Source organism: Lissotriton vulgaris, chromosome 8 (genome assembly GCF_964263255.1).
Source record: "Lissotriton vulgaris chromosome 8, aLisVul1.2, whole genome shotgun sequence".
NCBI lineage: Eukaryota > Metazoa > Chordata > Amphibia > Caudata > Salamandridae > Lissotriton > Lissotriton vulgaris.
The window spans coordinates 367,286,956-367,575,313 of NC_141696.1; positions in this window are offsets into that span (position 1 = coordinate 367,286,956).

Here is a 288,358-nt window from a genome sequence, read left to right on the forward strand (position 1 = left end):
ATCCCGCTGGTGAGTGAGTGGTGTGCGACCCCACCCCCTTTTTGAAATGTTTAAGCGGGCTGACGAGCCTGGGACCCCGCACCCGCGCGCCCGTGTGGTACTAGACCTGGCAATATTTGGCAGCCACCAGCAACCCCAGAAGATAAGAAGATGGCCTATTCCCTGCTGATGAGGGGTAAATACCCCGAAACACGTGTCCAGGGATGGCGAAGATGGATACATTGCGGAATACTTAACTACACTGACCATAGTCCTTAGGGGCGATCCCGCTGGTGAGTGAGTGGTGTGCGACCCCACCCCCTTTTTGAAATGTTTAAGCGGGCTGACGAGCCTGGGACCCCGCACCCGCGCGCCCGTGTGGTACTAGACCTGGCAATATTTGGCAGCCACCAGCAACCCCAGAAGATAAGAAGATGGCCTATTCCCTGCTGATGAGGGGTAAATACCCCGAAACACGTGTCCAGGGATGGCGAAGATGGATACATCGCGGAATACTTAACTACACTGACCATAGTCCTTAGGGGCGATCCCGCTGGTGAGTGAGTGGTGTGCGACCCCACCCCCTTTTTGAAATGTTTAAGCGGGCTGACGAGCCTGGGACCCCGCACCCGCGCGCCCGTGGGGTACTAGACCTGGCAATATTTGGCAGCCACCAGCAACCCCAGAAGATAAGAAGATGGCCTATTCCCTGCTGATGAGGGGTAAATACCCCGAAACACGTGTCCAGGGATGGCGAAGATGGATACATCGCGGAATACTTAACTACACTGACCATAGTCCTTAGGGGCGATCCCGCTGGTGAGTGAGTGGTGTGCGACCCCACCCCCTTTTTGAAATGTTTAAGCGGGCTGACGAGCCTGGGACCCCGCACCCGCGAACCCGTGTGGTACTAGACCTGGCAATATTTGGCAGCCACCAGCAACCCCAGAAGATAAGAAGATGGCCTATTCCCTGCTGATGAGGGGTAAATACCCCGAAACACGTGTCCAGGGATGGCGAAGATGGATACATCGCGGAATACTTAACTACACTGACCATAGTCCTTAGGGGCGATCCCGCTGGTGAGTGAGTGGTGTGCGACCCCACCCCCTTTTTGAAATGTTTAAGCGGGCTGACGAGCCTGGGACCCCGCACCCGCGCGCCCGTGTGGTACTAGACCTGGCAATATTTGGCAGCCACCAGCAACCCCAGAAGATATGAAGATGGCCTATTCCCTGCTGATGAGGGGTAAATACCCCGAAACACGTGTCCAGGGATGGCGAAGATGGATACATCGCGGGATTCTTAACTACACTGACCATAGTTCTTAGGGGCGATCCCGCTGGTGAGTGAGTGGTGTGCGACCCCACCCCCTTTTTGAAATGTTTAAGCGGGCTGACGAGCCTGGGACCCCACACCCGCGCGCCCGTGTGGTACTAGACCTGGCAATATTTGGCAGCCACCAGCAACCCCAGAAGATAAGAAGATGGCCTATTCCCTGCTGATGAGGGGTAAATACCCCGAAACACGTGTCCAGGGATGGCGAAGATGGATACATCGCGGAATACTTAACTACACTGACCATAGTCCTTAGGGGCGATCCCGCTGGTGAGTGAGTGGTGTGCGACCCCACCCCCTTTTTGGGCCATTACATTACATTACATTACATATACTTTAAATGCTTCCCACACTATCTGGAAATCTTCTACCGACCCCACATTCTTCTCAAAGAATATCTCGTTAGCTTCAGCAAGTTCTTCCATGAAGACTGCGTCCAATAGCTAGTAGGGGGGAAATCTCCAAGTAAAAGGGGGTATGCGTGCTTTAGGTGTGAGGTTTCTCTTCCTCTGAGGCTTTATCCAGACTAATCCCTATCTTTCTTTTTAATTATTTATGGCATCTGCACTTCTCTGCTCTGTGATTGGTATTTAGTATGGTGCATGTCCTTGAGACCAGTTGCTATGTGATTGTGGGTTTTTGCATGAAGCCCTCGAACCCAGAGAGGTTCCTCTTCACTTAGACGTTCAGTTTTAGGGTCTCTGTCTACCTCGACTTCCTCAAATGATGTAATACTGTCCCTTTGGAATAAAACTGCTTAGGGGTTTTTTAAAAGGCTTCGATATCAAGGGCGCACTGCCTCAATTTCTACGTTACTGTGTGTAGTTCAAAAAGGTTGCTGTGTAGTGCGTAAAGAGCAGGCGGAAAAACACCCTTAACCGTCTAAAAAGTCAGAGACTAAACAACAAATATACAGCTGTGCTCTCGCAACTACATTAAGGTGTCACAAAATTCAGTACAATAACAGGTATGATCAAATGAACAGAAGCAGATTCTTTAGTGTGTTTCTTGTCCCAGCAAGGAGATGATTTATTGCATCCAGACTTGAGAAATGTCACAATATGCCGACACGTGTTTCGTCGTGTGCCGTTGAGTCAACACGACTCTTCAGGGCTTTGGACTCAACACCAGGATATGGGTTGAGGATAGTCTGGAACTAATGGTAATGTTCTATGTAGGTAGATTAGAGATATACTGGAAACGGGTGTGTTTCAGGCATTGGAGTCAGATTCTGTTTAATCCGCTGTGTTCCGCCCTATTAGGGTGACGGAATATCCAAAATTCTAGCGCTGGAAACGTGTATGTTTCAGGCAGTGACCGGGAGGGGATCCATCAATCAAAAAGCATCCAAAAACGTGTTTGTTTTCTTGGTAAGCGGCGTGTCGTAGTCTGGTATCCCTCCTCCTTTGGTTCCCGGTGGCCGTCTATCGTGAACAGACTATCCTCAACCCATATCCTGGTGTTGAGTCCAAAGCCCTGAAGAGTCGTGTTGACTCAACGGCACACGACGAAACACGTGTCGGCATATTGTGACATTTCTCAAGTCTGGATGCAATAAATCATCTCCTTGCTGGGACAAAAAACACACTAAAGAATCTGCTTCTGTTCATTTCATCATACCTGTTATTGTACTGAATTTTGTGACACCTTAATGTAGTTGCGAGAGCACAGCTGTATATTTGTCCCTTTGGAATAAGCCTTTCAGCCTGAATTACTCCCCTTTCTTTCTTAGCTCAACCAGCAAACTTTAAATAATGAAAAGGGGAGGGTTTTTTTATAAATCTGTTTTATTAGGTTTTCACATTTTCATGAGTTTTACAGACATTCAAGCTCTTTGCATTTTCCGGGTTGCATGTTACAGAGGGCATGTGACGAATGCGTCTTTGGTAATGAAAAGGGGATTTTATTATATCTAAATACCTTATTGACCTTTGAAGTGTGTGCTTACAAATGTCTTGTTTACTATGTGCATTTCTGTTATATGCAATTGACAGGTGGTTGACTAATTTGAAATTAAGATAGCATATACTGTCTAAAATGTATACGGTCAGGCCTTTATTTTGCACATATTCAAAATATAAAGGGATTCATCCTTCTCTTTCCCAACACTTTTTTAACCTGATTAACGAGTATTTCCTTACATTTCCGTTGAACATATTTCTTTAAAAAGAAATATACAATTAGGTTGGTTGCACTCAAAAATAGATGCAATCTCCTTTACCTGTTCTAGTTCTTTTAGTCTTTTTTTAAACAAATGCCATGGCATTGGTACCCCAATTTAAATTCACAACTGAGCCTAATTCTCTGTATACAGTGGTGTTCCACATATGCTTTGTAATCAAAACTGCAACAAAAATGGACAGGATACATTACATGTGTATTCTGTTGTTCTAATAGAATATTACACCATTCTAAACTTTGAAACCATATACAAGAAAAATCTTGAGTTCAGGGTATTGACATTTGGGCCGTAATCAACACCACAATTGTTAATAAAGGTATTGGCCCGTATTTGAACCCTTGTACGCCTAATTATAATTAGATAATTGGATATGTCATGTTCTCTTTCTGCAGAAAACAAAGGAGGGTCTGCAATTGGTATGCCAGTGTCTACAAGGACATGATGCCTCAACAACTTCAAGAAATTTCAGCTGATGCCATCACAAAATTGAGCTAAAATCAGGTCAGATTAGGCTCACTTTTTCTACCACCAAGAGGACCCAGAAATGTGGATCCATCTGTCATATTTGAGAGTACATCAACAAGCACCAGCATGTGTGGTCAGTAATCAAAGACCTGACTGGCCCCGGTTCTATGTGCCTTCCATTATCCCTAATATACCATCTCTATGTCCATCGGTCACTTATTTGCCCTGAGAGGGCCTTCCAGAAGTCCTGTTCAAGGCCTGGGAAGCAAGACATTTCTTAGAATTGATATCCAGGATCTAGACAATAGCCAAGCAGAGATAGTGAGCATAGGTTTACAGTTGTGCCAGGAACTGTCACTCTGGCCAATATTTTTGAGGCCAATTTTATGTGTTTTTTGACACTATCAGTTTATTACCTCCACACCCAAATAAATCCACAACTGCTGAGTTTGTGCCTACAGTTACCAGAATTATGAGCTTTCGGGCTGATGCTTTGACCCTGCCATGTACCTGGAACCTCCTGTATAACTTGCTGCCTTCTCTATCAATTTTCATATTGCTGTCCACAATTCAGGAGGAACAAATGATGTGTGATTTTTCTTGTGAATTCCATGTGGTGCCACTGGTTAAGGTTCCCACTTTTGAGGGCTGTGGTGATTAAACCGCGATTGAAGAATGCTCTTTTCTGGCCTCCACTGCATCTGCCTATCCCAGTTGTCAAAGGCCTAGGGAGTTGTCCTTGTTGCTCTGGAAATTGAGAAGGTGTCTCATCCACAGAAGAGTTTGTCCAGATAAATAGGGCAGTTTAAAACAGGCAGTGCTGTGGGACAGATTAGTCTCCTCTCAGATGGCATTTCCATTCAGTGCTACAGTTTCTGTTGGATGGGTTATTGATGAAGCTTGCCATCTCCACTGAAGAACTAATTGGATATCAGTTACAGCACTTAGAATATACTAGGGTTGTCTGGTTGATGGCATCTTTCACAGGTACTCATTGAACTGCAGAAGCATACATATCAGCCTCTCGATTAACTATATCCAACATACTTAACAATTACAGATCCCTTCCTGGTAACTGAACCACATTGGCCTATTCCCCTACATCCTGCGTTCCTTCCAAAAAGCATCTCTGTGTTTTCTAAAGTAAAGAAGGTCATCCTCACATTAGTTTTCCTCCAATCCATTAGAGCAAGAGTAGGCATGGCACACAGCCGGAAATTGTCAAAACTTTTAGCCATTGGATATGCTCCACCACAGTCATGGCCTACTGTTTTCCAGAATTACCAATATCCTTTGGAATCCAAGGAAGAGACACCTCTGCCCCCAAAGGATTACAGCATCTTGGGGAGAGGTATGAGACACTGTGTTGGCATACAGGTGCGCTGCTTTGGTCTCAGATCATACTTTTTTGCAAATGCTACTGGATTCTGGGGTTGGACAAGGAAGGACCGAATTCTGGTATTTGGGTTGGTTTAATGGCTTTGGTATATTTTTTTAGAACACCAAATGCAGACCGTTGTTATACTTTGGTCTACTTCAGAGTTAATGTCATGGTTCAGAAAGAGCGACGTTGAGGGATGTCCGGATTGCACACTAGTTCTAAAGGACAGACTGAGTAGCCTGGATTTTGCTCAGGCTGAATGTCCCTTGAGTAGCTGTGGCAGAATGTCCCTAAAGATGCCTGGACCAGAAATCCCTTCAAGGGCCCTACATGCTTTAAACAGAAGGCTTAGCAAAATGCTTGGAAGGGCCTTCATTTCTTAACAAGCTAACTGGTTGGTGGCACAGCACTACAAAATCAATCAATCAATTATATGTTTGTTAAGTGCTACTACTCACCAGTGAGGGTCTCAAGGCTCTGGGGGAGGGGGTTTCACAGGTTCGAGTCCATCAAGGAGGGGGTCTGTTGAAAAGCCTGGTTTTGAGGTTTCTTGTGAAGATGGGGAGAGATGTTGTCTGTCTGAGGTGGAGAGGGAGGGCGTTCCAGGCTCTGGCTGCGAGGAAGGAGAAGGTGCGGCTGCCTGATCTGGTCTTTCTGGTGCGGCAGACCACAGCCCAGTAGTTATGACATACACTCACCACCCCTTTGCTGTCAGCCTTTGATGCAGGCTTGGATCATTCGAATGGACTCTGGAAACGCCAGCCCACTTTAAGGGACCCATTTGCAGCATTTTCTACTGGAGTATCCTGTATCGAAAGAGACGGGCAATTGGTATAAGTGAATTTATTTTTGCATTAGAGCTAATCTCTGTTCACTTGTTTAAATTCATCGAATCTCCTCCTACCTCCTTTACGACATAGATTGACAGAAGACGTAGAATATTCCCCGTGCAGTAGGATGTGCTACGTCAATTGTTGTTCACCATTCGCAGCATGCAGATCCATAATCCTTCTCTTCACCTTCAGTCTGGCACATTGGTACAATAACTTTTGGAAATGACAGGACTGAATTTTGAGCCTTATTTAGAGATGGGCATACAAGATACTCCATCAATTTGTGACAGATATCCAGACTGCTGAATTGCAAGTTACATAGTATATATAATGTGTTTGCAATATGGCGGATGGGCAATCTGCAAGTTTGTGATAGAGATTTCCCTCTGCCAAACTCTAAATAAGGCACTTGGTGTTGAGGACCACTCAGGGCAAATAATTTCCTAGGCCACAATCAAGAAAGATTCACTTAGGAGGTGGGTTATCTGATTATGTTGTGATTTCTTAGAAGGTTGAGAAGCTGCCTGTTATGGGCGTGACATGCTTTATCCTGTTATAGAAAGGAATGTCCTGTGATGTGTGAAGTTTCTATGGGCACACAGAAGGCTGCAGACTGAGGAACCGTTTAGACCTGATTTCCATGATTACCATTTTAAGTATATAGAAGATTTCAAACGATCCATGATGCGTCACACACAACAATTTGGCGACAAGCTAAGGTTCATCAGTCTACGCTTTTCATGAATTGAGTTCTGCAATCCCACTACCTCTGGTATGGTAGTTTCCATTTGAGATTGGAATATAATAAGCAGTCTACATGGGATTTCAAACCAGTGCTACATTACATCATACTAAGGTGAGAACCACAGTACAATTGTGAGTGGATATTAAATTTGGGCTATGTGGTCCCTCTTACCCTTGGGGTTCCGTGAGGGCTTCGTTTTTCTCATTCTGGCACACAGTACCAGCAGTGCATTCAAAGTTACTTCGCAATTGCAGGGTGACGCGTTTTGACACGAATGGGTCATTATGTGTGCATGTCGGACACCTACTTCACACTAGAAGTCTATATTAGCCTTACCAAATACACATTCTTCCCACACAAGTAGGAGAAAGATGAACCCGCAGATGATCATGTAGCAGAATTTTAAAAGTTGGCAATCGATTGCAAGTTTGGAGCGTTGCAGGAGTATTTGGTCAGGGTTCAGTTGATCATGCATGCAAACAACCCTGCCATTCCAAAACTTGTGTGGGTTAATGGGGACGCCCTACTTGATGTCGTCTCAGCTATTGTACATATAGTAGAAATATCTGGCAGGTGGGCAAATGTATTGAAGTAGATAAAGAGAAGGATTGTCTTTACAAAGTGACAAATTGCATGCAAGACAAAGGGTACAATTGTCATTCCAAAGCGAAAACTACAGGGAAGGAAATGAACAAGTGTTATGATACTAAGGAACACTTAGCATATAGCAAATAGTGTCCTGCACTTAAACAAAAAATACAGTAACTGTGGGATTATCAAAAGAAGAACCGAATGAAGCGTGTATACGAGGAAACAAAAGGATTTGAAGAGAATGACTCACAAAATGAACTGGAAAAACTAACAACGTTGAACCAACTTTGTTTTGAAAAGAAATCATAACTTGCCGAAAAACAAACTTGAGTGCAACATGATTATTGGTCGAGTTCCAATAAAGATTTATGCAGACTCTAGTTCACCCTACACATTTGTAAACGAGGATATTTGGAAGGAAAAATATATTTATTTTTATTTATTTTGAGAGTTTTATAGAGCGCGAACAAGACCCTTGCGGACATCAGAGCGCTTTACCACACAGTGAGGTTACTTATATAAAAAGTAGATAGTTATACAATACATAAAACAATTCAATCAGATGTACAAAACAGCTCGAGCAACGAGAGCAAAGAAGATAAGAAGATGCTAGCGAGTAAGGTTCTCTTGAGTTAAGGCCAAGGGAACTATAATGACTAGGTAGTCGAGGGGACCCTGGTCATAGGAGGAATACTGGTGCGGTACGAAAGATCATCAGAGTTGTATAGTGGGAAGATGTATTGTGTTTCGTTCTTGACATGCTGTAGCCCATTCGAGAATGGTATATACAGTGACCCGTGGAGTGTTCTGTGGGAGCACAGAAGACTATAGGAGCAATTTGGGCCTGCCTTATGTGATCACAGTACTAAAAGAAGATGATAGTAAATGGTGCAGCGTGCTTTATACACAAACCGCCTTATCACAGTGCATTGCCATTCAGCCAGGACAGCAGCATGCATGAACGGATCCATCCACCTGTCTGCTGCATACAACGGAAACGAAGGCTTAGGCCTTTCCGGGGCTCAGCTGTCCTGCTTCCCAGCTCTGCGCCTGTCAAGCTAGGCAACTGGCTGCTCGGATGAAGTTCTATTTAAAGCTCAGCCCCAGCTCGGCGGCTTCTTGCACCAGGAGGTTCTCAGCAGTGCTTTCAGTGCGCCGTGCATCACCCTGAGCAATTCCTCCATGGCAACCAGGCGGACCAGTCGCTCCGCATCCGGGCCCTTCCATTCAAACATCGCCTCAACGGCCTTGCTTCTAACGGGCGCGTCACGCGGCCTTGTAGCCGCAGTACAAAAGGCTTTGCATTGCAAGGCCTCGCAGACTGGATTTCATATTTAATTTAGTTCAAGTGCAACGTTTGGACCTGCTGGCTGCGGTCTGCCGCCTATCACACTTGCTCACGCCGTCAGGTGAGCATTTGTATTTTCTGAAGTTCAAACTGACCCCACACTATCGTTTCTGTTTAACCAGCGCAAAACATTGTGCCGTACACAAACAAAGAATAAGTTAATAGATGACTCGGACTGTGTGTCAGCTTTCGTAATGCCAGGATCAGCAAATCAGTGCCAAATATTGTAGGGGATGGTGTTTGCTCTGGAGATAAGTATAAGTTTTCAGGCTACTTTGGGGCATATTTACAACAGAATGGAGAAGCGTGGCGTTAAGCAGAAATTGCTGAATTGCTTCTCCATCCTGAAAACGCAGGGATGCGCTGTATTCACAAGATTCCGGCGCTCCTTGCATTTCCCCTAGCGCTGGTGCTGAGTTCAGCTGCCTAGCGACAATGCAGGCGTGCAAGGGTGTCTGCGTTGGGGGAAATGATTGTTTATGTGCAGAAAGGTGTCCCTTCCTGCACATAAACAATCATTCATGGAGTTTTGAAACTTCTATGTGTGCTGCCTAATGCAGCACACGTTGAAGTTGCAAAACGTTTTTTTTTATTGCTTATGTGCAGGAAGGCATATGCAAAAGAAACAATTGATGGACGGAATGCTGGACAATGCAAACATTCACTCCAGTCACAAGGATCTGGGTTAAAGCCATCATTATTTTGCTCACCACACCACCCCAGTTTGTACCCAGCCATATGCAAATCAGTCTTGACTTGACCTTGTTCCTTATGGGAACAGTCCAGCCCAAACTGCCAGGTCCTCCCTGGACAGGAAACAAGCATCCTGGGACCGGTTTCTGGGCATCACCCTTTATCAGCCAAGCTAGCTTGAATCCAGTGGTGTAGTGAGCACGGGACCCACATCTGGGCATACCCTTCCCACTTAGGGCGACATATGCAAAAGAAAAAATAATGGATGGAATGCTGGACAATGCAAACATTCATCCCCAGTCACAAGGCTCTGGGTTAAATCCATCATTATTTTGCTCACCACACCACCCCAGTTTGGACCCAGCCATATGCAACTCAGTCTTGACCATGTTCCTTGTGGGAACAGTCCTCCCCAACTGCAAAACCAGGTCTCCCTGGACCGGAAACAAGCATCCAAGGACCGGTTCCTGGGCATCACCCATCATCAGCCTGGCTATCTTGAATCTAGTGGTGTAGTGAGCACGGGACCCACGTCTGTCATATACATGGGCATACCCTCCCCACTTAGGGCGACATATGCTAAAGAAACAATTGATGGACGGAATGCTGGACAATGCAAACATTCACCCCAAGTCACAAGGATCTGGGTTAAATCCATCATTCTTTTGCTCACCACACCACCCCAGTTTGGACCAAGCCATATGCAAATCAGTCTTGACCCTGTTTCTTGTGGGAACAGTCCAGCCTGAGCTGCCAAACAAGGTCCTCCCTGGACCGGAAACAAGCATCCTGGGTTCGGTTTCTGGGTATCACCCTTCATCAACCAGGCTAGCTTGAATCCAGTGGTGTAGTGAGCACAGGACCCACGTCTGGGCATACCCTTCCCACTTAGTGCGATATATACAAAAGAAACAATTGATGGACGGAATGCTGGACAATGCAAACATTCACCTCCAATCACAAGGATCTGGGTTAAATCCATCATTCGTTTGCTCACCACACCACCCCAGTTTGGACCCAGCCATATGCACATCAGTCTTGACCCTGTTCCTTGTGGGAACAGTACAGCTGGAACTGACAAACCAGGTCCTCCCTGGACCAGAAACAAGCATCCTGGGACTGGTTTCTGGGCATCACCCTTCATCAGTCAGGCTAGCTTGAATCCAGTGGTGCAGTGAGCACGGGTCGCCTTCCTGCACATAAACAATCATAGGCAATTTGCTGTTTCTTTGTGTGCTGTACAAGGCAGCACACATGGAAACAGCAAAAACGAGGCGAAATAAAGCATTTCTCCTCGTTTCAACTGTTTAAGACCAGGTTTTCCCTGGTCTTAATTTTGGCGCTGCCTCCTATTTACGCCATCCTTGTAAATAGGGGGCAGCGTCAAAATAAATGGGTGTTGAGGCGGAACTCCCACTGTAACGCCCATTGCCCTCTCTTTTCACGCTAAATACAATGTGAAAGGGTGCCTTATTTACAAGGCAGTGTTAAGCCACGTTAAGTGGCTAAACACTGCCTTGTTAAAAAGGTAAAGCCCCTATCGCCACCACCACGTGCTGAAAAAAGTGATATTGTGGTGGCGATAGGGGCTTGCAAATATGCCTCTAAGTGTCAGTCATTAATTTTATAAATTTGCATAAAAAGAAACACCCCAGAAAGCTAGTCAATGAGTAAGATTATACATAATAAAACATTTGATATCACCTCCAGGTTCTTTCCTGCATCACCCACTGTATAATCACTCTTTCTTCATTAGTGTCTAACCCTCCTGTTACACTCAATTGCTAACTGCTGCTCCCCACTAATTACTGCCCTCTCGTACTAATACCATTTTTATCCAAGACACTGAACAACTCGTATTTAACCAACTTACACATTACCTTTTTCAGCATAACCTCTCCAAAATCCCGGAGTCTTGCTTCCAACACCTTTCACTCCTGTGACAAAGTTCACTTGTGTGACCTGTTTTGGTACGGTTGCTCATCTCAACCACTTATTTCCCATCCTCATGCTGCTCAGCCTACCAGTGACATTTAATGCAATTTACCATCCAACACGGCTCACATCGCATCACAGATACTAGAGCTGGGCTGTCCGCAGCGGGCACTGGCCATTTTCGCGGTGAACCAGAAGGGTTGGGATCACCTTTGGAGTGGTGGGGGCAGTTTTTTTGTTAATGGAGGCCAGTTTGGCAGCAACTAAAGCAGCAATGGTGTTTTCCACTGAGAAAACTGCCCCAATCATCCTGGTCTACAGGTGTTCTTCCTTATGCCCTTAGAATTCCCCGCATGATCAGAGCGCACCAAGGTTCATTTTTAGAACCTAGGTGACATCAATTCCCTTTTCAGGTTTTCAGCCTTTCCGCTAGGCAAGTGACATACAGATGGTCTGGTCTTGCTTGTCCTTCACAATTCTTCTCCAATCCTGAGTGACCAAATCAAAAGAAGAATGGTGATAACTACTATTGCGAATGTTATTAGATTGCAGGTTACGAACACACATAAAACCCACCCCAACATTCTTTCGACATAGCGAAGAGTCAAATCTTTGCTCTAGTTATGGCCAACAATAAGTTCCATGAAGATCGAATAATGGGCAGAACTAAGTGTAGCCCTGGTGAGGATAATTATTCCAGTGTTTCCAAGTGAGTAACTGTCACAGGAAGAGTCGATTCTCAGCAGTGGCACAAAAAAACTTGACGGGGGCCCCTGCAAGGTACATGGAGGCCCTCCTCAACTCACCACCTACCACTTTCGTCCCAGACCAAGTGTATGGGGCTGAGGCACCTTCCTGGAGCTCAGCCCCCCTCCCCCCCACACCAAGGGGACACATGTCACACCACTGATTGTCTGTGTTATTTAGTCTGAACAGACATCATTGAACCATTTAGTTGTTCACCAAGTAGGATCTGCATGTCACAGGATTCATTATTTCTTTGTGTATGTGCTGCATGGCACACATTTGTGCTGGGACTGTTGTGCAGAGTATCCTGGCATGAGCCAGTGGTGGTGCATCTCTGATGTCATCAGTGGAATGATGGTGCAGAGATAAACATGCAAGGCAATTGGGAGTAGAAGAAGAAATAGACAGGTGTCAGGAGGTCACAATTGGCCGAAGCCATTAGCCACAGTTTTACAGGCAACCCTGATATAAGCCTTCCTTCACCTGTGGAAACATACATTTGGAGTTATATGATGTCAGAACCCCTTTAGGAGGGCAACAGGGCATGCAGGGGCAGCTGGACCGAACCGTGGTGGTTGAGGCCTTTTAGTCCTGATGCCCCGGGCCCAACCTACTATGGATCCTGAGCAGCTGGACCAAACACTCCTTCTGCACATGACTCTCAGAGGTAGCTGGGAAGAGCAGTCAAAGGCTTCCTGGGGGGAGTATAGATACAGGTAAGTGAACATGACTCCTAACTCAAAGTACACCGAGCACAAACAATAAATCAATGTTCAGTCCAATACTTACGTTTGTAAACAAAACAAGTATTTTATTTCTAACTCTACACATGCAAAGGAATAACAACGTTCATGAGTAATAGCACAATCCCCTGAGGTTACAGCACTAGTCATTGTCAGGCAAATCCCTGTCCCATCATCCTTCTTATAATGTGGACTGGGTTATTTCTCCCATTCACTGGTGGCTGCATCTAGGGAATGCATACTGGCAGGCTGTACTCAAGAGTGTCACAACGTCTTCTTACTTGGGCATGTCCGACTTCAGACTATGAATAGGGGAGGCAGCATGGGCCCTGGTGCCCATACAACTGCCATGAATGTGTATTTTTACTCAGTGGAGAGAGTATGAGCTCAATGGAAAGGTGTCTGGACCAAACAGTAAACTAAAATAAACAAGAGACACAGGATACTGGTCTCCCTGAAAAGGAAAAAGGGCAGAATTAGAATTACTTCCTGCTCTAAATATTCTCTTTCCCCAAGCTTGACCCTGTTTCTTCTTTGCTGTGGTTCTGCACCCTCTACCTGTTAAGGAGTGGATGATAACAAGTCCAAGGCTCTTGAGAACAGATCCTGCTCAATTCTTATCCCTCTGTTGTCTCTGTGTATGTCCCCTGCCTCAGATGGAAAGAACAATTATGGTGAGCATGCCTTACTCTCATGCTATGCCTATTAACTCCCCCCGGTTGTCTTCAAGAGCTTGTTGACTTACTCAAGGTGAGCATAAACAGGATTAGGTGACTCAGGATACCTCCAGTCCGGTTGCATTTCCTTAATAATTTCGCCAATTTAGATCGGAGCACCGAAATGAGTCATGTTAGCAGTTAGTCACCAGGGGCCCCAAAGGCCCAGTTCCTGTCTTACTGGCTCTGGGGTATGGAAGTGTTCAGTAGTGCTACGAGTGCCCTCTCCACAATAGTCCTGGCCCATTGACATACATCAGTAAAAAAAATGTTGTCCAGAGACTTTCATTTTTGATTTGTGTTTTTGTTTCATTAGAGAAGTAATTTCTCTTGGGTAGACATTGCTAATCCGGGCAAATACTTCTGGACAACATTTTTTAAAATGGCAGGTGTGTTGCCGTGATGATGTAATATTTCAGGAACCATGAGACCTATATACTTCATTTTGGTGTCAAAACATAGCTTTTGGGGGTCAAGTGGTCTTATACAGACCGCAAATAACTCCTGAGAGCAACCCTTCAGCTATTTTCTAAAATGGAAGCTCCATAATGATGTGTTTCAGCCATCATATTGGTAATTTATTTTAATAGTGTTTTTGTTTCAGGTTTTCCATTGATTCAAATTCATAAACATGAGCAAAGCAGGTGGTAGCAGAGGATCTTTACCTCCTGACAAAGTGTTGCTAACTACAAAATTTAAGGACTCCTTCAACAAAGAAAAATGTGTCATGTGCCAAACTAATCTGCAAGAAAAGCTGACAGCAACTGCGGCTGAACAGAAGAGAGCTTGTGATGCTGCTGAAATACAGCATGAAAAAGTTCATAAAAGATTGAAACTGATGGGTCAAGAGGATCCAATATCTTATCATTGTAACAACAAGTACTACAAGTCATATGCAATGGAAAAAAGCCTGGAAGAAATTTGTCAAAAAGTGGTAGAAACTAGTGAACAACAAGAATCCGAGTCTTCTGAGAAAGCGACAACAACCAAAGCCGATGCCCAACTACTTATAAGATGGATGCTACCCCTCATCCACCTACAACTGATCAGAAAGCAGAGGATCTTCAATGTGTTATCTGTGGTTTAACCAGATCAAGGGCCAAAAGGAATTGATGAAAGAACAAAGCACAGAGTATGGGAGTTTCAAAAGGAAAACTTGTTTTTATCTGCAGCTAGTTTCTTCCAAAATGACGTTTTCAGCTGAGTAGCTCATCTAAACAGCGAGGTGAATGTATTTGCAACATATTTGTATACCCACCCGAACTGCATGAGTGCATACATTCGTAAATATGAATGTACAATAAGTTCCCAGTAGCAACGTAACCACCAGCCTTCAGTTAAGTTTGCATTCTTTGAAAAAGCAAAATACGTTTTAAAGCCATTCTTGTGTGCTGGCTATGGGTTCACAGTCAGTGAGAACAGAGATATAATGGTCAACATTGATGAAACTGTATTGATCCATTATAATGAAATTAAGATTTTTTCTGGTGAGAGTGTACAATGACAGAATTCTTTTTAATACAACAAAGAAACAGCAAAATGGCAGTAAGGAATAACTAGTTGCACTACCCAAGCTATACACCAAAAATTACGACAAATTGCTTTTGCATATATTGCCCACCTCTTAGGTCCACTGCCAACGAACCATAAATGTACAAACAATCAGAGAATAGAGAGGCAACAAAAAGAAGAAAATGTGTACAGGGTTTTTATAAAACAAGTGATGGTCCTTCAATGATATACACAAATTGTTTTATTGATTCCTTGAAAATGTTCTTGATAAAAGATGATCAAAAACAGCCAAGCAGCCCAAGCAGCCAACGCGTTTCGCCCAGGTTGGGCTTCCTCACGGCAGATGCTCAGAAATCGCTAGTCTAGTCGTGTTGAATCCGTAAATTGATAGCAATAAAATGAACTATTCAAAAGAGGGGAGGTATATCCAACATTTCAGAAAATATTGCGTATGTAGACAGAAGTCAGAACAAAGGATATTAAATTTTCCCAGCGGCCGGCACTAAATATCTTATACAAATTCAAAGTCATCTAAGTATCTTGATCCAATTTGAAAAATAGTGTACACTTTGATAAGTGACACTTGCGAAGTGAAGTTAAGTCTCTGACCTTGTCCTACATCAGACACAAAGTCACTCTTCCCGTCAACGGCAAAGTTTGAAAACCGCATGGTTAGAAGACTGAATTTTTATGAGATATTTAGGAGTCAACAAGAATCCCTGATGCCTTAACAGTTTTTACATCATTGTTTAATATCAGCAAAGCAAAACTGTTACAAACTAAAGTTATTGAGTTCAGAGCAGAAGCTAACAACACTGATGATGGTTTTGAAGATATAAGCGAAGAAATGGAAGACAATCCCATGAACCGACAGGCTCACGCTGTGCAAATAAATGTACTATCTTTTCTAAATCATATTTTATGAATTAGATCACTGCAAAAAGAAAACTCCACTACACATGATGACTGCCCATGCAATTTATGACAAGTGCAAAAGTAGAGAGCTAATCACTTCAATTAATTGGATTGGTGTATCATCAAGTTATAATGGAATAGTACGGAGCAGGAAATTGTTAGAAGCTCATGCTGTTAAATCTTATTAATCCAATAGCACAACATTTCCAAGTCTCTTTACCAGAAAGGATTTAAAATTGCTACTCGTGATCACTTTATTTTTGAATATAGCTCTTCTTTGGCTGGAGCATCCAGCCCACATGATACTGCCATGGTGCTTTTTCAACACTGTACCAATTTAAGTAGCTGATGGAAAACAAGCTGTGATAGCTGTTGGCATAAACAAACAAAGCTGCAAATTTATAATCCAACTGCCTTGCTAACTTGTCAAATTCACTACAAGCCATCAACACGTCTCAGTCTACCAGAAAGTTTCAAAGTGGTTGAGGACATGGATCTTCTACCTCATGCTGCGGTCTGCAAAGCTGATTTAGCTGAATTTATCATATCGCTTATTTGGTGCGGCCTGAAGGATGAAGAAAAGCCAGTTCTCCCGTGAGCCGGAATTCATGATCTAATCTCTCAGAATACCGTCCCACTGAAAAAGGTTCAGTTTTTACCAGTGATACCATCTCCAGTCACAAACTATAACAGTATCCACAACTCTAAATAATTTCCCAAATGTGCATGCTCAGATTGAAGACCAGCCTATCCTGCCAATTTTCTGCGATGAAGGTGTTTTCCGTATTGTACCTGACATTTTTATGAGCAATCCAGAATTTGATGATATTTATCCAGTGATGGGTGTTTTTCACATGACATAAGTTGTGTTGTGTAGGAAGTTATCTCAGTGGCTCTGACATAGACAATACACTTATTGATGCTGTTCGTTCGTTACAAGGTATGCTAACTGTAGGAAGGAGGAGGCTCTAGTTGGCGCAGTGCAACACTAGCGACAAGCAGGGACTCTCTCTTCCTCGTCAGGGCTGAGGGTTACCTTCCAGACAACCTCTGCTTACCCTCTAGGTAGTGTGGCTTAAGCAGTCGTAGGCTAATCTTTGGGGCACATAGGGTTAAACACTTGCAACAGTACACCTTCACAACCAACCCACCACACAACGAGACCAGACTGTATTCTGTAAAAATATATATCTTTATATAGTTTTTAAGCAGGCTTGCGAATACAGTCAATATACTTAACGAAAACGGTTGCAGGTTACTCAATTCGGGTTACCACAGTTCTTATGCAATTCTCTTGAGGCCCGTAGGCCGGTGTTACTCAAAGTTCTTGTGGAGCCGGCGGCTTCCAGGGGATCTGTCCCACGTCGCGTTGCCTTCCCGGGGTCGCTGATCGTTGCGGCTCTTCCGCCGAGCAGGTCACTGGTCGTCCGGGGCAGCGGTGTTCTGTGGCGGCAGGGTCCTCTCCTCGTCGTCCGCTCCAACCCTGGAGGCGGCGGCTGTGCGGTGGTGGCAAGTGGCAGTACGGTCCCCAAGTGCAGGACGTACCCAGCCAAGTGCCGGTGCAGCTGCGGCTCACAGCTGGGCTGTCGGGCAGGCTACCGACCTTGCGGATTCTCGTAGGGCAACTGTCCGTCTTTGCAGGTGAGTGGCTGCTCGTTTATGCAGTCACCTCGAGAGCTCGGACCGGACGGGTCCTCCTTTGCTTTGCTCTCGGGTTCCCGGTGCAGTTGCGGTCACGGTGTTCGGGCCAGCGGCGGCCGGTCCTCACTTTGCTTCCGCTGTTGCGTTGGACCCCAGTCACGGTGGTCGGGAGGATGTTGATGCCTTAGAGGAGATTCCTCCGTCAGTGCTGCGGCGATGGTCAGCACCCGCAGTCGCTTTCTTCCAAGGGGGTAGCGTCCACTGGTCCTGGGACGCTGGTCAGGGGGCAAGTTCCGTTGCAAGCCCTTGGAAATCTCTTTAGCAGAGTTTGGCACAAGTAGAGCAAAAGTCTTTTTGTAGTCTTTTTGTCTTCCTCTCCTTCAGCAGCAAGGCATCAGACACAGGCAAGAGTCAGCACCCTTCCTTGTCTCTCACGGTCCTTCTCGTAGGGCAGAGTCCTTCTGTGGCCCAAACCGGATCTAATTTTCAAGGAGCAGGGCTCCTTCTTTTATAGGCCAATTCCTTTGTTCTCGCAGGCCAGGGGGGCCTTTGCTTAGCCACTCTCAGTTCTGGAGTACCCCCGCAGGTGTACTCCGGCTTCTGCTTTCAGGGTGAGGGGCAGGCGCATCAGACGCCCCACAGGAGGTGGAGCCAGCATTGTCCGGACAGGGGTGGCCAGAGTACCTTGTTGATGGGGGCTTCGCCCTTCCTGGGCCAGGTGCCGGCAGAGTCATCCGCCGCTCCCCAGGAGGGTGGAGCCAGCATTGTGGTGGTCGAGCACAGTGACAGTTCGAGTCAAGAGGCACTCCTACCTCCCACTGAGGTGTAATCTGCGCATTCACCCCCTGTCCACCCTCAAGCCCTGTCACTCACACATCCCAGACAGTCAGATACACATACCAGCAGAGGCGGCTGAAATGGTTAAGCAAGCAAAGGCTAACTTTCTAAAAGTAGCATTTGCAAACCCAGGATACTAAAATAAACTTGACTACAAGAAATGTCTCATCATCCTGAGTTCAGGCATACTAAACATGACTCGCTACCCTGCTCCTTGAGCCTGCGGGGATTATAGGGTGTAATAATCCTCGCAGCTCAGTCTGGCCTAATGGAGCAGGTAGCCTTCAATAGTGAAATACGGTCTTGGTTGTAAGTCACTACTAGGACATGCCACGCACATCAGGGCTTGTCCTACCTTACACCTACAACGCACCCTGCCCGCAGGCCTACCATAGGGGTGACTAATATGTAGTCAAGGGAAGGGTCGGTGCTGGCAAGTGGGGACACTTGCCCAGCTAGCGTGACAGTACGAGACCGCACGCGGGTTCTGCGGTCGCAGTTCCCAGACACATCTTTACGGCTGCTTCGGTGGGTGGCGCAATCAGCGCTGCAGGCCCACCAGCAGTATTGGCATCTACAAGCCCCGGCACTCTCTTGTGCGCTTTCCTAGGGACTAACAGTAAATCCAATGCACCAATCAGGGATACCAATCGTATGTACAATTTACAGTAGGGAGCACTTGCACTGCGGCACGGATCAGCCGTGGCGCAGCGCCCTGAGTATCGGAAAACCAGCAAAACATCGGAGGCACATCAGCAAAAAGTGGAAGGGAGACTCACGCCAAGGTGCCAGGTCTAACACTAACCATATCTGAAGTTATAGAACAATTGTGTTAGAATGCTTCCTGGAACAAGAAGATGAATTAGGTTTTGCATATTTTATCTCAGAAGTGAACAAGGAACAGGGTGCACATCATTCAAACGACATAATGCAAAGCCATGCAATGTTCAATACACTCAGTTCAAGATCAGAAAACCAAGTTTTTAGAGTTTGTTAAAAAATATGAAGAAAAATCATAACGTTGCAAGGACTGGGGTAGTGTTTTACACTCGATCGCACTAGTGAAAACACTTCGCACATGCTGATCAGGAAGGTGCTTGGGAGCTGCACATGGAGACTGTGGAGTCACTGTTTACTGTGTTTCGCTAATTCGATTGCATAAACTACCTGAGATATGGGTCCTGGTATTTGGAAAGAGTGAAGAAGCTGGAGGTGAAAAAACCATACCTCTACAGAAAAGTAAGCCAAAGACATTTTGTGGTGAAAGACAGAGATGGGAGGTTCAATGCTGTGGCTCTAGATATGAAACTGAAACAGGCGTTCCATAGATCACAGAAAAGCTCTAGGGGAATTGTTGGTCAGACAGGTAAAAGTGAATATGTTGCTCAATGGCAGCTAGTTTATCATGAAGTCCTTTCAATTCACAATGTTTTCAGAGAGATGACAAATTCCAAATTAATGGACCTGGACATCATGAAACTGTTCCTCACCATGAACTTGTGGGAAAGAGAGGGGAACGTTTTAATAAACATGTTGACAGCCTTCTTCATTTCATGCAGAGGCAAGGAAACCCCTTTTGAAATGAGTGAGCCTGTGCGACTGCACAACTTCGTGACCAAAGAATATGTGGATAGCGATATAAAGATGCGTCTACTAGATGTCCTGGAACATTGACTGAAACTATATGCATAACTGAAGCACAGGGCCGGACTGGCCATAGCGGGCACCGGCCAATCCCTCGGTGCGCCGCAAGGGTGGGGGCCTGCTTCCGGCCCCTGGGGGCCGGTTCTGTTACAGGGCCGGGTTTTGCAGCAAAGAGCTCGGGGGCACCTCCAAACCCCTCCCCCCCCCCCCCCCCCCCCCAGTGGGGAGGGGGAGCTGGCCGAGCACTTTGCCAAGCCGGTTGTGATTCCCAGTCCGGCCTTGCTGAAGCAGGAGAGTTTTGCATTGACATAGAAAAGACTGTTTGGCATGATCACTAAAGCTGAATTTCCATGCTTTAATTGCCATAGTAAGAGTGTCATCCAACCTGCCACAATGAAACAGGTTACAAAAACAAACTTTCGCAAGCACATAGAGAGATGGATATAGCAAAAGAAACGGGTGAATTTATCATGGACATCCTGTCACATCAACGTCTTCCAACAAAATTGTGAATGGTCAAGATTTCATCCTTGCAAAACTTCGGAGAGGTCGTTCAGACTGTTCTACAAATATCAAAGTCAGTGTGCGCCATGCAAGAATGGCACATTGTCTTTGACAGTTATCTTGAACTATCTGTTAAAGAATGTGAGAGACTCAGATGAACTTTTACAAGTGGAACAATTGACCTTGCTTGCATCAAAAAATTGACACCTATACCTGTGCAACTTGATAAATTCTGGTCATCAACATCGAGCAAGATGAACTTGGAGATGTTAACTCACCAAAACATTGCTAATACTTCAGTGAACACTGAATTATGAATTATTGCAAGTGGAATGCTTGTCAATGAATAGTTGGTGCCTGCAGAGATATATTTAGAAGGTGCAGGCCATACTGTTCAAGAACTTACCAGCACATTGGAGGACGCTGACCTTGGTGTCGTGGCACATGTTCAGTGGACTGTTCAAAATTATTTCAATCGAGTCATACTGTCAAATGACACAGATGTTATTATTGTACTACTTAGATTTGTTGCAATGTTCATAAGCCAAGGATTGTCAGAGTTATGGATATGTTATGGAACAGGCAGGGAAAGACACTTAACCCTGCTACATATTTTGTACAAGAAACTTAACCTGGAAATGCCCAGTGATTTTATTAAGGGACTTATTCTTATGGGTGATGACAGTATGAGCAAAATTGGAACAGAGCTTGGAGCTTTACCTGCTGAACTTGTAAAGTTTCTAAAATGATTTCCTGAGAAAGAAGAAGAATGTGACTTTAAAGACGTAGAAAAACACCTTGTGCATGTGTGGAAAACAAGTTCTAACTGTCACACATTTGGCGGCTTCCGGTACAGTGAGTTCAAGAGATCAGTCCTGCTTAGTGACCTTCTACCAACATCATATTCTGTACCTGGACACATTAAAAGAACATTCTACTGGTTCAGAAGATGTGTAAATGTTTTGGATTATGCATATGTAGAGAAAGATGCGTGTGAATTTGGTTGGTAAGATATTGATGGAGGCTAAAATCTACGAAGTTTCGAAAGCCCCTATCCACAGAACTTACAGATGCATGTACTTACAAACCCTGTGCTACAAAAGATGTCCCTGCAGATATGTTCTTTTCAAATGTTCAACATTCTGCAAATGTACCATGAGCGATTGCTTAAACAAATAAATAAAGTTAGCTATGAAAATGTGTATAAAACAGGAGTGATAAACATTATTTTGTTTTCATATTCAGATCATAGACATTGTTTGGTGTATACATAAAAGGACTAAAATCCATTATTATTGGTTTCATTTCTATATATGTCTCTTCTTCCTCTATTATAGCTGCAATTTAGGAAAATGGCAAGTGCTCCCAAGTCCTGATCTTGTTCGGTGAAGTTGGGTTGCTTGAGATACATGCAGTAGCACCTGGCAGGTGCAGACAGCTTCCTTTAAGCAGTGCTGGCAGTTTGTTTCAGTGATCAGAGCTGCTCCCACTCAGCAACACAGGGTAAGTCTCTTTTACCTTTCCAGGGGTGGGGTGTGGTTAGAATGGAATCGATCTTGCGGCTCCCGATTGAAACCCCAGCGAGGTTGTGAAATCTCTGGCAGCGCTGTTGAGGTCCTCGGGGAATCAGTCAGGTGCAGGTTACAATGGGCGGTCTTGACCCACTGGTTACAGCTGTAATCCTTCAGTCCAGGCAATGACCCGAACTCTTAGCCACAGCAGTAACAGCAGCACCTCATGGTATACGGGGTTGCAGCGGTACTCACAGTCTCACACAGATTCTTCTGGTTCAATCGCTCTCACCACAGCGGTCCCTCCTGTCATAAAGGCAAAGACAAGTCACAAAGCTCCTGGTCCATTAACTTCAACGGTGGCCCCTTTGCTGTATGGGATCACCACAATGAGGCCATGTAGGCCTAGCAGATCCCACAAGGCGCTTCTCTCACGGCTCATATCACAGAGGCCCTCTCCTGGCTCATGGGGGTCGCCGGACCGTACATGCACAAGAGCCGATTGGAGCACAGCCGTTCTCCTCACACCTCACTCAGAGAATCCTCTTGGTAGGTCTTCCCTCTGGACCTTGCTCCCTCTTCTCCTCTTCCTCACAGGGCCCACTGGTGATGGCAAGCAGTCAGGTGCTGTTGCTCCAGAGGAGGTGGCATTGGTTTTTCTTGGTAATGTTACCTCACCCAGCAGGGAGACTAGAAGGCCTTGGCCCCTAGCCATGTACACAGGCAGAAGTCTTGTAGAACTTCCCGTTCTCACACAGGCTTCGCAGACGACCAAGCTTGGAGTCTCAACCTCCATCTCTTCTAGTTAATTTCCAGACACCAAAATGTGATTTAGGGTCTGGGTCTTTGATGTTTAATGTTCGGATTCTGATTCATTTGAAGTGTACACTTCTCTTTTTATTCTTTGCCCTTGAAATGATGTCTGTCACAGCAGGCAAGACTCTGAAGCTGATTGACCTATGACACAATTCATGGGAGTGACCAGAGTTCACCCCTGGATGTCAGTCACAGTGACATGTGCATGAAAAGGTTAATCTGTTGGCCTCTGGTACCTTCCAACCAACAATCACCAGAGTCAGAGGAGTCTCACAGCCAGCCCTATCCAAGTTCCTCAAACCTGTCCTGGATGCCACCCTCAGCTTGGTAACCAGGTACCTATACTTCCCTTACACTGCGCAGGAACAGCTGGAGATCAAGTAAGGCCTCTATGCCATAGCTGGTTTCTAGCACGTGTTTGGGGAAAATGACTGAACACATGTCCTTCTTGTGCACCCTGCAGACACTGCACACAATTACTGCAACAGAAAGTACACGCATTCCATCAATGTGCAGGCAATAGTGGACCACCGGGGACTCTTCACCAATGTCATTGCCAACTTCCCCGGCAGTTTGCATGATTCCTACATCTTCCGACCGTCCATCATCAACCAGGATGGCACCTATGGAAATGCATGCTCGTTGGTAAGTACCAATGGAACACACCATACACCTCCAATCCACAATCATGCAACTCACAACTCTGGCAATACACACGTTACAAACCAACATACAACATGTCAAACAACATGCCCACCAACCAGACACAACATGACAACTTACTGTGGCAACCTGGACTAGCTATGTACATGAGCCACCAACGGCATGGCACATCAGCCACACACCTGCGGAATGTGGAGGTAGGTGGCAACCAGGCATGTGCGAAGGAGGCAAGTGACCCATGAATGAGAATGCACACATTGCCAAGTGTGGCGTCGATGTGCTGGACAGACTGCAGTATGCAGACCACAGACATATCCATGTCGACATATAATGCTGGTGTTGGTTGTGTTGTTGACAGTGGACGCAACCATGTCACCCTAGCAAGTGGGGAAGATCACGGATATGTAGCTTGTTACATCCCCCCTGTAAGCGTGTGCAGAGTGGGCTTACCCGGCGTATGCCAGGCTCGCGTCGGGTGTGAATGAAAAGCACATAGCCCTGGGCGCGGTCTTCTTCTGGAATGGCCAACGTGTCTGCCAGGGCGGTGCCTCTCACCACGCCACGAGGCCGACGCCGAGTGCGGCGGGGCCTGCGATCCTGTGCGCCTGCCGCAGGCCGGGCCGCTGCTCCCCAAACCAGTCTCGTCCGCCCCTGCACACCCAGGCCTCACTGCTCACCTGCCAACACCGGCATGTCTCCAAGAGTGCCCACCACGTGCCTGTGCTAGCTCCAAGCCTGAGGCCCGTGACCATGGCAGCCTCCTCAGACCATTGCGGCCTCCGCGAGCAAGGGCTGCAGTACTCCTTTCCTGTTGACTCACTCCACTGGCATACACAGTGGACAAGCAGGTTACACATTTGGAACTGAGTCTTGATAACACGATGGCAGAGTACATGTTCATGGCATCGTTTGAATGCCTATACTCCGATTGATGTGATGCCACTAACTCTGTGCATGGCATTCCGATCACACGTATCTGTGGGCCCAGGCCGACTTCTGCCTTAGGCCTACACACTGGTCCAGCATGCCTCATACAAATCCAATCCGTCCCAGGCCGGACACAGCATCATCGCAGGGTGCACTCCCGCTCTGCTTTGGTGCCTCCACCTCCGTCAACCAGGAATCTTCTTAACATGCCATTCCAATGCCGTGTGTTAGAGATCCAAGGGGAGCTGGCTGCACAGCGTTTGACCCACGCTGACCGCTGCCTCCAGCACACACTGCGGTCAAGTAGGACACACAATTGGAACTGAGTCTTGATTTGTTCATTGCAGAGTTTATATCATTGTAAAGGCCTCATCGCAGACTGCATCCCCTTCCAGCTCTGGTGCCACAGGAGTCATGGGGACTCTCCCGTTGAACATTGTTGGCATCTGAGTCTATGGCCTGGGAGTTGTCTTCATCATGTAGTTGATACTGACATGGTTGGAAAAGGAGACTATAGCATTCTTTAGCTCCATAATGCCTGTTTCTGCTTGCTACTGCTTTCTGCATCATGCACTGGATGGACACCTTCCATTGTCCCCCGTAACACTCACCTTGGACATCAATGAGGACCCGCTCAGCTCTCGTAGCTGTATCTCAGTGCACCACAAGTCACCGTCCCTTGCGGTTGTGCCTGTGCTGGCCGCCGGGCATCCGGGGCCACTAACTCTGGGCTACTCAAGTAATGGACCCTTGCTGTTTGTACCTTGAACTTCTGATTGTCTGATCACTGTTGAAGTTGTTGCCAGCACCAACCAACCCCTATGGGATTGCTTACACTACCCAACACCTATCCAGCACAAGCATCACTGGACCTGTGACCCTGGCAATAAAAGGTGCCGGGGGCACATGCCCGTAGCCAGTTCCACAAATTATCTCATTGTGTCTGTGTGGTCATTAAGTATGCATGAGGGCACCGGTCCATACCAGACACATTGTGCTGTGTAGCGTGTGCACAACCTTGTCGTCTCAGGCAGTGGAGTAGACCTGGGACATGTAGCTGTGCCGGACCCCCCTGTGAGTGCAAGTGAGTGGACCGGCGTACCGCAGTACGGCGTAGGGGTGTGGTCATACAACACATGGCTCGGTGTGGTTGAGTTTAGGCCTTTTCAAAGAGGTAACTGATGCATGTGTCTCTGCTGTGGTGTTTGCGCCACCGGCCATGCATTGTGCATTGTTACTATGTAGCATGCTCACGGAGTGCAGCACCGGCCGAGGGGTACATGAGGGTGAGCAAGCCCGCCTGGGGTCCGGGATCATATATGCCAACTGTTGTGTGTGTCGCTATTTCTGCAGCACAAGCCAAAGGTCTACCCTCAACCGCAGGGCGAGTTCAGCCAGACATGTACTCTACATCTGTGTCCGCCCTGTCCTTACCATAGGCCTACACACACGTGGCCGCCCACCTTCAATGCACAATTTCACAGTGTCATTGTCAGGCTTTTGGACATGCGCAGACGGGCATGACAATGGCGTTCCGTAGGGGTGCGAGTGATGCAACCGAGCTGAAAACACTAGTGAATAGGCTCGATGGGAGGAAGAAGCAACAGTGAGGCTACATAATACACATTGATGCCGCTCATTTGCTACAAGCAGTGCATGTCATACAGGAATCACACAGTCACACATATCACACACCAATGAACCAGTGAGCCTGCCAACATATCATGCAGAAACAACTGTTGACTTCTGTCTCTCTGCACTGTCTCAGGTGACCAAGATTATGCACTCTGCGCTTGGATGATGACACCCCTCCGAGCCCCGAACACACAGGAGGCCCAGATGCAGTACGATGCGGACCACAAAAGCACTAGGGGCATCGCGGATCACACATTTGGGGGTTGAAGTCATGTTCCAGGTGCCTGGACGTCACAGGTGGAAGGCTCCTGTACAGCCCAGACATTATGTGCAAGATGATCATTGCATGTTGTGTGTTGCACAACATATGTGTACGCAGCAAGGCACCATGGATACCAGTTCCAGAGGCACCAGACAATGATGATGTAGATGAGGCAGGTGGACCACACCCCGCTGCAGCCGCAGCAGGAATAGCCCGCAGTGACTCCATCATTGCAAATTTCTTCAGATGAGCATGTCACTTTGTGACTGTCCTGAAAATCATGGGACAGTACAGAATAACCAAAGGTACAGCATGTGCAAATAAATGTATTCCAAAATTACATTCACTAAGTGCATGTCACTCATCTTTACAGGCACATCACTCAGACATGCGTGAGTGCGACATGTGTTGATGACGATTTTATGATGTGTTCATGGATGGTGGGTGTCACCTCTGTGCAGAGAGGCTGTTTGGGGTGTCACGTATTCGAGCTGCCAGTCCTGTGTGTCACAGTTAGTAGGGTATTCCACTCTTCCGCGTTTTGCATGTGTCCAAGGTCATTCCATTTTGGCTGCCATTTGTGACCTACAGGTGACAACAGGGCTCCTTTTGGGGTCAGTTATGTACCACCATGATGCAGGGATTCCCATTGTGACTCAAGTCCCACAACATGGGCAACATGTACGTCAGCAGGAGTCATTGCCCCTACATTTTTCCGCGCTGTCATAATTGATTGATCATGGCAATGACACGTCTGTGTGCAGGAGGGGTTGCTTGTCCCTCTGCAATGTGAAGAGGAGTTGCGGTTTCACGGTGTGTTTCATGCATGTGTCTGCATTGGCACAAATGAAATGCAGACTGCATGTTAATGTACATTGTGACTCTGAGGAGATGCCTCTGTGACGCAGGACTATGGTAATTTGTTCTACGTCACCAATGTGGGGTTGTGCTCGTACATTGTCATCTCACCATTATCGTACTCTGCTTTTATGGTGCATTTTTCTGCATGACGCGTGGGAATTGCAGGCCTGTCGCTGGTTTTTATATCGCTATTGGCCTCATCGCAGCTTTTTTTGCATTGGTGTTTCGCATTTTGGCGGTGTCACGTTGACTTTATCACAGACATTTGACGCGTTATTGGGAGCCGATTGCATGGTACCCCCGACTTGAGAATACCACATTAACACAGAGTTATTTTCCCACGATAGGCTGCGATGTGAAGAGTTGCGTTAAGCTAATTTTGCAATGCATATCACACGTTCTTGAGAATATCCCCCTAAATTTCATAAGCACTGTGCAGGCGAAACCTAAAAAAGGACAGGGTCACTACTACTGATCACTACACGGTATGCTGCCACCACGGCGTTTGTGCTGCTTAACCCTAGGTGAAGGTGGTAGCCTTCCGCAACTCTGAGGGTAGCACTTTGGGAGAACCTTCTGGTACAACAAGACCGCAATCTGTGAGACGGCTATATGTTCCCTGTTTACCTATGGAAAAAAATCAGCATTAGGGATCCAGACAACAGTACAGTTGGGAACACAGGCAGGGGTACACATATTTAATGATACAGACACCATTTCCATCTCAACACATGGGCTTGTCTTAGGCTTATCCAGAGAGAGGCTCAAGGTTCCTGAAACTTATCAGAGCTGCCCATGAGAGGGAGACACTGAGAAATCTAGGAGCTTATTTACAAGCCCCTTGCGCTGCCGGTGCATCACTTTTTGTGATGCACCAGCGGCACATTTTGCTGCCCCATATTTACAAGGATACGAAAAACCACACTGCGTCACAACCATTTGTAATAGTCCCTGCCCTTGTTCACTCTTCCGTTCCTCTCTTTCAGTACTCAGTTTCTCTCTAGTTAGGTTAGCCCTCTACAAATAACTAAACATGCAAAGGTAAAAAACCACAACTGAACGTAATTGCTAACTGACTGAAGAGGTAGATGTTTGAATGTTGTCAATTTGTACATACATTAATATATTTATTCTTTACATTAAAACTTTCGGTGATCTCCCCCTACTTATCCCCCAAGTCTTGCAGTTTACACATGAATAACAATAAGGCCACATGGAACTTTTTGTATTACACCTTGAAAGACCCATTCAGAAACTCCAAAATACTCGAAATCGCTATCTTCCCCGTCCAAATTTTGTCCAAATTTTGGATATACTATCTAGCTAAATTAATATTTATAGTTGCTGCCAATACACAGACTTTCAATCCACCCTACTTTTTTCTATTATTGCTTGAGCAATACACTCTGGAATTTCAATTTTTTAATTCGCTGATTGCTGTTGTCTGTGTGTGTGACCAAAGCATTTCAGACTTGAATCCCTGTTGGTGCATCGGGAAATAGTGATATATGCATATACTTGTTAAGCGCGGCTACTCACCTGTGAAGGTCTAAAGGCACTGCATAAAACGAGTGCTTTCAAAATATATATTTTGATAATACACAATCAGACTGTACCAAGTGCAAACATTTTTATGAAAGTGTCTAATAAAAGTATGCACTCCAGAACTTCTGCAATCAAACTCTATACTAGTTCCCACGCAGCTTTTCCTTTTGGTGATTAACCAGTTCCACACATAATATTTCTTTCAGCCAGCAGGCCCCATGGTGAGAAGGCGTGTTTCTTGGTTACTTCTCTTTCTCCCCCCTTCCATTCGCGTTCAGATGGTGGAACCTCAAGGTTGGAATTAACCATTCAAGGACGGTTGTTTTTTAAAAGCCACCTGGGAACTGTTTTAGAAATTGTAAAAAAAAACATAAGCACATCATACCCCATAGATCTCGCCTACTTCCACCTTAAGTGTTCCATTGTCTGTTCGCAAGCCCTCCAAATGCACCTGCCGCCAAGGTAACCAATATTGACAAATGTGAAAGATGTTTTTTCATTTTTTGCACAAATGGTAGCATTACACAACTTTTGCTTTCTTTGTTTCACAGAGTCTGATACGATGCCACACTGCATGTACATGAGTTTCAAAGAATTTTGAGGGCTATTTTTATAGAAAATGTTTAACTTCTACAAATATCAGATAGCCATTTCTTCCAAATCGAGCAGTGTTTTAAAAAAAATGTGTGCACGGTTGCCATGTTTTTCATACGAATAGCATTGCACTTTGCACAGTAGAGGACTATCGTGTTTATTTTATTTTACATATTTAAATTGTCCTGCTTTACTTGAAGTAAATAAAACGGAATAGCTTTTCAAAATAACAAGATGTACTTCATGCTATGCAAAATACTACAGAAAAAGACACGCAACTGAGTTCTTTATTTTATTAAGGTGAGGAGGGCATTTCTATTGTATATGTAAAAAACATTGACATTTACAATGCCAATAGCTCCAACTCCAACAAACGTTAGACCTATTGCATTTCTAGTGCTTGTTTAAGTTTACACTGACGTTACACCTTCTTTTAATGGTCAACTGTGATCATAGATTACTGCATGTCAATTTGCCAAAATCATGCACGACCTATAACAAAATATCAGCATTTCTGGTATGCAATTTGCTTAGCCCATTGTCTTTCAATGTCGACATAGGTGTCTGATAGTAAAAACATACTTTTTTATAATGCTTCATACAGCACTTCTGCCATTCTTAGTGTAAAATAATAAGTGTTACTGTTTCCGAATGTAGGAGTTCTGAATGTACTGGCAATTGAATTATGAAGCAGCTGCTACCTCTGGCTTGCACCTTGAGGCCCCTGGCACTGACCTTGCAAACTCTGCCTTAAGAATTGGCAAAGGCAGTTCCAAAAAACAGAAGGTAGCAAAAACAAGGAGATGATGGATGGTGCGCAGAAACATTTCAGACACTCACCCCTAGGCACAGATCTGGGTTGAAGCCATCATCGTTCTTTAGCTCAATTTGCCACCCCAGTTCAGACCCAGCCATGTGCAAATCAGTCTTGACCCTGTTCCTAATGATAACAGTCCAGCCCGAACTGCCAAGACAGGTCTTCCCTGGTCTGGAAACAAGCATCCTATGACTGATTTCGGGGTAACACCCCTCTTCAGCCAGGCTAGCTTGAATCCAGTAGCAAAGTGAGCAACGGACCCACATCTGGGCATACCCTGCCAAGTTAGGGCGAACAAAACAAACACAGGTAAGGTAAGGTAAGTTAAGGTAAGCAGCACTCTCAGGAGCAATGTTTACTACACTGGGGAAAAACCTTCAGTTCAGAAAAATTAATAGCTTCAGCAGTGCAGCACTCTATAGAATACATCATAAAATGAAACACATAAAATATTTTACAGTGTTTTGTTATTGTGCATGAATTAAAATGATTTGTTTGAACTAAACAGTCACCTCTGTGCTTTGCAGGTGTGATAGTACCTTCCAAGCTGGCATAAATCTCAACATTTAAACAATGATAAGGAGTCAATCAAACCAGTAACATAGTTCATAGCCAATATATACACATATCTTATCAGCCCAGCTTGGGCAAGGGCACCTTACCACTTGATGATGTCAAAATAGCACTCAGAAGTGTCCACCTATACCACCACTGGACAGTGTTTCATTTAGCAGCATGGCAAGAACTAATCTTGTGAACAGCTATGATGCTCCTTCCACTTTTTTCCATCTTAGGTCTAACTAAGGATTGGGCTATGCCAGAGATCCCAAAACTGAGAATCACATAGCAAGCAACAATCGCTATGGGCTATTATCTCTGGGAAGGAACCCACTCAAACATCTAAGTTCCTCCAAAGGTCAAGTAACTCCTCTGTTGGGTTGGTTCTAGTGCTTAATGGTGTCCTACTGTATGTCAACCACTTACAACCAACCAAGAATATGTTGGTCTATCTCTTCTCCGCCTCTTTCAGATCTGCTCCTCCATGCACCTTGCAATTCCTACCTGCAGGTTTAAGTAGCCTTGGGTATCGACTGACTAAGCCTAGTCTCTGGTGGCCCAGACCTTGGATCCCATTGGGACCAGCATGAGCGCTTTTTCCATGCAAATTTATCTCTATAAAATGTTGGGTCACGTTGAGCATAAGTGGTAAGTGATCAATCATGTCAGTATACAGTACTGTATGTGAAAATATTATATTATAATAAACGGATACAAAGATACGCCCTTGATGCAAGGGCGTATCTTTGTATCCGTTCGTGATGGGGCATTTGCCACCGATTCAAACATGCATTTTACCAGAGTACTCCCTTCCATTTTTCTTAAATATATCAGGTAGGAATTCATCATATCATGAGATCTTACTTCATGCCTTCTTCCTGAAGTAGATACAAAGTTACCTTCCTCCCAGAACTCGAAACATGATGCTTGCCTTGTGTTCAGCTCTCTGTGCACTAATGGCAGTAGGGAAAATCCTGTGTTCATATTCACCCTTGCCGTTAAGGGGGGTAAATCTAAATCTCTTCAGTGTAAATAAGCTCTAGTCACTTACAGTTGATCATAAATTTCAGCAACAGACTCCACCATATGAGGATCCAGGGAGATGCCCTCAAATGGATCGCCTAATAACTCACCGTCAGAAAGCAGAGAATCTGTCTTCCGCCGTTCACCTTAAAACCCAAGAAGATTATCTGTGGCGTCCCCCAAGGGTCGTCCCTCAGCCCCACCCTCCTCAACACATACATGATCCCCTGGCCGACACTGTCAGATCGCATAGACTCAACATCATCTCCTACGCCAATTACACCCAGTTCATCCTCTATCTGTCAGAAGACCGCTCCACCAACAGAGCTAACTTCCACAGATGTATGATCAACATAGCCATCTGGATTAAGGACAAGTGCCTCAAGCTGACCTCGGACAAGACAGTAGTCCTCATCTTTGGGAACAACAATTTACAATGGAACACTGCTGAACTCAGCCCACCTCCCGCCCAACCACGCCCGCAATCCCAGAATCATCTTGGACAACAAGCCATTGATAAAAAAAAACAGGCAAACGCAGTCTCATCCACCAGCTTCCAGACCCTAAGCATGATATGCAAATTTTCTGGCGGCTCCCAGTCAACACCAGAATGTCTGTCAAGCAGGTCTTCGTTTCCAGCAAGCTGGACTACGGGAACACACTCTATGTAGAAATCACTACAGACTACAGACAATACAAAAATCAGCACAAAAATCATCCTTGACCTCCCTAGATGAAACCACATCACACCTCAAGATGCTACGCTGGTTCCTGATCCAGAAGAACTTTTAGGTCAAGTTTCTGACCCACGCATACAAAGCCCTGCACAATGAAGGGCCAGCATACATCAACAAACACATGACCTTTCATCAACTGACCAGACATCTATGATCTGCCTCCCTCTTCCTCGCAGACACCCCTAGATCCACCGAGGCAACAGTGGCAGACGCTCCCTCTCAGACCTAGTAGGCAAAGCGTGGAACAACCTTCCACTGCACCTCAGCATCGCCTCATTGCTCCAAGGATTCCGAAAGGGTCTCAACACATGGCTGTTTGAATGAATGGACTACCATGAAGCAGAGAGCAACTCCAGTGCCTTGAGATCCTCACGGGTCATTTGCAGTGCTCTATGAATCAAGATTTATTGATTGATAGATTATTCACCTGGAATGAAATAATCATTATTACGTCACTTAATATACATTATTCATTATAAATGCAATCAAAACTATAACATAAATTGTTTTTATTTGCTACTAATCAAATTCCTGCTGTGATTTTTCTACTAGACACTGAGCAGGTCTTCAAACTTGAGGTCTGGGAAACTCTCACAATATGTATTAAAATGGTGAGGCATAAATGATTTTAAAACTCTTCTGAAATTGGGATGTTTAAGGTTCAGTGAGGAACAAGGTAAGGGTGTCCTCTTTCTCCTGTGCTTCTTGCCTTTTTATATTGAAACATTAGCCTTAGCCATTTGTAACCACAAAGTAATCCAGGCCCCATCCTCCAAATAGCAAGGATTAAGTTTATACGCCAACTGTGGATATGTGGTTGTGCCAGACAGGGACAAAGTTACAGGTTCAAGCTGACTGAGTGGAGCACGAGATGGTTACAGGGACCCAGTTAGGACCACAGAACAGAGTACCTTAAATTCTGGTTTGCGGAGCGTTGCGAGGATCCACGTTAAAAATGCAAAGCCAGCTGAAGTGATGCGTTTTTTCCGAAATGTGGTGAGGCTGTGTTGCGAGGGCCTGCGTTGTCATTGAGGATCTCATCGATGGCAAAGCATTAGTTCCGAGGAGCTGTGAGGCTAAGATGTGGAGTTCGGTGTCCTCATCGAGGCTGATGTCAATGAGGGAGGCGAGGGCCTGTGGCGAGGATACATCACGCAGTGGTGGTTCCGATAAGGCTGCAAAGGCAATGTAGGTGTTTGCGACAGGTCCAATCCAGGCGGCAGGGGCAATGCATTGGTTCTACTCTTGTTTGCGCTGCGCAACAGTGGAGATACGTCAGTTCCGCTGGATCAGGCTGGCAGAGCACCTTAGGCCACTTGCAAGGGTTCAAGACTGTTATGTCCTTGAGGGCTCAGATCAAGACAGGAGGCCATCAAACTTGCCATTGGAGTCCCTCTGGGTTCTGGGTTCAAGAGATGCATTATCTTTCAGAGCAGCAGAGTGGTAGTCCTTGTAGCAGCACAGCAGTCCTTCTTCTTCTTATTTACAAATGTATAGGCGCATAGCTGCCCCAGCAACGGGGCGTCCCAGCGCTACCCAAACAACAAGTGACTAGAGACCACTCAAATAGAAATGGAAATGACACCAGAAAGAGCCTTTTGAAAAGCCAGATGATTCTGAAGCCCTCTAATGGACGTCAGGAGTGAGTTTCATAGGTGGGCCGCCAGCACTTTAAAAGAGTGACCACCAGCTCTAGCTCTTTGAATTCAAGGGTGCAAACCAACCCAGAGTTGGCAGAGCGCAGAAGGCGATTCGGAACATACTGGACTAACAAATCAGCTAAAATCGGAGGGCCTTGTTGAGTCAGAATTTTGTGGGCCACACACAAATACTTAAACTGGATTCTTTTAACTACTGGCAGGCAGTGAAGCCTAGGCAAAAACCTAGACACCGAACATAACTTGGGAAGTGCCAACAGAGCACGTGCTGCAGAATTTTTCCTGGTAGACTATCCATAGGTCCAGTAGTGAAGTGAAGAGCTAGTATCTTAGGTCCAGTATGTATACGCAGTTGAGCCTTTGAAGTGGGGAGAAGCTTCTAGAGGCATGCTTTTGAAGTGCACAGGTGCCCTGCCTAACTACAGGAGGTATCCCTTTGTTTGGATACAGGACACAGTCTATTCAAGAGTAAGTGGGGTTGTGTCCAGTTCCTCCCTCATCCTACTAAGCTTCCCATTGTGTGTGGCTGTCTAGGAGGAATACACAAACCCCAACTGCCAACTACATCCAGTCATATGACTCAGAAACAGGTTGCAGGCACCAAATGGCTAAGGCAAGAAAATGCCAATTTTCTAAAAGTCGATAAACAAAAGGGACCTCCATACAATGAAGTTATTTAAGAATTACTCAGGCTGTATTATCATTCCACACCTGCTCTTACACACACATGTCTAATATTGAAAAGGTTATTTAGATGTCCTCACCCATCTGTACCTGCACTAAAATACATACTAATACATTTAGGTGAAGACATGATAGATAAGACATGATCAAAACACAAAAAGCAGGGTAGACAAGAGGTGTTCTTCTTGTGAACATATAGCCTGTCCACAGACAGCTTGTTTGCTGTTCTAGTACTTTTGGTGTATTCACATTAAGGTACCAAACAAAGAAGAAGAGTATTGACTCTACTGTTAAACAGATGACATAACAATCAAACATATACATTACATATTCACATGATTCACCTATCTAAATGTTATCAGCAGAGGGGATACATCAATATCTTCCTTATGTGTTGTCTCTAAAACAACACGGGGTCTTGTGTGGTTGGGGCACAATGTTTCACCTGAGAGGCTTCAATCCTCATGTTTACTATACTTTGGCATGTATTGGCCTTTGTGGGGGTGTCTGCCCTCAAAATGCATTTTGTTACGCAGACGCGTTTTGACCTTCTCTATGGGCCTGATACTAAGTTGGCGAAGGTCTTCCTTACTGTTTACAAAATCTCATGGTAAACACCACACATAAAGCAAAAGACAATAGCTGTGTGTCACACCTTGAGGAGGAAACCACTTTGACATAGACAACTTATTTTTCAGACAGATAGCCCTAGACATTTACATATCCTATGCTTTAATGTCATCTCCCCTGCGGAGATGGTTGCAATCTGTTATCTGTGGCAGGTGGGTGGTTTCTAGATAAAGAGCAAAAGGAAAGATCCGGGCACATGATTAGTTATAGGCATATATTTAAAAAGAATACGGAAGACTTCAAATGAACGAAATTGCAGAAGGACATTACAAATTTTGCCCTAGGAAAAGTCTACCCTCACCTTGACAAGGACTTTTATAGACAACCGTATAACATACAAGCATTACCCCAATTCCAAAAACGAAGCAAGAGAAAGTTTATCACGTTCTCGGATACCGCATCCCAGTCTGGCAGGTCAAGCAAATTGAACCATCGACAAGTGCCACCTCAAACCAAAAGGGATTGTTTTTAGTCAGAGGCTGAGGAAGGGCATGCAGAAGAAACTGAGGCAGAAGATTGTTCAACCAGAACCACAACGCAGGGGAGATCACTACCAGATGACAATCATACAGATGGGGCTGCCAGAACTAACTTCAATATACAAATTATCTAAAAGGCAATTGGACTTGGAGGAAATGCGGCCACTCAGTAAAGGCCTGTCTTTGATCCAACCACCAGACCGGACTTCATACAAATAAGACTAGAAGCACTACAATTATTCTGTAAAATGAACTTGAAAGTCTTCTCCTCAGACCCTTTGACACCACAAGAATGAAGTTTCTCCGAACTAAAGGGACCATCCAGCTTTTATCCTCCGATGTTAAACACGCCCATAGAACTACAAATGTTCGAAAGAATAGTACTTAGGTACATAGATGCAATTCAGAAGAAGCGGAAATATTCCAGATATAATCTGTCAAGAAAAGAACACTATGCCCTCCTGAGATTGAAATTATGCCAAGAGATAATCATTAAGCCGACAATCAAAGGCGGAGCTATCGTCATCATGCACAGAGAGACATATGAACAGGAAATAATAAGGCAATTGCAGAACGAGGAACTGCACTACAAAAAGATGCAAGATACCCCTCCCCAATGATCACAAGAAAGATCACTGAGCTCATCAACCTTGGAAGGAGCGTAGGATGGTTATCAAGGAAAGAGGAAGGCTGCTTATGCAACAAAATTCTTTGCTCACCACTCATTTATATCCTCTCAAAAATACTGAGTCCACCAGGGCGACAGATCATCTCAGGGGTTAACTCCATACTTGAACCCCCAGCAAAATATGTTGCTGTATTCCTTAAACCATTAATCATCGACATTCCAAGCCATTTAAAGGATACCATGGATGTCATAAATACACTGGAGGGTATGTAATTTTATGAAAGTTGTGACACTTTTGTCAGCTTGGTCATCGTGAGCCTGTACACGAATATACCCCAAGACTGTGCCATAGAGGCAATGAAACATTTCCTCAACAAAAGGCAGTGACCATATGAGGCCCCTACTGAATACATTCTCGAAATCGCTAACGTTTGCCATAAATACAACTTTTTCTGGTTCAATAAACCGTCCTATTCTATTCTATTCTATTCTATAGTTTTGGTAGAGCGCAACAGCTGCCCCAGCAATGAGGCGTCCCGGCGCTAAGAACCCAGATCCTACCCTGAGAGGGGAGAAACCAGGATGAAGGGAGGATTACAGGAAAGGGAATAGAAACGTTTTCACTGCTTTCCGGAATGCCGGTAGGCTATCTATGGAGCTAATGTGTTGTGGCAGGTCATTCCACAGCTTGGCTCCAAGGAACCTGAAGGAGCGGCCGCCCATGCGGCAGAGTTTTATGCGTGGGACGCATAGAAGGTTTTGGTTGGAGGATCTTAGGTTCCGTGACGGCGCGTAGGGAGTGAGAAGGGGTCGAAGCAGAGGGGGGGGTGTTGAGTTTGAGGATTTTGAAGGACATAATGAGGGTCTTGAATTTGATTCTAGAATCAACGGGTAGCCAGTGTAGTTTTTTGATGGTCGCTCTGGCTGAGCATCTGCGGGGGAGGCCGACCAGAGTTCTAGCCGCAGAGTTCTGCACGCGTTGGAGTCGTGCTATCTCACATTTGTTGGCACCAAGAAGGAGCACATTGGCGTAGTCTAGACGCGAAAGGATGGTGGCTTGGATAATGAGTTGGCGAGTTTTGGCGTCGAAAAAGCCTAATATGTGGCTGAGGCTCCTCAGCAGGCCAATACAGGTGCCGGCAACTTTTTTGGTGTGGGCCCGAAAGTTGAGTGAGGCATCCATCCAAACGCCCAGATTTTTCACTAGGGTTTTGGGGGGAGGGATGGTGCCCAGGGAAGACGGCCACCAGTGCTCATTCCAGAGGCTGGTGTTTTTGCCAAGGAGTAGCACCTCTGTCTTTCCGCCATTAAGTTGTAAACAGTTCATTGTCATCCATTGGGCGACCGCAGAGAGTCCGTTTTAGAAGTTAGAGGATGAGTTGGAAGGACCTTCTGAGAGAGCGATGGCCAACTGTGTATCGTCGGCGTACGATACTAATGTCAAGCCCCACTCTTTGGCCACTGCCGCCAAAGGCTGGACGTAGAGATTAAAAAGGGATGGGCTCAACGCAGAGCCCTGTGGAACTCCCTGTGCAATGGGGTGGGGTTTGGATAAGAAGGGGGGGGGGCAGAAACTCGAAAGGACCTGTTTTCGAGGAATGATCTGAACCAATCCAAGGCATGGCCAGCTACTCCAAAGGTCTCCAAACGATTGAGAAGGATGTCATGGGATACCGTGTCAAAGGCCGCGCTGAGATCCAGAAGAATCAGCGCAGCACTTTGACCGGCATCTAAGATCGTTCGGAGGTGCTCCGTGGTGGCTAAGAGAGCAGACTCAGTACTATGGCCTGGTCTAAACCCGTTTTGTGATGGGTCAAGAATGTTGTTTTTGACCATGTGCTGGGATAGAGTACTGTTGACATGCGCTTCAGCGAGTTTGGACAGCCATGGGAGCAGGGAGATTGGACCAAAATTCTCCGGTTTTGATGGATCTAGGGTGGGTTTCTTGATGATAGGCGAAACCCACGCTTGCTTCCAGGCAGATGGTACACACGCTGAAGTGAAGGAGAGGTTCAGGATAGCGGTAAGTGCCGGTAGGAAGAAGTTGAGTGACTCTAAGAATTGAACCGGGCTCATAGGGTCCGCGGGGGAACCAGATTTGACTTTTTTGCATAGTCTGATGAGGATATCATCAGAGATTTCCGGGATGCAAGTCAAGGTCGAGTAGCTGGGGGGAGAGGAGGGACTGCTGGTAGTGCTAGGGGAGTGCTGAGGGAAGGAGGTGTAGATTTTCTGTACCTCGTCGACGAAGAACCTGGCAAGGTCTTCGCATTGTTGCTCGGAGGAGATACTAGGGAGGGAAGCTTTACTGCTCTGAAGTTCTTGTACGAGCTTGAAGATTTCTTTAGCAGGGGTGGGACTAGATTCGATCTTGTCGGCGTAGAAAGCGGTTCGCGCAGCACGGATGGCTTTGTGGTACGTTTTCTGTAGAAGTAGGTATTTTGATTTATCTTCTTTGTTATATTCCCTACGCCAGAGGCGCTCCGCCTTTTTGCACTCTTTGCGTAAGTTTTTGAGGGTATCGTTGTACCAGGGGTTGGATGGGGAGTTACGACCTTTTGCCCATTTTGCTGGAATGAGACTGTCTAGTCCGCCCGTGATCCACTCATGAAACGCACTGTAGTTGGCGTTGATGTCAGAGTTGGTGTCAAGGTGGAAGTCCCCTAGGGTCGTGTGGAGGTCGTTGCGAGATAATTTATGCCATGGTCTTTTTAGACGGCGGGTCGGTGCCGTATTGTGCCTGCTTTTATTGACCGGAATGGCCAATTTAATAAGGGAGTGATCCGTCCATCCCATTGGTAAGGGTGACTCTGAAGTAAGTTTCTCTAGGTTTGAGAAAACTGGGTCTAGGATGTGACCGGCTAGATGAGTTGGAGTGGAAATGAAGGAGTTGAGTTGCAGTGCGGAGAGATCTGCAAGGAGAGTTTTGATCGTAGAGTCGTTTAGCAGATCAAAGTAAAGATTAAGATCTCCCAGAATCGTAAAGTTTGAACTTTTAGTTATTAAGGAAGTTGTTGTCTCAAGGAGAGCCTCAATGAATTTTGAAGCGGGGCCTGGTGGGCGATAGATGTAGAGACCCGACACAGTGAAATTAGGATTTATGATGATTTTAAAGTGGGCGCTTTCACAGTCTGGCAATTCTTCCTTAACAAATGAGCAAGAAAACATTTTTTTATAGATTATAGCGATACCGCCTCCTCTTCCATCTCTGTTAATGGTCGACATAAGATAGTCCTACCTACAAACTACCACAATGGGCAGTCCCTTCCTGCCAAAAATGGCTATTATGTTCATGGCCCTCTACGAAGACAAATGGGTCCTCAACAACAACCATTTTAAAGAGCACATCTCCATATGGAAACAATACATCGATGATGTGCTGATGATATGGAAGTGCCCCGAGGAGAAGGGCAGAGACTTTGTCAACTGGCTTAAGACAAGAAGCCCTGATATACAATTCTCCACGCATACACAAAACAAGCATTTGCAATGCAATAGGTCTCGCATTACCAAAAGTTAATGCTATTGGCATTGCTAATAGTAATGCAACGCCAATAGCGAAATGCAGTAATGAGAGACCTAGTGCATTGCAAATGTTTGTTTAGTATAACTAATGCTTCTGAAGTGTTATACATTTCTTAAACCACACACATCAATAATACCTGAAGTTGTTCAGTCGCATGTTTTTATGGACTAGATTTATGTGATTATTTTTGGTAAGAACATTCTAAAATGTTTGATAAATAAACAGTGTAAAAAAAGTAACAACAAAGGATGGTATAGAGGGGGACAGGCTGTTGAATTTCTAGGAAGAAGCAAGGCAGAGCAAAGCCAGGTGTCTGGCTTTCTTTGCAGATTGATATAGCACAAACTCAATCTGAAGGTACTGGAGCACTTTACACGAGCACCAGTTACGTTACACAAGGACACAGTCATTTGTTTGGTAGGCATGGGGAGATTAAGTGACTTGCCCAGAATCACAGGATGCTGAGCTGACACGGAGTCTCGAACCTGGTTCCCTACCCAGGCCCGGACTGGCCGTTGTGGGCACCAGGCAATCCCCCGGTGCGCCGCAAGGGTGGGGGCCAGTTTTGGGCCGCTGGGGGACGTTTTTGTTACAGGGTCGCAAAATCGGCCCTGTAACAAAATCGGCCGAAAACCGGCCCTGGCAAAGAGCTCGTCGGCACCTCCAACGCCCCTGAGTGGGGAGGGGGGGCCGGCCGAGCACTTTGCCAGGGCCGGTTTTGGTTCCCAGTCCGGCCCTGTCCCTACCTCTAAAGTCCGCAGCTTTGGTCGTAGGGCAAAGTGCGAGCCGAATCATGAAACATTCGGGATATAAATTATGCATCACACGTCTTGTAAAAACACGATAAGGCGCCGTCCTCGGGATAGTGCTTTTGCCCTTTAAAAGGTGCAGTATGGAAGGTAAAGTGCACTGGTTGAATGGGGTGCTCACGTGTAATGCCTACATCTTCAAACCAATAGAAATTCTAATCTAGTGCCCATATTTCTATAATTGCAGAGGCAAATGGAAAACAAAATACCTTTTTAAAAAAATCTGTACACTGAATGAAAATGAATTTACATTGAAAATATAAAAAAGATGCACTCTGAACGATATTTTTAAAACAATCAACAATTCTTGTATATCCATTTGCAATATAACAAAACTAACAATACATGCAGATACAGCGTACTAAGTTTCATTCACCACGCTCCTTCAGTCATACACAACAGGTTCATGATTCAGAATGTGCATAACAATTACACTGCACAGAATAAATCGGGGAGGTGCACACAGGAAAGAAACGGTGACTTTGACGTTAAATATTTCATGCTGTGAAGAAACTGGGATATTTTTGGGCGTAATTCTGTGTCTGGTAGAACTTTCATTGTCTCTGTAGGTAGACATGAGGAAAGGCTTCAGACCCATTCATTCCTTTTTCATTCAAAAATGTGCTCCGGTCTTCAACCCTGTACTGCGGGCTGCCTGAAAATCTATGGAAACATGGCGCAATTTAGTTTGCTGCATTCATAAGGCGCCTCAACTCCCAAGAGGCTCTGTTAGTAAAGAAGAACTATGTAAGGCAGGGCTTTTAGTGGGATGAAAAAACTGGGGGCCTCTCATAGGGGCGTGACCTGGCCCACTTAAAGCCCTGATGTAAGGAGAACATTGTTTATATCACATACTTGGCACCTTTGTTTCGTTAGGTGAGCACCAGACATTGCCTGACCTTAGTTGTTTGTCCGGAATACTCACTGATAGCCCCGGCTGTGTGTGCATAGGCAAAGCATAGCAGGCAGGATTTCAGAAAAAAAGAACCTTGGCAAAGCCAAAAGAGCTAAAACATTAACATAAAGCGCGGTGTACCTGTAGCGAGCGCTGCTCTTATCTTTGAAGTTAAAAAAAAAGCATTTGCAATGCAATAGGTCTCGCATTTGCGAGGGTTTCAACTATGGGCATTGTAAATAACAATGCCTTATATTTATGTGTTGGTTTTGTAAAACAGATTAAGGCAATTAAAGGCATAGTCATTTACAATGCCAATAGCTTAGACTCTTGCAAATGCGAGACCTATTGCATTGCAAATGCTTGTTTGCTGATGCAGTAACCCAGAGACAGCCATCCTTCCTCTAGGCTCAGGGAATGGTCTTTCCTGTTATTGAATACAATTCAGTGGGTAGACTTAAAAAGAAAGAAAACAGTAATATGGTTTTCAGGTTTGAAAGAGAAGGGAAAGGAATGAGAGTGAAGTTGAATGAAGAAAGGCAGAAAAGAAAGGAAGAAGGAAGAAGGAAAGAAAGGAAGGAAGGGAAGGAGGTAGGGAGGAAGGAAGGAAGGTAGGCAGTCAGTCAGTCAGACTGGTGAGAAATAAATAAATGGGTGAAAGCCCATCCGAGAGCTGGTGTGAGTGTCACAGGCTGATAACCACGGGAAATAAATACATCACCTCCGATTGGAAGGACCTCTGACAAACTGGAGATAAGACCCTATGAATCAATGCTGGAGAGGGACAGTGTGGGTCATGTGTGTGCTGGAGCCGTGCCCGGAAAGAAGGCGCTGGGTAGGCTGGTGCGTGAGCCGCAGCCGTGACTGGGAGGTACAGGGAGGGCAGGAGCAGTGCCTGCGCAGGGAGTGCAGCACCTGGGGCGGGCAAGGAGTTTGCGGCGCCGATAATGACTGTAAGGCAGCGCTGATGTCAGGGGCTGGGCCAGGCACAGCCACCTGTGGGAGGAGGCAGCAGGCACCGCGCACAGCACAGCTGCGGAGAGGAGGGCAGGCGCCACGAACAGCACAGCTGCTACCAAAGCCTAAACGCAACCCCCCAAACTCACATAGAGCTGATGGCAAGAAATGTGTTTGGTTGTTGGCTTTAGGCGACTTAGCCACCACTCCTCGCTTTGCTCCGTAACTTTTAAAAACACTTTTCGTACTTGGATCTTTTTGCTCTGCTGACTTCAACTGTGGTTTGAGGGCAGACCCTGCAGGTGCTTAACACACGAGAGACATTCGCTGGTAAACGATTCTGGTGCCAAAATCACACGATGCTCCTTAGAGGCAGACTCCAACAACAACGCGCATAGCACTCTCTTCTCTGTCTGTCCCACATTCACCCCCAAAATTACATCTTAGTATGTAATGTATGGTGTGCACCTTTTATATAATTATATGGGATTTTTGGAGCGTCACAACTCACGGTTCTGCCGCCTCATACACCAGAAGAAAGGCGGCGGAAAGAAAGTAGCCAGGGGTATTGTAAAGTCTGTAGTCCCAGCCTTTTAGGAAGTCCTACCGTGTCAACAGTAACATCCATGGCCCAAATTGTATTGTCTTGCACCTTTACGACTTTAAAAAACAACAACAGAAAAAGTGGCAAGGAAGAGACTTAGCGAACATGTGCAGTAGTGGGAAAAGGTACCAGACATCGCTGAGGGCTGTGAATCTCAGGGCCATGAGCTTAAACCACTACGATTCAGGAGCAATGCAATGGCAATTCATCTAGTTCACCCATAATAACAAGCCCGCGAGTGGTGCGCACTCGCGCGCCACAGCGGGACATGTGGTTTCAATTATCACGCCTGTGTCTGGGCACGATAATTGAAACCACATTGCGGCGGTGCGCGTAACAGACACCAATAGGCCATAGGCGGAGCAATGCGCCTGCCTTTGGCCAATTGGGTGCTGTCTTTGATAAAAAAGATGCACGCAAAGGCCTATAGCTTGGCCCAAAAGGAAAAGCACACGCACGAGCGGGTGCGATTGCTAGGTCTGTTTTCAAACCCCCTACATGAGGTCTATTACTGCGCGACAATGTTGCGCACTGCAACGCTAGGCGTGAGACCTAAAAAGGAGATCCATTTCTTGGACCTCACATTTCACCATCAAAACAATAGAGTGTATACCTCACTGTACATAAAAAATATGGACAGGAACACATTAATATTCTACTCCAGCTTCCACCAGAGGAATCCGAGAGTCAATTTAACCTACGTATAAGGACCACTGCATGAAGAAAGGGGATTACTTCATGAATGCCGGGAACCTACTCTCCAAACTACAACAACAAGACTATCAAAGGAAACTACTCAAGCGAGCAAAGAAACACACTTGGTACACTCCAAAAGAGAACTTGATACAGCCAGCAAACAAAAAGCTGAACAACCTGATGGTATGCGTAACAACCTTTACTGGAGTAACCAACTCACTGAAGAATTCAATCTCCAAAAATTGGAAAATCATTACAGGCATGCCATAGTTCACAGATCTGCCCATGTTTGCGTTGAAACGCAACAAAAACATTCAAGACAGTCTTGCTAGATTCAGCACCACTGTGAGAGTCCAGACCCCTACATTAAATACTTTGCTGAACCGGTTCCCGGTGAGAGGCCACCATAAATGTGGAAACTGTTCTACATACAGTAGCACCATAGAAAGCAAGGAATTCACCTACAGGGACACAAAGGTTAAACATACGGGGCTTCATTTATGAGGCTGTGCGTCACTTTTACGCCGCCAGTGCGTCACTTCTTGTGACGCACCAGTAGTGTAAACAATGCGCCTTGTTGCGCCATATTTACAAAGTGACGCATCTAGGTAGATGTGTCACTTTGTAAATCCCTGCGTCACATTATACCTGCGCCAGGTATAATGTATGCAAGGGGGGCGTATTGACGCAAGGAAGGGTCCTAGAAGTGACGCAGTGAAATCTATGAGATTTCACTGCACCACTTCTAGGACGCAAATGCGTCAATATCTTACGCCTGCATCACAGCAGGCGTAAAACTGACGCAGGAGGGCCCACTGAGAAGTGACGCATCGCTGCTTTCATGCACCAATGCGTCACTTCTCATAAATGAGGCCCACAGGGTTTATGAACTGGAACTCAAAGAACATCATATAATGCGTGGTATTCCTATGTGAGAATGCTTACAAAGGGAAAACAACCAAGAAACAAGGAAGCGCATTGCCAAACACAAATCGGATTTTTGATGCAAAACAAAGCATACACCCATTGTCCAATACTACGTGGAGAAAAAACATGCACTGACAGACCTCAGGTGGACAGTGCTAAGACATGTAAAAATCACCAATTCGGAACCTGTTCTACTATGCCTAGAGGAGCAAATCATACTACGCATGCGCACAGCCGAAAATGGCCTAAACAAACTTTCAGAAATCAGTAATTACTTTGACCTTTGAGTCTCAGCCTGTCTTTCTGTACTCAATCCTTCCAGATGGGGTCATCACATTAGAGAACACCGCTAGTAACCACATATACACAAGAACATCAAAGTGTGAAATCTTAATAGTAAATACTGCCTGATCCCAGAGGGATCCCACACCACATATACACATGCACGAAATGAAAATATATTACACTATAAGCATTTGTAAGCTTAGAGTACCAGAGACGATAAACCCAGAGTGTCCTAAAAATGGAAAACATTGATGTGCAAATGTAAAATGTTGTGCACCATTTTATTGTGTAATATCTTTGGTGCTATGATGACAAGCAAATATGTATATTTGTATTGTTTTTTAGCTGAGTCACATGCAGATTATTTCTGTGTAAGCCCCAGTGAACCAGGATTGTTTACTTGTACCTGAATGTTTTAATCACCAGGCATATCTGCGAGTCACACCGCCAAAGGCCCCACAAGCACTACTTCACCCAGTAAGCAGCATTATGAGGCATCTGCTGTAAAGCTATATCTTGGAGATGTTAACAAACAGGGGAAAACTGTGATGAGGCTATTTTTGGAAGCCTGACTCATCAATATAAGTTCCAAAACATTTCTCTGTGAAAAGTGCCTTGTCCTCCCTACACTGGCTTCCAGTGGAGGAATTTAAGGCACTTTGCCTGGCTCACTGTAGTTTGAACCACAGAGGACCTCCCCTGATCAGTGCTCTTCTATAAGCTTATGTCCCCAACAGGAGTTTAAGATCACCTAATGTAGGTCTCCTGAAGGTTTCATGCGTTTCCAGATCTAGATGGGGCGGTAGATCATTCTCCCATTTGTTCCCCAAATTATGGAATTCCATGCCAAGGGAATTAAGACCAGAACCTAATGAAACTAAGTTTAGGAAAATGGCTCAATCCTCATTAGTTCAGTCAGACTTTAGCTCTTCAGGATTAAGGATAGACACTTGACTCGCTCAATGCTTGGAAGCCTCAGGGTAGCTATGCGCTTGACAAGTCAGCATAAGATAAGATGTTCCCCCAACATGAGATCTGAACTGCATGGGGTCTTCAAACTTGCACAGGGGCTCCCGACACCCCAGAGGGCATGGAGAACTACATCTCCCATGCACCTGTGCAACCGCTGCATCATTTCTGGCAAATAGGACAGGAAATTGACACCCTCCTTGCAAGCGAGCCAGTCAAGCACCTGACACATCGCTACGAATAAGGAATTAATATTCAAGGTATTTAACCCGACACTCCATACATTAACGCACTCATGCGCACCCGCTAAAGAGAGGGTTAACCTCCTTTGGTAATCTCTTCTCTTTCCCTCCTTTCCCCAATGTGTAGAGGCCGAATAGAAGTCCTGCATTGCGTACCATGAGCCTGCATGTCAGACAGCACATGCCACGCTAGGTGTACAAGTTAGGACATCAAGAAACCAGTCCTCAAACATTTTGCCATATAAATATTTTTGCCCTACTTGATGCAACCATGACAAAATATACAGTGGCTTATGTATTTGTAGGGACTGCACCACACTGCATGAACCCGCAATCAGTCAATCAATCAGCATTTGTATAGCATAGCACTGTCACCCCTAGGGATATTAGGGCACTGTGGGTGCGGCGACTCGATCGAAGAGCCAGATCAGAAATTAGCAGAAACTGGAAAAATAGAGGTTAGAAATGAGCAGAAAGAGGAAACATAAAAATCATAAATGAAAAGAAAGGAAAAAGGCAAAATAAAGTACAGAAATGAGCAGAAAGAGGCAAAATAATGGACAAAAAGAACAGAGGGAGTCAAAAACAGAGGACGGAAAAAGGCAGAAAGACAAGGAGAAGGTGAGCAGAAAAGAAGGCCGAAAACAAGCAGAGGAGCCACAAACCTAAGGCAGCAGGGGGTTATGGACTGCGGCAAGGTGGAAAGGAGAACTGTCGCAGAGGAAAAATGAACATCAGAAATGAGCAATAAGAGGATAAATAAAGGTAAGAAATGCGCAGAGAGAGAAAATGTAAAGGTCAGAAACGAGTGGAAAGAGTAAAAATAAAGGTCAGAAATGAAAGGAAAGAGGAAAATAAAGATCAGAAATGAGCAGAAAATGGAAAAATAAAAGTCATAAAAGTAGCAGAAAAAGGAAAAATAAAGGTCATGAACGAGCAGAAAGAGCCACCAATAACGGTCATAAACGAGCAGTAAGAGGCAAAGTAAAGGTCAGGAACAATCAGAAGGAGAAAAAATAGTGGGCAGAAATGAGGAGAAAGAGGCAAAATAAAGGCCAGAAATGAGCAGAAAGAGTCAGTATAATGGGCAGAACGAGCAGAAGAGGCACAAATCAAAGGCAGCAAAGAGTAGTGGACTGTGGGCATGCTGGACAGGAGAACTGTCAAGGGGGAACAAGCATGAGGGCCTGCTAAATCGTGTTGAGCTGCGGCCTCCATTAAGTAAGTTCTGGGGGGACAGTATGACGCTGGGTGGCGGGATGTGGGAAAGGGCGGAAGGAGGGAATGGTGGGAAGAGTGAAGAAACAAACCAAAAAAAGGAAAAATAAAGGTCATGAATGATCAGAAAGAGGAAAAATGAAGTTCAGAAACAAGCAGTTAGAGGAAAATTAGAGGTCAGAAATGAGAAGGAAGAGGCAAAATGCAGGTCAGAAACTAGCAGAAAGAGGAAAAATAAGAGTCAGAAACAAGCAGAAAGAAGCAAAAGGAAGGTGAGAAACAAGCAGAAAGAGGAAAAATAACAGACCGAAATTAGCAGAAAGAGGAAAAATAAAGGTCAGAAACATATCGAAAAAGGCTAAAATATTGAGCAGAAAAGAACTGAAAGGAAAAATGAAGTTCAGAAACAAACAGAAAGAGAAAAATAATGGCAAGAAATGAGCAGAAAGAGGAACAATAAAGGCCAGGAACGAGCAGAAAAAGGCAAAATACTGGGCAGTACAAGCAGAGAGAGGCACAAATAGAGGGCAGAAAAAGGCAGACAAAATAGAAGATATGAGAAGAAAAGAAGGCAGAGAAGGAGCAGAGGAGGCACAAACCTAAGGCAGCAGAGGGTAGCAGACTGCAGGCAAGCTGGACAGGATAATTGTCGCAGGGGGAGCTGTCCATCTCAAAGCCAGGACCCTTCAACTCCCCAAGCTAACAGAGTGAGTAAACCGCAGAGGACAGACTATATGTTCACAGGTAACAAATATCTCTTGTCTACAATGCTTTCTGTGTTTTGATCATGTCTTATCTATTATGTGTTGACCTAAATGTATTCGTATGTATTTTAGTACAGGTACAGATGTGTGAGGACATCTAAATAACCTTTTGAATAATAGGCATCATGTGTGTGCTTAAGACCAGGCACAGATGGTATCACAACCTGATCAACTCTTGAATAAATTAATGGTATAGGGGGTCCCTTTTGTATATCAACTGTTTACGGACCCTGCCCCTTAATCCCCTAACAGGATCACTCTCCCTCACATTTAACTTTCTAAAAGTGGCATTTTCATAATTGTTCTCTGAAATTCGACTTCACCATAAGTTTGGATTTTTTATTGCAATTCCAGAGACACCAAACATGAACTGGCTACATTTCCCATTGGAAAATTTCACTTATAAAATGCAATAATTTAACTCTAATATTATCCTATGGGACAGGTAGGCCTTTCAGTAGTAAAAACAAATGTAAGATTTGTTCACTACCAGGACATGTAAAAATAAAAAGTAGATTCCCACATTTTAAATACATGGCACTCTGACATCTGGGTTGTCTAGGGCCTACTCAAGGGGTTACATGTGTATTTGCAGTGCTATAGGCACTCCAATGGTTTCACACCAAATGATGGCCTTTGACTATCATAATTTTAATTGACTTTTAGTGTTTTACTTTACCCTATCCTGAACGTACGTCCTGCATATGGCTTTTTCCTTTTGCATATTCTTGCAGTCTTGAAGTGGGAGCTGTCACAGAGTAGAACAGCTTGCCAAGAACAGAACGTGTGGGATGTGCATTTGAAAGCATGAGAAGTGTTGAATGTACTTTTTGGTCTTGAAGTGCCATGTTATGAGAAGTGGTGCACAAATGTGCATTGTGTTGTGCATTGGGAAGTATTATGAAGTTCTTACTATTGGCTTTGACATGGCCTCATGTCATCCGGAATTCTGACACTGCCTTGCTAGAGCTCTCTGCGCACACAGGCCTACTGAGTGCTGAAGTTGTTTGGGTTAATCACGTTCAAGGTTGCCTTGTTTTATTTTTGGAGAAGAGCCTGTTGAATGTACCCTCAAAGGCTTTTGTGAGCTTCATTAAGATGAAGGCTGGAACATGTGAGAATGTAGAGGGAACATGGTAACTCCGTTTTCCCTGAAATGCTTGCATGGAAAATGGACAATTCCAGTAAGTTTCCTTAGCGCAGAGGGAAGGTCTCTCGAACCTTCTAGTGTGTTTTGAGACTATAAAGGCAGAGGGTCTTGGCAGGCAGCTTAGGGGCTCATTTGTGGGGTAGATGTGTCATCACAAAACCTGAGTCCATGTCGCAAGTCCATGCCTAGCTGTCGACAAAAGCTCCTCCAGCTTGAGTTGGCAAGGATGTCGAGGGACCGACCAATAAGGTGATTTGTTTCTGACTAGTGCCATTGTGATGCGTGGTGCATTCTTTGTGATGTGTGAGAAAGTCAGAGTGCACATCCAAAGTGATCATTTCACGTATTTAGTATATATGTCTTTCTGATTTCTTGCAGGACGTCCAGAATTATTTGCTGCTTGTTTATTATTATTATTATTATTCATGCATTCAACAGTTACATTTGCCAAGTGTGGTATTATTGCTTGCATATAGATATGTATCTCTATATACATTTGTATGCTGTTAATTTAACATCTGGGAAAGCCTTTCTCTTAGAGAGCACTGCATAAATAAAACCCAAGCCTTATTCTAAAAAGAGTGTCTTTGATATGTTTCATTGTATAAAGTGAAACCCCTTTCTAGGTGTTGTTGTATTATATGTATCCTGCTTCGTCGTGTTTGGGCCATCGTGTGTGAGTGGTATTTTGGAGGGCAAAGCAAGACAGTATTCAAAAGGAAGGTTTGGGTCTGGCAAAAGGTTTACTTTGCTAGGTCAATATGGCAGCTTAAACCTGCACACACACACACACAGGCTGCAATGGAAAGGCCTGAGACATGTTTAAAGTGCTACTTAAGTGGGTGGCATAATCAGTGCTGCAGGCCCACTAGTTGCTTTTAATGTATAGGCCATGGGCACAGGTAGTCCCACTTTAATAAAGACTTATAAGTAAATTAAATATGCCAGTGGGGATAAGCCAACACATTTTAGGGAGAAAACACTAGAACTTCAGCACTGATTAGCAGTGGTAAAGTGTGCAGAGTCCCAAGGCCAAAAAATAAAGTCAGAAAAAAACAGGAGATCTGAAGGCAAAAAGTTAGGGGGAAAACCACGGCGAGGATACCAGGTCTAACAGATGTTATGCTGATTCTGAGCCCATAGAAGTAAGTGCAGGAGAGAGTATTCCAATTTTTCTCTGGGTTACAAGCTTTAGGTGGGTATAAAAGTAACAAAGCCAAGACGGAGATCATTTTAAGCGATTGGTTTATAGAGAGCTTGCTCCCGGAATTACCTATCTGTGTGCATACTTGCCCTAAATATTATTCAGGCATTTACTACAATGAAGATACAGGGGGCCTTTATGGTTTTAATTATAAGTCCCTTCTGATTAAAGTTAAAAGGTTACTGATAAACTGAACACCACTTCCCCTTACACTTTTAGGAAGGGAATCCTTAAGAAAAATGTCAGTCCTCTCTTTGTATAATTTTCTGTTTTCGGCCGTACCATATATATTATATTGAACATTTTGTAAGCGTTTTTGAATCCATGATTTTGCCCTTTTGTGGCGTGATTCTAACCCGAGACTAGCACTCAGAATTTTATACAGAGGCCCGGAAGTTTGAGGTTTAGCTCTCCCAAGCTTGAAATTGTATTATTTTGCACAATTTGCAGAGTTCGCATTTAGGTTTAGGAATACTTGTATATCGCGCTGCTATCTAGAAAGGGAGTTGATGGACATGATGTTAAGTGAAAGTCAAATTAGAGATATTTTAAGATTAACCAAATTCCCCAAAATGTGCGGTATAAAAAGCTACAAATATTTTTGTTAAAGGAAAGCACAATTTATTTTCTAAATCCTAATCTATCCCCTATATGAATTCAGAAACTGTTTTGATCAGGTAGAATGGTAATATGAAGGTTCGATGGCAATAGCAGCTAGGTGGAAGGCCAATGGCTTCATGAAGCTGGCTGATATCTTGATAAATGATAAATGGAAGATCTGGACCGAAATTGCAGCCGTGATTAACACAGGTAAGTTTTTGTCTTAGTGGTCCTATTAGTCTCTTCATGCTGTGCTTAAATGCATGGGTCCTAAAATTCCATCAGATAGAAAGGAATTGGTGGGAAATGTAATTAATGCCCCAGATATGAAGAAACTATAGTTTTGGAATAAATACTTGTTATCAGCAGGCGCATCTGATATCTATCACTGGATCTCTAATAAATAGGAGAAGGAGGGAAATGTTGTATGACCTGAGATATGACGAAAAGTTTAATTTTACGACTTTGAGAGGGGCCAACTTTCCTAAAATACAATTTTATACCAATTGGTTAATATATCAGACCCCACAGCCTTTGAATAAGATAAATGTGGGGTGCCGCACTGCCTGTATCAATGTTTTAGGTGTACTGACTTGGATAATGGAGATTGGTCTAATATCTAGAGGTGGAGGAGTCACTGAAAGCTTGAGCCAGGCTCGTCCCTGATGCCTGGCTCTGGCTCAGCTCGAGATCCTGTTGGAACCTTGAGCTCATAACGAGCAGAGTTTTATGTGGCTTCTGACTGTCACCTGTTCTCCATCAAAGATGTGGCCAGAGCTGCTAACTTAAAATTGGGATCCAGGTTTTAGTCTCAGTCTCGGCTCCCCTTCGTGTGATTCTGGGCAAATCACTGAATCTACATGATTTTAACCTTGTGTAATGTAACTGGTGTTCATGTAAAGCATACCATTACCTACAGGTTGAGTTCACGCTATATAAAAACTGCAGAAAAAAGCACAAGGCGGTTAAAACAAAGCGTTAACATAAAAAAGAAAAGAAATATATATACCCATTTAGTAGCAGATTGGTACCAACTGACAGCGGAAAACCTGGATAAATCAAGGGTTTCTCGCTTGAATTCTGTGATTTAAGCAAATATTCTATTTCACCAAAACTCCTTATTCTTCATTATCACAAAAGAAAGCACTCTCAAATATGTGAGTTCAATATTCCAGTTGCACAAAACCTACTGTGTTTGATTTAATAAGCTATATGTTGTTCTATAACAATCTAGGCCACCTACGGGGTTTACATGACAACTGTCGCCTTTTAACTAAAGGTTCGTGAATAAAAAGATTTATTAAGTACTTCTTAATTCAGTGTTATGTGATGTATTAATGTCAAAGCTTCCACATGTTACACTTTTTTGAATTTTCAAGAGACTTTATCATATTTTACGTGGTTGTTTGTATGATTTCCACAGCAAATTTGTTCAGGGTTCGGCCATTGCACAGGCTCTAAGAGCGACTCTGGCTCAGTTCTCCTTGTTAATTTTTTGGCTTGTCCACTTTCTATTCATATCATTTAGAATTTTGGTAAATTGGAAAGGTTCAGGAAACCTATCTTCAGATATTTAGAAGATATTTAGATGACCAATTACAAATCCGAATCCCTCAAAGTCCTATTCGGATCTTGTTGGCTATTGTCCTATGCTGGGAAAACCACTGAGATACCAAAACGGATAATTGTTTCAATGTTGGTGGCTCGATCACTTGCTTTGCAGAGGTGGAGGTCAAAGTTCATTCCTTGTTTTTCGGATTGGTTTAAGAAAATGAAGAGGATTAAAGACAGAGAGAACCTATTTCTGTACAGGCAAAACAAGTTGGGCTTTTATATATAAATTATGGGCCTCTTTTATGGTGGATAGGTCTGAACCGACATTTCTAAATGTGATATGGGGAATATTGGCCATTTTATGGTTGAATAGTTGATGGGGTTTGGTCTTATGAACTGAATGAAGCATTTGAGAAGAGAAATGGTCCTTGTCCTGAGCCCTTCTTGGCTCAAATAAGCTCAACCATAGGATGTCCCTGTCAGCGCCTGCCCTTTGTTGAATACACCCAAGTGTTGGGACTTTCATGGCTGAGTGTAAATAGGTTCAGCTGTGATTGGTTGCTTCATCTGAAGTGGCATGGTGTTTTCGGAGGTACTCTCACACGCTGCAGATGGCCGGTGACCGGACCAATCTGAAGGCTGATGAGACAGCAACAAGGTCTGTGTCAGCCGCGATTGGTTGTCCCAGCAGGAATGGCACAGCGTCCTGTGGGATGCTTGCTTAGGCTGCAAATGGCTTTGAGTATGGTCATTGGCCCAATAATAAGCCAAGTGTGGTATTGTATATGACAGCAATTGAAGTTGGATTGGTGTAATTATATTAATGTTTTGGGTATAGCTTCCTTTAGAGTTTGACATTCGATGTTACTTAAGAGTTTCATGCGATTGCTCTCATTTTACACTTATTTTAAGATTCATTTATGGAGCTCAATAATGCCCCTTCCTTTGACAGTCAAAGTATTGTGCTGTCTCTAAGTGAGGTCACCAGGGGCAAATGTAATGTAATGCCACTTCCTTTGATGTCACTGGAGGATCAAATGGCATTTGGAGTCACTTTCCATTACTATCAAGTTCTGCAATTTATGTCATCCTCATCATCTGTCAGATCTTCTGTTTCATCATGTCTGTATTTGTGACAGTCTGTGGAATGTGTTTTTGAAGGCTCGCTTAGGCTTGTCCTATTGCTAATGGAGTCAAGCAAGGCATCTGCAACATATTCATGTCTTTCCCAATAGTAGTCACATAAGTTTTCTGCCGCATTATTCTAACCAGTACTCCTGTGACAAAGTAGCTCAGGCAGGGTCCTACTCAGAGCGCACCAAATCATCACTGATTATATTTATTCAGTTCATATTATACATACACTTAGGGCCTAATCTCTATTGGCCGGTTGAAAGGTATGTTAATTCCGCAAACCAGGAGTTAATTATGCGAAGGTCCTGTTAACTACTGAATTGTGAAATTAACAGGGTTTCCCCTCAGGCCCCCTGAGAAATTATGAGGTTTTGGCACAGGGCATCGCCGCTAGGAATCTTGTTGCGCTGACCTGAAAAGGGCAGGAATGCACCTTATCTATGAGGTACAATGCATTCCTGTCCTTTCCCCCTGCGGTGGCTCACATTGGGCTGCTATGAGTCAATGCAGGCACCATTGCGCCATGGTGCAAGGGTTTTTGTGTTGTAGGGGTGATTGTTTTTATGCAGAAAGGGACAGCTTCAATCACAAACGTTGTTTTCCTCTTCATATGTGTTGCATAATGCAGCACACATAGAAAAAGGTAAACAAGGAGAAATAAGGATAGTTCTCCTAGTTGCGCCTGCCTTATTTTTATTTTATTTTATTTTAAAGGTTTTATATGGCGCTGGCTAGACCCTGAGGTATCAGAGCGCTTTACATGAGCATCAGATCATAGTTACAGGTTACATCATTACAAAGGTTACACAGTTATTAGAGCATGGCAACATAGTTACTTGTAAGGTCAGGATAAACAATAAGCACAAATACGTAAGGGGAAAAGCAGGCAAGGGGAAAGATTTAGGGGAGGGGGGAAGGAGCTGGGGAAGAAGACAGGTAATGAATGCGGGAAAGAGGAGGGGAGGGTGAAGGACACCGCAAGGAAAGAGGAGGGGAAGGGTGACTGGGGCACAAACCAGTAGACGAGTCAAAGCAACGTCCAAAGTCCAGTAAGCTGTGATCCCAGGGGAAGTGGTATCACTTCCCTATCTCTGTTGTGGGAGGTTCCCTTTAGCAGTGGACTCTCTCAGAGGGTCTCTGAGACTCCAAGGCCTACATACTGGATCCTTCCCCAAAAAGGGGAGAGGGAGTGCTTTGGCAAGGGGTGTCATACCATACCTCAGCTGTGAGTGGCTCCCTTGGCGCAGTGGACTTTCTCAGCGGGTACGCTGAGGCTCCAGAGTATAAATATTGGATCTTTCCCCAACAAGGGGAGTAGGAGTGCTTATTCAAAGGGCACAAAGGACATGGGGCTAGGCAGACTAGCAGGCAAGGTGAGAGATTCAGGGGAGAGTGGATAGGAACTAGAAGCTAGGGAGGAGGACAAAGACAGAAAGAGTACTAAATGGGAAGCAAATTAATTAATGAGTTATTATATAGCGCTGGCTAGACCAGATGGAATCAGAGCGCTTTACATGAGGGACAATAATGTTACTTCTAGCTTGTAAATAATGGCATGATTTTACCATATCTGTTGGGCCTCACACATCTTAAACATCCACATACCTCAGCAGGGTATACCATCCACATCTGTAAACCTAGCTTATAAAAAAACTATCACTCTGGAAAACAAATAATGACGGCTGGCCTTCCTGGATCTCAGGCTACTTGCAGATGGGTGTTCGTTAGTGAGAAGTGAAACAAACAGGGTTTCTTTTCTTGATCTTTGTGGTTGGGAATTAATTTGAAATTAGCAGGTAAGATTTTAAGATGTTCAACATCTGACCTTCTTGACAAGAAGCCTGTATCATCCAGAGATTCAGGTAATAGAACATGTCAATTTTTTTCTTCCCTGAAGCGCATTCACCTAAAAGTAAACCTCCTTGCCTTAAAGTCCTGTTTATCAAGTGGATCTATGAGACAATCGTGCAGGAGGGAAGATTACCTCTTCTCTTCCTATGAGGAGTTGGAACGGTTATCAGTATTATATAAATGAACAGCCTTTTAAGCACTTGTGGTTCTACACTGATGTATTGTGCCTTAACTACAACTGTCCATTTTAGCCGTATCATCAAAGGAGCAATATGGGTACAGATATGCAACATTTATCATAAGGAAAGTCCTTTCCTTGTTGAGATTTTGTGGGACTGAAAACGCTTACCACCTTTAGTTAATCAGGAAAGTTCTTCTAAGAATTATGAGCAGCACAGTGTTGTGTGTGATGCTTTTGGAGCAGACACAAGGACATCCACGCTTTGAATGATAGCGCTGCGACTTATTACTACCAAGTGACTTTCACACACAACCAACATATGTACATCCTAACCTAATCCCACTTTTATTACTGTGCTGGCTGTTTTTGCAGACCAAGAAAAGAACTTCACCTGAACAGGTCAGAAAATACCCACTATACCAAAGTGAAGCTATAAGCACAGTAACCAAGATAGTGGTAATAAGATACTATACCAAGGACTGACTGCTTCAAGAAGCAGCGTGAGGTACAGCCACAAATTCACCTCGCATACACACCAGCTTTACACCTAGATTACAAAAATATCTTTTAAAGTGCTGAGTACTGCCTTCCACTGCCCATGGAACTCAAATGCAAAATTCTAAAGTAAGCATTTCTCAGGTAGTACTTTCATCTACATCCACTCGTGTTTGACAAGACACCCAAGCCAGACAGACCAAGGAAATGAGTATAGACTTATTTTTTTTAAAAAGAAAAAAATATTGCATGAGGATTGGAGCAAAACAAAAATTAAAAGGTAGCAGGCCATGTAAGAAAATGAAAACCCCAAACACTGCAGATTAAAATGGAAAGATGGAAACTCTTGGAGCAAGATACACTTCACTCAGAAGACATAACCTTTCAAAAAGTAGCAGAGTACAACCAGTGATGGTGACTAGGAGGTGGCGTGAGAATCTGTGGCGTGAGAATCTGACGCATTGATAGGTTTACGATTCCTCCTAAATATAGGAATGCTTCAGATTCCATGAGTGTTGCATGGAACACCTACAGAAACACCCATTGAATGTTACAGCAGACTTGCGTGAAATCATTCACATGCTGTGTTCTGCGTGAAAGGGGCACATATTTACAAGACCTTGAAAAGCCACGTCAAGTAGCTTTGAGAAGCCTTGTAAATTTGCTGTGGGTCATTTCGCTAGCAGAGCGTCAAAAAAGTGTAATGAGGGGCTGTGAGGGGAACCGGTAATCTGGGTCTGATTTCCCCAGTAGTTCTTCATTGTCCACAGCAGTTTTCTACAGAGCACATAACAGGTCCGTAAAGTGCCTAATTTGTTAAAAAATAAGTGACAGGATCCAAAGTTCTTTAGAAAACCCATTTCCTATGTTACAGAATATCAGGGCTGCTAAATACCAAAGGCTTCATAGCCTTGATTCCACCCCATGCATCCTTTATCCACCAGCAGGCACTCGCTGCCATTTTAGCTTATTCTTGCAGGTTCTTTTCATCCCTTCTTTCTATCTTTGACACTTATTTTCCATTTTTCTCTTCCTCCTTTTCCCCCCCTTTCACATTGGTCTCTCTCTCTTGCTCCTGGATCAAAGTGTGATTTCCTCAAAAATGATAGCCATGGGTCCCACCTGAAACCACCAACCCAAATTAAGCATTGGGTCTGAGGATACAAAATTACCTATAGGGATGAAAATTCCAGGCACTTGCAAGGAGGAACTTGTTCCCTGCTACGTTTTCAAACCAATCATTTGCATCAGCAATAGGTAGAAAAAGCATGTCCATGAAGCATTTAAGCCATGGCTATTTCCTCCATTACTTTAAAAACCTACTGCCTGCTATGGAATTGGTGGGCCTTAAGTCTGTCTTAAGTCTGTCTTAAGTTTGTCTTAAGACAAACTTAAGACAAAATCCTAACTTCTGTGAATACCAAAAGTAGTAAGTTCATTCTGTGAATACCAAAATAGTAGTACGTTTAGGATTGAGTCTTAAGTTCATTCTGTGAATCGGGCCCGGTGTTTTTAAAAACCAATACCACAGCAGCTAAAAGATTTAAATTAAACTTCAGTGATTTGCTCCCCACTCACCTATCTTTAGAGCAACTTTTATTTCCCATGATGCAACAACAAGCACAGGCCAATCTTTTATCACGTACATGCAGGAAAGCATGAAGGACTTCTGGGGTGAGGATTTGCAGATGCCTTTGTCCTGATATGGCCAGCTGTAACATTTTCCAGCTGCTGCTGGCTGCCAGCCAGCTCATATCAGAGTCTGGTTTTATTGCCAGGCAGATACAAACGATCCAGATGAAAGACAAAATAAAAGAAAAAGTGCTCAACTCCACAATCTGACTAGTCTGAAATTCCTGCCTGTTTTTTTCACTTTAAATGACCCGAACCTGCTGGGTATGGATTTTTAAGGGCGATTTTCCTTTAACGGGTGTCTTAGAAATACACACCTCTAAAAGATAACATTAAGGGGCATATTTACAAGGTGCTATCACCCCTTCAGCATCATTATTTTGATGCTGCAGCAGCAATTTCTTTTGGCGCCATATTTACAAAGTGGGGCTAGTGGCCTTTAGGGACACTTTTCCACTCCCAGCTCCAACTTTTTTTAATGCCAGGGGCTGTGTTACATTAGAGCCCTGAGGGTGCAACGGGCATTTGCGCCCACTTTGGGTGCTCCTATGAACACTTTGGTATTAAAAAAGAAGCCCCAGACGCTTGTGTGGCCCCGTCTGTAATACTGATAGTGCTGGCTCACATAAAGCACCAGTGCTATCTTCAGGGGCGTACCCTCATTTGTATGGGGCGTGCCCATTGCAAATTAGGGAATCCCTTCGCCTCTGCGCCCCTGCCGTATTACAAACGGAGGTGCAGAGACAAAGAAGCTCTCAGGAGGTACACTGGCAGTGCACCATCTAAAAGGTAGCTCACTATCAGTGCACCCCCTAATGGCAGCCCTCTGGAGGGAGAAAGGGAGTCGCATGGAAGCCCGACATCCCCTTGCAGGTGGGTGCAGTCAGTGATCAGTAATCCCCTTTCAAAGTACAGACGGGTTGCACCCTGCACTGTGAAAACACTGAGCGGCTTCAAAGCAGCCGCTCTGTTTTTCACTGGAATGCGCTGCCCTTGGGCAGTGCACGTTTGCAGCTGTCCTTGGGGGCTGCGCATTCCATGTAATAGGGTGCACTTTCCCTGTTTGCACCCGGCACACCTGTTTTAAGGTGCGCTGGGTGCAAATGGGGGGGCCCCGGATGCTAATGATATGCAAGGTAGGATTTCCCCTCCAAAAAAGCATCACAAAACTGATGCAGTGGTATGTACAACGATTGTGGTGAACAGCACTACTAACAGGCGCAGAGTCCCAATAGCGTCAGTTTTTTACCGCTATGGAAAAGCAGGTGTTAAAATGACACATGGACAGTGGTATAAAAGCAGAGCATACCAAAATCACTCTGGCAAGCTCAACTACGCCACAGACCTATTACCATTGCAGCTAGGATAATCACAAGACCACCACAACAGAGGCAGCACAGGAGGAGGGAGTGGAAATACCGCCAGAGGATTACCCTCATTGACCTCAGGGAGGAGGAGGAGGTCATTGTCCATTACAGGCTCAGGAGGGAGTCAATTGTCAGTCTCCTGCACCAGATAGAACAAGGCTGCAGCCAACATTGTAGCATTGCACCAACATACCTCAAGCTACTGGCTGTCCTACTTATGCTGGCGTCTGGAACTTTCCAACCCACCACAGCAAGAGTAGCAGTAGTATCTCAGGCTTCCTTCTCAAGGTTCCTGCCCTCCGCCCTGGATGCTATCATAAGCCTCACACCCCAGTACCTCTACTTCCCCAACACAGCACAGCAACAACAGGAGAACAAGCAAGCTTTTTATGCCATTGCTGGATTTTCAAATGTGTTGGGGGCAATGGACTGCACCTATGTGCAACTTGTGCCTCCAGCGGCACCATCACATCTCTACTACAACAACAACAAGCACACATATTCTATGAACATGCAGGCAATCTTGGACCACCTGGGCCTCTTAATAAATGTTCTAGCAAAGTACCCTGGCAGTGCTCATGACTCCTTTATCTTCCGGCATTCCACCATCAATGAGCGCTTCCATAATGGGACCTATAGAAATGGTTTGCTAGTTGGTAAGTACTTCTTAAGCACATGACAGACCACATGACAGTCAATGAAATGAAATGAAAAAAATATTTCTAGAGCGCACTGCGGCCAAGCGGCTTCCTGGCGCTAGGGGCAAATCAGTATAAACAGAAGATCCCAGAGAAATTAGCCAGGGAAGGCCTGAAGAAAAAGAAAAGTTTTGAGGGCTTTACGAAAGTGGGAAAAAATAGGGATAGAACGTATAAAAAGAGGGAGATTGTTCCAGATCTGGGGGGCCCGCACGGAGAATCGGGTGCCCCCGGTGCGGGATTTACGAAAACGTGGGACGTGAAGAAGGGAAAGGGAAGAAGAGCGAAGAGAGCGGCTAGGAGCATGGGAAGAGATTAAAGAATTTATGAAAAGCGGGGCAGTGCGAGAGTGCGCCCGAAAGGCCAAGCAGGCAAGTTTGAACTGGGACCTAAGGTGAACCGGAAGCCAATGGAGGGTCTTAAGGGCCGGGGAGATGTGGGCAGATTTAGGAAGATGAAGGATGAGGCGGGCCGCCTGGTTTTGGATCGCTTGGAGACGGCGAGTCTCGTAGGCAGGGATGCCTACGTACAAGCCGTTTCCATAATCCAGGCGGGATGTGATCAAGGCCGTGATGATGGTTTTGAGGGCGTCAACAGAAAAGAACCGGGAGATCTTACGGATAAGGCGAAGGGAAGAAAAACAAGAGGACACAACGGAACTAATTTGGGCATGCATGGATAGGTCATTGCTGATCTTGATGCCCAAAGTCCGGACAGAGGGGACAGGGGAGGGAGGGGGGCCAAAAGAAAGAGGCCAGTGAACGGAGGACCAAGGATTAGACGAGCCACCAGTAAGGACGAGCTCTGTCTTATCGGGATTGAGCTTCAAATGATTGAAGCTCATCCACTGAGAAATGAAAACAAGAGTAGAGCAGAATTTGGGAAGAGAGTCAGCAGGGGATGAGAGATCAAAGACTAGCTGGAGGTCATCTGCGTAGTTATACACCGAGACCCCCAGCTCAAGAAGGGAGGAAACAAGAGGGCGGATATAGAGGTTGAAAAGAAGGGGGGAAAGAGAGGAACCCTGTGGGACCCCAGAAGTGACCGGAAGGGGAGGAGCAGAAAAGTCAGAGAGGTGGACTGCCTGTGATCTGCCCTGGAGGAAGGACGCGATCCAGGAGAGGGCCGTGCCCTGGATGCCCGCTGCGCTGACACGGTCGAGAAGGATGGCATGATCGACCGTGTCAAACGCAGCGGACAAGTCCAAAAGGACCAGGGCCTGGGGGAGGTTGCTGTCGGCCTTCCCCTTGAGTTCATCCAGGACCGCGAGGACCACACTCTCAGTGGAGTGGCCGGGTCGAAAACCCGCCTGGTGGGAAGCCAGGAGATGGTTGTCCTCAATGTAGGCGGAGAGGCAAGAAGTAACATAGCTCTCGAGGATCTTCCCTAGGTAGGGGAGAAGAGAGATAGGCCAAAAATTAGATGGAAGGGAGGGGTCCAGGCCAGCCTTCTTCAAGATAGGAAGAACAATGGCAGATTTGAATGAAGAAGGGACACAACCCAGAGCCAAGGAAGAATTGAGAAAGGTAAGGGGGGGAACGGGACAGCTGGTGTAGAGGGTTCTGAGGATCCGTGCAGGAGCACAGTCCGCAGGGGAGCCAGACTTAACCTTGACAAGCAGGTCAAGGAAGAGCTCAGATGAGATTGGGTCAAAGTGATCCAGGGCAGAGGAGGGCGGGTGAAAATGATCAGATGAGTCAGGCCGAGGCACAATAGGAATGTTGGCCTTGATGGTGATGATTTTATTGATAAAGTAGTCGTTTAAAGAGTGGCAAAGAGATTGAGAGGGGGCAGGTGAGAGAGAGGCGCGGTCTGAGGTGGCAAGACTGTGCACTAAAGAAAAGATCTCGCGAGATTTGTTGGCCGAAAGGGCCACTCGCTCAGTGAAGTATTTAGATTTGGCCGCTAAAATAGCTTTTTTGTAGTTATTGAGGAGGGCTTTGTATTTGAGGCGAAGGGTAGGGCAGTAGTTGCGTCGCCAGTGACGCTCCGAGCGCCTGAGGTCAAGTTTCAGGGATTTGAGGTCGTTGGAGAACCACATGTGAGCGTCATGGCGGCGAGCATATTTAATCTTTTTAAGAGGAGCGGCCTGGTCGCAAGCGGAAGAGAGCCAAGCGGTGACGGCATCCGCCTGACTATCCAGAGGCAGGTCAGTCAGGGTAGGAGCAGATGACGACAATAAGGAAGAGAGATCGTTAAGATCGGTCTTATTCCAGCTCCGAGCCAAGATGTTTTTAGGCAAGGGGGCTTTCTCGGCTTGGGCCAAGTGAATGGGGAAGGAGATCATGAAGTGATCTGACCAGACACAGGGAAGAATTGAGGTGGCCGAGAGATTACATCGTAAGGACCAGATTTGGTCCAGGATATGACCGTGGGTGTGAGTAGGGGCCAAGACGTGAGGTGAGAAATTAAAGGACCGCAGTGTGGCAGAGAAATCTTTGGAAGAGGAGTCCTCCCTCGAATCACCCGGCCAGAAGTTAAAGTCTCCGAGCAGAAGCAGCGAGGAATTGTTTACAGCCAAAGTGGCCAGAAGGTCCTGCAGGGTAGATACAAATGATGGCATGCTTTGAGGGGGGCGGTACATGAGTACCACCGTAAGAGGAACCGGGAGATTAAGAGAGCGAGCCACCAAAAAATCAACACTGGGTATGCGGGGGTGCGGGAGAAGCTGGAACTTCATAGAAGAGCGAACTATCATCGCCACACCACCGCCAGTTTTACTATCAGGGCGGTCAGCGCGAAGGGCATAGTAGGAGCTAGGGAGGATAGCGAGAAGGTCCGGGAGTGAGTCGGAAGAGAACCAGGTTTCGGTGAGGAAAAGGAAATCCGGAGAGTCAGTGTCCAAGAGGTTGAAGAGGGCTAATTGATTTTTAACAGCAGAGCGAGTGTTTAGGAGGATCGCAGAAACAGCAGGAGAACCGGAAGTGGAGTCGGTAGCAGGAGAAGTAGGAGAAATAGAGGAGGAAGGAGTGGGAGAGACGGGGCATGAACAAGAAGGGTTGGGAACATAGATGCTGTGCGAAGATAAGTGTTGAACCACAGAGGGAGAGAGAGGGACAGGGGCAGAGCAGGAAAGCAGTTGGGCAGAGGAGTACACCAAGGGAAGGACAGAATCAGTGGCCCCTGGTCCCGGCCCGTCGCGGACGGGCGCAGACGGGCTTAACTTAGGCGCAACTTCGGCGCGCCTTCGTCGCGCCCGCTGCGCCCGTCCGCTGCGCTGCCGGGACTGGCCAACCATAATATAGGGACACATGAGGGGGAGTGGCTAGGGGGGAGTGGCCCAAACGCTGCACCGCTGACCCAGAGCCGCCCAAGATGGAGATCTCGCCCGTCTCAGGAGGAGACGATCAGCGGGAGGCGCTCTGGGTGGCGTGCAGAAGGGAGAAGATGGAGGCAGGTAAAAAGTGCTGCCGTGCGCAGGAAGTCCAAAGCGCAGCTGAGGGGCACAGCGAGCATATCAGTCGGGTTGAAGGAAACAGTGCATACGTAGTTGGTGTGGGCCTACATACTTGTGCCATACTACATGGCATATCCTCAATCTTAGATGCAAAGTATAGTTTATTTGCGGCAGTTATTGCTTCTTTATACTGTTGGAGGGCTAGGTTATAAATTGCTTTCTTATCCATGACTTTGGGCTCAAAATAGCCATGCCCCCATGCAAAAGAGGGAAATGCTGTGGTAATAGCGCTGGCACTTGTACACCAGTGCTATCTGTGATACTAAGTGGGTCACACAACTGTTAGTGCCCCTGTAGATGATGCCAATGAGTCCCAGGGAAGCATTGAGATGATGCACATGCCGAAAGCCCATTCAGACAACTCATATGATGAAAGACAAGGTAGCGCAGATCAGCTCCAGAGGTGCTTCTTTCACAATAAGCATTTGTCAGGTACAGCTTTGGTGGGCCATTGCAGAATATACATTACACATAAAGGGGCTTATTTACAAGCCCCTTGCACTGCTGGGATGTCACTTCTTACAGTATTAAAAGTGATGCACCATCTGACAACAGCCTTGTAAATAAGTCCAATAGTGATGTGCGGATGAACCGTCTTGGCATACCTCCCGGGGGTAGTAAGCATTAATGAGGCCTGTCACGGCTTACAATAACCTGGCTACCTGTGAATGTGGCAAACACATATCACTGGTCTTGAGCAGCATTTTCTTTGTAAAAGGCTCCTTGATGTCCACTATGGCCACGCTGTGCTTTGCACTGGCTTGCCTGACCCCGTATCTCTGAATGCATAGCAAAACCTGCATGCTGCCTTTGCATGTTTTTCAGGCCAGAGCCACTGGAATTGTCCTTACATATGAGACTCCCATTGGGCATGCCTCTTGTATGAGAGGCCCAAAGTATGTCAGAGGGGAGCCCTATCACATGGTACTATATCCAAGGGTATGCCAGCCTGAATATAACACATCTCAACCTATCCCATACGTGCTATTGTTCACTTTTGCTATTAAAAAGTTAGAGATGCATGGAACCTGTCGAAACAACATCTGATACTCTGTGGAACTTACAGGCACAGAACTAACCTAACTCAAGGAACAAGTACACATGATGTGTAATGCACGTAGCATACTCATTTCCTGATGTCCAAATTTAAGACGGCCTTGGTATTGCAATGGCTTTCTGAGTGTGTTATGTGAGTTTTGTAGGCGAAAAGAATCATCAAAGTCAGCTACAATATTGAAATATAGTAGTGATGAGGTTTATTAGCTGGTTCCGCAAATGCATGTTTTGGCACATCCTCTGTATATAAACTTCAGCCTGTCCTACCGATGTGTATCATCTAGGCATGTTAACTGTGCCTGAACGGTTTGATGGAGCGAGGTGAAGAAACAAAATTTTGTATACCCCTCGTGAAGTCATTTCCTCATAGCTGTAACCTTTATTAATTGTGTGGTTTGGTATACTAATCAACGTAGTATAGAATGCACACATAAATACACTTGGGAATATTAATCTTCTTCCATGGAAAAATATAACTGACTAATTTAGTAATGTTGTCATGGTGTTTACTAATGCAAAAGCTTTAAATTAATCGAAAGCGGCATAAATGTGCTTTCTGTTTATGTATTTTGTGGCAAAAACATGAAGACAGGTAAGCATACCATGCGTATGTGTTGCTTATTTGCTAGGTAACAACTAACAGGGAAAACCTTAGTATGGGGGAGGTAAACAGAAGGGTTATATTTCAATATTTAACATGTTTTTGTGTTTGTTTCTATGATAGTTCGCGTTCTTGCCTGTGAGGCCGAAATTAAAATTGAAGTTTTCTGTAAACTCTGAAAGAAAGATGTATTGTGTATGTGCAGCCGGAACCAAGAGTGAATGTGAGCTGCCGGTGCCTGAACAGAGCGGTTCAAGGACAACATGCCCCGAAAGTTCAGATGACTGCCAACAAATATGGACGTCTCTATTGTAAATCGTGGGAAAGGAACTCAATATTGCTAGTTGAGGACGTGACTAGGCCGGACATTCTTAAAACAAAGAACTCTTTAATTTCAGCTGATGCTACAGAAAATGAATATTAGAATGATGAGGTGCTGCTCATCCACCCTCACATTGTCCAATCAGGACTTGAGTTTGTACTGACAGTTACTTTTGTAGATAAAGTTAGTGAAATAGGGTATAAAAAGATGTGACTTTTCTTAAGAAAAAACTCTGTTTCGATTTCCTCCTGAGATGCTGTCGGAATGCTGATTTTCCTGAGATGTAAGACTTGGAATACATTTTCTATTTTTCTTTGAATGAGAACTGAGTTTTAGTTGAGGTTATTAGTTAGGGAAGTTAGGAGAAATGAACTTTGGGAACTATCTGTCCTTTTCTAATACTCGTGTCTTATAACCTAAAAAATGATAATGTCTATTTCTGAATCTTTGAAATAAATGAATATAACTGTTTGGGATAAAACTTTTACTCTTGGAAGGTTACTTTCGAGTAATGAAATAAATAAAGCGAATTAACTGTTAGACATGCTAAACTCTGCTTTGAATAAAAATTGGATAAATGGAGAGTTAAGCTGGTCTTGTATTTTTCCTAGCCTAATTTTTACTAGCAGATCCATTGACCTTAATGGTGGTGTGTCAGAATAAATATCTCATTGATAAACCATGGTAAAATTCATTAAACTGCAGGTGTAAATAGTATAAATATTTAGTTTTGATTAAGACACTCCGCTATGATCCAGCAGTTCTCCTTTGAGTCTCATCAATCTATGAAGTAGAATGAAAGTGTGTATGAGTGACTCGCAGTGTCATGGGCCCCACTGATGAGTAATGTATGATTTGGTACATCAGGGAAAGGTGATATAGTTTTAGAAAACATTTCTGGAGTAGCGCTGCATCAGTAATTAACTTAGTAGCAGAGCATTGGTTGCTATAGAATTAGCTAGGATTATGTATAAAGTGATATATAAGGGTTTTGATGTACAGAATTATGACTAACATCTGTTATATGTAGTCCTGAAAAGGTTTCCGGATAGTGTGGGAAGCTAGTCACTCTGTCTGCAAGCAGAGGAAGTGTGGCAAGTGAAGTCTCACATCGCATGGTCTGTTTCAAAGGTAGTATCATCGTATATCATAAGTTTAGGGACCTTTACGTGCGAAAGGATAAATGCATAGCAAGGACAGTCTATAAAATCCTAGCCTTCAAGTACAGGGATCATTGTGTATCCTGATTTAAAACTTGCTGCTGGGAGAGTAATAGAGCTTAACCCGAACTTGAGAGAAGGGTAAGGTAGAGGAAGTGGTTTTCGTTTCGTTTCATAAACTTTTATTCGATTGCCATTTGTTTTTGCAACCATAAAAAGTACAAAAGCAGTTAAAAACCTTTTATACATTTTAAAAAGACGTTTGCAGAGTAAATCAGTCATGATTTAAGGAAGGTATAAAAAAAAAGAACAAGTATTAACATTGACTAGAAAATGATAATTACTCATGATTGCGTCGATATATAATACAGGTTTTTAAATAGTTAGCTATGAACTTTGCAATAAAGCTTGACTCCAGGGATTGCAAGGACAGGTATGCAGGTTTACATGATCTGAGACCTAGTTTTTAAGAACAGGCAAAATCCAGGCCTTTCTGGGAAAAGAATAAAATTTGCAAAAAAATAAAATATGCATTGTCGATTGGGATGAAGAGTCATCACAGGGACAGGGAATAAGTGTATGAGACCAGTCTTGAGTGTTGGGGAAAGTAACTCATCTGAAAAAGAAATTAAAACGAAACCTAGTAAGGAGATACGTTTCATAATTGTTTAAATAAAAAGTCAAATATGGTTGTATACCCAAATGGGTCTGGACAGCGATAATTTGAGAGTTTGTAGGTTTTGCCAGTTCTATTGCACTTCGGAGGACTCTGAGGTGACTCAAGCACAGTTTTTTTAGCTCTTTTCTTGAAGTGTCACCCATTGAGGGAGGGTCCAAAAAGAAATTGCTACGGTCCATATCCCGGCTAAAATTCCTTATGTGTACTAGCCAGGATATTTTTTCCCAGTTGTCAAGGGCAGTGCAATCCAGAATTAGAGATCGTGTTAGGTGGCACTCCTCTTTGGTCCATATGCGGTGCCACAAAAGCATAGGATGGCAGCGAATAGTGTCCGTGATGTAGTCCATACCTAGTTCGGCTAGTGAAGCATAGGTTGGGGCGCTAGAAGGTAAGGACAACAGGTATTTGGCAAACCCGTTTTCTACTGTTTGTAGTGGGTTGATTGGACCATAACCCCAAACACCTGCACCGTACGTGGCCACACTGTGGCATTTAGCATAATATATTTTAAGTAGTTCTGGAGGAGCTGGTTTTCCCAGTTTCCTAGAAAAAGAAACTAGGGCTGATGTAGTTCTCTGGAAGAGCAGTTTTTTGCTTGCCCCCGTCTGCCGCCAACTCAAAGATTCGTCCACCAGAATTCCGAGATAGGGATAAGCACCAGTTCGTTCCAGCTTAGTTTTATTAACAAAGATGGGTTTAGGGTTTTTAGTCTTGGGCCAAAATGCATTACAAAAGTCTTTTTAATGTTAACTTTGAGGCCCAAAGAGTCCATATACGAACAGTATTTGTTAAGTTGTACCTGCAACTGGGTCAGGGTCCTGGCAAAAATAACAGAATCATCAGCATATAGAAGTGTTGGTATGGGACGGTGATTGATTTGTGGGAGATCCTGGCTCCCTTCTAGCAACGCTGCCTCCAAGCCGTTGGTGTACAGGTTAAACAAGAAGGGAGCCAGTACACAGCTCTGTCTAACCCCCTGTCTGATTTGAAAGTGGGAGGTAAGTTCTCCGTTGATCCCATACCTTACTCTCGCCGTTGCATTCGAGTACAATTCGCGCAGGAATACAATAAGGGCGGGATCGACTCCCATTTCCTCAAGCAGGGCCCAGAGTTTAGAATGCTGTACACAGTCAAACGCTGCACTTAAGTCAACGTAGACTACAAATAGGTGGCCCTTTTTAGCGTTCACATACTTTCCGGTCAGGAGAACAAGATTTAAAGTCTGTTCCAAGGTCCCGAGACCCGCCTGGAACCCAAATTGGAGGTCAGTCATAATTTTCTTAGATGTTGCCCACTCTTGAAGACGCACCAGTAGTATTCGACCTACTACCTTTCCAATGGAGTCCAGGAGGGAGATAGGTCTGTAGCAGACCGGATCATTCCGGTCGCCCTTTTTGAAGATAGGGAGGAGAATAGATGATGACCATGAATCAATAAGGCCTACTGTTGTTACTGCTGTCAGGACTTGGGTGAGAAGTGGAGACCAGAGCTCGATGTTGTGAGTAAAAATGTCTACCGGCACCCGTCCGGCCCAGAGGCCTTACCTGATTTGGAGGCCTTTAGAGCTCTGACTACTTCACCGTGTTCAAAGCAGATATTTAATGGATACGTCTTTGAAACCGATGTTGTGGTTGAAGAAGGATCCCCCTCTGTTGGATTAGGTTGGGAGCCGCCAAAGATTCCCGAAAAGTGGGCAACCCATTCTTCAGCTGTCACTGCGACGTCGAGATGTTGGACAGACGGCGAGTCTGACAAAAAGGGGGATTTTATGACTCGCCAGAAGTGACCGCTATCCCTTGCTCGGCAACTGTCATGGAGTTGTTGCCACAAATTCGCCTTAATTTCTTTGATGCGTTTTGCCCTTTCGTCCTTATAGAGTTTTCTCAACCTGGCAATCTCGGGGAGGTTCCTTGAAGTTATCCGCAGAGCCGTCTTAAGATTTGAAAGTGCTTTACGGCATCCAGGATTAAACCAATCCTCAGCCGATGGTTTACATAGGTTTGTGCGCGTTAGTTCCTCTTTTATTGTTCTCAACATCCTGTCAAAGCTGTTCAGAACTGATTGGGGCGAAGAGCTTGGATTTAGGCAATCAATTACGGAAAGGTCAGCTTTTTTGAGAACCTGTTCTGTCACTGCGTCAGGATCTATTTTTGCCCACTTTACTGAAAACCCTTTCACTTTGTCCATTTTTAGAGTTTCTTGTGTTAAAAGGCTTCTGGTATTTGTATGTAATGAAACGGTTTTTGGCTGGATTAAAATTTTGTTTGGGAAATGGTCGCTACTGATGTCTGTGCCAGTAGAAAAAATTTTCAGTTGGCCCCTTAGATTCTGTGAACAGAGAATAAAGTCAATTGTGCTTGATAGACCCCTGCCATGAAATGTTGGGGCAAAATCAAGTTGAGGATGTACTAACTGATTTGCATAGTCCAACTCTAGGGAAAAAAAGCTCTTGTTGAAGAGGATCCCATTTGTAGAATGTGCAAAATGAGCCAGGGGGCTATCAGTCTCGTCGGACAATCCACAGTTCCCATTTCTATAATTTGGACATATTGGAATATTGAAGTCACCTCCCCAAATGATATACACAGTGTGAGATGTTGGTTTGTTCAGGTGTGACTTTAAAAGAGTGGTAATTTCATGAACCATCCGTGAGCAGTCTGATGGCAAAAGATTATTGTACAAATTAACCAGAAGGTAAACAAAACTGTTGTTAAAATGGATTCGTAGGATTTGATAGGAAGCTTCCTCTTTTAGAGTTGTGATTGTTGTAGAGAGAATGGTATTTGTTACATAGATCGCTAGCCCTCCCTTAGGTCTCCCGAACATGCCCTGCGTGGCTAAGATGGTAAAAGTTTTATAGCCCGCCAAGTGGACAGGGACGGTTGACCAGGTCTCCTGGAAACAAACTATGTGGTTCTCGGTTATTGTGTCCACCCATGTCTGCAAATTAATTTTGGATCAAAGTCCTGCAATGTTCCAAAATAGAAATGATAGTTGTAAATTTTTGGGGGTGGTGCGGTTACATGTTTGATGGTGTGGTGCAACTACATTAGTATTGCCCGTATCATTTGTTTGCAGGGTACTGGGTAGCAGATCAAAAGGGGGTATAGGTTCCTCTAATTCTATTTCTGTTGGAGTATGAGGGGAAAGATGGGGGGAAGGATTTGGCCGCTAGTGCATAGTGTAGGTATGAGATTAGGATTTGCTGGGGAAATCTCCGAGGGTCTCTTTAAAGTAATCTTTAATGCCTTGTATGATGATGGGGTCCTCTGGGCCTGGTTGTTATTATGTGGACTGGCTAGCGGTCAGTCGACCATTTCCAAACAGTCGTATCGGTTTCTAGTAGGTATACCTCGCCATCCTGCCATGGGGACCTGTTCTCTGGTTGGAGGCCAAGGCCGCGGTTCCCACTCCCTATGGATATTTCTGTGAGTACGCCATGGTTCCTCGTAATTCCAGGTCCTCTCAAGAGGTTGTTCCCAGTTTTGGGCCATCGAATACTGATTGTTGTATGTTGGGGGATAAAATAAGGAAAGACGGTAGGCATCTATCCCCTCACTCTTCGCTAGGGCTGGCCATGAACAGATATAGTCTACTGTGGCTGGATGTTCACAGTTGACTATAATACAGTCTCCCTGGATTGTTTTAAGTTCTGGCCCTACCCACGGGACTCTGCGTACAGTGCAAATTCTGCTGGTGTATGCAGATTGAGTTGGTCTATTGATTTTAAGCCACTGTAAAACCTTATTTTGGAGGGACCAGGATGGTTCTTCTGCAGTTTCCGGTAGCTCAGGGACACCCGTAAGAATAACGGTGTAGGGGGATGCTTCACGCGGAAGATGGAATGGGCGTCTTGGCCTACGCTCCTTTTTCCCGTCACCAAGTGTATTTGGCAGGGGATGCTGAGGTACTAAGGATGGGGTTGGTGTCTGAATTGGGGGAAGAGGACCCTTTACAGGGGGTGGCTGGGTTGGACAGGATTGAGGAGGTGCAGGCTGAGTGAGAGTAGTAGTACACCCGGTCTTATCCTTATGCTCAGTCCCGCCTCTAGGGGTTGAGGGAACAGGGGTTTGTAATTTCTAAAGATTGGGTTGAGTGAATTGAGGTTTTGTTGGTTTTAGCGCATTGGTTCCACAAGTTTTATGAGCCCCTTGGATACCAGCAGTTAAAGAGGTGTCCTTTGTAGTCCCTGTAGTTGGTTGACCCCCACTAGGGAAACTAGATGGTTTTTAGGTTAGTTTTGCTAACTTCTTTTCGATGGTCATTATGCTACGTTCACGGGGTTGAAGATGGTACTTAAGGATTTCCCTAAAACTTGCCAGAAGCTGAGTATTTTCGCTACATTAACTGCAAGCCTTCCCGGTAGTGAACGGGATAGGTAGATTTGCAGATGAGTCTGTTAGGTTGATGGATTGAATATTAGAATCATTCGGAGGTTCACATGATTTCTGATGATGTGATCTGTCTTTGCAAGTTGTGACAGCTTTAGATAATTTTCGGTTTACTATGTTCTTGTCTTTTCCTTGCTTAGGGACAGCACCCTCTTTTTCCCCTATTTGCTGTATTTGGGTGGCTGGATCCTGGGAATGCAATAACTGTAGGTCTGGAGTGTTTTTCCAGATCACATGTGGATTCAGCATCAGAGGTAAGGTTTGAAACGGAGAGGTCAATTGATTTCGGTATTGAATGGATATCTGCCTGGACATTTAACTGAGGTTGTAGTGATGGTGTAATCATTGGAGTGTCTGAGAGTGGTTTTAACAGGGTTTGGGCAGAGGCTAGAGGGCCCATGGATGACCTTCTCACTGCTGCGAGTTCTTGTGATACCCTTCGCTCAAGTAAAGATATACTCAGGTTGATGGTTTCATTTGTTCTAGAGATGAATTGGTCGATTGGACCAGTAACCAGAGCATTTGCCATGGCCGGTTTGCTTCTGCTCCCCCGGGTCATGGTACGTAGGTTTAGGGGCAGTTTTTATAAGATTGTGGGTCTTCTGGCTCAGACGTCAGTAAACAGACTTGTAAAGTTCGCTATTGGACGAAGATCACCTTACCAGATAACGGAGCCAAGGGGGGTGGCCCAGCCCAGCTTTGAACAGTCTAGAACGGGCTAAAACGGGCCCGCCCTTGGCCCAGGCTTCGCCTGGCGTCCCGCGAGATGGGTCCGATGCTGATTTAAAGCGCCACCTGGCGCTCCCTGATGACGCTGGACCCCGCAAGGGCTTCTGGGTGTTGTAGTTTAGCCCCTCGCCGGTCTCCTCTTGGCGGCCCCGCTCTTGGTGAAATTACGAGCAGCCGGGCAGCTGGAGACTGGCGGGCGGGTCCAGACGGTAGCGGTGGTTCAGGCAGCAGGGTTTTGGCCAGAGAATTTCGGTGCAGCAGCTTGGGCAGAAAGCGGTTCTGAAAAGGATCGCCCACTCGATGGGTCCGATGCTGATTTAAAGCGCCACCTGGCGCTCCCTGATGACGCTGGACCCCGCAAGGGCTTCTGGGTGTTGTAGTTTAGCCCCTCGCCGGTCTCCTCTTGGCGGCCCCGCTCTTGGTGAAATTACGAGCAGCCGGGCAGCTGGAGACTGGCGGGCGGGTCCAGACGGTAGCGGTGGTTCAGGCAGCAGGGTTTTGGCCAGAGGATTTCGGTGCAGCAGCTTGGGCAGAAAGCGGTTCTGAAAAGGATCGCCCACTCGATGGCGCCGATGCTGATTTAAAGTGCCACCTGGCGCTCCCTGATGACGCTGGACCCCGCAAGGGCTTCTGGGTGTTGTAGTTTAGCCCCTCGCCGGTCTCCTCTTGGCGGCCCTGCTCTTGGTGAAATTACGAGCAGCCGGGCAGCTGGAGACTGGCGGGCGGGTCCAGACGGTAGCGGTGGTTCAGGCAGCAGGGTTTTGGCCAGAGAATTTCAGTGCAGCAGCTTGGGCAGAAAGCTGTTCTGAAGAGGAAGTGGTGCTACTTTATCGGCGAATCTAAAATTCTGTGGTGGAGAAGAGGTAAGCGCTGTCTACTGGAAATACAGAATACTTGTACGATTGAAAATTCTATCACTTTGTTTAGTGAAACAGACAAATGGAGTTGTGTAAGTTACTAACCAATTCAGTTGTATATCTTGTAAATACAGCTTCTCGATAAACCTTGTAAAGGAGGGGTCAGTCGAAGCTGCAGAAGCAGGAGCAGGAGCTGACGTCAAAAGTGTCACGCAGGGATTGGTCCTTGTGACCAAGACAGAGTAAAGGCTTATTGATGCATCAGTAAAACAGCAAAACAATTGGTTAAGCACTAAGGAGACGTATCTTGTTCTAATTGGTACGCTAGTGTGAACCACGCTGTGATAGGTTGGTGTTACGGAACAGCAACAGAGGAGTACGCGATCTTGAGAAAGACAGGGAATTATCAGGAAAATAGATTATTATTACAGAGAAGAAAAGAAGAAACCTTCATGGTTTAAGAAATTGAAAAATGTGTTTAAAAAGGACAAGGCGATAGTAACAAGAGAGGGAAAATTACTTCCTCCACCGAAAACGCCTGCTTCCTATATGTTGTCAAAATATGGTTACCATACATGTGTTTGGCTAGAGAATTGGGCTAGGTATACCAGTAATGATGGTGCATTACCATTTCCAGAAGAAGGATCTTTTAATTCTGCAGTTTTGCAAAATTTGAGAGATAGGATGATGAAGCTTGAACCAAGACCTAGACCGACTCAATTTGAAGCCCTTGTTGAATGGGAGGATGAGATGCATGAAATGGAGCGAGAGAGATCAGAAAGTCATCTCAGACCAAGAAGTAGATTGCGCGGATTATGGGGAGAGACACTTGAGAGTAGAATGCGCAGATGGAGAAATGCTGATATGTGTGATGGAATGTATCCAGTTAGATTAGTGGATAAATACGAAGGGTGGAAATGTACAGAGAAGAGGAATAATGTGGAAACATGGAAGGAAAGTTATGGTGATGGTGAACCAGAGGATACCGTGCTGGAAGAAATATTAAATAGGAGACCGCAACCATATCAACCGGGTTCTTTATGGACCACACCTAATGCTCCACCGGTAGAAGATAGAATTAATGAAACCCCAAGACAATTTTCAAATTTTAGAGATATACAAGAAAGACTAGAAATTAGATATAATCCAAATGCCCCAATGACAGAAACAAGACTTACCGGTACTCCTAAGCAAAATAACGAAAGAAGAAGTGTAAATAGAGTAGAAAAACGAGTTGAAGAACAACCAAATACTTCTGAATATATACGATCTACAAATGAATTGACAGAAAAGATACAAGAGCTTACCAAAATCATAGAAGCAGTAGCAGTCCCAGTAACAATAGGGCTCAATATTGCCAGTTGAGGACGTGACTAGGCCGGACATTCTGAAAACAAAGAACTCTTTAATTTCAGGTGATGCTACAGAAAATGAATATTAGAATGATTAGGTGATGCTCATCCACCCTCAAATTGTCCAATCAGGACTTGAGTTTGTACTGACAGTTACTTTTGTAGATAGATAAAGTTAGTGAAATAGGGTATAAAAGACGTGACTTTTCTGTTTGAAAACCAAAGAATAAAAGAGCCAAGTTTGACAATCCCTTTACAACAAAGTTTGCAAAAGGTAAAAGAAAATATTTATCCAGATTTGTCAGAAATTAGGAGAGCAAGTAATGTAAATCCGCCTGACTTAACTTTTAATCAGAGCTTACCCTATAAGTATGCAACTGGAGCAGAATCTGATTCTGCTACACCTGAAAAGAGTATAGAGAAAATAGATTTAACACAGACTCCTGTAGGACCATCAGAACAAGAATTAAGTGATTGGCTGAAAACTTTGAAATTAAAGGAACATGAACCTAAAGTGTTAGATGTGGTAAGATTAAAAGTCGATATGGAAGAATTAATTATTGGTAAAATTGGAACAGACAGATTAAAAACGTATCAAGATGATGAACTTATGTTCATGTGTAAAAGTATAACATGGTAAACAAAGTCTATACATGATCAATTAGAAGGATTAGCGAGTGAATTCGAAGTAGAGTTCGCAAAGAAAAAAACATCGCAGAAATCCCACAGAGTAGACTTTTCAGAAAAGAACATTGAAAATATGAATACTGCAGGAAGGTTGACTCAAATAAAAGAATTAATTGTACTTCTAAGGAGATGGGGAGATGTGAATAAGTGGAGAATAAAATGGGCAAAGAAGAAAGAAGAGGCCAGTGATAAATCTACATTAGCGTTCCCTGTGAGAGAAAAAGAGACAGTAGCAAATTAATTCCCTATCAGATAAATACCTGGAGGAGGTTATGTATATGTTCCCTGGTTTAGACAGGATATATTATTATTTACAAATGAATTCCCCAGATTGCGAGAAAAACCAGTAGAATGGTATCGACAGGTAGATCAATTTGTGAAAGTTTCAAAAGTACTATGGGTTGATCTGGATGGATTGTTTGACATAGTTGTACCAGCAGATCTGTGGACTGAGTGCAAGATAACTGTAAGTTGGCCGAAGGAGGAAATCCTCGAGACAAAGTAACAGGGGCTCCGTCACCTGAAGTGATGCGTAAATATGAACAAGTAATAGTGTTTTTGAAGAATATCATTCCACCAAAAGAAACAGATTGGGTTAAAATAGACAGAACTATACAGGAATCAAAAGAATCTGTGAATGCATTTTATGAAATACTGTTGTTGGTGTTTAAACAATACAGTGAATATGAAGAACTGAGCGAAAAAGACATGAGTCATTTTGTGTATCGATTTGTGTATAGTTTAAGACCAGAAATTGGAGACATAATTAGGCATAGTTTAATAGGATGGCAATCGAGTACAGTAGATGAAGTGTTGAGACAGGCAAAATACTGTAGTGATGAAATTGAAGCTAAACAAAAGAAACTAAAGGAAAAAGCCATGTGGGCACAAGTGAAAGTAGCAGAACACCAAGTAGCACAATTGGAGAATAAAAATAACGATGCAAGTCAAGGAAAATTGAAAGGAAATTTTAACAAAACAAAATTGGTAGGAAATATAGAAGAGCTCAAGAAAAAGTTCCCTTGTCATAATTGCGGCAGAATAGGGCATTGGAGAAAAGAGTGTAAGTATCCACCAAGAGTTAATCCGGAAAATACATCATTGAATCCACAGGTGCAGCATGAGGTAATTCAACAGCCACCGCAACAGCAGCAAATACATACTCAGCAAAGTCAGGTGCCACAACCGCCACTTCCACACGGTGCAAACCTGCAGAGATACAGTGCAGAGACAGGATTCAGCGGAGGCAAACAGGTAAACCGATCGCCCAGAGTGAATGTGAGTCCCCAGTATTGGTTTCAAGAGGAAGGCTGGAGTGAGTCGGATGAAAGCTTCTGACGGTGCCTGAGAGAGGGAGAAGAGTGTGTGCTTGGAGCCACTCTTGAGGTGGATCAATCTGGTCCATTTGTGAATGGAAAGGTGATTGATAGCCAGCCAATATTTGTGTTGCGGTTCGGAGATCGTATATGTGAAGCACCAGCTTTAGGGATGCCTGACTATGAAAAAGAGTTTGAACTGTATTGCAGTGAACGAGAAGGATGAATTAGGGAATCCCTTCGCCTCTGCGGCCCTGCCGTATTACAAACAGAGGTGCAGAGACAAAGAAGCTCTCAGGAGGTACACTGGCAGTGCACCATCTAAAAGGTGGCTCACTATCAGTGCACTCCCTGATGGCAGCCCTCTGGAGGGAGAAAGGGAGTCGCATGGAACCCCCAGACATCCCCTTGCAGGTGGGGGCAGTCAGTGGTCTGTAATCCCCTTCCAAAGTGCAGACGGGTTGCACCCTGCACTGTGAAAACACTGATCGGCTTCAAAGCAGCTACTCTGTTTTTCGCTGGAATGCGCTGACCTTGGGCAGTGCACGTTTGCAGCTGTCCTGGGGGCTGCCCATTCCATGTAATAGGGTGCACTTTCCCTGTTTGCACCCGGCACACCTGTTTTAAGGTGCGCTGGCTTCAAACGGGGAAAGTGCGCCTTTTATATAATAGGGCCCCAGATGCTAACGATGTGCAAGGTAGGATTTCCCCTTCAAAAAAGCATCACAAAACTGATGCAGAGGTATGTACAACAATTGTGGTGAACAGCACTACTAAAAGGCGCAGAGTCCCAATAGCTGCAGTTTTTTACCGCTATGGAAAAGCATGTGTTAAAATGACACATGGACAGTGGTACACCAGTGCTATCTGTGATACTGAGTGGGTCACACAACTGTTAGTGCCCCTGTAGATGATGCCAATGAGTCCCAGGGAAGCATTGAGATGATGCACATGCCGAAAGCCCATTCAGACAACTCATATGATGAAAGACAAGGTAGCGCAGATCAACTCCAGAGTTGCTTCTTTCACAATAAGCATTTGTCAGGTACAGCTTTGGTGGGCCATTGCAGAATATACATTACACATAAAGGGGCTTATTTACATGCCCCTTGCACTGCTGGGATATCACTTCTTACACTACTAAAAGTGATGCACCATCTGTACAACTGCCTTGTAAATAAGTCCAATAGAGATGTGCGGATAAACCGTCTTGGCATACCTCCGGGGGTAGTAAGCATTAATGAGGCCTGCCACGGCTTACAATAACCTGGCTACCTGTGAATGTGGCAAACACATATCACTGGTCTTGAGCAGCATTTTCTTTGTAAAAGGCTCCCTGATGTCCACTATGGCCACGCTGTGCTTTGCACTGGCTTGCCTGACCCCGTATCTCTGAATGCATAGCAAATCCTGCATGCTGCCTTTGCATGTTTTTGAGGCCAGAGCCACTGGAGTTGTCCTTACATATGAGACTCCCATTGGGCATGCCTCTTGTATGAGAGGCCCAAAGTATGTCAGAGAGGAGACCTATCACATGGTACTGTATCCAAGGGTATGCCAGCCTGAATATAACACATCTCAACTTATCCCATACGTGCTATTGTTCACTTTTGCTATTAAAAAGTTAGAGATGCATGGAACCTGTTGGAACAACATCTGATACTCTGCAGACTTTACAGGCACAGAACTCACCTAATTCAAGGAACAAGTACGCATGATGTGTAATGCACGTAGCATACTCATTTCCTGATGTCTAAATTTAAGATGGCCTTGGTATTGCAATGGCTTTCTGAGTGTGTTATGTGAGTTTTGTAGGTGAAAAGAATCATCAAAGTCAGCTATAATATCGAAATATAGTAGTGATGAGGTTAATTTGCTGGTTCTGCAAGTGCATGTTTTGGCACATCATATGTATGTACACTTCAGTCTGTCCTACCGATGTGTATCATCTAGGCATGTCAACTGTGCCTGAACAGTTTGATGGAGCGAGGTGAAGAAACAAAATTTTGTATACCCCTCGTGAAGTCATTTCCTCATATCTGTAACCTTTATTAATTGTGTGGTTTGGTATACTAATCAACGTAGTATAGAATGCACACATAAATACACTTGGGGATATTAATCTGCTTGCATGGAAAAATACCTGACTAATTTAGTAATGTTGTCATGGTTTGTGTGCTTTCTGTTTATGTATTTCGTGGCAAAAACATGAAGCCGGGTAAACATACTAAGCATATGTGTTGCTTATTTGCTAGGTAACAACTAACAGGGAAAACCTTAGTATTGGGGGAGGTAAACAGAAGAGTTATATTTCAATATTTAACATTTATTTGGTTTGTTTCTATGATAGTTCCTGTTCTGGCCTGAGAGGCCTAAATTAAAATGGTAGTTTTCAGTAAACTCTGAAAGAAAGATGTATTGCGCATGTGCATCCGGAACCAAGAGTGAATGTGAGCTGCCTGTGCCTGAACAGAGAGGTTCAAGGACAACATGCCCCGAAAGTTCAGATGACTGCCAACAAATATTGACGTCTCTATTGTAAATCGTGGGAAAGGAACTCAATATTGCTAGTTGAGGACGTGACTAGGCCGGACATTCTTAAAACAAAGAACTCTTTCATTTCAGCTGATGCTACAGAAAATGAATATTAGAATGATGAGGTGATGCTCATCCACCCTCAAATTGTCCAATCAGGACTTAAGTTTGTACTGACAGTTACTTTTGTAGATAGATAAAGTTAGTGAAATAGGGTATAAAAGACATGACTTTTCTGTTTGAAAACCAAAGAATAAAAGAGCCAAGTTTGACAATCCCTTTACAACAAAGTTTGCAAAAGGTAAAAGAAAAATATTTATCCAGATTTGTCAGAAATTAGGCGAGCAAGTAATGTATATCTGCCAAACTTAACTTTTAATCAGAGTTTACCCTATAAGTATGCAACTGGAGCAGAATCTGGTTTTGCTACACCTGAAAAGAGTATAGAGAAAATAGATTTAAATAGATTTAACACAGACTCCTGTAGGACCATCGGAACAAGAATTAAGTGATTGGCTTAAAACTTTGAAATTAAAGGAACATGAACCTAAAGTGTTAGATGTGGTAAGATTAAAAGTCGATATGGAAGAATTAATTATTGGTACAATCGGAACAGACAGATTAAAAACGTATCAAGATGATGAACTTATGTTCATGTGTAAAAGTATAACATGGAAAGTGAAGTCTATACATGATCAATTAGAAGGATTAGCGAGTGAATTCGAAGTAGAGTTTGCAAAGAATAAAACATTGCAGAAATCCTACAGAGTAGACTTTTCAGAAAAGGACATTGAAAATATGAATACTGCAGGAAGGTTGACTCAAATAAAAGAATTAATTGTACTTCTAAGGAGATGGGGAGATATGAATAAGTGGAGAATAAAATGGGCAAAGAAGAAAGAAGAGGCCAGTGATAAATCTACATTAGCGTTCCCTGTGAGAGAAAAAGAGACAGTAGCAAATGAATTCCTTATCAGAGAAATACCTGGAGGAGGTTATGTACATGTTCCCTGGACTAGACTTACAAATGAGTTTCCCAGATTGAGAGAAAAACCAGTAGAATGGTATCAACAGGTAGATCGATTTGTGAAAGTTTCAAAAGTACTATGGGTTTATCTGGATGGATTGTTTGACATAGTTGTACCAGCAGATCTGTGGACTGAGTGCAAGATAACTGTAAATTAGCTGAAGGAGGAATATCCTTAAGACAAAGTAACAGGTGCTCCGTCACCTGAAGTGATACGTAAATATGAACAAGTAATAGTGTTTTTGAAGAATAACATTCCACCAAAAGAAACAGATTGGGTTAAAATAGACAGAACCATACAGGAATCGAAAGAGTCTGTGCATGCATGCATGCATTTTATTAAAGACTGTTGTTGGTGTTTAAACAATACAGTGGGTATGAAGAACTGAGCGAAAAAGACATGAGTCATTTTGTGTATCGATTTGTATATGGTTTAAGACCAGAAATTGGAGACATGATTAGACATAGTTTAATAGGATGGCAATCGAGTACAGTAGATGAAGTGTTGAGACAGGCAAAATACTGTAGTGATGAAATTGAAGATAAACAAAATAAACTAAAGGAAAAAGCCATGTGGGCACAAGTGAAATTAGCAGAACACCAAGTAGCACAATTGGAGAATAAAAATACTGATGCAAGTCAAGGAAAATTGAAAGGAAATTTTAACAAAACAACATTGGTAGGAAATATAGAAGAGCTCAAGAAAATGTTCCCCTGTCATAATTGCGGCAGAATAGGGCATTGGTGAAAAGAGTGTAAGTATCCACCAAGAGTTAATCCAGAAAATACATCATTGAATCCACAGGTGCAGCATGAGGTAATTCAAGAGCCACCGCAACAGCAGCAGATAGTTACTCAGCAAAGTCAGGTGCCACAACCGCCACTTCCACATGGTATAAAACTGCATAGATACAGTGCAGAGACAGGATTCAGCGGAGGTGAGCAGGTAAATCGATCGCCCAGAGTGAATGTGAGTCCCCAGTATTGGTTACAAGAGGAAGGCGGGAGTGAGCCGGATGAAAGCTTCTGACGGTGCCTGAGAGAGGGAGAAGAGTGTGTGCTTGGAGCCACTCTTGAGGTAGATCAATCTGGTCCATTTGTGAATGGAAAGGTGAATGATAGTCAGCCAATATTTACGTTCTGGTTCGGAGATCGTATATGTGAAGCACTAGCTTTAGGGATGCCTGACTATGAAAAAGAGTTTGAACTGTATTGCAGTGAACGAGAAGACTGTGCATTGTCACTGTTAATTCAAAGACATGGAAAACTGAGAAAGACAATTGCATATTTCTCAGCTGTTTTGGACCCAAGTGCAAAGGCGTTGCCAGGTTGTCTGAAAGCAGTAGCATCTACAAGCATAAGTCTAGAACAAAGCAAAGGAATAGTGATGGGATTTCCTGTGAGGGTGCATGTACCTCATTCTGTAGAGATTCTCCTCACTAGGATAAAGACCCAGTATCTCACTAACAATAGAATGACCAAATATGAGAAGGTAATTCTGGGAGCAGAGAATGTGACAATCTCTAGATGTGTTAACATAAATCCTTCTACGTTGTTGCCTGATATCATGGAAACTGAAGTAAGGAATGGGGTTGATCATAAATGCATAGATGTCCTTGAATATTGTACCAAACCAAGACCAGACATCAGAGATGAGCCATTGCCTGAATGTTTGTTGATGGTTCATGTCTGAGAACAAATTAAGGTGTTCTGAGTGCTGCATATGCAGTTTGCACAGTGGTAGATGTACTGGAAGCATCTTGTCTGAAAGGAATTTGTTCTGCTCAAATAGCAAAATTGATTGCTTTGATTCGAGCATGTGAACTGGGAAAAGAAATCAAGGTTACCATAGTGACTGACAGTCAGTATGGATTTGGGGTTGTCCATGACTACGGACAACTGTGGTCCCAAAGAGGTTCTTTAACTTCTGCAGGATCCCCCATCTGTAATGCCGAATTTGTGAAAATGTTGATTGATGCCATACAATTGCCTGATAAAATTGCAGTTGTTAAATGAACTGCCCACAAGGAGGGGGATGATTATATCACCCGAGGTAACAGTTTTGTAGATTCAATTGCAAAATATTGTGCCAGAAATCTTGCATCCATAAATCGGGACAAAAAAGAAGAATATGTTTCAAGTCCTTTAAGGCTAACCACAGTAGTTGAGACATGGCAGGAAGTAAGACAAATGCAGGAAGAAGCTAGTGAGGAAGAGAAGAACATTTGGCTAAAAGCAGGATGAAGGCAGAGGGAAGAAGATGACATCTGGGTTTACAAAGATAAAAGACCAGTAATGCCTGATAGCATGATCTCAAATATGGCCCGAATGTACCATGGTCAAGCTCATATTGGAAGGGATGCCATGCTTTGTCTGTTTAGACAGACGTGGTACAATCCTAAGCTCAGGATGATTGCTGCAAGTCTGTCTCAAAGATGCCTTGTGTGTCAGCAGTTTAATCCAAACAGAAAGACAATTGTGAGTCTGGGAACCATAGGACGGGAGGGAGGTCCATTTACAAGAATGCAGTTGGATTTCATATAGCTTCTACCTTGTAACAGACTCATATGTTTTGGTGATCATTTGTCTGTTCTCTTGGTGGGTAGAGGTTTTTCCCACTAGGAGAAACAATGGATTGACTGTTTTGCGTGAGATCAACCCAAGGTACGGATTTCCAGTAACGATCGAAACAGATCGAGGTACTCATTTTCAGAATGATTTGTGAAGGTCTGGACATTCGTCAGAAACTACATTGTGCTTACAGACCTGAAGCTTCAGGGGTGTTGAACAAGTGAATAGGACAATAAAAAACAGAATTGCAAAAATGTGTTTGGCAACAACACTAAAGTGGCCGCATGCATTACCACTTGTTCTGATGACCTTAAGGAGTATACCCGACAGAAAACCTGGATTAAGTCCACTTGATATTTTGATGGGCAGAGTGAAGAGACAAGCATTTGTGCCAGTTGATAAACTGTTAACCATTAATGATGACATCATACTGGATTACTGCAAAAATCTGTCTGACGTGGTAACTTCTGTGTTCCATCAGGTGGGAACTGAGTCAAACATGAAAGAAAAACATCCAGCTCATGATCTAGTCCCTGGAGATTGGGTTCGGATAAAGGTGCATCGCAGAAGAAACTGTTTAGTACCTCGCAGACAAAGACCGAAACAGGTTATATTGGTCAGCACTACTGCAGTTAAATGTGCCAGAGTAAAGAGATGGGTGCATGCAAGTCACACCATCCGTGTGCCTGAACCTGAAAATCTGCATGAAGAAGGTGAAAGCACAACTGATTCTGATTCTGAAGGAGAACCAGAGAAAAGTCCAGATACTGAAGCTTGACAAGAACGTCGACATCTGGAAGTATCAGATGCTAGCTCTACATCTGAAGGTGAAGGAGAAATTGTTGAAATACCAAATTCTGAAGATCAATCTGAAAATCGAGATTTGGTAGAGACTGACACCAGTAAGGACACTAATCAATGTGGAGATAAAACTGGTGATCAAGGAAATACTGAAGGACTGTCTGAATGCTCTGAAAGCAGGAACCGAAATCCTGAATTTGGAAAAGAGGAAAAAACTCACGACAAGGATGAGATTCCAAGTACCAGCTATGGAGATGTTCCTAACAGAGTGAAAGAACTGTCAAAGGAGACAGACATTTTAAAATTTGGGATAAATAAAACTGTCGAAGAGACTGAAAGTGAAACTGACGACAGTGCAGATGAAACTCCATTGAGAAAGAGTTCAAGAAAAAGGGCTTGGAGAGTGGAACATAACACCACGGAGCCTAAAACAAAAAAAGTTTGTAAAGGAGATAATTGGCCTATAGAAAGTGATGGGCTGAAATTCAAACTGGTTAACAAAGCAAAAAAAACTGAAGATCAAGTAAATGAAATAACCAGTCAAAAGGAGTTGTTTGGAAAAGGAATAAAAGTTGCTCAAAGGCCAAAAAGAGTGAGAAGACCAAACCAAAAATATAAGAAACCTGAATGGACCTACATGATTTTACCTCCTATTGAGGAAGTAAACAGTAGTCAAGAGAATCTGAATTGTCCGAGTCAATTGAAAGAAAGTGAGTAAAGCTGAAACTCAAAAGAAAGGAAAAGTATTTGATTGTAAAGTACCAGGTAAAAGCAGGGCCCAAAACCTGGGTATAGGAAAAGACACTGAAAGTGAAAGAATGAGTCTATTAAAGGCCAAATTTCAGATAAATTGTACTGTGAAAGTCGCTGTGAAAAAAAATGGCTGCTAATGAGCATAAAACGAAATGTTCTATTTTGAGAAAATGGTGTAAAATGTGTTTAATATGTACTGGATTACTAATGCTAATATGGGTAATGTTAGCTATTATCATTCCTTTCCATGACAATCTAGTAAAGTTTAAACCATATGTAAGTTTGAATGGACAGAATGTTTAATCAAAATCTCATAAACCACCTGTATATAAACCTGAAATTCACCAAGATAGATCCATAAGTGATTACACCAGAAACACTTTTTCAAGACTGTTATCTGAGTATGTTAGGACAATGGATGCTAGTGATTGTTATGTTTGTGTGAAATTGCCAGCATCAGTTTCAGAAGGAGTGACATATCATCACCTTCCACTTACATATGGTGTTACATGTAGTGTAATTGCAAGTTTGTTTTATCAAACAGGGAAATTAGAGTATTACTATTCAAATTCTGATGATGTATTTGCAAAATTAAAGTCATTAATGCAATGAATAATCCAGAGAACCATTGGAGACTTGTCTTATCGCCCCTTATTAAAAACAATTGTAGCAAAATTATTGCCCACTCTAACCTATGGCAGTGAGGTGCTCAACGGGAAAGATGCAGAGATCATTAACACCTCAGTCGCTAAAACATATAGAATTATATTTTATCTCCCAAAGAATGGCTCTCAAGACCAAGTGAGATTGAAATTTGGGCTAAACAACCAATGTTATGCAAGGAAAGGGCACACAATGAAAGTGTGGAATAGAATAAAAAAAGACCAGGACAACGAAATATATTGTCTACTGTGGCTCGAAATAAAAAATAACAGGAAGCTAACTGCCAGCTCCTACTTAAATCTAGCAATTGAGGAGTTTGGTATAACACCTATCTCGAAACCACTGTTGTGCAGGAGAGTTTAAAAAAAACAGTAAACAAACTTTCTGATTATCTCTCCTTGATGAAGGATAAAGATATTTTTGTTAAACGAAAGCATGCATGGCCAATTGTGAATGGTTTCAAGAAAAAGAAGATTCAAACCTACCTGGAAACTTCATGGTCGAATTTTTTTTTTTTTTTTTAATGAAAGCTAGGTTTGGCCATTTTCCAGGCTTATGCCACTTGGCACCATGGAAAAAATCAGATGATAACTGCCTATGTAGACTATGTAAATCAGGACAAGAAGCCATCTTACACCTATTGTGTCTTTGTCCAGATTTGATAGTGGAAAGAAAAAGTACACTTAAGAAATTGTTTAATGAACGTGGTGTAAGGACTTGTAGGCAGGCATTAGTGGCAAGCTTAAATCCAGAAGACCTCCAATTAATTCAGCTTTCGTTAAATTCCTATTATGGTTCAAAAAAAGTTGGAATCCTGTGCTTGATTAAATTACGAGTTGTGGGAATACAAACCTACTGAATCAACCAAAAACACTAATTTTAAACGATTGACTTTTATATCAGACTGATGAAAATTATTTGAACATATGGATACTTTTAGTATTTTATATTTGTAAATGTTTTTAGCTGCTTTTTGTAAGATTTTAATTAATCAAACAAATAAATAGATTTGACATTTGAAGTCGCTGTGAAAAGAACAAAAAAATGGCTGCTAATGAGCATAAAACGAAACGTTCTATTTTTAGAAAATGGTGTAGTATGTGTTTAATATGTACTGGATTACTAATGTTAATATGGGTAATTGTAGCTATTATCATTCCTTTCCATGACAATCTAGTAAAGTTTAAACCAAATGTAAGTTTGACTGGACACAATGTTGAATCAAAATTAGATAAACCACCTGTATATAAACCTGAAATTCACCAAGATAAATCCATAAGTGATTACACCAGAAACACATTTTCAAGACTGTTATCTGAGTATGTTAGGACAATGGATGTTAGTGATTATTATGTTTGTGTGAAATTGCCAGCATCAGTTTCAGAAGGGGTGACGTATCATCACCTTCCACTTACATATTGTGTTACATGTATTGTAATTGCAAGTTTGTTTTATCAAACAAGGAAATTAGAGTATTACTATTCAAATTCTGAAGATGTATTTGCAAAATTAAAAGTCATTAATGCAATGAACAAAGTAAAGCCTGCTAAAGTAATGGGAGAATTTTTCTTAGAAATTGATTAATTGAGTCATGAACATGCATTCAAAAATAATTTGACTTGTAAAATGAGAAATGAAGAAAAAGCATTTTTAGATATGGTTGAAGAGAGAAGAAATGATTATAAAAGCAGTGAAAAAATTAACCATGCTAAATCCAAATATTGGACATTTGAAGATGAAATTCTTGATGATAGAAATGTGAATGTGGCCATAAGTATAGACACTCCATTATTAGGGACATTTTGTATAAGAAGAGACAATACTGTGTATGACAATTATTTTGTGAGAGCAAGTCAATGTAAAGATACTTATCGAATAATAGAGGGTTGGGGATTTAAAGGAGGTAAAGATCCAGTTTTCCACGGCATATACTTTATATGTGGGAACAAAGCTTATTATAAATTATCGGACCATTGGGACATGTTATCTAGGTCTGGTTTTTTCCTAAAATCTTTCATGTAGATAGAGGTACTAATGGAATACATGAGATAGGTAAACCTTTAAGTCGTAGAAAAAGAGAGAGTGTAATTGAAATAATAGGTGATATTTTTCGAGCACTGATACCAGCAGTGGGAATATCTTTCAATGCAAACCGAATTCGAAAATTATCTATGATAGTAGATCGTTTGGAAACAGATACTGCAGGTGGATTTTTAATGGTAAATGCTGAAATGGTTGCTATGAGAGCTATGGTGATGCAGATTCGTCTTGCTCTTGATATAATATTGGCAAAAGAAGGAGGAGTTTGTGGAATTTTAAATGTACAACACTGTTGCACCTACATTCCAGACAAAAGTCAAAATATTGAAAAGTACATTACAAACAATACAGAATTGCATAAGGAAATTGAACCACTGGAGGTTGATGGTGTTCTTGGACGACTTGGTAAAAGTCTTTCAGCAGTTAAACATTGGTTTCTTGAAATAGGTAGTTCAATCATAGGTAAGATACTAATCCCAGTAACAGTAATAGTATTACTGATTTTGATGCTAAGATTGTGTTGCATATACAGAAAAAGAAGGAATGTTAAAAAATCAACAAAGAAAGCAATTCAAGAGAGACTAGAAAGAGAAAGAGAAAACTGTGATATAGAAATGGAAGAATTTCGAGAAAAGATCTTTAAAGAAACCAGAGAATAAGATACTAGAGTATAAACCATACTAATCAGAAGAACTTGAAACATGAGATATTTGGTGATAAGATCACCAAAGGAGGGAGTTGATGGAGCGAGTTGAAGAAACAAAATTTTGTATACCCCTCGTGAAGTCATTTCCTCATAACTGTAACCTTTATTAATTGTGTGGTTTGGTATAATAATCAACGTAGTATAGAACGCACACATAAATACACGTGGGAATATTAATCTGCTTGCATGGAAAAATATAACTGACTAATTTAGTAATGTTGTCATGGTGTTTACTAATGCAACAGCTTTAAATTAATCAAAAGCGGCATAAGTGTGCTTTCTGTTTATGTATTTCGTGGCAAAAACATGAAGCCAGGTAAGCATACCATGCATATGTGTTTGCTTATTTGTTAGGTAACAACTAACAGGGAAAACCTTAGTATGGGGAGAGGTAAACAGAAGGGTTATATTTCAATATTTAACATTTATTTGTGTTTGTTTCTATGATAGTTGCCGTTCTGGCAGGTGAGGCCTAAATTAAAATGGAAGTTTTCTGCGCAAACTCCGAAAGAAAGATGTATTGCGCATGTGCAGGCGGAACCAAGAGTGAATGTGAGCTGCCTGTGCCTGAACAGAGAGGTTCAAGGACAACATGCCCCGAAATTTCAGATGACCCCCAACAAATATGGACGTCTCATTTGTAAAACATGGGAAAGGAACTCAATATTGCCAGTTGAGGACATGACTAGGCCCGACATTCTTAAAACAAAAAACTTTTTCATTTCAGCAGATGCTACAGAAAATGAATATTAGAAAGATGAGGTGATGCTCATCCACCCTCAAATTGTCCAATCAGGACTCGAGTTTGTACTGACAGTTACTTTTATAGATCGATAAAGTTAGTGAAATAGGGTATAAAAAGATGTGAGTTTTCTTAAGAAAAAACTCTCTTCCGGTTTCCTCCTGAGATGCTGTCGGAATGCTGATTTTCCTGAGATGTAAGACTTGGAATACATTTTCTATTTTTCTTTAAATGAGAACTGAGTTTTAGTTCAGGTTATTAGTTAGGGAAGTTAGGAGAAATGAACTTTGGGAACTATCTGTCCTTTTCTAATACTCGTGTCTTATAACCTAAAAAAATTATAATGTGTATTTCTGAATCTTTGAAATAAATGAATATCACTATTTGGGATAAAACTTTTACTCTTGGAAGGTTGCTTTCGAATAAAGAAATAAATAAAGCGAATTAACTGTTAGACATGCTAAACTCTGCTTTGAATAAAAATTGGATATATGGAGAATTAAGCTGGTCTTGTATTTTCCTTAGCCTAATTGTTACTATCAGATCCATTGGCCATAATGGTGGTGTGTCAGAAAAAATATGTCATTGATAAACCATGGTAAAATTCATTAAACTGCAGGTGTAAATAGTATAATTATTTAGTTTTGATTTAGACACTCTGCTATGATCCAGCAGCTCTCCTTTGAGTCTCACCAATCCACGAAGTAGAATGAAAGTGTGTATGAGTGACTCGCAGTTTCATGGGCCCCACTGATGAGTAATGCATGATTTGGTACTTCAGGCAAAAGTGATATGGTTTAAGAAAACATTTCCGGAGTAGCGCTGCATCAGGTTACATAGCCATTAATTATGCATATGTACTGTGCTTCCGTTGCATATCAAATATGTGTTCAAAGTTTACTGATCTGTTTTACATGTTGTGTATTGTAGCTGGACCCCCAGCATACATATGTGGTGAGGTGGATAACTTCAAGAAACCCAACTTCACTGGTGAGTGCCTTCATCAATGCTAAATGTGTAGTGCAAAATTGAGTGTGAAGTCTGATGCTGTGTTTACTTGCCAGAGTTAAGGTGTATTCCTATCACACATACACTTTTTAATGATAATTAATTGGTCAGGAAAAGTGGATGTGTATGAACCTCTAACTACTGTCAAGGAGAATACATTGTTAATCTGGGCTGGACCTCATGATAGAGGCCTGACAGGGTAGCCATGATCACAGTGGCAGACTATGTGAAAAACATTGGATACACATCTGAACATGGCCGTTGTTGAAAGAATTTGGAATGCATGTCAGTTGCACATGCTAGAATTTGGGAGCATGTAATGAGTGGTGGCATGGTCCACCATGGACTTACAACAGTTCAGATAGAAGGTTTCATATACCTCTGTGTGATGTGAGATACTTATCCAACATCCTTGTTTTACATGTCATACATGCCAAGTGTTCAATTAAAGTTGGCAATGTGTCCTGACATGGGTCCTTGCCATTTCAGTTACACTGCATTGTGAGACAATACATGTACTTTTCAGACATTGCAAAATGCCTATGGCATAAAGTCCATTGCAGGATGCAGAAGGCACACAAATGTTCAATAAAGATGACAAGTGTCCCATTTCATGGGTACCAAACAGCATTGTTCCCAAGCATACTAAGCACTTACATGGTAATACCTAGATGTGCCAATGTGTTACAATTACATTGTGCAACAATTGCCCCGCCTTCCAAATTTGCCCTTAGTAAATCTGATGTGGTAGATAATAGGCATGTGTAAGTTCACTCTAACCTGCAAGATGAATTTAGACAGTAGAGGCTGCTACCTTAGATTTTGTGAAATGAATATTGTTTCATGATCTTTGTACCTGTTCCTAGTCCCACTTTGACTGACAATTATCCTTATTGCTTAAACAGACAACATGACCCCAGAGCAGCTGAGAAAGCATACCCTACGAAAGGAGCGCTACTTTCACCACTGGAGAGTCACTAAGGCTCATAAGCCCATGAGAAAGCGTTATGAGGAAGAGAAGGCTCAGTGCAAGTGGAAGAGCTTTCCGCCCAGCCCACCAACACTTGACAAGTGAAGCTCTGTCAGAAATGGACATTCCAGCAAAGGTACGTCAAAGGCACCAGTACCCAGCACCTCCACCAGTGGACCATCCCAACCACTTGGCCCCACACCTCAGGCCACAGGAGGGCCTAGCTTTTTTGTAATGGACATCAAGAAGGAGCTTTCCGATTTGAGGTTGTGGGTGGCTGTTTTAGAGAGTAAAATGGACTAGGCTGTGACACTCCTCCATGAACTCAACCAGGCAGTGGGAAGACACAAGTGACAATAGCCCCATGGGGCCTTTCTGACCTCCCCCCTGGATATAGTTTTAATGTTGTACATGATGTTTTTATAGCTTAGTTTAGGTTAGTTAGTAAAGTGATAGTGTAGGAATAGTGGGTTTAGGGTTTGTAGGGGTGGGTTAGAATTTTAAGGGGTAGGGGTACTTTGTGTATTTGTTGGGGTGGTTGTTGATGTTTTTTATACGTGTATTTAAAATACAAAAAAATACAAAAATATATATGATTGCTTAGGATTCTATGTGTCGTTAGTTGATGTTTAGGTGCAGTTTCTGTTGTGCTTGTGTGAAGGCATGTCTTAAGGAGGGGTGGGAGGCTGATGTTTATCATGTTGTGCTAAATGTGTAGCGTAAGATAGGTTAAGTTCAGGTCATTTTAGATAGAATGTAGGCTAAGATAGTGTAGGTTAGGTCAGATTAGTTAGTTAGTGTAGGGTAGGGAGTTTTATAGTTTTTAAGATTTCTCTTGACATCTAATGCCATTGTTTGCTACAAACAGGTCTACATCATGGTTTACTGTGTGGGAGCTACCATGTGTGCTCAAGTAATGTTATATACATGCATTTGTCTTTGCTAGCAGTGTTTGCCAACATGTGTGTGGAGTTGTCTTATCTATGGACAGGGATCTGTCAGGTTGGCCATGGTTTCACATTGTCTATCTACAAACATTGTTGAGCAGTGCATGTGGTAATCGTGATGGAATGGTACACAGTGCAACACTTGTTGACATACAATTTCTCTGTGTGGAAATGTCATGAAACAAGCTTTGGAGGGATGTTGAGACCAAATTGTAGATTTTTGGACTCACGCACTCATGGCTGCCCCATAAACACTAACACTTGCAGCGTTTACCTGTCATTCCAATGTTGTTTGCTTGCTAATATCCATGGGTAGGGAGGGCACTTGTGGTGTGACTTTACTCATCATTAAAATTGACTGCATGACACCAGATGAAGAGCTGGTGTTGGTGTTCCACCGCCTCCGTGATCAGTATCTCATTGGCCAAACAGGACATTTGCTGCATTAACATGTTATTTTCTCATGACACGGCTCACACAACAGCCTCTTCCTAAAACCAATGAGCACCGTAGTGTAAATACAACGCTAACATGGAGGTAATTGTTAGGGCGCACCGCTGCGGAAAAACAACAGTGTGCCATTTCTTGTAAATACACCCAAAAGTATTTCCACTGCATCACTGATGGACACTTTTGCTCTTTCCTGAGTTATCACTGAAGGCAACATGCATGCACACAATGTTGGGAGCAGTTTGCAAAGTGTGCAAAGTTTACTGTGAGGGAAAAGGAGTTTTTGAAATATCATTTGCTTTCAACTTTTTTTTCAAACTGCAAGAGAATGCGAACACTAATGCCTATATTCTGAGTGGCCCTTTAATCTTCCGAGTAACTCTGCCTACTTTCCCCCCAAAGTTACTGATCCCAGGGGTAGCGGTAACTCCATGTGGCCAAAGTTACCGGGAATATTCAAGTGGAACCCCGAGGGTCCCCTAAACAAATGAGGAATTACTAGGGGAATTAGTAATTGCTGGTCCGATTCCGTAGGTGATTCCTTCTTTCACCACAGTTTCACCCAAAGATTTCTGCTGCTTTCAGAAATCTTGTGTGAAAAGAAAAATATCCTGCCTGTTCCCATAGATCTCAAAATTCCGACTGATGGCTGGCATTATGGAAATGAAGACACTGGGGTAGATTTACAAACATTTTGCATGAAGCACTGCTTTGCGTTACTTAGCGCTGAGGGGGCATTACATGGATGGAACATGGGCGTTTCCATGCAACCACCCATGCCTTTTGACGCAAAACCATATTTACAGAGATTTGTAGAATTGGTTTTGCACCAAGAGTTAACGCCCCTTCACAGAGTCTCTAACAGGAGAAATGCTTTCATTTCTCCGTGCTTTTCTGACTATGCATGCATGCTGCACTGTGCACTGTGCAGCACGCATACAAAGTGCAAAAAGCTTTCCATCATGTCTAGGCATAGTATTTTGTACAAGAAGGGTATCCAAAACCTCATGCACACACCCTATCGCTATGGCACTAAGGTGTGTGCATGGCACACAGTCGCTGAACTCAGCGCCGGCGCAAGGGAAAGTGGAGGAGAGAGCCATATTTCGGAAAATATGGCGCTCTCCTGTTCCCTCCCTATTGTGCAACACAGCACAGGCTTGCGGAGGGCTTTGCTGCGTTGCGTGACTTTTTTGTAAATCTCCCCCATGATGCACAGTAAGGGTCGAAAAGTTTTTCTTTCTGTCATACAGTAAATGTAAGTCTAGTAAGGGGGCCGGACTGGACATAGTGTGCATCAGGCTTTTTCCAGTGAGACTGGAAGTGTAGGGCCCAGTTATGCAGCAGTGGGGGCTGTTTTTTTGTTCCTGGGGTCCAGTTTTGTAGCAGTGCTGCAATATCAAGTTCCAGTAACAAAAGCAACAGTGCTTCACACTTGCACCCGCTGCCACCCAACACCCCCCCACCCCTACAAAATTGCCAGGGCTCCTTTGGGTTCCCAGTCTGGCCCTGCTCGCGAATGGTTTATCATGCTATGTTTTTATATGTGCAAACTGTGTAAATTCACAAAGATAGTGCAGTTTTTCAGAAAATAACTAACAAAGTTACGGATGAAAAACTCAGCCTATTCTTACTCCTAGTTTTACCTGGAATTGCAGGCTAGTTAAAGAATAACATCTGCAGGAAGGAATTCGATCTGGAGGGTTGCTGCGATTTGGCACCCTGTGCAGAGCCACTGCATTGGAGAGAACATCTACTGAAAGTTAGAGAGCATGCCTTCGTTTTATATGTAAAACATCCAATTAACTAGCACCCTGTTAACGTTTAATCGTTTACTCATTAACAGGTTGGCACATTTTTTTTTTTAATAATATTATAACCGGAGGTTAAAGCCACAATGACCTGCAAGTGCTCTCTGGTCAGCAGTCAGGTTAACTAAGGTCACTGGAAGCCAGAAAAACGTTCGAGCCATTGATGTGAATTCATACCAGACATTTTAACGGTTTATGGAAATATATGAAGGTAGAGCTAAGACTTCAAAGTTTAACGTGATTATTTACTTTTATTAAAACTCCACGCATTGTTGTGATCTTTCTGGTTCTTGGCATGCTTGTACAACTTGGTAGCAAAAGAAAAGAAAAACATAGCAGTTAGCAGAAAAGCAGTAGAAAAAAAGCAAGTCGCTGTAGAGAGCAAATGGAAGGCGCGATTCAAGCGGAAGAGTTGTAGATTTCCTGATAAATGTAGACAATGGAATGTATGACGATACAACGCAAACATTTACACCACATGCCTTTAGAACACAGGTTTTACATCGCAACATCCTTTATAGTGCATGTTTTTATATCGCATGCCATCACAACGCATTTTTAGAAACTACATTTATAACGCATTACATTACAAAGCATACCATTACAACGCATATTACTTTTAGGGCAACAGTAGGGTAAGTGTTGGCTAGTGTAGGGGTAAAAATTGCTATTCCCACTCCAGTGAGTGCAACAATAGGGTAAGTGTTGGATAGGGGAGGGCCTAAAATTACTGTTCCCCATTACTTACCTTATATTGTAGTGACATGCGTTGTAAAGACATGCATTGTAGTGACATGCAATGTAATGGCTGTGTTGTAAGGGCATGCGATGTAAAGGCTGTTGCGTTGTAATGACTGCGTTATAAAGGTAGTGCGATGTAATGACTGCGCTGTAAAGATTGTTTTTCAGAGACAATGGCGTAACAAAACTACTCATCATGTAACAATGATTGCAGGAAGCATACACCATTATACAAGCTGATGCTTTTCACATTGCACACATTTTGTCATGTGGGTATGTCACAGATGATAAAGGACCTCTCATGGAGGTAGAGTTGTTATCCTCTGGAAATATGGTATATCAAATCAAGGCGTCTAGTCATGCAGGGTACATTCATATGTGCAATTTTCACCTTAGTGAAGTATTACTTAAGCTAGCCCATTATTCTAACAAATAGCCAAATTAAAAAAATAAAAGTTCTTAATTCAAAAACATGGCATAAAAAAGTGGGCTGGCTTGATATGTAAATGTTGGAGCAGATATTGATAAGAATAGTGGAGAGCCAGGCATAACTATGGTCAGCCTCAATGAGAAGTCAGCCACCAAATAGATTATTAATTAGTAATTCCTTGGTATAGTTTTTGTTAGAAGATAATGTGATTCTGTGGCTCTCAGAGTTTTTTTGTTACTTACGTCCTGATTATACGGAAGGGTTACATTTTGATCCCTGACCAAAAAGGAATTCTTGTTGAGGTGAACCACAAAAGTCACCAAATTAACCTGTGCTTAACTTTCTGGTAGTTTAGCACAAAAGCAGTTAGGCTTAACTTAGAAGCAATGAGTAAAGTATGTATGCAGCATACAAACGGTAATAAAGTGAAAAGACAATACAAAAAAAATCTCAAACCAAATTATTAAAGTAGAGTCAATTTTAATAAATAAAACGAGACCAAAGCAACAAAAAGCCAATCTGTACAAGTGGAAATAAGCAATTTCAAAGTTTTAAATAGACTTAGGGGCAGATTTATGAGGCCCTTGCGCCACGTTTACGCCGCTGTTGCGCCACGCAAGGCGGCGTAAACGTGGCGCATCCCTACGAACAATTTACAACGTGACGCATCTAGGCAGATGCGTCACGTTGTAAAGCCCTGCGCCGGTTGTGGGCGTTCCGGCGCAGGGTGGGCGTTCCGGGGCAGGTGCGCCTCGCAAAAGTGGCTGAGTGAAATCTATGAGATTTCACTCAGTCACTTTTAAGCCAATGCTGCGTCAAAAGCCTGCGCCTGCTTGAAGCAGGCGTAGGTCTTGACGCAGCATTGTTAAAATGGGGCATTCCCGAGCCTTGCTGGAGCTGCGTCGCGCTTGCGACGCAACTCCAGCAATGCGCCACATTTCCGGCACAGATGCGTCACGCATCTGTGCCGTTTTTGCACCATGGTGCGCCGCATTATAAATGCGGCGCACCATGGGTGGCGGAGCTGTGGCACACTGTGGCACATGTTAACTGGCGCATCCCTGGGGATGCGCCAGTTAACATAAATCTGTCCCTTAATACCTAAAACTACAAAGTGACATATGTGGTCATCTGGGCATAGTTAGGAGTGGGTGGAACTTGCGGAATTGTACTCCGCGGAGATACATAAAAACTCCACGCAATTCCACAGAGTTCCGCCCACTTCTAATTAACACACAGTACCGAATGGGCATTAGAAAAGTGGCACGTGCGAGCTATTACATGACTCACTTTATTATTGCAAATTGTATTGTTGTCTCATGGAACATGGAAACATGTCCACTGTGAACTGGACTGGCACCAGCCTCATTGACCCAGAGTGAATAAAGCTTCCGTTGCTGTAATGTCTAACACTGAATATAAGAGACGCGTTTTAACTTGTCGATTTGATTTACGTGCAAACTCTCAGGTACCCTTGTTAGCAAACCATATAAAGTTGAAAGTTGTCTTGGCAAGACCGAATAGCAGTGTTCAAGAGCGCAGCACCTGAATGAACTGCTAGCAATGGTAGCGAGGGAGGGAGCAGTGCACTGTCCCTTGAGGGTGTTGGGAAATTACCCTCACCTGACTCTGTTCTGATGACATGACCATCCCCAACAAAGTTCCTGAGCGCAGACAGGGCATCGCCTCCACTTTTCTACACTTGCTGCCTCGTCCATTTATGCCCTGACAAGTGCTGTACCACAAGCTCCCACTTTTTTGGGAAAGCAAAAGGTCCAGGTGAAACCTCAGCCTGCTCCTGCGCAGTGACAGCAGTGGTGGCTCCTGGGAATTGTAGTCAGCCTACGCTGTTAGCAGCAGTACTGAATGACACACACAACACACTTCTCTGATCCAAACTCGGGTTTGAATCCCAATAGGTGCCATAAGATTTACTTATAAATGTTGACTATTTCAGGAACATGAGGTGAAGTGTAGGGGTGGACGCCAATACACAAGGCGGAGTATTTGTCGAGTTCTGTGCAAAGACTCAGTGAGCTCTGCCCCAGAGCGAAGTTTAACGCCCAGCCCTAGTCATGCTAGACCCGGGGAAAGTCACAAATTCAGGCTGACCCCATAGAAGGGTGGGTTGGATAGAGGGACCAGGTTATTGAGCAGGTCCATGCTTCTTTCTCAGAGAGCAGCAGGGAAGTCCTCTTGTAGCAGCAGGGCAATCCTCTGGTGGACAAGGCAATCCATCTTCTGTAACGTCCACAGATCCAGGAGTGCACTAAAGAGTTGCTATTGAGGTCCAGTATTTATACCTGGTGTGAGCCTTTGAAGTGAATGGATTCCCTATACTACCCTGACATCTGGCTCTGGAAAGTTCCTCCCTGCCCCTGTCAAGGCTCCAAGAATTCTGGATCGAAAAAAGACTAATGTCAGGTTCCTTTGTGTATGCTAGAGGCGAGATCTTTGAAGTATAAGTAGGGCAAGACACAGTTCCACCCCCAGTCACCAGAGAGGATGCCCATCCTGTCCACACCTAGTTCCCTGTGTGTCACTTGTTTGGGGAAGGATGACAGGCCTAACAGTGGGCATATGCTTGCAATACACATTTAGAAGTAACATTTTGATCATCTTGGAGCGAAATAACTAGTATACACTATTGAACATACATTGCAAGATAGCAGCTCAATAAACATCGCACCGGTTGGCCATATTCGAATGTTAAACTCTATGGTGTATCATTGTTGTATTAATCCAGGATGGTGATCATAATCCTTCTATCCAGGGTAGTTATCCTAGAACAGTAAGACATAGATACACTATGGACTGTACTATTTCAAGTTGACCACTCAGTTCAGAAATAGTGGCCACAACGTGAGTTTGGGCGGACTAAGATGGGCTGATCTCGTTACAGAGAGCTCCTCCTCCTTACTTCCCTTGCACTCTCGCCTGATGCTGACCGCATCACTCTGCAATGCTCACTCCAGTTTAACTGAATTCCTTGATTTTGTTCTGGTGGCAACTAATTTGAGCTGGTGGCTCTTCCAGCAGTGATACAAGTGGCAAAACATTTTAAGTGGGGAAGACACGGTCTGACGGGGTTCCTATTTTTTAGAAGATCCGTGGTATGCGATATTGATGGAGCCCAGACCTTTAGGAATGGCGCCACCATGAATAAATACCTACCATGGTGATTGGCTGGTCCATAACCTGGCCATAGCCGGAGCCGAGATAAACAATGGAGGCTCAAATGGAGCACCCCAGCGGCATTTGAGCCTCTTGTGAAGGCTGCAGAAAATGTGAGTAATGAAGGGGCTAACTGTCCATCTGTTTTTTGTGGTTGTAGCGAATAGTGGGACGAGCCGAAACATGGGGGTGAGTGAAGGGCAGGCAAGTAGTCACGTAACTGGTATCATGCCTCAGCTATCCCTAGCACAAACGGAAAGAGTCTACCAGCCTTCTGCCTCTGTCCCTGCTACAGCAACAGTAGCCAAAGTATCCACAGCTCTTGTATAGCACATGTATGAAATTAAACTACTTGCACCAATAGTCCAGGTGTAGGCAACAATGTACATACAACTCTGAGTACAAAAGTAGAGACTGTGGCTAAGATTGATGCAGCTGCCTCTATGAAACACTGTGAGCTGCCATCTAAAACACTAGAGATGGCATGAAGAAGCTTCAGGAAGCATCTAAAAGTGGGAAGGGTGGTAAATCAACCTTCTTACAACAAAGGAGCCAGATAGCGCATAAGACGGTCCAAGGTAGACCACTACGGGACTGGGTTATGTGAAAGGGAGATATAAAGGCATTAATATGACATTCATCCACTGCTTCGTTGGATTCTCAAACTCTTGCCAAGCTGGGCAAGCAAGGTTCAGCAGAACCATATTCTTTAATCTCTAGCAGCAAATAAAATTCCGCCCCATTAGAGTCTAGCCTTTCCTCGCTAGACGATGTCCCTCCTGGCTGGTCTCCAGCAGCAGCTATATCTGATCTGTTTTTACTGGACAATGAGCAAAGCCAACGCTTCTTACTATATTGCAGATGCTGCAAGCTCTGCGGGCAGAAGCTCAGCAGCATTATTTTCAAGTCCGAGTGGATAATGCAACTATTCAGCGCTCGGTGGCTAAAGTTACCAGTAAAGTGTCAGCGCTTTCTACAGATGTGGTAGACCTTCAGCAACAGGTCTCAGACATAGAAGGTACGGGATCAGCTGCTAAAAAGTCGATAGAGGGTAATGATTGCTATTTGGATTTAATGCTACTATAAATTGAGGACTTGGAAAATTGGCAGAGGCAGAATAACTTACGTGTATTTGGCAAACCCATACCGGAAGGGAAAGAAGGGGATGACCCTCGCCAATTCAACGGGCAGCTGTTTGGGAAAGTATTTCAGAACTGTCTGACTGGGACAAGGATTCACAAATCCAGAGAACACACAGGCTTCCCATAAGTCTCTCCAATATGCCAAACACTTCTAATAACAGCAATGGGGCAGCAAATCATTGTCCTATATTGATCTTTATTGGCAATTTCCTGTTAAGGCAAGCCATTTCTATCAAAGATCACCCAGCTGACCCTGTGATGGTAGATTGCATGTTAATATCATCAGTATTTAAAGAAAATCAAAGTGATCATCTTTAATACTCTATTTGGTATTATCTTTTCTATTTTCTCTCCTATACTATGAGGCAAGGGGCTTAAAAAAGATAACATAAAATAGAAAAAGTGGCCACAGTTTATGCAGTACACTGAAGATGAAATGAGCAGCAAATGAATGACTCTGGAGAACTGCCTGGGGAGCTGCAGGGTGCAGGTAATAAAGGAGAAGAACAAAATAAATGAAAGGGGGCTCAACAAAGGTCAGAATAGAAAAATATGTGGATGGCCATCAGCCCAAATATTGAAGTGCCCTCAGTTTTAATCAAGTGTGCACATGTGGCAAAATGCTGTTATTCAAAGGGTGCAAAAGACACATAATTGATGGACGGAATTCAGAACAAATCAAAATATTCACCCCCAGTTAAGATATCTGGGTTATATCTATCATTCCTTTGCTCGCCATGCCACCCCAGTTTAGACCTGGCCATATGCAACTCAGTCTTTTTTTTTTTTTTTAAAACCTTTATTATATCGTTCAACACAAGATACAAAAGTAACCATGCAGCGGCAGGGGCCGGTACCACATGCATGTAACACGGATCAGTAATGCCAATCACACAGCTCTTCAGCCGACAACCCATGGGTCCGGCAGCGGTAAAGGATAGACGATATATCAGAAACATTTCAAATCAAGGATATGAATAAGGTTTCATTTTATATTTAACCCCCCCCCAGAACGATATAAAGAAGATGATACAGGATAGCCGGAGCTACACATTCGGAGGTATAAAATATGCGGGTAGGTGGTAAATGCAGTCGTGGATCAAAATAGGCCAACAGTAAAAATGCAAGCGACAGTAAGTTCACTAAGGGTAAAGAACTAAGCTACCTATCTATCATCACAGCCACCCACTCCATACCCCGCCCACTCATATACATCAGGATGAAACCGAAAGTTATTGCGACCGGACCCTGCGGGAAAAAGAAAAAGAAAAGGGGCCATAGAACACAACAAAGGCAAAATAACAAACCCCCCTCACACCCCCCACCCTGCTGCCCGCAATGGCTACGGCCTACCCCACTAGCAGCGCGCCTGTCGCCCAGAGGAATACCCGAAAGAGAGGAGAGAAGAAAAAAGGGCCATAGAACAAAACAAAGGCAAAATAACAAACCCCCCCACCACCATGCACCCCTGCAATGGCTACGGCCTAACCCACTAGCAGCGTGCCTGTCGCCCAAAGGCATCCCTAAAAGAAGAAAGCAGCGGAGGAGGAGAAACAAGAACACACACTCCCGGACTCCCCTCCCCCCCACCAGATGCGACCCCCCGGAAACAAATTCAAAAGAAAGGGCAGCGAAATACACAATCAATCCGGGGAAGTACCAAACATACCACCCGACTCCCGCAGTTCACAGGTCACAATCCCAGCAACCGATTACATTACTGTCCCGTGTCCTGAGAAGCCCCACAAGTTAACCCTGGCCAGTACGAATGTTCACTGGAGCAATTGTAACCCAGGCCACAGCAGCAGTGAGAGAGGTAAAGCTTTCATGGAAATTCAAGTCAGTACGAACAAGCCAATTAAAGGATAAAAGTTCACAATCTACACAAAGCAAGCGAGGAAAAGCGTGGCAGGATGATAAAACTCTCCAATAGTCACAGGTGATCTTGTTGAGGCAGTCAATGTTGTCCATAGTGATGTTCGGCGAGATAGGGCTCAAGCAGGGAAAGCTGACAATGTTCACGGGCGCGCGATCTGTATTATAGAAATCCTCAGCACCAAAGGAATCCGGCTCCTGCACAGGGACCTCGAAGTCGGATATACGATGTTCCGTTGGTAGCACAGCTGGCTGCGATGATGGCAAAAAAACACTGTCCGGTCTCCGGCAAAGATCATCCATTGTTACCGACAGTGCCCGGTAGTTGCCGATGGTCTGTGAGTGGAGCGCTCTAACGGCCGCCATTACGGCGTGCAGCAATGGCGTGTCTTTTGTCCCCTCCATCTCCTCTTGCAAGCAGCAGATCAGGATGCAGACCCCCGGAGGCCCGCTTCTCCGGGGTAGCAGGCAAATCTGGAGCGAACACCAACAACGGGCGCTCTCACCTCACGATGTTACTCCTTCGCCGCTGATCAGGGCTCCCGTCCGCATCCCCACGGCAAGCTTACTATGTCACCAGGTGTCGGATACGGGGCCAGCAAACGATGTGACACGCCGTAGCGTGTGTGTTGCAGGCAGGATACGAAGTCGCCGTCAAAAACCAGGAAGATTATATCTCCGTTCGGGAGACCGGACAAAGCCCAAGGTTCCAGCCGATGTTGTTCAATTCCAGCCCGGCTTCAGCTCCGGGGTAGGCCAAGAATGAAACACGGCATATCTCTGTCACCCGGTATGATAAAAAGTACGGGATTGCGCCTTCAGAGTCAGCTACTCCTCACACATACGGGAGTCCGGTGTGAAATCAGGATAACTTGAAGGATATACGAGCTGTTGGCGGAGGTCGGCGGAGCCGGGAGCTTAAGCGGCCATCTTGCTTTCTAGCGTAGCTCCTCCCCCTGCAACTCAGTCTTGACTCTGTGCCTCATGGGAACCAGGGCCGGCCCTAGGCATGTGCAAACTGTGCACCTGCACAGGGCCGCCAAACCCCAGGGGCCACCACGTCTCCAGTCGATGAAGGGGGCCCCTCAGCTGAGCTCTCGGTAGAGAGCTGTGTCTCTCTCTCTCTCTAAAGCAGCTGCTGCTGTCTGCAGCCTGCCCTGAGCTCCTTGCGCTGCTGACCTTTGACTGAAGAGAAACAAAGTATCAACTTCCATTGTTTCTCTTCAGTCAAAGCCACAAGCCAGTCCCGGAAGAGGAGGGGGTGGGGGCCCTAGGATGGTGCATTCTCCTCAGGGCACTATTCCTTTGAGAAGGGAGGAGGCCAGGGCTGTGAGGGGTGAGGGGTGGGGGAGGGGGTGTTGTCAGGGTTTGGGGGCCTACATGGGCTGGGGACCTCTTAATGTGATTGTGGCACCCTTAATAAACTGCTTCCCTGCCTCCCCCCTACAAGTTATCTAAAGACACAATTACAATGTTGAAGCTGGCTCTGTGTTTCCACAGCAGCATTTTAAAAGCATGCTTACATTTTCTGGGTGATTTCAGCCTCGACTACACATGTCTAACATGCGAAAGTGAAAGCGATTTGATCCCCCCCTCTTGAGTGGGCCTCGGTAAATGTGGAGAGCTGGCATGCTGGCATGTGGCGAAGACGCCGTGTTCTGCCATGTGATTGTGCACAGGTTGGCCCATGGTGAATTATAATTATTAGAAAGAACGCTCCAGATGCAGAAGCACTTCCTCAGCCACCAAGTTTGGGACAAGGAACGAGACAGTGAGTACGTTTATTTTTATTGTTGAAAGGTGACACAGAGGTCTCGGTGGAATGGGATAACGGGCCTGCAAGGAAGGGAAGATTATCTCTGTTCAGACAGCCTGTAGGTCCTTTCTCCAACATACGTGCCTGTGTAATATAGTTTGTAATCACTGTGACATTTTTAGGAACTTTTATACATAATAGAAATTGTGTTTTCCGACAAGTCATGGTTCTTTTAAACAAAATACAATTTTAATTGCTTGCTTTATCGTAGTCCGTTTCACGCTCACCCTGACATCTGTTTAAGTCCTCCGAGTCATTTGTTATTCTCTCGGTGTACCAAGTCAACCTTCCCTCTGAGTTCGGTAAGCTGAGTTACAGTGACAATCGTTATGTACAGCACATAGAGGTGTCAAAATGGCATTTGTACAAACATTAATTTTATTGTGAGAGAAAAGCATCCTCATTAAAACATGAATGCATGTGAGGGTGATGTGCTCTCTGCCCACCCTTGTTTGGCCGATATACTGTTGGTAGTTCTTAGTATTTAGTGTGCATCCTTGGCTTGGGGTGGTGGCACTTTCCTTGTATAGCCAGAGTACATATGGATACTGGATGAAAACTGCAAACTGATGGTAGAGCACCTGCCATGCATTTACTAAAAAGAAAAAGCTTGTCTATTAGGTCAAAATTATTTTGTTTGAAGAAAGTGATCAGCTTACGTTTTGGAGTCCAGGCGGAGGGGGAGAAGGGTGCAAGGCAGAGGGGAGAAGGGTGCAAGGCAGAGGGGAGAAGGGTGGAAGGCAGAGAGGAGAAGGGCGCAAGGCAGAGAGGAGAAGGGCGCAAGGCAGAGAGGAGAAGGGTGCACGGCAGAGAGGAGAAGGGTGCAAGGCAGAGGGGAGAAAGGTGGAAGGCAGAGAGGAGAAGGGCGCAAGGCAGAGAGGACAAGGGCGCAAGGCAGAGAGGAGAAGGGTGCAAGGTAGAGAAGGGTGCAAGGCGGAGGGGAGTAGGGTGCAAGGCAGAGAGGAGAAGGGTGCACGGTAGAGAAGGGTGCAAGGCAGAGGGGAGAAGGGTGCAAGGCAGAGAGGAGAAGGGTGCACGGTAGAGAAGGGTGCAAAGCAGAGAGGGAGAAGGTTGCAAGGCAGAGGGTAGAAGGTTCCAAGGCAGAGAGGAGAAGGGTGCAAGGCAGAGAGGAGAAGGGTGCAAGGCAGAGGGGAGCAGGATGCAAGGCAGAGAGGAGAAGTGTGCAAGGCGGAGGGGAGAAGGGTGCAAGGCGGAGGGGAGAAGGGTGCAAGGCAGAGGGGAGAAGGGTGCAAGGCAGAGAGGAGAAGGGTGCAAGGCAAAGGGGGGAAGGGTGCAAGGCAGAGAGGAGAAGGGTGCAAGGTGGAGAGGAGAAGGGTGCAAGGAAGAGGGGAGAATGGTGTAACGGGGAGGGGGAGAAGGGTGCAAGGCGGAGGGGAGAAGGGTGCAAGGCAGAGAGGAGAAGGGTGCCACGGGGAGGGGAGAAGGGTGCAAGGCAGAGAGGAGAAGGGTGCAAGGCAGAGAGGAGAAGGGTGAAAGGCAGAGGGGAGAAGGGTGCAAGGCTGAGAGGAGAAGGGTGCACGGTAGAGAAGGCTGCAAGGCAGAGAGGGAGAAGGTTGCAAGGCAGAGGGTAGAAGGTTGCAAGGCAGAGGGTAGAAGGTTGCAAGGCAGAGAGGAGAAGGGTGCAAGAGGAGAAGGGTGCAAGGCAGAGAGGAGAAGGGTGCACGGCAGAGAGGAGAAGGGTGCACGGCAGAGGGGAGAAGGGTGCTCCAAGCACGGTACGACCACTCTTATTACGAAGGGATACTCCAAGCAAGGTTCGACCACTCTTATTATGAGGGGATACTCCAAGCAAGGTACAACCACTATTATTACAAGGGGATACTCCAGTCAAGGTATGACCACTCTTAATACAAGGGGATACTCCAAGCAAGGTATGACCACTCTTATTACAAGGGGATACTCCAAACCAGGTATGACCACTCTTATTACAAGGGGATATTCTGTGATCCGGGTAATGCATCCTGCTTTAGTGTCCAGAATCTGCTAAATGCCAGAGCACCGGCTGCTTGAATGAATTGTGTGATCGTGGGCAATATTTCAAAGTCTGGTAAATACTGTGAAAGCTGAGAGGCCTGGCTAAGTTTGCACTGCCCGTCATACAAGAAACACTGCTCTCCACTGATGTGGCTCCTTTTTTTAATGCTTAGCCAAGGGATGCGTAGCCCCCCCCCCCACCCACACACACACAAACCCCTTTCTTTGCATAACGCTGGCACACACTTGGACAAAACTCTAGCCTTTCCACACTCTGGCATAGTATCAAGCCATGGCACGTAAAGGAGTGTTTGTCATTAAGTCGAGGGAACCTACAATAAATCAAATATTTGAAATAGAGGATGAATCATTTCCTTTTACTATTTATTGACTGTTCAGGTATCTTAGTTCACAGGATTCCACCATAAAAGGGCACCAGGTTGCACCCAGAGTACTCCAAAATTGGGGCGCTGCTAGGCGAGAGGGGAGAGACAAATTGGCAAAATTAAATTTTATCTGTGGCTCTGAAAATCTTTCCACCAAAGATGGGAATAGCCAGAATGCTACGGCAAGGAATATTCTAAATCTCTGGATATTTGACTCATGTTCTCAATATTTTTCATATTGTTTTCCAATTCACTGCCGCATTATAGTTAAGTTCGCCGTGCAGTGTGTGGCATTGCGCCCTAATTTTCCCCAAAAGAAGCTTTGGCTATTTTCCAACCCATTTTCTGCATTTCTGGAAACTCGCAACTACTGTGTGTTCATGTACAGGACCTGGTGGAAGACCCTTATCGCTCCTTCTGCATGAAATACTCGGCTCCCCCACCCACCCCACGACCCTTTTAACCTCTCTTTCAGTAAAAAAAAAGAAAACATTTTCCTTCATTTGTCAGCGTAGGTAAATCCACAGTTTGATATCTCAACGCCACCAAACCCTTAGTGTTACACATTTTGCCAAGAAACTCTAAATTGAATAATAGAAAACAAAATAATAATAAAAAACAACATTTAGGCTTGGATAACGTATTCAAAGATAGACCTCCTTTAACATTTTTATAGAAATCTGAGCTAATGGCCCTAGATTTCTTCTCTTTTGCATTACATGTTTCAAATCATGTACAGAAAAGCTCTGTGATGCAATATCAATGGGAAACTGCGTGCTATAAAAAAACAAGCATTTGCAATCCAACAGGTATCGCATTATTAAAGTTTGAGCTATTGGTGTTGCATTCTTTAGCAATGCCAATAGCTAAAACTTTAGTAATGCGAGACCTATTGAATTGCAAATGCTTGTTACCAATTGCCTCTATTGTGGCCTCTTTTTATAAGTTTTAATACACAATGGGATTGTGCAGCAGGAGAACACTACTAGCTGTGAAGTGCTTATGCAGAACCGTTTATTGCAGCAAGCAGTGCCCACTCTTTTCAGGGAGCGTTGTCACCAATGCAGTGCAGGGAGCAGTGCTCATGCACGGCAGGCAACGGTCACTACAAGAACACTGCCCCTTAACTGCGTAGTCGGGTGTCTACTCTCTTTAGGAAGCCACGCCAAATCACTACTGGTGGCAGTGCACGTGCACCGATGATGTGAGCTCAAATGCACCTTGTGGTCTTGTGTCGATTTACTGCTGGGACGGCTTTATTTCACTTAAGGAAATACTGGCCATAGCAGTGCAGGGCTCAGTGTTCCTTCACAACAGGGGGCAGTGTCCGTTTACTACGAGGGGCAGTGTGAATTTATGCAGGGTGTAGTTCCAGAGTTACCGTATGCATTGTCCTAAATTGTTGACATAATACAGAATATTGACTTATACGGCCAGAAGGGGATTGTTCGGTGTCGTTGGGGTGCCTGTCCCACAGAACGTTCGAGCAGCCAGAGATGGTTTTTCAGTGCCAGGGGTTTTCTGTGCTATTTGCAGATGTTTCAGCCTGGTGCTCTGTCAGAGGCTGCCTAAACGCAGCAAGGTATTTTCGTCAGAAGTTACACTTTATCTTGCCTACAGAACTTCGCAGTTTTTATGTGAAATGCCAAATTTATTTTTACTCCATAAGCACCAACCCATTTTTTTCAGTGTATACAGAATCCCGTTTGTACACAGATAATAAGATGCTTTTGAGGTTCAACAACGCAACCAACGCTGTTGGCGCATTTCGAATGTCAAAATCGATGCATATCCCATTGTAACTTTTTCTTGCAGAACGTGTTGTATGTTATTGTTTGTATGTTGCCATTTTCATGTTTTAATGCCCCACTAAAGTTGTTTAACAGAGTGGGCCTGTGGTATGCTCACTACTACCTCTTCTTGTTTTCTCTGCCATTTGTCTCATTGTTTGTCTGTAAGTGAATGTCATCACCCCGAGCAACACACGCACGGCTTCAGTTGTGCTGTAAACGTGTAATCACATAGTGCACACCTTGGTCTGAGGCTTCTCCCGAGCCAGACATAGCAGGAGCCCGGAGCGTCGCTGCCATTACCTGATCCAGACTGCACTGAATACGCGCTGCATTTACAACTCTACAGGTCGAAGTACAGAGCAGTAAGCATGAGCGCAGGGGCGGGGGTAAAAGGTGAGGATATCGGGCGACCACTAAATTGCATTAGAACACCTGTTCTGTTGCACCGCCTGCCCTTCGCGCTCTTGCGCATGCGTCGGCTGTACACTTGTATACGTCAGGGCAATTTATGATTAACGAGTCTGAAAAGAGGCTTTACTCTCGAGAGCAGTGTCGGTTTCCTGACAAAGAGATTGGGAGAGAGTGGAAGCGAGAGATAGACATGGATGACATTTTGGGGGTGCCCAGAGGAAGCACCTGCTACAGTGTGTTGCCTTTTGACCTCCACCTTGCCCTTTGGTGACCGGTCTCCTTAGCAAAGTCGTTCCCCCATCCCCTACGTTTACCCCTCCCCCAACCACACACACACACACAAACACACCACACACATTCAGTTTATGAAGAGAGAGAGATAAGAACAGAAACTAAAGAGGGCCCATGGAGCTTTGTTTACTTTTCTGTTGTCTCCATTTCTTGCTCTTTCCATAACACCTCAAGCAGTAAATAAGAGGCCGTCAAAAGTCCAAGGTTAGACACGCCTGTGATGTCACTGGGTGTGAAAGGGAGTGACATGTCGCTTTTGTCACCCATAACATTTTGGCGAATCGATGTCCATGAGGGTCCGGACCCCCTCTTCCGGGGCCCCCACCTACGCTCCCTGCACAGGGCCACCATGAGCCTAGAGCCGGCCCTGTGGGAACAGTCCAGCCCGAACTGCCAAGCCAGGTCCTCCCTAGACTGGAAACAAGCATCCTAGAACCGGTTTCGGGTTTCATCCCTCATCAGCAAGGATAGCTTGAATCCAATGGCACAGTGAGCCCCGGACCCACGTCTGGCAATACCCGGCGCACTAAGGGCAGGGAAGCAAAAGACACACAACTGATGGACAGAATTCAGAACAAATCAAAACCAGGTCCTCCCTGGACCGGATACAAGCATCCTAGAACCGGTTTCGGGGCAACACAGCAATGGCAGAAATTGACTAACCGATTACCTAGTGCAGTATGCTGTCAAAGGAAAAAATAGAATGTGAATGACACAAACAAATAAGAAGGATCACATAAAGACTGACGGCGTAATATATGTTGCTACAGTTTTGTTTTTTTAATTACAAGGAACTTATAGACAGACACATGCCAGACACTCCTAAGAGGGTCTAGCTAGGATTATCACAGGAGCAAAACTTCTACCACAATAGTTTGTCAAAGAAAGTAACCAGCACAAAAATCCTTCTTTACAACATGTATCTATGGGATTCAATGTACTAAAATGATGGTTTGCAAGCATTAACATAGTGTAATTTCAAACCACCTTCAAAGGCCCTTTGGATATTATGCTTTTCTCAATAAATAAGCCAGACCTGTTTGTCTTTGTTGTATTTACTTATAATAAACAGAATTATGGAATTTGACATAAACATTTTCGAAGTAAACAATCAAGCCTATATGCTTTATTACTTGATTATCCCCATAATCATCTCAGGCCAACTATATTAATCATGAGCTTTCCTACAAGGTAGCAATCAGTTAAACATTTATAGCAGTCATACAATTAGAAATATGTACAAAATTAGGGTTGCCAAAACAATATACAATCCCTATTAATAGGGTCTAATAAAGATTCTCACAGTGGAAATCTTCTACCCCAGGGGCTTTGCCAGAGAGGTAACCAACACAAGACCCCTTGTGTATTACAGTAATCTCTCAGAGTTCATATAGTGCAATGCCTGTCTACAAACTTTAACGGGAAACAACACTTACAACACAACTTTTACAACGCACTACCTTTACAACGAAACTTTTACAATGCAACATCCATTACAACGCATGCCATTACAACGCAACCATTACAATGCATGTCATTACAACGCATACCACTACAACGCATGTCATTACAACGCAGTCATTACAACGCATACCATTACAACGCATACCTACACTATCCAACACTTACCCTACTGTTGCACCTCCTGGAGTTAGAATAGTAATTTTTACCCCTACACTATCCAATACTTACCGTACTGTTGCACCCCCTGGAGTTAGAATAGTAATTTTTACCCCTACACTATCCAATACTTACCATACATGCAATGTAATGGTATGCGTTGTAATGGCATGTGTTGTAAATGTAGTATGCGTTGTAAAGGTAGTTTCAAAGAATTCGTTGTAATGGCATGCGTTGTAATGGAATGCATTGTAATGGATGTTGCGGTGTAAAAAATGTGTTTTAAAGGTATGCGTTGTAAAAGTATGCGTTGTAACAACATACATCCGACTTTAACACATTAAAATAGTAATGCCCTCGTAAAGGTCTATTGACTTCAGCATGTTTTTCACAATAAATATATCAGACTACCTGCTTTTGTTGTACCTTTTCATAATACACAGATTAGACCCATTGCTTTTGAAACAACTTTTCCTGATGAACTAATTTGGTCTATAGCCTTTTCCATAAGCTTGTCATTATAAACATCTCAAGCCTTCTTATTGAGCACAAGCTTTTTCACAAAGCAACCATCAGTATTTAGTTGTAAAATTACAAATATGTACAACATTTCAACTGACAAAACAATACACTACTCCTCCAAAAATGGCATAACAAGGATTTTCAACTGCAAATCCATTACCACGAGGTTTGCCAAAGGGCATAGCCAACACCAAAGGCCAGGCCTACTATGCCAATCTTTGTCTGAGATTTCACATGACAAAATATTTTATACATTCTTTAACTTTTACAATCCTACCGCATAGGTTTATTTGGTTTAAGATATGGTTCACAATAGATAAGTCAGCCCTCCTATCTTTGTCATAACTTTTCATAATAAACAGAACAGTCCTTTGGCATCTAACACAACTTTCCCAATTGAACCAATGAGGCCTATGACCTTTATCATTGGCTTGTCAAAATAACCAACTCAGACATACTATATCGAGCATAAGCTTTCTCACAGGGAAGTAATCTGTCAAATAGCAAAAATATACATATGCATAAAATGACAGTTAGGCAAAAAAAATATACAACTCCTGTTAAGCAGGTCTAACAATTATTATCAAAGTGCAAAAAAAATATACAACTCCTGTTAAGCAGGTCTAACAATTATTGTCAACGTGTAAAACAATCTGAAGGGTTTATCTGAGGGGATAACTTATACCAAAACCCTTGCTTACTAAATGTATCTGTGAATGTCCATGTAATAAAATGCAATTCTACGACTCTCAACACAGCGTAATACTAACACACCCTTAAATGCATATTAGCTTAAATGAATGTATTTCAAAATTGGTAACTCAGGACTTTGCAACCACCTAACTTGTAACATTTCATAAGAAACAGATCAGACCCATGGCATCTGACATAACATTTCCTAGTAAATCAGTCAAGCCTGTATCCTCTATCAATGGCTGGCAGCATCACCAGCTAAGACTTTCTGTACTGTCTATAAGCTGGTATCCATCCTAGGTTTACACATGTATACACAATTAATGCTGGTAAAACAATACAGAGACCATCTGAAATAGGCTTAACAAGGAAGATCAAAGAGAAAATCTTCAGCTACATGTTTGTCAGGGAGGTAATTTACTGCTGGACTTGTCAAGTGGGAAAACCTGTGGAAGAAGTAACATCAAATCTCTTGCCTTCTACAGTAATCTGTGAGGATCCATGGAATGCAATACCTTTCTGCGTAATAATCAACCTTAAAATGGCTATTGGCTATAACATAGGATTTTATCTATACATACGTTAGGCCTACTGCGTTTGTCATAAATTTCCATAATAAATAAGATTAGACCTATATGTTATGTTATGTTATTTTATTTCTTCTATAGAGCTCGGCTACTCCAAGGAGCATCCCGGCGCTTTGGCGAAGAATATCTGCAGGTAGAAGGGCAACATAACAGCTGAAACGGAGACTAAAAGAGGAAGTAAAAACAAAAAAAAAAAAACAAAGAAAAACTATTTAGTAAAAAGCCACGTTTTCAAGCCCTTCCTAAAAGCAAGAAGGCTGGTAGCCTGTCTCAGGGACAGTGGTAGTTCGTTCTAAGCCCGCGGGGCCAGGTAGCGGAGCGACCGGCCTCCCATTCTAGCACGCCTAATGGCAGGAACCGTCATTTTGGACAGACAAGTTGACCTCAGGGCCCTTCTGGGTTGGTAAAAAGAAAGGCGTTTCCCAATATACTTGGGGCCTAGGCCATGTAGAGCTTTGAAAGCCAGTGTCAGGCTTTTGAAGAGGATCCTCTTAGGAGTTGGTAGCCAATGCAAGGTGTTAAGTAATACAGTGGCACCTGCTCTTCTCGGGAGTCCATAAATGGCTCGAGCTGCCGAGTTCTGTACTACTTGCAAACGGGTCAGAAGATACTTCGGTAGACCCAAAAAAAGGGCGTTTGCGTAGTCCAGTCGTGATCCAATCAAGGCCTGAACAATTATTTTCCTATGGTGAAGTGGCACCAAAGGAAGGAACTTTCTCAGCATCCACAGAATGCCGAAGCACTTCCCCGAAAGGCACGAGATATGGGGCCCAAAGGACAGATCACTGTCCACTATCACTCCAAGGTTCTTAGCCTTGAAGGACACACTGTCAGGAGGAAACATATCCTGAGGCCACCAGGATTTCCAGTTTGGCTCGGGAGCACATCCAAAGAAGAGCAGCTTAGACTTGTCGGAGTTGCACTTCAGGCCGTGACGCCTGAACCACTCAAAAACCGCACCTAGGCATTCCCTGATCCGTGTGCCATCAAACATCCCGCCCCTGTCACATGTGAACAGGAGCTGGGTATCATCGGCATAGGATATGATCTGGGCGCCGAAGGACTCCGCCACCACCGCCAGAGGGGCCATAAAGATGTTAAAGAGTATAGGGCTAAGAATGGAACCCTGTGGGACCCCCACCTCTAGCGGTGCCATTTCAGCGGAGTAAGGGGGCGCCCAGATCGTTTGCCGGCGGCCGGCCAGAAAGGATTTGACCAGAAAGGATTTGAACCAGTTCCACACCGTTCCACGAAGGCCACATTCCCAGAGTCTTAAAAGGAGGCCCTCGTGGGGAACGGTGTCGAACGCCGCCGACAAATCAAGCATGACTAACATGGCCTTTACCCCAGAGTCGAGAACCTCCCTGATGGCGTCAGTGACCTCGAGTAGGGCTGTTTCCGTGCTAAAATTAGCACGGAAACCAGATTGCGATGCGTGCAAAAGGTCGTTTCCCTCGATGAAACTGGAAATCGACCTATGCACGTGTCTCTCGGTCACTTTCGCCAATGCAGGGAGGAGGGAGATTGGCCTGTAGTTTGCATGAATGAGGGGATCTAGAGTAGGTTTTTTGAGCAGTGGTAGAATCATGGTGCGCTTCCATGCCTGCGGAACCACACCTGTGGACAGGGAGGAGTTCAGAAGAGGGTTCAGCAAAGCATTTAGAGCTGGTGCCACTTTTCCCAGGCATTTAGCCGGGCACAGGTCCAGCGGCGAGCCAGATTTCAAGCCTGACAGAAGATCCAAAGATGTGTTGAGGCACATAGGGGGGAAATTCATAAAGAAAAGGGCCCTGACCCTCCGGACAGGATGAAAAGGGTAAAGGACTCAGATCCAACTGTGGGCAAGAATAAGAAAGGGAGGCCTGAATGGTTGTAATTTTATTGACAAAGAAGACGGCTAGTTGTTTTATCCAGGGTTCTGAGTGTGTATGAGTAGGGGTACACATGGCAAGAGATGTGAAATCCTGAACCACTTTAAAAATCTCTTTGCAGGTGTTCTCAGCCTCATCAATTCGGCGCTCTAGATAGGTCTTTTTTTCTTCCCAGATCAGCTTATGGTAGGCTCTGGTTACCACTCTAAATTTCAGTCTTTCTGTCGGGTCGTAGACCCGCCTCCTAGCTCTCTCAGCCTTCTTACAATCCTGCCGTAGCGTCCTCAACTGGGGAGTAAACCACGGGGCCGACGCCCTTCTCTCACCTGATTTAGACTTCTTCTCGGGGACTAAGGTCTCAAATCTGGCCATAAGCCATTTTTGGAAGAGAACAAGATTCTCCTCCAGGTTGCCCAAAAGAGGACATGAAAAATAATGAGAGCCTCAGATAGCATATCCGCCGAGAGCATATGAAAAGGTTGCGAAGTCTGCGTGGCATCTGTTGTAGGCCTCACCCGTGTAAGGGCGGTAGAGAGCAAAGAAAAAGTAATCAAAAAGTGGTCAGACCATAATACTGGCTGTGAAGGAAATACGCTGATAGGTTTCGTTGAAAAAACCTGGTCCAGGGTATGGCCTTTGTTGTGGGTTGGTCCTTGTATGAACGGAAACAACCCTAGCGGGGCCGTAATGTCAGCAAGTTTCATGGCATCAGTGTCAAGTTTGTTGTCCATGTGAACATTGAGATCCCCGAGTAGGATACAGTGTTCTGATCTAAGACATGGAACTGAAAGTGCTACTTGTAGTTCATAAAAAAAAAGGCCCAGTGGATCCCGGCACTCTATACAAAAGAATCCCGGTGCAAGCCTGAAGGGGAGAAAGGTGAAGAGTGAAACCAAGGGCTTCACATCCCTGAATGTTCTCTACCGGAAAGGTCGAGCAGGGAAAGTTTTTGTTCACAATAAGCGCTACTCCTCCTCCTCTGCCTGATACTCTATCCTTCCTGAAGATGTTGTAGTCAGGAGGGATGGCATTTGCCAGGTCAGGGGCAGAGCAGTCGCCCAGCCAGGTCTCTGTAAGGAATAGGCATGATACATTTGAATTCTGCAGCAGGTTCCAGATATTAAGGGAATGGCAGTTCAGAGACCTGGTATTGAGAAGGAGACACTGATGGTGAGCAGATGTATTAGCCTGCGAGGGTCCATTGGGGTCCGAAAGACGCCAACCACACTCCGAGCAGCCTTTCCTGAGAGCCCGGCCGCCATGGAAAATATGATGGCAAAGGCCTCGAGGGAGGCGTAGAGTAAGAAGATCTGCCGAAGTATAGGTAATCATACTTACAAAAAGCACAGAATTGCGACCGAAAGGATAGAAGCCAGCCGTCCTGCCCTGTCCGCCACCGAGACGCTGACGAGCGCAGACAGGCAGGACTCTGGCGCGACTCAGGCGCAGGGAAGGCGCATCCCCTGCGCGTCACCGCTGCGCGTTGAAGAAAGTGGAGCTTTAAGTAGGCCGGCGCTGCCTGGAGGTCCAAGCGCCGAGACCCGCACCAAGATGGCGGCGTCTGGCTTCAAAAGCTGTTCCAATATGGCGCTCCCACACCTCCCCAGAACCGGACCCGCAAAATAGCGGTGGGTATAGATGTTTTTATAGTGCAGGTGAGGGGCCGATGCGGCGCTGTTTTAAAAACAGGGTAAAAGCAACTAAAGATGCAAAGTAGATACAAAAAAAGGAGATTTTAAAAGTACAGCAGAAGCGCTCGCGAAACGCGCGACTATCCTGCAGCAGCAGCGCTATGCAGCCACTCTGCCTGAGGACACCTTTTCCAGGCTGCCCCCGCTTCTGGTTCCGCCTTAAGTAGGCCGGCGCTGCCTGTAGGTCCAAGCGCCGAGACCCGCATTTGACATAGCATTCTGAAATGAACCATTAAGGCCTATTGCCTTTATCACTGGCTTCTTACTATAATCAACTCAGGCCCCAGCATAAAGTTTCCCAAAAGGCAACTATCACTATGCAGTCAAAACAGTGAAACCAACTTAAACCTTTCATACAATGGCATAACAAAGATTCTCATAGGGCAAATTTTCTACCCGAGGGGTTGTCATAGGAGGTAGCCAGCACCAAAACCCTTGCCTTCTATGGTAATGTATGAGATTCCCTGTAACTAAATACCTGCCTACAAATTTTAACAGTGCAATGAAAATCCACCTTTAGAGGACAATTACTGTAAAATATGCTTTTCATAATAAATAAGTCAAGTCTACTGCCATTGCCATAACTTTTCAAAGTAAACCCACCAGGACTATAACCTTGATTAATGGCCAAATCAAATCAGCCCGGCTGTAGTCAACATATGGTTTCCCACCAGGCAAGCAGTACTATATAGCACTCTTTTTCTGAGAAAGCATACAACCTCTGCCCAATCAAAATATGTACTCATTTTTATATGGATATCTTGTTGTACTGGACAAGACAAAGTCAAAAGTTCATTCCAACTGCGAAGGAGTGCGGTATAGCTACAGAGACCCAGTTAGTCCCACTGACAAAGTACCTTTAATCATGGTTTGTGGAGCATTGCGAGGATCCACGTCAAGGATGTGTTGTGCAACCAAAGCGATACACCGGTTCCGAGATGTGGCGGGGCTGCGTTGCAAGGTCACTCATCATCATTGAGGATCCAGTAGACTAAGGCTTGCAATGTGAAGTCCGTGAAGTCCGATGTTGAGGATTCATTACGCAGTCTGGATGATGCTTCAGTTCCGAGGCGTGATGAGGCTGTGGTGTGGAGTCTGGCGTTGTCATCGAGGCTGCTGTCGACGAGGGCTATGAGGGCCTGTGCAGAGGATGCATTGTGCAACAGTGGTTACAAGGAGCTGCGAGTCAGGTGTTTGCAGTGGTTCCGATTCACACAGCAGCAGCGATGTGTCTCTTCCACTTGGGGTTGTGGCACGCAGCAGACGAGATGTGTTGGTTCTGCTTGATTCAGAGAGGCTGGCAGAGCACCTTATACCCACTTCCAAGGGTTCAGGACTGGGGTTTCACTACTTGGCAGGGTAGTCTCACAGATGACAGAGTCCAGGGGCCGGGGTCGAGGTTGTTGAAGCCTTCTGTCCCTGAGGCTCAGTCAGGAGGCCAGCCAACTAGCACTTTGAGTCACTCTGGGGTCCTGGGTTCAAACAGATGCAGGTCCAGTCTTTCTCACCCCAGTAAGAGGGCAGCAGTCAGCAGCCCTTCAGAGCAGCAGTCCAGCTGAGTGGAAGTCCTTTCAGCAGCACAATAGTCCTTCTTCCAGACAGAGCAACACAGGTCCAGAGGTGTACTGGAAAGGTGGTGTCTGAGGTCCAAAAGTTATACCTGGTACCTTTCCTCTGGAAGGCGATAGATTCCCCTAGAAATTCTCTTTGAAGTTCACAGGCAGGATTTCACTGCCCTGGCTCCATACGGTATGCAGGTGGTACACAGTCCTTTGTATGAGGCAGGCCACTATTACTCAAATTTAATTAGGGCTGTACTCAGCTCCGCCCTTCCATCCTGCCAGTGAAGGCTCATCCAGGCACACCTAAGCTCTACATTGTGTGTGGCTGTCTAGGAGGAATACACAATACCCAAATGTCATCCACAGCCAGTAATGTTACTCAGAGACAGACTACAGGCACTAGATGGCTAAGGGAGGATAATGGCAACTTTTTTAAAATTGCATTTTCAAAATTGTAATTTAACATCTGACTTTACCGTCAGAGAGGATTGCTCATTACAATTCCAAAGTCTCCAAACACGAACTGGTCACCTTCTCCTATTTATAAATTACGGCTTATTAAGTGTAATAAGGTAACCCCAATGTTAGCCTATGGGAGCTGTAGGCCTTGCAGTAGGACACGTAAAACGTTATATTTACTACTTATTAAATACACTGCACCCTGCTCTCTGGACTGTCGAGTGCCTACCTCAAGGGTCTCCTCTATGTATTAAAAATGAAGGTTTGGGTCTGGCTAATGGTTTATTCTGCCAGGTCGAAATGGCAGTCTAAAATTGTACACACAGCCTGCAATGGCAGACCTGAGGCATGTTTAAAGGGCTTCTTAAGTGGGTGGCACAGTCAGTGCTGCAGACCCACAAGTAGCATTTATTTTACAGGCCTTGAGTACATGGAGTACCACTGCACTATGGACTTACAAGGGAAATTAAGTGTACCATTGAGGATAAGCCAATGGTACCATGTTCTAAAGAGTGAGCACAAGCACTATAGCACTGGTTTGCAGAGGTAAAGTCTGCAAAGTCCTAAGACTGGCAAAAATGAGATCAGCAAAAATATGGGTAGGAAGGCAAAAGTTTGGGGGAATTCCACCATAAGGCTGAGAGGTCTAACACTCAAAGATATAAAAGTTTTGGCTGAAGCAAAAGCCCTTCTCTCAGGAGTGCTTCTGAAAGCACTTTTTCTATTGATCACCTAAGCTCGTGCAGCAGCTGTGTTGTCAAACCAGACCTAAGAATGATATGCTACCTGAATATGGACTTCAAAATATCAAATTACAATAATATATTGGTCAAAAAGTATTGTGACTGAAAGAAAAATGACCCTAATATCAAGAGTAATCATTTTTTAAAAAAATAGATGGCAATATTAACTATGTTTAAAATGTTGCATACCTTCATGTCTTGGGTTTTAATATAGTAATTTATAATTTTGTACATTTAATGTTAACTTATGTTTGATCAAATAATTGTTTTGATGTGTTATTTTCTGTCTCAAGAATTGCAGTCTTTTTGGACGAGGAGGGGCACCCAAAGAGCTACCCTTCTGTTGGTGGAAGGATACTGCCTTCACCAGTAGTTAAGTAGCACGAGCACAGTGATGATCAGCCAGAGAGAGCAGGTCCTTTTTAACCTGTGTGACTGGAGTGAGGCCTGGGGGCTCGCTCACTTTTAAAGTTTTGCTACTGTCTGCTTAAATCATACTTGGCGTACATCAGATTGGTGTGAAGTGCTGCGCAGCGCATAAGTGGTGCAACTGCTCTTAGTGTATGTGTGCCGGGAAAGGGTGCAATATAGTGCAGTACTGAGCAGTGCATGCATGGTGTATAAGTGGTACAATACCTGCAGGATGTAGTGCTGTGCAGTGCAAGCAGGATAAATGCATGTGATAGATGTATGTGTACCTGTGAGTGGTGCAATACATGAAGGATACAGTGCATGCATGTTAAATGCAAATGCTCGATGAATTTGTGCCTCTGAGTGGTACACTACATAGGGATATTGTGCAGGGCAGTGTGTGCATGTTAGATGCAGATGCTGGATGTATGATTGGCTAGGAGTATTACAGTATATGGATGATACATTACTTTGTAGTGTGTGCATGCAGTATATATGCACTGGGTGTATGGGTGCCGGTGGATGGAACAATACATGGAGAGCCTTGGGTTCCACTTTAGGAGACCCACACCTTCAAGGTGAAACATAGAGAGGAGGTAGAGAGATCCCTCACAGACAGATTTGTGTATTGCTGCATTCCTATAAGCTTGGTGGGACACACGGTGGGGAGTGGAGGGCCAGGCCTCCCCTCTACACTTTAAAGGGTGCCATTTGATTCAGTGATAGGTGACAAAAAAAGGATGTGGGCACATCTCAGGAAGGAGATGGAGCTGATAAGAGAATCATTAAGAATTGGACTGGGGGCACTTGGCTAACCTTTTGATGCACATGTCACGGTGATTGACATCCATCTGTGAACTCTTGTCCCTTCCATGGCCTGTATTGTGGGACAATCAGCTATGGAGAAACTTCTACTGTGACATACTTCTTTTCAAGATGAAGAGGGGCAGCGGAGTGGGTATTCAAAAAAAGCAGAACCCCCAACAAAAAACTTCAAAGACTCAGCTCCTAAATCATATTTGGTGTCTGGAACTGAAAGAGGAGGTTGAGACCCCAAAAACTGTCATCTGCCAAGCAGCCAGATGGCTGTGTGAGGCCGAGAATCTCTGGAAGACTTATGTCTGTGACCAGGACTGGGGGCCAAGGCCTGCTACTCTCTCTGTTGAGTGAGGGAACATCCCTAAGGGAATCAATGACCACTTGCCCTGTAGCCTGGAGCAACAGCACCTGCCTGATAGCCAAAACTTGTGACTCCTGTGAGGAGGAGGAGTGCTTTGGAGGTAGGGAGGTCCAGTGGGGGCCGTGTTGAGTGGACTCCCTGTGTGAGGAAACGGCTGCTACACCAATCACTGCTCATGTGGAGAACAGAGTCAGCGACCCCCGTATGGCAGGAGAGGGCAGTTGTGAACTGAGCTCTATGTCATGCTGATTTGTGGAAAGGAGCCATATCCCAGTGTGATAGAAGAGAAGCGACCCCCTATGCCAGGAGGCGCCATCGGAAAAATACTACTGCATGGAGAGGGGCCGTTCTCCTGTGTGATAGCAGAGCAAAGTCCCCATATGCCAGGAGGTGTTGCCGTGGGAACTATCACTGTGCTAATCGGGCAGAGTCCGTGGACTGTGAGTTGCGGTCACTCCATATGCCAGAGGACTTCACTGCACAAGCACCAAGGACTGCTCCTTGCTCCACCCAGCTGGAAAAGTGAGGATGATGTGGGAGTAAAGTCACCCAGGTGGGGGACCCAGGACTTGATCACCATAGCCACCCCCATTGGGAGCCAAACAAACATTTACCACACAGGAGGCCTCGCTCACTTCAGGAGTGCAACCGCAAGTGAGAGATTCTGCACCTGCTGAGTGCAGCCACCTGGTTCGTGTGCAGCTAACTTACATGAACTTGGCTTCAGCCGCTGCGAGTACCCACGGGCAGAGCACATTAAGAACTCAAAACATTTACCTCCTGCCACTGTTAGTAATATTAGTTTTGGGCCTGTCGACCCAGGAGGAACTTGCTGCTAGAAGCACTGCTGCGCTAGAAGACTGTTGACTTTAACTTAGAGTGAAAGTGTACTTTTGAGACTTGGACTTCTAGTAGGGCTTACAATGGATGTTATCAATAGCGGATGTGGAATAATCACTATCACTGACGTAAGAAGAGAGTGGGACAGGAAATCATCAAAAAGATACTAGAGTCCCGACTTCAAGGGGAATTATGTGATTGTGAATGTTGTATTTCATCTTTGTGTAGATAGTGCTAGAAACAAAATATCTTCTTTTTTATTAAAGGGAGTATTTGTCTGGGCAATGATTTATTGCTCCTGCTGCACTCATTTTGATGTTGTGAGTCTGTGTTCTCTATCCTGTATCCATATCCCCCCACCCCACCCCCTGAGGAAAACTTGGTCTACTTGGACCACGCTAGGCAGAGAGCTGAGTGCAACAGGGTTATTTGGTCCAGTTACTCAGAGTCCATTTAAGACAGGCCCGGAACATCAGGAGTAAAAAGCTTCAAACTCCATGGTTATGCCTCCTGGCCTGCTGAAATGGGTTCCAACAACTATTTTCTTTGCCTCCAATACACACATTGCTATAGTAGTACATGGGACTGGTACTTTGTGTGTGGTTGTTCTCTTTATGAAAAGGCTGATTGGCCCCACTCACAGAGATTTTAGCCAATGACTGGCTCCCCCATGCTGTGTGCTGTAGTGGATGGAAGAAAAATGTCAATGACACAATAACAGACAAATGGATGAAGAGGGCTGGCTGAAACTCGTAAAAGTAAGTTTATTCTAAATATAGTTTTCGTAAAACCAAAAGGTCTAGGCTGGCAGAAGACCTAAAAGGATCTCAGCTATGGTTTTAATGATGCATTTAATTGCCTCCACTAGCTTCTGGCAGTGTCTACCAAGGTTCTGAGCTCTCTTTTTACTCTACGCTCGCTTTAATTTAAAGACAACCCACCATTTTTTTTTAAACAATGCCTCTGAACAGATAATTCCAAATAACATGCTGTTAAATGATATGTCTTATTACATACATCATAGATCTAACCACAGTTCCACCAGCTATTCTCTTCTTCAACTGCACACATTTTATGGTTAACTCCAAGGGGTAGGTGTGCGTGCTGTATTAGTGTGTTTTGTATTTTTTGTGTGTGTGTATGTGTGTAGTGTCTGCGCATGCACATGTGTTTTGTGTTTGTGTGGCTTATGGCTAGACGCCATGAGTGATGAGACGCCAATGGGAAGTGTGATGACAAAACTCCACCCAATCTTTTACCTTAAGGTTTCTGCTGCCATTAGACTCTTCAAGGCTTGCCAGTATAAGTGTGATAACGGTTCTGAACTAATCATTGGTAAAGTCATTTACCATCCATGGTTAGTATCTTTTGCATTGCTGACCTGTCATTGGTTAGAGACGTGCACTCTATTCACCTAACTTTGTTCTGAAGAAATCGGTCTGTCGGTTTGCACTGGCTTCCCCACCTTGGTGTGTTGATGAATGTAGCTGACTGTGTCTTACCTGAGGGTTAGGAAAATGAGATCATGTTAATGTGCCACGTTGGACCTAGTATAACACCTGCAGAAACGAAGAAGAGGACACACAATTCAGGCCAACGCACACTAGCAGGAACAGTTACATTTGCCAAAAATACACACATGGAGGAGTAACAAAACACTGTGAGGCAGATTTACATTTCCCGGTGCATCCCTTCAAATCAGCAGGGATGCGCCAGGAAACTTGCGACACGCATCTCAATCTTTGCACCTCCACGTATGCGCCGCATTTACAATGCGGCTAATCATGGCGCAAGGAAATGCAGATGCGTGTCGCATCTGCTGCCGTAACATTGGTGCAGTACTGGAGTCGTGTCGCGGCACGATGCAACTCAAACACTGTGTTAACCATGCCCATGGTGCGTCAAGCCTTACGCCTGCTTCAAGCAGGCGCAAGGTTGTGACGCAGCGGGGTCGGAAAAGTGACTGAGTGAAATCTTGTAGATTTCACTCAGCCACTTTTCTGGGGCGTTCCTGCGCTGGAACGCCCCCCCCTCCCGCGCGCCAGTACGCCCACATGAAACCAGAACCAGGTTTCATGTGGCGCAGGGCTTTACAACGTGACACATCTCCCTAGATACGTCACGTTCTAAATACCCCGCAGCATGGTGCTGGCTTTACGCCGCCGCTGCGTCACAAAAGTGACGCAACAGCGGCACAAAAGTGGCGTATAGGGCGTGTAAATCTGCCCTTGTGGATTCAGGGCACCTAGGAGAAACTGAAAAGGAGTAAAGAACAATGATTTACACTGACACTCTAGGACTCACTTGAGATGGCCCCTATTACTCCAATCCTTAAATGAACTTTTTTACCAAAAGCTAAGCGTGTAATCAGGGGCTGCCTTAGGCATGTGCAAGCTGTGCACCTGCACAGGGCCGCCAAACCCCAGGGGCCGCCACGCCAATATATATCCTTAATATAATAATCCTCTGAGGATGGATACATATTTGCGTGGCGGCCCCTGGCAGGGATTTGGCGGCCTCTGGCTCTGTCCCACTTCCAAACACCCGGACCCCCTCTTCCGGGGCCCCCTACCTAAGCTCCCTGCCCAGGGCTGCCATGAGCCTAGAGCCGCCCCTGGTGTAATAATAGAAAGAGGGAGCCTGAAAATGAAGTAGTATCTTGGGAGGCTGATGTTGCTGGCGAGTTGTGTTGTAGGGTTTGGGCCCCTGCAGCCATCCGATGAGGTGGACGGCACGGCTCCAATGTGGTTTCAGGTAGATATGGGGGGCCCGAGCCTAACCCAGGTGTGCACTTGCAGCCTGAAGAAATGGAGGGCTGAGGACAGTGGGAAGGACAGAATGACACCCACTCGTGTCATTGTCGAAGAAAGACCCCTGACCACATTCAAATAGATGGTAGAAGCAGAATGAAAGGAGGGATGCTGAAAAGGCCGTCTGGGTGCAATGAATCTTTCGAGCAACACCATTACTCTGTGATCAGGAATGGCGGGTTTTCCTTAGACCTCCTTATCACAGAAGAAGAAATAAAATGCTATTTTTGAAGAATGAAGACTCGACAAAGGATGGAAACGGAATGGAAAAGGCAGCGTTCATGCATAGCACTGACTACGTTTGCAGGTGATGGCTAGGATCTAGGGAGGTCCTTTACTCTCCAGGACCTATAAAGCCTTCCTGGTAGCAGCAGAAGGAGGCCTCCAAGAGGGACTTTGGATTACCATACAATCCCAGAACGAACCCGGAAACCCAGTCGTCCAACTGATCTTTACTATTCACTTCCTTCCTTTATTAGCTGTACATTGTATTTCCGCAGCCACTCAGTACGCATTCTAATATTTATGCAGATGCTGACCAATTATTATATTGCCTAACACAAGCCTAATCTCATCTTGGTGCCTGATAAAAGTGTGTAATTATAACCCAACACACACTACTCACGTAGTTGAATTTGGAAGGAAGAAAGGCAGATACAGGCCCGGCTGTACCCGGGTTCGAACCTGTGGCCTGCAGGTTACACAGGTCCCTGTCAGGGGGGCTTGAACTGCGGACCTGGCTGTGCAGTATCTGCCGTTACGAGCATGCCTGGAAGTTTATTGTAATGAGTGGTGAGTCAGTCATTCGATTTGGAAGACATTAGCCTGTGAGGCAGCCATCCTTCCGTGTCTATAATTGCTCATCCGGCGCAGGCAGTCTGCAAACAGTAACTATCGAGCCTTTCCCAGAATGCCTGCGTCTGCACAATTCTAACGCGACGGAGCCGGGCGCGAGACAAATGGGCACGGGCCCTTCAGGTAATTAAGATTTCATTTAACCTGCAGTCCCAGATGACCTCGGGATCATTATAATCTCATTTCAAGCGCAGTAAATTGTAATGTCATCAGCGCTTGACCTCTGAACTCTTAAATCGTTGCCCGATCAGGCCCTGCGAAGTTCTTTAATTATTAATTTATATATTGTTCACAGAACGAGCTTAGGCGGCAGGGGCAACAGTAGGCTTGATTTCGACTGACCCGTGTGTAGCTGATTATAACCCTATTATCACTGTAATTTAGTACTGTGACTACGACTGTTAGTGTGCCTACTATGATGTATCTCTATTAGTATGTGAATTGGCTTCCATTTCATTGGAACCTAAACTTTTGGGTGCAACATAGCAGCTACAGAGTCTTCTCTGTCGGTTTCCACCTGAGCAAGCAGGAAAACCAAAGTTCAAATGATATGCAACAGGAATATGTGCATAAGTCTCAATGAGTCGTTCTTAGCCCTGTGCCGTGTTCTTCTAAAGCACAACTGTAGGCCGGCATGATCCGTGGTTGGGGGGGAGTGGAGGGGGGGGGGGGTCACGTGCGGAAGGGGTTGCACGGGGAGGGTTGGGGGTCTAATTTAAATAAAAAAAATAAAAAACGTACCTTCGCCTCCGTTCCCTCGTTGTGTCGCCTTCTCTCTGGACTACTCCTCACAGGAAGCAGGAAGCAGGTAGCAGGCAGCCTCCCTCTCCTCCCCAAAATCAATCACATCTCTGCAATGGCATCGTTGTGATTGCTGGGACGCCGATCCCACAGGCGGCTATGGGGAGGTCATCTTCTCTATGTAGGCTGCATGCAGCCTACATAAAGAAAATGCAGAGTGTGCATGACTGGTTTGGTCGGCCCTGGAGCCAACCAAACAGTCAGTGCCCACAACAGTGGGCAAGCCACTCCTCCCCTGCCTGGAGCAGGACCGCCCACCCGCCCGCCCCCAACCAAACCCTGCCTTCTGCTTTCTCGCAGTGCAAGAAGCAGAAACATAAAATGGTATTCTTTTTTCTAAAATGTTTTGTTTAAACTCTTACTGAATGCACTGCTTGAAAGCAACATCACTCATACAGTTGTTTACATGTGTAAAAAAAAATGTCAGGCTTTTGCGCCACAACCGCATCTTCTCGCCTCTGTACACATTTCCAAAGAGACTACCATTGTTTATTACTCCAATATCTGGTACAGTGTACTCTTAGCTATCCTCTAGCGAGGGTCCCTCTGTAAAATGGTATTCTTAATACCATTTTGTGTTTCTGCCTCTCACACTGCGAGAAAGCAGTGGGGCGGCGCTCCTCCGCCCACGTGGAGGAGCCACCCATGCGAAGGCTCCTTCAGATGCCTTGGGCGTTGTTACTCTTCTTCCTTCCCTACAAAGTCTATTTAAACATCTCTAATAAGAAACAGTTCAAGGTCATTAACAATTAGTTCCAGAATTCAGTGTTCCAGTTCATCGACTAGCACAGTGAACTCATTCGCATCCAGGAAAAGAAACTCTGCCACATTGAGAATTAAATGTCTCAAGGCACTCAATCCCACTCTTTATAAATAAACAGAGGATATTCAAAAGTAAGACCGAACTGAAGATCAAGTTCCCGAAATTTTAGTTAAACTTTCACAGTGATCCCAGAATTCCCAGAACTCATTCTCCCTGTCATTTACAAGGAAGTTAGTCCATTCAGGGGGAAAGTACCTTTGACAGGGCAGTCTTGCTTGCTTTGACCTTTTGAGTACAGTCTCCTCTCCTCCTTCGTCATTAAGATCAGAATCTTCAGTATCCTCTGGAATGCCTGGGAGGTCATCTTCTCCCTGTAGGACCAGTCTGCCCTTCTCCTGCCTTCTCGGCCGATGCTCTCCTGCAGTCCCTTGAAGTTTTATACCACTAGACCCTTTGTCGGGATCTGAGTCTGGCTCAGTCACAACTGCAGGACTAGCCTATCTCTCCTCAGTTTTGACAACCAACTCTCCACGACCCCCCTCAGGCTGAAGCAGTGCTGTTTCAGGTTCTTGCTGGTCCCCTGAAGCTTGACTAACCTGCTCTTGTGATCTCTCGACCAATACGGGTACTTCTGGGAGAGGTGCTGTTATATCAAAAAAGGGACACAGAACTCGGCGATTATGGGCAGCATGCATCCAGTTGGGGAGAACTCTGCACTTCACAGCAGTCTGGTGACAAAGATCACCAGGAAGGGCCCACGTCAGTGAGGCTCTAGGAAACTCTTTTGGATATGGCGTTTCACCACAACCCAGTCCCAGTCCCAGGCACTAAGGTCATGGCACTGCTCCTGATGAGGTGGGGCTGTGTCATCTTCAACCTGATGGGACACAGAATGCACCACACCAGCCAGTCCTTTGCAGTAATCAAGTATCAGATCATCAGTAATGTTGACAAGCGCATTTGCAGGTAAAGCTGGCAACCTCATTGCCCTGCCCATGTTGATTTCATGGGGGGGGACACTCCTGTCCTACGATCAGGTACGCTGGGTAGACTCGTCAAAACAAGCAGCAAAGCACAAGGCCATTTCAAAGATAACCCTTGGTTGGACCACTTCCTGATCCCTCTTTCCTGGGTCATCCCCGATCCCCACCTCCCCACTAACACAATCATTCGTAGGGAACGGAACTGGTCTAAACTTCCCCTTGATTGCTGGTTGACGGCCCTTGAATCCTCAAGACCACCCAATAAACCCAATCCCATCCTATCCAATGAGGAATACAATAGCTGGATCCACAACTCCTGAGTCTCCGTGCTTCCTATGAAATGCTCTCAAACCAAGCGCAGCTCTACAACTGCACCCGGGTACTCTCCCCAACTTTGGGAAAGTAAACGACATTGAAAAATGTTAGAGAGGAAATGACGACTGGATTACTCCCCTTCCAGAAAAACTGCATATAGGGAGGCAATAAAAACCTGCAAAAATGAAATTAAAGCCTCTCTATCCACTTTTTTTGAAGAAAAAATTAAAGCAGCCGCTTTTTGCCCAAAAATTCGCAAAAACTCTCCTCAAACTCCCTCAGAAACTGCCAAACCCGATCGACACCCAAATTCACTGCAACAACCTGGCAGATTTCTTTTTCAAGAAAATACAAACTATATACACCTCCTTTTCCCCCACCCAGCTCGACACAACCACTGCTAACTTTTCAAGTGCAGGACCCCGGTCTTCAGCCACTCTGGATACCCTCCCCCCTCTCAATCCCACCATATTAGAATCCATTATGCAGCGGGTGAAATCCGCCTCCCCCCTTGACCCGGCACCCCCATGTGCCCTGCTGCCAGCTATTGGCAACATTCTTCCTGCCACCCTAGACCTGCTTAACACCTCCATCTCCTCCTGCATTGTCCCTCCTCCTGGAAGCGCGCCATGGGCAAGGCTCTCTTAAAAAAAAAAACCTAGGCCAAGACAACCCCAGCAATTACTGGCCAATCTCTCTGTTACCATGGCTGAGCAAGGTCCTGGAGAAATATGTCAACTCATTACTGGCAGAGTTCCTGGAGAGTAATCCGTTACTTGATCTCTCCCAGACGGAATTCCATCCTATGCATGGAACTGAAACCACCCTTCTCACAGTAACAGAGGAGGCCAGGAAGATCATTGATCAAGGAGGCTCTGCAGCAGTCATCCTCCTTGACTTAAGTGCTGCATTCAACACTGTAAATCATGACATACTAATACACCAACTTACCAACTTAGGAGTATCAGGAAAGGCCATCACCTGGTTCAAATCCTTTTTAGCAGATTGTTCCTTCCAGGTCTTTGAGGGTGATATTACCTCCCCCCGCATGCCACTCAGTTGTGGTGTGCCTCAGGTCTCTTCCCTGAGCCCACACTGTTCAACTTTCATGCTCTTAGGTAATACACCTAAGCTCAGTATGAATTCACTGTGGCCCATCTGCCTCGGTCCTGCTCCAGCACCAAAAAATACAATTAGAAGACTGGGCATTTGGCTGGATAGCTCCCTAAACTTTAACCACGAAGCAGCTAAACTTTCAGCCACCTGCTAGGGTCTACTAAGGTTACTACGAAAAATTCTGCCCCTACTTCCATTTCAGGCAAAACAAATCATGGTCCAGGGTCTCATTCTATCACGCATGGTCTTTGGGAACACTCTCTATCTAGGGGCCCCTCAATCCACCTTGCGCAAACTCCAAGTCATCCAAAATTGCGAGCCCGAACACTCCTTCATATTCCCCGCCAACTCTCAATTAATCCTGGATTAAAGAGCCTCCACTGGCTCCCGGTTAGGGAAAGAATTGAATTCAAGGCCCTGTGCATTGCCCATAGGGCCTTCTGGAAGGCGGACCCTGCCATTCCTCTCCTACCAGCCTAATAGACAGCTTCGCTCAACATCTTCCTTCCTCGCTCTAGTGCCCAAGATCAAAAGGACTAGATGTAGTGGCCGCTCCTTTGCTTATAACTCAGCTAAATTTTGGAACTCTCTCCCCCTCCACTTGCGGGCAGAGCCCAATCTGCTACCCTTCCGTAAACTCTTAAAAACTCTGCTCTTTAACAAATCTCTATATACCTTAATTATATACCCAAACACATTTGTCTGCAGCGCTAGGATGCCTTAGGGTAGCTACCGCGCTTAACAAATGGTCTTTTCATTTGATTTCATTTCACCTGATTTCCCTATCTGGCTTAATGTCACTGCAGTTCTTTTCCCTACATTGTTCTGTTGACACACAACACATCCGTGGCACAACAATAAACCTCTCACCTAAACCTTGGATTAAACATGCCTGCCTGACCATGGCATCTCTCCCTGCATGAGTTGGCCCATGATAATGCCTAGCCATTGGTGGCTTGGCAGTTCGGTCTGGACTGTTCCCATGCGGCACAGGGTCAAGTTTGATTTACATATGGCTGTGTCCAAACTGGGGTGGCGTAGTGGGCAAAAGAACTATGGATTTAACCCAGATATCTTGACAGGGGGAGAATGTTTGAATCAATAAGCACTCCGTCCATCATTTGTTGCAGTTACACTAGCCATTGGTGGTGGAAGACTATTTAGCAGCACAGGTCTTCCATCACTCGAAATCCAGATCTCATCGTCATCTCTCTTAATGCCACCTGCATTAGCCCAACTCTGCTGTTCTACTTCTGACACTTCTTCCTGTAACCTCCTGACTTCCTCCCAAGTATCAGCTATTATTACCAAAAGGTTTTAGTTGGTCTTATATGGCCCCTTGTTCATATATTCACCATTGAAAGTGAAAGCATTTTGAGCACAATACTTTGCAACCTCATTGGTATATCTGTTACTAACCTTCACATAATCATCGCAGTTACTTTGTGCAGCACACATGACATCTGCAATTTGGGTAGGCATCTGCAATGCCTCAAGAAGCTTTCAAACTTGCTTTCCATTTAGGATAGGTGACCCAGAGGAGGTCATAAACCCCCTTTGGGGTCACAACTGTCCAAAATCAACACCAAAGCAATACTATCAGTGAAAATGGTCACTCTCAGCTGGTCAGACACTCACCATGCTCTAGTAATAGGAATCAATTCAGCCACTTGTGCAGAAAACACTCCTTGCAGCAACGAGGCTTCAACTACTCCCGAAACTGTACATACTGCATAGGCAGCTCCTAAATCTCCTTCATGTTCTCGCAAACACGAGCCATCCACAAACAAAGCAAAATCAGATTCAGGCAGTGGCTCATCTTGTATATCTGGACTTTGCCTGGTGAACAGTTCAGTAACATCGAACAGTCATGCTCCGCTTCATTTTCATTCTCAGAAAGGGGCAAAAGGGTGGCAGGGTTCTAAAAAGAACATCTTTTTAAGGTTACTGTGAGAAGTTGGCCTGGTATATGATGTCCACTATTCTAGTGGGCACCCTGCACCAGTCCAAACAACCCTTATGGTGATGGTTGTAAAGTCAACCTTATAGACCAGCTATCCTAGTGGTAGCATGGACAAAGCAGTCTTAGGCTAGAACTTCAGAGAGCATGTGAAGCCAGCTGTTTTACCAATAATAATCCCTTGAGTATCAAACGAAAGGACACCACACAAGGTATATATCAAATATATGTGTATTTATTACTAACACAACCCCTCTGCACTCTTTATGAGGTCAGAGTTCGAGATACGTTACAAATTACTCATTAAGCATACTATAAGTTGCACAAATACAATTCTGCCCTAGGGGCCTCACGAACCATATACTAAGTAAGTGGTATAAGAACCACTTCAGGAAAGGTGAATAGGCCTAGGGCCTAGGGAATCGCCTGGGCTTCACTACAGGACCAAAGGTTTGGAAGTAGGAGACCCACAGGAGACGCGTGCAGTGTGGGAACACAGACGCAAGCTACCACTGACTTACAATGGAGAACGAAGAAGTTACAAAGTTACTGATTAGGGACACTTCCAGGTGGACTACGGTGAAACCCCTTTAAACTAGGACACTTGGATAGTCAATACCCATGAGAGGACCGGAGTACTCGAGTTACCTCACCCAGGGAAGCCGGGTGCATAGGTGTCTTTTCGTGTCGGGTTTCGTTGAGACTTTCAATGGAGACCTGCCAAAGAAGTGCTGCAGGCCGCCGAAGGAAGAGTGTCCGGTTGGATCCAAAGGTGGATCAAGGAGCTAAAGAACCTGAAAGCAGAGGGGACAGAGTCTGGGTCTCTAGCCAGTGACCAGGATGGAACCAGGTGATGTCGCGATGCAAAGGTGAAGAGGTGAAGCTTGTCTCTGCAGCCACGAGGACCATGAGGTGTCGACGATGACCAGGAGCTGGAGTCGAGCTGTCCCATGAAGGGTCTAGTTGACTGCAGTGTCGGTATCTGGATTGGACCCAACAAGCCTTGGTAACCGCAACCCACGCAGGATGTGAAGATTTGCTTCAGTTCAGACAAGCAAGGCCTGAGGAGCTTCTCTTTTGAAAGGAAGCTGGAGCAAGCTCAGAGCAACGAGTCAAGCATTGAAAATTCAAAGGATCATCTTCAGGGAGCTCACTAGTCAACAGGATAGCAACCGGGAAGGGGCGTCAAGCTGAAATGCAGGAGCGAGTCCCACACGGAACTCGTGGAGTGTGTAGGGCTGAGCTTTGATGCAGATGCTGCTCGGGTCTGGGGCTTCTTTTACCTCAATGCTCGACTGCGAGGGTGCAGGTAGTCCAGGATAACCGGTCCCACGTCTCTCGTGTCCGCCACTGGTCTCAGCTTTGCTGTGGATGTGGATCGAAAACGGAGAAGTCTGGAAGTCCAGTTTTTGAGTCGCTGAGTCGTTGGGTTCCTGCTGGAGCGTCGACAAAGCAAACTGGCAAGTTACTGGTGGTGCCTGTTTGAACAGGGTGGTGACTCCTTTATCACAAGGGAGAAGTCTTCAGTCTTCCAGTCGATATGGAAAGTCGAAGGTCCAAGGGTTTTGTTTTCAGAGTTTCTTTCCAGGATAATCTAATGTCTCTAGACACAGCTCCTACCTTTATACCAAACTATGGGGCATATTAGGATGGCGGACGGACCAGCGTCCGTCTGCCACCCCCGAGGTGGAGGGACCGTCGCAGGGGCAGCGGCGGTCCCTCCGTGCGAATTAGGATGTGACCGCCACCCTGGCGGTCACATCCCGTATATTTTACATTGCGGCGGGTGCTGCTTTAAGCAGCACCCGCTGCAATGTAAAATATGCATGTGTAGCCTTGGCAAGCACAACTTGGCAGGCACCGCGTGGTGCCTGCCACCCTGTGCATGCCAAAGCAGGGGGGTACCATAGGTACCCCCCATGTGCACCCCCCACCCCCAACACCCTGGGGGCTCGCAATGGGCCCCCAAACACGAAGTACCACATGCTTTTCCCCGGCGGAAAAGCCGACGTGGAAAAGCATGTTTTCTATCCCATCCTAATATGGCTGGCGGTGTCTGATAGACCCCGCCACCATATAAGAGCTTTTTCGCCACGGTCGGAAGGCGACCGCGGCGGAAAAGTGGCAGACGGTCTTCCCGTCCGCCGCTGACCCCCCAGCCATCCTAATGTGGCGGGGGGTCTTTGAAGGCACCGCAGCGGTGAATCCACATCCTCCGGGCCAGTGGTGTCTTCCGCCGGCCCGGAGGATGGGGATTCACCGCAATCCTAATCGGCCCCTAAGGGGCTGGATTACCTGCTTGGTCCCTCCTATGGTTGGAACCTGGGAAGGGGGTGGTTACACCCCTTCCCCATTGTCCAGTTTCACGCCAGAGCTGGGGCTGGAGTGCCCTAGCAACTGGTTTGAACCGGGCTATGCATGGAGCACCTTGTGTGTCCCAGGCAGTGTCTCATTTTGCAGCCCTCCCTGCCCCCAATACACTAAAAGCCTGTCTCGGGAGGTGCTAGCACCTCCCAAGGCAGGAAACCTATTGTCCAGGCCTCCCCTGTGGGAGTTTCGTCCTGCAGCAGGAGGTCAGACTCGTGTCTGTGGCAGCAGCATACTTTTTGTGATGCTGAGGCTCTGTTTAACTTTAACCGGGCAAAGCAGTAACTACATGTCTTCTCCCTCTAGAAGGGTGGAATGCTACCCCCGCCGCCAGAATTGGCAGGGGGGGTAGTATTTCAAAGTGGTTGACACCTTACAAGACATGTTTTGATAAAGCCAAACCAAAGTTAGCATTAACCGCGAGGGTTATGAGGCACTTAAGAGTATATGGTATGGCTATATCATAGAACAGCTATAAGGACATGGTTCCGAAAGCTGCAGAGGTGCTCAGCTCATGCTAGGGCACCCTCTCACATAAAACCAAGCACTCTGCCTCCAGGATTGTTAAGGCCTGCCATAGGAGTGACTTATAAGTATATATGTGTCTATATATAAGGGTAGATATAGGTATACTATATCTAAGCAAGGGGTGATTACACCACCTTGCCCAAGTTGAGTGATCAGTCTGTGGTGTCAGATTGGATGGCCAGCCAGGGGTGGCATAATACATGCTGCAGCCCCTGGTAGGCCTTGGATGCCCCTATGCCCTGGGTACCTATGGTACACTATACAGGGGCTCACAAAGGTGACCCAATACCCAATCAGGTATGTACCTAAAGTACATGGTATTAATGTAGAGAGAAAACAGCTGGGCTGTGGGTTTGATTAGCAGGCCCACAGCCACACTAAAGTCAATAAACCAGAAAATCACAGCAAAAAAATGGTGGTGACCATAGGAAGCAGACCCTACTCTCCTACAGTTATATTCTCAGCCACCAGTATGATCTGTTCATACTGGGTCATGGGGCTGTTCTTTAAGTGTTTAGTGCGGATACACAGCAACAATATTTCCACAGAGTGAGGCATGTACACTGTTAAAGGATGACCCATGACAATGCATTCACATCTCTATATGCTGACAGCCGCAGCGTCCACAGATTTAAGGCATACGGGTATCACCACAGCTACTGGATCAAGGGTAGCAGAGAAATAGGCCACAGGCCTGTGGGCACTTCCATGTGTCTGTGTAAGCACTTAGAGAGTACAGCCCTCCTACTCACTGCAAAAAAGCAAAACTGCTTCATTTTAATCAGGCATTCCTAGTGCTGGGTCGTGGCGTGGCAGAGGCTTTCTGTCCACTCTAGGAAGGCAACCAAACAATAATTTTCCCAAGGCACCAGATCTGACACATCCTTGTGTGTCAGCCTCTGTAAAGACTTGGCCACCAGGGAAATGTTGGGTATCCACTGGCGACAGTAGTCCACCATCTATCTCTATGTGGTGACCATGATACAAAAAGTCCTTCAAACATTACTGCAAGTTCTTGGGGGACACCTTATGCCCATTCTCAGCCAAGCGGTTCAACAGATTAATAGTGTCAATCTTGCTAGCTTCCTGAGTATTTGACACAACACCAGGTCATCAATATACTGTACCAGGACAGAGTTGCAGGCCATAAACAAAGACCCAAAATTCTATTCTTCTTAAGGATCTGGCTGAAAATGGATGGACTCTCCGTAAACCCTTGTGGGACTCGGCACCATGCTGAAACACGACTGCCGAACTGTAATGCAAATAGGAACTGACTGTGCTCGTGCAATGGAATAGAGAAATAAGCCTGACACTAATCAATGGCAGAGAACCACTTAGCCTCACATGGAATTTGAAATAAAATCATTTCAGGATTGGGTACCACTGGACAATAAGAAACCACAATACTGTTTACTTTTTGGAGATCCTGCACTGTGCGGTACTTACCGCTGGCTTCTGCAAGCCCATAAGGGGTAAGTTACATGGACTCCCTATATTCTCCTTCAGACTACCTTGTTGGATCATTGCCTTTATTACTGGGGTTATTCCAGCAGCTGTTTTGGGGGTCAAATTGTACTGGATCCTTCTGGGGTACCATAATTTATAAACAGAAATAGAAATAGAAAAATCTCCCACGTAAACCTATCTATACACATATACCACTCAAGAAATATTCCAACAAATATATATGTGGCACAGAAAACAAAATGTGATACTCTATAGCAAAATAATTCTTTATTAATTCTTCATTTGTCCTCACACCATTATGCATATGATTGAATAAAAATTCACGATAATGTAAACATCTTATATTTCGTGTTACGATTTATACAAACAATTTAAAAAAAAACATTGTTGTCATCTCTTATCATTTATATCATACCATAGAGAAGTGCGGTAATTCAATATCTAAAAACACATACACAATACATATTGTCTCAACATTCAAACCATCTGGTCACATATTCCGATATTCCTTCATACATACCCAAATATCATATTCACACTCATCTACTGCATCACAGCAATGAAACACATGGGCCTTCGAAAAGAGCAATCCTGCTGTCTAATGATGTATGCATTATATCATCCAAACATAAATCTTTGTCTGATTCTCCATTGATTTTTAATTATCATGTCCTGACCAGGATCTTTGATTTATATAACAGATAGAGTTCTTGTGTTCTAATGTTGCTTCATCACTATCATATTTTTGCATGCATTCAATAAATTTAGTGGCTCTTGCATAAATAAAATCTAAACGCAAACACCTGTCACCTTCGTCAGGATAGCCACATTAAGAGACTTCTCAGCCTAAAAACTATGACAACAAAGCTTACTAAGCCGCATATCTACCATCAACATTTTATCACCACATTTCACCAAAGTGCTTCATCAATCATTTCACTTTCTTGCTTAGGGTGAAAGTTACCTTATAACACATCCAGATATCCCAAGAGGCTTTTGTAGTGCTCACTATTAAGATAAGGCATGCTGCCTCTTATAGCCTTATATTCCAAACCGAAGGAAAAGCCGGAAGATGGACAATGTAAACATACCACAATGCAGGGCCCACTAAGCCTAGAGACCCCACTCAGCTGTGGGCTGTCATATCACAAAAAGAGGATTGGATAGCAATACGTCATCCTTGATTTAAAATTAAAAAAAATAAAAAGTTGAATGAGACAACCTAATATGGACGATAAACCTGACACGAGGGCTCTATGGCATGTGTAGTACCTGAGGCCGAGATTAGAAGTTCCTGGCAGAAGGGCCTTCAATTTCAAATTGTTGTTCTCTATAATCGCATGTTAGCCAGCCCTTTCCTTGTCCTTATGCAATGTTGCAAAGGAAATATTAGGGGAAAGCTGATCTTATAAGATGCCCAACAAAAAACGTCTGTCTGCTACTTAATAATATAGAGTCATCTACGGCAAACAGATGGAGTAACTAGGAAACTGTCACATCCACACTGCTAAAACCTCCTAATTCTTGAGATTATCATGACAATAAAGCCCCATTGTGGTCCCTGGTGGTGGCCCGATGGTCTTGAGGCCACAATGTGCTTCACAGAGCAGCTGCAGCCTGCCAAACATATTATGAGTTTCCTCACTGCCACACTTTTCATGGCAGTACGACTGCAATGAAATGTGTGGCGGTGAGGAAACAAAGCCTAACGCCATGTGGATGCACATAGGGGGAGCACGCATGCACACCAGCACCTGCACGGTATGGACTGCACCAGTCCATGCCATGCAGGTACTGCTTTTGATGTTCCCATTGTGGTTCCTATATCATAGACCCCACCCTGGGAATGCCAAAGAACCTATTGCCAGACAGGAGAAAACTCCTAATCTGGTGGGAGGTTCCTACGTGGGTTTGGCAGTCTGTGAGTGGGGCGGTCCCGCTCCCACACAACCAAGCTCATACTAAGGCCCTTAGATTGGATTAGAAATAGTAAATGTCACTCCTTTAGTGTCCAGCACCTCCCCCCAATATGATTATATTGGAGTGAGAATAGTAAATGTCACCCATTTAGTGTCCAATGCCTTCCATAAATGGGTTTAGATTGGAGTGGGAATAATACATTTCACCCATTTAGTGTCCAACACCTTCCCCAAATTGGTTTATATTGGAGTGGGAATAGTTAACGTCACCCCTTAAGTGTCCAGCATCTTTTCCAAATGAGGTTAGATTGGCGTGGGAATAGTAATAGTGTCCAACACCTTTGCCAAACTGGTTTAGTTTGGAGTGGGAATAGTAAATGTCACCCCTTTAGTGTCCAACTTCTTCCTACAATATGTTTAGATTGGAGTGGGAATAGTAATTTTTTACCCCTTTAGTGTCCAACGCCTTCCCCAAATTGTTTTAAATTGGAATAGGAATAGTAAATATCACCCCTTTAGGGTCAAACACCTCCCCCAAATTAATTCAGATTGGAGTGGAAATAGTAAATGTCACCCATTTAGTACCCAACACCTCTGGCCAATATGGTTAGATTGGATTGAGAAAAGTAAATGTCACCTCTTTAGTGTCGAACCATTTTTAAAAATTATTTATTTTGGGAGTATGATAATTACATTTTGTATTTTTTTATTACTTTTTCTTTTATTTGTCTGTACTAGACATGCTTTCTGTTATTTCATTATTATTGTTGGTGATTAGCTAAATCAAAAAAAATTGTTAGTTGTATATATTTGTAACCAGTAATATTAATTATTATTTTTTTGAAAAATAAAGACGTCACACATTTTTCTATTTTTATTTGTGTTTACATTTTTTATTTACTTGATACTTTTACATTTTTTATCAAATATACTTCAAGTAACAAGCAAGTACATTCCCTTAAGTAAATAACACATTTTATAATTAATTTTGAATAATAAAACACAAGAGAATTATATTCATATTCATTTGTATGTTGTACATTTTCAACTTTTATTTTTCATTGTTTAACACATTTTTTACATTTCTTAACTTTTTATATGCATATGTTCAACATTTGTTTACATATGTTTCATTATTATATATTAAATAATTGTGTATATTTTATACTATTATTCAATTTATACTTTACGATTATTAAATATGTTTTATAACATTGTTTGATATATTTTGTATGTTTAATAATTTTTTACATTTTTTTTAAAACATTTAATTAACATTTTTATGATATTTACCATTAAATTCTATTTGGAGATAGTCTTTTTTTAGCTTCATCTTGTGGCCATTTTTTTTTTACTGCTACCTTCTGTTTTGTAATCTATTTGTGTTATTTTTAGTCTATTTTCCCAAAACCACGTTGCGATAAGTTGTTGCTGTTTGTTGGAACAGGTAAGCCTTTTTTTAAGGATTTTTAAAAAGGTCTTGAGGGTGGGGGTATTTAGGAGGAAGGTTTAGAAGTTAGTTATAGTGATGTTTGGCGCATGTTTAGACACTATTTTAGTAATGTATTGTTATGTTGTGTTAATAATATGATGATTAGCTGTTATGTATATGTATTTTTGGGAATGTAATATTTCGCAGGTAAGTTTTTAAATTTACTTTACAGGTTTTTGTCTACAACCGTGTCCTATGGGCTTTTGGAATTTACGTCTTTGTTTCGGAAATGTGTTTTGGCAATATGTTTTGGCTTATAATAGACCAACGGTTTTTACTTTGATTTCCATTTTTCTGGTTTCATTGAGCTTTTCTTTTTTAAAACACTTTTTTGGTGTTTTTTATGGATCCAAGCTACATTAGATTGCTTCAAGGGATTTCTATTGGATTCATTATATTTATGCACTTTTGTAAGGATTTTTGGATATTGTTTACTTTATTTTTGGTGGATTACTATTTTTATTACGCAGATACAGAGAAAGATCTGCAGTTACAGAACAGTAAGTTTTCATTCTTTCTTTTCTGTTGGGTGAGAAATGTGATAATATATTGTTTATGCCAGAATTATATCATATATCATTTTATTAAATCAGTCTTTATTAACATTGTGATTTTAAATAATTGTTTGACTGATCCCCTAAAATATTAAATATATATATTACCTACTGGCGGTCGCCAGTAGGTATATATAGTTAGGATTTTTTCCCTATGGGATTTCTGAAAATTCTATATCTAATAACTTTGGCGTTTGTGGACGGAATTGGCTGAAATTTTCTGGAAAATGGCACATTTTGTTTCTGAGCAGCTCCTGGAAATTTGGGGGGGTTTCGGCAAGGGGGGGCTGAGATAAAAGGGGGGTCCCAAAACACGTTTTTCCCATGTTAATTTCCATAGGGCGGTTGGCCTCACTTTTAGCCCGAACGGCTGAATGGATTTCCACGAAACTTGGGAAATTGTAGGGACTGTTAGCCCGATGTGCCTTTGCTAGGTCTCAATATATGTGCTTCAGTGGATTTTGAGAAATTAACGTTTAAAACAAGATATATATCTGTAACAGCGCTCCGGGCAGCGCTCCGGTTCGCGAACTTTTCGCATATCGGAACTTTGCGAAGCGAAGCTGATTGGCTCTCCGGTGTCTGTCAACATTCTAAACAGTCCGGAGCGGCCGCCATCTTGTCTCTCGGTAGGATCGAGAGACAAGAGGAGGCCAAAACAAAGGGGGAAATTACCATAAGGGGGCATAGTAGATCCTCGTTGACCCCCTAGGTTTTATGTGGAGGTTTTAAAAGGGCCCAGGAGGGTCAAAAAAAAAAATTTTTTTTTTTTGTGTGGTGAGCGCCAGGTTCGCGAACCGGAAAGCGTTCTGGGCAGCGTACTATAAGGATAAAAGAATGATAGACTTTTCTAATACTGTATGTTAATTGTTTGTTGTTTTTGTTGTTTTTTTTTGTTTTCTTTATTTTAAAAGTATTTTTTTTTAAATTTTGATTGTGTGTCATAATTCATTAAACTTTTAACATTCAATAAACATATAAAAATAAATAATGTGTCAAACAATTTTTGAATTAAGAAATTAAAATTTATTTTTCATTTTGTTTTTCAAAATTTAAAAGAAAATCTAAAAAATCGTGATCATTTTTTTCTTCATTTTTTAGTAGAAAATCTACTGCATCTACGAATTGCACAAGTTCATTATTTATTGTGTCGTCGTAGAAATCCATGTAATCTTGTGTCTCAATTTTTTCTTCTGTTTCAGTTTTCATGTTGTTTTGTTGTTCTTCCATTTTCAATTCTGAAAAATGAATTTTTAAAAAATATATCAGTACAGAAAGGGCATTGTTGGGTTTCAGTACAGATTGGCAGTTTGGTTATTTATATAGTGTTTTTTTCACAAAGAAAGGTGTCGCCTGCAATTAAGGTCTATTGCAGGGGGCCCCCTCCTTGGGCCTCCCATGGATGGTGTCAGGAGGTATAGGGGAGGGAGAAGGAGACGCTCCCTCAATTGCAAGGAGACCATTCACAGGCACTGAGGGGGCCCATTGTCCAGCATTTTTGCGCCCCCACAGTTTTAACTTTTAGACCACAATCAATTCTCACACCTATGAAGGTGTGAGATATGCGTGTGGATTTAAAGTTAAAACTGTGGGGGCGTCAAAATGCTGGACAATGGGGCCCCCTCAGTGCCTGTGAATGGTCTCCTTGCAAGGGGCCACTTATGTAAATTGGAGGGGGCTTCGCGCACGTTCCTTTTTAGCCTATGGTCTTGCAAATTCTTGGAATGGCTCTGCCATAACTAAAACAGAGTAGTCTATTTTTTTCTATAAGTATTACAGAGTGATAGAATATAATTCTCAGAAAATGTTTTTCTAATTAGGTTTCAGTACAGAACATACTTAAGTTTTATAAATAATATCTTACCTTTTAAATATAAGTTGAAGTTATCAGTTGATTTTTTGTTGTGCACTTCACGAAGTAGCAGTCAAAATGGCTGTGTTTCCTTCTCTTCCTTTATATATATTCAGGTATATAACCAATCAAATGTCAGGTAATAAAAGTTGAAAATGAAAGTAACATTTTCATTGGTTGTCAATTCCAACACTTCAGATGTGTTTTGTGAAGTAATTTACCTCACGGTACTTAGAGAGGTCTACAGGCTAAATGGCTAAATGAAATTTCAATCAAATTTGTGAAAATGAAAGGGATTGTTATGTAGTATGAGCTAATCTATATTTGGTGAGAGTGTCTCTAGTCGTTTTTCTGTAAATTACTTTCCCACCTTTTTTTAGGACCGCTTCCCGGAAAGCGGCTCGGTTCGCGAACCTTAAGCGTCACGGGAGTCCACCATTTTGTGTTTCGGTCGCATTAAGATACAAGATGGAGGGCAAATAATGTTTAGAATGGGTAGAAGGGGTCATGGTAGACTTATCTTGACCCCCTATGTTTTCTGAGGGTGGCTGAGGAGGCTTATATGTGCGGAAAAAAAACATTTTTTTAAAAAATTCCGCGAGGTTAGCTTTCGGTTCGCGAACCGGGTAGCGCCCGGGGAGCGTATTTTGTGGAAAATTAGTGAAAAAAGTTAGAAAAAAATAATAATTGTGAGTGATCAGATGAAGGGTCGCTCTGAGAAGAGCTTTTGGGTTTATGGTACATTTAGGTACTTATAAGTAGGTACCAATGCACAGTCTTAAATTCAGAATGAAAATTCTGTTGCCCTCATCTGAGAAGTGAACTCCATCTCCTCTGTAGATATCTTGCATGTAGTAACGCAAGTTATTGTTGTACAAGGAGCCCATTCCATGGTCTCTCATGAAAGCTGAAACAGATTTGTTTACATGCTTCCTCGCTTTCTCATTTTGTGGACAAAATTGGTTGGACCACCTCCATTTCTGTCTTTGGCATATATTGGAATATACCAAGGCAGTTTGAGGAAAAAGTGCCATTAATTGCTCAAAGGTGTCCTTTAAAAGCATTTCCAGACCTACCCCAGTCAAAGTGCCCAAATCATTACCTCCACAGTGCACAATTAACAGGTCAGGTTTTGGCAAATGCATAAAGGTTTTCACCAATGGTATCAATTGGTGACATTTTAATCCTCTTTGGCCCAACCACTTAATTTCCACATCTTGTAAATTGAGGTTAGGTAAATTTCTGTTCTCAGCATACCTTTGAGCCCAGTGGATGTAACTATGTCCAACAATCCAGACATTAAACATGGTGGGAGAAGGTTGTGCTGCAGTCAGATGAAGTGTGGTAATGAAAGGGCAGTTGAAACAGTAGGAGTTTGTAAAGAAAAAAAAACTGTGGATTTCCAATGCTAATGATTCATTAGCAGTGATTGGTGCATTTCCATTTCTGAAAACAGAAAGTTAGGGTGCATGGATGTGTTCTTTGAAAGATGTAATTTGAATGGTCAAGGAAGAAACATTTAATGAAAGATTGCACTGGATACGCAGGTGCACTGAGAGTTCAGAGTTCAATTGAAACATTGTTGTGTGAATTTGCAAACATGAGAGGTCTTCCAGGAGGTGGTTGCTATGGAAAAAAGGCAGAGAGGGCAGAGGGGGGAAGGGTTTTGATTTGAAAAAAGTGAGGGAAGAGTTATGATTGGCTAATATGAGAGATATGTGAAATGAATATCTGTATTTCTGTGCTTTCAATAGCTGCAGCCTCTGGAGTGCATCCTTTTTCTTCTGCTGAAGACAATTTGGTGTATTTCTGAGACTGTTTTCAAAACTCAAAAAGTATTTGCTAAGGTGAGAAAAGATTTATTTAATTTAGATAGAGAATAGTATGATTTAAGGAGAAAATGATGAAGAAAGCTGTGTTTTTAAAATGTGGCTTTGTCTCTAGTGATATACAAATAGATTTTGTTTCTTTGAGAAATTGTAATTGCATATTCGGTGTAGCATTCTGGCATGCTGTAACACAAGTTATTGTTGTACATGGAGCCCATTCCATGGTTTCTTATGTAAGCTGAAACAGATATGTTGTTTTTAAAAACGATTTTTGAAATCAATTACATTTCTGGATATGTACTGCTAGAGCTTCATAGGTTGTTTTGGGTCATATTTATAAGGCATTTGAGTGTCTTTGATGTTATTTTTTCCTTTTTAAATGGAAAGCATTCCTCATGGGGCAAGTGTCTTGTAAATACGCTCCCACCTGTGCTTGGCAAATTTAGATTTTGATTATGGGAGTTACATAGCCATGTTAATAATGTCCAAAAAATGGTGCTAGGGCATTCCAGAAAACGCTTTCATGTGTCTCAAGGACATTTTCAGTCATTTCCTCTTGAATGCAGGTATACAATTGATTTATATGCTGTGTTTAAAAACGATTTTTTGAAATCAATTACATTTCTGGATATGTACTGCTAGAGCTTCATAGGTTGTTTTGGGTCATATTTATAAGGCATATGAGTGTCTATGATGTTATTTTTCCTTTTTAAATGGAAAGCGTTCTTCATGGTGCAAGTTTCTTTTAAATACGCTCCCACCTGTGCTTGGCAAATTTAGATTTTGATTATGGGAGTTACATAGCCATGTTAATAATGTCCCAAAAATGGTGCTAGGGCATTCCAGAAAACGCTTTCATGTGTCTCAAGGACATTTTCAGTCATTTCCTCTTGAATGCAGGTATACAATTGATTTATATGCTGTGTTTAAAAACGATTTTTTGAAATCAATTACATTTCTGGATATGTACTGCTAGAGCTTCATAGGTTGTTTTGGGTCATATTTATAAGGCATATGAGTGTCTATGATGTTATTTTTCCTTTTTAAATGGAAAGCGTTCTTCATGGTGCAAGTTTCTTGTAAATACGCTCCCACTTGCGGTTGGCAAATTTAGATTTTGATTATGGGAGTTACATAGCCATGTTAATAATGTCAAAAAAATGGTGTTAGGGCATTCCAAAAAACGCTTTCATGTGTCTCAAGGACATTTTCAGTCATTTCCTCTTGAATGCAGGTATACAATTGATTTATATGCTGTGTTTAAAAACGATTTTTTGAAATCAATTACATTTCTGGATATGTCCTGCTAGAGCTTCATAGGTTGTTTTGGGTCATATTTATAAGGCATTTGAGTGTCTATTATGTTATTTTACCCCTTTTAAATGGAAAGCGTACCTCATGGGGCAAGTTTCTTGTAAATACGCTCCCACTTGCGGTTGGCAAATTTTGGTTTTGATTATGGGAGTTACATAGGCATGTTAATAATGTCCCAAAAATGGTGTAAGGGCATAATCAAAATCTAAATTTGCCAACCGCAGGTGGGAGCGTATTTACAAGAAACTTGCCCCATGAGGTACGCTTTCCATTTAAAAAGGGTAAAATAACATAATAAACACTCAAATGCCTTATAAATATGACCCAAAACAACCTATGAAGCTCTAGCAGTACATATCCAGAAATGTAATTGATTTCAAATATTCGTTTTGAAACACAGCATATAAATCAATTGTATACCTGCATTCAAGAGGAAATGACTGAAAATGTCCTTGAGACACATGAAAGCATTTTTTGGAATGCCCTAACACCATTGTTTGGACATTATTAACATGGCTATGTAACTCCCATAATCAAAATCTAAATTTGCCAAACGCAAGTGGGAGCGTATTTACAAGAAACTTGCACCATGAAGAACGCTTTCCATTTAAAAAGGAAAAATAACATCATAGACACTCATATGCCTTATAAATATGACCCAAAACAACCTATGAAGCTCTAGCAGTACATATCCAGAAATGTAATTGATTTCAAAAAATCGTTTTTAAACACAGCATATAAATCAATTGTATACCTGCATTCAAGAGGAAATGACTGAAAATGTCCTTGAGACACATGAAAGCGTTTTTTGGAATGCCCTAGCACCAGTGTTTGGACATTATTAACATGGCTATGTAACTCCCATAATCAAAATCAAAATTTGCCAAGCGCAAGTGGGAGCGTATTTACAAGAAACTTGCCCCATGAAGAACGCTTTCCATTTAAAAAGGAAAAATAACATCATAGACACTCATATGCCTTATAAATATGACCCAAAACAACCTATGAAGCTCTAGCAGTACATATCCAGAAATGTAATTGATTTCAAATAATGACTTACTTCATTGGTAGGCCTTCACATGTATTATCTCCTTTGTTTTCTTCAGTGAAAATCTTATCTGCAACCATGTGTTGGCCTCACCTCAAACAAACAAAACAGGTGATGGACCGAATGTGGATCAATGACACACATTCACCCCAGTCCAAAGATCTGGGCCTAAACAAACCTTTAGATAGGCCACACCTTATCGTCATCCTGAATTAATCATTTAAAATATTAGGGAGAGATTTATGATTGTTGTATGCCTGTTTTGTACCACTGTGTGTCATTTTTGCGATGCAGTGCTGGTGCAAAAGATTTGCTATGTTAAATAATAAGTAGGGCATTAAGTTTTTGATGACTGTTATTCATTTACTGTTTGGTAATAGTGGTTAATAACATTTTTTATTATATTTTTCCACAGATTCAACTGCAGATCTTTTCTTAATTTGAAAAATGCCAACGAAAAATCGAATTAGAAAGGCTAGAAAACGTCAAAGACAGCAGGATGATCTTTTATTGCAGCAGTCCTCTTCCCCAAATACTTTTCAAAACACCAAGAAAGCTCCGGGTAAGAGCACAAAATCATTCTTAAGAAATATTTTTAGTAAAAAAAGTATTTATCCAAAAAATGTTTCAGTTCAGAAAAAGAAAAGCAATTTAAATGGAAAGGAAAGACCCATCAAAAATGTTACTGGTAGAGGAAGAGATAACTCTGTGCATGATAGTAGAAGGAAACAACAGTTTAGGGACATTCGAAAACGAATGTTCCGTAACAGGATAATAGTTAATTTATTAAAAAATATTAAGAAAGGCCAACAGAAAGTGGCATTTTATAAGAAGAAGAAAAATGTAGAGAAAATTATTGATCATGCTTTTGAAATTAAGCGAAAGTTGTTTATTTTGGTAATCAATAGAATTAGGAAACTAAGCAAGGTAATTTCTGATTTCAAAACAAAAAGTAGATGGAAGAGAGTAGTAAATCGTAGTAACTTTTGTGAAGTTTTTTCCGGAGAATGGATGCATAGTTCAAGTTGTGAGGCATTTTTTAATGAGGAGAGTTATTTTCAGGATAATGATTTGGTGTTTGCAGTTGACACCAGTGGTCGAGCTTATGAAGTGAAGGATGGTTGTCCAGTTGAAAAAGAAAAACTTGTGACAACAGAGACAGAAGAGGCGCTAAGTGATGAGGTTTTAGGAAGACGACCTAAGGGTCCTGTGTACATTTGGAAGTGTAGTTCTATTTGCAGTGTGCGACAGGTTTCTATCAATTTGCTTTGTGATTTTATACGAACATTTAATAAGAAAAGTTTGAAGCAGAAAATGAAGTTGTTGCAAGATTTAGATCCTTGCAGAGTGAGACAAATGACAGGTTTGCGTGGTCATTCACTGGCTTGTCTTTCCAGGAGAGTATGCCAGAGTGTTTTTCATCATTTCAGGATGCTAGCAGTGCATCATAATAAAGTGAGAAAATTAGTGAGAATGTTGTATTATGCTAAGAGTCCAGCAATTATGCTTAAACAATTATGTGCTGCTCTTTTGCATGGTTCTGAAATAGATGTGAAGAATATTTGTGAAGAAATTGAGTTTTGTTACTTTGGTAGTAAAGATGAGAATGTTCAAATTGACCCAGAAGTAGAGGGTAATGTTGAAGATAATGTACAGGTTTCCAGTACAGATAATTTTCAGAAGGAAATTGCCACGTTTCAGATGAAATCAAGTGAGAGGCCTAATTTCACTTGTGTATGTTGTCGACGCACTTATTATAAGAATCAGACTAAGTTAGTGGATTTATATGCAAAAAGTGAAAGGGAAAATAATAGTGAATGGAAGGATTTTGCCACATACTTGATGGTAGAAAATTATTTTGATTTGGAATCGGATCAACGTGTGTGTACTTATTGTTGTAATAAATTAAACCAAAACCAGATGCCTGCTAGGGCAGTTAATAATAATCTGGAATTGGTTGAGATTCCTTCTGAATTGAAGGATTTAAATACTTATGAATCTATTTTGATTCAAAGTATCCATCCCTTTCAGGCTATTGTAAGAATGGAGCCAAAGACAGGGAAGTTGCCTCCAGCAGATTTACAGAGAGGATTAAAGGGAAGAGTTGTTTATTTGCCTCTAGATTTGAACAAAAACATTAACACAATTGGAGTAGAAAAAGTGGAAGAGGAACCTCTGGTTATCTTGGTTAATGGGGTTCCGACAAAGAATAAGAAAATATGGCAAGATTTAGTGGATGTTAGGAAAGTCAAAAAGGCAACATTGTATTTGAAGAAAAATAATAAGTACTATAAGAATGTATATGTTGCAGAAGAGGAAGTAAGTGATGAAGAGGATAGCGATTCGTGTGCTGGCCAAATTGAGAAAGTAGAGGCCTCTAAAAGTGAAGAAATATATGAACATTATAGTGTTCATCCTTTGCATTCCAAGGAAGTCATGAGGAATGCTATTGAGTTGTTTCAAATGAAACAAGCCAAAGGGAGTCCCATTAGTGTTTGGGAGGAAAGTTTGGAAGCTCGGTGTTTCCCACAGCTATTTCCCACAGGTCGAGGAGGAAGATATGATGAGCGACCTCATCAAATTCCTGCGTCTGAATACCGGACTTTACGATTGTATGCAGAAGATCCTAGGTTTCGTCAATGCATTCCCTATTTGTTTCATCTCCTGTTTGAAAGCGATCTGTCTGGACTGTCATATGCAGTGAACCACATCTTAAAAAGTGGTATACAGATGCGAAACATCTCGGCAAGTGATTTTATGCATAAAGTCAATGTCCAAGACAGTATTTTGGATTCTCACTTAATTAATCTCATGGCGTGTCAGCGTGGTACTAATGAGTACTGGTACCGTCGTCATGGTGATTTAAAATGTATGCTGAGGAACTTAGGAACTCCGACATGGTTCCTCACTCTGAGCTGTGCCGAGTATGGCTGGGAAGACTTACTTGAATTTCTACGAGAGGCAAATGGAAATATTGAAAACATTGAATTCAAGACACCTGGAGAACTGTGTTCTTTGGATCCAGTGAATGTATGCAGGTACTTCAATCATAGATTTGAAGCTATGATGTCTTTCATCACAAATAAGAAGAATCCACCTCTTGGAGAGGTGTTGGATTTCTTCTGGAGAAAGGAGTACCAAGCAAGAGGTGCTCCTCATATACATATGTTGTTGTGGATCAAGGATGCAACTAAATTTGGAACAGATCCGGATGACTTAGTGATGAATTTCATAGAACAGTATTCTACGTGTGCTGTTCCAAACGCAACGGAGAAGAAAAGCCTAAGAGAACAAGTTCTACGTTTCCAAAGCCATCGTTGTGGAAAGTACTGTCGTCGTAAATTCAGAAACAAGGACAAGTTCTACACCAAATGTCGTTTCAACTTTCCACGACCGGTGATTTCTAAAGGAAGAGTGAACAGTTTGATGTCTTCACTGCGACATAATGTGACGAGGAAATCACCCAAAAATACATACAATTTGAAAAGGAACGAAGAGTCCAAGTACATCAACGACTACAACCCAGTGATTTTGTCCATGTGGAATGCTAACATGGATATACAGTTTGTGGCTGACAACTGTATGGCTGTGGCTCGGTATGTGACATCTTACATCACCAAAAAAGAAAAGACAGAACTGAAGGATATGTGGGAGGACATTTCCCATGAAAAGAGCCTCAGCAAGAAGTTGTACAGTTTCAGTCTGAAGATGTTGTCGCATCGAGAAATCGGAGCTTACGAATGTTCTGATCGATTGTCTTCAGCAAGTCTCTATGCCAAATCCAGGAGTATCGTTTGGGCGAGTCTTGGTCTTGCTGTAACGCGAAATAGAGTTCTAAAACCTGTCCAGGAAATTGAGTATTTGGCAGAAAAGGAACCAAACAGTACCGACATTTTGAAGACCAACATGTTGGATACATATTATCCAAATCGAAGCAGTCACCTTGAGAATGTTTGTCTATATGAGGTTCTACAAAATTATATATTCAAGAGGAACATCAAAGAAGATATTGAGAAAGGAGTGTATGCTGTAATTGGAAGTGAGGGATGCCTGGTCAAGCAAAGAAAATGCCAATTAGTAAACCATCGAAAATTGAGTGGCGAATCTCCAGAAAAAAAGGAGTTTTTCTATTTAGCACTTTTGCAACTTTTCAAGCCTTGGCGTGCAGAAGAGGAACTGCTTGGAGATTTCCTCTGTTACGAAGACTCTTTCACTGCTGCTAAGGAGACCATAGAATGTCCTGCTTTTCCCAAATATCAAGAAATGCTAACTTTGGAAATTGAGAAGGAAGCAACGATTGCAGCCGAGATTGCCAGAGACAGTTCTCAGGACAGTCAGAGTTCTGTTTCATTGAGTCAAGATCCACTTGGAGGACCTATTATCGAAAATGAAGCTGCCACTGCTATGAATGAAGTGGAAAGAGCCATGGCACATGCTCAGGAGGATTCAGTTAACTTAGAAGACTTGGAAAAACAACTCAACGTTGAGCAGAGGAAAATATATGATGAAGTTACCAAGCAAATTGAGCATGGATTAAGTCATGAGAAGAAAGAGTGCTCATGTACATCGTTGAAGCCTGTCCGACTGTACGTGAGTGGAGAAGCGGGAACTGGAAAAAGTTTCCTCATTAAAGCAATTTCTTGTTATTTGCAGGAAAGGACTGAGTCATCGCTGTCTTGTGTTGTCACCGCTCCTACTGGACTGGCAGCACATAACATTAAAGGTATTACTTTGCATCGTCTACTGATGCTGCCAGTGGAGCATGACAACAAATTACAATACCACAAGTTATCTGGGGATGCTTGCTGTGAAGTTTCAAGAGTCTTGAGGAAAATGAAACTACTTATCATTGACGAAGTAAGCATGGTTTCCAATGTCATGCTTGCCTTTGTGCATTTGAGAATGCAAGAAGTACTTAAAACTGAATATGATGTGTTATTTGGTGGCAAACACATCATTGTTTTCGGAGATCTTCTGCAGCTGACACCAGTAAAAGGTCAACCTGTGTTCAAAATACTCACGCATGAAGATACCAGGAAGTGCCTAGGGAGCATTGGCCACGTCAATATATGGTTAAACTTCAATTATGCTGAACTGCATGAAAATATGCGTCAGGCGAAGGATGAAGATTACAAGAATATTCTACAAGATATTAGAATTGGAAAAGTGACCGAGCATGGAAAAGAAGCTTTAAATGCACGATTACTTTCAAATTTATATCCCGAACAAGAGATTGTGCCTGAGAATATTTTTCAGAAAATTACTGAGAAGAAATCCGGAATATGTTTGATGCCAACTCTTGCAGAATGTGCCATCTTCAACAACAAAATGTTGAATTTAGAAAAGCAAGAGATTGTGAAACTTGAAGCTATTGACAAAATAGAGCATATGGGATCAACAATTATTTTGTCAGAGAATTTGAAATCAAAATTGGATTCATTAGAGAAGACTATATCTAAAACAGCGGGTTTTGAAAAGACTTTGAATGTGTGTTTAAATTGCCGAATCATTTTGAGAAGGAATTTACATGTTGAAAGAGGTCTGGTAAATGGATCAATGGGTAATGTTGTTGATTTTGAGAAATACAGAAATAGAGATGGAATAGAATTTTTAAAAATTAAATTTGATGGCATTGAGGAAGTACAGCTAATTGGTCGTTGTTCTGCTAGGTTTTTGCTTGTTAAAGACTTATATGTTCGCCGTAAACAGTTTCCTGTTTGCTTGGCATATGCGGTGACAATCCATAAATCGCAAGGTTTAAGTGTAGATAGTGCATTGGTGAATATTGGCAGTTCTGTGTTCAAGGAGGGTATGGCATATGTGGCATTGTCACGAGTTAGAACTTTATCGGGATTGTACTTGATTGACTGTGATGTCACAAACATTTGTGCGGATCTAGATTGTGTTAAGGAATACAATAGGTTAAGAAGAGAGTATGCGCCACATTTGCCTCAATATCCTTTGTTTGAGAAACGTGTGGTAGGCCGGAAACGTAGAAATATCAGTAATAGTAGGGAGGTTGTAGCAAAAAGACCAAAAGTCAATGAACCGAAAATTGTTAGCAGAAAGAAAGTGGATTCTGTTGAAGATGTTGTCGGTTTTCAATTTGAAAACAGTTCTGGTGTCAACTGCTATGCAAATGTAGTGGTTAATGTTCTCTTTTCACTAGAGAGTTTAAAAGAACAGATTCTGTTGAATTCAGAACACATTTTATGCTGTTTGTTGAATTCTGTTTTCGAGAAATGTAGCACTGATCGAACAAAAGTAGAAAGTGTGTCTGAAGTTCGTTATCTGTTAGATGAATGTTCAGGTCAAACAGACTTCTCTGAAAATAATCAGCAAGATTGTCAGGAGTTTTTAATGTATATGCTTGATGTATTGCAAGATGAGGGTGTAGATGTAGATCACCTGTTTGGGCTTTCTTATCAATGGCAGCATGACTGCGAGAACTGTATGGTATCAAGTACTACTAGTGTAGACTCAGAAAGATTTATATATTTAACTTTGCCAGACAGTAAATCAGTCTCCTTTAATAAGCTAGTAAATGCAGCGGATCACAACATGGAGTGTAGCCAATGTAAATCTGAAATGATGTCAACATTATTTATACGTAGATATGGCCAGTATGTCATTTTAATGATCCAACGATGTAGGCCTGATGGATCAAAATTGTCAACTTTAATAAAAAATGTTGTGGCTTCTCAGCTGTCAATATCAGGAAGGACTTTTGTAACTGTAGCAATTATCTATCACGATGGTCCTTCAACAACATCAGGACATTATACAGCTTATTTAAAGTCTCGAAACGGCTGGTCATTCTGCAATGATTCCGTTGTAACTTTCAAAAAAAAATTGCCGTTTGACCTTAAAAATTCTTACCTGGTGTTTTTAAAACCAAAATTTTAAAGAAAGAATCTCGGGATTTCCTGTGAGGAATTGCAAAAGGTTCATCAAGTAGAGGGAATGTAAGTCTGCAATGCTGTCTAGATTATTGGTCCAAAACTTTTAATTATAATGTCAATTTAAAAATCCAACTATATAAACCTGATGCAAGTAAGTCTGCTTCATAGTAAGCAGTATCAGTGTCATAGGAAAAGGAGAACATGAGTGACAAAGAAGGGTAAGATATTAGTAGTCCAGGATTGTGAAAATAATCTTAAATGTTTTCTTTTTGAAAGTTGCGAAAATAGAAAATGACGGGATTTGATTGGAAGAATTACAAGAGTTGTGAATCGCTGCAACATGATTTGGCCTAGTGGAAACCTGTGGTAGAATGTGAGAAGTCTTTTCTTGTATGTAACATATTTTTCAAAACGATGGAGGTTTTCTTTCAGAAAGTGGCGGGCTGAAAATATTTATAGCACAACAGAGTGGACGCTGTTCATAGGACATCCTTCGACGTCATTGAAAGTAAGTTAATTTTAAGGAGTTTTGAATTCAGATTTCTTAGGTTGTATGGGTTTTTTAAACACAATCATTTTGATTGTGTTTTTTTTCCCCGCTGTTACATGATGAATACCTTCAAGTCACTGATTTAAGTGAAATTTGATACATTCTGAGAACAGCAAAAATAAACCATTTAACATGTATAATTAATGTTCTGCTTTTTGTACTTATGATATACATTTAGAAATGTGAGGTAGATATGGAGAAACTGAGTCTTCTGTAAGTGTCAATTTTAATGCTTACAGTGCTGTACTTCTGGGTACTGTTTTTTTTTAAAAAAAAGGAATAGGCCTCACCTCAAAGAAAGCTCTTGAAAGCACACATCTTATTTGCATCCTGAAACAATCATTTAAAATGTTAGACACAATTTTATGATGGCTTTACATCTTTTTTGCGCTGCTATTGCATCACTATTGTGAGACATCAGCAGTGCAAAAGAAGCACCATGTTCCAAAATAGGCCTCAGTTCATCAGCATGAAGATACTGTTTGTTTAAAATATATATCTTTAGGATTGTGTAGGGGACGTAGAGAAGCAAAGGCTTCTGTAAATGTCAAAGTTGTTGAAAAACTGTTTCTTCTTGAACCTTTTCCCTTTTCTTTTCTAATTTTTAAATACATGTTTTAATATTTTTGGAAATGTTTGTTCTCTCTTTTACAGATTGAAAGTATGAAAAAATATTTTAAAAAGTTAACAAGAATTATAAGGTAAATGTTTTCTACTCTTTTTACCCGCAATGCACTGCTGATGATGTCACTGACCATGTCATGAATGATGTAATAAGAGGACATGACTTACTTCATTGGTAGGCCTTCACATGCATTATCTGCTCTGTATTCTTCAACAAGTGTAAAATTGATCTGTAACCCTGAGTAGGTCTCACCTTAAACAAACCTCAGGAGAGATCACACCTTATCGTCATCCTGAATTAATAAATAGATCTATTAAACAGTATCTCTGGTTTACTCCCTATAGCTGTCTTTCTTTTAACATTACTCTCTGTTTACTTCCCTTATACTAACTCTTCTTTTTGAAAAAAAAATATTTCTTTGGTTCGCTTCAAGTTCGCGAACCGGGAAGCGAACCGGAAAGCGAACCAAAAGAAATAGAGCTTGCCAGAGTGCTAAACATTCTAGCAATTTTATTTGAAAGGGGAGGTAGTTCTGAAAAGAACTTTTTTTTAAATGTTTTTGTTGTTTTATTTCTTTATTTTTTTTCTGAACATTTTTTGTTTTTTTTGTATTTTTAGAACAGTTTTATGTTTTTTTTGTGTTTTTCATGGAGGGGAAACAACAAAAAACAGGCATTGAAAAGGGCTCAACAGGAGCAAAAAAAAAATTACTGTTTGGGTGGGTTAGGGCAATTGTGGTTTTCGTACGCAATGTTGATTAATTTCACGCTCATGATCCCACATGAGAGCAGAGCACCACAATATATGCAGGTAAACTTCATGTGTTTGAAGTTTTGCTGTATGTTTGGCACGGTTTCCTGTGCCTCTCTTCCTGTCAAAGAGATATTTGACGTTGACCTGGCCACAGGAGTTGTTGGGGGATTATCTTGCAGGTCACGCAACTCTGCCCGGCTGTAGTTTAGTGGATGCCACCTGGCCATATGGCGATGCATAGTATAGTTTCCCATACTATACTTTTTTTCAGTGCCTCTAGATAATCTGTATTTGCAAATGAGGCAGGTGGCATACTTCGCATTGACCTTCTTCTCCCCTCGAGGGATTGAAAAAAACTGCCATATGAAACTTGTTTTCCGTCGGGAAACACGGGGCAACTCCTGTATAAACTGTGGTTCATCTGTCTCCTCTTCCTCTAGGTCATCCTCTTCCTCCTCTCTGTTGGAGATGAATTGAGATGGTGGTCCTCTCTTCTCATGAGGAGGTGGAGGTGGTGGTGGGGGTCCACCAGCTGAAGCAAGGATAGAAGCCATTGCTGAACTACAGGAAAATGGTCTTTCTCTCACCAAGATGAAAGTCAGAGTGAGGAAAGAAGGAGGGGTTTTCATGATTTGGGAAAAGCAAAAGTTCTGAACCAATGAAAAGTGTTATTTTTAGGTCACATGACCTAGTCATACATCATTTGGAAACCAAAAGTGAAATGAACCAATGAAAAGTTTGATAAACAAGTCACATGACCTGTTCCGCTTACGTTACGCGGTGCGTGCCGCGTCCCGGATCGTTTCCGGTTCGCGGTCCGGAACAATTCCGGGAGCGCTAACGCGGCGCGTCATAAGACGCATTACGCGACAATGATACGTCGCGCTTCCGCGACGCGTCACAGTTGCGCTAACTAAACGTTTACCGGTTCGCGGACTAGGTCGCGGCATCAAGATGAGCTAACGGAAAGCTTCCCGGTTCGCTTACCGGAAGCGAAGAAAAAAAATATTTAAAAAAAAATTATCAATAACCATCTAAAATATATTTTGGGATTTAAAGAAGAATACATTTTACAGCTACAGATGTTAGCTTTTAAAAAACCAATGAAATTCACAGAAAAAACCATAGGTTATAGACCATATATAGTTAGGAATTTGCATTTACAAAACCTTGAAAATTCACTGAAAAAACCATAGGTTATAGACCATATATAGTTAGGGATTAGCATTTACAAAACCTTATTTTACTCGCATAAAACCATTGAAATTTCATATATAGTTAGTTGCGCTAACTATATATCGCGCACCCGCAATCCACTGCTGATGATGTCACATATTACATCATTCATGACATGGTCAGGGACATCACTGATGACATCACTGATGACATTATCCAGTGACTGTATGTTTCTGTAAAGTTAAAATATGTCTTACATATTGAAGAATGAGTAGATGTATAAGTGTCTGGATGAAGGATTTAGTAGGTGCATGACTGACTGTATGAGTGAGTGATTAAATGTGTCTCACCGAGTGCATGAGTTAGTGATTAAACTGTCTTAATTTGTGCGTCATTATGTCTGTTGTTCTGTAAACTGCTGCATGTGTTGATCAGTAGCTATGTGAGTAACTATATGGGTTATTGATTGGTTGCCCAAGTATTTGTATGGGACACTGAGTGTGTGTGTGGGTGGCTGGGAGGTGTATGACTCTGTGCATAGATGTGTGAGCAGTGGATTCACTAGATGTATGGGTTCAAAAGAGCATGTGGAAACAGCTGTATGGGCGGTTGACTGTGTGCATGAGTCTATTGGTGAGTGAATGGATATCTTAGTGCTACATGTCAAAGTAAGTACATATGTAAAACACAGTACATGTGAGAGTTGACATATATAAATAACTGTGCATGAGAGCCAGTGAATGTGTGAGTGGCTGTATGGATCATTGTGAACTTGTATCAGGGATTGTATAAGAGAGTAAATGTGTGTTAGTATATGTTTGAATAAGTAAGGTGTGTATAACTGTATAGTTGAGGAAATGGAGGTGTGATTGATTCTTTGCATGACTGACTAGGTGTGTGAGTAACTCCATGGATGAGTGACAGTCTGTGAGTATCTGTTTACACTGATTGTATCTAAGGTTATATTAGAGTCTGAAGAGGTTCATCGTATTATCACATGAATGATATCATCAGTGATGTGATCAGTAATATCAAATGAGATGTCATCAGTGATGTCATTTGAGATGTCATCAGTGATGTCATTTGAGATGTCATCATTGATGTCATCAGTGATGTCATTTGAGATGTCATCAGTGATGTCATCAGTGATGTCATTTGAGATGTCATCAGTGATGTCATCAGTGATGTCACTGACCATGTCATGAATGATGTAATATGTGACATCATCAGCAGTGGATTGCGGGTGCGCGATATATAGTTAGCGCAACTAACTATATATGAAATTTCAATGGTTTTATGCGAGTAAAATAAGGTTTTGTAAATGCTAATCCCTAACTATATATGGTCTATAACCTATGGTTTTTTCTGTGAATATATATATATATAAAAAAGAACTTTGGTCGGTTACAATCTATTTAATAATATGCTTTTAGCTATGATTTCTAAGTAATCTACTACTTTGTTATTTATGAAGAGTTTGACTTTAAATAGTAGCATGTCATACATTCCTTTGGTTTGTTTGCTGAGGTTAGGGCCAATTTGGCTAACAGATTGCTCCATTCATAGTTCTTAGTAGCTTTGCTCTTTTTGTAATAAAAATGTAAATGTTTGTTTGTTCAAAATCGTAAATCTCCGAAAGTTCTTCACTGATTGCTTTGGAATTTTGACACAACATTGGATTCGATTAAGCGCGTGTTTATATATACACAACGTTGGCTTCGAATAGCGGCACAAAAATGGAAATTTAGCGGCACAAATATGGAAATTTAGCGGCAATTTTGCGGCATTTTAAGTGGCCATTTTTCCTACAACAAACACAGATATCTTCGTTTTTTTACTTATTTAACAACATGAAGCTATGTATATTTGGTTTATTTACATTGTAGACACACTGTGAGGTCCTCAGTGTCCTTTTGAAGTAAATGACCAGTCTCCCCCAAATGCAGAGACACAGTTATTAAAATGATATTATTGCCATTGCTGCTGTACTTCTTTGAGGCCAGACCCATGATTTGAAAAGTAGCATTTTTCAAGGAACCCAGTAGTTTGTTGCTCGACTTGATTTGGAGGAGGTCAAATGCAAAATAATGGCAATGAATAAGGTAATGCTTCCCCTTTAATGTGGAGCGATGTGGGTGCCTAATATGGGAGTGTTCTACCTGGTCGGGCAACTGATCTGGTCAATGCACTGGATAGGCCTTCTCTCCCCACCTTTACCCCAAGAAATAAAGATATCCTTCTGCCGTGATATAATGTTTCATTAATGCACAGAGATATAATGCAATGACTCAAAACGGACCTCAGAGGCGTAACACAGTGTCCTAAAGCCACTGTGGTGCAGGGTGCACCCCAACCTTTAGGTGCCCCCATTCACACCCAAAACTGTGAATATATGCAACTTATGGAAGTCTCAGGACCCCCTAACACATTCTGCAGGTGGTTCCATCACCTTGAATCACACCATTTCCTAAACTGAGAATGCTTTGACTATAGCGCAAAGATACTACACACCCACCCACTGTGGAAGGCTTTTTGGGATTGCAAGATGTTGTGGGTGGCAACTAATTCAGCTCCTCTAACTTTTCTGTGGTGTACAGTCAAGTGTGATGGGTGTTTGGGAGCCAAAGAGCAGAGGCCGCACTAGGCCAATTTCTAAGTTAGCTGGAAATAAGCCTGCATGAAGCCAGGTGCCCGAGTCCTTCCAGCCAACCTTCAATCTTCATCCACAGTGTGAATTTACAAGAAAGGAGTAAGATTGCGGGCGGACATGGCAGGTCTTGTGCGGGCACAACAGGATATGCTCAGGGTAAAAGAAGGTACACGTTGGCTGCTGGAACTTCAAGGATTGCCCTCTATAGAAAGAGATGACTCTCTTGCAGAATATTGATGTCCTTAGAAAGGATTTGAGAAGGTTGTTGGTTTTGATAAGCACCGAGGAGCTGATTTCTGGATGTAGCTTACACATAATCTACGTAAGGACATGGACAAGAAAGAGTTTGGCAGGAATATTGGAGACTGCAATTTAAAATCAACAGGTTTGACACAAGTGCATTCAGTTAACTAAATATTTGAAATAACTGCAATACTTAAATATTTGAAAGTTGAACATCTCATTTTATTATAACAAGATTTTAGAAATAGAATTCGGTAATCTCGAAAAAAATCTCTCCGTTGTTGATAGTTTAAAAGACAATGTTGCCTTTTGGTGATATATCCAAAGACGTTCATTGCTGAACATGAGTGGTGTTAGGTGATAAAGTCTGCATTTCTAAGTTTAAGATCGGGCACATATCTGTGTGTCACTGCACAGCTTTGAGACCCAGCAGCACCGACCTCTGATATTGCTTTTTCCACCTCCTGCACGTGAACAACATATCAAGTGAGCCTCTGTCTTCTCTTCTACATCTGCACTGGGCCCTGGCTGCCATCCACGTGCCATAATTATCTTGAAGAAAGCTTTCTTGAGATGCAATCGAAGGCTCGTACTACTCCAGTGATGGGGAAATGGTTGTGGGGCTTGGTTAAATAGATGCGGGGAGAAGGGGAGAAATCAGACCCCCAGGATATAGCGGCTTTTGTAAAAATGCCGCGCGATTTCTACAAAAGTGCCGATTTCGTGGGCACTTTTGTAAAAATCGCGGCATTTTTACAAAAGTGCCGATTTCGCGGCAAACCGCGAAATCGCGATATCCTGGAGGGTCTGATTAGGATGGACAGTTGGTGTCAGGATGGCAGACCAGAAAGTGGGTGAAGGGAGGGGGGAGGAGTTGGTTCACTTTGCAACATTAAGAAAGGACGCATAGAGACAATAGTCTACATAGCTTAGGATGGACAGTTGGTGTCAGGATGGCAGACCGGGAAGTGGGTGGAGGGAGGGGGGAGGAGTTAGTTCAGTTTGCAACATTAGCGCGTGTTTATATATGCACCACGTTGGATTCGAATATGCGCGTGTCCAATACGCTCGTGTTTTTAATCGAAAGGCGGAACAGACCCTATTGATTTGGTTGCTGGGCAACAAATACAAGGGACGAACAGAGACAATAGTCTACATATATTAGGATGGACAGTTGGTGTCAGGATGGCAGACCGGGAAGTTGATGGAAAGATTGGGGAGGAGTTGGTTCACTTTTCAACATTAAGAAAGGACGCATAGAGACAATAGTCTATATAGATTAGGATGGACAGTTGGTGTCAGGATGGCAGACTGGGAAGTGGGTGGAGGGAGGGGGGAGGAGTTGGTGCACTTTGCAACATTAGCGCGTGTTTATATATACCCAACGTTGGATTTGAATACGTGCGTGTACAATGCGTGCATGTTTTTAATCGAAAGGCCGAACAGACCCTATCCATTTGCTTGCTGTGCAACAACTACAAGGGGCGCATACAGACAATAGTCACAAAAACATATTGTATACCCACAAGCATTGTGAAATAAAACATATTAGAACCGTGAGCTTACTCTTTTCTTTCTCTTCCATTTAACCAGACTGAGCCACAGCAACGCGTGGCCAGGTACAGCTAGTGTTTCTATAAATTTGCAGAGTGTAGATTGACGTCTGCCTTTTGTGGATTGGAAGATGTTGTGCCATCTTTCCAGTGCATTGCTTGCTTTGGCTTCTTATGCCAAGGTGCTGTCATAGACATTCCAACATGGTATTTGGACTTTGGGTTGGCATCTGTGTCCAAAGCATTGCAGTCTGTCAAACCAAGTGTATTATAAATAGTCCATTAGGGGATTACATTTGTCTTCATTTTGTTGGTAGAAATGGCTTTCTATTAATCAATTGCAGTAGTTGGCTGCTTCTGTGACAGGAACATAGGGTAGTTGTATCATTTTTTTTTATTTCAGAGGCAAATTGGCTGTTTGTAGAATATTCTACACTTGGGTCCTTATTATGAGTCTGGTGGTCTATGGACCCTCACAATTGCGGTGGTGGTCTCCCAACCACCCAATTCAACTAGGGCTGTCAGGCATCCCTGGAACCACTGCATCCGCCGCAACTGCCAGGGAACCACCATTCCCTGGAGGTTGTGCGGTGGTTCTGAAGTTTGCAATATGCTTGGCGTGCCGCAAAGCATATTACGAGATTCCTCACCACCACACTATTCATGGCGGTGAGAAAACAAAGGGGCCCCTACAGGCCCCATGTGCCTCATTCAATGTGGCACAACATCTGCCCCCGATAAGCATGCACACCAGTACTTGCACGGCATGGACTGTAGCAGTCCATGCCGTGCAGGTACTGCCATTGACATTCCCATTGTGGTGCTTATTTCATAGGCAAAAACTGGGAACGCCAAAGAACCGCCCACCAGACAGGAGAGAACTCCTGATCTGGCAGACGATTCCTACATGGGTTTGACAGTGCAAGAGCAGGGCAGTCCTGCTCCCACACAGCAAAACTCTTAATAATGCCCTAGGTGTCTCCATATACTTTCAATGACATGATAGTAACAGCCTGGTATGGCTATGTAGGGGGTAAATGTTTATAATGGTTTGAATCATGGCTTTCTCAAAGTCTATTATTGTTTTTGGGGGGTAGTAGATATTTGTTTTATAATTTATACGGTTAACGGCTCACCGTCAGTGCTGCTTTGTTTATTTAGTAGTAGGGTACACATACATATATTTGTTTTTTTATATTCACTATGTATGGTGTATATCTGAGTGAATGGCTTGGGACACATTTTGAAGGTTCCAGCCATCATCCAGGTTTGACATTGTCTACATTTTATTAAGTTGTCTGCTGTAGAGAATATTTGGATTTGTTGCTCATTATTTAGGTTGTAATGTAAAAGGAAAGGTCCCTCATTATGTATTATTGTTACATGTTCAGGTATGTGTATGTCTGTTTTTTATCTAGGGGCAGGTAGGGTATCACGGGTGGCTTTTTAAGTTCATGCAATTACATGTCTTAAATTGGGTATAGGTCATAGTTGCCCAGTTATATGTTTGGGGACTTGAGGTAGTATATCTTTAAAGATTTTGCTTGTGGGTTCCCGAGAGCTAGTGCTAGCCTCTCTTATAACCTGCAGTATCTCTCATACTACTGTTTCTGTCATATTTGTCATATTTGGGGGGTGGTTGTGCTCTCTTACATAAATTACAACATCATCTTTAGTAGAGGCACTCCCATAGTACGCATTAGAATATTATTATTTAGTACACTTCCAGATAATATTTTTTGTTGATGCATTTTCTTAGATGTAGGTGTAGCCTAGATGATTTAGTAACTTCTTTCCTTTCTGTGAAGTGATACATTTGAAAGCCTCTGTCATTGTATTTGAATGTAGTGCAATAGTATAAATATATATTATAATTTATTTTAAGTTTTGCACGCTTGTTATTACCATGTAAAAAAATGCACCTACTTCTATTTAGTATATCTACATGTATGTTCCGTCCAGATGTTCAAAACGGTTTTGCAGCTTTTCCGTTGGGGGTGTTCTAATGTGGAGCAGGTGCTTTTTGTCTGTTGGATAAAAAAAATAGTTTCATTTTAAATGTTAATTTGTTGATAGTTTGTAGAGGTTGGGCTCGCTAGGTTTATTTTTGCATGTTATTTAGGTGAGTTTTTAGGTCTCGCGACCTATCGATGCACGCAAGCGGAGCGAGAATTCAAGTGGCGAAAATCATCGTCAAACAAAGGGCTTTCAGCCCCGCGGTTTTCATGCAGTTCACGTGAATCACGTGATTAAACATGCACGCGCATAGGCAGCATTTCTCCTGCAGGCTCGCAAAAGGCTCTCCTCCCTCCCCACATCAAAGTCATCAATCACCCTCCCACAGGCTTCCCCAGCGCTGCCCCGCCCCCTGCTTCACGGCAACTTGTTTATTTAACTTGTTACCTGCTTGACTCTCCCCCGCCCCCCCTCCCCCACCACAGCAATGCCGAGGGCTGGTTTCACTTTCAGCCGCAGGCCGGCCCGGCCGGCTGTACTTTCAGTTTTGTTGTCTGCACTCTCTCGCTTCTTTCTCTATCCGTCTCCTACACGTCGCCCTTGCACAGTCCCTCTGCTTCTTTCACCCCTTCCTTCTCTCCCTCTTTTTCTCTTCTTTCTGTCTTCCTCACTCTGTCTTCCTAGCGAGAATTACGTGGCATGTTTTGAAAACACTTCTTAGTTTCTAGTAGCATGGCAACAGGGACACTGCACTCAGTTCAAACCCTTTCAGTGACGATGCTTGTACTGCCCTCCGCTCAGAGGTAACCATGGAGCTCGAGCAGCTCTTAACATTTCTACACATCACTGCAATATCAGAAATGAACAAATGAAACTTGTGCAGTTGAAAGAAGATACGCTTCGATTGCAATGTTTCTGCAAAAAGGGGAAAGACTGTGATAATGTGCTTAATCAGCGAGGCAAGGCGACTTTGTTTCTCCACTTCCTGTTGCCAGAGGGGGGGGAAACATACAGCTAATTCCGAGTTCTTAAAAAAGGGTGCATCCGATAAAGCGTGAGACAAACCCCCGGTCAGTCAAATTACCCTCTGCACTCCTCCCCTCGCTCGCATTCCCAGGCTCTCCCGCCCCCATCCGGCTTCCCTCCCACACTTCTCCCAAGACAGCCTCTGCACCCTCTGCACTTCTCCCCCATCCGGCTTCATGGCAGCTGAAGCTTTGCACCCATTGTCTACCAGAACTCAGTGGTGAAAAACACCCTTGTCGTTCGTTTTCCGCCCGTTTGCAATTTCCATGCTATGTAGAGCCCACACATCATCTGTACCTGCTTTCAACTGCCAGGCAGATGAATAGAGGGGCCCCTATAGAACATGCTTCTCCTCGCTAAAATACCTGGCCTCCTACCAACCTCCTTACCCCGCCCGAAACGGTGCCCTCTCCCCTCAAGGCAGAGAGACTGTGCTGCGTTGTCACGCTCTCAGAGACCTGCTACGAGTAACAACTTTTGTTACCCACAAGTATTCGGTCATAGCAGTGAATAACCCGGTTTAGAAACTGGCTGTTATAAACCATCTCACCGGAGCTCATTTTATCGATCTTTGAAGAGCAAAACGTCGTCATCAATATCGGTAACAGAACCTGCAGATCACCACAGCGGGCACTCAACCTAATAAACTAACCTTCCTGCACTGAACAAGATGCACTACATGCTCTCTGTTAGGACCGGCACCGGCTGTCACTATCTTCCAACACTGACTGAGAGATGTGAATGATCCACTGGTTTGGCTGGGTTCCACTGTGTACTCCCTTTCACACAGCAAACTTCAAGACAGTGAAAGTGACTTTTGACATGGTCTGTTGAGTTTCACAGAAAACACCCCTTTCAACCGAGTAGTACAGTCTCAGGAGCAGTGTACGTATATTAGAGGATGTACATTGTTAATGCCCACTTACACATCTGTAATGGCTGGATTTTCTGTTTAGATGGGATCAGCCCCCAGGGGCCCCTGTGACCCAGCCAAAACGTACTCACCTTCCGTCCTCAGAACTCCTCTATATCCAGGCACCTGGTACCTACCTGAGGATAGGGAACTCGCAATATACAAGCTCATATTATTAAGAACACCACTAAATCTATAGGGATACTAAGAATACTCACTGATTACTAGGGATATCCATACCCTACACCACACTTATTCACATCAGTTGGTCTCGCGGCCACCCTGACCCAGACCGTTCTACCCTAGGGCAGATCTGACACACAATCCGGCGTGTCTACACACGTGGGTCTGCAGCCCCCGTGCTCTCCTTTTCCAAATCGTTCGCGATCCTGCGAAACATCCACGACAGTGTCCCCCCTGTCGCTCTCATTTAGTCTTATACCACAATCCGGTGGCTTTACACGGCAGTATCCCTCCCGCCGTTCTCATTAACGCCGCATATCAACGACGACCACATTCCTATGAACACCTATACATATATATATATATATATTGGGATATTATCTCAGCTGTCTACTCGGGATGAAACTACAATGATGACTTTGGATGTGGTTCCGGATTATATAATGTACTCTCTGCTCTTGGCATCAAAGGTTCACTCACTCCCTATTTATGTGATCACCACTCACCTGATTGGGATTACTCATCCATTCATGCACCTGGCAATTACCTAGAAGCGCCGTTTACCTTTAGTGAACAAGAATAGGGACTACACACCAGTTAGTTATAAACTGGGGGGGGTTTATTACAGTAATATAAACATTAATGCACATCTAACAAAGACTATAGGTAGAACACACCGCTTGAAAGAGAAGGATTACACATAACAGGAACACTCCGCTAAAAAGGGAAAAGATTAAGTGTAGAGTGTAAATGTAACTAATTCAGACTACCTCACCTATTAGAAGGAAGATTTCTCTCTCTGCCTCTGGTGGGATTAGGGCTCTCTCTGTCTCTCCCTCCTTCACCACATCACCACGCCTCTGGTTCAGTTGCTCCAGCTGACAGCCTTCTTTGATGCTCTCTGCACTGCTTTTCTCTCTCCTCATCTTCAGCAATCGTCTGCCTTCTTTCTCCATTCAAGAACTGCACTCTATTCTGCAGCTCCCAGCAGACATCCTCTCTCTCTCTGCAAGCTATTCAGAGCTCCAAGTTGTTCTGGGCTCTCAGCAGTCCTATGCTCCAAGTTGTTCTGAGCACCACGCTGAACTGCACACCACGCTGCAGACTTCCAAAACTGAACTGACCCTTCCTCCTCTCCTGTAGCTCGCTATTATGGATTCCTCTCCCCTCATGGAAATTTCCACAGGAGGGCTGTCTCCTACCGAATTCCTGTGCCAGCTCCCAGGCTTTCACGCAACCGCAGTGGCCATCTGCTTGTTACGTCTGGGCCCAAGAGAAAAACACATTTCTCGGATAAGAAGCAGTCCTAACTGGATTTTCCCTCCAGCACAACAGCCTTAAGTGAAAACATTGCCTTCGCCCTAGAAAGCCTCTCTGCTTCCATCAAGATGGAGTCTCTCTAGCTTTAGGCCTGAAAGGGGTGAAATGCTCCTTAGCTCTGTCAGAATACCTACATGAACCATACCAATATGTCTAATATGTCAAAGCCAATAGGCAATAGACAGGTTAAAGTCAAGAATAAAGGCATATTAAGCAGCTATCCTCTTCTAGGTCTGGAAAAAGGGCTTAAAAGGGCCAACACAGGCTAAGAAGGCCTATACTAGATGCGAGCAAGAATAATGATCTATTATCACTGCTAAATAAAGCCAAAAACCCTGCCATAACAACATCGCACACCAAAACACGAATAACCTCCAGGTGGTTACATAACTGCTGTTATTTTCCCAACTCAAAAGAAGTTGTTGTATCGACCTTGGAATAAATACATGCTGAGTCAACACTATCCAGATTGCAACATATGTTGACAAAGTGTATGTGTGCGTCCACTGCATACACTTAATTAATTGAGATATCCTGCCTCTATCAAAGATCAGCAGGGAGAAGCTTCGCATCCACGACAATTCTTCCAGCTCTACAGAACTGCAAAGAGAAAAGGAATACTAACACGTGCAAATGCATTTCAGTACATTACACTGTATAGTACACTCATTTTAAAAGGAGTTCCTGGGAACAAGTAAAATTCAGTTTGGAAAAACACGGTATTCATGTCCTGCCACTAATAATAAACGCGGTCCATTAACATCCTGTTTAGAGCATATGTGCTTACAAATACACACTCATCACACATTTATTACCACAGTACAGCACATTGAACATGATAAAAACACTGTGTATTGCCACACAGATTACATACTGCAAAGACTTTAAGCAGGGAAATCACTAATAGCCACAAGTCTTTTTTCAATGTCATTTTACCACCGATTATGAATTTAACCCATTGAACCCTGGTTTTGTTAAATACCTTTTTTTTATTAAAACACATTAAAATGCCATGGCATATACCAAATATGCAAAGGCACAGTGTAATATGCTATTCACTGGCATCACTGAAGGTGTAGCAGGGTGTCATGGCCCACTTGAAGCAGCACTACAACTTCAGCCTAACGTAGATTATTGTAGGGTTTTCCACTTAGTTTCTTTCCATTTCAGTTCAATTTTGTGACATTCACGAATTTGCAAAGTTGGCCAACTTCGTACAGCCCTCATTTTGATCCTTTTTCACTTAAACAAGGGCATCGCCAGCTTCCACATTTGGCCCCAGGAGTGCTAATCTACTTATTGGCAAACTTCATCAACTTCAAAGCTAAAATTGATTTGTTAAAATAATACAAACAGCAATTTCCAAATGGACAACTGATAAACGGCCGGTATCTAGCTAGGCACACTTTCGAAGCCCACACAGACAACTCTTTTCGACAACAGAAACAAGCACTGGCGTTGCCAATAGGTCTCGCAGTAGGCAAGTTGGAGCTATTGGTTTTGTAAATAACATTTTATATTTATATATTGTTATTGACAATGCCAATAACGATAGATAAATATAAAATGTCATTTAGAAAACCAATAGCTCCAACTTTCCTACTGCGAGACCTATTGGCAACGCCAGTGCTTGTTACTTTTTTATTCATTTATGTATACTTACTTTTCTTATACCTTTTTGCTGGTTTGTTATAGTGATTTTCAGGCAGTTTATTGGTTTTGAAGTCGTAGATTTTTTCTTTTAGGAGGTCTATGTAAAGAGAGAAGCTGGAGAGTGTGTTAATAATTATTTAATATTTTACATTGTTAAGTTTAATAACAGTTATATTTTAGTTTAAATGGCAAAGTTCCAAAAGGTCAAGGCAGCAGACCAGGACAAGCACTACTAGTTCTATAGTTCTAAATTCTGGATGGTGCAAACTTCTTCCTACACCTGCTACCAATAGGTGTTTAAGTCAGAGATACAAAAACATAAGATGGAAGGTGCACACAATTAGAGTCCAAAGGAAGAATAGTATATTGTATATCTTCTTCTTTATTTAACAGTTTTTGTCAAATACAGGCACAGCCAACGCGTTTCGTTCCATTTGCCTTTTGGAACTTCATCAGGGCGAATTGATTCAATTTGAAGTTGTCAACCTATTCGGACCCACCGTGTGGATCAGACAGCAAATGGCACTAGTTCCTCAAAGGCATGTAACCTTCGTATATTCAGAGATAGTGTTCACACTGGATACGAATAGGTCAGCCCAGTAGGTATCCCAATGTTAAATCCAGCAGTTTTCCGAGTATTCAGGGACTTGGTATAATGATTGTTCGAGGTTGGGCGAACGTTCGCCAGGGGGTCTAATGGTCCCCAAGGAAAATTTCTGTTTTCTCTTTAAAATATCCAACTCCGGTACGGGCATAGAATGAAGCTGTAGAGGGCACCGGTCCGTAGTGTAACGCGGTGTTCGTGGTAATAACCACCGAGCACCTGTAGTCGGGTGCTCGGTTTTCGTAATCAGGCTCGTAGCGGCGTCCCGGTTACACTACGGACCGGTGCCCTCTACAGCTTCATTCTATGCCCGTACCGGAGTTGGATATTTTAAAGAGAAAAAAGAAATTTTCCTTGGGGACCATTAGACCCCCTGGCGAATGTTCGCACAACCTCGAACAATCATTATACCAAGTCCCTGAATACTCGGAAAACTGCTGGATTTAACATTGGGATACCTACTGGGCTGACCTATTCGTATCCAGTGTGAACACTATCTCTGAATATACGAAGGTTACATGCCTTTGAGGAACTAGTGCCATTTGCTGTCTGATCCACACGGTGGGTCCGAATAGGTTGACAACTTCAAATTGAATCAATTCGCCCTGACAAAGTTCCACAAGGCAAATGGAACGAAACGCGTTGGCTGTGCCTGTATTTGACAAAAACTGTTAAATAAAGAAGAAGATATACAATATACTATTCTTCCTTTGGACTCTAATTGTGTGCACCTTCCATCTTATGTTTTTGTATTTTAGTTTAAATGTAGGTTTTACGTATTTGGTTAGGTAGTTTTTGAGATGTAGATATATCTTCTTCAATGGTCTGGTGAGTGAATTCAGAGGAGTTTCCTCGTCCTGCATTGTTTTGTCGTTTTTGAAATATTTAGGGGCTAATTATGACACCGTATTGGTCTGGAACTGCCCGAACACAGGTCAGCGGTTCCGACCTTGCAATTTGGACGCAACCGCCCATAGGGCTGTCGGAAATATCCATTTCATTATGGCAACATGTGCTGCGGGTGGAAAAGGCCCGGAGCGCATGCTGCCATAGTGAAATGGATGTTTGTAAACATTCCTACACCTTTGTGAAATGGATGTCTATAAACGGTGCCTGCCACGCAGGGCAGAAATGTTTAGAGTGGGCCACATTGTGGAGGGTCAGGGAGAAAAAGTCATTTTCTGACAGCCTTTCAATGTCGGAAAGGCTAACATGGAAAGGCTTTTGGAAAATTACATCATAATTTAGAGAGCGGAGCCGGCGTCATTACGGTATTATGGTGTCTTTCCAACACACTGACGGGCCTCTTGAGCCCATCGGAGGTGCTGTGGGCGGTCCCTCCACCTGATGCCTCCACCCACCGCATCGTAAGCTGGGGGGCAGACTGCAGGGGCAGATGTCGGTGGGTCTGACACTGACCTGCCGTCGGTGTCGGACCCACCAACATCGTAACCAGCCTCTTAGTTGTTTAAATTGTGGTGCCTTTTATATTGTTGGTTTAATTATTTGTTTGAGTTTATTGGTTAAAGTTGTTTATAGTTGTATTTTATTAGTTGGTTTAGTCGGAATTCTTTTTAGTTGAGTCCTTCCATGGTAAACGCTAATTTAGGTTTTTTATTCGATGTATGATATATACGGGCTGATTTCGATGTTGGTCGGAGCTGTGTGAGAACAGACCGATCATGGATCGGCGGTTCCGCACACTGCATTACAATGTGACTGCACATGGTGCAGTCGCAAACTCCCATTTTTCTATGGGAAATTGTGCGGCTGGCAGAGTTGAAACCAAGTCAGATTCCCCGGCCGCTTTAGATTTAGAGGATATTTTTGTTTCCAATATTTTTGTTTTCAATATAGCTCAAAATTGATATTTTTGACAATGATACTTGAGTTCTCGATATTTGTGATTTTTATAGTTAAGTATAGGAAGTTGATATTTTTGTAATTGATATTTAATTTCCAATATTTTAGTGTTTCGAAATTATATGCATCAATATTATGTCAGTTATCCCTTTAATGTTCAAACTTAGGCTGCTGGCTAAATAAACAAATTGATCACAGCGGGACAGTCTTGCACCGGCAAACTCAAATGGGGCCTATAGAGCCTTAATATGAGTCTAGCAGTCTATGGACCGCCAGACTGATGGGGGTGCGGCAGTGGCGGTCTAGCCACTGCCGTATCGGCGATCCAATTGCCCCATTATGAGTTGGGAGGTCGGAGCGGAATTTCACTAACGCAGCCGACAGGTAACCGTCATTGCCTGGCAGTGGCACAACAGACTGAGGGCCAAATATGCTTGGTTGTTCCCTGAGGCACAACCAAGCATATTACAACTTTCCTCACTGCCAACGCGGTCATGGAGTTTCTTCCTCCATGAAGAGGCTTCCGGTGAGAAAAGAAAGACAGTCCTACAGGGCCTCTACTAGCTCCTGTGCAAGGGGTGCATGCAGGGGGCACATGTTGTGGCCCCTTGTATTTCTGCACCCCCAGTCCTTGCACAGGAAGAAATACACAACATGGTGCATTTATTCCTGTCCAGGAAGGTGCACTAGTGGTCCCACGGTGGTGCTGTTTCAAGGTCACAATGAGCCTTTAAACAGAACTGCAGTGGGACCACCACGCTGCCCGACCGCGACACCACAATATTACTTGTAATTCGGCAGGTGGGCGGGGCCACTCTTAGCAGTGTGGGAGCGTGGCAGTGGTGTGCTGCCTGCTCTCGTACCACCAAAAGTCATAATCAGGCTCATAGACAGTGATGTACCAAGAAAGGACTAAGGGAGTGAGAGTGATGAAGGAGATGGAACAGAGTTAGAAAGAAAGAGGGTAGGTGGAGAAGGGAGCTGGCACACAAATGGTGAGATGAATTGAGAGGTTAGATAGTGAGAGGGAGAGTTACAATAGGGAGAGATGTAGAACAGAGAAATAAATCAGTTAGAGAGGTTGCAGATGTTTTAGAACTTGTTCATCCTCTCCACAGCTCAATTGGTTTCAGGATTATAAACTGAATTTTTCTTATGCTTAATACCAAATGAATGGAAATACTTCTCCATTTCATTTGAAAAAATGTCCGTCCATTGTTTGAAAGTATACACTTAGGGAATCTCTCTCTCTCTTGAACATCTCTTCCAAAAATGTAATTAATAACCACTGAGGAGATGTCTTGCACATACACAACTTGAACTCACCTAGAGTAAAAATCAAGCAAGACTATTAAATAAGGTGTATGATGCTCACCTCTAAGGGGTCAACTATGTCGAATGCAACTTCTTCCCATGGATAATAAGGAAAATTCCTACACATCATGGGCAATTACCTTGCCTTCAATACTGTATCACTATTTGCACATTCAAGACACTACTGGACCAATCTTTCCACTTGAATATCCATACCTGACCACTGAAAACCCATTCTTAATATTTCTTTGGTCTTAACTATCACCAAATGAACAAGACGAGTTTGTATAACTAGCTCATTTCTTAAACCTAGGGGGATTCCAACCAAGTGCCTTTCAGCAGCATACCCCTGTCCACAGAAATCTCATCTATTATCATAATCCATGGTTTACCTAGTGACCCAAAATTACCACTTTGACATGCTGCTACCAAGTCCTTAATTCTGAATCCTTCAACATTTCCTCTTTCTGTTATTCCTCATGTATGGCTCCCAACTTAATCTTACATACATTCACATTATCATCAATAAAATTGTTCTGATCTTCCTCTGAATTTGTATTCCTGACAATTCCAGACAGGCAATCCGCTGAAACATTTTAGACTCCAGGAAGGTACTCTACCTCAATGCAAAATTCTTGCAGAGCAATCATTCACCTTTGTATCCTTTATAAACTAGAACTTAGACCTTTCTTCATAAAAACCTCTTTCAAAGGCTTATGATCAGTCCAAAACTTAAGGTTGGTACTCCATTTCAAATTTCTGAATTTTCTCAAAGCCCAAAATTTACCTAATGCCTCTTTCTCAATAATGGAATAGGTGACTTCTGAACACTGCAAACATCAAGAGGCACATGCTATCAAACACTCCTCAACATCTCTGTTTTTAAAAACAACTCACCCAGATCTTTAAAACGTGCACCTGTGATAATCATGGTCTCTTTTCTGGTAACAAATGCCTGCAAACATGGAGCATACTCCAGCTCAATTTTAACTGCTTAAAATTCCTCTTGGCACTATTGACTCCTCTTAAACTGAACATTTTTCCCCACCAGCTCTCTCAAATTTAATGATTTACAGCATAATTCCTGATGGATTTCCCATATTATTTAATATGTCCCCATCCGGCTTCCCTCCCACACTTCTCCCAAGACAGCCTCTGCACCCTCTGCACTTCTCCCCCATCCGGCTTCATGGCAGCTGAAGCTTTGCACCCATTGTCTACCAGAACTCAGTGGTGAAAAACACCCTTGTCGTTCGTTTTCCGCCCGTTTGCAATTTCCATGCTATGTAGAGCCCACACATCATCTGTACCTGCTTTCAACTGCCAGGCAGATGAATAGAGGGGCCCCTATAGAACATGCTTCTCCTCGCTAAAATACCTGGCCTCCTACCAACCTCCTTACCCCGCCCGAAACGGTGCCCTCTCCCCTCAAGGCAGAGAGACTGTGCTGCGTTGTCACGCTCTCAGAGACCTGCTACGAGTAACAACTTTTGTTACCCACAAGTATTCGGTCATAGCAGTGAATAACCCGGTTTAGAAACTGGCTGTTATAAACCATCTCACCGGAGCTCATTTTATCGATCTTTGAAGAGCAAAACGTCGTCATCAATATCGGTAACAGAACCTGCAGATCACCACAGCGGGCACTCAACCTAATAAACTAACCTTCCTGCACTGAACAAGATGCACTACATGCTCTCTGTTAGGACCGGCACCGGCTGTCACTATCTTCCAACACTGACTGAGAGATGTGAATGATCCACTGGTTTGGCTGGGTTCCACTGTGTACTCCCTTTCACACAGCAAACTTCAAGACAGTGAAAGTGACTTTTGACATGGTCTGTTGAGTTTCACAGAAAACACCCCTTTCAACCGAGTAGTACAGTCTCAGGAGCAGTGTACGTATATTAGAGGATGTACATTGTTAATGCCCACTTACACATCGCACACCAAAACACGAATAACCTCCAGGTGGTTACATAACTGCTGTTATTTTCACAACTCAAAAGAAGTTGTTGTATCGACCTTGGAATAAATACATGCTGAGTCAACACTATCCAGATTGCAACATATGTTGACAAAGTGTATGTGTGCGTCCACTGCATACACTTAATTAATTGAGATATCCTGCCTCTATCAAAGATCAGCAGGGAGAAGCTTCGCATCCACGACAATTCTTCCAGCTCTACAGAACTGCAAAGAGAAAAGGAATACTAACACGTGCAAATGCATTTCAGTACATTACACTGTATAGTACACTCATTTTAAAAGGAGTTCCTGGGAACAAGTAAAATTCAGTTTGGAAAAACACGGTATTCATGTCCTGCCACTAATAATAAACGCGGTCCATTAACATCCTGTTTAGAGCATATGTGCTTACAAATACACACTCATCACACATTTATTACCACAGTACAGCACATTGAACATGATAAAAACACTGTGTATTGCCACACAGATTACATACTGCAAAGACTTTAAGCAGGGAAATCACTAATAGCCACAAGTCTTTTTTCAATGTCATTTTACCACCGATTATGAATTTAACCCATTGAACCCTGGTTTTGTTAAATACCTTTTTTTTATTAAAACACATTAAAATGCCATGGCATATACCAAATATGCAAAGGCACAGTGTAATATGCTATTCACTGGCATCACTGAAGGTGTAGCAGGGTGTCATGGCCCACTTGAAGCAGCACTACAACTTCAGCCTAACGTAGATTATTGTAGGGTTTTCCACTTAGTTTCTTTCCATTTCAGTTCAATTTTGTGACATTCACGAATTTGCAAAGTTGGCCAACTTCGTACAGCCCTCATTTTGATCCTTTTTCACTTAAACAAGGGCATCGCCAGCTTCCACATTTGGCCCCAGGAGTGCTAATCTACTTATTGGCAAACTTCATCAACTTCAAAGCTAAAATTGATTTGTTAAAATAATACAAACAGCAATTTCCAAATGGACAACTGATAAACGGCCGGTATCTAGCTAGGCACACTTTCGAAGCCCACACAGACAACTCTTTTCGACAACAGAAACAAGCACTGGCGTTGCCAATAGGTCTCGCAGTAGGCAAGTTGGAGCTATTGGTTTTGTAAATAACATTTTATATTTATATATTGTTATTGACAATGCCAATAACGATAGATAAATATAAAATGTCATTTAGAAAACCAATAGCTCCAACTTTCCTACTGCGAGACCTATTGGGAACGCCAGTGCTTGTTACTTTTTTATTCATTTATGTATACTTACTTTTCTTATACCTTTTTGCTGGTTTGTTATAGTGATTTTCAGGCAGTTTATTGGTTTTGAAGTCGTAGATTTTTTCTTTTAGGAGGTCTATGTAAAGAGAGAAGCTGGAGAGTGTGTTAATAATTATTTAATATTTTACATTGTTAAGTTTAATAACAGTTATATTTTAGTTTAAATGGCAAAGTTCCAAAAGGTCAAGGCAGCAGACCAGGTCAAGCACTACTAGTTCTATAGTTCTAAATTCTGGATGGTGCAAACTTCTTCCTACACCTGCTACCAATAGGTGTTTAAGTCAGAGATACAAAAACATAAGATGGAAGGTGCACACAATTAGAGTCCAAAGGAAGAATAGTATATTGTATATCTTCTTCTTTATTTAACAGTTTTTGTCAAATACAGGCACAGCCAACGCGTTTCGTTCCATTTGCCTTTTGGAACTTCATCAGGGCGAATTGATTCAATTTGAAGTTGTCAACCTATTCGGACCCACCGTGTGGATCAGACAGCAAATGGCACTAGTTCCTCAAAGGCATGTAACCTTCGTATATTCAGAGATAGTGTTCACACTGGATACGAATAGGTCAGCCCAGTAGGTATCCCAATGTTAAATCCAGCAGTTTTCCGAGTATTCAGGGACTTGGTATAATGATTGTTCGAGGTTGGGCGAACGTTCGCCAGGGGGTCTAATGGTCCCCAAGGAAAATTTCTTTTTTCTCTTTAAAATATCCAACTCCGGTACGGGCATAGAATGAAGCTGTAGAGGGCACCGGTCCGTAGTGTAACGCGGTGTTCGTGGTAATAACCACCGAGCACCTGTAGTCGGGTGCTCGGTTTTCGTAATCAGGCTCGTAGCGGCGTCCCGGTTACACTACGGACCGGTGCCCTCTACAGCTTCATTCTATGCCCGTACCGGAGTTGGATATTTTAAAGAGAAAAAAGAATTTTTCCTTGGGGACCATTAGACCCCCTGGCGAATGTTCGCACAACCTCGAACAATCATTATACCAAGTCCCTGAATACTCGGAAAACTGCTGGATTTAACATTGGGATACCTACTGGGCTGACCTATTCGTATCCAGTGTGAACACTATCTCTGAATATACGATGGTTACATGCCTTTGAGGAACTAGTGCCATTTGCTGTCTGATCCACACGGTGGGTCCGAATAGGTTGACAACTTCAAATTGAATCAATTCGCCCTGACGAAGTTCCACAAGGCAAATGGAACGAAACGCGTTGGCTGTGCCTGTATTTGACAAAAACTGTTAAATAAAGAAGAAGATATACAATATACTATTCTTCCTTTGGACTCTAATTGTGTGCACCTTCCATCTTATGTTTTTGTATTTTAGTTTAAATGTAGGTTTTACGTATTTGGTTAGGTAGTTTTTGAGATGTAGATATATCTTCTTCAATGGTCTGGTGAGTGAATTCAGAGGAGTTTCCTCGTCCTGCATTGTTTTGTCGTTTTTGAAATATTTAGGGGCTAATTATGACACCGTATTGGTCTGGAACTGCCCGAACACAGGTCAGCGGTTCCGACCTTGCAATTTGGAGGCAACCGCCCATAGGGCTGTCGGAAATATCCATTTCATTATGGCAACATGTGCTGCGGGTGGAAAAGGCCCGGAGCGCATGCTGCCATAGTGAAATGGATGTTTGTAAACATTCCTACACCTTTGTGAAATGGATGTCTATAAACGGTGCCTGCCACGCAGGGCAGAAATGTTTAGAGTGGGCCACATTGTGGAGGGTCAGGGAGAAAAAGTCATTTTCTGACAGCCTTTCAATGTCGGAAAGGCTAACATGGAAAGGCTTTTGGAAAATTACATCATAATTTAGAGAGCGGAGCCGGCGTCATTACGGTATTATGGTGTCTTTCCAACACACTGACGGGCCTCTTGAGCCCATCGGAGGTGCTGTGGGCGGTCCCTCCACCCGATGCCTCCACCCACCGCATCGTAAGCTGGGGGGCAGACTGCAGGGGCAGATGTCGGTGGGTCTGACACTGACCTGCCGTCGGTGTCGGACCCACCAACATCGTAACCAGCCTCTTAGTTGTTTAAATTGTGGTGCCTTTTATATTGTTGGTTTAATTATTTGTTTGAGTTTATTGGTTAAAGTTGTTTATAGTTGTATTTTATTCGTTGGTTTAGTCGGAATTCTTTTTAGTTGAGTCCTTCCATGGTAAACGCTAATTTAGGTTTTTTATTCGATGTATGATATATACGGGCTGATTTCGATGTTGGTCGGAGCTGTGTGAGAACAGACCGATCATGGATCGGCGGTTCCGCACACTGCATTACAATGTGACTGCACATGGTGCAGTCGCAAACTCCCATTTTTCTATGGGAAATTGTGCGGCTGGCAGAGTTGAAACCAAGTCAGATTCCCCGGCCGCTTTAGATTTAGAGGATATTTTTGTTTCCAATATTTTTGTTTTCAATATAGCTCAAAATTGATATTTTTGACAATGATACTTGAGTTCTCGATATTTGTGATTTTTATAGTTAAGTATAGGAAGTTGATATTTTTGTAATTGATATTTAATTTCCAATATTTTAGTGTTTCGAAATTATATGCATCAATATTATGTCAGTTATCCCTTTAATGTTCAAACTTAGGCTGCTGGCTAAATAAACAAATTGATCACAGCGGGACAGTCTTGCACCGGCAAACTCAAATGGGGCCTATAGAGCCTTAATATGAGTCTAGCAGTCTATGGACCGCCAGACTGATGGGGGTGCGGCAGTGGCGGTCTAGCCACTGCCGTATCGGCGATCCAATTGCCCCATTATGAGTTGGGAGGTCGGAGCGGAATTTCACTAACGCAGCCGACAGGTAACCGTCATTGCCTGGCAGTGGCACAACAGACTGAGGGCCAAATATGCTTGGTTGTTCCCTGAGGCACAACCAAGCATATTACAACTTTCCTCACTGCCAACGCGGTCATGGAGTTTCTTCCTCCATGAAGAGGCTTCCGGTGAGGAAAGAAAGACAGTCCTACAGGGCCTCTACTAGCTCCTGTGCAAGGGGTGCATGCAGGGGGCACATGTTGTGGCCCCTTGTATTTCTGCACCCCCAGTCCTTGCACAGGAAGAAATACACAACATGGTGCATTTATTCCTGTCCAGGAAGGTGCACTAGTGGTCCCACGGTGGTGCTGTTTCAAGGTCACAATGAGCCTTTAAACAGAACTGCAGTGGGACCACCACGCTGCCCGACCGCGACACCACAATATTACTTGTAATTCGGCAGGTGGGCGGGGCCACTCTTAGCAGTGTGGGAGCGTGGCAGTGGTGTGCTGCCTGCTCTCGTACCACCAAAAGTCATAATCAGGCTCATAGACAGTGATGTACCAAGAAAGGACTAAGGGAGTGAGAATGATGAAGGAGATGGAACAGAGTTAGAAAGAAAGAGGGTAGGTGGAGAAGGGAGCTGGCACACAAATGGTGAGATGAATTGAGAGGTTAGATAGTGAGAGGGAGAGTTACAATAGGGAGAGATGTAGAACAGAGAAATAAATCAGTTAGAGAGGTTGCAGATGTTTTAGAACTTGTTCATCCTCTCCACAGCTCAATTGGTTTCAGGATTATAAACTGAATTTTTCTTATGCTTAATACCAAATGAATGGAAATACTTCTCCATTTCATTTGAAAAAATGTCCGTCCATTGTTTGAAAGTATACACTTAGGGAATCTCTCTCTCTCTTGAACATCTCTTCCAAAAATGTAATTAATAACCACTGAGGAGATGTCTTGCACATACACAACTTGAACTCACCTAGAGTAAAAATCAAGCAAGACTATTAAATAAGGTGTATGATGCTCACCTCTAAGGGGTCAACTATGTCGAATGCAACTTCTTCCCATGGATAATAAGGAAAATTCCTACACATCATGGGCAATTACCTTGCCTTCAATACTGTATCACTATTTGCACATTCAAGACACTACTGGACCAATCTTTCCACTTGAATATCCATACCTGGCCACTGAAAACCCATTCTTAATATTTCTTTGGTCTTAACTATCACCAAATGAACAAGACGAGTTTGTGTAACTAGCTCATTTCTTAAACCTAGGGGGATTCCAACCAAGTGCCTTTCAGCAGCATACCCCTGTCCACAGAAATCTCATCTATTATCATAATCCATGGTTTACCTAGTGACCCAAAATTACCACTTTGACATGCTGCTACCAAGTCCTTAATTCTGAATCCTTCAACATTTCCTCTTTCTGTTATTCCTCATGTATGGCTCCCAACTTAATCTTACATACATTCACATTATCATCAATAAAATTGTTCTGATCTTCCTCTGAATTTGTATTCCTGACAATTCCAGACAGGCAATCCGCTGAAACATTTTAGACTCCAGGAAGGTACTCTACCTCAATGCAAAATTCTTGCAGAGCAATCATTCACCTTTGTATCCTTTATAAACTAGAACTTAGACCTTTCTTCATAAAAACCTCTTTCAAAGGCTTATGATCAGTCCAAACCTTAAGGTTGGTACTCCATTTCAAATTTCTGAATTTTCTCAAAGCCCAAAATTTACCTAATGCCTCTTTCTCAATAATGGAATAGGTGACTTCTGAACACTGCAAACATCAAGAGGCATATGCTATCAAACACTCCTCAACATCTCTGTTTTTAAAAACAACTCACCCAGATCTTTAAAACGTGCACCTGTGATAATCATGGTCTCTTTTCTGGTAACAAATGCCTGCAAACATGGAGCATACTCCAGCTCAATTTTAACTGCTTAAAATTCCTCTTGGCACTATTGACTCCTCTTAAACTGAACATTTTTCCCCACCAGCTCTCTCAAATTTAATGATTTACAGCATAATTCCTGATGGATTTCCCATATTATTTAACCATGCCAAGAATAGCAATAACCTCCTCATTTGAGTGGAGTTCTTCCAAACCACCTCTAGTTTCAACCAATTTCTTCTTGGACGCAACCCCCTTTTAAGAGATATTGTGTCCCAAATAATTCACCTCACAGACACCAAACTTAAATTTTTCTTTCTTAAGCATCAAGCCAGCCTCTAAAACCATAATTCAACACATCATCCTGATAGCTGTGCACACCACTTACTCCCATTAACGCCTTTGTCATCACTTTATGAAATACAGAAGCAGCAGAAACAAGCCGAAAAGGAATTTTCTTGAATTTGTAAGCACCCACAAACGTTATGAATGCAGTTAACTTTTGCGAAACAGAATCTAACTCAACCTGATGATATGCAGTCATTAAATCTAATGTACAAGCCACTGCTAATGATGATTTAACCTGATCTATGTTGGCTAATGGAAACCGGTCCACTACAATCTCTCTATTAACTGCTCTCAGGTCAATACACAACTGACCATTGCCAGTAAGCTTCTGAGCCACCACTACAGGAACCAACCATTCGGTGGCCTCAACTGGTTCACTCACAAAATCCATTCACTTTTGCAATTCTGTGTCAACACTGCTTTGCACACTGATAGGGATACACTTCAAACATCCTAACACGTCAACAAACAACTGTTCATACTCTTTTATCAAATCTATGGTGTGTGACCCCACTTCTTGTATTCCGAGCTGCGGGTCATCTTTAGGATTCAAAGAAACATCCAGTAATTTCGAATGTGGCAAACCAATCAGATTATTCAATTTTCTGGTACATACACCTTATTTACAATGTACTTATTGCCCAGCTCCACGCATGCATTGACAGATACCAACATCTTGATAGGCTCACCCCCATAGAGACCCAGATATACTCAACACTGGCCGACATCCAGCCTGCTACCAAGCCACCCCGAAACGCACTCACCTGCACTCGGTCCTGCACCGCGCCAGCCAAAACAGCCGCCAACAACAACCACCTCAAGTGCATCCTGTTCAACACCCGCTCCATCCACAGGCACGCCGTCGAACTATGGGGCCTCCTGGACAAAACGGCACCAGACGTCGCCTTCTTCACGGAAACCTGGATGAACGCCTCCTCAGCCACCGACATCGCCATTGCCATCCCGGACGGCTACAAGATCATCCGGAGGGACCGCGTCAACCAGACCAGAGTTGGCATCGCCATCGCCCACAGAAACACTATCCGCATCACGACCAACACTGACGACACCCTCGCCACCGCAGAGCACCTGCACTTCCAGTTTCACACCGACCCCAAGACCACCCTCAGAGGAACCCTCATCTACAGACCCCCGGGACCATGCTCACACTTCAGCGAGGCCATCGCAGACTTCATCAGCCCGCTCGCCCTCGCCTCCCCCAACTACATCCTCCTAGGAGACCTCAACTTCCACCTGGAGAACGACCAGGACAACAACACCACCGCCCTACTAGACAACCTCGCCAACCTTGGATTCAAGGCAACTGGTCAACACCCCCACCCATTACGCTGGCCACACGCTCGACCCTGTCTTCTCCTCCAGCAGCCACATCTCCTTCAGCCACACCACCGAGCTCCACTGGACTGACCACAGCTGTGTACACTTCAACTTCAGGAAAACAACGACCCACCACCGCCCTCAACAAACCCCCTGAAGATGCTGGAGCAAGATCACCACCGATCAACTCATCACCTCCTTGCGCCTAAACCCTCCCACCAACAGCACGGACCCCAACGAAGGAGCCCGCAACCTCACACAGTGGATCACCGACTGTGCCGACACCCTTGCTCCACTGAAAAACCCTTCCAGCAACCTCAACAGCAAGAAAGCCGCGTGGTTCACCAACGATCTCAAAGACTCAAAGAAATCCTGCCGTGACCTCGAGAAAGCCTGGCGCCACAACCAGCCCTCAAGAACGCCACCCGCAAACACAACCAGCTGATCCACACCACCAAATGGTCATCCTTCAGAGAACGACTGGACAACAACACCCACAACAGCAAGGAACTCTTCAACGTCGTGAAAGAGCTCTCCAACCCCAACGCCAGCGACAACGACATAACTCCTTCTCAAGACCTCTGCAACTCTCTGGCCACCTTTTTTCACCGTAAGATCGTCGACATACACAACAGCTTCGGCGCTCAGAACACGTACCCCACCACCGAACCTACACTCCCCACCACCACCATGTGCGCCTGGACTCAGGTCAGCACGGAAGATACCACCCACACGATGAACACCATCCACTCGGGCTCCCCAGCTGATCCCTGCCCACACCACAACTTCAACAAAGCCGACTCTATCATCGCACCCATACTTCGGGACATCATCAACAACTCCTTCATATCCGCCACCTTCCCGGAGAGCTGGAAACACGCAGAGATCAGCGCCCTCCTGAAGAAACCCACTGCAGACCCCTCAGACCTCAAGAACTTCTGCCCCATCTCGCTCCTCCCCTTCCCTGCAAAAGTCATCGAGAACACCATCAACAAACAGCTGACAGCCTTCCTGAAGACAAACGGCTCCCTCGACCCATCGCAGTCCGGATTCCGAGCGACCCACAGCACCGAGACCGCCCTCATTGCGGCCACCGACGACATCTGGACCCTGCTGGACAACTGAGAAACCACTGTCCTCATCCTGCTCGAACTTTCGGCTGCGTTCGACACGGTCTGCCACCGCACCCTGACAACCCGCCTCCGCCACGCCAAGATCCAAGGAAAGGCCCTGGAATGGATCATCTCCTTCCTCTCCGACAGAACCCAAAGAGTCAGTCTCCTGCCCTTCCTTGCAGAAGCCACCAAGATCATCTGCGGCGTACCTCAAGGTCCCTCGCTCAGCCCCACCCTCTTCAACGTCTACATGAGCCCCCTCGCAGCCATCGCACGCAAGCACAACCTCAACATCATCTCCTACGCCGACGATACCCAACTGATCCTCTCCCTCACCAACGACCCCACCTCCGCCAGAGCCAGCTTCCAGGACGGAATGAAAGACATTGCAGACTGGATGAAGCTCAGCCGCCTATAACTGAACTCAGACAAGATGGAAGTCCTCATCCTCGGCCCATCCATCTCCGCCTGGGACGACTCCTGGTGCCCCCCCGCTCTGGGCCCCCCACCCAAGCCCACGGACCACGCACGCAACCTGGGCTTCATCCTTGACTTCTCCCTCACGATGGCCAGGCAAGTTAACGCTGTTACCTCCTCCTGCTTCAACACACTCCGCATGCTCTGTAAGATCTTCTGCTGGATCCCCACTGGAACCAGGAAAACGGTCACCCAGGCACTCGTCACCAGCCGTCTGGACTACGGGAACGCCCTCTACGCTGGGACCACCGCCAAACTACAGAAAATACTCCAGCGCATCCAGAACGCCTCAGCACGACTTGTCTTGGACATCCCCTGACACAGCCACATCTTCGCCCACCTGAGGGACCTGCACTGGCTCCCCGTCAGCAAAAGGATCCCGTTCAGTCTCCTCACCCTCGCACACAAGGCTCTCCACGACTTGGGCCCCGAATACCTCAACAACCGCCTCACGTTCAACACGCCAACCCACCAGCTCCGCTCTGCCAGCCTCGCCACCGTCCCACGGATCTGCAGAACCACCACCGGAGGAAGATCCTTCACCTACCGGGCGGCCAAGACCTGGAACACCCTCCCCACCCACCTATGACTCACCCAGGACCATCTCTCCTTCAGGAAGCAACTCAAGACCTGGATTTTCGAGCAGTAGCTGCCCCCCCCCCCCCAGCGCCTTGAGACCCTAGCGGGTGAGTAGCGCGCTTTACAAATACTCTTGATTGATTGATTTATTGATCAATTCTACTTATTTTCACCTTTTTCAGAAATGATCAATTATATGTTACTTTAGATATTATATATAAATGTGAACATGAATCAAACCTCATACGAATCTCAATCCCATCAACCATTACTTTTCCACTAAGACGATCGTCTCTTAGACATTTGAACTGAAAAATAATTTCTTGTGACATCTCGTTGCCTTCTTTCCTATATTCCCTTCTTCCTTTGTTTCAGCAACATGTAAACGAATGCGTCCATTACTTACTGATAATGGCATTACTCCTGGTCCTAATCCCTCGCCTTCCTTCTTAACACATGAGGCCCTCTGCCTCCCCCCAGACTCACCCCCACCTATAAAAAATACCCCCTGAGGCCTCTTCAGGGGAACTGGAGATCCATCTGATGAGGAGGAGGAGGACACAACATTGTTCTGCTTGAACATCCTCTTGCGACCCATGGTAACAGAATAACCCAGACAAACACAGCTGCCCAGAAATAACTTCAACGATTCAGAAAAGGGGGGTGGTGATGAACAGAGTGTCTGAATTAAGCAGACCACTCTTACCCAGTCCAAAGATCAGGGCTTGATCCATCACCGTTATTTATCTCACTGCACCATCCCAGCTCAGAACCTGGCTATATGCAAATCAGTCTGTCCCTGGCCCAGTGCATCATGGGAACAGGGCTGACTAAACTACCAAGCCAATTCTTCACCAGAAAGGAGACAAGCTACCGGGGACCGGTTTCTGGCATTTCAGCCTTCTTCGGCCCGGCTTGCTTGAATCCTGATGGTGCAGTGAGAAAGGGACTCATGTCTGAGTATACCCTGCCACACCTATAGTGGCCAAAAACGATTCAGAAAAGGGGGTGGTGATGAACAGAGTGTCTGAATTAAGCAGACCACTCTTACCCAGTCCAAAGATCAGGGCTTGATCCATCACCGGTATTTATCTCACTGCACCATCCCAGCTCAGAACCTGGCTATATGCAAATCAGTCTGTCCCTGGCCCAGTGCATCATGGGAACAGGGCAGACCAAACTACCAAGCCAATTCTTCACCAGAAAGGAGACAAGCTACCGGGGACCGGTTTCTGGCATTTCAGCCTTCTTCGGCCCGGCTTGCTTGAATCCTGATGGTGCAGTGAGAAAGGGACTCCTGTCTGAGTATACCCTGCCACACCTATAGTGGCCAAAAACGATTCAGAAAAGGGGGTGGTGATGAACAGAGTGTCTGAATTAAGCAGACCACTCTTACCCAGTCAAAAGATCAGGGCTTGATCCATCACCGTTATTTATCTCACTGCACCATCCCAGCTCAGAACCTGGCTATATGCAAATCAGTCTGTCCCTGGCCCAGTGCATCATGGGAACAGGGCAGACTAAACTACCAAGCCAATTCTTCACCAGAAAGGAGACAAGCTACCGGGGACCGGTTTCTGGCATTTCAGCCTTCTTCGGCCCGGCTTGCTTGAATCCTGATGGTGCAGTGAGAAAGGGACTCATGTCTGAGTATACCCTGCCACACCTATAGTGGCCAAAAGCGATTCAGAAAAGGGGGTGGTGATGAACAGAGTGTCTGAATTAAGCAGACCAGCCTTACCCAGTCCAAAGATCAGGGCTTGATCCATCACCGTTATTTATCTCACTGCACCATCCCAGCTCAGAACCTGGCTATATGCAAATCAGTCTGTCCCTGCCCCAGTGCATCATGGGAACAGGGCAGACTAAACTACCAAGCCAATTCTTCACCAGAAAGGAGACAAGCTACCGGGGACCGGTTTCTGGCATTTCAGCCTTCTTCGGCCCGGCTTGCTTGAATCCTGATGGTGCAGTGAGAAAGGGACTCATGTCTGAGTATACCCTGCCACACCTATAGTGGCCAAAAACGATTCAGAAAAGGGGGTGGTGATGAACAGAGTGTCTGAATTAAGCAGACCACTCTTACCCAGTTCAAGGATCAGGGCTTGATCCATCATCGTTATTTATCTCACTGCACCATCCCAGCTCAGAACCTGGCTATATGCAAATCAGTCTGTCCCTGGCCCAGTGCATCATGGGAACAGGGCAGACTAAACTACCAAGCCAATTCTTCACCAGAAAGGAGACAAGCTACCGGGGACCGGTTTCTGGCATTTCAGCCTTCTTCGGCCCGGATTGCTTGAATCCTGATGGTGCAGTGAGAAAGGGACTCATGTCTGAGTATACCCTGCCACACCTATAGTGGCCAAAAACTATTCAGAAAAGGGGGTGGTGAGGAACAGAGTGTCTGAATTAAGCAGACCACTCTTACCCAGTCCAAAGATCAGGGCTTGATCCATCACCGTTATTTATCTCACTGCACCATCCCAGCTCAGAACCTGGCTATATGCAAATCAGTCTGTCCCTGGCCCAGTGCATCATGGGAACAGGGCAGACTAAACTACCAAGCCAATTCTTCACCAGAAAGGAGACAAGCTACCGGGGACCGGTTTCTGGCATTTCAGTCTTCTTCGGCCCGGCTTGCTTGAATCCTGATGGTGCAGTGAGAAAGGGACTCATGTCTGAGTATACCCTGCCACACCTATAGTGGCCAAAAACGATTCTATAACTTCAGGGAAACCCAGCGTCAAACCAATGAGGCCAAGCCATGATTCCCCTATCCAATCAGTAAAAAAACCCAAATCAAGCGAAATACATAAAAGAAACAAGAACCAACCTGTCCTACCAGCTCTCCAGCCAATAGGGCCGCACCACGACAATCGGCCGGAAACACAGGCCCAGCCACACATGGACTGCCAGATTCTGTCACGGCGTCCATGCTCAAGCGCTCCGCCCCTTGAGAATGAGGAGACCCAGGAGGCAACTACATTGATGGAGGACCGCCGCCCACAGCTCCACAGAGGCCGCGATCCAGGACTTATAGACTTCCGGCACCCATGTAGAGGAAACCAGAAGGTAAGTCTCACCTAGGGAGACAAAAAAGAACAGGAGGTGATGGGGTGGGGATGTTTTTTATAGGTTAGGGTTGGGTCTGGGGAGAGGCAGAGGACCTCATGTGTTAAGAAGGAAGGCGAGGGAGGGATGGGAGTTATTGCTCTTTTATCCCACAGCGGTTACAATATGAATTAAGTGCAGGCCATTCTTTTGCATTGTCCACTCTTCCCATACCAAATAAATTTTCCAGGAAATGTATTCCAGACCTCCTTACTTTCTTCTTTACATTTTACTTCAGACACAACGTTTTCCACCTTTTCAGATATAAACTGACTTATTTCTGTTTTTATCATTGCTCAACTCACCTACGCATTTTAACATGTGTTTAACTCTTTTTGCTATTAATAACACCTCTTCTAACGGTGGCCCATCTTTGAGTAACCATTTCTTTCTTATCTTGACACTTTTACAATTAAGCACAAATTGATCTCTAATTCATTCATCAGCTGCAGCACCAAACTTGCAAGAAGCAGCCAATTTCCTGAAGCATATGATATAAACCTCTACAGATTCTTCTTTTCCTTGTTCCCTTAGACAAAAGTGGTATCACTCTCTAATGGTACTCAACCACGGAAGATAATTTTGATCAAATTGAAGTATAAAAAGTTCATATTCATTTAAATCCCTCTTTTCTTCTTTACTTGAATCAGACATGGGAGCCAATTTCAATGCGGTCGGAGTCATTTCGATTGCATTGAAATGTCCTGTTTGGATTCCTTTCTCGTCAACTCATTTTGGTGGGGTCAGTCAGAAAGGAATCCAAACCGGAATCCCGAATGGCCTCCAACGGGCTCGGAGAGCCCAGCTGCCATTCGGAAATCCTCCACCAATCCCTCGGGCGACTCTTTCCGAATGAGAGATTACAATGGAAGATTCCCACAGCCTTCCTGTGCGGGCCTTTCTGACACAGACAGGCTGTGGGAATCTGACTTTGGGGGCCCCCAGCAGGCCCCCCATGGTTGCAAGGCCTTGGGATGGGTGCCTAGGGGGCACCTATGGTGCCCCCCGTTGATTCCCCTGTTCGGAATGCATGCGCCCATTGTAAAGAATAGGATTGCCACCGGACAGTGTTCGGTCACATCCTACTTGCTGGGCTGGAACCGACATCAGGAGGTCGTTCCGACCCAGTCCCCAAACGAAGTTGGACGGACTCCGGTCTGTCCGACATCGTAATCAGGCCCAAAGCTCCAACACCACTTGACCTTCCCCTCCAAGGCAATGTATTAATAACCAATTCCTTGTTTCTGCACTTAAATTCATATCACACACCTTGGCATAGTGACCAAACATCCTGTTTCACTTCATCGCTGCCAAGTTTTCAGATTGCTTATGTGCGACATTTCCATGGTTTCAGAGCACTTATGAGTGACATTCAACTGCCAAATGTGTGATAATTAGTACAACATTTTCTCAGGAGGAAAACCAAGCAATGAAATGGATGGAAAGAGATAAATATTAGAAATGACACTCTTTGGATCGGTGTTCAGACAAAATATCGGGGAAAAATGTTGTTAGGCAGAAATATTGTGTGCAAGAATATCAATTTAAGGTAAGTAAAATCGATTTTTACAATATCAAAATCATTAATATAGTTTACAAAAATATAGTTGTTACGATTATCATATTTTAATTATGTTTATTCATTTTAGTATGTATTTCAATTGTATATGTTATAAAATGTTTGTTTCATTGTTGTTAATGTTTTTAAATTGTTAGTAGTTTTTAAATTCAATTCAATATATTGTTATCATTTTTAGTACAGTAGCAGGTTGTGGGGTTTACAGGGGTATCTAATGGGAAATACATTCATTATAATTAATTAATGATTGATTGTTAATGAATATTATTTGTTTAATTGATAATTATTTGCTGATTGTATAATTCATTAACATTTTTTCATTAACTTTGAGATGATGGTTGTGTGTTTTGTAAGGGCATAGGGTGGGAAGTACATTATTTTCAATGAATCAATAAACTGATTTTAATTAGTATTAATTATTTAATTGATAATTAATTCTGTTAATTCTATAATTTAAAAAAAATACATTTCAGGTGTGGGTTGTGCGTTTTGTAGGGGTTTAGGGTGGGAGGTAAGTTAATTATAATTAATTAATTAATAATGATGTGTTAATTTATTTTAATTGTATTTATTTAAACAACTTCTAAAGCACACAAATACCCATGGGTGTCTCTGCGCTAAGTACTCTAAGGATTAGCGGAGGGCTAGCCACTTATTGTTCAAAGAGCCAAGTTTCTACTTGTTTCCTAAATGATAACAAGGTAGGACTGGCCTTAATTTGTATGGGGAGCGAATTCTATAATTTAGCCATGGCCATTTATAACTGTATTGACAGTTAAATATGTAAATTCTGTAATACAATTTATTTTGGGGTGTGTGTTGATGTTTTTGTATGGGTAAAGGCCGGGTGTGTAGGAGATTAATTATAATAATTAATCATGTCAATTTTTAATAGTTATTGAAATGATAAATAATTATGTAAATTATGCAATTAAAATAGTCTTTATGTTATATATTAGGTGTGAGTTGTGGCATTTGAATGATTAAAGGAAGTGAAGTTATTTAAATATAATGCATTTTGATAGTTAATTATTAATAATTGTTTAATTGACAATTAAATATTGAAATTATGCAAATTATATTCATTTTATATATTAGGGGTGGGTTGCTTGTTTTGTATGGATAAAGGGTGGGGAGGTTTTGTTAATTATTCTTAATAATTTACTAAATATTTAATTGTGTGTAAATAATACCATTTAAAGATTGAATTTTAGATATGTGTTATGTACTTTAGAGAAATATAGGGAAGAAAGGTATTTAGGTAATTATAAATTTAAAAATAGTTAATAATGTTTTATGAATATATTATTTATGAATATAAATGTTAATTGTGTTGTGCTTTTAAAATGTAAACAATGTTGTATTCATTGGTTAATATTCATTTCAGAACATAGTTTCATATTTTAATTATAATATTTGTAATTATTTATTATATGTATTAGACATTGTAATAAATATTTTCTTTTCAATATTTTTACATATTTAAATATTTTGTTATTTAGTATGTTTTTGAACTTTTATTTTTTCCAACTTAATTAGTCTGCTTCTAATGTTGCACTACCTGGAGAGGGAATAGTACATTTTACCCCTCTGAAATCCAACACTTTCCCTACTGTTGCAAAGACTGGAGTGGGAATAGTAAATTTTTCCCCTCCGCAATCCAACACTTTCCCTACTGTGGTATTGACCCGAGTGGGAATTGTACATTTCACCCCTCCTGAGTATACCACTTTGCCTACTTTTGTATACATTGTAGTGGGAATAGTTTAATTTAATTGTAAAATTGTATAGTCTTGTTTATATTGTTTACATTTTTATTATTATATGTTTTCTTATTTAAAATATATTTATAATTATTAATGTTTTAATATGTATTGTATATTTTGTCAATTGTCATTTTTTGGTTTGTTTATTTTTTTTTTTTTATTAAAATGTTTTGTTTTTTAAATATTTTTCATGTTATTTTGTATATGCATATACATTTCTTTTTATATTACATGTAAAAAATGTTTTACATTACAATATAAAATTAAATGTATATGTTTAATACTATTTTTAAATTAGATATATGGATATAAATATATATTAATATATATGTGTTTTACTTTTTGAAAATAATTATAATTGTTATTTTCTTTAAAAAACATTGCATATATTTTATTTTTATTACCTTAGTGTTATTATTTTTTATATTTAGGGCCTTATTACGATGTTGGTCGGAGGCTTTCCGACCGACATGGTAGATTTACACTCCTACCTCTGAATTACGAGGAAGGCGATTGGAGTGTAAACCTGCAGGGGAAACTGACTCGGTTCCGATGGGCTCAAGGAGCCCCTCGGCCAATTGGAATGGGCTCTTAATCCCTTAAGGACAGCGTTTCCACCGTTGGGATTCTGTGTCGGTTTCCGGCAGCCTCTCCATGTTTGCCTTTCCAACATGGAAATGCTGTCGGAAAGTCACTTGGGGGGCCCCTAGCAGGGCACGCTTTCCCCCTTGCCCTCCGGTTGTGGACCTATGGTGCCCCCTGAAAGTCCCTGTAACGTGTAGCAGGCACCATGAGGTGCCTACCACACGGTGCAGGGATTTTCACAAACTCCCATTTCTCAATTGGTGCTTGTGCTACAGGCGGATTCCGACTACCACACAAGCTCCCATAGAGCAATGGGAGTTTGAGACTGCACCATGTGCAGTTGAATCCTAATTCAGTGTGTGGAACCACCGACCTATGGTCGGGCGGTTCACACAATGAGTTGCCTCCGACCGACATCGGAATGAGGCCTTTAATGTTTCCTATTTAAATTTATATATATTTTAAAAAGTATATTTTGTACGATATTAGTGACATTATATTTTTCGATATTTTTGTAATTTACATGATAAGTATAGTATGATGATATTTGTTACTTCAGTATTTATGTCACAATATTTTTGTATGGGGATATTTTAGGGGTCGATATTTTGTCAGTGAAGCCTTTATAGTAGCCTAATACAGGTAAGCCCGTGCTGCAAATATCAAGTGAACACAGGGCAAATATGTTGTTGTTCCAGACGGTACCAAAAGAAGCAAAATAAGACTGGTAAATAGTTTACCCTTTATCTGTACCTACTGAAAAACACATATAAATAGAAGGCACTTTTAAATGTGTTCTAGACTTGACCTATGAATAATATTCAAACGAAAACAGAAATGGCATGTTGTAAATGAATAAACATGATTTTGTTTTCATTTCTAATTAGTATTACATCCAGGCATTAGCAGTCTCTTGAAACTACAACGAAACTTCTTTTTGGAAATGAGTCAACCCAAGGTGAAGTGCTTGACTCAACTGGTTGCTGCCATTCTACCAGTGCCTTGGAGTGGATCTCAAAGCTGAGCTGTTTGCCAGCTACCTTTATTTACCCAGCCTTTAGCTGTGACTTGTCTCTGGGCTTCAGCTGGGGAGGAGGGCCACGGGCTACAGCTGCAGTTTAAAACTGTGTCAGAATGGATGGAGAGGGTGGGTGAGAGGAGCACTGCAATATTTCAGTAATTTTTAACTAGGCTTAGTTAATATAAAGTTCAACATAAGCGTGCAACAGAGGTAGCACGTTTGTCCTGACCGTGCCTCAAATAAAGTCCTAACTTGAATGTGGAACACACTCAACCTCGTTGCACTGTTGCTATATGTGGTTCAATGATTGAACAACACCTATAGCAACAGTGCAACGAGGTTGAGTGTGTTCCACATTCAAGAATGGATGGAGAGCCACAGGCAGCTTTCCTCAGAGTGTCTGGTTCTAGCTGGTGGCAGTTTTCAGTGATTAGAGAACCCCCCTGCATGCTGTTTCCTTGAACAGCAGTGATTCTTTCATAGGGGCAGGCAGGATAGTAAAATTCAAAACAACTTGCAGGGTGTCAATCACGTATGCTGACAACCCTGTCAAGGCTTGATTAGGTTAGCACACAGAGTGCACTGCTAATTAGGTCCCACATGGACCAAAGGGCGCCAGCCTCACCTTCTCTCTCTGCCTCCAGCAGGCATCCATACAAGAAGAAAGTTAAATTTTCCTGAGGCCACCACTAATTGATTGGCCATAATCCCAACACAGCACACAGGGGTGGTTCCAGTTGCAGGAAAAGCAGCAAGGTATGGTGCTGCCCTAGGATCATTCAGCGCAGGCGCACGGCCGGGTAATGTGATCACTACAGATATAAGCACTGTGTTTCTGTTGTACTTCTAAACCAGTCACGTCATGTGAGGCGCTGCCGCGGCCGGGCTGAGAGTGAGTCTCAGCTGATTGAATGCAGCCAGCCTCGAGGCCACTGCTTGGTGGCAATTCTAATTAGTGATTGTTGCAGTTCCAGTATTTACGCAGCAGGCTGTGGTCAGGCAGCACAGAGTGTGTGCACTGCACTAACCAGGCTTGAGCTTCTTTTGTATCAGGAGGTGCTATAAATGCATTACTTATGCATTTTAGTGAGTGATGCGGACCACTGCACTAAAATGTGTTAGTCTAACCCATTATGTGTGGTTCTTAGCAGGGCTGCGACTTACTCCATCTGATAGGCGGTTCACCAGGACTGCTAAAAAAAAATGGTGATGGTGTTACGTTCTGCATCTTACAAGAATAAAATTGCACTTACTAAGCTACCCACCATCTACCTATAAAAATAAAACTTCCACAGAATAGTGCTCGAACTATCATACATTTCAGGTGTTCCTGTCACTGTTACAATCAAAAGGGTAAGACAGACATGAGAAAGTGGTGTGCCTATTGCCATTCTAACAATAAAGTATTCCCCAATATAAATATCACAAGCGTGAGAAAATGCTATGATATAATATGTTATGATATAAAAAGTTAAAATCAATAGAGTTAGACGTGTGAGAAAGTGGTGTGCCTGTCACCGTTCCAACAATAGCGACTTTCAAAATAAAGGTAGAACAGACGTAAGAGAATGGTGCACCTATCACCATACCGAATTACAAAGTTTGGCAGTGAATTCAATGGAGGTTTTTCAAACCACATAAAATGGCCACCGAAGTCTCCCCACATTGTTCTTTAAAGGAAATTGGGCTTGTTTTTCCTTTTTTCCATTCCCCACATCAAACTGTACTGTACATTGTCCTTTTGTTATGAAAAATAGGTCTTGTTTCTTTTTGGTATGCCCTCGTATTGTCGCTCTGCCAAGCTTTTAATAGCAGGTTGGTACAATATGATACTGATCCGCAAATGTGTTTCAGCACCAGCCTCTTGTGATGATTCTGTACACTTATCGAACAACAACTTCAAATTTGCAATATTACTAGATATTCCTGATCACAAATGTCTCACCAGCGTGCTGTCGCCCCACTGGCAAAACAAAACTGAGGGGCATATTCACATGGGGCTATCGCCGGATTAATTGCACTTTATTGCAGCCAAAGTCGTGATAAATGTACCCCCCCCACCCCATTCATGAGCTGGTGCTAACAGCCCACAGCACCTGTTTTCCTGCGATAGCAGCTGCAAAAAACATCGCCACAGAGGACCCCCGCAACTATCGGTAATGGGATGCAGAGTAGGCGTTACAGTGCCAAAAGTCGCAACAACACGACACCTCAACATTCATAACGACCAGCTAGATTGGCGATAAGAACACAAAACACGTGATAGGATGCGTTACCAGCAGGAAATTAACACCTGCTCTGACCCGGTGTAAAGTCAGACCACAGTCTGCACCACAAAAGGGAGCACAGCCCAGAGCCACACAGGAAGAACAAAAGATGCCCCCGAGCAAACTGAACATGCAGCAAGTAGTAGTCAGACAAACATCAGGGATGAAAGCATGAAAGCTCCATTGTTCCAATGCAGAAGGCCAGAGGACACCTGCACGTATGACCTTGGTCCAGAACGCGCCTGGAACACCCTGAGAGAGATGCCATGGCAGATGGGGACGACTCCCACACCACAAATTGTGCAAATGAACTATCCGACTTATCCACAACTCACACACAGAAGCCCCTGCCTGAGATACCCCCACATGGGATGCCCTTGGCACTCACGGAAACAGCAACCCATTCAGCCCAACATTGCACACACATTCGAATCACTGCCCACAGCTATGGCATATCCTCCACACAACTGCCGCAAGACAGAAAAGTGCCAGTTCCACGGGACGCACTAAGGCAATGGCAGGCCATACCGGGCACATGCACAATTCCCGTCACGTGGAACACTACCGTGCACGTATGCTGCATTTATTGGGCGCAGTGCCACTGGCAGTGCTGCCGGTCTGTTACCTGCTCAGATTCCGCATTGCCTACGTCACCTGCGTCCAGCCCTGGTTCCACTGCCGAACATGCATATTCGAGTGTCCCATGGATATCTGCCTATCCAACAAAACCGTAGATGAATTGGACTATGACTAGTGTCTACGCCCCCTTTTGGAACACGAACAGGAGTGTAATCGAGATAGCCGTGCATGGGATGCCTTGACATACTGCGTATGTATTGGCAGTTGTGCATGGGAGATTGCACAATTCCTCGTGTGCAGTGACCACATCGAGGCGCTCATTGTTGGGCTGTGTTGCAGATTGGTAAAACGGTGTGGGCTTAGCACACCTGCCCGGACCAGTTAATAGATTGGCTCACCCTGGTGTTCCTTGCGCACGACAACGATGTACTATTGGAACACATTGCATATGAAGCTGCGTGGGCATTCATGGACGAGTAACTACGTTCCTGCAGCCACATCTGATTGTTACCCGCAGCACAGGTCCAAACAACTTGTTGCATCGTGGGGATTTCTCACATATCCCACCAAAACAGTGTACACGTCTGCCATCGGCCAGACTCTGGATGCATGTGCGTGGAACAACGCGCGTGTACACACCTGTGCAAGGTGATGCAGGTGCATGGTCGGAGCAACACAATGTCGTGTGGCAACGTTGCCAATTCAAACACACTGCTGGGGGAGAGCACACACATGGCAACCTAGCACAACATGTGAACCTATCGGACCCTTGCACCTGATCACTGTCAGCAGAGCAGACAATCGGGCCACTCCGGTGGCAGAGCGCTATGCAGATCCCATGGGCAATGAGTCTTGCCCCCTCACACGGGGCAATGAGCAGACGCCAAACAACACATGACTCCTCCAGCAAGGCAAGGTGGGCTGGGAATGTTGCCATCCGTAATGATTGTTGTTCATGTTTTCACCAACATTTTCTGAACCTCGACATGCACCCATGCTTCGTGCAAGTGTCTGAAGCATGTCCCTGCCTGTTGTGGCCGTTGCCTTGTCCGTACTGACATGCACATGCCAATAAAGTCTATGCCATCCCACTGGTGTATAACTGTGAGTTGTGTTGAATTTATTGTCCACTCGTGTGCCACAATGAGCATGTGCAATGGGGGTGTGTCCCTTTTGCAAGCTCAACCTCTGTGAGCCAGCCATTGTTTTGGAATAGATGCTGGCCGACAAGTGCACTTACGTGACTTCAGCAATGTGAGTATATTGTCCAACTGATGAACATGTGGAGCAATGTCATACATCATTACAGAATGTATCCACGCAGATGTGTGTAAGTAGGTATGCGCCGTGAAGTTCTGTTGATGTAGGACACCACTCCTGGCCTACTACCGATTTGGTCACACCTATACACAGCTCAACACAAGGATGTGTGCCTACTTGGGGGGTTGTGAGATTGTTCTTGATGTGCAATGGGGACACAGCTAGTACTCACCTTCCCAGTCATCCAATTTGAGATGTGTCTCAGGGATACACATGTGCATAGATGTCAGTTACCAGGGTGTACCTTCAGGGGCAATCATTGTCCTTACATCCTGCCATACTTCCATACGTGAGTGAACATAGTAATGACACATCTGTGTGATTTAGAATGTTTTATTCACATTCAGGTGATTGACAGAGCTGGAGCTGTACATGGCCATCCAAGCCCACATCAAATGGAAGCCCGGTTTTGGGCCAACCAGAGTCCCTTGGGGAATGAGAAGTGATTAGGAAGTGGGAGAGTGCAGGTACAGCTATATTGCTGTGTGATTGGCCAGCAGTGATGAAATGGGAGTCCGTGTCGGTGTCCACGTGAAGGTCGCTGAGTGTTCTGGGGGTCAGTAGGAGGTATTTCCCATGGCACGATGCGGGTGGTGTGTCGGGTGTGTGTGGCGGGGTGATGGCTGCATCACTGTGTGCCACTGACACAACAGACTGTGAAGGTGATGGGGCAGCATCACTGTGTGCCACGGACACATCAGCGGTCGGAGCTGTGTGTGTCGATGTTCCCGTTGCAGTCATCTGGAAGCGGCTCGGTGGCAGCAATGGCAAGATGAAGTTCTGCAGAGCATTGAAGTTCCCAGATACTACTTGCTGGTGTCCAGCTGTGGCATACATACTTCCAGCCTGCATCTGCTCCATGGTCTCCATTGACCTCCGTATCTGTGCCGACTATGTGCTGTAATCGCTGGTGCCAGTTTGACCAGACAGTTCTTGTATTTGATTCATGGCCCAAGTGAGGTCAGACAAGGTCTGTGGCGGAGCATGGGGCGTACAGGGGGTCTCCGATAGGGACTGTACGTGGTCCCTGATGGGACTCAGACACCCACGTATGGCATCGAGTTTGGATGCCACAAGATCGAAACCCACCCGCAGCTGTTCAGCCAACTCCACCTGGCAACCCCACACACACTTTGTAGGAACTCCATGTATTGGTCGGGGGTGCTGGGAGACAGCCGTGGTGGATTGTGTTTCCTGCTGTGTGGTCTGTGGAGGTGGTGAGCTTACCTCGGGGCAGCTGGCCTGCCCTGCTCCTGGGGATGGTGTGCAGAGGCTTTCCATTATCCTTTGGATGGTCTCTTGACATATGTGCAGGTTGTCCTCTTCATCATCAATGATGTGCAGTGTGGTGTGCCCTGCAGGAGGTGTTGTTTCTTCCTCTGCAATTTGAAAAGGGAGATGCAGGTCAACAGAGTTACACATGTATGTTGAAGATTTGCAGAAGTTAACATTCAGACTGCATGCCAATGTACATTGTCACTGTTTTGGTGGAGCTGGCTATTTGATGGCAGTCAGTGTGTGTTACGACTACATGATGGATGTGTGGTAGTACCCGTGCATTATCATCACACAGTGTCAGGCAATGCCAGATGTGAGTGGACAGTTACTCTGCATGTGCGGGAACTGTTGTGAGCCGTGTCCTATGGTGTTGGTGTTGCACTTAGTACCTCATTGCTGATGTTCTGTGATTGCTATGTGTGTGTGCTGCAGTGGACTCCACCCGCTGATGAGATTGCCAAGCTCCTCTGTTGTTGCCGCCCCGTCTGCCTGACTGCTGACGAGATTGCCGATGAGAACGCCACGCTACACGCAGAGTCAGCACTGGAGCTGCCCCGCCCACCTGGAGCTGCCTGAGCCGAGTCGCGGGACGCGAGTAGGGAGACGCGCCACGTACCAGCTTTTTGCTGATTTTCAGGAGTCTTAGACCTCGGCGGACCCAGGAAATACCGGATCATGCCGTGGGTGGTCGCGCTGCAGCTGAGGCGAGCGCCTGGTGCAAACACACGAGCCATTTGTCTTTTCGCCCCGGAGAAGAGGAGAGGGGCAGAGTTAGCCCCAAGAGGGGAGAGGAGCCCCAAGGTGCAGAAGGAAAACGACACTCGAGAACCCCCTGATGGGGATGGAGCTGGTGAAGTGGAGCAGGCCTCTGAGTGGCAGCTCCCCCGGCAGAAAAACGGAAAGGAGAAAGGGGGAGGCCATCAGACGAGAGAGCAGACAAAGTGTTCTTCAAAAAACGGCTTGGCAGGCTAGGTGGGCAACTGGCACAACAGAGGTAAGTGAGTGTGTGAGTGAAAGAATAACTGCAGTAACCCACCACCCCGCTAAGCTTCTACAAACTGTGAATTGGCGTTGTCTAGGGGATAATTGCAGGGGGTGAAGTTAGAATTATGCCCCACAGCAATACCTGAGCCAAAAGTGTTTTAAAAAAGGGAGTAGCTCTGAATTAAAGGACGATGGCCCTGAAAAGGAAGCAAAAACCATGCAAAGAAGCCTTGGAGGAAAGCCCAGGGAGGAGTAAGTTACTTGAGGGGTCAAGGACTTTGGAAGAAAGCCAGGAAAGCCAGGCCTCCCCCGAGGACAACAGTAAGGGGGTATGAAAGAAGAGGAAAAATAAAAGAGCCACCAAACAATCCCTGCAAGCCCAAAATGTTGGTACCTCAATATCTAATCCGAAAGGTAGCCCCTCAGTGACTAAATCCATAAAGGACTTTGTAGGGAAACATTATAAAATTACAGAGCAACCTGTAATAAACTTGGAAACTGAGGAGGAGCACTGGACTGAGAATGGCATGGGAGTCTTCCCAGAAGAGGAAATGGAGGATACCTTGCTTATAAACCACTCCCTCCTGAGCCAAAACATACAAATAGCAGCGCCACGTTTTCATCATCCCCAAAACTTTTCTCTTTACATGCTTTGGAGTCGGAGAATGCAGGGCAATTGGGAAATGAAAGCCATGGCTCAAGTTTAGTTTGGGGGACATCACCCAACCGATTATCGCAACATCTAAACGGGCTAAAAAACTTAAGCCAGCAGGATACCTCAAGAATAGGAAGTCAAGCTGCCCCCGAGAGAAACAGTATCTAGGACCCGGACATGCTGAATAATGGAGTCTTGAAATCGCAAAAGTTGTTCTTAAAAAAGATCGAAGAGGGGCTGGTGGTAATTAAAGGGCAAATGCCGCTTATGTTAAGACCAGTAGTTGCCCCCAACCCACAGACCAAAGCGTAGTTAGAGAGACAGCAGAAGCACCAGATAACGTTTACATATCCAAATGCCCAATGCTGATCAAAAGAAGATGTGAATATGTAAGGGTCTATACTAAAGGTAGGACAAGCAAGAAGCAGGTACCTAAAACAGCAACAAAGGGAAAAAGGAAGGAAAGGGAGGTAGAGGAAGAGCTAAGTTTAAAGGCCTCCACCCTGACTTTTGTGCCCAATAGGTCTCCGATAGTTGAGAACAAAAGAAACGCCCAAAGTGTGCAAACGAAGAGTCAGAGTAGTAAGGGTCTAAATGAGAAGTTATTAAAAATCAAATTCACAAATCAAAGAGTAATCCATCCCTAGGGGGACAAACCAGAAACTATCACAGGTATTTTAACCCAGAAGACATACCACAGCTTCAAGGTATAGCAGAAGTGGAAAGTAAAATGTGGCTCTCCGGATGGGTAATGGGTAGACAGCTAAATCTAGAAACTCCCAAGAAAGGACTAGAGGTGGATAACAACAAATGGGTGTACCCGGAACCAGTGCAATCAGGACAAAGGGGAAAGAAACTGAGGAAAACGAACCCATCTAATAGGGCCCAAATCCTGATTTCCTTTTCCAAATGCCCAAGTCTGAGCGGGATTGGCTTGAAAGATCTGAGACAGGTGGGCTTTGTAGAAAATACAAATGGTAAGGAAATAACAAGAATACTATTTTACTCTGACCAGGTAAAAATGGCCATTGAGAAAGCGGCGAGTGAGATACTCCATGTGGGAATAAGGTTAATCCCAGGGAGGGAATTAAAGACTAACGCCCAATCAGGAAGTAGTTTCCTAAAGTGCCATGCAGGCCTTGGGAGGAGACAGGTGAGGTTACTGATGGATAACGAAGAAGAGGGTAGCCGCTTGAACATAGTGGTAAACAAATCAGTAAAGGATGACTCCTGGGGTAACTGGAGTCAAAGAAGTAACCTGGGAGAACCCTCCGAGAGGTATATGGAGGAAATGGCTGAAGATGGTGGTCTAAGTGACCCCCTCATCCTATTGGATGAGGGGGTGTCGCATAGCCTAAGTCTCTTATCATGGAACATAAATGGCTTAGGCAACAATATAAAACAAGAGCATATAAAGAAATTAGTAAACAAAGTGGAAAGTGTCTGTCTGCAAGAGACTTGGTTATACGACGAAACCCCTACTTTCGAGAGTTACCTACAACTAAACCGACCAGCCAAGAAAAAGAGATTTGGTCGTCCATCAGAAGGAATCATGACTCTCATATCGACATAAGTAATAAGAAATGCAACCTTGGTAAAAGTGAAATGTAGATGGTTATTGGCATGTAGATTAGTCCTCCTGTCCCAGGACAAGAAATATGAAAATGTAATTGTTATAAATGTATATATGCACTGGTACAATGTGGCAGAGTATGGAATTGAGATGGGGAATTTCAAAGAGGCTATAGACTCATTATTAGAAAAACATGCTTTAGATGTGTTTCTTATTTTGGGGGATTTTAACCATAAGCTGAACCCAAAGAAGGCCGACCTCTGGCACAGAGAATTGTTGGATGCCTATGGAATAGAGTATGCCAGATTTCCAGTATGTGAATCCTCGAAACAGGACATAGAATTGGTAAACTATCTTGGGACGAAGGGTCTCTTCTGCCTAAATGGCATATTTAAAACAGACTGCCCGGCAAAAAAGACCTTTAAAATAGGCTTACAAAATTGCCCAATTGATTATGTTTTTATGGTAGCTTGGAATTTCCCTCTAGTTTGGGAATTTAAGATACCCCAAAGTGAAGGCAGCGACCACAATCCGTTACAAGTGAATGTATACGGCGGAAGGAGGCAACATAGAGAGATGTGATCCCACAAGAAGTTGATTACCCCAAGCCGAGCGACAACAAGACTGACAGAGGAGTATCAGGAAAAATTAAAGTCCTTTCAACATAAGGTTATACTGGGGGATCTTGGGAGTAAAAACCTGGAATGGTACGAGGAGAAGATAGCCCAAGTAGTACAGTGTCTCCGGAGAGAACTAAAAAAAGATAAAAGAAAGTGTACAACAATCCCGGTCAGCCGACTGAAATGGTTCTCCATCTACTGCCAAACTAAAAAAAGGGAGATAAGGACAGTATTAAGCAGCCTAAGGAAAAAGTTCAACCAAGAGAGGAAAAATTACCTTATTAAGTTGAAAAAGGAGTTTAAAAAGATGGTTACTGATTCAAAAAGGTCGTACAAAGAGACATGCTGGGTAAATCTGTTAGAATCAATTGAAGCAAAAAATTTGAGACAATTTTGGAAGCTGATAAAAGCAGCATCCACTCCCACAGCAGGAGAAATGGTGTCGTTAGCGAGGCAGCCTGGGAGAAGTATTTAAGGGAACTGTATGGACCCTGAGAACAGCAAGGAGCCATAGAGCCCCAGCAGTGGCAGGAAATAACAGAATAATTCAAATTAGACTTCACAGAATAGAAGGTAGAAAACACAATAAGGAACCTGAAATTAACCCGTGCGGCAGGGCCAGACAATCTCCCAGCAATACTATTAAAGTCACAGATAAAGTGGTGGGCAAGATTCCTCTCCCAGTTGTTCCAAATTACGGGCCTGATTCACAGAACTAACTTAAGACAAAATCCAAACTTACTACTTTTGGTATTCACAGAAGTTAGGATTTTGTCTTAAGTTTGTCTTAAGACAAACTTAAGACAGGCTTAAGTTAGGATTTTGTCTTAAGTCTGTCTTAAGTTTGTCTTAAGTCAAACTTAAGACAAAATCCTAACTTCTGTGAATACCAAAAGTAGTAAGTTTAGGATTTTGTCTTAAGTTAGTTCTGTGAATCGGCCCCAATATTAGCAGAAGGTATAATGCCAACGAATTGGAAGGGCGCTGTAATCAGGCCAATCCATAAAAAAGGTAGCATGGACGCGCCGCAAAACTATAGATTGATCAATCTTCTAGATATAGGAAAAAAGGTATTCTCAAAGATAGTGTTAAATAGGCTGAATGTTTGGGTTGACGAGTTCTCAATCATACCCACTGAACAGGGAGGCTTCAGAGAAGGGCATTCCACAATAGATCATTGCTTTGCACTATGGGCAATGGCGCAAAAGTCGACTAAACAAAATGGTAAGCTTTGTTGTTGTTTCGTTGACTTTCAGGCAGCGTTTGATTCAGTAGATCGGAACTGTCTTTGGGAAACTCTTATAAATAAAAACATACCGAAAGACCTGCTGGCTATAATAAAAGAAGTACACCGAGGTAATTGGGCACAAGTAATCAAGGATACTGAGGGGTCATTAACGCCAAAAATACCCATTGATAATGGCCTGAGACAAGGCTGCGTCCTGGCCCCACAGCTATTCTCTATATTTTTATCTGATTTACCTGCTTGTCTTGAAGTTGAGGGTAGCGCAAGCCCAAGAATGGATGGTAAAAAGGTGCCCTGTCTTCTATACGCGGGCGACCTGGTAATAGTAGACCAGACTGAACTGGACCTCCAAAGAAAGTTGAAATCTTTTAGTGAATATTGTGCAAGGAAAATTTTAATAGCAAACTTGGACAAGACAAAAATGTTATGCTTTGGAAAAAGGTAATTAAGTTTAATTGGTTCTTAGGTGATCTTAAATTGGAATCTGTTAATGAATATCGCTATCTATGGATGTGGTTTGATAAGTCCCTAAACTGGCAAGCGCATCTAGAAGCTCAGAAAGGGAAAGCACATACATCAATTTCTGGACAAAATTCTTTTACCCGTGATTACGGGGATGTGTCTCACCGACCGTTGCTAAAGGCATTCAGTGCAATGATACCTCCACAAGTACTCTACGGCGCAGAAATCCTTTATTTGAGCGGTAAAGGAGTCTGGAACCTGGAGGAAGGAAAATGCCTGAAAACCCTTATGTCCCTGCCCCAATCATCAATGGTCTAAGCAATAAGAACTGAATTAGGAATAACAGCCTGGGAGGTCCAATCACAAATAGCAGTGATTAGATTCTGGAAACGTCTGGAAAATGAAAAAGGCCAGAAAGTTGCACAATGGTGTTGAAAAGAGATTCAATCTAGTAATCTAAAATGGGTAAAATCGAGCAGGAAGAAAATGATGCAGGCCTGTGAGTGTATAAAGGTGGTTATGTGCCGAGAATCCCTACGAGTAGAATGCACTAAAAGTGATTTGAAATTTAACGGGCAAGAAGTGTCTAGAAGAACTGACATGGAATATCTGGCTAAGAAAACATCCCTAGAGTTTATGATGAGCTCTTGGTCTAAGGAAAACTGGTTCCCTTATCTGGAAATCTTACCAAACCATTGGCTTAGACAGGAGATATTAAGAATGCGAATTGGGATTAACCCGTGGTTGGTAAACAAAGAATTAAAATCAAAAATGTTGGACCACAAAGGGTGCTGCAAGTGTAGGCTGGGCACAAAAGGTGATCTAGTGCACATCCTGTTAGATTGTATAACTATTCTAGAACAGCGTAAATTATGTCTGGGTCCAATATTTTTAAAATATGATATAAGAACGCGGGCACAGGCGGTCACCCTCATTACGGAAATGCCTTCTATTGAAATTGCAATTGCTCTAGGGAATTATATAAAGGTAGTACAAAGATTCCTAACAATGTATGAGTAACAATTTTAGAAATGTTATAAATAAATGAATTATATAGCTTGTCTAAGAGAAAAGGTTGATCTTAAGTGATAATAACTCTTAAAGGGTAGGACCACCCAAAGAAAGTTATGTTTTGATTGGTACCTTCTTTTAAGCTACGTATTCATTGAGTGAACATTTTATAAATATTGATGTAGAATATTTTAACCTGTAACTACTCTTTAGTATTGCGGTAGAATATTTTAAACCTGAAATTATTTCTTTGCACTTGTTTAAAGACTATGATCTAAATAAACATAACGTTGACTGACTGTGGGTGAGTTGCCCCTACAGCTCTGAGTTCGTTTAGCCTTCTCCCATTGAGGTGGAGTGCCTTTGAATTGTGTGCTTTTTGGGGCCTGATTTGTTTTTGACGTGGGTCATATGTGCTCTCAGACAGATTTTGTGGTCTTGGGCATTGTTCGTCTGCTGCGTGTATCGTACTGCATGGGTTGTGTGTGCACGTGGACATGTCAGAGTGTGACCTGCTCCTTACGGCTGTGATCCGCACTGGGCTACCACCATGTTGATTCGTAGGCCATCTCATGTTTTTTGGCTGCTGCCTGCTATCGGGCATGCAGTGCTACTTACATAGTTAGTGTGGGTCACAGAGCTGCTGCTTTGCTGGATTCATCACATGTGCATGGTTCGGTTGTGATATTGGTGAAATGGAGGGGGCCCCTTTGTGCACATTGTGGACGGGGGCCTGCTTGGCAATTTCTATGTATGCTGCAGTGTGCCAAGGCTATCAGTGACATGTTCCACGATCATTGTAGGTGTGCAGTGTGCTACACATAATTGTACATGTGTGCCATTGTTCCCTTCTCCCCACATCCCCCCTATCCCTGGTCATTACTCACCCTGTTGCTGTTGGGTCCGGTCCTATTGTGCTGTGTCCAGGCCTACAATTTCTGCCACCGTCTCCACACTGCTGACTGTGGCCACCATTTTCTCCAGCTCATCAATCTCCTCCTGTGTCGCAGGACTCCCGCAGCCAATCGCCCTTGCTGCCTTCCTGTTGGCGGAGAGCTTCTTCTTGGTTTGGCTGTGCACTTCATGCCAGCGCCTCTTGACCTCCTCCAGTGACCTCCTCGACACTCCGACTGCATTGACGTTGGTGACAATGGCCTGCGATATTTCCGTTTGGGTTGCCAGTGTTGATGGTGTTCTATCACCTTCGTGACGATGATCCAGTCTTCCTGCTGACTGAACCCTGTCTTCCTCTTCCTCTTGTCCTTGCCCTTCCTCGAACACGGGGTTCCTGACAGTACCTCCGTGGGGCGTGTGGGCTTCAGCTTGTTCTCTGCACTCGGTCCGGGTGCATCCATGTTGCAGCGCAGTTTGAATTGCTTTTTCTTTTTTTTTTTTTATAGTGTTGTTTCCCGGCAGACGCGTGGGATTTGCAGGCCTGTGGCTAGTTTTCTCAGATTTTTGTACCGCGATTGGCCTCATCGCATTTTTTTTGCATTCGCGTTTTGCATTTTTGTGGCGTGGTGTTGATTTTCACACTGACATTTGACGGGTTATCTGGTGACTATCGCATGCTTCCGCCTTGTTGTGAATTCCACGTTGCAACTGGGCTATTTTCCCACGATGGGCTGCGATGTTGAAAGTTGCTTTACGCTACTCTTTCGGTAGTTATCACACGTTCTTGTGATTATACCCCCGAGTTTCCTCCATGTTGAATTGTTATCTTCCTCCATGCTGTGCCTTCAATGTTTACGCTCATCACCAGTGTAAAATTGTAGTTAATACAGGAACAATCAAAGAGACGAGGGACTGGGAGATTTTGAGCGGTCCAGTGCACAGTATCCTTAAATCAAACAGAAAACAACAATGCAGATACACTGCTCAGTGGTAATGACTCCTCAATACAATAATTTGGGGGAGGGGAAAAGGTCCCCTACAGCATTAGCTTTTTAGGAGCCAGTGCCCTCACCCTCCCTTAGGTAGCATGCTTCATCATCGGTCTTGCTCCTCGTTGGGCTGGTGCAGAAATGCCCAACGGGATGGAAGAGGGTTCGTTGCTGAAGATCTTTTGATAAGTACCAGGAGAAAACTTGTAGTGCCAGGTGTGTCCCAGTGTGTGACTATATGAAAGACTAGAAAGAATGTGTGTTAAAATTTGACTATAAGTACTGATGTTGTCATTTTACTGTGTGTGATAGAACTTATGTTAAGATTAAAAATGTATGGGGGATTGATCGGAAACAATTACCCAATATTTCATGAAAAAATGGAGCTGTGTTTGTGTGTTGAATTTGTACACCCCAGCTCGCTGGTCATCATGTTTCATGCCCTATTTAGCCTAGCAGATCTGGGGGCATTTCATAAGGACTAAAAATGAAGAAAAACCTTGTCCTGACTGAAAGAGAGTACGAGGTCTCTCATAGCAATGTGTGCCTACAACCTAATCTAACTCACATTGGTGTATTTACTTCTTAAGCCGTTGACATGAAAGAAAATCTAAATAATTGCACAACATTAAAGGTGGATATCTCATGCATGGTGGGTGTCACCATGCACACACTGGTGAATCAAACAGTGGTGAAAAAACACTGAACTGACGTGGGTCTCTTGCTCACTTTGCCACTGGATTCAAGCAAGCCTGGCTAATGACGGCTGATTAGCCAGAAACCGCTGCTAGGAAGCTTATTTCCAGTCCAGGGAAGACATGGCTTGGCAGTTCGGGCTGGACTGTTCCCATGAGGCACAGGGTCAGACTGATTTGCATATGGCCATGTCTGAACTGGGGTGGCAGAGTGAGCTAAAGAATGATGATGGATTAAACCCAGATCAGTTGACTGGGGGTGAGTGCTTGCAATGTTCAACACTCCATCCATCACCCCCTTTGGTTTTGCTTTGTTCGCCCTAAGTTGGCAGCGTATGCCCAGATGTGGGTCCCTTGCTCACTTTGCCACTGGATTCAAGCTAGCCTGGCTGATGATGGCTGATTAACCAGAGACCAGTCCCAGGATGCTTGTTTCTGGTCCAGGGAAGACATGGCTTTGCAGTTCGGTCTGGTCTGTTCCCATGAGGCACAGGGTCAGACTGATTTGCATATGCCCATGTCTGAACTGGGGTGGCGGAGTGAGCTAAAGAATGATGATGGATTAAACCCAGATCAGCTGACTGGGGGTGAGTGCTTGCAATGTTCAACCATCTGTCCATCATCCCCTTTGGTTTTGCTTTTTTCGCCCTAAGTTGGCAGGGTATATCCAGACGTGGGACACATGCTTACTTTGCCACTGGATTCAAGCTAGCCTGGCTGATTAGCCAGAAACCAGTCCCAGGATGCTTGTTTCTGGTCCAGTGAAGACATGGCTTGGCAGTTCGGGCTGGACTGTTCCCATGAGACACAGGGTCAGACTGATTTGCATATGGCCATGTCTGAACTGGGGTGGCGGAGTGAGCTAAAGAATGATGATGGATTAAACCCAGATCAGTTGACTGGTGATGGATTAAACCCAGATCGTTTGACTGGGTGTGAGTGTTTGATTGATTCCGATGCACCGTCCATCACCACCCCCTTTTGTACCGCTTTTGGTCACCATAAGTGTGGCAGGGTATGCTCAGACGTGAGTCCCTTGCTCACTTTGCACTGGATTCAAGCAAGCCGGGCTGAAGACGGCTGGAATGCCAGAAACCGGTCCTCTGTAGCTTGTTTCCGGTCCAGGGAAGACATGGCTTGGCAGTTTGGGCTGGACTGTTCCCATGAGGCATAGGGTCAGACTGATTTGCATATAGCCATGTCTGAACTGCGGTGGCAGAGTGGGCTAAAGAACGGTGATGGATTAAACCCAGATCTTTTGACTGGGTGTGAGTGTTTGATTGATTCAGATGCTCCGTCCATCACCACCCCCTTTTGTACCGCGTAGTTGTTTTCTTGAGCACACTACCTGTCAGCAATAGTGGATCCTCACTGATTGTGCTCATTACAAAAAGCATCTTATTTTCAAGGTTATTTTATAATGGCATTATTTCATTGGCACATCCTTTGTGGAGTAGTGTGAGACCGAAAGATGAAGGGCAGACATGAGCAGTCTGTTGCTACGTGGTGGCAGGCTAGTGCATCTTCTGTGGAGACTTGACAGCGTCCAGCAGGTCTCAGAAGGCTGGAGCTGCATGTCCAGTTGGAAGGTACCGTGCAGTTAGACAATCATATGGACTTGCTTTCTAGGTCAACACTCAGACCCCGAGAAGGTAAAAGCCTCGGTAGGCAAAACCCAATTATACTTATTATTTTTGGGTAGATTTTAGTTCTTTTATATTTTGATTAGCCGGTCTGCTCTCTTTCGGAATTGGGCAATATACTGGCAAATTATAGTTTTTATTGTTGTGACCTGAAGCTTGAGGATGGTATTTTACCTTACCGATCTTCTCTAGTGTTACTATGAAGAAAAAAGGTGACTGCGAAAGGACGAATGCGGTGCCTTCCTCTTCCGACAATGAGGGACCAATTCCATCAAGAAGACCCCTGTCTAAAGGGTTGGATTTGCCTCCTGCTGACATTCCAGGTTTAATGACTCTGGCTGATTGATATGATTGGAAAAACTGTATCAAACGCTTTGGCAGCTAATTCAAGAGCTAAATCTGGAAACTAGGAAAAGAAACCAAGATCACCAATGTCCCACTCTTCTTCTTAAACTGATGCTGTGATTCCTTCAATTTCATCAGGAACGAATGTGAGAAGAGAAGAGATAATGGACATTTTGTCTCACGTGGGCAGAGTCTGGGTTTTCCTCACTTTCCAACGGGAGATGTATGAGGAAGGTTTGTTCCCTCAATATGTTAAACCATCTACCATAGCAATGACCTTGCATGGCAGGATAAACAATTTGGTACTGTCTGAGTGGAAGGATGTGGATAAAGCATTGATTCCAAGATTTCTTCCAAAAACTTTTTTTGAGGGTACAGAGGGATGACTCTTCACCACTCTCTATCAAGGTAGATGCATTCCAAGCAACCTTGATAGGTAGGATTCTTAAATCCTGAAAGCTGCACTTCTTTGGAGGCTACAAATAAAAGGGTAGATTTTGCCCTGAAGAAGGCATCCTCACCAAAGAATCTAGCATTAAATTGAGCACATACTCAGCATATATGGCTGAATCATTATTCAAAGTCTTTGACAGTTGATCAGAAGCAATCCATAAAGTCACCAACTGTGTGGAGCTTTTGGTCGCTAGAGAGCAGCATTCGAAATTGGTAGCGGACATCTCTTTGGACTTGAATAGAACAATGAGCATGGTGACAGGTTCTGTGTTGTTGACACTCAGGAACCTGTGGATGAGAGATTAGAAAACTGAGCCTGCAGACAATTCAATTTTGTTGAAAATCCCTTTCGATTGCCAGATAATATTTTGTGATCAATATGATAGCATGATTACTAAGGCTTTTAAAACTACAAATATGCTGTTCCTTATAAAGGTGAAGCAAAATCATTTGGCAAGAAGGATTGGAACTAATCATCAAGGTCTTCTCTCAAGAGAGAATACAAGAGATGGGTTGATATGTAAAGAAATACCAATTAAAAAAATCCTATGCAAAAAGCAATTTCTCCAAACAGTTGACATAGAGGAAAAAGAAATCCTGACAATGATGGAAGTCACAAGATCCTAGTGGGAGCAAGAATTCAACTTGTTCTTCATGTATGGGAGAAAACAGTTTCGGACCGATGATTTCTAGGTGTTGTCAAACGTGGCTATGCAGTAGATTTTATAGAATGGCCTCCAGGAACTATTGTGATTCACATCGCAGAGAACCTGCTGAAGAGAGATGGTCCTCAAAAAGAAATGTAACTTTTACTGGACAAGCCAGCGATAGTCCTAGTGTCAGAAAAAGAAGGGGGCACAGCCGTTTATTCTATTTTGTTTCTAGTGCAAAAGGTTTCATGGTGCTACTAACCAGTACTAGACTTGAAATGGGGTAATTACCTGGTTGAGAATTACCCATTTTTGAATGGTGACCTGGCAGTCAATAATTCCTATGGTGAACTAGGGCGATTTTCTATCATCAGTGGATCTGTAAGACACTTATCTGCACATCCCCATCAAAGAGTCTCATCAAAGATTTCTTAGATTTGTCTTCGAGGTGTCCCAGGTACCCCTTCCTGCACATAAACAATCTTGAAATGGCCTTTTGTAACTCCTATGTGGGCTGATTAATGCTGCACACATACAAGTTGCAAAACATCATTTTTTAAATGATTGTTTATGTTCCGGAAAGGTCACCTTCCTGCACATAAACAATCATTGGCGTTTTTGCTGTTTCTATGTGTGCTGCACAACGCAACACACATGGAAACAGCAAGTGAAACTGATGTGATTACTTAAGTCCTCCAGTTCATGGGAGAAATATTAAAAATGCTGGATAATCCACATGTGGAATTTCAGCCAACAACCTACGGCTATAGTGAATGGAATTCCACTGGTGAATTCTTCTCAAATTAGCACCAGTCCCAGAAAATTGAAGCATACTACTCATTGTAAAACATCTTGATGCTTCAATAGGGGCAGAAGGTCTTATATTTGGGCAATTACTATACAGTGCACAGGACAAACAATTGAGGATTTTTATATCATTTAAAAAAAACTACTGTTAACAAGAGATCATGACCTAATTTACATAATGTATTCACCATACAGTACATTTGATGTCAACATTTTCCTTGTCCTCTACAGAGAAATCATAAACAGTATAAGCTATTTCGGGGAGAGCTTGGGTTTTCAGTGTTACTCAGTGAAGAAGCTATATAACAGGTTGAATGGTCAAAAGCTATGCTATTTGAAATGCCAATTAATCAACAAGAAGCCATCTGGTATAGAAACTTGGGCTGTCGAAAACATGTCAACAAGCAACAAAATTCATGGGGCTGCATCACCAAATTTCGGCATTGTTGCATCGGTGATGGTCCAGTTTTGCATTGTCTTTTGGTGTAGATCCAGAATACTAAGGACCATATTTACGATGCCAGGTGCGCATTACTTGCACCAAGCAATGTAGTGCATGTGCAACACAACTAAAAATTGAGAGTTATGAAGCCATGCAAGGCCACTTTGTGTGGTCCTGAGTTCCTTCATAAATCTGGAGTAACGCAACACAGAAGAAATCTCTGTGTTATGTTACTGTGCCCTGGGAGGGTGTTCCAGGGGTGTTGTGTTGGTATTCCCATGCAACTCCCATGGATTTTGATGCACACCCATATTTACCAGAACTGGTAAACCTGGGAATGCACCAACATCCTACACCTTCCCAGGGGAGGCGAAACAAGGACAAATCTCTTTATTTCTCCTCATTACTTCCTCTATGTTTGCTGCATTCTGCACCACACATAGAAAGTAGAATATGCCTCAGGGGTTGTTTTGTGCAGGAAGGTGCCCCTTCCTGCACAAAAACACTCCTGCATGCAACAGAGGCACCCTTGCACAATGGTGCAAGGGTGCCTGCATTGGTGCTAGGCAGCCCATTGTGGAATGGGGAAAGGACAGGAATGCACCATATTGGGATAAATGTGGCGCATTCCTGCCCTTTCCCTCTGATGCAGAGCAGCAAGGTGACTTGCTGCACTGCGTCAATTTGCCATAAATGTGGCCCTGAGTATAGGATATTAAGCAGCCACAATAGGGAGGACAAAAATATCAATAGGTAAGTATGTATAGATTTTCTTTACCTAACTCCACATCTATGTACCTTGAATACATATATATTTCTATATATATATATATATCCATCTATATTCACTGAAAAAACCATAGGTTTGACACCAGTTATAGTTAGCTGGAAATTTTACTGACATAAAACCATTGAAATTCCCATGTTATAGTTAGTTGGACTCACTATAACTTGCGCGCCTGCAATGCACTGCTGATGACGTCACATATTACGTCACTCATGACATGGTCAGTGACATCACTGATGACACCATCCAGTGAATGTGTGTCTTTCTGAAAAATAAATATGTTTTATATATGTATATGTAAAGGTCGATGGAAGAATAAATGTTTAAATAAGTGTCTAAATGGATGTTTTAAAAAAAAATTGATTGGTTAACTGGCTTATTAAGTGTATCTTAGTGAATACATATATTAGCGAGTAATGTTTAAATATTTAAATATATGTATCAGTGTTTCACTTTGTGTATAAGTGGCTGCATGGGTTGGTGAGTAGCTACAAGTGTGTGTATATGGGTTATTTGATTTTTTTTTAGTATCAGTATGAGTGTCTGTATGGTTTGGTGGGGGTATTACTTAGCACATAGATGTCTCAATGACTGACTCACTGTTTGTATGTGTTTTGAAGACAGCATATGTGCAGGACTGTATGGGTGGATGAGTGTATATATGTGTGTGTTAGTGAGTGAATGACTGTCTCACTAGTGTCTTTATCAGAAACTACATATGTTTTAATCTAGTATATGTGAGTATTGATGTATATAAGTGAGTATATGTGAGAGTGAGAGATTGTAAGAGTTCCTGTTTAAATAAGTATGTGTTTCTATAAGTGATTGTTTAAGAGAGTAAGTATGTGTAAGTTTCCTTAGAAGTAAGGTGGTAGTGTGTGTATAGCTGTATATGCAAATAAATGGATGTTCAATAGTTTATTTGCATGTGTGAGTATGTGTGTGAGTAACTTTTGGATGACTGTCGGTGTGTAACAGGATGTATAGGTGTATCACTACATATGATGAGTGAGTATATGTATGAGTGACTATATAGAACTGTTGGTGAATGAGTGGATGTGTATATAGATAGTGGAATTACTGAATTGGTTGTTGTAACTGGTTTGGGTATCTCCATTTTTTTGTAAATTTTAGTTTCTATTTTTGAATATGTGTTTCAAGGGTTACATTACACTGAAAGGAGGTCTGTCACTCTGTCACAAGGATGGTGTTATCAGTGATGTCATGAGTGATGTCACTGACCATGTCATGAGTGATGTAATATGTGATGTTATCAGCAGTGCATTGCAGGCGCGCAAGTTATAGTGAGTCCAACTAACTATAACGTGGGAATTTCAATACTTTTATGTCAGTAAAATTTTCAGCTAACTATAACTGGTGTCAAACCTATGGTTTTTTCAGTGAATTTAATAGGTTTTTTAAATGCTAATTCCTAACTATAACTGGTGTGAAACCTATGTTTTTTTCTGTGAATTTCATAGGTTTTGTAAATGCTAATTCCTAACTATATATAGGGCCTCAAACCTATGTTTTTTTCTGTGAATTTCAAAGGTTTTTTAATAGCAAATTTTTATAGCTATGAAATATAATATTTTTTATAATGAATCCTATATTGTATATTTATGTAATACTATTTTTTTAATGTATATTGTTCTTTTTTTTTTTTTTTTTTTTTGCCCTGGAGTGCTCCTGGTGCGCGTACCGGTGAGCGCACCGGTAAGCGCAGTCTTGCGGCGCGCCCCGGTGCGCGTACTGCTGAGCGTCCCGTTAGCTCTATTGCCGCGAACGAAAACATTATCGTGACGTATTGCGTAGCAGCGTCCGCGTGATACGCACGGTGTAAGCGCACCGGAAGCACCCGAGCGCATACGATCGCGCTATGTAAGCGCCCCGGGGCGCGTAGCGTAAGCGCGTCGGGTCATGTGACCTGAAAATAACACTTTTCATTAGTTCAGAACAGTTTTTTTTTCAAATGATGAAAGCCTCCACCTTTTTTCCTCATTCTCACTTTGTACTTTGCCTGAGGAAGACCTGTTTGCAGACCTATTTGTAGTGAGAAATGGCTACAGTAGCAGCAGGAGCATCTCAACCACCACCACCACCACAAGGACCACCACAACACCACAGTGGTGGAGAAGAAGAAGAGGAGGAGGAGGAGAGTCAGTTCCTGCCTGAAGATAATACCCCCTATAAACCAAAGGAGCACATTGTCTGGGAGTTTTTTAAAATCCCAAGGGGCCTTAAGAAAGTTAATGCTCCAAAAGTTACATGTCTGATCTGTGGCACTGTACTTTCCAGGGGGAAGCCTGCCAAAAAGTATTCATTTGGCAACAATACTATGATTCGCCATATGCAACGCAGGCACCCAAACAACTATGCTGCGGCAGAGGTCAGAGAACTGACATGGAACCCTCCCCAATCTTCTCGCAGCACCTCCAAAAGTACACAACCCACTCCATCGGGTCCAGAGGCAAGGGAGATGGTCCCAAACATCCAACCCCAGTTTGGAGATTTTAGAATTTTTGTAAATTTTGCGGGACTACTATTTGCTATGGAGAGCAAAGTATTAATCTGATCAACCGTGCTGGAGACAACCACAACTGCAGAAAGAAACCTTAATTTTTCCTGATTTTTTTTGCTCCAGTTGAGCCGTTTACAATTCCCTGTTTTTTATTTGTCCCCATAAAAATTAAAAAAAAAAAAAAATTGTTCATAAAAGCCAAAAAAAGTAAAAAATGTTCCAAAAAACATTAAAAAAAATATAAAACAACACAAAGAATAAAAAAACTGTTCTTTTTAGAACTACCTCCAATTTATAAAAAAATGCTACATTTTTAAAAAACTCTGTCATTCTTTTTTCTCCAGGGTACGCTCTGCGCGTACCGGGCGCACCCCCGCGAAAATCGAATTTTTTTTTTTTTTTTGCCCCGCGGGGCCCTTTTATGACCCAACATCAAACCTAGGGGGTCAGGGGCGTCTACCCTGCCCCCTTTTGGTAATTTCCCCTTTTTTTTTTTACCACCTCTTGTGTCTCGATCCTACCGAGACACAAGATGGCGGCCGCTCCAGACTGTTTGGAATGTTGACAGACACCCGAGAGCCAATCAGCTTTCCGCGCGCGAACTCGCATAGCGCGCTGGAGCGCGCCCCGGTGCGCGTACCGGGGCGCGCTTATAGATACATATATTTTTTTGGACCTAAATTACTCGAAATCCACTGGAGCACATATCTTGCGACATAGCAAAGGCACATCGGGCTACCAGTCCCTACAATTTTGCCAAGTTTGGTGGAAATCCATTCAGCCGTTCGGGCTAAAAGTGAGTCCAACCGCCCAATGGAAATTAACATGGGGAAAACACGTTTTGGGACCCCCCTTTTATCTCTGCCCCCGCTTAACGAATCCCCCCCCAACTTTCAGGGAAGGAGCGGAGAGGAGCTGGCCATTTTCTTGGAGAAATTCAGCCAATTCCGTCCATCAACGCCAAAGTTATTCCCAATAGAATGTTGCGGATTTCCTATGGAAAACGATCCTAACTATAACTACCTACTGGTGACCGCCAGTAGGTAATATATATATATATATATATATATATATATATATATATATATATATTCAATGAAAAAACCATAGGTTTTAGCCAATATATAGTTAGGGATTAGCATTTTCAAAACCTTATTTTACTCGCATAAAACCATTGAAATTCGCATATATAGTTAGATGCGCTAACTATATATCGCGCACCCGCAATCCACTGCTGATGATGTCACATATTACATCATTCATGACATGCTCAGTGACATCACTGATGACATCACTGATGACATCTCAAATGACATCACTGATGACATCACTGATGACAACATCCAGTGACTGTATGTTTCTGTAAAGTTAAAATATGTCTTACATATTGAAGAATGAGTGGATGTATAAGTGTCTGGATGAAGGATTTAGTAGGTGCATGACTGACTGCATGAGAGAGTGATTAAATGTGTCTCACTGAGTGCATGGGTTAGTGACTAAACTGTCTTAATTTGTGCATCATTATATCTGTTGTTCTATGAACTGCTGCATGTGTTGATCAGTAGCTAAATGAGTAACTATATGGGTTATTGATTGGTTGCCGAAGTATTTGTATGGGAGACTGAGTGTGTGTGTGGGTGGCTGGAAGGTGTATGACTCTGTGTATAGATGTGTGAGCAGTTGATTCACTAGATGTATGGGTTCAAAAGTGCATGTGGAAATAGCTGTATGGGTGGTTGACTGTGTGCATGAGTGTATTGGTGAGTGAATGGATATCTCAGTGCTACATGTCAAAGTAAGTACATATGTAAAACACAGTACATGTGAGAGTTGACATATATAAATAACTGTGCATAAGAGCCAGTGAATGTGTGAGTGGCTGTATGGATCATTGTGAACTTGTATCAGGGATTGTATAAGAGAGTAAATATGTGTTAGTATATGTTTGAATAAGTAAGGTGTGTATAACTGTATAGTAGAGGAAATGGAGGTGTGATTGATTCTTTTCATGACTGACTAGGTGTGTGAGTAACTCCATGGATGAGTGACAGTCTGTGAGTTTTTGTTTACACTGAGTGTATCTAAGGTTATATTAGAGTCTGAAGAGGTTCATCGTATTATCACATGAATGATGTAATTAGTGATGTGCTCAGTAATGTCAAATGAGATGTCAAATGAGATGTCATCAGTGATGTCATTTGAGATGTCATCAGTGATGTCATCAGTGATGTCATTTGAGATGTCATCAGGGATGTCATCAGTGATGTCATTTGAGATGTCATCAGTGATGTCATCAGTGATGTCACTGAGCATGTCATGAATGATGTAATATGTGACATCATCAGCAGTGGATTGCGGGTGCGCGATATATAGTTAGCGCATCTAACTATATATGCGAATTTCAATGGTTTTATGCGAGTAAAATAAGGTTTTGAAAATGCTAATCCCTAACTATATATGGGCTAAAACCTATGGTTTTTTCATTGAATTGCAATGGTTTTTTAATAACAAATATCAAAAGCTGTCAAATGTCAAGTACGTGATAGGTAAAAACATTTTCGTGTTTATGCACGCGGATGTGCTTTAAACGCTGCCCCCCCCCCTCTTTTCTCTTAGAAGTACTCTCTCTTTGCAGATAGTGAAGGGTAGTTAACGCAGGCCTTTGCCCCCGTTGTAATCCGTCGTGCCTGCTTGTCTCTCCATTTGATTGATTGTTATCCAAGCATTTACTATTTTAGAATTTATTCTCTTTGGTTCATTCTCTATTTACTAACAAGCACAAAGCCGCAATACTCTGTTTAGTCTTTGCAGATAGTGAAAAATCGTGTTAAAAAAAAAAATAATCGAGCAAAATCAGTAGGCCACTAATGGGATATCTTTTTGACCTCGCTAAAATAGAAACATTAGGAACAACCCTTCATGAGAAATACGAAACTAGTGAGATGAACTGAGCTCCACACCATGATGGCTGCAAGACAGCTCGGCTCCGCCACCCACCCCGCCCAAAATAACGATAAACTCTATGCAAATATTATAAATATATACAACACACCAGCAAAGTAACAGGGTAAAACATTTTATTAAATAACTATTTACATAACTATTTTATACTTTTTGTTGCCTGATCCGGCTAGCTCAATCGATCGAGCATGAAACTCATGCATTCTGATAGCAAGCGTTGTTGCTGATGCTATGCAAACAAAAACTGGTTTTCAGTTTGTACATTCTTCAAGATTTTTCATCCAAGGCTGGTTGAGAGTTTGTAGAACGATGGCTTCAGATTTTCAACATACGGTGTGGTGGCGCGGACTGGGAGGGTGCGCTTGACTTCTGCCCCCTCCCCAAGTCGTGTTGCCCTGGCGTGGCCTAAGATCGCCCCCGACATAGGCGGCCGGCTTCCGGGGTCCGGCGGAACTTTTTGCCTTTTGATGACTCTTCCATTCTGGACCTTATCCCACAATCCGTTTGACCTGAAGACACGCTGTAGTGGGGCGCCCCTTTACCGTTTCAGTTGCCATTCCGCCCGCTTTTGCTACACTGTGCCTCTTCCGCCATTCAGCTGTTTACTGCCCGCTCTTGCGACTACAGCGTCTCGCTCACCATGTAGTTGACTTGCTCCCGCTCTTGCGATGCAACTATAGGCGGCTGCCACAGGACTCTCAAAATGGCGGCCGCCTCTTCAGATTTGGGCGTGGTCCACTAAAATGGCCATGGGACACCTTGGAACTCGGAGGCTTGTATGCTAGGGCTTGGGCCCCATTCTCGAAAGCGTCCACTGAGCCTTGAAGATTCGACAAAAGTCTTGGGGGCCCCCGACTCCCGCAGGCTTCTGGTGGGGAGTGGCTGCCATGATTGCTCGTGGAATGGCCACGACTGAGATACGAGATGGTGGTGCTCTCATGCTAACGCCAGCTTCAGTCTGAAACATCCAGAAACACTGTAGACTACCAATTCGATCAGTTCCGGTAGCGCCCCAACGTGACCCGGTAGGGAAGAACTTGCCCTCCCCTCTTTGACTGATGGTTCTTGTTGCCTGTCCCTTCTGTTGTCATTTAACAGAACTTTTTAGACTGCTGAAAGGGGTTGTGTTCCGACCGCTGGTTGGTGGAGACATTTTGACTATATTCTGGACCTACGTTGTCGCGTAATGCGTTATATGACACGCCGTGTTAGCGCACCTGGAAGTACTCCAGTGCGCGAAGCGCAGCTTCCCGGAAGGGATCCGGGGCGCGGCGAGCAGCGCGTAACGTAAGCATAACAGGTCATGTGACTTGTTAATAAAACTTTTCATTGGTTCATTTTACTTTTGTTATACTGATGATGAAAAGCTTGGTCATATGACCTAAAAATTACGCTTTTTATTGCTTTCAAACATTATTTTTTCTTAAACATATATGTTATAATGTTCCAGGCTAATGTATTTTCCCGGAAAATTTACAACTGTCCTGCAAGTAAAATATATTCCTTTTTCTAGCAAAAGGGCGTTTCTTCGTCCCATGACGGAGCCGTTGAGCAAAAGATGCTCGGCCTGCTGTCTTAGTTGCCAATACGCCCGAATATCAGATTCTTATCGATCACTTTATGTTGCAGGAGTTAAAAACACAACAGCCCTTGACCATTTATCTTTACTGCGTTCCTGCGTATTATACCTTTTATCCGTCATGTAATTGGACTGCTTTATTTCACTTGCCTTTTACTGATTCGAAAACAGTGACTAAAATTAAAAACTTTACCAATGTAAATACTACTACCATGTTTTGTTTTAAAAACCTTTATTGTGAAAATGTCAGTATACAAATACGGGCCTATAACCACGTGGGCCGGCCACGGAGCAAACTGGAATCGTATATGATGAGGAGACATTTACACTGTAGAGGAACGCAACGAGCGGGCCATTAGGTTGCAAGAACTAAGGTGTCTAACAGTTGCGGAATCGGTGGACGTACATTTTGTAATTAAAATACGACAGGGCCACTTACAATAAAATTATCTAGATATACATTTGCGGGCAAGTACCATGTGTGACGTTAATTCGAACTTTCAATAGTACAGTAATCAATAACACATCAGAACTTAATATCAATAAGGATGTCGAAATATTCAATCAATTCTCATTCCCGCCCGCCATGTGCTTCAAAACTGCATACGTATCTCGTGATATCAAGGTTGTGCAACCAGTAAAATACAAGGAGGTACGAGTCCCATTTATACCGGCGCCATTTTGGGCGAGGCCGGGCAGGTCCAGGATATAGTCAAAATATCTCCACCAACCAGCGGTCGGACCAGAACCCCTTTTGGCAGTCAAAAAGAGGTTCAGTTAAATGACAACAGAATACATAGGCAACAAGACCAACAGTCAAAAGAGGGGAGGGCAAGATCTAAAGCCATTGTTCTACAAACTCTCAAGCAGACTTGGATGGAAAAATCCTGAAGAATGTACAAACTGAAAACCATTTTTTGTCTGTATAGCATCACCAGCAACGCTTGAGTCAGCTTTGTGTGAAGCCGCCATTTTGATTCAATCAATAGCGTCCCCCTGCACACATTCAGGGACCTGGTCGTGTCTAAAGGTTAAACGGATTGTGGGACAAGATGCAGAAAGGAAAAGGAAAAAAGTTACGCCGGACCATGGAACTTTCGGCGCAGCATTGTAGGATGGCCACACCAGTGCGGCAACTTGCTAGACACCACCTCGGTGCCATCCAGATCTCGACGCGTTGTGCTTCCTTCGGCCTACTGTAGCCGCAAGTGCGGACGCAACTCAGCTGGATAGCGAGTGAAACACCAAGGGGCGCCCCACTGCAGCCGAGGAGCCTCCATCTTGGGGGCGACGCACAGCATCACATTGCTTTCTCAAACAACCCCCACTGACTGACGCGACCTCACAGGCCAACGGGGCGCCCCACGCCGAATTTCGGCGCAGCATTGTAGGATGGCCACACCAGTGCGGCAATTTGCTGGACACCACCTCGGTGCCATCCGGATCTTGGCGCGTTGTGCTGCCTTCGGCCTACTGTAGCAGCAAGTGCGGGCACAACTCTGCTGGACGGCGAGTGAAAAGATAAGGGGCGCCGCACTGCACATCAGGTGCCTCCACCTGGGGAGGCGAGAGAGGCCAGTTTGCGCCACCTCCCCCCACCCCCCCCCCCCCCCCCCCCCAGGCACCCCACGCCGACTTTCGGCGCAGCATTGTGGGATGGCCACACCAGTGCGGCAACTTGCTGGACACCACCTCGGTGCCATCCGGATCTCGGCGCGTTGTGCTGCCTTCGGCCTATTCGCACATCGGTCCGCTACTAACGCCGCCTCACGTGCCAACGGATTTTCTACGCTTTTTATAGCAGCGCGTAACGTAAGCATAACAGGTCATGTGACTTCTTTATAAAACTTTTCATTGGTTCATTTTACTTTTGCTTTCCTAATGATGGAAGGCTTGATCATATGACCTAAAAATATCACTTTTCATTGGATTAAAACATTTTTTTTTCCCAAACGATGAAACGATGAAAGCCCCACCTTGTTTCTAGATGTTTCAGACTAAAGCTGGCGTCAGCCTGAGAGCACCACCATCTCGTGGCTCCGTCGTGGTCATTCCGCGAGCAATCATGGCAGCCGCTCCCCACCGGAAGCCTGCAGGAGTCGGGAGCCCCCAAGACTTTTGTAAAATCTTCAAGGCTCAGGGGACGTCCGAGTTCCAAGGTGTCCCAGGGCCATGTTAGTGGACCATGCCCAAATCCGAAGAGCCGTCCGCCATTTTAAGACTCCTGTGGCAGCCGCCTATCACTGCACGGCAAGAGTGGGCGCAACTCAACTACATGGTGAGCGAGACGCTGAAGCCGCAAGAGCGGGCGAGAAACAGCTGAATGGCGGATGAGGCACAGTGTAGCAAAAGCGGGCGGAATGGCAACTGAAACGGTAAAGGGGTGCCCCAGTACAGCCGACGAGCCTCCACCTGGGGAGACCCGTTCACGCCGCCTCCCCCCTTCCCCCCCGGGGCGCCCCACGCCGTTTTTCGGAGCAGCATTGTAGGATGCCAAAACCAGTGCGACAACTTACTGGACATCACCTGGATGCCATCCACATCTCCGCGCGTTCTGCTGCCTTGGGACTATTCGCACAACAGACCGCTACTGACGAGGCCTCCCCGCGCACCCCCCGGGACGCCCCACGCCGTTTTTCGGAGCTGCATTGTAGGATACCAAAAACCAGTGCGGCACCCAGGTAACATCACCTGGGTGCCCTCCAGAACTCAGCACGTTGTGCTGCCTTGGGACTATTCGCACAAAACAAAGCTATTGACCATTGTTGCTTCTTTTTTCTAGAAAATGTTTAAATGTATTTACTGTTTTGTTGCGTTCTATATATTTAAAAGTTATTAAAGTGTTATAATCCTACTTTGTTGGAGTACTATATATTTATAATGTGACACATAATTGTAAAAACTTTGATGTACAAAGAGGCATCCCTGGAATCTTCCGCTTCAGGCTCGGTCCCACACACCCTCACAGTGAGAATCCCCTCCCCAAGCACAATACAGGATGGTTATCAGATAGTAGGAACGCGTGTGGTGTGACAGATCTACTGTAACTCCTTTGAAGAGGGGTGATTCTCTACAGCTGGGGCCATAAACTACATCTGCAGGGCTAGGTGATAGCCTGGGACCGGCCTGAACAATCGGACACAGAGGAAGAAGAGTGTCAGAGGGTGCGGTAGTGAATAGGGTGAAAGGGTGGTGTCGGGCGGGCACAGGGTGTGATTCTCAGGGAAGAGCAGCGCACATGGGAGGAGGTTTCTGGCCCATGCATGAGAGAGAGAGCGGGGGTGACCAGTGCGTGGGGGAGATGCTTGCGAGGGTGAGGAGCCATGCTGAGGATCGGCGGTGTGCAGAGAGTGGGTCTGGTCAAGGCATCTAAAATGGCTGCCGTGCTCAACAAAAGTGTGGCATTGCAAAAAAGACAAGATGGCGCAGGCAATGTTTATCAATAAGGATTAATTTATAACAATTATTTAAAACAAAATATTTACTCGCAGTGACAAAATGGCGGTCAACACTTCCTGATTTCCATCGAATCGAACGTTAACAGACGTCACGCAACAAAAAAAAAACGCTCACGCACAGACGCTGGAAGACATGTATCAACATATATGAGCCTCCTCAGCCACCCTCAGAAAACATAGGGGGTCAGGATACGTCTCCCGTGCCCCCTTATACCTAGTAATTTAATGAAATCGAAACACAAAATGGCGAATTCACGTTTCGCTACCAGTTTGCGAACCGAGAAGCGCTTCTACCTCGAAAAATCAAATTTTTATTATTTGCCCAACGGGACCCTTTAATAACCCCAACATCATTCCTAGGGGGTCAAGAGGGGTCTACCTTGCCCCCTTTCATTAAATTCCCCCTTCGTTTTTCACCTCTTCTTGTCTCTCGATCCAACCGAGAGACAAGATGGCGGCCGCTCCGGACTGTTTAGAATGTTGACAGACACCGGAGAGCCAATCAGCATCGCTTCGCAAAGCTCCGTGACGCGAAAAGTACGCGATCTGGAGCGCTACCCGGGACGCTGTCACAGATATATAAATTTTTTAAAACGTTAATTTCTCAAAATCCACTGGAGCACATATATTGAGACCCAGCAAAGGCACATCGGGCTAACAGTCCCTACAATTTTGCCAAGTTTCGTGCAAATCCATTCAGCCGTTCGAGCTAAAAGTGAGGCCAAACGCCCTATGGAAATTAACATGGGAAAAACGCGTTTTGGGACCCCCCTTTTTTCTCGGCCCCCCCTTGACGAAACCCCCCCAAATTTTTAAGGCCTGCTCAGAAACAAAATGTGCCATTTTCCTGAAAATTTCAGCCGATTCCGTCCACAAACGCCAAAGTTATTAGACATAGAATTTTCAAAAGTCCCATAGGAAAAAAATCCTAACTATATATATATATATGTATATACACGCACACACATATATATATATATATATATACACACACACACACACACATATATATATATATATATATATATATATATATATATATATATATATATATATGATTATCAAATCTATTATTACCTATGTATGCACTTGCCACCTCAATATTTTTGTTTCAATACTTTCCACAGAATATTGTATTCATTCGATAATCTATAGTCGAAATTCTGGTCTACAACCGTCATTTGCACTAACCCATAGGTGCAAACCCTACGATTAGACCAAATGATCTGTGAAAAAAATAATTTTACTTCGGTCAGGTCACATAAATGTGCTTATATAGGTTATTAACCTCAAAATTGCACGAGTGCAAATTGCTGTGCACTGGTGTAAACTCGTTAATGTGTTTGACAATGTTAATTTAAAATATATATATATATAAATATGAATGTGCTAAACATGTTTGGTATTTCGAAAAAAGTTCCATTATTGGGCAAACCATCCCTTATCGAACGTCCCAGGGTAACCCTTGGTCTGAATTTCAAAAAAAGTACTTAAAATAACTGTTAGTATGCAACAAACTGCAGATTTTGGATCAATATACGTCTAGTCTACTTTCCTCAGACTCTACCACTGGCCAATAGGTTGACATCCAAGTGTGTGACAAGGTACCAGGCTGTAAAAGCCTTGTCTGTTACTCAACAAAGGCACAGAGGGTGCTGGAAGGATGCCAGCCTCGTCCAGACTGCAAAGTCAGCAGCACCGGGGTCACTTTCAGAACACGGTCATTGCATTATGCAATCTGATGCAAGCATTGCCAGACAGCTGAAATGCACACTCAGGCTTCTGATAGAAAAACGTCTGACCAGTGTTAAGAAATATTACAGTATCTATTTCAGATGTGCTATCCTGGGATAACCCTTTCTGAAGCCATATCAGCATAGATACTGCAATGCAGCATGGACCTTTGATACCAGTAATCTTTGATATTTTTTTTTTACTGAAAGCACTAAATGTATTCTGTAAGAGATATAGACGTGAAACATTAAACCCACAATCTCTTAGATAACTACTTTGAACTACCTGTTTGGCCAATGTCAATAACTGAATGCAAAATCTAGGTAAACAAAAGAATTAATATTCCCAAAATAAAAAGGTCATTTTTTAAATCAGAAAGTATTATCTTAGAGGGGCAAATGGAAATGTTGGAAGAACTACTGATAGGAAAATACGTTTTAGTTAAGTTACTTGTTCTCCTCTTTGAAATACTGCAATGAAGCCACTTGGCTATAACACGGTATCACTGACCTCTTTAGGTACATTGATCGACACATCTTAAATCTACTCCAATTTTTCAGATGGTAAACCCTAACAACTTCCATATCCCTAAATGAAAGCACAAATGTTGCAACATGAAATTCCCTTGAATCACTGAACCTTCTTCCACACAATATACCCTTCCTTCTGCCCTAAATTCTGACCATGACCAGCCATTGGAAAGTCTTTGGTCAAAGTTATGGGGGGGCAACCAGGGACATTATAGTTATTATCAATACAGGCACACAGCTTTGAGTGCAACATTATCGTAATATTATATTGTTAGATTAGCACTTTTCACCCACATAGGTCATCACTTTGTTGACTTCTAAGAGAATGATGATGTGTACAAATCAGTCAAAATGAAGGGATCAGGGCTTTTGCTCTACCAATCCTGGCTCAACCACTGGCAAATAGAGCACTTATAGCAACTACCCGCACACCGTCAGCCCTCTTTATTTTTCTGACAGGACTTCATGTGCCTGGGCTGATTTACCTCAGGGCCATGTGGCTGCCTTGCTCCTCCCCCATTGTGCCTCCTGCGGGTGGGATTGATGCACAAGTGGGAATGGACTCTTTCAAACTCCCTTCCTCTTCCTGTGTTGCTTACTTGCACCCTCTCCACTAGGGGTGGAAACCATTTCTATGTGGATCAATATTACTGCACCCAACTAGCTCATATCTTGCTCTCCATTCCCTTCACCATCCTCTCCCAAAGTTTTAACTCCCCCAGGCCCCCGTCTAGTTCTCTATCCTTTCCCCTCATTTATTGCCCCAAGTCAGTCCTCTTTCCCAGTATTGCCCAAGCTCAGCCTTCCGTTTTTGTACCCATGGCTCTGTGGGCCAATGAGCTGCTCTCTCCTTTACTAATGTGGCAGCCATTTGTAACATTTTTTTTATGTACAATATTTTTAGACTGTAATGTATCCGTGACTTTAATGCACCCCACTTTTTAAGCTAGCGTCTATTTTTACTCTACTTTTTCCTGTACAATTGATTTTTTAGCCATTTGTACTGCATATGTGGTTTGGTTCAGCTCTCAGATTTGACTTCAAGGCATTTCATGGCCCATGACTCACCACTTCCAATGATCTACCTTGGTATGTGAGCCAAGTTCATGCCATGATGACCAGAGCTCTTGCTTGTAAGCATCACATAATGACCGGTTTGGTTGAAAGGAAAAGATTTCCAGAAAATGGAGTGTTGCATCTTAACTCTCTACACTACTCTATTGATTTGGGTTACAAAGGAAACCGCAGTATCAATGATATTCTCCATGGTTCAAACTTTTTGTGAAGTTTTTTGGGGTGTTCCAAAGTCTTTGAGCTAAGAAAATGGCAAGGACTCATATTTAGACCTCTCTAGCTCTAGGATTTTGGGTTTAGTTCCTTTCATAGAGAGGAATACGTGAGTTCTAATTAAGTACGTTGTTCAGGCAAATTGTGATATTAATTAGGGTTTCTAGTTGTTCTCTAGCTGCTTAAAGTGGATGTGGATGTGGATGTCATAAGCATGTGGAAATTCACCGAGTATTCTTCACGGAGCTGCTCCAGCGTATATATATATAGAATTTAAGGTGCAAGCAGAATAGTGATCTCTGGGCAATACCTAATGACACCTATTGTGAAAATTATTCAATTGAGTCCATTCTTATTTTTGGATTTTTGGAAAAAAAGGACTTCATACATGCCATGGTAGTTTTAGAGATGCCTTCTCAGTTTTCCATATTTTTCAGGAGGACCTTATAGTTCACTGAATGCTAGGCAGCAGAGAGCTCAAGGATATGTTGTTTGGAGTGGAGTGATTATTGTGTTTTTAAGAGAGACAGAAAATACACCTTTATAGGGGTACATTTATCTTACCAGCAAGTACCCTCATTAGCAAAGGCAGGAAATGGGTTAGGCATGTGGGTGAGAATAGTTATCTGGGTAGGTCTGGTGATTTTGTTGTCAGTTTCATCTATCCCTCAATCTCTTCTGGGCTAAAGGACTTGAAAGATAATTTAGTCAGGAAAGGGCTTGTAAATTAGCAGATATATGGGGCAGGATTGTTAGGGATGAAGTTATAAATATTGCTTATTTTTTTGTTAAAAAAAAGATCAGACGTTGCGTGTTGTTGAGTACTTACTATATGCAATATTCTTCTGGGCATTTGTGTTGGACATTATTCAGTAGATATGGACATTTTTCGTCATTTGGTTGGAAGCCTTATAGGCTGATTTTGCATGGTGAGCCTTTTGGGCTGCCTTTAGGTGTGGTATCCATTCCTGCGTCTCTAAACTTGTCTTCAGTTAATAAAGAATTGTGCCATTTATGTTCCAGTTTATGAATTGCAGTTTTCAGAGCCACTAGTTCCTACAACAATTTATTGGTAAGCTGTATGCTCAATTTGGGTTTCCTGGTTTTACCTGGAGCCAGTTTGTTAAGAGCGGTAGAAATATTGTGACACAAGTTGTCCAATACAACTTCAAGACATCTGGATTGAGGTTAGTTTTGAGGTTAGTGCAGGTTTCCTCAAACTGTTCTATGCTAACAAGTCTATAATGACTGCTTGGGATAGGTAGTGGGTTGTCTATGATGTGGGGAAGGGGTCAGTATTCCAGGTTTTAGTGGTCAATGGAGATGAAGGACTGGTTTGACAAGGCCTCTCAGTAGACTAAAATATTGGAGGAGTCAAGATTGTGGCAAGTGTGGGACCGGCTGTGAACAATGATCTCGAGCCTATATGTTTTTGAGGATGTCCCTTGCTTGTTTAAACTTTGGCATATCAACCTAAAGATTGAAATCACCTCAAATAACTATTTTATTGGCTAAGTTTTTCAGGTGGAGGAACATTTTGAGTAATTAGATTGGATCTAGGGGGTCACTAGAGCACTGCAACAATAAGTGGCCTATTAGGACTGTCAGAGCAGTTTGAAGAAATATATTCAAATGATGGGTGACTTATGGGAGGTAGCTCTGAGCAGGGTACTTGAGCAGTATAGATGATAGCTACCCTGTCACCCCTCTAGGTCTGGCTGTTTATGGTAATCTTCAATGGCCTAGAAGGAGAAGATTACTTAGGAAGATAAGAGGAAGTGTTATTGATCCTAGTTTAGTGAAGTAGATGATGTGACACCTGGTTTTGGACAGACAATCGTGAGTGTCCATCATCTGCTTTCATGCTGATTATGGTATTTGTGAGTTCTAGTTTTGTCCACTGGCTCCCCATCCAGAAAATCTGTCAGTTCAAGCTGCTGATACTTACCTACAAGGCCGTCCACAATCAAGGACAAGAATACATTAAACACTGCCTAAACTTTCCACTAACTCTCCAGCCATCTGCACTTCACCTCCCGCACACTGGAATACACTCTCCACCGATGCTAAAGTGGAGAACACTTCTTTTTCTACCATGCCATCAAGTCCTAGAACAACCTTTTGCTCCACCTGCAAGCATCATCCTCTCTCCCAGAATTCAGAAAGAGACCTGGGGGCATAATATCAAGAACGGCATTAAGATTATCGCCGGTTTAGCGACAGAAAACTGCCGCTAAACTGGCGATAATGGGCTTCATAATATGCCCTAGAGAATTCCAATAGAAGCCCTTGTTCACTCCAGAACATGGACTTCTATTGGAATTCTCAAGGGCATATTATCAAGCCCATTATCGCCGTTTTAGCAGCAGTTTTCTGCCGCTAAACCAGCGATCATTTTTAACGCCGTTCTTGATAATATGCCGTCTGGTTTTTTGACAGATCCCAACAAGGACCCAGAACTGGATACCCTCGCAGGTGATTAACTGCGCTTTCCAAAACCAGACTAATTGATTGATTGATCTAATATGGTAACTGAAGTGCAGGGTTGCCCACAGCAGTGAACCATATTCACAACGATAATAAGATCAATGATCTCCATTGGAGACAACTACATAAGAGAAAACAACATGGACAACATCTTGCCAATATTTCTCGGTATGAAGGAACCAGTGCCTTGATTTCTCTTGACCCTCCAACAACGCCTTTTTCTAATATAATGCTTTCCCAAATAGAACAACATTTTCAGTGATCAAATCTATGTGGATATGTTCCTTTAAGGCGTTAAATAATTAGTGCTATTTCCTGTCTTCCTGAGTCAGGAAATACAATGCTGCTTCTTACCTACTTCAATCTTCAAGTTTTGAGTTGAAGACTGACTGCATCTCATATTTTTCCTATTGCCATTTTTTAGTGTCTGCTCTGTGTTGAGAGGTAAGCAACCTCAGTTTTTTGGTGTACCAATTCTGTATTAAAACTCATAGCGGTAACACAAAAAAGGGGGAGTCAGATTTGCTAAGGCACCTGTCGTACAGAGCTTAAACCTGAAGCTTTACGGGAAGAAGCACAAAGTGGTACTGAAGGGAGCTTACTCCCAAGTGCATTCTCAGTGTTTCAGTTCATAGTAATTTAAGTATGCACATGTGATAAGTAGGCTTTCTTGTTTTCGTTTTTTTTATATATATATATATATTTGGTAACATAATGTCTCCCACATAAAAAGCTGTCTGACTCCAGGCCTAAAGAAGGATCAGTCACTAGCTTTGTCCTGAATTCTAATTGGTCTACCAGCAGACTCCTCACCTCAGGAGAAGAAAAGGACCATGGGGCATATTATCAAGGGCAGTATCGCCGCTTTAGTGGCACTTTTTGCCGCTAAAGCGGCAACATTTTTATTGCCCTATTTACAAGGCATCGCTAACATGCATTAGCGCATGTTAGCAGCTGATTTCATAACGCATCTCATGCCAGCGATAAACATCGCTAATGAGATGCAAAGTAGGCGTTCCCACAAAAATACAACATGAAAGAGGACACTAACACAACAGCGCTGTATTAACAAGGCAGCCCCGGTCTTGCGAAGCGATATTAAAGGTCCCGCTAACCGCGGTTATCGCCGGACCCTAACGTCTGGTCAAAACCTTACTTAAGCAGGTTTAGTATGGGAGGTGGATTGACAGGTTAAGTCCACACTCCTATATTAACAAGCTTTTCATTAGCGCTGTGAAATCATTGCTTGATTTCACATGCTAATGATGATTATCGCCGTCTATCGCTGGTTTATACATCGCCTGTGAGCTCAGCGTTGCAAAAATGCCACTAACACAGTGATGTAATCCAGCGATAGACGGCGATAATCAAATACGAGCTAAGCGCCATTTGCGATATTCAACGCATGCCATTGATAATATGCCTCTATGAGTCCCACAGCCACAGTGGAGAGGATGGCATGTAGATCGATCGAGCCATATTTTTTTCCTGAGAAGCGAGATAGAAATAATATAAAATGTCGGTGTGTGAAAGTCAGTGCACGTATGTTTATATCTGGAGGTGTGTGTGTGCATGACTGATGTGAGCCTGTGTATGTATGCGTGTTCAATGCCTATTAGGAAAACATTTCAGATATTTGCATAGGTCTACTTGTGTAGCAGGAGTGCTCCTGGCACACTTCACAATGTTGTTGGTGTCGTATGGCATGAATAGGATCTCACAGTGACCTTTGTTTTGTATACTGATTAGGAGTTGCATTTCTTCAGGGTCTATTTTCACTGCTTTTATGAAATGAAATGAAATGAAATGAAAAGAGGTTTTGTAAAGCACGAACCGCCACTCCTGACGGAGTCTCCTGGCGCTATGGGCAACAACAGATCAAGTGGATGACATAAGCCTAAATTAGCTTTTGGCAACAAGCATCTGATAGAACAAATATCCACGTCTTTAACAGTTTTCTAAACTGCCCCTCCTGTTCAATAGCTCTAAGCTCCTTGGGCATACGGTTCCAGGCTTTTGCTCCCAAGACCTTCGCTGATCTTCCGCCTCTAGTGGCAAATCTAATGCTGGAACCCTGAGCAAACTGGCAGTGGTGGACCTTAGTGTTCTTACGGTGGTATGAGGCCTAAATCCTGCTGAGAGATATCCTGGACCTAGGTGACGATGGGCTCTAAAGGTTATCAGTAGGAGTTTGAACAGGAGCCTTTTATTGACCGGAAGCAAGTGAAGGGTCATCAGTGCAGCTGAAGCCGACGCCCTACGTGGTAGTCCTAAAACCAATCTGGCCACAACGTTCTGGACCACCTGTAGTCTCCTCAGGATAGTTTTGATGGTTCCTGCAAGGAGGCTATTACAGTAGTCCAGCCCCGATAATATAAGGGCCACTGCTACAGTCTCTTTTATGGCAGGTCTTGCTACGTGAGCTCTTGTACAGAATGTTCCAGTGCCACCAGAGCTGAGGAATCCTAGGATGTCCCCTTGAAATACTAGTCCTGAGGTGAAGAGAATGATAATCTATTGAACAACTGGAAGCAGAGAGTGTGGGAACGAGGAGCTGAACAGAAAAGGGACGGTTGGAAGAAGTCACAGGCTTTGTGCAGGCAGCCCAAAGGAAGCTTTCCTTGAAGCAGCAGATGGGTAGATCATAATGTAAAGTTACTTGGGACCTCTCTTAAGCTTACCCCCAACAGAGATCCATTGTCTCTTAAGCCCAGAATGTGTCAGTGAAACAAGCTCCCTTTATCAGTCAGAGTGCTGCTGGATGAGAGGTGGAACCTAAAGTAAATTGTACTCAGATGAACTACCAGGAGTCATGGTTAGAGTGGCAGACCCTGATGCAGAGGTCTAGCCCGGGACCAGGGTTCAATTCCCCGCCTCTGCGGGTCTTGGGCTCAAAAATTCCACGGACCTGATAATTCTCGCCTCGGTGCCTATTCCAATTATGAAGTCCCACTCTGCAACTCTGGGCAATAGCTTGCTTAATCTCCACAATGGCCCCCACAACGATAAGGATGCCTGGCCTCCACCTTGGGGGTCCCCAGGAGTGGACGTCTCACAGGGAAAGCCAGGATGGGTTCCACAGCGGTATTCGTACAAGCGCCTTGAGACCCTTGCGGGTGAGTAGTGCGCTATACAAGTATCAATTTACATTTTACATAGTATAGTAGCACAAAAGCAAAATAGTTTTCTTTTCTGTTTGCTTTTAGGGCTGTTAAGAGGGACATTTAGCAGGCTCAGGAGAAACCTGCTTCCAGAGAACAGTGTACAGTCACAAACTAGATTCTGAGTGAGTTAATCTGCGGTAGTATTTGTGAGGCAGTTTACTGTTGAAATATGTCTATTTGTCTCAAATAAATAACTGTACAAGACAACAGTGGTTTTATAAAAAAAGGATTCACAGACCGGAATAGGGCTTTGGGAAATATGTACTTTTCAAAGAAGAACTTGAAATCGAACTGGGTCAAGCAGAGTCTTCAACTCTTGTAATTTTCAGATGCTTGTTGTTAAGTTAATAAGCAAAATAATGTTTTTCTCTCACTAGGGGACTGAACAGTATTTCATTTCTGATGTGAAGTGCATGCAATTTCTGCAATGATTTCTTTTCCTGGTTTGTTTCGGGAAGTTTCAGAAGAGTTATAAGAAAATGGCAGTCAGAGGCAAGGGTATCAGAGGAGTTAATGGATTCAGGTTGTTTAGACTTAAAGTGTTTTTAGCAATATGCTAAATAATATAGTTAAAATATATGTTCAGTTTTAAGGTGGGGACTTAAATCAACAAAATGTATTTAAAAATGTGCACAAATGTAGTAGATAGCTGAACTTACTAATAGGCCTAAACAATGTTTAAAAGCAAAATCCTTAACAAATAGGTTGACAAAATGTGCTGAAACTCTCATAAAATGTTTTAATTCTTGACCTTTCAATGATCATGTTTTTATTAAATAAATGTTTCCCATAACTCTTCAAAATATTTCTACTTATGCAAAGAAGGTTTGAATACTTGTTTAAAATGTATCCTTTAGTAGAATAGTAGAATTATGAAGATAAACCTCACATAGAATGCCACAAATAAACTTAACTTTACCTCTTTTAACATACTTGTTTTATTTCCAAAGGATGAAGTTATGCAAATAATTTGTAAGCCTGGGCATAGTTTGCGAAGTAGCGCTACGCGTAGCTACGCGAAGTGCACTTCGCACTACGCGAGCTACGCATAGCACTAGGCGAACTGCGTAGTGCGCTGTTCGCGATGATTGCACAGAGCCGGATGCTTGTCCGCACTGTGCAATCATTGAAAACGGGATCTTGCACAGTGCGAGCTGTCTTTTACTGCCGCACGAGTAGATTTTTACTTGAGCGGCAGCTTTGTCAACCCGGACTGGCAGTTTCTCATCACGAGCGGTCGTGAGCATACGCGACCACTCGCAATGAGAAACCTGCCCTCCAAGCTTTGAGAATCTCGCCGGGAGGTTTATTTTCTAAGCTCGCGATCGGCAACTTAATGTTGCTGATCGCGAACGGGGACAAAGTCTTGCTGGGATGTCATTTTGCTTGCTCACGGTCGCCAACTTGACGTTGAGGACCGCTAGCAAGCAAAAAATGACGGTTGCACTACCCTACGCTACGCGTGTTTGCACTGTGCTACGTGCAATTCGTGTAGTGCAAAGTAGCGCAAACTTCGCAAACTACACGAGCGTAGCGTAATGCTTGCCCAGGGTTAATAATTTGCTCTTGTTACTGCAGATTCTTTGATTTCTACATAGCCCAAAAGAAAATTATGTGACATAATGTGGCACATTTTGTGATAGTATTACTTCTTTATTTTGATTTTTTTTACTCATGGGAAATGTATCTGGCCAAAGATTTCCCCTCATTAGCACCTGTTTAAGAACTAAATACTGCAATAAGCACTTTAGTGAAGGACCTTCCACTACACTGGAACACGTGTTGACACGTTTTAGTAACTTTTGATCTAATTGAGCTAAAAACTATTTTTTTGTTAAAGATAAGCAAATTATGGAGCAAATGATGGATTATGGGGCAAATAAGGTTGTAAGGGGATGGGCTCTGCCCATGAAATCCACTTGGACTTTTTCACTTTTTGATCACCTGTTTTATTTCCTTTTTACTGTGGGCGAGCCTCACAATAGGTAGCTCACCTACTGTCAATAGACATTGCTTGTTTACTGCCAGTGTCCACCTTTTAAGATAAGGCTGCTGTGAGGCAACAAGAGTAAGGGGCTGTTGGCTGGTTACAGGTGAACATGTGCACTAACATGTGCACACATGTGAGGGCTGCCAGTGTGACTTCTGTCGTTCGCAGCCCAAACACTGCACACAGGTAGCCAGTCTGGTGCAGAAGGGACTCTGCAGGATTAGATATTGAACTGCGGTAGGCCTTATAATGTTAGTGCACACTCAAAGGGATAAACTGTGATTTACTGTCTTCTCTGCAGTGAAACTCCATTATACACATAGGGGAAAGAGTGCCTTAAAGTGCAGTTTTGCTTTACTTTGGCCTACAGAGTCCAGTGACACATCGGAATAGGGGGAAACATGTCCACCAAAATCAAATCTGAGAGTTCCAAGACAATATCTCCTCAGTTTCTGGGTCATCCAGGATCGTCTTAATTCTCAGGCTCAGCTCAGTCTCAGAATCCAGGCCTTTTGTCACCCTACAGTGCAAAGCTAAATACATTTCCCTCCAACAGCAGGAACAAAGGCCTCCCCACACAGAGAGAGAAATTCACAGCGCTTCTCTCAGCTCCTGAGGAGGAACGGTGTAGGGATGAAGGATCTGCTCCTTAAATTAGCTGTCACATTGTACCAGGGATGAGCCAGCCCAAGCCAACTGAACAAAAGAGGGAACCCAAACCTCTGGAGTCAATACATTGCTTTGAAGTTTCAGTGGGAAAGCCCCTGGCAGTGATGTCAGCGAGGGGCAGAGCAGAGGCCCCCAGAGGAGATGAGACTAGTGACCCCTGGGTGACACCATTTTGAATTGTCCCAGCATGCTGTGCAGGAGGGTTGAGACAGGAATGGAGAGATGATGTGGCACCCCAGGACAGTCCTAGACCTTTCTGTCCTTACTTCAAAGGTCTTGCACAAGGGGGAGAGCTCTTGCTTGGTTGTACTTTTTGCTGGACACTGGTACTGGAGGCTGCAGCCATGGACAACTGGAAGGACGAACACTGATATCCATCTGGAAGAAGGACTATGACTACAGTTGCCCCCAGGACCAGTGGGGCTCTCCCCAAGACCAGGACTAGTTGGGGGAAGAACCAAGGAGGAGAGAAGCACCAGAGAAGAACGAAGAAAAAAGCTTTCGGAAGGAGCCATTTGAACCTGCTTCCTGCTAAGTTTGCCACCTTGGAGGGCAGGGGGCTTAAGGAAAGTGTTCCAGATGGCTAGGGCTCACCACTATGAGCAAAATTAGCCCAGAAACACGTACAACAGCCCAACAGGGCCTGAGATACAGGATGATCATGGATTTCACCTTTGATGCCCCCCCCCCCCAGTGTGGATACAGACTGAGTGAAGCTCCGCTGCAAGATTGATAAATACCCTTAGGGCGGGCCAGGGTCTGGGAGTTGCCAAAAGCAGACATTGCTGATCCTACCCTTTGAAAATGGGCATGCATGGGGTCCCCTACCCAGAGTCAAGAGGGCCCATTGGATTCCCAACTCCCGGGCTAGAAATCACGTCTGTCGGCCTGGAACCCCATCTACAAGCCACGCCACCAAGGAAGAAATGGAGGACAGCCCCCTAAGAAGTCCCCAAGGGGACCGGGATCCCACCTCCAGGCTCCAATGCCATGTGAAGACATGGGACGAGAGAGAAGGGCAGTGGTGGCCTACCCTGCTCCCCATGCTTGGGGGAGCGGGTGGCCGCCAACAACGAGGAGTGCGGGCAGAGGGGAAGAAATGTTGGCTCCTGCAGCAGCACAGGGTAGTGCTGTCTGGGCAGAGTGTCAGGGCAGCCAGGGGGAGACTCCCTGGACTGCCCCAGTGAGTCACTGTCTGTGGAGTACCCGGGTACCCCTGCAAGAAAAAAAAGAAGAAAAGGAAACAGCTGCGCTGCTTGAGGCCACGCGGCACAACAAAAACAAGTGGCTGGAGCTGCTCATTAAGCATGCATACTCCAGAGGGAGCACCCTATAATGCCCTGTGGGGCTTTTGCTCACCCCAAACGTACTGCCAAATGTGGTGGCCCCAGGATGGCACGGGCACTACCAATGTTCCAAAGAAAGTGTGGGGGCTGCAGGAGTGCAGTAGTGCCCCACAACTGAAGTTTATAAAAGTGTGGACCCTAAGTTTGGGGGGTCTGGAAAAGAATGACCAACGCAGGATTTCCTTTGGTCTTTGAAGCACTCCCTAGGTTGGAGCTTCAGCACTACAGCGGGTAGTGAGGTGTAGCACTTTTTAGGGGCTAAGTTTATGGCTGCTGGCTCTATGGCCTAACAATATTTAAAGAAGACAGAGAAATGGTGAATGTTGGACAAAGCTTTATTCAAAGGTGCTTGTCATAACGCTTCGAGCAATGCTTTACTGTTAAGTGTTCTCCATAATGGTTTGGTACTGCTGTCTGTAAGGATTATTCATCATAAGTTTAAGTCATGCTTTATTGAAAGATGTCAATGACAAAGCTTTATTTAAAGTTTGGTTAATGCTGAGAGTAACCCACAGTCCTGAGAGGCTGCACTGTTTTAATAATGATGATCTGAGCACCTTATTGCAATGCCTGACTACTCATAATAAATGCTAAATGGGATGCCATACTTTATTGTTGATAATGTGGGATGCCATGCTTTATTACTGATAGTTGAGCACCTGATTGCAATGCCTGACTAATCGTAATAAGTGCAGAGGCATTATAGTTTCCAAGGTAAGTGATGGAATGAAGTATTACTGTGACATGTGATTCTGCCACAATGCTGCTCCAGGTTAGGGAGATGAAGGTTCACATTTTTAAAGAAGACAACATTACAATTCAATAACCATCCACAACCTACCTTCCTCTCCTCTTACTAGTTGACTTTATGCTTCACATATACATACATATATTTCCTGGCTCATCCTTCGTCCTCCAACTTAGGCCCCATCTCATCACAAGAGAACATGTAAGGAAGCATGCCAAGCAGCACATCCTAACATCCTGAAGTCCTGGGTATCAAGGTTGTTTGACCTGGGACCATTGGCTTGGGCCTCCCCTATATCTTTGCCTTTGCCTCCTATGTTTTTGCTGTGTGTTGGACTCCGTTTTGCTGGTCTAGATCCTTTGGGCACTTTGCCACTGCTGTTCAGTGCCAAAGCGCAAGTGCTACCTTTGAAAATTGTTGTTGTGGATTACTGATTCCATGATTGGGATATCTGATTTTCTAGTCAGACCCTAGTACAGCGCACTGTGTGTGCCCAGGGCCTGCAAATCAAATGCTGCTAGTGGGCTGCAGCACTGATTGTGCCACCCCCAGAAGGAGTCTGTAAAATGTAACTCTGGCCTGCCATTGCAGAACCTGTGTGCAGTATGGAACTGCCATGTTGACTTGGCAAGTGCACCCCACTTGTCCCTAACCTTCCCTTTTCTTACCTGTTAGTCACCACTAAGGTATGCCCAAGGTAACCCTGTGGGCAGGGTGCATTGTAAGTGAAAGGTAGGACATGCCCTGACGTGTGTGGCATGTCCTAATAGTGAAATGTCACCAATTTTTTACGATTGCAAGGCCACCTGCTCCTATAGGATAGAATGGGGAGTTTGTTTATAACAACGTATAAACATAACTGGCCCTGGAAACAAGGTAGGACAATAAAGGTTGTTATACCTGAACTCAGAATGTTAAAGTGCATCCTTTAGTGAGAGTGATTTTTACATTCTGTGTTTGAAAATACCACTTTTAGAAAGTGGGTATTTTCTTGCTTAGCCATCCAGTATGCCTCTACTAGGTTTGTATATTGCATGTCTGGCTTTGGAGGATAGGGGTTCTGGGGAGGAGCAGTGGCTCTAGAGAGCCTGGTGAGTCAGGGCTGGGCTGAAAAGACCTGGGCTGCATTTAGAGTAGGGGAGGCGATTTCCTTTCACCTGAATTGGACAGGTCTGGCTTCAACAATGCTGTCTCCACCTCCTGCCAGGAAGCTGCACCAGTGATGACAGAATTGGTTTTGGCTGGGTACAGACACTCTCTGCCTTCAGAGAACAAAGTATGTTTGTGTATCTAAAGAGGGGCCCAGGCCCCAGACTTTTAGATCACTTCTGGGAAATCAAGAGAAACCTTTGCCAAGGAGAAAAGCCGGAGAAGCTGAGGAGAAATAATGCCCCTGTGCTGTTTGCTGTCTGGGGTTGGCCTGCAGTGTCTACTTGCTGCCAAGGAAAGGAGAAAAGGCCTTTTCTGTTTGCTTTGTCACCTGCTTGAGGATAAGATCTCAAAGGGCTTGAAACTGAGCTTGCCTCCTGTTCTCAGGGACTCAAACACTTCACCACCAGCTCCCCTGAATTTCCTTGTTGTGAATTCTAACCTGGCAAGAGGTGCCTGCTGTTGTTTTTGGACCTCTAGAGACTGTTTTCCACTGGGATCTGAAAAAGTAATGCAACTTCAAAGAAGCGAGACTCATCAACACCTGCTTCCGACGCATCGCCGAAGAAATCGTCACAGTGCCTGTGACGGCTCGAGAAATCGGTGCACGCCACATCGGGTGCACCGAAGTCCGAGATAATCGCACCGAGCTCAACCCAAGGCCTGCTGTGCGGCTTAAAGAGTTCACGCATCATCCCGGATTGTCGCATCATATCGAGGCACCAAGGTTGTTTCATTGTTGGCGGACGCAGTAAGAAACCAACGCATCACCTCCCCACACAGTATGAAACCGACACATCACCTTCTCTCCGGTAAGGAACCAACGCATCACCTCCCTTGAGCTGCATTATGGAACCGACGCATCACCTCCCCCGGGGCAAGGTACTGACACATCACCTTCTCTGAGTGTAAGGAACCGACACATAACCTTCCCTGCGGCCCGTTTTATTTGTTTGCGTGACGCATCCCAGGTACTTTGTGAGAAAAGTGTTGCATCTACAATTTGCTTTGAACTGAACTATTTCTACCATCTGAAAGCCATATTTTTATTACTGTATTGTGGAGTTTTGCTGTTTGGTCTTGTTTTGGTTTAGATAAAGATTACTTATTTTTCTAAACTGGTGTGGTGTCAATTTGTAGTGTTTTCACTGTATTACTGTATGTGTTCAGAAATTGTTTACACACTGCCTCCGAGATAAGCTGTGTGCACGTGCCAAGCTACCTAGGGGGTAAGCAGGGGTTATTTTAGAAGTGTATCCCCCTTACCCTGACTAGAAGCAAGGGTCCCTATTTGGACAAAGATACCTACCTCTGCAAACTATAGAGCCCCATTTCTAACAAAGCTCATGAAAACATGTACTTAAAATAGGAAGGGACATAAGTACTGAGACAAGGAAGGGCAATCAGAATAATATAGATTACAGCAAATTACTCATTACATGCCCTCCTCAAACCTTCCTTGTCCCAGTCAATATTGAATAACAATACATCAATACAGAAGCCCAGTCCTGAACCAAGCTTAGAAAACACTAAAGCAATGCAACGAAAAAGGCCTACAGAAACAAGAAGCAGAGACATAAGTACGGAATCACAGAAGGAAACAGTACCAAGAAGAAACATAGTTAAAAGGAAACAACAGGCATGGGACCAATAAGCATGCACACCAACCCAGAACAGGAGACATCCAGAGGACGTATCGCAAGCAACAAGCTGGCAGCCTCCCTCCCCAGCCTTTAAGACATATGACCAACTTGTCCAGCACAAGCCAATCAGACCAGAGCCAACCAACCAAGCTCTTATAGAGCCTAGGTTACCCAGATACAAAGACCAGATGGCTCAGAAAAAAGACAGAGACAACCAAACGGGTTATGTGCCAAAAAAAGGCCACATGGAAAATTGGCACAAGAGGTCTCACCAAGGCAATACACCTACAAAGGAACAAGGAACTCCACAAGATCAGTTAACAAAGGACCAGGGTCAGAGACCTACCAAAGAGGCTGCCAGCGAAGAGTCCTGTACCACAAAGAAGTATCAGAAGGTCAGGAAATAAAAAGGTAAATATTTAGGACAGTTAAAGTGAGATGCTACCTCTGACCATATAACTAGAAGATTAATTAGAGAGGCCAGGTCAGGTTAATATCTGGTCTCTGGCACCCATCAGTCACCACTCGGAACCGCCCTTCATCATTTGGGGCCCCCGAGGACCAACACCGCACCTGATCTTAGTCTTCAACAGGAAAAACTGGGTCTTCCTTTCAGTCGGTGTATATTAGTTTAGAGTTGGAGAACTGAGTGTTGGTGATGTGAATGACGGGGTAAAAAAGTGTGTGCAGTGCCAAAACGTAAAGTGAAACCAAGAATATAAAGAAGGTGAGTAAAATTGGTTTAAGGAGCAATGAAAATCTTTTAATAGGGTAAAGCTCCCAACACCAATATTAAAAATAGCCAAGACAGGGAAAACTTATAAACTGTCTAGTGGTGGAACGTGGTCGACATGTTTCAGCAATTGTTGGCCACTAGCCTTGCTTTCTTCAGGACCTAAACATACCGCTACTGCAAACAGAAAAAAACCCCATAAGTGAAGAAGTGTTTATAAATATAAAAAGAATGGAACAACTTTGATATGAAAGTGTCACCTGGACCTCCTAGGTGTGCTTGTTCCAACTCTTCTCACACAGTCAACGATGGACTGGGTTGTGAGAAGTAGAAACCTCACCCCATCTGGCTACGGCTCAGGACATTGGTGAAGCACCGCTCTGTCCGTCGGTACTTCAACGCGGCATCTGTCCTAAATATTTACCTTTTTATTTCCTGACCTTCTGATACTTCTTTGTGGTATATGTCTATAGGGCGCGTATTCAGAGCAGGTCATTAAATTGCCCTTGGGTCCTCTGTAAATGTATGTGTTGTAAGCGAAGAGTCCTGACCATGAGAAGCACTACACAGCCCCACCACAGTAGACAGAGCAGCCCATGGGTCCAGCCAGTTCAACAGCTGACTGCCAAACAAAAAGCAATACTACCTCAAAGCAAGAAGAACACCCATGATATAGCCACAAAAAGGACAGAGGACAGCAAGAGGAAGCATCCACCCTAAGAGCACAGAAACAGAGAAGAATGTACTTCAGGAAAAACTACATAATAACAGCTGCCAATCAGAATCAAAGTCAAACACAAAACATGCAAAAATGTACCTTGACCCATGGTCAAAGCTATGCCAAAGCCACCACACAGCAGCGAAGTAGTGGAACACTTACAGTGAGCAATAATGATCCAAGAGAACAACCTAGTGGGCCGAACTCAACTGCACAGCAACTAGAGGGAAGCAAGAACGCCTGAGAAAATAAGACTGAGGTGACCCAGAACAATATAGAACTGCCCCATGCCCCCTCACCACACCATATCCACCAAAACATGGAAGAGGAGGCAGAACAGAAAATATCACCACGTGAGCAACACCGAACACAGAAGTGGACCAGAAAATGCAACTTATGCCAGCTGTAGACAAGAGGACAGTCTGAAGGTGGTGAAATACCTCACCAAGAAAAACCTCTCATCAGGGCAGACTCCAGTTCAGGGAACCAAGGAAAGCTGCATGCCTAACCTCCTTATAAAAGGGCAGTGGGAGGCCAGGCAACCATGGCAAACTGAGATGGGGTCTGTATTCAAACCCCCAAGCCCAGGTGGGTGCACAGGGTGAGAGCTGTTCTAACCCGATCCCAAGAAACATATGTAAAAAGAGCCCTGGCTATACCAGAGAGCAAAAAGCAAATCCTGACTAGAGTCAGCTGGATAAGCATCTAGAACTGGCAAGCACGCAAAAAAAGACATGGTCAAGCCTGACACAGCACCAGGGACAGTCACAGGTCAAACTACAAATCCCACAATCTAAGAGTATCGCCAAACACCAGGCCAAGCAGAGCCACAGACAGGCTGAACCCACGAAAATCCCAGCAGGGAGCACAAGGGGGAACCTGCACCTCCAAGGTCAAGGACCTAATTGAAACCTCCCAACACATAGTACCAAATGAACAAGAGCAAAAAGAAAAGGAACAGGTAGACAAAAAAAACAAATGAGAGCCACAGCACAACAGCCAGCATGATCTAGACAGAAGAAAATAACTAAAGGACTGCATCAAAGAGTGTCACCATCCGGTGCAGAACAGGATCCCAAACAATAGAGCCCAAGCCACCAACTGCAAGCCCCATGACAAGAGTCAGGAAGAAGTTCACCTTTAAGTGAGTAACCAGGGAGACTACTGCTTTATGACCGGTCAAGACAGAACACAGATCAGTTGGCTTATGTGAAGGCAAACTCAAGGGAATATCCACCAAAAATGGTAAAGCAACCAAAATGTGAACCATTGAGAACTATGAGCACACACAGATCCAGGGAAAACCTTGTTACTGACCAGACCTTCAAACAGACACTGGAACACAGTAAGAGTTGTACTGGACACAGAACTTAGAGGCTGAGAGGCAGGAGCCATAACCCCATGGTCACGAGTGATGCTATAAGACCCACAAGAGGTTAAAACAGAACACCTCCAGTCGAGATGCAATAGGGCACGCAGACCAGGAAAAAACAGAGACTAGAGACAGAGAGGGGTAAACAAGAAAATTGTAAAAAATGGTCACTGACCCCAAAACAAAACAACCCCAAAGAAAAGTCAGGAAAAGACGCAGACATTCAGGGAACATCCCTTTGGGCATGAAGAGAGCAACCATGTAAAACCACAAAGCACCTAGCACACAGAAACAGATGTACACCAGAGGGAGGAAAAGATTGTGGAGAAAAACCTTTAGCTGGTACCACAGCAAAGACAAGCACTGAAAACCCAAACCAAACACCAGCTCAAGCCCAGCAGGAAGTGCAGAAAGAGCAAACCAAATAGAACTTGAGCACCACACAACACCAATCAAGACATGGGATGCAGAGGCCCAAGAACCCCAACTGCCTGGCATAGTGGAGAGCCAGGCGAATACGCAACGTGCCTGCCAAGACTGTTGGAAATCTAGGTATAACATTTGATTTGGACCGCTCCTTTAATTCTCATATTCAGGATGCCACTGCCATATGTTTTGGTCTGATAAAATCTCTGTCCAACTTTTTTAAATTCCTACAAGAGTATACTAGAAAGTTAAATTTACAGGCCCTGGTAAAGTCCCGGTTGGATTATTCCACTCCCTCTTTTTAGGCATTTCTGCCAAATCTCTCCACAAAGTTCAGTTAGTTCAAAATGCTGGCTCATCTTGACTTAAGGATCCTGCGCTGACTTCCTGTAGTAAAGCGGTTAACCTTTAAAGTTCTGCTGAATACCATTAAAGCAATTCATAAAAAGGGCCCCTTGTTCTTCAGCAGAGATTTAGTTGGTACAGATTAGGACGAGATCTGCATTCTAGCAACAAGCTGCTCTTTGCTTTACCTGGTGTAATGCCAGCTAGAACAGGGGCTCGTGCCTTTTCCTATCGGGCTGCAAAGCTCTGGAACAGCTTGCTCTTGGATCTTAGGAAATCGGACTCCGAAACACAGTAAAAAAAAGATCTGAAGACTTTTCTGTTTATCATGGTTGATCTATTGGTCAATGTCTCCCTACTGGTTAAGCACCAGGATGATTCTTCGAAGCAGTGGTTTTCACAAATTAAAGTGGTATATCATTCATTCATTTCACAGGGTGCACCATGATGCTTAGTAGTTGGCATACTTATAGACAGGGTAATGTAGAGGAGTGTGAGCACCTTCAGTGAAGAGACACTGAGCCTCCAGTAGAGCACCCTTGCATCTAAACACTTTACAGCAGCAAGGTGGAGGTAATGGTCCATCAATTCCTGAAAAACTGAATCATTTATTTGGTTTTATAGTGCACTGCAGACAGCCGGTACCTTAGTAATGATGTTTCTTCAATCAGGGAAAACGGGGGTTCAGGTAGTCACTACCTGTCCACTATTTACCACTTAGGCATGAAAATTTGATTAAATAATAATCTTATAAAAATTATAAACATGCAAGGGCCTATCATGAGAATATGTCCTTGGTGCTTATTTCCTGTTTTAAGCAGCCACGGCCCGTGCAGGTAAGAGCGGTGGGTGGGATTTCGACAGACGACGATGAGGGAAAAATAATTATGTTTTTAATTTTCCCTTGTGGTTGTCTGTCGAATTCCCCTCCAATCCAGCCCCAATGCTCTTACCTGCATGGGCCGCGGCTGGTTTTATGTCTGTTTTGAAGTTGTCAAACATTGGCTGATAACGGGAGAAAGGCAAATGGAGAACATGATTTATTTACCCAAGATCACAAAATGTGGATGAATAGAAGCCAGGCTGCAATGTAAGACTGCTATGTCATGTCCTGCACCTTTCCTACAATACCACGTTTTATGCAGTAGATAATGAGACTGGGCGATGTCTACCTGTTTGCATTGCGGGAAATGAGATTTTGATCTCTTATCTGATCACCTAGATACCTATCTCATTGAATCCCTTTTTGGATTGGTTATTGACTGTCATTGAGTAAAAGGCAAACCCACATAGGTTAAATCAACCCCATAGACTGACGCAACTCTAAAGAACCACTTACGACTGTAAAAGTTTAAAGGTTTATTATAAAACCAAAATAAGTTGCAAATACAAGCACCTCAATATAAGGTTCAACAGGTATACAGGTACAAGAAGGAACATGAATTCCCTAAGAAATCTCAATCTACAGAAGAAAACAATCAAAACTAATTCAAAGATCAACAAATTGAATATCATTGACACAAAGTGGATCCGAAGCGTCATTTACAAAAAAATGAAACAGGTTAACTGTCCCTACTCTATGCTAGATGACATCCCTACTCAGCAAGTTCTTTACCTAAAAAGGTGTCAGCCGTTTGACTTCCGAAGAAGCTCAAACTCTCTTAGACTCTGATGGAAATCTATGTCGCGTAGCAGTACCCTTTCTGCCTACCCATCCGCTCTCTAAGAGTCCTCAGGCCATCTGCTCTGCCTTCTCCCCGGGGTGCTGTCCCTAATACAAAATCACAGTAAGGGTGGAACGCCCCTTTGAGACGCCCACCACGTACACATTTCACGTGGTCCTGCTTCTGGTTTTTTCCATAGTTTCGCTTCTTTGAATCGTCTGTTAAGTTGACCTTGCTTCCCAGGCGCCGTCTCCATCGTGCTGGTACCCCCATGACATTCCGGTCGACTCCTCCAGACCAGAGCCTATCTCCTCAAACAGAGCTCTATTCATTACAATTGTGATTGGTACCCCCCTCACACCTGGAAACAGACACTTCGAAACAGGGCCCCAAATTCCAAGCGTCCCTTATCTCACTAGGCCGTAAAACTTCGACCAGCATTGGCAATTTAATTTAACGAGACTTTTGACTCTTGGCTCGCACGTGCAGATCAAAGCTATCCCCTATCTCTCCAAGCCCACTAAATTATGCAGTGGACTGCACTCTGTGAACTCTTACTTCTTTGGCTTAGAATAACATGTTAATACCATTTTATATTTATACAAAACTCTTCTATAAGATATGGCTTCTAACACACACATATATATATAATAAGCAAATCATTGAATAATATCGAATCCATGTTACATGAAAGATACAATGGCACCCTTTCGTTCTTACACAGTGCTATGCGGTCTGCACGTTTCTCCAATTTACATTTAATCTCCTTCTCCGTTTAGTAACTGCATACATGAATTCTGATTAGCACGTTCTAATGTTCCTAAGCATTTTCACACATTTCTATATTAGCCCACCATGTATACGGGCCTTTCTAATTCTAATACACACTCTAGGGTAAATACAGATACATATTCTCACTCCTTAAGTTACATAAGCTAACTTTACGCTACAGGCTTGTAAATATGATACGGACATAATTTTTATTCAAATTGCGCTCTCTCAGTTCCCCCCTTTGATGACCTCTAAGGGTCATCACTTAATACCTCAATTTGAATGTCACACCGAACTGGTTGCAAGGCTCCCCCTTTTTATCGTTTCTAGAGCTCTCAGGCTTCTATATTGATGGTCTTGTAAAGCAGCTAATCTCCTTTCTTGCTCTCTCATGGACCTTTGCAACCGGTTTGATCTATACCATTTTTACATTCTCACGAAACCCCACAATACGATTATGCAAATCAATATTATGAAGATAGGCTTCAGGATATACCAAACAACACTTTTCCCGAGATTGGCAAACCAACCTCCAACTTTACCCATTCCATGACCTACTTTTTCCCAAACATTTACCTTTGTCAAATCTTCGATTTCTTGATGTATCTTAGTAATATTTTGTATAACCTTCTCAAGTGGTTTTGAATTGTCTGGAATGTAAGTGCAACATTCCTGGACCTTCAAAGCCTTGCAGACTCCGCCCTCTTTTGCTAACAGAACATCTAAAGCAAGACGGTTCTGAAGAACCATTGCCCTAATCAATTGCATCTCTCCTTCCACTAGCATCAATGACCTTGCAGTACTGGCAGACAATCTATCTACAACTGTAGCTAATCTCCTGATCTTGACATCATTAAGTATCAACCCTAAAAGAGGAAACATGGCTCCAAATACATCTCCAACTACCTCAGCATCTCCTACATCCCTTTTCCCTCTTGCCGAAGCTTTCCCTCTATGATCTCTAAATCCTTTGCATGGTATATTTTGGGGAAGACAATTGCCAAATAACATGAACCATACCAATTGTCAGGCAATTTTACATAGGCATTTCTTCCACATACAAAATATACATTAGGAATCACTTGCATCCCTTTCATGAAATCTTTCGTGTAATATTCTAACCGAAAAGCATGTTCACAACTAACTTCACCTACAAATACACTCTCATAATATGTCTTGCTTCGAGTCAAACATAACTTTCCTTTCTGTGTCCTATCTAAAGCTATTGGACCATTACTACCCTTCTTTTTGTGTGCCTTTTCCTCTTCGGTCCAATCTGTTTTCCATTGTCCTGACATTTTCAGAATCTTCTGCCTCCTGTAACGGTCATCAACTTGTCCAATGAACTTTTTCTCGATCTCTGACACTTTGCAAGTCAGATTATTTCGGCGTGCATATGAAGTATCTAATGTGTCCCAAGGAAGAAAGAATTTTGCTAGTCTATCTTCCTTTTTGTAGTAGTCCCACTTATTCATTTGCTTATAATTCGGGACTTCAGGCAGTACCGAATCATAATTCGAAAAGTAGTACTCAAACCCTTCTCGACCATAAAATATACTGAGCAATAAACTACATGTTATCCCATATGTCAGTGGAAGGTGATGATATCTGATGCCTTCATCTACGGAAGCCGGTAATTGCATGCAGACATAACAATCTTTGGCCTCCATGGCATCAATATACTCGTACAATAACTTGGCATATGCGTTTGTCCTAAAATTTCCCTGCGACTCATCTATGTGTAACCTACGGGCTTCATCTGCCAGTAACGCCTTTTCACGTATCACATTGCTCTCCTCCTTCTCTCCAACAAGAGCAGGTTTCAAAGTCGTTACAGGCTTTACATCTGTTGTCTCTTTTACACTTGTATGTCCTACTATGTATGATACTGTAACTACTGTGATTATGAGAGAAATTACTACTGCTATCAGTGCGCCTACTATGTATTTGGCCTTGCGGTTTGGACTGCCAGTCTCCATGTTATCAGACAGCGTGGCTCTTCCCTTTTCGAGGAAAAATTCTCTTTTCAGATCTTCATTCACATTATTTGATTTCTCAGTCTGTGAAGCACTCTTAACCAACAAAGTCTCTTTTTCAACAAAGTCTTTTTATTTTCAGCAACAGACAGCCCTAGCCCTTCTCCGTCCTCCAAATGAAATCCCTAATTTTCTTCTTCTTTCCACTCGGCGCTAGGTTATCTTCTTTCTTTATGGCTTAATTACAGAAGTCTTTATGTATCTACAATGATTCTAGTGCCAGCAGCTCTAATGGCATATTCCAACAGTTCTAAACGAAGGATGGTTTCTTCATGTGCTGGTACTGGATGACCCAAAGTTGGAAATTCTAATCTGTTCAGCACCAGGTCCTTGATCCGACTTAGGTAAAGGGGAACGGGGAGTGTGAATGTCAGTAACCCTTCAGTTTCGATTCCAGGTGTCAACAGCCGTACTTCCACTGTCACAATTGGGTCGAGATTGGTCACCTGCACTTCTCTCACCCTCCCGGATCTCTGTCCCCAAGACATCTGCTGCTAGGTAGGTCCACTCAGGGGTGGCGTATCTTCTGCAGGGCACACGTACCCTCCTTGATCTTCTCGGACTCTCAGAGCCTGAGTCCGTTGCACCTTCGTCTAGATCTGAATCTTCAGAAATCGGGACAAGGGTTCTCTCTGGATTTGCTCTCAAGCTTGACCTTCTCCTTCTTTCCGGCCAGCTAGCTTCTCCACTCCTTGTCCTCCTGCTCCTTGTTCTTGCACTCGTCTCTTGACCACTTACAGCTTGGTCGGTGTCTGACTCGAACTCCCAGCTGCTTTCTCCTTCTGAGGCAGCTTCGGTCTCACTGGTGTATTGACCGTCCTCGGCCTGGTCAGACACGGCCTCAGTCTCTTCGATCACCTCTACAGCTTGACTTTCCCTCTCTGTGGCTTCTCCGCTTTCAGCTGGATTTTCATCCGAGAGAGGGGCTGTTTCTTCCAGAGGTGCTGGAACCCTTCGGGTGTGTGAGGCGTGAATCCAGTTGGGCAAGCCTCCACACTTTACTGCAGTGTTCGTGACCAATATGACTTGGAATGGTCCACGCCAGCGCACGTCTAGACAGTTCTTCCTGACGTGTTTCTTCACCAAGACCCAGTCCCCCGGACACAGGTCATGGCACAGGTCCTGAGCTGATGGAACCTCTGCAGCCTGCACCGATCGTCTCACTCTTTCTTGGCGCCTGTTCAGGCTCCTGTCGTACGCCGCCCTGAACCATGCATTGAGGGCTTCGAACTGTGTTGGCCTGGGTAAAGGTCTCGTTGCGAGCATTACCGCTTTCAGCTGGTTCAATGCTTCTAACCTAAACGTCCCGTATCTCGGGAACGTCAGTTCCTCATTTCCCTCTGTTAACTTGCTCCACTCAGAGATCCACAGTATCGAGTGTAACCCAATATTCACAGCCATATAATAAGCTGGTGTGCCCTCCGGTGGGGCCTCTTCCCCCGCATACGAGTTCCCTCTGTCTCTCTTAAAGATCGCCCTTAGACATTTAAAACACTTCATTTTCAAGACTCTACGATTTCCTTAATTTCCTTCCTTATTTACTTCCCGATGGCGAAACACCAATCCCTGCGCGGCTCTCGCTGACCAGCCTATCCCAGCGCGGTTCTACACCAACCAGCCAATCCCAGCGCGGCTCACTCTGACGTCACTCGTCCCCTCTGCAGCAGTTCCCCTCCTTTCTCAGCTCGTCTCCCGGTCTTGCCTGCGTCCCATTCATACACCGAAAAATGACTACTTCCGACCAAGCGATCACTTTTCTTGACTGTACGTCCACAGTCTAACTGTAATTGTCACCTCTACTGACGAGACGTCTTTCACTAACGTTCAGACGCTCGCCTTAACTGATAGGTTACTTACACACAGTAAACGTCCGACCAGCGTCCGTTACTCATACACTCACTCTGACATTCCCCCTATCACGGTCCTACGGGCGATCAATGGTACCTCATGACCCCCTTCACAATGGTAGACAATTACTCTGGATGTCCGATACACCCGAACAACTTAAGCCCTTCTCTAGACTTAAGATTTTCACCGGTTGCGCGCGCTCACAACCGTCTCACACTCACACTACAGGCATTCAACTCCGCTTGACATTACAACACAGGTACAACACAAAACACCGCAATCTGGCAATGCATGACCCTTATACTCACTCTCGACCGACTCTGCTGCTTTTTCTCTCTCGCACCATCAGCACCTTCTTCGGCAGGTAGCTCTTCTTCTGGTCGTCGATGACTAGGGGCCTTGGGGTAATCTAGACCTAACCTAGGTTGCCTTCCTCAAGAAGCCAACCATCTTGCAAGACGAGCTGAGTGTGGTGGGACCTGAAAGGGGTTCCGCCGGGCTGGAAGATAAGTCAATTCTTGGTGTAAAGACTCTAGAGTTGAGCCCTAGGTTGGCTAACAACCCCTATTCCCTTAGAAGCCTTACCTTAGCCCAGCATGATTCTTCTATAAAATCGACTTCAGTAACAACTAATAAGGGGCATAGAGAAAAAAAGGCTGCTAAAATTAGGACTCAATACCATTACCGAAGAGGGAAATCCAATCGGGGTAAATCAAACCTGTTTGCCACTTCAGCTCTGGAACCCATACAGGAGATTGGGGGGGATGATCGAGATGATACTGCAGCACGATCTAATTTAGACAATCTAACTAGCAAAATACCTTGCAGTAATAGTGGTACTGTTACCAATACCAACAGAACGCTATCTAAATCCTCTTCTTACCTCTCTTCAGAGGTTAAGCCTAAACGAGCCAAAAAAGCCAAGGCGCTTAAATCAGTTCTGGACTCTGGTTCCAGGATAACTCCTTCTCTGCGCTCTTATTTTAAGGCCATACCTCAGGTTTTGAACCTCCAACAGAGCGGCTCCCCTCTCGCAGGAGCGCCTTCAGAAACAACTCCCAGCCCTGCTACATCTAGTTGTATGGCCTCTCGCCCACAAAACATGGAAGGAGTGCTGCATAATGAGAGTCTACCCACTGAAAATACTGCAACAGCAGACACAGCTCCGACTCCAGAGGTATCAATACAGCAGTGTATTAGTGTCAGCAATAGCCCTAGTAGTTCTAGGAGTCCCAAAAAGGCAGACTTGACTATGGCGGCACCTACAAGTAACACTGAAGATGCACACTCTCGCCTCCCTGGTAAACATACCAGTCTGGAAGCAGACGCAAATCTTGAGGCAGTAGCTCTAGAGTGGGACAATCAACAATACCCAATATTGGAGGGCCCTTTAAATGAGGATCAGAACACCCATAACATCCAACTGCAACTACCTCTTGACCCTTCTCATATTCCTCATACTTTGGCAACACAATCAACAGCAGACCCTACTGCCTCTGCCTCTCCTTTTGATCTTTCAGTCCTAACCATGATCTCTAACCTGTCGGCCGACATCAAGCGAGGCTTCCAGGAGTCATCCAAAATCCAAAAAGAGATTAGAACTTACTGTGAATCATTGGATAATAAAATTGACGGACTTTTTTCTAGAACTGGGGCGCTCGAAGAGACTACTGCGGTAATGTCCCTAGAATTAGATAATGTCAAAGAAGAAATAGTGAAACTTAAAAAAGAGGACATTCTATTAGCTGACAGAATGGAGACCCTGGAAAACAACGCGAGGCGTTCCAACATTCGCATTTTGAATGTACCAGAGGGAAGTGAAGGAACCAACATCAAAACTTACATTATTCAACTCCTCATAAAATCTTTAAACTTAACACATTCAGAGGATGAGCTCAGCCTAGATATTCAAAGGGTTCACAGGGATCCCTTCAGGCGCAATTTGCAGCGGACAAAGCCCCGTAAAGCCCCGTAAGATTCTTGTGAACTTCCACACTTTTCTTTTGAAGGATCACATCCTTAACCTTACCCTTAAACAAAAATCCCTGTCTGGAGAGGGCTTCTCTTTTCAGGTACGATCAGACCTGTCAAGGGCGACCCTCGAGAGGCAGTGGGAGCTGGGTAGGAGAATGGAGGCATTTAGAGATCTAGGGGCCTCAGTGCAGCTTAGCTTCCATGCTGCACTGAAGATCATGCTTAACAATAAAATGTTTAATGTTCGCACAGTTCAGGCCGCAGATGAGCTATTAATGACCATTGGCACTTCTAAAAAAAAAATTGATCATAGATTAATCTGTAACCAATAACCTCGAGTGTTTTCTGCATAATCCTTCACTTTATTGCTGTTTGAGTGATGACATAAACCTCAGTAGCAGAAGTGAAGTAGAGTAGAAAATAAGTTATCCTAGAATAACAAAAACAAATAAATAAATAAATAAGAACAAGGAGGTGGAAAACAATGAAAGGAGAACGAAAGGAATAATGATAAAGATAAAGATAAAAAAAAAGAAGAAAAAAAGACAAATGAACAGAAAGTGGGAGAAAAGGGGAAAGAAGAAAAAAAAAAAAAAAAAAGAAGAAACAAATAGAGGGGAAATAAATAAATAAATAAATAAATAAATTTAAAAAAAAAAGAGGGAAGGGGAAAAATTATTAAAAAAAAAAAATACCCTGGGAAGGAAAGGTTAGAACAAATATATATAAAACAGTAAAAATAAAAAATAAAAAAAAATTCATAAAATAAAATCACTAGAAGTATAACACAGGGTGCTCAAAATTATACATATACCTCTAAAAACCCTCTTAGAGCTACAGCCAATGTAACTCAATCTAACCCAGTTTATGACTATAATAGGCTTAATTGCCATCAGATTTATTTAGCCCTTAAACATTATTTTCACCAACGCTTTGCTTTAGCTTAGACTGGGTCAGGGGTATCACACACCGGTTCGCTCCGGTTGATCCACTTGGGGTTCCTCAGGGGTGGGGGGGGTGGTTTGTGGGCAAGGGTTAGGGTTACAAAAAACAAAAAGTTTCTCATCTCTAAACAGGCGGCTGATAACTGTATAAGTGAAAAATGGACGAATTGTGTATCTCCAAATAATATTAAGGTGTGTAAGTCAGCAGGGCCTAGCATCATTAGATATATTAAATATGAGTACCATTAAACTCCTCTCCTGGAGTGTTAATGGCCTGCGCACCAAACCTAGATCTAATACAATTTTACAATACATCCGTGATTTTGATGCGCAGGTCATCATACTCCAGGAGACACACTTAGTAGAAACTGAAGTATCAGACTTGGTAAAAAAAAACAGGTGGATAGACTTTATTGTTGCCACCTCTCAAATAACTAACACTAGAGGGGTAGCCATCTTATTTAAAAAAAACTATTACATCAAGACTCCTGAAACAGAAGGTTGATTCCTTGGGTAGATGGGTAATTGTGGCTGTCATGTTAGGTTGTGTACGCATCACCTTGGTTGGATATTACGGGCCTAATCGAGATGACCCCTCCGCCCTGGCCTCTCTATTTTCCGAGCTCTTGCACTTTCCAGAACCAATGATAATAGCGGGAGATTTTAATATCGTGCTTGACCCTTTACTGGATAAGTCCACTTCTGCCCGACAACTCGCTCTCTCAAAATCCAGAGAGTTCTTGCTTAAATCTATGCATCAGTATGGACTTATTGATATATGGAGAGCGAGATCAGGGCAGAAAATTGGCTTCTCCTTTCGAAATTATAAGTATCGCCACAGATCAAGGATAGATTTTTTCCTAATAACCAGAGCTCTGGAAAAATCAGTAAGGAGTATCATTTATGTACCATCCCATCTGTCGGATCACTCGGCGGTGCTTCTTGACCTTCAGTTTCAATCCCAACCCATGATTAGATCATGGTCAATCGATAGGTCTCTCCTCACATCTCCCCATGACTTGGAATATATTAGAGTGGAAACACAAGAGTTCTTTAAAGTTAACATTGGTTCCGCTTGCTCTAGTACAGTATGGGACGCCTTCAAATGTTTTTTGAGAGGTGTCATCAAGAACAAAACTTCGTTTCGTAAAAAACAGTACACCCAAGGGGTCGCGCTGATAGAGGCAAATATATCGATTGTCCAAACTGAGTTAGACAGTCTCAACAATGCTCCTGAACATGTCATCTTGGCTAAATGGGAGGATTTGTCAAAGCTTAAAGGGCGGTTAGCTTCTCTTTTAAACCAACGTATCCTGCAAAGGTGGGAAGCTAGCAAGTTAGCTAATTTTGAATTTGGCAAAGGGGCGGGCAAACTCTTAGCCTGGAAGTCAAGAACTGACCAGACCCGTAACAATATTGAGTCGATATCTACTGGCCTGGGAACAGTATCATCTGACCCAGAGATTAGGTCAGCTTTTAAAGACTTTTTTCAAGCCATCTACCGTGAAGACAACAACATTTCCTTTGATAATGTAAGAAATTGGCTTAACAAAATCTCACTTCCATCATTAACTATTGAACAAGCGGCCTCTTTAGACCAGCCTATAACGGTAGAAGAGGTATCAGAGGCCATACTCAAAAGCAGTAACGGGAAGGCGGCGGGGCCTGACGGTCTCCCGGCAGAGATTTATAAACATCTTGTACCTGACATTGCCCCTTTTCTTACCAGGTTATTCAATCAAGTCCTGATAGATGGCGATTTACAACCCACAACCTGGAATAAAGCATCAATTACGCTAATATTGAAACCAGGAAAGGCATCCACCGCCTGCGGCTCGTATCGCCCTATCTCAATACTTAACGCAGACTATAAGATCTTCGCCTCACTTCTAGCTAAAAGGTTGGGCCAGGTCGCCCCTTCAGTTCTACATTCAAATCAAAAGGGCTTTGTTAAAGGCCGCCAGCTTTTTGAGCTGACTTATGACCTAATAGGAGCGATCGACATGGCAACTAGTTCATCGTTGCCTTTGGCTATTCTCACGTTGGACGCAGCCAAGGCCTTTGACAGGGTCAATTGGGTATACGTGTCGGGGGCCTTGGAAAAATTCGGCGTGGGACAGGCCTTTCGTAGAGCGGTGGAATTGCTGTACCATAGCCCTTCGGCCTCGGTACTGGTTAATGGGGGTCTGTCGGAACCATTTACCATCACAAGGGGCACCCGGCAGGGGTGCCCACTTTCACCCCTCCTCTTCGATCTATATATTGAGCCATTTGCTCAGAAAATCCGGGAAGATACTAAAATCACATCTTTTAGATATAGAGATTGGACAAAAAAAGTATCCCTCTATGCCGATGATATTATGATCATAACCTCTGACATCAATTCCGCGTTTCCGAGAGCCATAAAATTAGCACAACAATTTGGTAATATCTCTGGCTATGAAGTTAATGCCACGAAGACTGAGGTCATGGTGTGGAATGGCATAGCAGCGGGCCTTCCTGTGCAACCCTGTGATAATATGAGATACCTCGGCATAAAGATCATAAAGGATATAAAGTTGATCGCCTCTACAAATTTTACTTTAGTGGCTAAAGAATGTAGGAAACTAATGAGCTCCTGGGCACATCTTCCTTTATCGCTCCTGGGTCGGTCAAACTTAGTTAAGATGTCTATCCTACCAAGGTTGACTTTTATTTTAAACAGTTTGCCACTTTACTTTGAGAAAACACTGATAGCAAAGATGCAGAGTGACATTACTTCATTTGTTTGGAGGAATAAGAGTGCCAGAATTGCTTGGACTAAACTGAGGCGACATAGGGAGAAGGGTGGTTTGGCCGGTCCTGACCTCCAGATTTATGCTTGGGCCTTTCAGTTGACACATGCCCGTATGTTACTCAAAACTCCAGTAGATCAAGGCATCGGGCTCATGTTCACAGCATTATTGCAGTGTGAGGGTCTAAACCAGTCAGGTTTTTTATTTAAGTTTGGAGACCCTAAATTCTTTAAGAAGATCAAACTGAAGGTATTGCAGGACCTTGCAAGAACTTGGTATAACCTTCGAGTTGCTACCAAAATAGGCTACCATTCTAACAGATCTCCTATATGGGATCTTCCTGCTCCCCCTGGCTGGACCAAAGACACATTGATAAGCCCACTGAAAGACGCTGGTATATCATCATGGGGAGATCTATTTTTTGAAGGGGATATTTTCTCCTGGGAACACCTAGTCAGCATGGTAGGTCCCAATCTCTCTAGATTAAAATTCCTACAAATTTCAAGTTGGGCACAAGCACAAAAAATAGGGCCACCTTTTCGACAACAACCACCTCTAGGAGGAAGTAGCCAATTGGAATCTTCTCTACTCGATAGGCCACCAGCACCCAAGGAGGTCTCCTTCTTTTATAATTTAATCTTAGAAGAGATCGACGGAGAATTCCATCTTCCAGACCAGCTCTGGGGCTCCCTATTGCCTACAATAAACTTGCACGAACTTTGGCTAACCTCCTGCAATGTTCTCTGGGATATCGTTAAACCTGCCTGGCTTCGTAGAAACCACCTTTTTACCCTCCACAGAGATTATTATTCACCTCAGAGGTTGTCTAAATTTTCACCAGGTATACCAGTGGCTTGTCCCCGTTGTGGCCAAGAGGCAACCTCGGATGTGCATATGTTTTACGAATGCCCACGTCTAATATCTTACTGGCAATCAATAGGCACCAGATTAACATCTTCAACAGGCTCCATCGTGAGCATAGATCTCCGCCTAGTAATTTTTGGAGTAGTGGACACGAAACGTAATGCTAACATCAATCTTTTGTTCTACTCAATGTTGGCGGCGCGACGAGAGATTTGCAGGCGCTGGAAAGAGGCTTCTCCCCCGACCTTTTACGACTGGTGTTCCTCCATGCTACAAATATCTAAAATGGATCTTTCCAGGGCTGGAAAACCGGATAAAAGAGCTTTTTGGTCGAAACTTGATTGGTCCCAATAACTCGAGCTGGGTTTTTATTTTTTATTTTTTTTTATTTTTTACCCCAGTTCCAATGATTACGAAGCCATGACACACTCTCTTCGCTATATCACTGTCGTCCTTGTTTTAAGGCGAATCAGTGGTAACAGCAATAGTGGAATCTGGTTAATGGCATTCACCTGTCGATGGGTGCACAGGGGCAGAGATTGAGTGAGATAACGGCATAGCTGTAGGGTCTTGTCGGTTCCGTAATACGATCGCACCCCAACCAGTCCTGCACTGAGACAGCATGTCTACTCTCCACATCTCTTTTTTCCCTGTCCACGGTACTGACGGGCCAGCCATGGTTGAGATGAGGAACAAAAAAAAAAAAAGAAGCCAACCATCTTTCTCTGCTACCAACTGCGGGAAATGAGATTTTGATCTCTTATCTGATCACCTAGATACCTATCTCATTGAATCCCTTTTTGGATCGGTTATTGACTGTCATTGAGTAAAAGGAAAACCCACATAGGTTAAATCAACCCCATAGACTGACGCAACTCTAAAGAACCACTTACGACTGTAAAAGTTTAAAGGTTTATTATAAAACCAAAATGAGTTGCAAATACAAGGACCTCAATATAAGGTTCAACAGGTATACAGGTACAAGAAGGAACATGAATTCCCTAAGAAATCTCAATCTACAGAAGAAAACAATCAAAACTAATTCAAAGATCAACAAATTGAATATCATTGACACAAAGTGGATCCGAAGCGTCATTTACAAAAAAATGAAACAGGTTAACTGTCCCTACTCTATGCTAGATGACATCCCTACTCAGCATGTTCTTTACCTAAAAAGGTGTCAGCCGTTTGACTTCCGAAGAAGCTCAAACTCTCTTAGACTCTGATGGAAATCTATGTCGCGTAGCAGTACCCTTTCTGCCTACCCATCCGCTCTCTAAGAGTCCTCAGGCCATCTGCTCTGCCTTCTCCCCGGGGTGCTGTCCCTAATACAAAATCACAGTAAGGGTGGAACGCCCCTTTGAGACGCCCACCACGTACACATTTCACGTGGTCCTGCTTCTGGTTTTTTCCATAGTTTTGCTTCTTTGAATCGTCTGTTAAGTTGACCTTGCTTCCCAGGCGCCGTCTCCATCGTGCTGGTACCCCCATGACATTCCGGTCGACTCCTCCAGACCAGAGCCTATCTCCTCAAACAGAGCTCTATTCATTTCAATTGTGATTGGTACCCCCCTCGCACCTGGAAACAGACACTTCGAAACAGGGCCCCAAATTCCAAGCGTCCCTTATCTCACTAGGCCGTAAAACTTCGACCAGCATTGGCAATTTAATTTAACGAGACTTTTGACTCTTGGCTCGCACGTGCAGATCAAAGCTATCCCCTATCTCTCCAAGCCCACTAATTTATGCAGTGGACTGCACTCTGTGAACTCTTACTTCTTTGGCTTACAATAACATGTTAATACCATTTTATATTTATACAAAACTCTTCTATAAGATATGGCTTCTAACACACACATATATATATAATAAGCAAATCATTGAATAATATCGAATCCATGTTACATGAAAGATACAATGGCACCCTTTTGTTCTTACACAGTGCTATGCGGTCTGCACGTTTCTCCAATTTACATTTCATCTCCTTCTCCGTTTAGTAACTGCATACATGAATTCTGATTAGCACGTTCTAATGTTCCTAAGCATTTTCACACATTTCTATATTAGCCCACCATGTATACGAGCCTTTCTAATTCTAATACACACTCTAGGGTAAATACAGATACATATTCTCACTCCTTAAGTTACATAAGCTAACTTTACGCTACAGGCTTGTAAATATGATACGGACATAATTTTTATTCAAATTGCGCTCTCTCACATTGAGTTCCACTCCAGTTTTCTTATCACTCCTTTACTGCTATCATTTAGTCGAATTCCAAGCACTTTCCAGGGTTAAAAAAAATGAGAGCCGAGGATTATCTTTAAAAAGTGAGAGCCCACGAGTACACATATTTTTAACTTGCTCTTTACGCAACAACTGGGTTGTTTGGATGCTGAAGCCCAGGAATTGTTGTCCCAGGAAATTGTCACTTATGAGCCCTGCACAGATCTTAATGCAATGTTTATTCCTACCAAACTTTCGTAATGTAGTCTACCAGGAGTAGATATCCAGTCTCATAGTTCCATTTAGTTTTGTGAGTGGTGCGTCCACCCAATTAATTGTCCAACTTATTGGAGCCCACATATAAAAGAATACCTGGCATCTTGGTACTCTCACCCAGCCACCCTCTTCATCTTCCCTCCCTCGCCACCCTCTGAACCTTTCCTCTCTCATAAAGCCAAATGCGCGCACTCTGCTCTCACAGGAGTGGAACCGGTGTCCTGTTCACTCCAACTGTCAGAACCCCTGGTCAGTACAGAATGTTTCTCCCAAAGCATAGGTCAGAAGAGATCTGCGCTGACAAAGAAATGTGAGAGTTGGCGCACTTACCCCACCCGTGTTCTTCCCCTACTCTCCGGTCCGTCGAGATAGGGGCAAGCAGAATAAGGGGGAGGGCTGCCATCTGCTATTCCTATGCCTTGCAGGGCCGGCTTTAGCGCTGGTTCCGCAATCTTTTTTGGCCTTCCGGATTCCCTCACTACCACCCGGCAAATGTGCCCTTCATCTCTCCATAGCCCCTCTCTCAAATACATTCCCTCTGCTTTAGAGCGCTGTGAGCAACTGGCTTTACTAATCCACTCAGCTATCCACATAAAATAAAGATCTTTTCTTAGCAGCAGGCACATTAACCCTCTGCGCTACTATATGGCGAGTCAAAATTGCCATTAGACAAAATTCTGATCCCTCTGATAGGATCATTAATCCTAAGAGTTCTCCCCCCTCTCCCCCTCCCCCCCTCCCCCCAGGTCAGTGCCTCTCCTCCAGGACAGCGCCCAGTGCGGCCGCACCAGTCGCACTGCCCTAAAGCCTGCTCTTTTGCCTTGCTCAGGTTTCCAAAGACCCGGGCATTGCAGACGAACACAGGGGAAACGAGCTCTCTATGTACACTTGACTTTGAAAATGAAGCTAACGCAAGCAGTAAGAATAACTCCATGAGACAGTAAAGGATTCACATATCAGATCCAGTGTGATACAGCAATCGCACTTCATATGGTCACTCTCCGGTGAAAGATGCTTCTTTAAAGGGACGGGAATCCTATTTAGGGGAGGGAAGAAGGAGTGGAAAGAAATATGATCAATTCGCTCAACAGTTTGTGCCTCATGAAATAATCTCTGCGCGTCTGGAGTATGCTCAGTAGTGTAATGATGGGGCCCCGTGCAGAATGTGATGAGGGGTCCCTAAGCCACCAACATCTCACAACTATTCCTTTGGACTGGAAGGGGCGACCTCAATGGCTGGGGGTCCGCTTTGGGGGCCTGTGTTGCAGTTCTAAGAATTAGACTGCAAAGTGGAAATCCAGAAGTGGGCGGGGACCAGCACGTCAGTGCAACCTCAGGCCGCACCATCCATCCTAACACGCGATGGAAAAAGCCAGCTCATGAAAAGCAGAGACAGACACCCCTGCCTTCACGCCTCTCCCTGGCCCACGAACAGCTACGGAGTTAGTTCACTGATCAGGGAAGTAATCCGCAGTAAAGCCCGGCATCGCTCGGCTTACATGACGCGCTTCGATTAAATCCCGGCGCGACCTCCTGTGAGAGGGCTCGCGCCCGGCGGAATCGGAGCTCATCGGCGATGACTAAGCGCGTGCTATTTATAACCGGCGTTTGGCGCGCACCCAGCGCTGGTCTCTGAAAGCCATCCTGCAGTTGCAGTTCAAAGCACAGGGGGCGCTGCACCCTAACCAGCGGACGCAGCAGCTTGGAAGGGAAAGGAGGGAAGTCACTGATGACTGATGGTGTTGGCGCAAAACCCATAGCGTCCAGCGTGTGTGCCTACCTGCTCGCCTGTTCATCTCCAGGGGCCCAGACCTGCCGCCAGCCTTGCCGAAAGGGGTCCAGAGTATCCACCACCACCGCGCCTGCTGTCTCCTCCCCCCGCCGCAGTCCTTCAACACCGGTACTGCCGCAGAGCGGGGGAGTCGAGACTACAGCCCCCAGAAGCCTCCGCGACACGACCGGAAGTCGCGTCGAGGCTTGGCGCCCGGAGGCGCCGTTAAAGGGGCTGGCCTTGCGGTGGAGCGGGGTGTTGGCGCAAAACCCATAGCGTCCAGCGTGTGTGCCTACCTGCTCGCCTGTTCATCTCCAGGGGCCCAGACCTGCCGCCAGCCTTGCCGAAAGGGGTCCAGAGTATCCACCACCACCGCGCCTGCTGTCTCCTCCCCCCGCCGCAGTCCTTCAACACCGGTACTGCCGCAGAGCGGGGGAGTCGAGACTACAGCCCCCAGAAGCCTCCGCGACACGACCGGAAGTCGCGTCGAGGCTTGGCGCCCGGAGGCGCCGTTAAAGGGGCTGGCCTTGCGGTGGAGCGGGGTGTTGGCGCAAAACCCATAGCGTCCAGCGAGTGTGCCTACCTGCTCGCCTGTTCATCTCCAGGGGCCCAGACCTGCCGCCAGCCTTGCCGAAAGGGGTCCAGAGTATCCACCACCACCGCGCCTGCTGTCTCCTCCCCCCGCCGCAGTCCTTCAACACCGGTACTGCCGCAGAGCGGGGGAGTCGAGACTACAGCCCCCAGAAGCCTCCGCGACACGACCGGAAGTCGCGTCGAGGCTTGGCGCCCGGAGGCGCCGTTAAAGGGGCTGGCCTTGCGGTGGAGCGGGGTGTTGGCGCAAAACCCATAGCGTCCAGCGAGTGTGCCTACCTGCTCGCCTGTTCATCTCCAGGGGCCCAGACCTGCCGCCAGCCTTGCCGAAAGGGGTCCAGAGTATCCACCACCACCGCGCCTGCTGTCTCCTCCCCCCGCCGCAGTCCTTCAACACCGGTACTGCCGCAGAGCGGGGGAGTCGAGACTACAGCCCCCAGAAGCCTCCGCGACACGACCGGAAGTCGCGTCGAGGCTTGGCGCCCGGAGGCGCCGTTAAAGGGGCTGGCCTTCCCGCGTCGCGGGACCGCGCGCGGGGCCGTGTCCGGGGCTAAGCCCGGGCAAAGGGCGGGCCCTCTGTGGCCCTCAGAGGCCTGAGGAGACTGGGCTGGGCACCACCCCCTGGCCATTCTCACAGTGACCATCAAGGTACTACGTATTGTGATTAATACACATTGTTAATGGCTCCAACTGCATCCAAATCCACCACCAAGACCATGGTTAAAAAAACGCCCATTCACACACGCTCTGTTGCAAGGGCCACTGCCCAAACCAAAACACCGTTACCAACACTAACTGCCATTGATCGCATGCTCCAACAGACAATCGTAGTGGTAGCAAATGCCATCGAAAACACTGAGAGACGACTGTCCCTACCACCTAGTGCCTGTCTAATTCACCGCACACCACAACCTGTTGATAGCACTGTATATAACATCAACATGACAGCATTATCAAATGACTCCATTCTGATGCAATCTTATACAGGCCTTCCTGGAACTGTGCCTCCACCCACAGAAGACCCTCCGATACCCCCCACAATATTTCAAGATGGGGACAGCCGTCTGTCCCTAACCCCTAATCTACAGATTGCCGCTTCATTGCCTGAGGAACCGGGCCCTAGTACTGCGCCTAGTGCATTATTGATCACCTGCGAGAACACAGATAATATACATACAATAGATCTAGCTAACAATAGCAGCGACAATAGTATAAACAACCAGAGTACTGTCCATCGTAGAACTAGACGCACCCATATTAGGAAACTACAGGCCCCTTTTAGGGGATATATAAAACAAAAAGGTAAAAAAAAGAATACCATTTTACTAACACCCCCCATAGAACAATCCAATGGATTTATACAACTGGTGCCTAATTCAGGACCTACAGCTAATATGGAGTCCATATTGGCCCACATCACGGATGTTATGAAGCATCTCATTGCTCCTTTAAATGACAAACTCGAGCAAATAGGCAAAAAGGTGGAAAACCTGGAAAAATTGGGCCTAGCAAAATTAGACATCCTCGAACATCTTGGCCCACGAAACACACAAACTACCCTACCCATCCCAAATGTATCAACCAGGAATAAGGCTAAAACAACTGCCCATACCGTATCTAAATCACAAACTCCACTAGCGAGTAATACAAATCCTCCAGCATCTACCAGTAAAACTGCAAATTTGCAAAGTGGCGTCCCTAATGGACCATCTCCTTCCACATCTCACAGAGCAACTGGGGAGGTGCCCAAGGATTGTACTCCAGCAAGCAGGAACACACCAGCGCATAACTACTATAATAATATCATCCCCGCTGTGATTAATCTCCCACCAGAAAGCAGGCCTCTGGTGGCAATCCTTGCTAATGTACCTAAACTTAAACCCTCCCAATTCGAAAACAGTGAAACTCTCAAAAATAAAATTTTACACTGGTTGGTCCTTAACTGTGGTTTTCCCTTAAGTGGTGCGGGCCAGATTATTTCAACTCAAAGGGTAGGGTGGGTGGGCCCAAGCAAAAAAGAAATAAACGGGGATTGTGTAATTATAAATTATAAAACAACTGAATGGGCACGAGACTCTATTTTGAATGCACCTATCCCTTCTGACAATGAATATAATACAACTTTGTTTCCTTTGGACTACTTTTATAGGAACCTAGTAGGGTATAAGATTCCTATGCAGAACTTTAAACATCCTAGAGCAACTAATACACCTTACCCACCCGCACAGCAGGCACCTGTACCATTAGCCGGGCATCCTTCACATTCTTTACACCCCCTGACCACCCATGTATTTAATAATCAGCATGTCCTACAACCACCTATGGACCTGTACAGAATGCCTAATCCCAATTACTTTAGTTATCACAATACAATCGGGTCTGGAAGCAACATCTTTGGCCAATTCGCTGTTCCAACATCAAACAGATTCCATGTGCTCAATTCCCTTGATGAAAATGACTGACTCCCGGATACACCGGCTGGAGAAAGTGAAACCCACATTGATACTTTTTCAAATAATCCACCTACGATAGCCAACACCACCCGCACCTGCTCGGTTGAAATCCCTCCTGTAAATGAATCCACAATAGAGAACCTTATAATCAGCCCTAACGACCCGACAACGACAGATAACAGCACCCGTACTGTTACAAACCACCCAGGCGTCCAAATACCATCGACAGCCATAAACGAAATTACTTCTCCCAATGTATCCAGGGAGAGTTCATTGAGGGTCACCACGTGGAATATAGCGGGCCTAGCCTCCAAGGTAAATACACCCGCATGGGATAACTTTCTTAAACAAGGCTACGACATCATATGCCTACAAGAAACCTGGGACAGAGCTGAAGTATTTGTCGAGGGATATACCTCCTTTAGCGTCCTGGCTGTGGCTTCGCAGTCTGGCCGCGCCAAGGGAGGGTTAGTGACCCTACTATCCACAACATTGACCGAGTTCTGGGTTAGTAATCATGTAGTCCTGGGAGATTATGCATCCGTCTTGCGTGTGGCCCACAATGGAGATAAGGACTTAATAATCGCGAACTTCTACAACAACATCGCCAGCCACAGCCAGGGGTTGTTCATCTCTAACATCGAGCAGGCAATTGATGCAATGTTACTAAGCTCCTTTAAACCAGCTGTAATCTTGTGGGTCGGAGATTTTAACACCAAAACATGCACTTACGCACTTAAGGGGGCTTGTGGCCACAGGGAGGAATATTCCGGAAGGGAAACTATCAGTGTTTTCAATCATTTTCCGCACAACAACTTAGGCAGTGCCCTGAATAATCTACTGGCTAAATATGACCTGGAGCTCCTCGAATGCAATATGAACGTAAATAATGTTAGATGTCCAACATTCCATGGAAGGAACAGTCAATCTTTTATAGACCACATCATCGTATCCAGCTCTGCAATATATATAAACGTTTGGGTAATTGAACAAACGGTCAGTGACCACAACAGTGTATCTGTCGAACTACTAGGATGGGGGTCTAAAAGGAACTCTTACGGTCAACCTATTCAGGATATCTCCGTAGGAAGGCCAAATGGGATGAGGGTGAAATGGATAAAAGTTGACCCCACTAAAATTGTAACCAATGTAATAACTAATTGCTATGGAGAAGTGGAGTACTGCTTATCCCCAACACCATGCCCAGAAACTTTGCTGTCTAAATTTTTAATCATTACACAAACTGTTGAGAAATTACTGACATGCAAATCACGGGGGCGAAGAAAAGTTAAGACAGCATGGTTCGATGATAATTGTGCCCTGGCACTAAAAAGGCTAAAAACCTCGCTAGATACACAACCAAGAGACTCCTGTATGATAAGGGCAGAGCGTTACAACTACAAAATTGCACTAGCCGCCCGGAAGCGAGAACTACAGGACGAGGCATGGGCCAAATTAGACCAGGCAGCGGAAACGAAAGACCATAAACTCTTTTGGGATACTGTAAACAGCCCGTTCTTAAAGAATGACAATATCCCCGAACTTACCTCGCATGTTAGCTGTCAAGATTGGATTATACACTTCACTGGGATTTTTAACTCTGATTGTCCCTCTAACTGTACTCTGGTCACAGACCCTAATGTTTTAACTGTAACGCCAATCAATTTTAAATGGATGAAATTATTGTTTTCAGTATCTTTAAATGAGGTGCAGGATGCTATAGTGAAAAGCAAGGGGGGGAAAGCCGCGGGCCCAGATGGGGTCCCTGTGGACTTTTTTAAATCCAACATCGATTTATGGGCACCTATTTTAACACGCTATTTTAATGCTGCTATTGAGGATGAACTACCTACCTCTTGGGGTCAATCTATTCTGGTGCCACTATTCAAAAAAGGTTCAAGGGCTGAAGCACGTAATTACCGCCCAATCTCCCTCCTGGACTCGTCACTAAAAATACTGAGTCGCGTGCTTCTGGGAAGATTAGAGTCCTGGGTTGAGGACAATAATATTCTGTCACCAATCCAGTACGGGTTCCGCAGGGGCATAGGAACCATGGAGCAGTGTGTGAACCTCGAGCTTATCATCGGCAAATACACAAGAGCAAAAGAAGGGCATTTGTTCATGTGTTTTGCCGATCTAAGCTCGGCGTTCGATCTGGTGGAACACACATTGCTCTGGCCAACATTACTGGCTATGGGCGCACCACCCGAAATTATTCATTTGTTGGCCAGAATGTACAGCAGCCTATCAAGTAAAGTTAGATTTGGACCGAACGGAGAGTGTACCCCTTTTTTTAGAATAGGTAGAGGGATCAGGCAAGGGTGCGTTCTCGCACCCTTGCTGTTCTCCCTTTTTATAAACAATGTTGATCAGTTTTTACAAGAGTCTTCTGTTGATGCCCCTAGGATAAATGGTAAACAAATACCCGTCCTATTATACGCGGACGACGCGGTCCTGATTTCCAGGACCGCGAATGGGCTCCAAAAGTTAATCAACAAATTTAATGTTTTTATCAAAGGCAGAATGCTTAAAATCAACAAGGGCAAGACTATGACTATGACCTGCGGGAAGAAATTAAAGAAAAGTAAGTCATTCTTCCTCGACGGGGATAAACTTGAGTCTGTGCAACATTTTTGTTACTTAGGCATTACTTTCTCAGGGGATGGGAGATGGGCAAGTGAGCAATCCTGTATAGGCATGAAGATGATTAGAAATACAAATTGCATCTTCAGATTCTCTTCCAAACTAGGAGGGCGTAGAATAAGGGAGATGATTTCTATTTATAATTCCAGGTGCATGTCCTCTGCCCTTTACGGTGCAGGGATATGGGGATATAATTCACAGATCGCCCTCTCTGTTCAGCAGGAAGAAAATAAGTACCTCAAACGCTTACTATGTCTTCCTGCCTCAGCCTCCAACGAAATCACTCATAGGGAGCTGGGCATACACCATGCCATAGACCTGATTGCATTACGCCCCCTCTCCCTCTGGCGATCCATCTGGGCTAAAGAAGAAACCAAGTTTACCCAGGAATTAATTTTGGACTGTATTAAATTGGATCAGCATTTAAAAATCCCCTGGCTAAAACATATTTTTTATTGGTATAATTCCCTTTTTGGTCAAGACATTTTTAAAGACACCCTAACAGAATCAGTGCTAACAAAGCGTGACCTAAAATCCGCTTATATAGATCATGCAGAAGGGATTAGAATGCAGAGGTATGCTACACAAAGTACTTTTAAACTGTACCTGGAATATAACCTAAATACAGGATCCCCATTATATCTTACTTTCGTCAGTATTAATTCCCATCGTTTTGTCCTTGCACGCCTGAGGCTGGGTATAGTCCACCACTTGGTGGCCTTCCCTACTGTAAAGAAGCCAGGGTCTTGCCCGTGCCCATGCGATGGGAAATCGAAACAGAATATCTGCCACTTTTTACTACTTTGTAACTTTTATACTGGTTTTAGAAAGTTTTATCTAAAGCAACTATTTTTAGAATACAGTACATGTGATATAAGAGCTGCAATGCAACTGTTGTTTGACCTGTCGTCTCCCAATATATGTTACCGTGTAGCCACTTATGTCCTTAAATGCATCGGGCACAGGAAATCAATTATTATATGACTGCCGTTGGTAAAAATATCTATTGACCAACTGTGAGCTATCGCTAAAACTTTGCATTTCTCTTATACATGATCTTTTGGTATTATTATGTTCTTTGATCCCATATTGATTGTTCCCCTGGCCATGTATCCCTCTGGACCTACCTTTTAAAAACTTTTCTGTATATAATTGCTGCCAAATACGTAAGAGAATTTATAGACAGTGCACTTTAGTTTCTCTTGTGCATTTTTGCACATACTATTGCACTTTATACCTAGTTTAGGCCTTTTCTTTGTTGCTGCTAAAATATGTAAGTGACGTCGTAGTCATTGCACTTTAGTTACCCTTGCATATTTTGCACACACTATTGCACTTTATATCCAGTTTAGGCCTCTTCCTGACTGATATTACCTCATTTTGCATTTTGCACTAGTTTTAAAAATTGCTGCTAATATAACGTTTTGTACTTTGCACATACTATGTCACTTTAGGCCTAGCATAGGTCTCATATTTTGTACCATCTTTGTAAGTTGTATCAAATGCTAAAACGACTGCTATATATAAGTGATTATTTTTAATATGACTATTTTTAATATGATATGTTTTTCCATTAATTGTTAAAATTGCTGCTAAAATACTATGTTCAACCTTTTGCTTATTTTTGCACACATTATCGCACTTTATGTCTTGCATAGGCCTTTGTCTAGTATTACCCCACCTGGCATGTCCCGCACCAAATGTTTATATTAGCGCTATATCTAGTGATTACTTTCTTCTTTAGGTTTTATCTGATTGGCTGTACTAAAGTATTAATGTATTCTGTTTTTAGCATGTTTCATTATTCTTTAATACCTTCCAAAAGTGACTTCAATTGTATCTATGAATGTTGCTATATGGTTGTACCTGTACAAACCGAATAAAGCATTTTGAAACTAAACTGAAACTAAACTGACTGAAAGTACTTATCGATGTCATATAAGCAAGCAAGCTGCCACAGGCCGGAGGCAACGACCGCCCTTGCTGCTTACTTGCAGTGCAGACCAGGGCACCGGTTGGGGGTACACGCGGACAACCCTGCAAAAGCTGGATACTCGAAAAAGAGTGCGCAAACCAAGCATTTCCAGGTGATTGCGGCTGAAACCGGAATTTCTCGGTGTGCCGGTCACCAGGCACGTGCACTTAACTTTCTTAGATTGCATACATTGACTTGCCTGCCCATCTCTCCGCGCTACCTATCACAGCACAGGCCTTGCCCTTTGAACCTGCCCCAATGCTGCTACTCGCTGGGAGCGAGGCCCCCTCCTGCCATCATGTATTGTTCTACTGCCCCCGGCCCAATCCCTCCTGCCTTTTGGTGGCCGCGCCCTGTAATGCACAGAGATGGTGCACCAGGAATGCTGCATGTACCATGTAAGGATGCCAGCCGAGGCTGGGTCCCTGCGCTCCCATCAGCAGCATAGGGCCTGCCGGCTATCCCCAGGGCAGCAGCAGGTTGACTGAAGCAATGGATTGCGCGTGTGGTGTTTATATTCTATTTCGAGTTAAATGTTGGATTGCGCGTGTGGTGTTTATATTCTATTTCGAGTTAAATGTTGCTGCTGTCAGAATGAAAGAATCAGATAACACAGGCCTAGCCTGAATTTTCCGTGAGTGGCGCGTGCATGTCGTGATGGTCTGTGCGAATTTCTGTATACATACCGGAGTTACTTCCATTTTACACAGTGAAGAGGGCAGTATCTGTGCGTGAAGCAGACAAGCACTACTGACGATTCAGACTGTTTTACAGAGAAGCCCATAGAATGATTTCATGTTTGGTTGATGCCAAGAAGCCTGGCATGGACCTACTTCTCTGGTCCATGTTGTTAGATTTGTAGTGCAGTTGCTAAATGGTGGTGGCGCCCACAAAGATAAACGTCTTGTTTGTTGCCTCGCAATGAACGTGACTTTCAAAACACTATGACAGTGGCTGGAATTGTTGCCTTTCATAGAATCTAATATATCATATCATATTCTTGCAAGAGCAGCTACAGAGAATGTAAAGGTATTTCCACAGCCTTGCATGTGCCACATAGGTAGGTTATGTAGATAGGTTGTGTGTGCAATGTGTAGTGTGTGTTTTTACAGGTGACAGCCAGCAAGTGTGGCCTTGCTCTTGAATTGCTGCAGGGTCAGATGTTTAGGATGACAGAAGGGGTTCCAAGCAGGTGCCTTGGTAATGTCTAACTCCCTCCTACTGCTATGAACTCCCAACAAAAAAAGACAACTTCCTAGACCTTTCCCTGTTCTATCCCCCCACTATTCCTTTTCAATCCAAATAACAGACTAACATGTCCACCACTCAAATTAATTTCACATTTCCCTATCGTGTGATGTCACTTCCTGTCACACGCCGTGATGTCACTTGCCATGATGACACTTCCTGCGATACTTCCTTATTTGGAGAGTCCCCCACTTCTTTTTTTAGGACTTGTGCTCTGGTGCAGACGGCGTACAAAAACCGCTCTACGTAATATTATGCTCACTCGCCTCATATGACCGACCCTTGCAGCACTCCAGCTTTGGGGCAGGATGTGGGCTGTAATGCAATTAGCACCGTTACAGCTAGTCACTCCATGGAGAATTATCTTATTAGCAGCTTCAATTGCGCATGAAATGTGGATTATATTGCTCCCTGGAATCGCGTCGAGGCAGGCCCGGTGTGACGCGATGCGCGTTGCTGTGCACCCTGGGTCAGCAGTCAGCAGTGGCACAGCAAGGGTGCCACGGGCCCCAGGGCAAGCAAGGAACAATGAACCCCCTAATTGCTCCATGAGGAATGAGAAACAACATTGAGGGTTCAGTGGGCCCCTCAGGTTTCCAGACCCAGGTGCAACTGCACCTGCTGCACCATTGATAGTTACGCCCCTGCAGATAGCCAGGTCATACAGACAAGCCTCTCTCAATACTAGAAAGAGGACTTTTTACAGCAGTCTCGGTGTCACAAGGGATTCTGTCTGAGAAATTCAATAGGGAATCTGTCAGAGGTTATGTCGATATTGACAATATGTTAGTGGGGCACTAATTTAACACCAACCTGCCATGTAATGCAAAAAGACAGGCCACTCACCCCATGCAAAATGCATTGAATGGCCGCCGAGATGCCAGAGTCTCACAGACGTGCTAACCTCTTAAATCGAGCCTAACGGGCTCCTTCAAGTGACAAGTGATGCGAACCTCCATGTCGAGCAGGGCTGCAGGAGAAAACATGCCACAATCAGGATTTTAGCTTTCACTCGCTTGAAACTCTTTTGACTCCAGTTTATGTCAATGGTAAAAAATAATTTCCGCCAATTTGGCTGCAGAAAGAAGGAGTTCCCATGGAGAAAAAAAGAAGAAAAAGTTAGTAAATAGATTTTCATTTGCTCTCGATATTTCTGCATGAGTAAATATACAGGTGTATATTTGCTCATTCAAAACAGAATTGGCGATAGTTTTAAAACCCGTGGCTGTCTGGTTGTCTCACTTTTCCAAGCGTACTTCTTGAAACCTGTTTGAACTTCTGTTAGTCCCAAGTAAACAAACACCTATGCAGGACCATACACTGAAGTGCCAATTCACAACATTCTTTAATAATTGGGCTTATGTGATTTACTGATCACATTTGAAGACTCTTAACGGCCTTTCCTTAAACTGAAGCAGCGCATTTTCTGAAATCTAAACAAAACATGACTCTGCTGCTTAATTAACTTTCTTACAGCATTTAAAATATTTTGTTATTGAAGAGCAATAAGTCAATCTTACAAAATATGAACGGAAAAATTCAGAGGAATCTCTCGCTGACACAGTGAAGATGCACAAAGTGAGTTTATCGCAAGCAGTGTTTGTAGCAGTCAGTGGCCATACACAAAGTGATGGGGCCTTCATGCAGAATATGACAATAGACCCCTTAGTCCCCAATATATCGCAGATATTCATTGGGATGAATGGGGCACCATGAAGGGTTGTGGGCCACCTGAACGTTTAGGGGTTCCCCTGCGCCACAGTGGGTGCAGAGGTTTTTTATGCCCCAGATAGTAGGACAAATATGTACGGTTATTTTCCTGTCTGCATAGCTGCAGAGGAAAAGAAAATTATCTTATGTGAGTTGTAACCAGAGCAGAAAATTGATTGTTGCACAAGCATATCTAAATTGCCAAAAAATTGCAGAATATGCCTTTGGCTTTAAATACACGAATTTGCTTGTCTTTTCTGAATGTGTTCGTAAGCATCCCCAGCGCTTCATTTACAAAAGATTAAACAGCAACACTCCCCTCACAGTTTTTTTTTCTAAAATAGGTGAGAGCAGAAGATGGACCCAGAAAAGGGATTATATTGTTCGAATCTCTCCTTAAATTTAGTAGTGCAAATGAAAAACATGCCAAAACTCCCGATTTTAGCTTTCGCTCGCTTAAAACTCTTTTGACTCGCGTTCCCAAAAATATGTGTTTATTTGTTAATACTTTTGGAGAAAAACAACAACAAAAAACACATGGATATTTTCCCATTATGTTGCAGGCAAGAGAAGGATGAACTGCAAGACTGTAGAACTACATGTTGGTAAAGTGATTGTATGGAGTATCTGTGAATGGTTGACAGGGAGGTGGAAGCAAGTGGTGGATTCATTGAGCCGGAGGAGGTTGTTTTTGAGGTTCATGAGGGTGATCTCAGTTCAAGAGAAGGGTTCCACTGATGCTGCACCAGAACTGAAGCTCATTTGCATCATATGGTGGTACAGGGTGCTTCAGGGGTGAGGAATCATTTTGTGGTTTGCAAGCATTGGGGCAGGTCGGCCTGTAAAGTTTGATGCTTGGGAAAAGGAAATGTACAATGCGGTCGATAGACCTATCACCTGTTTTTTGGCTTTAATGCATTTTCCTAAGCCAGAAAATTTTTGCCCAGAGTTGGTACTCTTGCTTGATGTGCCATGAGATCCCACTGATGGCTCCCAAGTGTGTGAGACTGGTTAGTTGTTACTTGTTTTCTTGTTAAGAGGGGACATGGGATGCTATTCGCCTAAACTGTTCCTATTGGAGCACACCTGATCTTAATATGGCTGCTTCCCATCTATAGTGATGTAGTGGGCAAAAAAAATACAATGCACTGGAAAGCATCGCAAGAAACTGTCAGTGGCTGTGGTATTTTCAAGCATCATTTGGAATTATCATCTTTTAGAGTTCTTAGGCTGTTTTAAGGCATGAAGAGGAACTTACTTGGTATCCAATATTCCACAGCCCGAGTAGTGCTTTTCTCTTTAGCTTACTGGAGTTTTATATGATCCTGAGCACTATATTTGTTTTGTTTTCTTTTTTTTACATTCTCATTTGCATTCCATGCATGTGCCTTCTGGCTCTTTTATAATCTTCCCCACATTCCTTGCATGCACTATGTTTACTTTAAGGTATGTTCAAAGTCCTCTTTAGAGTGTCTATTAGACGTTCTAGGAAAAAGCTTCAGTTGCAGATGGAGCCGTTCTGAGTTGGATGCATCGCTGTGCTGAAAGGAATAAACTACTAAAAACTAGCACGCCATCGGTCATGCCACGAGAAGCAACATAGAGGGGCCGTTCACGGACCTGACGTCCTATTGACAACTCCCTTTTTTTTAATAGAGATTTATATAGCGCAAACTTGACACAAATCGGGTATCAGAGCGCTTTACATAGCACCAGTTGCATTACATGAGTACACATTCATTTTTGCTAGGCACGGGCAGATTAAGTGATTTGCCCAAAATCACAGGATGTTCAGCATCTTTGCCGAGACTCAAACCCAGTTCCCCAGATTTGAGGTCGACCACCCTACCCGTTAGGCCAAGTCCTCCCTCCTTGAATACCCCACATACTGGGAGCCTTACTATTAATACATATCGGACTACAGACATCCTGTTGACAACTCCTTGAATGCCCCACAAACTGGGAGCCTTACTATTAATACAAATTGGACTCTTACCATAACCTACTACCAATATTACTCAACAAAGCAGTACAGCAAGAAAACCTTTTGGGTGGCACACAGACTTTTTAGCATGGTCGTGCTTACCAATTGATCCTGTTGAACTATATACATCCCTGATGAAGTCGCTAAACCGACGAAACACGTGTTGGCTACTTGAACATTGAAAACGATCTGCGAATAAAAGATCTCTGGAGTCCAAGATTTGGATGACTATATTTTTCGGATGGAAATTGGACTTTCTTAAACATATAAGCTTGATAACTTCTGAGCTGGGAACAACCTAGGATATATAATTTGTGTGTAGTGTGTGCCTAAGGTTTGTTTAAAAAATACTTCCGTCCGGATATATTTTCAACATATTTCAGCGACGAGCTGAGGTAACACTTCAGTCAAAATTAGCAGCACAGGAGGGGAGTGTTTTTCGGACCCAACAGCGTTTTCAGAAGATTTAATGTGGAAGCCTAAATTCTCTTTGTACTAGGAATTTACGATGTGCAGCGCTTAGATCATCTGATCTGCCGTGTTGGAGGATTAATCTGCTATCGGTGAGGATTTTTATGTACTGTGCCAAAGATCTTCGGGAGAGTCATCGGAGCACGACACTGGTGCAGGGAATTTTAAATATAAACATTGCTTACTGGTTCCCGACTTCAGCGTTCCATCTGACATACTGTCCATTCCCTGCACGGTACTCCATGTATGCGGCTGTTAAGTCATTGCGTGTCCTACACTTGACATGACATCGACGTAATATGCAGCGTGGTGGCCATCTTAAAAATACAATGTATTCTAACTATGAACTTCCAATAGCTTTGCTGTGCAATGCTGGGCGTTCACTGTGTAATGAGAAGTGCCAAGAAGGTGAATTGACGAATTTGTGAGTGTATTTGGAAATCTTTTCCGAAATTACTGCTTATATTTTATTTTCTTCAAGTTCAACTACAGTGGCGTTCTGCATATATGGTAGAAGGGACATTATTATTCACTCCTCGCAGTGTTAAAAACCTTCAAATTGACTAAATTTGTATACAAAAATTATAAAAACTTTACTTTGGTGGGTACTTTATCAGTAAAGGACGCTATGCAGTTGGAGCCACCAGTCACATTTTTAGAAAGCAAAGGGGATCCTCCTTTACCTTAGATTAGATGGAAGGAGGATTTTCTGACATACATGAGGGCAATAGATAGTGAGCGCGTGGGGGTGAAAGAAAAAAGAGAACATTTTTACAGTGTCTTGGCTCCGCAAGTCAAGTGATTTTTTGAGCATTTCCACAAGTTGTACCACCTAAAGGCCAAGATGATATGAAAGTATACAAGGTGTCAGTTCTAAGCATTGAACGAACATTTAATCCAATATTGCCTTAAGTAGATTAAAATTTTACACTAGAGCACAGAAAGAGGGCGAGTCTTTTGATTACTTCTCAACATCGTTAAGGTCATTGAGCATACATTGTAATTTTGGAATAATGACAGGTGAGATGATCAGAGACCAGATCATCGTAGAAGTGAGGAATAAGAAGACTCAGGAACAATTATGGTCCATGGGAGATCCCAAATTAGAAGAAGGTATTTCTACTGCCAAGGCATTAGAAAATCTGAAAAGTGGATGCACACTGTTAGAAAGACTAGTATGAATGTTGAAGGAGTCGAGGGGGTGTGTGCGATAAAATATACAGATGAACACCACTCAGATTTTTCTCCTTCTCGGTATAGTGGATCAAGGGAGAACAATAGTGGTAATGTTAGAATGTATTAGAGATCAGAAAAATAAAGTGTCTGTTACAGGTGTTGCAGTAGAACACATATTGCGTCATATACAGGGTATCCCGCTATTAATAGAGAATGTAAGAAGTGCAGTAGAGTAGGTAATTTTGCTAATGTTTGCAGGGACACAAGAAAAAGCACTAATAAAACATGCAGGAAAGAGGAGCACAATTAAAACTGTATGTAAGTGTGGAGATTCATTTGAAAATAGCAAAGACAACCACCCTCAAAATTCTCCCTCTGATCTGGAGACGGTGGCAACTTGGATGGAACACTCATGTTTCAGGCTCAATGAAGAAAAAAACGAAATAATGCTCCTGGGCAACTCGCCTTACATCGACCTCATACATACATGGCCAACCTGCCTTGGACCTACCCCGACCCCTAAGACCAAGATTAAAAGCCTAGGCGTTTGGCTCTACAAATCACTCAAATTTGACCAACTAGCAGTGGAAGCGACAGGAGCTTGCAATGGTATTCTCAGAATGCTGCAGAAAGTTCTACCCTTCATCCCTGTGGGGGCCAGAAGAATTATGGTCCAGCCCTGGTTCTCTCCCAGCTGGACTACGGCAACTCTATATATCTGGGAGCACCTAAATCCACAACAAGGAAACTTCAAGTTGTTCAGCACTGTGCCGCTCGGTTGCTGCTTGGCATTCCTAGAACTCAATTGACTAAGGTAGGTCTGAAGACCTTACACTGGCTGCCCATCCCGGAGAGAATACAATTTAAATCCCCCTGTGTAGCCCACAAGACTCTTTGGGGAAAAAGCCCTTCTATCAATAGCTCCCTTATCACTTTTTACCATCCCAGGAAACTCCTCCGCTCTGCTAACCTGACTTTAGATGCCATCCCTAATATCCATAGGATGAGGAGTGGGGGTAGTTCCTTTTCCTACAATATAGCCAGACTTTAGAATACCTTTCCCCTGCACTTGCGCTCAGAAACTCACCATCTCCCGTTCCGAAAGCGTCTCAAAACCTGGTTGTTCCAGAATACTATTCTATGAGCCATCAAACCTGCTCCCCTGTTCCGCCGCTAGCCCTGGGACGCCTAATGGTAGCTACTCGCTCAATAAATGTTGATTAATAATAATAATTGTTTTGTCTATAATTGATAGTGAAGCATACTCAAGTAAAGAAATGGTAAAAAGATCTAAATGTTTGGTAAGTATAATGGGAGTGGTGTTAGAGCTGATGGTTGATTCAGGTTCTCCTTGGACGATCATTACCTGGTAGTACTACCAGGAGAAATTAAGTGATACATTTAATGGTGATCAATTACAACCATCAGATTACCTTCCTCTTCCTCCTTCAAAAAAGAAGTGAAAACTAATGAACAAATTCTTTCCCTAAATCGTTAAACCTTATGTCACTATTAACAACTTATGTTATCTTATATACTACTGTCTACCTCTTTTCTGTACGTTGTAACGTAAAGTGTTCTGATACCCTCTAGGGTCATGTTCGCGCTATGTAAAATAAATAAAATAAATAAATCAGACATTGTGGCGGAGAGTTTAGATGGTTCCACCATTGAAATAGATGCTTTTCTGAGTGTTCCTTTCTTTTTTAGAGGGAGATGTGCACAAATCAAATTATACATTGCAGTGAAGGGTGTTAACGTGTTGGGGTGGAGAGATCAGTGGAAACTGGGTTTTATTTTGAATCCACACTCGAGAGAACCAGTGTAATTAAGTGATGAAGAGTGTCCCAGACAAATATCATCTCTTTGGAATAATGAAGGAGAATTACACTTTATGGAGTGTTTGAAGGAGGTAATCACAGACAAGCTGGGGAAGTTAAAAAATTACACACACCACAAACAAAATCAAACTTAAGGGCAATGTTGTACCAGTCAAATAGAAGTTATGAGGTGTGCCCATCAATGTGCGAGAGTAATTGAGAGATATGCTCAAATAATTAGTTAAGGAGGGTATTATTGAGGCGATTAAAACATCTGAATGGGTTTCTCCCATTGTTTTAGTATACAAGCCTGATCAAAAACGTAGGGTATGTGTTGATTTGAGGGCAATGAATGCAAATGTCATTGTTGACTGTCACCCAGGGTCGGATTGGGATCCAAATTTGGCCCGGGCACTGACGAAAAAAGTGGCCCACATTCAAGGGGCTTGGCCCACATTTAAGGGGCGTGGCCCACATTCAAGGGGCGTGCCCTTTCATGAAACACCATTTGGTTACACTTTGAGGTCTAATTTGTAGAGAAATATTTAGTAAATTAAGCCCAGAATCACAGGTTGTTGAGCAGACGCTGGGACTCAAACTTGAATCCCCATCTCTGCAACTCTGGCATCAGACCACATATGCCTATGCACAGACCAGAGACATTTTAAGGCATGGGCAATGTGGGCTCTGGCCCAGGGAGCCAGCCTTTCAGGGAACCCCCTGATGGAGCCAGCTCTGTTCTACAGAGAATCTTGCTCTAATGACGATGCATACTCCTTAAACAGATGGTTTAAATACCATTTTTTAATGTATTTTTAATATGGGCGATGAGTAAGAATCTATAACAGAGATTTTGCAAAAAAATGTGTTTACGTTTTATGCAATATCCATAAAAAAATGTCTTTGAGATCAAACAGGCCATCACATATGAGAAATGGGAGGATGTCACTGAGATTTTTTTCAGTAATTTTAGTGAGCTGCTACTGTGTTGTAATATTGAAAACACACGTCAATGTCCTTGAATATTAGATGTCAATACATTAAAAATTTGGACAAGTATGGTAGTGCACTGTCCAGTGACCAGCTGAAAGAGGGCATCAAAGAGGTGAAATTGGATCATAAATTCAAAACTGTTCCGAACAGGGGCACCAAAAATATGTTTGGCCCAATGCCCCCAAAATCCTTAAGTTGTCCCTGGCATAGACAAGGAATGAAAGTGGGAGGATACTGTTCTCGCCCAGGACACAGGGCCAAGGTGACAAGGGCCTACATGCTGAGCAACTAAAAAAACAGCAAAGCCCCTTTCTGTCACAAAATTATTCCAGCCCTCCAGTGAAGGAGCACCTATTAAGTAGGAAGCCCCTGCTATTACTAACCTGCTCAGCCCTTGACAAACCTTCTGCTCAGGAGCACATGAAAAGCAGTAAGGCCCCTGCAATTAGTAAATTAATAAGCACTCCCCAGCCCTCCAGGCCTCAGGGCAGTGTCCGGGCAGGGGAGCACAAAACACAGCTGCTGGGTCATCCACGTTAGCCAGGGCACGTTAGCCAGGGGGAGGCTGAGGTGAAGATGGTTCAAGTTTCAAAAATCACCTGGCCCCCACAGCGAGACCCATTCTTCCTGCCCACTATGCCCTGAATGTGAAGGGCTATGGGCGAGGTGTTAAAACTAATATTGTTTCTGAGCTGCGTGGGCCCCAGGGGGCCGAGGTGAAAATGGCTCAAAGGACTGAGCAACACCTGGCCCCCAGGGAGGCCGATTTCTGAAAACAAGCCCAGCCCCAGCGTGATTGCTTTGCATGGCAGGGGGTGAAGAGAGGCCACAGTGGATAATCGCTTTACTGCCGCACAGTGAAGCTGCATTCATTTCTCTGTCTCTGTCTCCGTGACCCCTGTGGGCCGTTTTTTTCTCACCTTTCCTAGTCCACAGTGAGCACTCTCTGTGGATGGGAAAGGGGAGAAAAAAAAAGGCCCACAGAGGGCACGGAGACACCGGCCCTTCGGCCCATGCCCGAATGCCCGCAGTGCCAATCCGCCCCTGCAGTGTCACCCTTTACTTAACATAAGTGAAGTAGTGTCCATGTTGAAAGGAATGAAAATATTCTCCACTTTACACTTGAGGTCTGCGTATCACCAGATCGAATTGGTTGAGGAGTCACAACAATTGACGGCGTTTATTACTCCTCAAGTTTTATACCAATACACCAGAATGCCATTCGTTTTAGCCTCTGCTGCTTCTATTTTTCAGAGGGCAATGTTTGGTGTATTCAGGGATGTTAATCAGTATGTCAAGTGTTTCCAGCATGACATATTGAATTTTTCAAAAAATGAAAAGGAACATAAGGAATATTTGGTTGAAGTTTGTACCAGGTTGGCAAAACATGGTCTGACATTAATAGCACATAAATATAAAGGGGCAGATTTACAAGTCCCTTGTGCCACTTTTGCGTCACTTTTCCCACGTTGAAAGTGATGCAAAAGTGGCACAAGGGCCTTGTAAATCTGCCCCAAAATATTTAAAAAATCTGTGGAGTATCTTGGACACACTTTGTCTGGAGATGGGGTAGTTCCAAAGAAATCCAATGTTGAGGCCATAGTTAATGTCCCTGCTCCAGTCAATAAGGAGCAATAGTCACTGTTTGCTGGTATGTGTGAATAATATAGCATATTTGTTGAAAAGTTTGCCATGAAAATGGAGCCTTTAAGGAAACTTTTGAGACAAAATGTTCCTTTTGTGTGGTCAGACAAACAACAGAAGGCATTTGAGGACATTAAGGGGCCGATTCCGATCCAGTAAAAAGCGCTCCGAATAGCCATTCGGAGCCTTTTTTCCCATACGAATCGTAGCCGTAACCGTCCCCATACGAACGACGTAGTACGATCCACACCCAATGCAGCTATCCGTACGAATCGTACCAGGAACCGTACGAATAGAATTCCCGTACGAATCGCCCTCGGAACCCGCTGTACGCGACGTTCGTACGGTTTGCGGCTGCTTTGTACGACCCGGCAAGTATGATTCGTGTAGGATACGCTCCGTACGACCCTTTTTCTATGGGAGCTGGAAAGTGCTGTAAAAGCTGAGTTCGCCCCGAAACAGGTACAGAACGGCCCCCCTGGGTATAGCGCCTACCCCCCATGATCGCAGGGGTACGGCGCATACCCCTGCGATCATGGGGTGTACGTACCTACCCCACGATCTCGGAGTGTACGCGCCGTACCCCATGTTCGGTGGGTGTACGGTGCGTACACCCTGCGGTCGTGGATACGGCACGTACCCCCCATGATCGCAGGGGTACACACCGTACCCCTGCGATCATGGGGGGTAGGCGTGTATGGGATTGTGCGCTTTACCGTACGAATCGTCCTTACCTGACGTGGACCATACGAATCGAGTCCTGATTCCCGGGTCCGGATCGTACTCGTCGGGTCGTACGGCATGTGTACGAGTCGTACGGTTCACGGTTTCAGCCTTGCAATATGTACGGATCGCGACAATTCGGATGGATTCACGGAATGCGGATCGTACTACGCGACTCGGACGGACGGGTACAAATCGTACGGAAAGGGCTCTGGATACGATTCGTTCTGCGGAATTTTTTTCCGGATCGGAATCGACCCCTAAATGTGAGATTGTTAAAGATCCCACCTAAAACATTTTTGCATGAAAAAAGAAAGCATAATCACTGTTGATGCTAGTTTGTATGGTATTGGAGGTGTATTATCACAGAGGAGTGGAAAAGAAGAGTGGAATGTTGCTTTTGCTTCTCGCACACTTAATTAGACTGAACACAGGTATGCTGTCATTCAAAGAGAATTACTTGCGTGCGTGTGGGCCATTGAACATTATCGTAATGACGTTTCGGGTAGTAAATTTGTGTTAAGAACTGAACCACTAGTGAACATTCTATCTCCTGGTGGTGGATGGAATTCTACAGCACACATTGCCAAATTAGCATCTAAACTTCAGGAGTACAGTTTTAAGACTGAGTACGTACCAGGGAAGAGAAATGTAATAGTGGAATTTTTATCACGTTTTCTGTGTCAACAAGATGACCCTGGAATGGTCCATGAGTGTGATGTGGTTGTTAACATCAATGATATAGTACCTGAGCAGTTTGGAGACATTTCTGAAGAATTATGGAAGGATTGTTAACTCAAGGATGATTGTTGGGAAACTACAAAAAATATGTTATGGAAGGATGGCAAAGAAAGAGAGATATAATTTCCAAATTTCTACTGTGGTTTATCGTTGCAAATGAACTGGAGATTGAAGGAAACCTGTTGTTTTAAGGAAGTAAGTGCATTCCTCCTAAAGAAGTACAAGAATTGATACTTAAGATTGCGCATAACACTCATCCAGGTATGTGTGCTATGAAACGTTTGGTGCAGAATTTTTTTCAGTGGCCTGGAATGGATAGGTTCATTGATCACATAGTTAGAGAGTGATCTATTTACATTTAGTGAAAAGAGGCTAAAAGTGAATACCCCCCGCCCCCATTGAAAAGTGTAGAGTGACCTAAAGAACTTTGGTAAAAGGTTGCTTTTAACATCTCAGGACCATTCAGTGTTTTACCCATTAATTCGCGATTTGCGTTAGTCATGGTTGCTTATCACTGTAAATAGTGTGAAGGGAAATTTATTTGTGAGGCTAACACTGGTGCAGTAATAGAATTCTTTAAGGAAGTATTTTCACATTAAGGCATGTCCTTCAACACTTGTCACGGTCAATGGGGTACAGCTCACATCAACTGAGATGGAAGTTTTGCTTTGTCAATGTGGTATAAAACATGTGATGACTTCTTTGTACGAGCCACATGTAAATAGTCAAGTTGAGAGGTTCAATCGAGTGCTGAAAGGGTATGTGGTAGAACCTGTTAAGCATGGTAGTTGTTGGTTGCGTGCACTAAGAGAAAGGTTGTGGTTTTATCGCATTACCCCACATACCATTACTGTAGTCAGCCCTTTCAAGTTAATAAAAGAAAGAGATCCTGCATCTAGTGTATCTCCCTTGTGGTTCAAGGAAAAGTGCAGGAAAGAGGGAGGAGATGGTGAGTGTGTTAAAGAAACTGCCATTCGACTCGAGTGAAGAGGAAGCAAGACAAAGCAAACTTTGGTATGATAACAAAGGGAACACAAAGATACATAAGTTCAAAGTAGGAGATTGGGTCAGAATGTTGAGACCAGGCCTCATTTCTAAGGGTACTAACAGATTTGGCAGAGCTATGAAAATTCTGAATGCTTTCACTAATAGTGTGATTACTTTAGATGGTAAAGTTTGGAATGTGATGAGAGTAGCCAAGTGACCATATAGATATGTTACCAGAAAGGATGAGGAGGAAATGGAAGAAGAAGTATCAGTAAGAATGCACAGTCATGTTCAAAGTTGTGATCCGAATAGTGCAGGTGATAATGGGTCAGAAGTCCTGGTTAATGGTGAAGGTACGGTGGCTTCAAGAGTAAAAGGTTCACGTCGCTTCAGGCAATATCCCAGGAGGTTTCAGAATGTTGTCAGATAATATACTTGTGTACTTGTTGTACATGTGTGCCAGTTAGGGGACACAGGGACATGTTAGTATGTTTTCTATTTCTGTTATGCCGCGTCACTGCATCACCATGGAATGTTCACTGTGTATATATGTGACGTCACCGGTACTTGGTGACAGATGACAGCTGACTCCCTTTATGACAGTTGTATATCCCGCTACCGCGGGTCCTTGTTGTGTTAATAAATAATCTTGAACTACACCAATTATCTGTCTTCTATGGTGTATGCTACAATTGGCGACGAGGGTTGTTTCAACAAGGATCGGCGGAAATAAAGGAAGATCGACGATGATTTATGATTGAAGTCTTCCATGAAAATAAATGCGGGAAGGAAATCAAAGGAGTTTAAACGGAGTGAGTACGCGAAGGAAGAGCAAGCGCTGACTAAAGAAAGCATTTTGGGAGAATAATACAAAACGCTATTGATCGGCAGCGCGTAAACTAATGAGCTGTGACTGAAGCGTACGAACGATCGCGCAGAAAGAAAGTGCAGCGCAAATAATCCAGGATATGAGTAAAAGGCAATAACGTATGGCCGCGACGTTGAAGAAGAGCCTGAATGAATATTTTATAATTGGCGCGCTTCGTGACAGGAATCAGCTGAGGCGTCAGTCAGTTACCTCAGCTGAGTCGCGTGAAGCATGCCGGTAATGCGATCTGATTGGTAGGTGGCTGCGCACGTCATCTACGTAAACAACGTGCGGCCATCTTTGAAGTTTTCCCAGTCAGAGATCGTACGAGTGATATGCAAAGGGCGCTTTCAAAGGAAAAAACGCGCACAAGGAAAAAAAAGATAATTTGAAGAGAAGTGTGGAAAGAAATTACAAGTAAGCAACGAAAATAAATCGGAGACAAAGTAAAGTAATCCACAACCTTTGCTCTGACAAAATAGTCGACAGGGAAGAAATAAAATAAGGTTTGGCATGGCAGAGTGTAATAATATATGTGCCCCTCCTCGTTTCCTGGATGAGCCCGGTAAACCCACTATGAAGTGGAAGAAATGGGTAAGGGCTTTCGAGAATTACATCATATCTATTGATGGAAAAGCTTTTGATGCAGAAAGGAAGTGTTCCTTGTTGTTTGGACTATTGGGTAAAGCGGGACAAGACATTTTTGACAGTCTACCCGAATATGAGAGTCCACCGGGAACATTTGTACCTATGAATGAGTATCAGGAAGCGCTAAAAAGATTGGAGAGGCAATTTGATGAAGAAAATAATATAATGGTTGCCAGGCATAAATTTGCGCAAAGGAAGCAGCAAGAGGGGGAGTCTGTCGAAGACTATGTTGCATGCCTAAGGGTTTTAGCAGTAGAGTGCGAATATGAGGAAATGACTGATGTATACATAAGGGACCAGATAGTATTTTACTGCTACACAAGAAAGGTGCAGGAAAGATTGTTAGCATGCAAAAGGCCAAGCTTGCAGGAAGTCATAGATATTGCTAGAGGTATCGAAAGATCTTTGACTTTTACCAAAGAATTGTCTTCAACTGGAAATAACACTAATGTATTTTACTTGCAGGAGAAGAAGAAAGGGGATGGTAAGACTAATGAAAGAAATGTGAATGAAAGAAAGGTGGGAGGTAAGCAGTTGTGCTGTTTTAGATGTGGTTCTAGTGAACACCTAGCTGACTTTAAAAATTGTCCTGCAGTAGGTAAAAAGTGTATTAAATGCAAGAGATATGGTCATTATTCCACCTTATGTAAAACCAAAAGAGTAAGTAATGGCACAAGCAGAAACACAGTAGGAAATTTTGATGAAGAAATGTGTGCGAATATCCTGTTGTACATAGAAATGGAGGATGGAAAGATAAAGGGTCCCATCAGCGATGTAAAAATTGGGGAGGTGGAATTAAAATTTACTGCAGATTCTGGTGCCCCAATAACTACTATATCTGATTCCCTTTTTGAAGAAAAATGGAAAAATGTGCAGTTAACTGAGTCTGATACGAATCCTAAAGCTTTTGGAGAGAAGGATATAAACATGTTGGGGTATTTCATTGACACTGTAACCTTTAAGCGGAGAGTAATCAAGACAAAGGTCTATGTAGCAGAGAAGGGAAGAATACTCGTAGGATGGAGAGATTTAGCCCAACTGGGGGTGGTACTAGTACCGGGGGCAAAAGACCCTGTGATACTAAGGGAAGAATGGATGAACAGCATTTGTGTGGAGAGAGATGAAATGATTTGAGTACTGTTTTGGAAAAGCATAAAGAGGTGTTTAAAAATGTAATTGGATGTGTAAAGGGATTCAGTCATGACATCAAACTAAAAGAAGGTGCAATTCCATGTAAGCACAAAGTAAGATCAGTGCCTTTGTCAGTAAAAAATGAGTTAAGGGAAGTGCTCGAGAAGCTAAAGAGGGAAGGTGTAATTGAAGAAGCAGAAGAATCTGAATGGATTTCTGCTATTGTAGTTTCAAAGAAGAAAAAGACATAAGGTTGTGTGTTGACCTGAGGTCACTTAATAAAAATATTGTGATAAACTGTCATCCTTTGCCAAAAATTAAGGACATTCTTCAGTCAACGTTTGGATCAAAATATTTTTCACTCATAGATTTAAGGGCCGCTTATCATCAGGTGTGTTTGTCTGAAAGGTCAAAACAGCTAACAACCTTTATTACGCCATTTGGGGCGTTTAGATATGTGAGACTTCCTTTTTGCCTGGCATCATCTTCAGGAGTCTTCCAGAAACTCATGGACGTCTTGTTTGGAAAAATGAAAGGGGTGGAAGCCTTTCAGGACGACATTCTGCTACATTCTAAAACTGAAAATGAGCACATACAATTGATTGGAACGGTTCTGGATGTGTTGAAAAACAAAGGCATGACAGTCGCAAAGGACAAATGCAAATTCATGACGAAAGAGATTGAGTATTTAGGGCATGTTCTAACTGCAGAGGGAATTTTGCCAAAAGATGATTTAGTTTGTGCGATAAGGGAGGCCCATGAACCAAAAAATAAGGAGACCCTCAAGTCCTTCCTTGGCCTCAGTGAGTATTATGCGAAGTTTATTCAGAAATATGCAGAATAGGTGGAACCACTCAGGCGACTGCTAAAGAAGAATGTAAAGTATGAGTGGAAAGAGGAACAAGTTGGGGCATTCAAAGCAGTCAAAGAGGAAATAGCCAGGGCACCAGCACTTAAACCATACGATCCGCAACTAGACAACATTGTAACTGTAGATGCAAGCAATGAGGGAATAGGTGCTGTGTTCTGCCAAAGGAAAGGAAATGAAGAGAACACAATTGCATTTATTTCCAGGAAGCTAAATGACACTGAGATTCATTACAGTACAATTGAACGGGAGACTTTAGCCTGTGTGTGGGCTGTGCACAAACTCAAAGATTATCTGTGGGGCAAGAGTTTCACACTTGTAACCGATCATAAACCGCTAGTGTATATGATGGACGGCAAGGGAAGAGGCAATGGCAACGCAAGTTCTAGGCTGATCAGACTGATGTCAAAGCTTCAGGAGTTTAACTTCAGTATTGAACATATAAAAGGAGGAAAGAACAGCAGGGCGGATTGTTTATCCAGATTGCCAGTAATGAGAAAATTGATGAGGAATTGGAAGATAACGAATGCGTGGTTGCGCATATTGACGCAACAGTAATGTGTGAAGGATCCATAAATGATGAGGAATGGGAAGAGTGTACAAAAAATGATACTGTTTTGGCCAAGGTGAAGGAGTATGTACAAACCAATTGGCCACATGTGAGGAATCTACCAAAGGAGCTTAAAAATTATCAACAAGTGAACGATGAATTAACCCTGGAAAATGGATTCTTAAAAAGAGGAGAAGTTTTTGTGCCGCCATTGGGTCTCCGACAGAAGATAATCCAGATGGCTCATAGGGGGCATCCGGGCACCACAGCCACAAGGAACGTTCTAAGAATGCACTATTGGTGGCCAGGAGTTGACAGCGAAGTTAGGAATCTTGTGGACAAGTGGGAGCAATGTTTGAAGTCAGACAAACATTGGAGAATGGAGAAAAATGAACTGCAGATGGTGCAAATCCCTGATGGACCCTGGGCCAAAGTAGCAATAGATTTTGCTGGACCCTTCAATCTGTTGCAGGATGAATGCAAATATTTGATAGTTTTAACAGACTACTACACCAAGTGGGTATGTTACAAGTTTGTGAAAATGGTCACAACGGAAGTGGTAATAACATTTCTGGAAAAAACCTTCGAAAGAGAAGGGCAACCGAAAATCCTAGTGTCTGATAATGGATCACAACTTATATCACGAGCAATGGTAGAGTTCTTAGAAAATCGTGGTATAATACAGGAGAAAACACCTTTGTACAGTCCAAAGAGCAACGGACAAGTGGAGAGGATCAACAGATTCTTTAAAGAAGGAATCCAAATGGCCATTGCAAATGACATGGATGTTAAGGAGTTTATTAAGGAAAAAATCAATGCGTATAATAATACGCCCAAAGAAGCGACGGGGTTCACACCATTTTTCCTGATGAGAGGAAGAGTATGCAACAATGTCATAACACCGAAAATAGGTGAATGGAAAACAACAGCTGTTGATGTGAGACAAGTATGTGAAAAAGAACTCAATGTAAGGGAAAACATAATGTGTAAACAAGTAAAGAATAAGGCATATTCTGATAAAGTCAACAGAGCTAAAGATAAGATCGTAGCACCGGGCGATTGGGTGCTAGTAAGGAAGCCTGGGCTGGTGGGCAAAGGAGAGTCTAAGCTCAGCAGACCAATGAGAGTTGGCAGGGCTACTGGTGGAGCTGTGTTTGTTGAAGGTGAAGGATGGCGCAGTAAAGACCATGTAGTGAAACTGAAACCTGGTCAGGAACAAATTATAATGAGGAGTGCAGAAAAGGGAGAAGGAAACCTGGATGATAGTGTCCTAGAGTGGGATGATGAGTCTAGTAACCCAGATACATTATATCCCAGTGTCAGTCAAAGATCATCTACGGCTTCAGACGAAGGTTTCACTAGATATTCGTCTGGTTCCAAGGACACTACTGTGGTTCAGAACGAGTTATGGATAGACAATGATGTAGAGGACAATGAGAATGATGTAACAGGCATGAGTGATGTTGATGAAAATGTAACCGGGGGACAGCTTTCCAGAACGGGCAGAGTAGTCAAATTGCCCACCAGGTTTAAGGACTATGTTATGGAATGAAATTTAGTTTAAATGTTCATGGAGGAAGGGAGATGTTGTACATGTGTGCCAGTTAGGGGACACAGGGACATGTTAGTATGTTTTCTATTTCTGTTATGCCGCGTCACTGCATCACCATGGAATGTTCACTGTGTATATATGTGACGTCACCGGTACTTGGTGACAGATGACAGCTGACTCCCTTTATGACAGTTGTATATCCCGCTACCGCGGGTCCTTGTTGTGTTAATAAATAATCTTGAAGTACACCAATTATCTGTCTTCTATGGTGTATGCTACAGTACTGTACAGTTAAGTTTAATTTTGTATTGTATTTTTACTTGTTTTTATTTCTCCCCTTTACTGCTTTTTGATAAATTAAGGGGATATGTTACATTCTCATTTGCATTCCATGCATGTGCCTTCTGGCTCTTTGTATAATCTTCCCCACATTCCTTGCATGCACTATGTTTATTCTCAGGTATGTTCAAAGTTCTCTTTTAGAGTGTCTGTTAGAGGTTCTAGGAAAAAGCTTCAGTTGCATCTGGAGCAGTTTTGAGTTGGATGCATCGCTGTGCTGAAAAGAATAAACTACTAAAAATTACTTCTGTCCGAATATATTTTCAACAGCCATCCAAAGCTTTCTAAGCCATTTGGCCTGTGAATGAAGAGAAATGTCACTAAAGATACATTTATCCCACTTTAATGGCAATTCAGTAAACAAAAAAAGCAATTGTAGCTATTAGGTTGTGTTTAGGCGCAGAAGACGTCACATGAAATTGTTTTGTGAAATACTGGATATTTACAACACTTATACGATATTTTCTAGCTTTATAAAGTACACTATTTATACTATAACAGAGATGCATAACAAGCCTGCAATTTGTTTTTCATTGTGTTGGTTAATATCTGTCAGACAACCTACAATGAGTAATCAGTAGATTGACAGTACATTTCTATTTCTTTCAAAAGTAAGAATCTTCCACTTTTGTTGTCAAAATAAAGATAAAAGCGATTCCTATCATTTTTATCTCAAATAGGTTTCATACGTTATTAAAGAATCAAATAGATACTCCCCTACCTTCAAATATGACCTCTAACAAGATCAGGAAAATTGCCTCTTTTGTGTCATCTCAGCATTCCTGGAGGCGTCTGGAATCAGACTGTCAGAGATCCAGTTCCGCTGTGCCATGTCACAGACAAGTTATCTTACCTTTTGCTTTGATTGTTGAGAACATTATCACTACAAGTACAAAAAGGTGGGTCGATTAGTTACCTTCAGCTTACAGTCATATTGCTCTACAAAATGGGCTACAGGCCCTTTCCACTTCCACGGTAAGTGGGAAACGTCATTTACCCCGCATTTTTTACTCTACATGGCTATACCCTGCATTTTTTACTCTGCATTAACTTTTACAATGCAGGGCTTTACACTGCAAAACTGTTACAACGCATTACCCAAAGTAACGCCCACCTGGAGTTAGAATGGTAATTGCGTTGGAATGAGGAATGCGTTTCAACGAATTGCGTTGTAAAGCCCTGCATTGTAAAAGTTATTGCGGAGTAAAAAATACGGGGTAAAGTGTCCTATTCTCAGTAAGTAGGTGCAAAACTGTGGGCAATTTTGCTGTTCCAGCATCTGCCTCCTGCAGATTGGCAAAAGGGAAGAATGCAGGATAAATGCCCTGCAAAAGAAAAATTCCTCATCGCAAGCAGCTCGACATTGCCGTACAGGATCCGGACTGCCAGAAACTTAAACCGGGACTTTGGGCCCCAAGGGACTTGCTGTTAACAGTGCTGCGGCACCATGGACACTTCTGACTAAGTTCCTAAAAGGTCAGAAGAGTGAGCCATTGAGTATAGTCCTCTAGTTTGCATTGCCTGAGCGGCCACCAGTGAATGGGGAATAACCCTAGACACGTTATACGAAGGAGAGTGGGACAAGGATTTACCTGACAACTACTAAAGGCTCGACCTCAAGGTGGATTGTGTTTTTTTTCAACTTTATTTGTTTGGTATTTAAGTCATGTTACATATGTAAATAGTCTAGGATATGGAACACTGCTATTGCATCCTCAAGCATCTTATGTACTGGTTCTTACAGGACATCCTTCCCCAGTTTGGTGATTTTAGGCCCAATCTCTAGGTGCATTCTCCACAGAGAGCTCCCTAACCTGCAAATAGGTATTATCTGTGAGTGATATTACTGGGCCTTTTTATGTGGTCTCTCATTTTTAGCTATAAGTGGTGGGGGGGGGGACTAAACATATTCAACTGGGTTAGTGCTCCATTGATCTAATGTGCTAGTACAATTTAGCAAATATACTTAATATATTAGGTAGTGGAAGGTGTGGTCCATTTTTATTGCATTTCAATAGTTTTTTAGCTCTACGTGCCATTTCCTGGTTTGTCGCCCTGGTCCTCAAATGTCAGCCTCGACCCGACAATCTATTTCTGTATGCCTGGTTGGGAGCAGACCGAGGCCCATTCATATGTCTGATGTATTTTCGTGTATACCACCATTCAGTCTGGTGGTCTTGGGTTCTGCCCCCCTCTGTTCCTTCCTAGAGTAATCTCACTCCAGGTGTCCTAGACAGGGTCAAGGACTCTGATTGCTAAAGTAGCATCTCTGTGCAGGTGGGTGGGTATTCCTCATATGTTGACTCCTCGAATTCCAATTGTGCTTCCTCAGAGTGTCAGCCTTTGGGGTTTGCCCGCTTATTTTCATTTCTGCCTGGCCTGCTGTGTTTTTATTCCTATTGATCCTTTTTCCTAGCCATCTGGTGCCGTATAGCTACCATGCACTCCTTGCATTTTCCAACTCCTCCTCATCATCTTCCTCAAAGGCATCTGAGATGGTTAATTTGTTCTCAATGTCAACTGGTTCATGAAGTTTCTGGAGATTGTCCATTTTGGTGGATTGGGGTGGTGGTGGACTAAATGGTGGGAGCAGCAGTGACATGCAAGGAAAGACCTTTGAGGTTACTTGGCTGTTCAGTACCCAAGTCGGCCTCCACAATAAAGCTACTCTGGTATCATTTTCTCCCATATCTCCCATTTTTCTTGTATTGTCCGGAAATGAGACCCCGATTTTATGACCCTGGTGTTGCCCAGTGGACCCATCACTTGTGACTGTGGTCAGTTAGGAGCATATATGCCCCAGACGAGGGAACACTTTGATCTCACCTATACTTTAGGGGTGCCCTTCAGAAGTGTTTTTTGAGCACTCAACTCACATCGCTACTCTCTCTTCTTTCTTTCTCAGCTGTGGCTTGTGCCACTGGCCTATACATAATCACTGTGACTCTCCTGGGTGGTATGCACACTTAGGGAGGGGCTCCTTGTTGGGAGCCCCAAGGCTTCATCGCATAGATGAGGGATGGGGTAGAAGCACGCTTATGTCAACCTCAGATAGGATCTTGTTGCCCCCATTCTCCTAAATTTATTTCTCAGAGTCTCCCGTTCCCCACACCTCAAAATGGCCACCTTTGCTGCAAACACTAGAGCACTCAGAGTTCAGAGTTGGGTAAAGGAAATCTCTATCTCAGCAGCCATTTTGGTACTGCCCTGGCCACCATAACATTTCCAATGAAGGTAAATATTTTCTTATCAGAATAATGTGTAACAGTTTCTTTTCTTTCTGGGTCTTGGGAAAAACGTGAAGAGATGTTTGTACATGGCACCCTCTGAATTTAAGTGTGGCGTTCACAAAATTCTCATATGACTTAACTCCTTGCATGCGCCATCGTATTGTGCTCTCGCGAGAAATAAACGGAATCACCAGCGGCCTGTCACAGAAACTGCACAGAAATAGTCAATATAGCGAAGTTTTTGGCTATTACATCGCAAATGTACGTCACATTATCGAGTGACAAAATATCAACCAGCATCAATAGCAAGTGCAGGGTATCGACTATCACTATACCGTCATGATAAGTAAATATATATAGTAGGAATAGGCTTAGTGTTCTTAACTCCATTTCTGTGTACTTTAAAGGTATGTATATATTGTGAACGTACATAGATGTGAAGGTAAAAATAAAACAGTGAATATTCACTTAGCTATATATACTTACCCTGACACTATAGTGGCAGTCGATATCCTGCACTCATTCTTATTGTGGGCTGATATTAAAAACTCAGGGGCATATTACCAAGCAATAGCGATAAGAATCGCTTTTGCTTGGTTAGAGACAAAAATGTACCGCTGAGCTGCGGCGATTTTTATCGCAGATAAACCTTGGTATTACCAAGGTTTATCGCAAATGCGATAAAAATCGGCCGCAATGCATGAATATCGCTGAAAAGTCAGGCATATTCATGCATTACCGAGCTAATGCT